Source organism: Mixophyes fleayi, chromosome 2, assembly GCF_038048845.1.
Source record: "Mixophyes fleayi isolate aMixFle1 chromosome 2, aMixFle1.hap1, whole genome shotgun sequence".
Lineage (NCBI taxonomy): Eukaryota > Metazoa > Chordata > Amphibia > Anura > Limnodynastidae > Mixophyes > Mixophyes fleayi.
The window spans coordinates 263667945-263956302 of NC_134403.1; the positions used below are offsets into that span (position 1 = coordinate 263667945).

At 41.1% G+C, this 288358-nt stretch overlaps 3 protein-coding genes across 10 annotated transcripts; all 3 read right to left on the minus strand.

Moving 5' to 3' along the window:
- Positions 1-15481: 15481 nt before the first annotated feature.
- Positions 15482-16279, minus strand: LOC142139919 (transmembrane protein 81-like). The gene has a single exon (XM_075197783.1). The coding sequence runs from the start codon at positions 16277-16279 to the stop codon at positions 15482-15484; it is 798 nt and encodes a 265-aa protein (XP_075053884.1).
- An 11514-nt stretch (positions 16280-27793) lies between these two features.
- Positions 27794-131213, minus strand: RBBP5 (RB binding protein 5, histone lysine methyltransferase complex subunit). 8 transcript variants are annotated; one of them, XM_075196103.1, is made up of 16 exons: positions 131121-131213; positions 114482-114517; positions 109222-109251; positions 80148-80173; positions 78665-78837; positions 78079-78219; positions 74998-75160; positions 74760-74869; positions 69601-69720; positions 67086-67239; positions 66660-66731; positions 65404-65521; positions 57067-57136; positions 55915-56144; positions 38744-38938; positions 27794-28466 (listed from the first exon to the last, which is right to left on the minus strand). In XM_075196103.1, exons 1-16 carry the CDS (start codon positions 131125-131127, stop codon positions 28438-28440), a joined length of 1674 nt encoding a protein of 557 aa, XP_075052204.1. In that variant the 5' UTR covers positions 131128-131213; the 3' UTR covers positions 27794-28437. The 8 variants fall into 8 exon arrangements, with proteins under 8 accessions (XP_075052204.1, XP_075052203.1, XP_075052208.1 ...); XM_075196102.1 differs by having other exon boundaries at positions 55915-56162; XM_075196107.1 differs by having other exon boundaries at positions 38861-38938; positions 55915-56162; positions 131121-131212.
- Positions 131214-133656: 2443 nt separating this feature from the next.
- Positions 133657-185035, minus strand: DSTYK (dual serine/threonine and tyrosine protein kinase). The gene is made up of 13 exons (XM_075196101.1): positions 184713-185035; positions 170464-170852; positions 166247-166901; positions 164089-164324; positions 163694-163777; positions 160683-160859; positions 159617-159746; positions 158639-158795; positions 149571-149703; positions 147492-147605; positions 138408-138522; positions 136469-136603; positions 133657-136313 (listed from the first exon to the last, which is right to left on the minus strand). Exons 1-13 carry the CDS (start codon positions 184900-184902, stop codon positions 136132-136134), a joined length of 2697 nt encoding a protein of 898 aa, XP_075052202.1. The 5' UTR covers positions 184903-185035; the 3' UTR covers positions 133657-136131.
- Positions 185036-288358: the final 103323 nt, after the last annotated feature.

Here is a 288358-nt window from a genome sequence, read left to right on the forward strand (position 1 = left end):
CATGTCTACTACTTGCTCATTAGATGAGTTATAATCCTATTAAAATGATCAGAAATGTTTAATATGTCTGATCATTTTTAATATTTTAAATAAGATTTTATTTGGTTTTGTAAACACATACAAAACAAAAAATATACCATACAAAAACAACTACCACACAAACATAACATTTTGGATGTGTAATGCTTCTCAATTATAATTGGCACTTCACAACCAAACAATTTATGGAGCAATGTTTACAGGAACACCGATAATCATTTTCCCCCAACATATGTGACAGCATTATGTAAAAAGAAAAGGAATTACATGACTCGTCACAAAAAGCTTTATGGTTATTAAAAGATGTAGCAGAAAGTGCAATTGAACATTAGAAAGTACCAACAGAGTTCCAAGTTCCTACACGGAACGGGTCTTCCACGAGAACCCTCTCGCCCCAACCTCAATCAAGTGAATTAGTCATCTGAACAGGCTCGGTATCTAGACGTGTACCACCTAGACCATATTTTATGATATTTTGGTTTAGCATTTCTACATGTGTACTCATATTTTTCATTTTGCATAGTGGCATTAACCAACACTCTCCACTAAGCAGTTATATACTTATTTGTTATTTCTTCTAACGAAATACCATACAGACAACATTTGGGATTCATGGGAGGAGCAAGGGGAACAGCATTTAGAACACATTCCCAAACTTCTGACCAGAAAACATTTACAACCGGACAAGCAAATAGCATATGCCAGAAATCTACAGTCAGTAAACGACACTTTAGACAGGGCGAGTCACTTCTTCAGCCCATACGATGCAAACCCACTGGGGCAAGGTATACTCTGTGCAGCACATATAAGTGTATTTGCTGGTAGCCAAGACAGGATGTGGCGCTGCAGAGACATTTAAGCATATGAGACCACTTCTCGTCCAATAGGGGGCCTAGATCCACTTGCCATTTGGCTTTCAATGAGTCTAAATCAAGTCAATTATTAAGGTTTGTGTATAATTGGGATATAGTGTTTCTCATACTCACTTTTTGCTGAAGACTCTTGAGAGAGGATGATTCAATTAATGGAGAGAAGGCAGGAAACTGTATTAAGAGTATGCCTTACCTCAGTGGTTCCCAAACTTTTGCAGTTCGCAGTACCCTTAGAGTCTCCATAATTTTTTCAAGGCACCCCTCCAAAATAATTACTGAGCAGTCCTGTTTTATAAGTAGCTGGGTCTAAAAAAGGAAATAAGTATTTAGGTCAGGACAGAAATACTTATTTAGTTGTATGCAAACATAATACACATAAATACAAGGGAAAGAATATTTTTATATATTTTTTTCAATTATATTTCTGTCAAAGAATAATTTACAGCTAACTCACACTGTGCCCTCCTTCATCTCCACACACTCTGTGCCCTCCTTCATCTCCACACACTCTGTGCCCCTGTATCCACTCAATCTGCCCTCTCTGCATCACCCTCTCACTCTGCCCCCTCTGCATTCCGGGAGCCAGGAAGAGGGAAAAAACAAACAAACTAAAAAAAAACAACAACTTACCAATCCGGTGGCGCCCAGGACCCAGCATCCTCCTCTCTCCTGCCGCTTGTCGCTGAATGTCGGGGCGTGATGACGTCACCCCCGGCATTCAGTGAGAAGTGAGGAGGGAGGATGCTGGGTCCCGGGCGCCACCAGATTGGTAAGTTGTTGTTTTTTTTTTGTTTTGTTTTTGTTTCTCTACCTGGCCGCAGCACCCCTGTGACAGCCTCGCCGCACCCCTGGGAGCTGCAGCGCACACTTTAGCTGAAGGTAACAGTAAAACGCAGAATTAGGAATTCCCTTTTCCTGCGACAATTGCGCAAAGGTTTTCAAGGAACCAGACTGTTATAACTGAACAATATTCACAATACCATATCTCCGCCATATATTATATTCTCGCAGTTTATTACGGTCCAGGAAGGAGGGATTATGCCAGGAAGGGGTTGAAGGGTCATAACACTGACCTGCCAGTATATTTTGTGAAACACGCCAGATCTCCACAGCCTGCCTAACAAATGGGACCACCTGACTCGGACATGTCCCCATAAGCAATATCCATGAGTAATAATAGCGCATAACCAGAAGCATAGAACTCCGCCTGCTCACCAAGAAAACCCAACAAGTCTATAGGTATTTGGTTTCCCACCCAACTTATCAAGTGGGTAAGCTGTGCTGCACAATAATATAACCGTAAGTTCGGAAGAGCTAACCCTCCATCTGACTTAGATTGACATAGTATTGCCAATCGGATATGGGCACTACCCTCCCCCCACACAAACGAAGAAATTAACTTATTTATCTTATGGAATATCGCCCTTGGGAGATATACTGGAGAGTGTTGGAGAATGTATAGAAATTTTGGCTGTAACTCTAAAACAGAGGAATTATAGAAAAAACTCTTCCAAAGAACTATGGATTGGAGGAGCTGCACAATCCTAGCTATACCTAGCATGAACCCGCCTATGATTCAATTTGTAGTTGATTCTGCGCCGCCAATCCTGCAAAGCAAGAACAGTAGGACACACTCTACAACTATAGTTAGTAAAGCATAATGGCATTAACTATTTCAGAGTTCCAATCACGATAAGAACATTGACACAATTCTTGCTCTCCCCAGAGGAGGTCTTTTCAACCATATCATAGCCTCCTGCAGTGTAGAAAAGAAATTATGTCGACCCTGAGCCTCTACCCGAAGCCTGGCCAGAAACAACATAGAGTATGGCAGGTTTAACTCTCGTAATTTTTGTTTAAACAGAAGTGAATTGGGCTCTGGACTTCTGAACATCCAACGCAAAGTCTGGAAATACTGAGACAGTGGTGTTGTCAAATTTCAAAGCGCCTTTTTGACGAATCAACCTAAGGACTGCGTCTCTATCCTTGAAATGCAGAAGTTTTTCTATAAAAGTCTTGATGGTGCCCCGGGTGGAGGCGCTTGAAGTGGAAGGCGATGCGCTCTCTCTACTGCAAATTGGAGTGAAAAATCCTCTTTCCAAACTGCTCAATTAGCCAAGTTTCCAGAAATTGTTCCGTCGCAGATCCCTCTGCACGCTCCGGCAGACTGACAAACCGGAGATTATTACGTTTCAGACGGCCCTCCAGATCCACCAACTTGGTTTTACGTTGGGAAACTTGTGTAGCAAGGTTTTGCAGTTCCCCTTTCACTGGTGCTGAGGCATCTTCCAGAGTAGAGATACGATTTTCGGTTTCTCCAACCCTTTCACATATTTTTTGCATTCCATGCCTCAAAGGGAAATATCAGCTTGAACGTCACCAATTTTATCAGTGACCCTTTTTTCTGAGGCCGCATTAGCGGATAACACCTGCTGAATAGATGGCGAATTTACGTGATCCTGCTGGTTAGCCTCAGAAGCAGATGGAGAGGTAGTTGGTGGAGCCTGGACCTCCCCAGCAGCATTGGAGGAAGACTGGCGGGCAAAGCGCTCGAGTCTGGTCGCAGTCATCTGTCCATGCTTCCCCATTTTTTAACAAGTTCTGAAATGAAGCCCGAGGTGGTGTCGCCTTGTTTGGCTCTTCTGTTACTTTTTCCAACCTGTTCCAGCTCCGTACTAGTCCAGAAAGACTGCTAGAACAGTTAAGTTTCTGCGTCAGAGGTACACAATTATAAATCCCTTATAGAAACTCTTGACCTTGGGTACCCTCTATTGCCTGGCCTTGTGATCCACTTGAACATGCTGGCGATTGTAAGCTTAACTGGCAAGTACAAACAGGGAGCCGCCCGCAGAAATTAACATGAGACACGGAACCCCATCAATGTTCCTCTACTCAGTGTTTACCAGCACTCAGGGAGACAGCCACTTCATCGAGGGTATTCTAAGATCTTTTGCGCCATTTAAAGTGATGCCCCCCACCAATCCGAGCGCAGCATGTAGCAGCAGGATATTCAAAATCAAAATGGCGGCCACCGCACTGCCAGAGCCTGCCAAACAGAGCGTCAGCCCGTTGTCGTCTTCAGAATGCAGCCACCTTCTGAACCGGCCCAAGAGAGTGGGTAACCAGATGCCTTCTCTTTATCTTTTACCCTTTTCTCCTTTTCTCCTCTACATCCCGTCTGCAAGCATTGTCAATATGGCAGAGAGGATCGTGGTCGTGTGGAGGCTGTGCCGTCCAGGTAATATATGTACCACTGGGAAGGGTGTTGACTACCGCGGGGTACCTGCGCAGATCCCCTACACAGTTGTTGCTCACTCCCCCGAGGGAGGATGCCTCCAAGATTGCCACGACGCCGGACCCTCAGAGCCGGGCTATTGCTCAAATTTAGCCCCCGATTTGTGTGCTGGTGTAAGCCCCGTTCAGCAGTCTGGTGGGTGTTAAATATGATTTTTTGTAAAGGCCTCATAAGGCCCTTGTTCAGCTATTTTTGTAACTTGCATAGAAATATTATTTGCTAAAAGGTGTATTTTTCTGCTGAAATGCAGTTTTGCAAGATGTAAGCCCACGGTCTTGAGTTTAAGCTCACAGAGAACTCCTGGAAGAATGTAACAACATTTGTGAACAATAGGTAGTTTCATTTTCAGCTCGTAGTGTGGGAGCTGTGCCCAAGACGTTGGACATGGCATACAGGAGATAAACCTCCAGCCCCCTTGAGATAAGAACAATTGACATATCTGTCCTGAGAAGGGGGAGAAAGTAAACACCTCAAGAATACTTGAGATAGTTAATCAGCAGCGCATCCCATAGACTATTGTATGCTTATGACGTAGGATTCATATATTCAGTAGGCTATAAAGACTTGTATCTTGCCATCAATAAACAGAGAATATTCCTTGTATACAGAACTTGGTCTGTGTCTATTCTCTCCAGCAGATTGAAGCGCTTCCAGATATACTTGACACCACAGGCAAACTTGGATCAGATTTTAGATCTAACATGGGGAAGCCACCTCTGTCCTATATGGTTTCTCTGCAAGTGATCCACAACCTAAAGCCCTCCTCTGTAAATAGCAGGATGAGCTTGGGCAGCGGGAGCCAGCAAATTCAGAATGTTTATTCGGATGGTGGAGGAGAGTAGGAGAAAGACGTCCTACTCCATGGTATACCAAGCTACGCCTCTCGATCATTTTTAATATTTTAAAAAGGGCAATCACTTATACAACACACAAGCAGTGACATGTTGAGCTCTGCAAAGTTAATACAATTTTCATTGTTATTTTTTACTTCCATAAAATGCAACTATAAAGTGTCACTTTTTTGGTTTTAAAATACAGTCATTAGAAAAAAAAAACTTAACTTTTCCACTTTATCTCTCTTAAAGGTTTATACATCTCCCCTATATATGGTGGAGTAAACATAACTACAGTATATAGCATCCAGTACTCAGCTCTGTGTCTTGAGCTGACAGGGAAGGTATCCTGTGACTTGTCAGCTAAATGATTCAAATGACTCAAAAGAGCCAAATGAACTAGATGAACAATTGAGCTACTGAGCCAGGAGATTGACTAATGACAATACAGTTCAGTGATTAGCTCCCGCAGAGTCCCAGACCTGTGGTAGTGTAGAGGTACTGACTCATGAGTATTACATGAGAGAGCTGAATAGCAGTGCTGCTGTAGTAGCATCTACAAACCCCGTAGCATATTTAGCACAGATGAGGAGTATAGGGGGAGAGGAGTTTAGGGCCCAGTACCAAAGCCAGAATAAAGACTAATAGGACAGTGATTTTATCACATAAAGGTGAGTAGCAGGAACATAGCCACAGACACTCTCACTCATACATAGGCTTTAGCTAGTCAGTGCAATTTCACATGTTTTTTTTTATTAGATTTGTATTTCATGGACTGTGTTGTGCTTTCTACTTTCCTTATACAGTTAGGAACTAAAAAGCCAGTGTGAGTGAGACAGTGAGTGAGCCTGCTGGAGCTGCTGTGCTTTATGTACTGTCTAGTGTCTAACTCCTCCCACTTGTTTTAGATCCTGATGAACTAATCTTTGCCAGAGCTGTGAACTAAATGAGCTACTTCACTTTGAAGATTAGTTCATTTTGAACTGATCATTCATGAACTACCCATCACTACCTGGGATGCCTACCTGACCATATAAAACGGGAAATTCGTGCTTGAACATCATTCAGGGTGGATGAAAGAATTTGGACTGGGAGAGCCTGAAACAAGTAGAGCAACCTGGGGAGAAGGTTTATCTTCACGCTTAACACCCCGTCTATCGAAGAGATGAAATGTGAATGCCGTATGGTAAGCTATTTTTTAAGGAAATCAATTAAGGGGGAGAAATTAGCAGCAAATAATATATTATAAAATGTAGGTTAGGTAAATCCCCAAACACTTAATTTTCTGGGATTACCAATTGAATTTGAAGATACATTTCAAGTGTTGCAGAGCATCTGGGGGGATATTGAGGCGTAGCAGTTCCGTCTTATCGGTGTTTAGCTTAAAGTTCAATAGGCAATCATATTCCCTAAACTCATTTAATAATACAGGGATAGAGACTTGTGGGTTAATAGTATTCCTTGGGTTTTTATATATGAAGTGTGTTGGGGGGTAAAATATGTTATTTGCTATGCTTTTTTTAAATAAAGGTCTTTTCTGAAATGGGCTGCTTCAACTTCACAGATTTTTACTATGCTGAATTTATCCCTAATTAACATAGCACAAATTATGCATGATATATTGACCAGTAAACTGTCCAAAATCTTCAAGATGTTATTTACACAGTGTGGACATTTCTGTGATCCATTTGTGAAAAGTAATTGTTAGAAAACACTATGGGCTCCTATGTTCTTTTATTAATTACTACTTGTCGAAGTAAAAGCTAGGAAGTGAATCTTTGGAGGCAGCCTTTGAGCTTGTATATGGTGATGTCGTAACATAGGGAGGCAGGGTCATTGTCACAGTGTAGTTCCTGTTGCTTGGGAATGGAAGACCTGAGGGTAGATACTGAAGCAATATGATTTCTGTGGAGTTTTTCCTGTGTAGGTCCAAGGAAAATTTTAAACCAATGGGTCATCTAACTGTTAATAGGAATAGGAGATCTCTCATTGGAACAATTGGATAAATAGTGGAGCAATTAATGAATAATCTCATTAGGGGTAAAGAATTGGGCTAATTATGCTAAATCTACATTATCGAGTATTATAATCATTGCTCTACTCATGTCATTGGATCATATTCTTTTGCTCAAATGAAGAATTTTTTATGCCAATTATAAAATAGTTTAATTTACATTTTTTCACTTTATATTAATGCCAGGATTTTCAGTTTGACAACTTACTGATAGTTATTACCTATGTCTTGTTACCGTGATTCAATTTTTTTTTTTTTCCCAACATTAATTTACCTTGCATCATTCATATTTTTCTACAGACAAGCACAAGTGTCTACATTGTTCATTTTATAATACAAGAGCACTAGTAATAGTGTGATAACCTGCTATACATGACATTGTTCTAATTGGTGAGTAGTGGTGTGAATTTGCAGTCAAATTGTACAGTGTTATATAGGTTATTTTCGTTCCCCTTATTTATTTTTCGGTGATACACATTGATTAGTTAGGATAACAATACAGTTATGCTGATCTATGGTTGTTTTATATGGGTACGCTTCATTGTAACAGTGTATAATTGTCTGGATTTATGTTTTCCTTGGTGGACTTTGCCTCTGTTTGAAGCAGACACACACAATTATATGTGTGCTGCTTGATTTGATCACGAGTGGTCACAAATGTGTGTCATATAAAGTTTAATTAGCTAATTGATTGAAACTGCAGTGTATATAAAGGCTTCTATTAGCCTTCAATGACTATGTTCATTCCCTCTGATGAAGTTACGTTCCGTAATGAAACGCGTTAGGGGCATAGAGTCAACTATTTAGTTGGTCTCTTATTATATTTGGTACCGTATTGTGCTAGTTTTATTCATTTTCTACATGCTTCAAGTGCCGGCTATATTCCACTCATCATACGCAGGAGTTGACATCACCGGATCAATCTGGAAGTAAATAAGTGACTCCCTTGGAATCCTACGGTCTCTTCATACCCCTCTCTCCGCTTGGAGCTTTCTTCCACCACAATTAGTGGTGGGTCAGGCGGCTACACACGCAGCTGTGAACCGCGGATTACACAAGGACCATCATCTGATGCAGTGCGTGAAGTTATTCGCGAGAGTATTCCGCTAAAGCCTAAAAGGCTACACTATTATTCACCCACGATTCCAGTCTGCATCATGAAGGAGTGGGACTCCAATCTATAACCATCGGACACACAGTGATCATAAGGAGATGATTCTCTAATGGTATAAATTAACGGGTGTGCAGAATGACGCATCTAATTCCAATCAGAGACAGTGAGTACTATAATATATCTTACTCATTTATGTGTCTTTCTCCATCTATGGGGTATGAAGTGGAATACACTTTTCATGGTGAACTAATACTATAAATCCAACTGGAAGCGGAGGCTTCAGATTATCTTTACTCCGTACGGAGCTATACATATGGCTATATAGATATTATTATCCATCGGAAGAAGTTTTTTATTATTATATGTGGACTAATAACTATGGCAATAATCAGCATTTTTTTCTGGGAGGAAGTTGCAGAGCAATGCTCAATTCTTATATTTTTTGACCACAATATCGGCTACAAGGTATACAGCTGTTATACATATTGCTAATAGTAGCGGTGTGGTTCCAACAATTTAGACTCATGATCACTATTACATATGGTTTTTTACAGCCAATGAATTGTTATATTATTCTATGTCACAGTGCACTGTGACGTAGATTCTGTATATCTTTCCTCCTATTATCATCATTTAAGCATCAATAGGTAATATATGTATGATTTTATTGTGATATTAAATACTATTTTATACATTTGACCACTCGTGATCTGCTATTTATGCTCTACTAGCCATACTGGGAGATAGTTAGATTTGAGCGCTGCATTCGTTTTTTGTACACAAAGAGGAGTGCTCCATTGCTAAATGGTGTTGCTGAAATACAAATGCTAGTCCTAGCAGGCTTTTCTTCTGAATTTGCAGTCAAAGTGTACAGTGTTATCAAAATGGATTCACAACAGTACACAGAAGAGCAGGAGCACCAACATGCCATTCTACACATGCAGTGGCAAAGAAAGAATGAGGCCCTTGCCTTTCTCTATGAGTGCGAGTTCTGCATGGTCACCGAGGCATCTTCTTGTAAGCTCTGTTGTGACCAAGCAAGACCTTGTCATTTGGACTCCAAAAGTGGTGTCCAAATACTTTTACATGTAAAAGCCGAGCTTAAAGAAAACAGTAAGGCATTAGAGGAAAATGTACGCTCAGATTCAGAAATTACACAAATCCCTGAGGAGAGTCCATCCATGAGTGCTATGTGTAATCATGACCATTCTGATAGTGTACCCATAAAGAAGGTCCATTTCAGCATTTCTGCAGATGTGTGCCTGAACAGCCCGAGTGTAGTCGGTGATACACCAATTGAGGATGCCACTTTGGAATTGTAACAGGATGAGGGGGATATTTATGTAGCCGACAAGGGTGCTAATGAGGATGTTGATAAGGATGATGTTGTTTGTGCAAGTCCTGCACCAGTGGCAACAGTTCTGGCACATGATAAGAAGGCCATTGTCATGCCTGGACAAAAGACCCAAAAATCCACTTCTTATGTGTGGAATAATTTTTCCCAAATCCTGACAACAGTTGTCTAGCCATTTGTAGCATATATAAAGCCACAGTCAGTCGAAGTAGGGACCTTAACCATCTAGGAACCTCATCCATGTTACGCCATTTGAAGCAAGTTCATGGCAAGCTGTTGGGAAAATCAGAAACTTATGCTAAAAAAAATAACAACAAGCAGTCCATCATCAGCTAGGACCCTTTTCTCACCTACATCCCGACACCCGCAATCTACACCCACAACACGCTCCTCATCCATATCCTCAGTAGCGATCGGAGTTAGTCCTGCATCCAAGTTGCTAAGGCTAGGTGACTCCTTCACTATCCTGGATTCTCAGAAGAATTCTTGAGCGTTAGTTCCACTGCTGCTGCTGCTGTGGGTGAATCTTCATCCCAGAAGTAGAGCAAGAAGAAGACTACTAGTAGTTTACAACAATTTACTGTTAAACAATCCTTTGCAAGAGGAAGCAATTATGAAAGCTGTCACCCAGTCGCAAAGCGGATCACAGACACCATGGCGACTATGCTAGTATTAGATCTGTGTCCAATATCCACTATTAATGCAGCTGGTTTTAGAAAGTTACATGGGATCTTGTGTCCGTTACCAAATTCGATCTCGACACCATTTTCACCTCTACCAGAAGGTTCATAAAAATTTAATTATTGGGCTACAAAATGCCATTCTACCCACTGTACACTTAACCACAGATATGTGGACAAGTGAAACTGGGAAAACTAAAGATTATATGACTGTGACAGCTCACTTGGTTGGTGATTCGCCTTCACCAGCAGGAACAGCAGCAGCAAGAGTCATACAGCTGACAATCTGTTACAAAAACTAAGGGATGTCATTGCAACATGGCTTATCCCGCTTGGACACTCCTCAAGATATGTAATTTCTGATAATGCCACCAATATTGTGAGAGCATTACAGCTGGGTGAATTCCATCACATTCCCTGTTCTGCTCACACAATAAACTTGGTGGTGCAGAGCTTTTTAAAATGACAGGGACGTGCAGGAGATGCTCCCTGTGGCCTGTAAAATATCTGGACATTTCAGGCATTCGGCAACAGTGTGTAGGCGATTGCAGCAGCTACAAGAGCAATTTAATTTGTCCTGCCACCAACTGAAGCAAGAGATGGTGACAAGGTGGAATTCCACCCTGTATATGCTTCTGCGGATGGAGGAACAGCAAAAAGCCATCCACGCTTACTCCACAAGCCATGACATTGGGAAAGGAGAGGGGATGTATTTTAGCCAAGCGCAGTGGAGAAAACTTTCAGTGTTGTGCAAGGTGCTGAAACCATTCAAAGTAGTCACCTGTGAAGTGAGTTCAGACACTGCTAGCTTGAATCAAGTGATTCCCTTAATTAGACTTTTGGAAAAGCAGCTTGAGAAACTGAAGGAGGAGATTAAACAAAGCAATTACACCAAGTATGTCAGACCTGTAAATCAAGTATTTTATTTGCTTCACCAGGATCCAAGAGCTATCAAAATCTTGAAATCGGATCACTATATGTTGGCGACTGTGCTTGATCCTCGGTTTAAGAGCTATGTCTTTTCTTTGTTTCCAACTGACCTAGATCTGAAGAGATGCAAGGAGCTCCTGGTGAGCAAGATGACAGCTCAAGTGTTAAGTGCCAGGACGGCGTCTCCTCCTTCAGCTTCTCACTCAACTGCTACTAGGAAACAACTTAGCTTTCCCTAGAGACCCAGGGATGATGCATATGACCCAGCACCAAATTTTGACATCTGGTCTGGTCTAAAAGAATTGACCAAAAAACGTGACACCTCTGCCGTAACTCCACCTGATCCTACTATCAGCATCCAAAGGATGGTGGAGGATTACTTTAACGACAGCATAGAAATAGACACATCAGACAGTCCCTTTACATACTGGGTGGAAAAAAAGGGAATTTGGAGACCCATGTACCAACTCGCTTTGCACTGCCTAAGCTGCCCACCCTCCAGTGTGTACTCGGAAAGAGTTATCAGAAAAGCCGGGAACCTTGTCAGCGATCGGAGTAGGAGGCTACTTCCTCAAAATGTGGGAAAGATGATGTTCATAAAAATGAACTTCAATTCCCACAAGGAAGGCCTTTCCCGCCAATTACCACAAAATACTGAGACTTCTGTAATAGTGGATTCCAGCGGTGATGAATTAATAATGTGTGAGGATGATGCACACACTGATGAGGGTGAGGATGAGGCAGAGGATGATGACAACAACATCTTGCCACAGTAGAGTTCATTAACAGCACTGTTACCTTAGGTGCCTTAAGCCCATTGTTACCTTGTTTTGTGGGGACCCAAAACAAACCAAGCACTTCAGCCACAAGGAGTGTCACTTTTGTGGCTGAAGTGCTTGCTTTGCTAAAGTGTGCATGTCCTTTTTAAGATCCACCAGAAGGTTAGGTGGGAGGGCCCAAAGACAATTCCATCTTGCACAACTTTTCTTTTCTGCCACTGCTGTCTGCCAATGTGTCCTAGATATGCTAGGAACTGCCTTGTGTTTGAGTCATTGCTCTGTCGCTTAGCATACAGCCAGGTTGCTGCAGTATTTTTCCGAAAGTGTATGAAAATAATATTGTGACCTGTGAGGTGGTCAAAATTGACTGCAAATGACTTGAAATTAGGGTTATTGAGGTTAATAATAATGTAGGAACAAAAAAAGAACAAAATTATGTGATTTTAGCATATTTAGCTATTTTTCTAAAACAAATACAGATCCAAAACCAAAACCAAAACATATGAGGGTGGTTTTGTCAAAACCAAAACATGAATCTAATCCAGATCCAAAACCAGTTCGCTGGGATCAGTGAGCATCTCTAATTCACATTTAAGAAATAGCAATCCTTCTTCCCAAACTCAGCCTCACATTCAATTACTAGAGCTCAAATCACTCCTACATTAAATTAATCATTCCACTTTACATTAATAAATCTACACCAACCTCACTGTTAAATTAAATTGCCCCACCATGACCCCATAAACAAAATAGCACCCTTTAATTAGCCACCACCTACCTCACACACATTACCACTGTGCCATTTCAATTACATTTCCACAAGCCCCCTCTGCCATCACAATCAATTGCCACAAGCCCCCTTTGCCATCAAAATTACATTGCCACAAGCCCCCTTTGCCATCACAATTACATTTCCACATGAGCCCTGTGCCATCACACACACTACATTGCCACAAGCCCCTTGTGCCATCACACACACATTACACTGCCACAAGCCCTCTTGTCAACACACACAAACACACTCACACACAATTGACATCAGCCCCCACCCCCCCCCCTGCCATCACACTTACCTTTCAGTCTCTTCCAGCCGCGTTTTATTCTCTGCTCACATGGGACGGCAGCTGTTACATAGTGCGCGTCCAGTGTGATGTCTACTTGTACTCCGGTAGGCTGCACATAGGGGACGGGTCCGCAGCCACTAGAAGTAATGTGGCTGGATCCGGGGAAGAGGACCAGCTACCTTCTTTGTTTTTTTAAAAAAAAAAAAAATAGTATGAAAAAAATAAATTGTGAGGCGCCACAGGCAGGACAGGTGATTCTAGACACTAGGACCCCCCTCCACCCTGGGTGTGCGCCTATAGCACTGCAAAAAGGAAGTTGGGGGACTGCTTTAGAATCCTATAATATATATACACACATATATATATATATATATATTGTAACAAAAGGGAGGCATTTAGCTGACCAGATGCAGAGAAAGCATGCAAGCATAGTAAAACATTGGTGCAGTTATACACTTAGATTGATGATAAACCAGGTAAAGATTTATGTGTGACAAACCAGGGCCATCTCTTCCATTGGGCAGGTGCCCGGGGGCCCGTCTGAGGCAGCGCTGAAAAAAAAAACCTGCAAAAAAAGAAAAAGAAAAAGAAAATACTTGCCTTGCGGTCACGTCACCTGGCGATCCAGCTCCCTCCCTGGTCCCCTCTTTCCTGCTGTGCCCGCAGTGAATGTTGGACGTGACGTATATATATTTAGGGGCCCTGATGCACTGCATTGCCCGGGTGCAAAAATGTAGTTAAGGTGGCCCTGTGACAAACAATAGTTTAAGTTTGGTTAACTCACATGGTTTGAAAATTCCTTCCTCATAGCAAACAAACAGGGTGTGTCTGTGCAAACAGAACCATTAATGGGAGTTTCCTCTTAAAGGAAAGGTGGGTGTGTCACCTGCCCATCAAGCTAGGGCTGGGGAGGAGTATCATGTATAAAAGCTTGCTTGTATCAATTGTTCAGTGAGACCAACGCCGGGGAAGCTGGCTGGTCTTTAGAGAGCTGGTCTTTGTCTAGCTAGTGTTTAGGGTCTCCAGAATCGGTGTGAAAACTGTATGGTGTGAAAACATTTACCATCTCTGTGAAACTCGTTTGTATCACGACTTCTCCCTGGCATTGGACTCCTGCTTTGTTCCTATGTTTTGCTCTTGTGACTCAGACCCCAGCTTTGTTTGGACCTTGTTCCTGCTCACTCCCCACAATATTGTGAACCTCCTGGTTTCAGACCTGTGGCTAGCTTGTATTTCTCATGGATCATACATTTTCTCGCGCCTCCTAGTTAACCTGGTTATCCTGACGCTTCTGTATCTGCATTGCAACCATTGGGTATCCAACATCTGCGGTTTCCAAGATAAACAAAGTATCCGGATTTCCTTTGATTGTGCAGAGCTGCACAATATCTACTTCATTCAGCCGTTATTGACAGCACCTAGTTATACCTGTGATATGTTTTCAGTGATATTCTGTTTTCACTACCACAACTGTCCATAATATTCATACAGGAAATCATTAACAGCTGCATGCTGTTACTCCCTTTTCTCTTTTAGGCTCCTCCCCTTTCTTTTCTCTCAGCAGCTTTTACTTAAAAGGGGGGTGCTCTCCTTTATTTTGCTCCCCCAAATCTTACTTAGAGAACAGTAGGGTTTGTCTCCATGTGGCAACCGCAGTGCACCCACTCTCAGGCAGTGTTGGGTGAGCACAGGACCTCCTCCTCACTGTCCCGGGTACTCGGTCTCTTGATCTTTCTCTCCGCAATTTCACCTCCTTCTCCTTTAGCTTTGTAGCAGGCTTGTGTGACTTGTCCGCATAGTAACCAGCTTTAATCAATCTCTTAACAGAGCCCCTGGCTACACTCTTTGTGAGGCCCACGCCTTAGCACCTAACTCGCTCCCACTGGTGATCCCCATCTGCAGTCATCAGGGGGTGTGGCTAACTATAACGCTGCAATGGGCAATACATAAGACATATATTCACATTAAATCTGTACTTAAATATACAATATTATACCATTATAAATTAACATGTCATAAAGCATAACAAATATTTTCCCATCAAGAAATAGATTCACATGGAAACTTAGGTGTCGTTTATAAAAATTATATAGATTTCAAAGAAGTATCCTAATTTTTATCAAATTGGTTATTTACAATAAACGGAGACTACTCTCTTTCTCTAGGAATCTTGTTTTTCTATTATGCACAGGGGCTATGATAACTATTTTAGGGCCACCGATATCTATTCCTAAGAAGTCTACTGGCAGACTCAGTAGGCAAATGCTCATCTAAAAAAAAAAAAAAAAAAAAAGGACCTTGTGTAAATTTAGTTTTATATATGAAAGCCATATATTATAGTTTATTTCATCAGAAATTATAGTTGAACATGCAATTCAAAAGTCAAAATTGTGAGTAAGCTTGACCATTTATTAATCCAAGGAAATTGTAAAGCAATCAAGGTTTTTAGAAAGGACCTTCAATGTGTGCCAGATGCATATTCTTTAAAGTCATGGTATTTACCGTGATTATTCATCAACGTCCTCGATGTCCACATTTTTTATTCTAAACAAATATAAGAGTAATATTCCAACACCGATACCTGCAAGTATTCCTACACAGCTGCCAACACCAAGCATGATGTACACTCGTTTTTTGAATATTGAATATCTCTGAACTTTGTCCTCTGTGACATTTGCAGCAAGTCCTTCTTGTTGTGCTGCCAAAGCTTCCAACTTCTGTTTGCTAATGAGGAACTTGTCATAGTTGAGATTAACAATGTTAGGAGAAATCACCTTAATACCATAATAAAGGCGTTTAACTAACTTCAGGTCATTTACCCTTTGTACATCACAGCGATAAGTTCCAGCATTTTTCTCCTGTATGTCTGGAAACACAATGGTGTAATTCCTGGCTTGCAGTGTTCGGAAGAGCATATCATCAGTGGTCACAATCCCATTAGCTATTTTCCAATAATAAAGCATGTTCTCAACGTTTGCTTCAAATTCAGAGCTTAAACAGTCAATGGTGAAATATTGTCCAACAGTAAGAGTGTAAGTATGCATACCGCACAGCCAGCCTGTGACACATTCCACCATCACATTCTCACAATCGTGCCGAGAGCCGGATTTCTCCACAGTGCACCGTCTTTCTGTCTTTCTGCCCAAACCACAAGTCACACTACATGTTGTGGACTCTACGACCATCTTGGCAGAAACACCTTTCAATTCGGCTGGTATTGTGATAGCTTTCAGTTCTTCCAATACTGAGTTTTCAGGCCTGGACAGCCCAAATAACATCAGAATGAAAGATAACAACGTCAACATCTCTTTTTTTTTCTAACTTCCACTCAGGTAATCACATACATTAATCATTGGGTGAGTCAATTAAATTTCTTGTGTTTGAAAAGTTGAGTCACCAGTTTATTATGTCACAATGGCAGAAAGAATGTGTAGAACAGATTACAAGGAAACCTCTTGTGCAGGGGACAGAGTAAAGTGAAGGTAAACAAGTACAATTAAACTATATTCATAACAACAATTTAATATATAAATAACTAGCTCCCTAATTTGTTTGGTGGAAAGGTCACAGCCCTCTTTATTGTTGAAGTTCTATAATAACATATCCTATCATAAATCAACTTGCATTAACCACACAACATAGGAGGAGTGATGTGGTTATCTGTGCTCCCTTTTTAAATAGTTTGTAGGGGGTAGCTGCCTAAAGGAGTAATATATAGGTGACCCCTATAACTTCAAAGATAGAAATGGAGTAAGACCTCCTTGGCACTATAAGGATCCAAATATAAATAATTACACACATCCTCTCCTATCCTAGATCTACAAATATAATAAAAGACTTAACTAGCAACAATACGGCAGAGCAGTATCTACACAGCCCAACTCCTTGGGCACTTAAACAAAACTGATGTTTAGAGGGGAGGAGTCTGCAGCAGCAAGTTTAGATGTTAGTTATTTAAATGCCAACTCCATGTTCCCTCATACAACCCCATGGTAGCAGTGTCCCCCAGAGTGGATGAAGGAGAAAAATTGTTTATTCTATTTTAATTTACTGATAAGAATTAAAACATGAATACAAGCATGTACATATATCAGTCTAAAAACAACCAGTGTTACAAGCGTAATTAATGAACAAGTATATTTCCTGTTATCTTAATTGTGCTTATCTGGGAATCAACACATTTGATTCTTGCATATCAAATTTGGGCTTTCTTACATCCAATTCTTAAATCTGATGGATACATTTAAAAATACTAGTCTCACAATATAATATTGATTTTCAGAAACCAGTCGTTCTATATTTAATATCTCACCTTCCACTTGAAATAAATAAGTCTTAGGGGTAAATGTATTAATGTCCGGATTCTTCAACTCCGGCGTGTTCAGCGATTAAATTTAAAGCGGCGCTGCATTGTAAAGGGAAGTTTCCCTTTACAATGCAGCGCCGCTTTAAATTTAATCGCCGAAGACGCTGAACACGCCGGAGTTGAAGAATCCGGACACTAATACATTTACCCCTTAGTCTCTATAGAAAATTCCCTTTGAGTTCCTCTTGTAAGGTTTCCTTGATCTGTTTTTAGGAACACCCAGTCCCACAAATATTCAAAGAGCCTTCACTGATATATTCACATATCTTGTGGAGGCGGTGAATAGTGAATGATATAGTCCGTCAGATCCGTAGAAAAGTAGAGAATAGTGCAAGTCAGTGGTGTGTAGTCACCCTTCAGTGGCTGTAATATAGTGAATTCCAACAGTAACTAGTAAATAGTTGGCGGTTAACTTGTAATATACTCATTGCTTTTCTAATATATTTGTTCCTAGTGTAAAATATCTGACGCGTTTTGGTTCGGCAGATCAAACTTTTTCAAATCTGTATTTCCCACATTCAGCCAATTTAAACAGCAAAAAAACAAAATAATTCAGGCTCAGTATGGACACTATTATTACTTAAAAATAATGATCAAAACCGTAATAAAATTAAAATAATAATATTGATATCTTCCGAACAGAAAAAAGGCTGCTGTAGAAATAAACACTAAACAACAGCGCTCTAGACTCCGTTCATAATAAATCAAAAGCAAAGGGCAGAAAAACTAAAAAAAAATAAAAATATTACATTTAATTAGGTTCAAATAACTATTTTATAGGATGCTCTAAACAAAAAAGATTAACATAACATAAAAACAGATAAAAAAAAAACCTACTATATCAAATGCACAAGTATCTCATAATAATGAGTATGATCAGATAATCAAAAGAACCAGGAGCGTCCTCCTGCACAAAAATAAAACGTTAAAAATTTAAACTGGTCTCTAGGAGCAGCAAATTGCCCTCCTTAATGAATTGTTAGCAGACTTGTTAATTATTTTAAAAAGCTTACAAGCCAGTCTTACAAAATATTGTTTTATTGATTTTAGATTTTCCTCCCAACAACTACTGAAATCACCCAAAAACGCTTTTTGCTTATCTGGATTTTCCAGAAGTCATTGACCTTCAAATTTTTCACCCAACTGAATTTGCCCTCATTAAACAGCCAACATATTTTACGCATACAAGGATAAAAAAAAGGGCCAGGTTTATTTTGGACAGACTATACACAACCACTCAAATTTAAATTTACCTTGGGTGCAATGATTAGGATCACCCATGACATTTCCCTTATATTCTTGTGCACTAACATTTATGTGTCTAGACATTGCACCATAAGAAAATCAGACAATCGCCAAAATTTTTATATGCCAATCAGTTCTAGATGGCTGCATAGAATACCTCAGAACATACACTGTACCTCAATTACACAGGTGCTGTTCCATACATATTTCAAGCATTTTGAATGCTTCAAACACACTGAATACTATTGATGCAACTTGTGTGTTGATGTGCGAGTGCAGTGTGGTTTTCAAGACCCACAAATATTGCATTAATCATCTGCTCAGATGTGCTGTGCTTTTCCATTCATTCTAAATGTTTTAATGTTTAGATTAGAGATGGGCGGGTCCGGTTCTCCGAGAACCGAACCCACCCGAACTTTGGGTATCCGAGTACCGAGCTGAGCAGCTCGGTACTCTCCCGCCCATTCCGAATCCAAATCGAGGCCGAACGTCATTGTGACGTCGTCGGATCTCGGGACTCGGTTCTCGCGATACTTCAACTTTATAAATACACGCCTCCACAGCAATCCATCGCCATTTGACAGAGGGAGAGAGCAGGGTGTAGTCATAGGCTAATTAGAGCAGGGACAGAGAATACCATATTGTTCTTGCAATTGCTCTAACCAAAATCGCTAGTGCAGAGAGGAGGATAGAGGTTTATTATTTTTTCTTCATATTTGGCACTCCCCAGCGCTTTTGGGGTGTCCCCCATAATTGTGCATTAATATTTCTGGCTGTCAAAAGTCATATCTGTCAGCAGTATCTACTAAATAATTTGTAGCACACCTCAGTGTTTTTGGGGTGTCCTCCCTAATTGTGCATTAATATTTCTGGCTGTCAAAAGTCATATCTGTCAGCAGTATCTACTCAATAATTTTTAGCACTCCTCAGTGTTTTTGGGGTGTCCTCCCTAATTGTGCATTAATATTTCTGGCTGTCAAAAGTCATATCTGTCAGCAGTATCTACTCAATAATTTTTAGCACTCCTCAGTGTTTTTGGGGTGTCCTCCCTAATTGTGCATTAATATTTCTGGCTGTCAAAAGTCATATCTGTCAGCAGTATCTACTCAATAATTTTTAGCACTCCTCAGTGTTTTTGGGGTGTCCTCCCTAATTGTGCATTAATATTTCTGGCTGTCAAAAGTCATATCTGTCAGCAGTATCTACTCAATAATTTTTAGCACTCCTCAGTGTTTTTGGGGTGTCCTCCCTAATTGTGCATTAATATTTCTGGCTGTCAAAAGTCATATCTGTCAGCAGTATCTACTCAATAATTTTTAGCACTCCTCAGTGTTTTTGGGGTGTCCTCCCTAATTGTGCATTAATATTTCTGGCTGTCAAAAGTCATATCTGTCAGCAGTATCTACTCAATAATTTTTAGCACTCCTCAGTGTTTTTGGGGTGTCCTCCCTAATTGTGCATTAATATTTCTGGCTGTCAAAAGTCATATCTGTCAGCAGTATCTACTCAATAATTTTTAGCACTCCTCAGTGTTTTTGGGGTGTCCTCCCTAATTGTGCATTAATATTTCTGGCTGTCAAAAGTCATATCTGTCAGCAGTATCTACTCAATAATTTTTAGCACTCCTCAGTGTTTTTGGGGTGTCCTCCCTAATTGTGCATTAATATTTCTGGCTGTCAAAAGTCATATCTGTCAGCAGTATCTACTCAATAATTTTTAGCACTCCTCAGTGTTTTTGGGGTGTCCTCCCTAATTGTGCATTAATATTTCTGGCTGTCAAAAGTCATATCTGTCAGCAGTATCTACTCAATAATTTTTAGCACTCCTCAGTGTTTTTGGGGTGTCCTCCCTAATTGTGCATTAATATTTCTGGCTGTCAAAAGTCATATCTGTCAGCAGTATCTACTCAATAATTTTTAGCACTCCTCAGTGTTTTTGGGGTGTCCTCCCTAATTGTGCATTAATATTTCTGGCTGTCAAAAGTCATATCTGTCAGCAGTATCTACTCAATAATTTTTAGCACTCCTCAGTGTTTTTGGGGTGTCCTCCCTAATTGTGCATTAATATTTCTGGCTGTCAAAAGTCATATCTGTCAGCAGTATCTACTCAATAATTTTTAGCACTCCTCAGTGTTTTTGGGGTGTCCTCCCTAATTGTGCATTAATATTTCTGGCTGTCAAAAGTCATATCTGTCAGCAGTATCTACTCAATAATTTTTAGCACTCCTCAGTGTTTTTGGGGTGTCCTCCCTAATTGTGCATTAATATTTCTGGCTGTCAAAAGTCATATCTGTCAGCAGTATCTACTCAATAATTTTTAGCACTCCTCAGTGGTTTGCGCTCAGAATGGATTCAAAGCAGTCCACATATGATCTAAATGAGCAACCAGGTTCTGTCACCAGTCCTGATGTTAGTGTTCCCAGTACGTCATCTGGCCAAGGCGATGTCAAACAACAGAGTGTTTTCAAATTAGTGCAAAAAACAAAAACCAAAAAAAAATTTACTGTATTGAAGCGAAAAAGAAGTGTAACTGAGCAAAAGTTAAGCGACGATAAAAAAAAAATTGCAAGCATGCCATTCTACACACGCAGTGGCAAAGAGAGAATGAGGCCTTCACCTTTGGCTATTAGTGGCAGATCCCAAAAAGTTACCCAGGCTACAATTGGTGCACTACTGTTACGCGTCAAAGCTGAGCTGCAAGATACCAGTGAGGCATTACAGGAGAATATTTGCTCTGATTCACAAATGACAACAATCCCTGTGGAGAGTCCATCCAACAGTGGGATGTCTAATCGTGAGCATTCTGCTGATGTGTGCCTTAATAGCCCGAGTGTAGCCGGTGATACCCAAATTGAGGATGCCACTTTGGAATTAGAAGAGGATGAGGGGGAGATTTGTGTAGGCGACGAGGGCGCTAATGAGGATGTTGATGAGGATGAGGTTGTTTGTGTAAGTCCTGCACCAGTGGCAGCAGTTCTGGCACGTGACAAGAAAAAGGCCATTGTCATGCCTGGGCATAAAACAAAAAAATCCACTTCTTATGTGTGGAATTATTTCTACCCAAATCCAGACAACAATTGTATAGCCATTTGTAGTGTATGTGAAGCCACAGTCAGTCGAGGGAGGGACCTTAACCATCTTGGAACCTCGTCTATGTTACGCCATTTAACGAGAGTTCATGGCAAAGTGTTGGGAAAAGCTGAAAGTTCTTCCCAAAAGAATACAAGCACTCCCTCATCAGCTAAGACCCTCCGCTCACCGACATACCGACGGCTACAAAATACACCCACCACACCATCCTCATCAATATCCTCAGTAGCGCTCGGAGTTAGCCCGGCATCCCACTTAAGGCTGGATGACTCCGGCACTATTATTGATTCCTCTGAAGAAAGCGTTAGTCCTGCTGCTGCTGTTGCTGCTGCTGGGGGTGAATCGTCATCCCAGAGGCAGGTGAATAAAATGAGCAGTCCTACATTTCAGCAATTAACTGTGAAACAATCATTTGCGAAGGGAAGCAAATATGACAGCAGTCACCCAGTCGCCAAGCGAATCACAGACGCCATGGCTGCAATGTTAGTGTTAGATCTGCGTCCAATCTCCACAATAAACGCAGCTGGTTTTTCACAGTTAATTGAGGTTTTGTGTCCGCGTTACAGAATTCCATCGCGACACCATTTCTCCCGTAAAGCTATTCCACAACTATACCAAAAAGTGTGTAAAAATGTAGAGATTGCGCTGAAAAATGCCATTCTGCCCACTGTTCACTTAACCACAGATATGTGGACAAGTGGAAGTGGCCAAACCAAAGACTATATGACTGTGACAGCCCACTGGGTTGGTCATTCACCTTCACCAGCAGGAACAGCAGCAGCATGTACACCACTACGTAACATTTGTCACAGGCAGGCCACTCTTTGTATCACCGGCTTCACTAACAGGCATACGGCTGACAATTTGTTACGCAAACTGAGAGATGTGATTGATGCATGGCTTATACCACTCGGACTCTCCCCAGGGTATGTCATTTCAGATAACGCCAACAATATAGTGCGAGCATTACAGCTGGGTGATTTCCAACATATTCCCTGTTTTGCTCACACCATCAACTTGGTGGTGCAGAGCTTCCTACGAAATAACCGTGAGGTGCAGGAGATGCTTTCGGTGGCCCGTAAAATTTCAGGCCATTTCAGGCATTCAGCCACAGCATGTAGGAGATTACAGCAGCTCCAAGAGCAGTTTAACTTGCCCTGCCACCAACTTAAGCAAGAGGTGGTAACTCGGTGGAATTCCACCCTGTACATGCTTCAGAGGATGGAGGAACAGCGCAAAGCCATCCAAGCATATTGCACAAGTCATGACATTGGGAAAGGAGGGGGGATGTATTTCACTCTTGCACAGTGGGGAATCCTTTCAGTGCTGTGCAAGGTGCTGAAACCATTTGAAGTTGTGACATGTGAGGTCAGTGCAGACTCTGCTAGTTTGAGCCAAGTCATTCCTTTAATTAGACTATTGGAAAAGCAGCTTGAGAAAATGAAGGAGGAGCTGAAAGCAAGCAATTCAGCAAAGTATGTTGGCCTTGTCGATCAAGTACTTAATTCGCTTCACAATGATCCTCGAGTTATTAAGATCTTGAACTCGGATCAGTACGTTTTGGCCACTGTGCTTGATCCAAGGTTTAAAACCTACATTGAGTCTTTACTTGTAAATGAGCGAGATGTGAACTTTTGCAAGGAGCTATTGCTCAGCAAGTTGGCCGCTGAACTGGGCCTCGGCTTGACGACGTGTCCTCCTTCACTTTCTCAAGCTGTTGCTCGTAAAAAATTAAATTTCCAAAAAAGAAGCAGGGAAGACACAGGGGGCAGACGAGAACAATTTAACATCTGGGCTGGTTTGAAGGATTTTTCAAAAAAATGTGTCACTTTGCCCATAAGTCCATCCAATATGAGTATAAACATGCAAAGGATGGTGGAGGATTACTTTCAAGAGGTAGTTGATATGGAAATGTCAGACAGTCCCTTTCCTTACTGGGAAGAAAAGCAGGCCATTTGGAAACCCATGTACAAACTTGCTTTGCAATACCTAAGCTGCCCACCCTCCAGTGTGTACTCTGAACGAGTGTTCAGCACAGCAGGGAACTTAGTCAGTGATCGCCGTAGAAGGTTACTTCCCAAAAATGTGGAGAAAATGATGTTTATAAAAATGAACTACATCTTCCACGAGGAAGGCCTTCACCATCCAAGACATCCAAGCACTGACTGTTCTCTAATGGCGGATTCAAGCGGCGATGAATTGATAGTCTGTGATGATGACGTACACACTGATGAGGGTGAGGATGAAGCTGAAGATGATGCCGATAACATCTTTTTAAAACTTTCTATGTAAGTGTAGGGTGCAATCTACCCCCAAAGAGGAAAGGGACTTGTGGCATTTCCATATCACATACCATCTTGAAAGGCTGCTGTTAGGGCAATTTATCCTTAAGGGTAGGGTGTCATAGACAGAGTGACCCTAAACTGGCTTTGTCCATTTTTCATAATATTGTACAGTCTATAATGGCTGAATTTTTTAGTATTTTATACAAGTGGAGGGGGGCCTAGAGAGACAGAAACCAAACTGGCTTTCTCCATGTCAATTAATATTGTACAGTCTATAATGGCTGAATTTTTTGGTATTTTATACAAGTGGAGGGGGGCCTAGAGAGACAGAGTGACCCCAAACTGTCTTTCTCCATGTCAATTAATATTGTACAGTCTATAATGGCTGAATTTTTTAGTATTTTATACAAGTGGAGGGGGGCCTAGAGAGACAGAAACCAAACTGGCTTTCTCCATGTCAATTAATATTGTACAGTCTATAATGGCTGAATTTTTTGGTATTTTATACAAGTGGAGGGGGGCCTAGAGAGACAGAGTGACCCCAAACTGTCTTTCTCCATGTCAATTAATATTGTACAGTCTATAATGGCTGAATTTTTTAGTATTTTATACAAGTGGAGGGGGGCCTAGAGAGACAGAAACCAAACTGGCTTTCTCCATGTCAATTAATATTGTACAGTCTATAATGGCTGAATTTTTTGGTATTTTATACAAGTGGAGGGGGGCCTAGAGAGACAGAGTGACCCCAAACTGTCTTTCTCCATGTCAATTAATATTGTACAGTCTATAATGGCTGAATTTTTTAGTATTTTATACAAGTGGAGGGGGGCCTAGAGAGACAGAAACCAAACTGGCTTTCTCCATGTCAATTAATATTGTACAGTCTATAATGGCTGAATTTTTTGGTATTTTATACAAGTGGAGGGGGGCCTAGAGAGACAGAGTGACCCCAAACTGTCTTTCTCCATGTCAATTAATATTGTACAGTCTATAATGGCTGAATTTTTTAGTATTTTATACAAGTGGAGGGGGGCCTAGAGAGACAGAAACCAAACTGGCTTTCTCCATGTCAATTAATATTGTACAGTCTATAATGGCTGAATTTTTTGCTATTTTATACAAGTGGAGGGGGGCCTTGAGAGACAGAAACCAAACTGGCTTTTTCCATTTCTTTACATATTTAACTATAAGTGTAGGGTGTAATATACATTCAAAGACGATGGCTGCATTGCCAATATGCATAGATGGAGAGGAAGACAATCTGTTTTGTGTGTAGAATAGGCCTACCAACGAAGAATTAAACTGTTTTTTTGGATGATTTATTACCTCAACAATTAGATTACTTGTCTCTAAAACAGTTGGAGCACTAAATTGGGTTAATTTAGGCCCAAAAACATGGATTTTCCCAAAAAATAGCAAAACAAAACCAAACAAAACCAAAACCAAAACCAAAACACGCAATGGCGGTTTTGCAAAACCAAAACCAAAACCAAAACACGACGGTAATCCAGATCCAAAACCGAATCCAAAACCAAAACACGGGGGTCAGTGACCATCTCTAGTTTAGATGTAAAGTGGTCAAAAATACAAGAAATCTCTACCACCCCCATGTCTCTAAAACCGGACAAACACTGGCTGGTTGAGTGACAAGATTACCATTCATTTGGCCACACACTAGGTAGCTAGTTTAGAAAAGAATATAACAATCATCTGGATCACTTCCATCTCCATTATGACTGTACTTTCCATCATGCCCAATAATGATTTAGAGATGATCCTTATCAGGCATTACTGTTTATTGTCCAAAATACTGTCCAAAATACCATAGCAGTTGCAATAAAGTAGCATATGTAGACACCTTAACACTTACTCCTGGACCAAACTACATTCTGAGTGTAATAGTATATAATGTAGGTCTTAGGCCATAGACCTGACCTAAATCCTAGAAAAAAATAAAGATCAATGCACATTTATTTTTACTGTTAACAACCTTCCTGATATGACCATAGTGTCAGTGCAATTTGTTGAGACAATAATGAAGCTCCTCCATTCCTTTTAAAGGATTCAGTTTCTCTTATCTGGTAGATACGGTCCTTCAGCCTTTTTTTCCCTCTTCAGATATGTCCTCCCTACCAAAATCCTGCTACCCTACCGGATGGGACTTTAATTTGGGACTGTATAGGCCACCATCTCCAGTTGTCAACACCACCCCCATTCCTGACCATTGTGATTAGTTGGTTGAACTAGGGTAGTTAAAATACAGCATGAAGATGCTTCTGAAAGGAGATTTTACATACCGTATTTCCCCATGTATAAGACGCACCTTTTTCCCCCAAATTTTGGGTCTAAAAAAAAAGGTGCGTCTTATACACTGCAAGTCTTACTTACCTCAATGAAGAAGTCGGCACCTGGATGCGAGAGCGTTTCCGCTGGCAGGAGCCATCCCTATGCGAGCTTTAACCCAGCGATTAAGAGGAGCAGTGGGGGTAACTTGCACTAGAGGCTCCAGTGATGAGGTGCTGACTCCGGGTGAACCGGAAGTCCCGCCGCGAAACTGGAAGTAGTGGGTCTGCCGGGCTGTTCCAGCTCCAGCCCCTGGTCTCCACCGGAAACAGGCCACAATTGCCGTGATAGGCGCTCTGAGAGGTAAGGTACTCAGCTAGGAGCCACCAGGGCCAGGGGGGACTCTCAGAAGGCGGGGGCACCCGGGAATCTGGAAATCGCCAGGAGGGCAGCATGCTCAGAGCATCAGATGGTGCGGGACGTCCAGCCAGCAGTGGGAGACCCCAGTCTCAGGAAGCTTTTTTTTTCATTTTGGGCCCCAAAATTAAGGTGCGTCTTATACATGGGTGCGTCTTATACTTGGGGAAATACGGTACTTACAAAAAAACCTGCAACTGGATATTTCACTAAACCAACTTTGCAATTTGAGTGTAGTGTAATCTGTCATATGATTTATTGGACAGTATATGGTATATGCATAATCTGATTGTTGGTTTCTATAGTTGTTTAAAGATCACCTAGCATCTACACACCCACACACTGAAGGAAGCAATGTTTTGAGAATAGTTCCATGACCATTAAAGAGCATGTCTACACAAGAAACAATTTCTAAACCTGTCCTATTGACAATAATTTTAAGCTTCTGGTGTCTATCTACTCCTTCAGAATTTAATTTGCAGCTTTTATGCCTACTATTGTGACCTTTTGAAGAGATATATTCCGAAGGCATAGTCTGAGTATGTGATCTAAATGCACTACTGATACTGGGAGCAGCATACTTTAAACATTCAATTTATATGGTCTTCATCTTGCAAGTGCATTTTTTATTTGTTCTCTAGTAAATGAAAAACACCTCTATTTTGGCTAGTCTTTTACTTCACTTAATCTGAGATTAGCTTGTGGCAATGGGTGTGGAGGTCTTTGAGAGCTTGAACAGTTGCAGCTGACACTACCTGGAATAAGGAGGACATTAGCTTGGATCCATTAATCTTAAATATGAGATATTTCATTCTAACTAGAGCTACAGACACAGGACACAAAATATAAGCAGTTAATGATTAAAATACCCCATTTTAAGTATTAACTACAATTACTCTTAATCTACCTTATAAATACAAGGAACAAAGTTTCAGGTGGACTTCAAGGTTTATCTGTATACAAACATACAAGACTGCAGTAACTACATAGAAACCGATCATAGGTCCAAATAGTTAATACCCAGCTTTTGTATACATTCAATAGATTGTTTTAGAAACATGCATTGGCCCTTTTCATGAATTATGTGTCACCCCCATACTAGAACGAAATACATGGAACAACACTGACAAAATGTAAACAAAACAAGGAAGTTTTATTTCCCCAGCTGCTGGTTTAGAACATATATCCATGGGATCAAAAATGAGTATATACAGCAAAATAAAACAACTAAAATACGGTTTTAAAAACACATGCCAGACAAATCGCAACCTCTTCTTTTTCTGAGGTGTATTAGAGAAGCCTGGATTGTCATGAAGCTGGCAAGATCAAATCTGCTCTGTATTGTCATACAATACTGTCTCCTGCAGAATATTCAGGAATGGGGTCCATTCTGAGATTGTGTTGATTCTCAGTTGCATGAAGAGCAGGAAATATCTACTAAGGATGCTTCCTGACAAGAACATTACTGTAACAGGAAAATAATGTTATAAAAATAGAACTAACATTTTCCTTCTGGTGACAAAATCAAGGGATGTGATTTTAATGCAAAAAAAACTGTAAGTTATTCTTATCTCCGAAAAATGCCACAAAAAGCTGAAAGTATGTCTGCTATTAACAAGCAAAGCAAGTACAAAAAAACCCCCACACATTCAGCACAAAGGCATAATATTTCCAGAGAAGAATGTCCTGTATGTTGTCCTGGATTGAACCATATCAAACAATGTCCTTCGGAAACCCCATGATGGTTAATGAGAGCAGGGCCAAGATAGACTGACTGCTCACAGGAGCTCGGAAATTGCACCCCCACCTGAAAAATAAATAACAGAGGTATAAATTTAAAGGAAAGCAAAGTCAAAACACTGTAGCAGGAGATATGAAGCAGCAAAGCATAATAGCAACTAGAACGGACTAGTTAATCACACACACTAAATGTGAATATAAATGTAAAGGGTGTAGTGGTAACTAGTGTAAATGGTGCTATTCACAGACCAAATGATTCATGTAACTAAAACGGGTGTCACATAGGCCAATCCTGAATAAGCCTAATCTTGATTAATCTTGGAAGCTAAGCAGGATCGGGTCCAGTCAATATTTGGATGGGAGACCATCTGGATAGAGATGTGGTTGATTTATCAATATAAGAAGACAGAGGATACAAGAGAAGAAAGTATGGAAAGACCCATCATTGAAGTTGATTGTCATCTGCCTGTTGATATAAGCATAACACCTAGGGGGGAATCATAACACACCTATCCTTTCAGCATATATGACACGGGAGTGCTTTAAAGATGTTATGGAAATATTTTGATTCACTTCATTATTATATATATATATATATATATATATATATATATATGTTACATGTGTCTATGGGGAATTTTCCTATGTGTTTTTCTGACTGATTTAGTTTACACCTTGTATGACAAATTACTGAGCACCATTGTATAAACCATTGTAGGTTTGAATTGTTTTAGTGGTATTGTGGTATTCCATTCAGTTTGCTCAAGGCTGCAGTGGTTGTTGAAGCGCCCTAGATTTAATTTTGTTTTGCGATCCTGCCACTTGACCCAAAACACAAGAATCAACATTTGGTTAAATTGCTTTTATATCTATATGGTTTCAATAAAACCCTTAATTATACAAAAATGATGCAAAATCAAAGTCTAGGCTAACAAACTTTAGATATCAAGGTAAGGAAGAACATTTTTCAATACAATAGCACATTATATACCGGTTAAGAGAGTAATTTTAACCTGTTTGTTAACGAATTACACATGTACAATATAGACATTTAATATACATGTAATGATGTTTTATGTATTTTAATTTATGCACAACAGTGTCATTGTAGCCAAGCTGAATTTTAATACTTTTTATAAAAACCCTTCTATAACACTATACTAACTTATATTTCATGTTTTTTTTTCTTTCAATTTACATTATTTTATTTATTCAAGTATATGAACCAGTTTCTTTTGATTCTATAGTCTAATTATACGGCAAGCCTTAGTTTTTACATGTAAGCTCCAGGGCAGAAGAGACCTGTACCAGCACCGCTGGAACTATGTAAAGTGAATGTAATATAAGCAGCTCTAATAGATCCAGCTTATAAAGAATCAAAAATAAATAAAATACACAGCTTACATGTACAGACATGTCACTGCTTTAAATAAATAATAAAAATAAATAAATAACCCAAAACCTTTTTTGAACAAAACAGTATATAAACTGGCCTGTGGTACAGGAATGGTCTCTTTGCACACAGATATCAGTTTTGACGGCTGTTCCTGGATCCAGGGTGCGCAGCGTATGTATTGGTTGTAATTTGTAACATTCTTGTTGTATTTTGCGACTTATTGCTATTAAATCTCTTTTGTGCTTTGGAACCACATTGATCGCAATGGGCAATATTTATTGTTGACGGTAGATACGGACATAATACCATACACGCAGCAGTCAAGTACAAGGGGCTCTACACATCTCAATGCAAAGAAACCAAAAGTTTTTCACCCCAAAAAGGCGCCTGTACCAGGAGTGTACAACATTATCATCCCAAAAACAAGTCTGAGCACTTAGGATTTGAGCCTGCCCAGGGCTTCCCTTTTGAAGTGTGCAAAGGGCACATTCCATGTAGGAACACAAAGTGCCCATCCTATCTCCACCTAACCACTGACCAGATTTCAGGACAGCATAAAGAGAAAGACATGTTTCCTTTCTTCCTGTAACCTCACTAGTTATAAAGCAGTTTCGAGCACAAGTTATGACTATCACTATATTTTAATATGCCCAAGACAAACTAGACTAATTGGGTACATCAGCAGAAATGTAACAATCATACTGAAAGTGGCATGCAAATTATACATTTTTTTTCTTTTACATTGACATACTATTATTACACCTTCTCAAAAGACTAATTTGTCTCATTGTAATCAATTACTCTTGACTCTTGCCCCTTGGTAGGCTCAGAAATTTTAAAAGAGCAATCACCCCATGGGAACAAGGTTTGTCTCTTCTAAATCCAGTTTATGGTCCAGATTTGCAGCTTTTGTAACATTGGAAAGGGTCAGTAATGAAAACGGCATATGGTCTTTCCAATATCAGTGTCAAGCTATCTACTACAATTGGGACGGTTATGTTGCAAAATAAAATGGCACTGGAATTTCTGGCTAGCAGAGAAGGACCCTACAAAGTCAAAAGATGAGGAATATATTAGCTCCATCCCTGATAATTGAAAGAAAATTTTAGTCATGTTGAATGCATTGTAAAAGTTACTGCAGCATTACATCAAAGAAATCATTGGAGTCTAATTTGCTTGCTTTGAATCCTTAGGTTCTTAATTATTATGATTTTTCAGTATACGGTTGCATTATTAAGTTGGTGATTGCCTTTTTAAAGAGTTGCTCAAATATGACAATAGTATCAAATCAAGATGTATCTTATGCTTAAAAATAAAGCCACGATTTACCTGACGATGCAAAGGGAGAGTTAAATGTAACCAAAACAATGTAACTTCTGAGTGTGTAATTAAGCACAAGATAGGGAATGCTATGGCTAACAGTAAGCTTTATGTTGATCACATATTTGTTTCTTTTATAAGGGTATAAAAGATGTCTGAATACATTTAAATAGAAAGCCATACATTGTTTTTGAGCTTTGTTCTTAAGAGAAAAGATGTGTGGTATATATGGTGAATGTTCTCCATAGCATCAGCGATGTACATGAAGTAGAAAATATGTAGATTAAGTAGAAGAATGTAATACCGCATGTCAATAGTTTTCAAAGTGTATATTAACCCTCTGCAAGGTATGAATTATTTTTTTTTGATTGGCCTATTTTCGTCGTACTGTATTTTTTTCCCTACTGCACACAATGTCATTTGGTTCTATACCACGTAAACTCCATATCTTAGCTTGTTTAACAAATCTCAGTAATAACATGCACTGTAATGGTCAGCAAGAACAAATATATAATGTATAATGTGTCAAAACAGGATGCCAAGAGTTTCAAACAATGATGATCTCCTTTTTATTAAAGCTTCTCAATTGTGTTATTTAAAAGGGTTTGTTGAAGTAGGCCGCAATATGAGAAATTGTTGAACTTTATATTGATTAAAAAATTTCAAGGCCCCCTCCGTGCGGGGCCAGCGTATGTACATTGTGCGTGTGTGTGAGGGGCCAATGTATGTACATTGTGCGTGTGTGTGAGGGGCCAATGTATGTACATTGTGCGTGTGTGTGTGAGGGGCCAATGTATGTACATTGTGCGTGTGTGTGTGAGGGGCCAATGTATGTACATTGTGCGTGTGTGTGTGTGAGGGGCCAATGTATGTACATTGTGCGTGTGTGTGTGTGAGGGGCCAATGTATGTACATTGTGCGTGTGTGTGAGGGGCCAATGTATGTACATTGTGCGTGTGTGTGTGTGAGGGGCCAATGTATGTACATTGTGCGTGTGTGTGTGGGGCCAATGTATGTACATTGTGCGTGTGTGTGAGGGGCCAATGTATGTACATTGTGCGTGTGTGTGTGTGAGGGGCCAATGTATGTACATTGTGCGTGTGTGTGTGTGAGGGGCCAATGTATGTACATTGTGCGTGTGTGTGAGGGGCCAATGTATGTACATTGTGCGTGTGTGTGAGGGGCCAATGTATGTACATTGTGCGTGTGTGTGAGGGGCCAATGTATGTACATTGTGCGTGTGTGTGAGGGGCCAATGTATGTACATTGTGCGTGTGTGTGAGGGGCCAATGTATGTACATTGTGCGTGTGTGTGAGGGGCCAATGTATGTACATTGTGCGTGTGTGTGAGGGGCTAATGTATGTACATTGTGCGTGTGTGTGAGGGGCTAATGTATGTACATTGTGCGTGTGTGTGAGGGGCTGTTTGTGGGAGGGAAATATGTTTATTTTTTAAATGGTAACACTATTAATTTAATGTTGGAGCTGGTTGGAGGGAAATGGAACCAGGCCAGTATTGAACCTCAAGCAGCTGAATCTACACCTGCAGGTAGTTACTTTCCGAATGGAATCCCTGACATCAGTCATCAACGGACAGGACAGGTCAGTTCATGGCGTCAATAGGTATCAAGAACACCTACCTCCATGTTCCAATCTGGAAAGCACATCAGGCTCTTATCAGATTCACGGTGGGGTCTACCCACTACCAGTTCAGGGCTCTTCCATTCGGACTAGGAACAGCGCCATGGGTGTTCAAGAAGATCATGGCGGTTATGGCGGCTTATCTTCATTCCAGAGGAGTGCATTTAGTGCCCTATTTACTGAACAAGGCTGCTTCAACTCAGTTGCTAGAAAAGCATCTTCAGTTTACCATTTGCATTCTGAAAAAATATGGCTGGCTCTTGAACAGTCCAAAGTCACAGTTAACTCCTTGTCAGAGGATGTCGTTTCTGGGACTAATAATGGACACCAACTGTCAGAAGGACAAAATATGGTCCCTGCAGGGTTTGACAAACCGAGTTCTGTCTTGCTGGAGGCTGTTGGTCCTCCTGTTCATGCGTCTACTAGGGAAAATGGTGTCAGCATTCGAGAATCTCCCTTATGAGCGAATTCATTCTATGTTTTTTCAATGGGACCTTCTGAAGAAATGGACAGGATCCCATCAGAAGTTAAAGCGTCAGCTGATTTTCTTGTCACCGGAAGCGAAACAGTCTCTCACATGGCAGAACTTTTTTGTCGCCAGGTCCTTTGCCCCCTGGCCTTGGATCTTGGTATCCACAGACACCAGCCTTCGGGGGTGGGGAGCGGTGGCTCTTCATCTGAGACTTCAGGGGCTCTGTCTGGTCCATCCAAGAGACCTCTCTCCCCATAAATGTTCTACAACCAAAAGCCATGAGAGCACTGCAGGGAGCACAGCTAATCCTGCAAGGATTTCCAGTTCGTATTCAGTCCGACAATGCCACGGCAGTGTCGCACGTAAACAGGCAGGGAGGCACCAGGAGTGCAGGAGCGATGCAGGCGACGTATCATTTTTTCGCATGTACCGAAAGACACGTCCCCGCCATCTCAGCAGTCTTTATTCCAGACATTCACAACTGGGAAGCAGACTATCTAAGTCGTCACAATGTTCTGCCGGGGGAATGGGCTCTTCATTCGGAGGTCTTTCAGATCCTGGTCGATCGGTGGGGATCGAGATTTGATTGTGTCTCGACACAACAAAAAAGTTCCAGAGTTTTGCTCAAGGGCAAGAGATCCCTTGGAAGTTGCGGTAGATGTGCCGACAATGCCATGGAACTTCAGGTTAGGTAATCGGTTTCCACCCATTTCCATGATTTCCTGGGTCCTTCGGAGAGTCAAGCAAGGAGGCTTGCCAGTCAGTCTGGTGGCTCCAGCTTGGCTGCGGAGGGTCTGGTATCCGGAGATTCTTCTAATGGCTGAATATCCAGGTTTTCAGTTACCTCTTTGAGAGGACCTGCTCCTTCAAGGGCCTATCCTGCATCAGGATTTGACCCAGCTGAATTTAACGACTTGGCTTTTGAAGCCAGCCTTTGGAAATCCAGAGGGCTCTCCTCATGGGTAGTGGATACAGTTATTAATGCAAGAAAGCCAGTTTCGGCTCTAATATACCACCATATCTGGCTTACATACATTAAATGGTGGAAGAACAAGGACTGCAATTCACATTCGTTCCATCTTGCTAGGTTTCTTGCGTTTCTCCAGGAGGCCTGGAGGGAGGTCTTCGCCTAGGATCTTTAAAAAGTAGAAGTTTAGGCTCTTTCTGTGTTTTTTCAGACGTCTGGCAGAAATACCGGATGTTAAGACTTTCCTGCAGGGAGTCTTACATATCCAACCTCCATATGTTCTACCCACAGCTCCTTAGGATCTTAATTTGGTCCTTAATATGCTTCAGGAGCCTCCATTTGAACAGTTACCGTCTGCAGACTTACGGTTCTTAACATGGAAGGTGGTTTTCCTTCTTGCTATTGCCTCAGCCAGGAGGGTTTCCGAGCTGGGGGCACTGTCTTGTCGTGAACCTTATCTGGCCTTTCAGGATGACAGAGCGGTTCTTAGAACTGTTCCATCGTTTCTACCAAAGGTAGTTTCTGGTTTTCATGTAAACCAGGAAATAGTAGTTCCGGTGTTCACAGAAGACCCTCAAGAGCCTGGAACAGGAACAATGAAATTTCTGGATGTTGTCAGAGCTCTCCGAATCTATGTGAAGAGGACTTCAAAGACTCGCCGCACAGATTCCTTATTTGTTATGTTTGATATCTCAAGACATGGATGGCCAGTCTCAAAGTAAGCCATCTAGCAATAGATTGCTTAGACTATTAAGCAGGCTTATATCAGTGCTAACCGTCCTGTGTCAGATCATATTCTTGCCTATTCTACCCGTTCTGTGGGGGTATCTTGGGCTGCATAAAATGGGGCCTCAGCGGATCAGTTTTGCAGAGCAGTCACATGGTCCTCGGTCCATACATTTTTCTAAATTTTACCAATTCCATGTCTTTGCGTCGGCAGACGCCAGTTTTGGGCGTAGTGCTCTACGTGCCATGTTATCAAAGCGGTCCCTCCCTTCAAGGGGGCTGCTTTAGAAAGTCCCCATGGTAGCAATGTCCCCCAGATGGATGAAAGAGAAAAAGGGATTTATATACTTATGATAAATCTGTTTCTCTGATTCCTTCTGGGGGATAATGTGTTCTATCCCTTCTGCTCTTCTTCTGTGTATTCTTGGTTGATTGGCCTATCTTCTTTGGGGCTTTATAATTAAACTGAGTACTCACGGGGTTGGCAGGGGGAGGGGTCTTTCGGCAGCTAAAAGTGAACTAGTTATGTGCCAACTCCTGCCCCCCTCACTCAACCCCCATGGTAGCAGTGTCCCCCAGAAGGAATCAGAGAAACAGATTGATCGTAAGTATATAAATCCATTTATTTATTAAATGTTTATGCTGTTAATTTAATGTTTTGGTTGGAGGGAGGCCTATTTATTAAATGTGGGTGCTATACGGATTTAACACTGGGGCTGGTTAGAGTTTACTAAATTTAATTTACCCATTTTTTTCTTCCAAATAGGGCCTCCAACATTCCAGGATCCAGACAAGCAGCAACTGATGTAAAGACACAGCAGCCACAAGTGGTGAAAGTGACGAGAACAGGTAGGAGAAAGCGGGACAGTCTGCCAACTATCCTGAATCTGGTGGGATTTATATTATGAGAAGGTCTGACTTGTTTAAATATTGCACTTAGGGATTCATGCAGAAGACCAACATATTAACATGATTACAGTCCAGCACTTTTTCATGTTTCTGTAGTTAGAGGGCTGCAGACAGTAACTGTAGAGGCAGACGGTCTGTGATGTGGTAGTGATAGGAAACTGCTGTTTTTTTTATTATTGGGCTTGCTAACCCTGAACTGCAGTTTCTTGACATGTTAATTATGATTAATACCCAAGTTTAGTTAAAGATAAGGTACAATTTGTGTGAATTGAAAGGTAAGCAGTGGTGAAAGTGGGGTGTATATGGTAGTGTGCCATACCGCTACTTCTCATACGGCCTTCATTGTAAAATAATAAAATTCCATTCACTTGTTTACAGTCCCATTACATTTTTCATACCCCCACTTCTAAATTTCCACTTCGCCCTCTGAGCTTAATATTGACAAAATATGAGGTCCATGGTCATTATTCTTTAACTGCTGGGACCACAGTGTGATGCAGTGTAATGGTAAAGGAGAGAACAGTGTGATGAGAGGGACAATAATGAGGGGCCGTATGGTGATGCAGGAGAAGCAGCACATAGCTTACCCTTCTACTTAACTATAGGAGTATATGCTATGCTAAAAATATATAGTGCTATGGATTGTTTCAGGGAGGGGGCAAACCAATATCTTACCTAGGGACCCATGAGGTCTAAACCCGGCTCTGCTGAGGACAGTTTCACACTGTGCACAAACAGCCCCCTGGTCTTTTTGCCCCACAGATAATTTGACAGAGTATTGTGAACAGCAATAACATTTTGCACAAAAATTCTTGTTCTTACCAGACATTAGATTTCTCTTTTTTTTTTTTTTTTAAAGAAATACAGATTAGGCAACTTTCACAGAGAAAAATACAGTAAAATAATTACTAGTTCAGACTCTGGCTAATAGCCTCAAAACAGTAATATAAATATCTGTGGTAATAATAATGTAAAAGTGGTAGATATTGTGAAAATTCACCTAAGTGCAGATAGAGTCTAGTTATAACCCTATATATATATATATGTATATGTGTATATATATATATATATATATATATATATATATATATATATATATATATATATATATATATATATATATATACACACATATATACATATATATATATATACATACATACATATATATATATATATATATATATATATATATATATATATATATACATACACACACACACACACACACACATAAAACTCTGCTGAATTATATCAAAAACAACTTCCCCCACTAGGGTACTTAGCTGCAATGAAGGGAAGCCAGCAGCAGATGGATTCTCCATTACTGAAATCCATCCGAGGTAAACTCTAGCTGAATTTTCCCATCTTTGGAGTACACCAATCAGTGGGGAGGTGGGGGGTCTCTGTTACACTCCCCACACTGGAGGCTTTTGCTTTGGGGAGAATTATCCTACCCGCTCATTTAAGGCTTTTGCTTATTATAGCTCTCCTTTGTTTCTTTTGCGTTGCAGCCTTTTAATCTGTGCTCAGATTGTGGCCAGATGAAATCCAAGTCCCCCCTCCGTCTCAGCGGGAGACTTGGCTCCTCAGACAAAGTCCCCGCGCTCTATGCCCGTGGCAGTGCCGAACCAGTCTGGAGAATACAGTGACCGTCGCATAGTGGCTGTCACTGCCTGCAGCCTGATTCTTTCCTATCTTCTTCTTGTTCTTTTTTAAACAAACAAAAACAAAACTATATTCCATTTAAAAACTAAATGAACCAGTGTAAAACATAACACTAATCCACTCCTAGCCTCACTGACATAGTAATACTAAGAAAATAATAAAACTAATCTAGCAGCAGGTACTGCAGAGCAGTACTGAAACAGCCCAACTCCTTGGGCACTTAAAACTGAGGTCTGTTGGGTTGCAGCAGAGGGGAGGAGTCAGCAGCAAACTTAGCTGTTAACTATTTGCCAACTCCATACACCCTTATACAACCCCATGGTAGCAGTGTCCCCCAGAGTGGGTGAAGTAAAAATATTGTATCGCGTGCATGCTCAAGACCCTCAAACTAGGGGAATTCAATTGAATTTCTAATGATTACTGCAGTCCCAGAGAGTAAAAAGAATTTAGACAGACTGATGCAAATACTGGGCAGGAATTAACAGGTAATGTTTAATCAAGTTGAAGTAGCCAAACAATAAAACAGCTGATAGAAGAATGCTAACTCAAATCAACTGCTTTAACAAGCCCCAAAACTAGTTTCTATTTTATATGGTTGGTAATACACCTGGACTACTTTACCCTATTCACATGTCATAGCCTAACATAAGGTGTGTATGAAACCAGTGTAAAAGGATACAGAAAGGGGTAATTGCACTCACTTTTTGCACAAACGGAATGATTTACTGCAATCAGGAGAGACAAGGATGATACTCGAGTCTTAAACCAATCATTGAGGGGGAACAATACCTCTGATATTTACTGTATTGCTTATAAATGCTGTGGAGTGTGCACTGAAATGAGCAATGTCACTTTATGTGCATGAAATTTACAATTTGTTATTTTTTTTTGTGTCTTAACCCCTGTGCTGGTCTACTGGCCTGACAAGCTTTTTAATATTCAAGGCCAATTTCAAAAACATCAGACATAAAAAAAAATATTTCTGCTCGAGCTGGAGTCTTGTATAAGCTATAGAAAGTTCAATTTCATTACTTTTGTGTTCTCTAGAAATTTAAATAAAATAGGTGGGTATCCAGCAAAACTATCGGTCTTGTATTTGTTTCGTCTCCCTTCTGATTTTTTTTAGGAATGGTCCCCAACTGGAATGAAAGGTTTAAGAGGAGCATGCAAGGGGATGGCGTCTGCGTGAAGCCAGAGTTACAGGAAGCAGAGATGAGGTTCTGCACCTATTTGTATTGTGCTTACCTGTCAGCACTTGTGGCAGCTCACTCTGAGATCTGCCTTTCATTGCTGCATCCAGAGGCATGCCGCCCCTGTCACCTTTGAAGGTTTTCGGTTTAAATGGAGAGTCTCTCTCTTTACCTTTAGCTCCTTTTGGCCGTCCTGACTGCTTCTTCTTGGATTTACTGTCCCCCTTCACTCCCAGCAGTGGGTGAACTTCTGTCAGGGGGCAAAGTTAATAAATAAAACATATTAAGATCAGTCAGTGTACATTGAAAATGTAAACAAACAAGCTATACTTCAAAGAGAACATAATTAAGGCCTATGCACATAGGAAATCAAAAGAAAAAACATGACCGCAATTAAATTACTACTTTTGCAAGTTGTTACATTTTTAAAGAACTTTGCATAGCAACACAGATCAGGCGTATTCCCTGAAAAACTCCTAGCACATTAGTGCTGAAATAGAGAAGGAACAAACTAAACTATTTAGTAAAAGTAAAACAAATGGTGATTTCCTACGCTTTATTAGGATGCTGGCATTAGGTAAAATTGTATTCCCTACCAGAATCATCATCATTTATTTATATAGCGCCACTAATTCCGCAGCGCTGTACAGAGAACTCATTCACATCAGTCCCTTCCCCATTGGGGCTTACAGTCTAAATTCCCTAACATACACACACACACAGAGACAGACTAGGGTCAATTTGTTAGCAGCCAATTAACCTACCAATATGTTTTGGAGTGTGGGAGGAAACCCACGCAAACACAGGGAGAACATACAAACTCCTCACAGATAAGGCCATGGTCGGGAATTTAACTCATGACCCCAGTGCTGTAAGGCAGAAGTGCTAAACACTGTGCAGGTGGTCATCTTGTTGAAAACATGTGTGGTAGATTCCCTAAGAAAAAGGTGTTGATGGCTCCACTTAAAGGGTCTGAGTATCGAACCACAAACCATGAAAACTAAAAGTTTTGATGAGAGATCATTAGATCTCCCTTGGGTGTTCCCCACCTGAGCATGAGCTGGTGAAACACTTCTGGATAAAGTGCACATTTGCCCAGATCCAACTGCTCATGATTCCAAAGTCAGCAAGACAGCTTTCACTTCCTAGGATGTGAGCGGCTGGTAAGAATAGGGACATGCTACTGTGCTCATGTCAGGATCCTTGGCAACTTTTCTCCCGACGCGTCTCCCTATCGATTGTACAGTTTGACAATGCCAATGATGTGACATATCACATATTGGATGGCTTTTCCATGGTAGCAGTCCAATGGATGATGTTGAGCACCATCCTCAGTTTCAGAAAATTTATGGGGAAGACATTGTTCATCTCGTAGAGACACAAGATAACTTGGGGAAGCCAACTTGAAAGTCAGCCATTCACCAAGAGAGAGATGTTCACAGGATGTGACAAAGGAGGGCAGATTGAGGTTGTGGTGAGAGTAATTTAAAGATGGAGCATGCTATGGTAGAGCACCAAATACTGCCACCAGTCCTAGAACCTGCATTTACTCACGTGCCAGCCATAGGAGTTGACAGTATAGACTCTTAGCCCATTGAAAAAACAGACCGTTTACTGAGAAAGGAAGAATCTGGACTGGTCTGTACCAAGTATTGCAGATCCAGGAAAGTTATACTCTAATCAACTTCCAGATGTCTTTCAGGATTACTGTTCAAACAGCCATAAGTTGAAAGAGCCTGTGACGAAACGAGTTTGATAACACTGTAAACAGCCTGTCCCCCATTTCTCACAAAATGTGGATTATAGCATGTACTTTTTATAGCCCTTGTTTTTGTTCCTCAGCTCAACAGAATACCACTGCAGTGTCTAATTACATGTGGATAAGGGAACATTGTAGCTCATTGTAAATATGTATATTGTATCTTGTTGATATTGCATGGAAACTGTTTGTCATTGTCCTTAAAGTGAAGCCAGGTGGGTTATGGGTAAGGACCAGATTGCAGGATACAGATGAGGGGGGAGGCCAATTGGTATCCATTGTTCTCAACATGACTAGTTCAGACATTTTGTCTAGAGCCCAGCAGGTGGCTTCTGTGGAAGTACAGCTCATCTCCACTCCCCCTCCAACCCTGATACAGTACTCACCAATGGTTAAGAAGAATAGATCCAGGGTGTTGCCCAGGGAGGGGAAAACAATGTGAAATTAGAACATAGCTATAAAGGAGCCACTCTAGGGGGGAGGGGATATTCAATCTTGGACTGAAAGCTACAGGGTGGCTGGGTTTAGAGTTGCCGTTTTCTACCAGTGAAATACATTGTCAGATCCACAGGTTGTCAAGGCCGGACGTTCAGGTTACTAACTCCTTAAGCTAGTGGGGTAAGGGACAGATAATGTGGTAAACCTGCCTGGCATTTATTTACTGAGTGTACATAATATTCTAGTGTTGTTTTTATTACAATAAATGTACTGCTGTACTTTTCTAACTGCAATTGACTGAGTGACTAATGAGAACCTTAGAAGGTACTAAGTAGGCTTAAGAAGGCACCCGTGAATGGCCAGCCAGAGTGAAAGTGGGTAGAAATGGGCCAGAAAACCTGGTATCTTCACAGAGCCGTTAAAGCTAGGTGTAGGCTAGCAGAACTAACCTCCCTTGACAGAGCATGATAAAATAAAGTTTAGTAAGGTAAGGAACCATAGTGATTATCAATAATAAGGTCAACGCTTGTCCGTTGACCTCACCTCTGTAAAACACACTTGAAAGAGTCAGTTGGCAGAAGGAAAATACCACAAAGTGAAGTAGTTGGTCTAGGATCGCAAACGAAAAGGAACTGGTGATACTCTAGGCAGATGAGAACATGGAGTTCGTCTTCCTTCATATTGATTGACATAACTGCTCCCTGCTCCATGAGCCACTACTATTCCAGCACCAAGTGCAGCAATTTCACCTAGAAATGGAAGTTCCTTACAAATGTGTTGAAAGATTTCAAGCTTAAAATAGGACAAACTGATCAGTCACTATTAGGAACCACAACAAGTTTGTGTAATAGCACATACAACATGTGTTTGTGGAAAGAGCAAAGAGATGACATGTGCAGAGCGAAGTTGACTGAAAAAAATATGTCTGGGGTAGAGGAGCAAATTTGATGCGGGTAGCACAGTGGCCTAGTGGTTAGCACGTCTGCCTCACAGCACTGGGGTCATGAGTTCAATTCCCGACTGTGGCCTTATCTGTGTGGAGTTTGTATGTTCTCCCTGTGTTTGCGTGGGTTTCCCCAGGGTGCTCCGGTTTCCTCCCACATTCCAAAAACATACTGGTAGGTTAATTTGCTGCAATCAAAAATTGACCCTAGTCTCTCTCTCTCCCTGTCTGTCTGTGTGTGAGTGTGTGTGTCTATAGTAGGGAATTTAGACTGTAAGCTCCAATGGGGCAGGGACTGATGTGAATGAGTTCTCTGTACAGCGCTGCGGAATTAGTGGCGCTATATAAATAAATGATGATGATGATGATGATACTTCCAAGAGTCTATCTCTGGGACTAAGGTGTCACTGATTAGCACCGGCCATATCTCCTAAAACATTTGCAGTCTGCCTATCTATCCACTAATTTAGATGGAAGGGGGAGAGGTGTCTACTGCCAGCCTCATCGCTTAATCTTCAAAGCCAACTTACGACCCCTCTGTTAAGCAATACAGGTTGATAGATGACAGCATTGAACGAGAATTTGTCTGGCAAGCAAAGTAAACACACTCGCCAAGACCCTTGCCAGAGGCTCCTGGCCCTGCATTGCAAAACCATGGACTCTTCTCACTATGGGTACTGGGGTAATTTCTGGGGGACACTGGAAGACTGAATTATAGAGTGTGGTGACAGGAGACAGCACTTTAGATTTACTGGCAAAATCTCAAGCTCCTCCCACTCTACCTAAGTAATTGTTCAACAAAGCCCAAATGACAGAACCATAAGTACAGAACAAAAATCCTAACCAGGATAGCAGTGAGAGGAAGGGGGGGGAGAGGGAAAGACTGGGTACATCCCAAAGCTATCACTAAGGCAGTGTAAGCTCATAAGTCAAGGTTTTGCATCCAGGTATGCCCAGAACTGGCAAATTGGTTGCAAAAGTATTGAAATTGTAGCACTTTGTGAAAATGTCCACCTAGCACAGCTCCTCTGCCTAAGCAATGCTCCGTTTCTTCAGCAGAATAAAAGGAGATCTACAGGACAAAGCACTTACGCTTCAAAACTCTCCTAGACTTCCAGGTAAGGAACCTTAACTTCACCAAATAAACTGGTTTGAAAGGAAGCTGCTGAAAGGCTGTGCGCACTAGACCAAGATCCCACTGAGCTGTGGGGGTGGAGGGGGAGAAGTATGGAGACTGCACATGCATCACTATCTGCAAGAAAGTCTGTACTGGAGGAAAGAAAACCAAGAGGACTGAGACCTGAACCTTTAAATAGCGGAGTTCTAATCCCCCTTCTAGACTATCCTGCAGAAACAGCAGTAATCAGCTCGACTAGAAAGAGGAGGTAGGGAACCCCATCAATTCACACCAGGAGATGTACTTGCCCGATACAGAGCCCTGAGCATGGTATGGGCCTCACTGTCAGAAAAACCCTTAGATCTAAGAATCAAGTGTCAGCCATAATGTTAAAGAAAGTCGAGATAAACTCTGTTGCCAGCAGGGACCCTGACTAAATGGTTTGGACTTAGAGGTAGGCGTCATTCTGGGCCCTCTGTCATGCTTAGCATGTCTACTTATCAAGGCCTTCTGGGCCTGCTTGGGGCTACTAGAATCACCTGAACGCCCTCTCTTTTTACCTTGAGCATCCATGGAAGCATTGCTACTGGATATAACAGGTACATCAGATGGAAATTCCAAGGAACAGACATGGCAACTACACCTATGGATCCCTTGTATGATTGGTAAGAAGTAGTGACTAGCTGCACAACACAAATCTGCAGCCAAAACAAATAACAAAAAGGGCTTCACCAAACACCCTCCACTACTTTTACATACAATGGTAGATATGGTATTATGGCGCTGAACGCATACATACAGAAATATGACATAGAAAGATGTTGCTTACACATAGAAATAATCTGACATAAAAGAATAACAAAGTATATGTAAACATTCGGATGAAACAGTCTCTTATTAACAATTATATATAGAATCATCCCACAGAGCACTATTCCTTTGAATCTTCAAGACCAGTTCAAATGATTTTTCAATAATCGGCTTAATATTCTTAGATGACTTGAAACAATGTTGAAGTAAAACTAACAGATATCCTCAAATACAAAAGGAAACAATCATAATGCAATATTCCCAATATCATATATATATGCACCATATGTGAATACTCCTTCCACCATAGGATCCCCAATGGTGAAATCTCTAGATTAAAAACCACTGACACCCAATAGAAAGAGAAAACAGCGAAGTGATTTCAATTTTCAAAAATAAGAAAAATGAGGGATTCTCTTAGGGCTACTATTGAGAAACCCTCCTAGAAATGCACATACACGAATCCAAATTCTAAGAGTGGTATAAATATTAAGCACCAAAATTCCTCTTCCTAAATAATACAGATGCACTCCACATGTATTCAGGAGTAACAAACAAGAAGATTGTTGTACTTACGTTAAATCTCTTTCTCCAATTCCATATGGGGGACACTGCTACCATGGTGTTGAATGAGGGCGCATGGAGTTGGCATTTAAATAGTTAACAACTAAGTTTGCTGCTGACTCCTTCCCTCTGCAACCCAATAGACCTCAGTAATACTAAAGTCCTAAGAAAAGGGCTCAACACCACAACTAACCGCAGAACAGCAAAAGGGAGGGAACGCAGAGCCCCCAGGTGGAATCGGAGAAAGAGATTTAACGTAAGTACAAAAATCTTCTTTTCTCCTTCATCCACTCTGGGGACACCGCTACCAAGGGGAACTTCTAAAGTGGCCCCTAAGGGAGGGAATTGCTCTGGTCTACCAATCCGCAAAACACTGCGGCCGAAACTAGCGCCCGCAGATGCAAAAATGTTGAACTGGCAAAACCTTGTAAAAGGTATGAACTGAGGACCCAGTTGCCGCCCTACACAGCTGCTCTGCAGATGCTCCATGGCAAGCAGCCCAGGAAGCCCCCACCACACGTGGAGTGCGCGCCATGAGAACCTGAGGCACAGGCCGATTTCTACACACATAAGCAAGCTTAATCAGACCTAATCCGATGAACAATGGTCTGCTTGTTGGCCGGCCAACCTCTCCTATGAGAATCGTTAAGAACAAAACGAGAGTCAGACCTGCAATCAGCAGACCACTTAAACCCATAAAGCCCGGACCACGGCCAGACTAACAGAGGAAGGCGGTCCGGAAGGAGCAATCCCTTCTCTAAAGGCCAGAACCACCATAGGCAAGAAAAGAGGTTTCTTATACTCACTATAAATCTGTTTCTCTGATTCCATCCTGGGGACACTGCTACCATGGGTTGTGTGAGGGGAGGAGGAGTTTGGCACATAACTAGTTAACTGTGTTAATGTATGTTGCTGACAAACTCCTCCCTTCTGCAATCCCCCTGCAGCCTTCAGTTTCAGTATAAAGCCCCAAGGAAGGGGAGTCAACCAACCAAAGACCAAAACAGCAGAAGAGCAGAAGGGAGGGAACCCAGTGTCCCCCAAAAGGAACCAGAGAAACAGATTTATCGCAAGTATAAAAATCCTCTTTTCTCTTTCATCCTATCTGGGGGACACTACCACCATGGGGATTGTCTAAAGCAGCCCCCTTAAGGGAGGGACCGCTCTGACAGCCCGGCACGTAGAGCACTACGGCCAAAACTGGCGTCTGCCGAAGCAAAGATATTGTATTGTAAAATTTAGTAAAGGTCTCGCCCAAGGACCAGGTGACTGCTCTGCATAACTGGTCAGCAGAGGCCCCATTTCACGCAGCCCAAGAAGCCCCACAGAACGGGTAGAATGGGCAACATGATCTGGCACAGGTCGGTTAGCATTGATATAAGCATGCTTAATAGTCGAAGTAAGCCATCTAGCAATAGATTGCTTGGAGGCTGGTCAACCGCGTTTTGAGAAGTCAAATAAAATAAACAGAATCTACGCGACAAATCTTTGACGTCCTATGGACATAGATTCGGAAAGCTCTGACTACATCCAGAAATTCCATAGATCCTGTTCCAGACACTTGTGGATCGTCCGTGAACACCGAAACTGTTCTGAGAACTGCCCTATCGTCTTGAAACACCAGATAAGGTTCTCAACATGAAAGCGCCCCCAACTCGGAAACTCTACGGGCTGAGGCAATTGCAAGTAGAAAAACCACTTTTCACATTAAGAACCGTAACTCTGCAACGGATCGAAAGGAGTTTCTTGAAGCATATTAAGGACCAGATTAAGATCCCAGGGTGCCGTGGGTGGAACATATGGAGGCTGGACATGCAGGACTACCTGTAGGAAGGTCCTGACATCTGGTATGTGTGCTAGGCGACATTGAAAAAACACTTAAAGAGCTGGAATCTGTACTTTTAAGGATCCTAGGCGAAGACCCCCATCCAGGCCACTCTGGAAAAAAGCAAGAAACCTAGAGAGGCGGAACGAATCAGAGTGGCAGGTCCGGTTCTCACACCATCGAAAGTATGCAAGCCAGATACGGTGGTAGATCCGAGCAGAGACTGGTTTTCTAGCTTTACGGAGGGTATCCACTACTGGTGAAGAGAACCCTCTGGATTTCCAAAGGTTGGCTTCAGCAGCCATGCCATTAAATTCAGCCGCAGAAAGTCCTGATGTAGGAATGGTCCCTGAAGTAGAAGGTCTTCTTGAAGAGGTAACCCGAAGCCATCAACAGTATTTCTGGATACCAGACCCTCCGCGGCCAAGCTGGAGCCACCAGTATGACTGGCAGTCCACCCTGCTTGACTCTCCGAAGGACGCGGGGAATCATGGAAATGGGAGGGAATAGTTATCCTAGCCTGAAGTCCCAGGGTATTGTCATTACATCTACTGTCACTGCCAAGGGCTCTCTTGCTTTAAGCAAAATTGTGGGACGTCTGTTGTGACGAGACGCCATTAGGTCTCAGTCCGGGGTCCGCCATCGGAAGACCAGAGACTGAAAAACCTCTGGATGAAGAGACCATTCCCCCGGCAGAATTGCATGCCGGCTTAGTCTGCTTGCCAGTTCTGGATGCCTGGAATAAAGACTGCAGAAATGGCAGGGACATGGTTTTCGTCACTACCATTACTTTTGCACTCCTGGTGCCTCCCTGTCTATTGACGTACGACACTGCCGTGGCGTTGACTGCAGACGGACCGGTTGGACCTGAAGGATGGACTGTGCACCATGTAAGGACTTTACGATGGCTTTTAGTTCCAGTATGTTGATGGGGAGAGAGGTCTCTTGAGTGGACCAGAGCCCTTGAAGTCTCAGATGAAGAGCCACATCTCCCCACCCCCGAAGGCTGGCGTCTGTGGATACAAAGATCCAAGACAATGGGGACCTGCCGACTAGCAAGTTATCCCGGGCTATCCACCATCTGAGGGACTGTCCCGCTTCCGGTGACAAGCGAATCAATTGAGGTTCTAACTTCTGATGGGATCCTGAGCATTTTTTTTTTTTTTTTCGGAGGTCCCATTGGAAGCAACTTTTGACCATAAGGGAGAGTCTTGAAGGTCGACACCATTTTTCCCAGTAGGCGCATGCATAAGAGGACCGTAGCTCTGCGGCAGGACAAAACTTGAATCACTGAGTCCTGCAGAGATCATATTTTGTCCTCTAGAAGGAATACTTTCTGATTGTTGGTATCCATTATCAGTCCCAGATAAGGCATTCTTCGACAAGGGGTTAACTGGGATTTGGGGCGATTTATGAGCCACCCATGACTCTCCAGGATCCCGATGGTAAGCTGTAGATGTTGCTCGATATAGGTAGGCGTCTTTGATGTCTACAGACACCATGAACTAGTTTGCCTCCAGTTCGATGATAACTGACCTCAGGGATTCCATTCAAAATCTGAACGTGAAGGTTCAACTGTATTTGGTTTAAGATGGGACAGAATGAGCCATCTGGCTTTTGGACCAAAAAGAGGTTGGGTTAGAACCATTGTATGTTTTGGTCTTCCAGAAGTTCTCGGAACAGAAGCAGACGTCCCCCCATTGCCACCGCCGCTAGAAGGGGGTGGGGGGCGTCGCGCTGCCAGTTAATCCGGGAGCTTAGAAGAGGGACGACATGTGGAGAAAGAGGAGGAAGACCTACCTCGCTGCGAGTGTCCTCTGGTGCCAGATGGTCTGGATCTGAGTGTCTGGCCCTTGCCAGATGGGCCCCCTCGAAAGGGCTGTCTAAATGAGCCAAACCTGGGTGTCCTAGGCTTTGGGACATTGACTAATAAGAATGTACTTTTGCCTCCTGTGGACTGGGAAATGATGCTGTCCAATTCAGAGCCAAATAACACTCCACTGGAATAATGGAGGGACTCCAAGGACTTCTTAGATTCAGTGTCCGCATCCCATGACATCAGCCATAGGGCGCTCGTTGCCGCTACTGTTGTTGCTGAAATAGAGGAGGAAATGGAATATGCGTTCTGGGCAGCTTTATACACGTACCCCGAAGCCTCCTTGAGGTGAAGGGCCAGGGAAAGCAAGTCAGAATCTTGCAAAGCTGTAGCTGCAAAGCTGTAGCCAATTAGTCAGCCCATGTTTCCATAGCTCTGGCAACCCAGGTTGAAGAAAACATGGGTCTGAATGAAGTACCTGCTGCTGTGTAGATGGACTTTAAGAAAGCCCCTATCTCATGGTCAGTGGAGTCCTGTAGGGATGCTGTCACTGGGACAGGGAGCGTGGTGTGGTGTGCCACTGACGTATCCATCCTCGGGACCTGTCCCCAACGGATTAGATAATTTTCCTGTAGGGCAGGGGTAGGGAACCTGTGGCTCTCCAGGTGTTGTGAAACTACAAATCCCAGCATGCCTTGCCACCTATCTGCTGGTTATCTACTGGCAAAGCATGCTGGGACTTGTAGTTTCACAACACCTGAAGAGCCACAGGTTCCCTTTTCCTGCTGTAGGGGGTATAAAGCCAGGTACCTTCGTGGAATAACAAACCTACGGTCAGGTTGTTTCCAGGATGCTTCTGCGATATCTTTTAACTCTACAGATGGAGGAAAACGGTAAGTACAGATGGTGTAAATGGTTCTGGACTGAGAAGATCGGGCCTGAGAGGAAGAGCCCAGCCTGACCCTTTCACCAGAAGCAAGATGTTGGCAAATCATAGCCACCTGGGCCAATTCGGTGCCACCAGAATTACCGGAAGACCTTCCAACAGTACTTGCCTTAGGAACCGCGGGATCATCGGAATTGGTGGAAAGCGATATACTAAACAGGGGTCCCATCTCATAGACATTACATCCACCGCCACAGCCAGAGAAACTGGTTCTTGCGCAGAATCTTAGAACCTAGTGATTGTGTCTGGATGCCATCAGATCCAGACCTGGCACGTCCCATTTCCAGACTAACTCCTGAAACACCTGAGGGTGCAGTTCCCATTCTCCTGGAAGAATTGCATACCTGCTGAGATAATCCGCTTCCAGTTCTTCACTCCGGAAATAAATCCTGTCAAAATCGCTGAAACAAATTTCTCCGCCCACAAGAAGACCTGTTCTGCTACCTGCATAGCTCCTGTGCTTCTTGTTCCTCCTTGGCAATTTACAAATTACATTTTCTTGGCTCGAGAACATCTGTGGGCTGAAGCACCTCCCTGTCTGTCCAAAGACCCTGGAGACGAAGCTGGAGAACAACAGCTCCCCAGCCCTTCAGAATGGCATCTGTGATCAGCAGAATCCAAGACCACAGGACAAGAGATCAGCCCATCATCAGAAGCTCTTGAACTATTTCAGAGGTTGACGAGTCTCCCTGGAGAGTCTGATTTGTTGGGTCTCCAGATGAAAAAAGGGGGATCCGACCATTGTCTTAGTAGATTCAAACATCTTAGGGTTTCAAACGTCGATACCATCAACTTCAGAATCCCCATGCCCAAGCGCATGGAAGGACAAGGGTGACTCAGGACTAACCATACAGAGAGTTGAAGGGATCTGTTGAGAAGTTTCTGGAGATAGACCTTATGAAAAAGTGGGGTCTATTATTAATCCTACAAACGTCATCCTCTGTGAGGGCATCAACTGGGATCTGGAATAATTGATTATCCAACAGTGTTGCTGCAGTACTCGAATAGACAGGGTCAGATGCTGATAGAGAAAAGGATCTGATAAGGATTTGAGGAGAAAATAGTCTAAATGCGGAATAATGTTCACTCCCAAGACACGTAACCATGCTGCCATTACTGCCCTAATCTTTATGCAAACTCTCTGGGCTGTGGAAAGTCAAAGGGGAAGGCCCTAAATTGATAATGGAAGTTTCCTACTGTAAAAACAAACGACTGATCCCATCCGAAACTTGTCTACTCGTAGATGTTGGTTTAGCCCCATGACGTTTAGTATTGATGGAAACGAACCGTCCTGTTTGGGTACCAAGAACAGGTTTGAATAAAACCCCCCGTGTTCCTGCCACTCTGGACATGATCCCCAAGATCCAAATTTCTCAGGTGGACGCCGCCCACTGATATTTGAATAACTGTAGTTGACCCCCAACCCCCGCAGTCGCGAGGAGAGGAAGGTCCCGTTATGCAGATTATTATTATTTTTTTTGTTTGAGATCTTGTGACTTGGACGTCTTTTGCAGTAAGCATCTCTACCCGTTTGCGACTACCATCGTGTTGCAAGCAGTCTACCTCTATTGGCGAGCTGAACTTTATAGCCAGTGTTCACAAGAAAGGATTTCCAAAAATACCAAAAACACAGAGTTTGTGATCTAGGGACATCCACCAGTAGGAAAGCACTTTTGCCTTTGGATGCTTGGCTAATCAAACTGTCCAGTTCTGAACCAAACAGAGAAAAAGTTTCAGTTAAGTGTGTATACATAGCATTATGAGTTTATACAAATACATATCTCCTAACTCTACAGGGATAAACCCAGAGTTGTACTTCCCAACACAATCTTGTGTGTGTGTATATATATATATATATATATATATATATATATATATATATATATATATATATATATATATATATATATATATATATATATATATATATATTCTATCAGAATAGTTCTCACAATAGAAGAATCCCAACAATAAGTTGATAACTATGTGAAGGAATCAGTAAATATTACACATATATCTGTAGAAAACAAGACTGATATAAACACACTCATCCCTTCAGAGACATATCCAGGGCAGAGTACCTGTAAATAGAAAGGAAACCTGTCAGACAGGCAGTGTACTGCTGGGAGCAGCCTGTCAGTTAGACACAATATATTGCTGATCAGTAGCAGTGTCTGTGAGGTAAAACTGCTCAGGAGTTTGTTGAACTGTCTACTGTCCATACACACAATATATTATAATATATATATATACATATACACATATATACATACATATATATATATATATATATATATATATATATACATACATATATATATATATATATATATACACATACACATATATATATATATATATATATATACACATACACATATATATATATATATATATATACACACACATACACATATATATATATATATATATATACACACACATACACATATATATATATATATATATACACATACACACATATATATATATATATATATATATATATATATATATATATACATACATATACATATACATATACATATATATACATATATACACACACAAATCACACATAACTCTGTTGACTTATATCGAAAACAACTTCCCCCGCTGGGGTAGTTAGCTGCAATTGTTTCTTCAAGGATGGATTCTTCATTATTGGAGTCCATCCGAGGTAAACTCTAGCTGAATTTTCCCACCTTTGGAGTACACCAATCAGTGGGGACGGGGGGGGGGGGGTCTCTGTTACACTGCCCGCACTAGAGGCTTTTGCTTTGGGGTGGATTATCCTACCCGCTTACTGGAGACTTTTGCTTATTATAGCTCTTTGTTTCTTTTGCGTTGCAGCCCTTTAATCTGTGCTCAGATTATGGCCAGATGAAAGCCATGTAGCCCCTATACCTCAGCAGGAGACTTGGCATTTCCCTGAAAATGCCTGAGGCAGAATACAGTGACAGTCGCATAGTGGCTGTCACTGCCTGCAGCCTGATTATTTCCTATCTTCTTCTTGTTTGTTTTTTTAATAAACAAAAACGAAACTATATTCCATTTGAAAACTAAATGAACCAGTGTAAAACATAACACTAATCCACTCCTAGCCTCACTGACATGTCAGTAATACTAAGAAAATAATAAAACTAATCTAGCAGCAAGTACTGCAGAGCAGTACTGAAAAAGCCCAACTCCTTGGGCACTTAAACAAAACTGAGGTCTGTTGGGTTGCAGAGGGGAGGAGTCAGCAGCAAACTTAGTTGTTAACTATTTATTTGCCAACTCCATGTGCCCTTATACAACCCCATGGTAGCAGTGTCCCCCAGAGTGGATGAAGGAGAAATAGTGCTTTATCTTTTATTAAAAATATTTCAAAATCAATAAAAAACAATCCAAAAATAAAAATTTAAATAAAACAGCACACATGTAGGAGTGGCAAGGCCGCCTACCAGAGTCCCATTGGTAATCAATGTATAGCATGCAGATTCACGTAGATTTCCTGCACTGGAAGTACAGTTTGCGGAACTACCATTATGCTGATTGATCGCATGGATATAAAAGAGTGGCAGTAGCACATATGTAGTATGCCTTGAAAAAGATCTATGCTAATTGGGTCGAAACGCGTCAGCAGGCGAGTGACAGGAGAACCTTGGTCTTGTATAGACATTATCAATCTGTGCAACAGGTAATCTGCGTGAATCTGCATGCTATACGCCGATTACCGATGGGACTCTGGTAGACGGCCTTGTCACTCCTACATGTGTGCGGTTTTAATTTTAATTTTATTTTTGGATTGTTTTTTATGGATTTTGAAATATTTCTAATAAAAAGATAAAGCACTGTTTGTTCCCTCCTTCTATTTACTCCTTTTGAATATATGTGGAGTGCATCCATCTGTATTATTGAGGAAGAAGGATTACGAGGAAAGCTACAAGACGACTCTGGTGCTTAATATTTATACCACTCTCAGAATTTGGATTCGTGTATGTGCATTTCTAGTAGGGTTTCTCAATAGTAGCCCTAAGAGAATCCCTTGTTTTTCTTATTTTTGAAAATTTAAATTACTTCGCTGTTTTTCTTTCCATTATGGTGTCAGTGGTTTCTAATCTAGAGATTTCGCCATTGGGGATCCTATGGTGGAAGGAGTATTAACATATGGTGCATATATGATATTGGGAATATTGCACTATGATTGTCTCCTTTTGTATTTGAGGATATCTGTTAGTTTTACTTCAACATTGTTTCAAGTCATCTAAGAATATTAAGCTGATTATTGAAAAATCATTTGAACTGGTCTTGAAGATTGAAAGCAACAGTCTTCTGTGGGACGATTCTATATATAATTCTTGATAAAAGACTTTCATCTGAACTTTTATATGTACTTTGTCATTCTTCTATGCCAGATTATTCCTATGTCTAAGCGACATCTTTCCATGTCATATTTTTGTATGTAAGCGATCAGCGCCACAATACCATATCTGCCATTGTATGTAAAACCTATGGATCCCTTGTTCTGGAGCAGAAACGCTCCACTTCGTGGTTCAACTGAGGTGCCATCATTTCGACATCTGGTTGCCCCCACCTGCCCACAAACTGCTGGAAAACATCTGCATGAATGGACCACTCCCCGGGTGAAGGGTCTGTCTATTAAGACAATCTGATTCCCAGATTTCAACCCCTGGGATGAAAACTGCTACAAATAGCTTGAACGTTCTACTCAACCCATTGCATAATTCTGCTGGTCTCTCTCATGATCAGGGCACTTTTTGTACCCCTCCCTGGTGATTTAGGTAAGCCACCTCTGAGGCATTGTCCTACATCTTGATGGTCTACCCAGCAGCTAGTGCGCAGCAGACCTACCTGAGTTCCAGCACATTTATTGGAAACTTGGAGTTCAAAGACCCTGGAATCTGTGTTAAAGAGCGACCGGGCCCCCATTCTCAGAGACTGGCATCTACTGTCACCAATGTCCAGTCACAGATGACAAACGGGTAGCCCCTGTGGATGTTGACGCTTGAATGAAAGTAGACCCCATGATTTTGTAACTTGTAGAACTAACTTAAGCAGTAATAACTTGAAGCATTCGTTTTCTGTATTATATTAATAGTCTCTTATATATTATAGGAGGATTCTGACCCATTCCTCCTTACAACACTGCTTTGCTGATGACGGAGAGGTTTAGTTTATGCACAGCTCATTTTAGGTCCTACCACATCATCTCAATGGATTAGAGGTCTGGATTTTGACTTGGCCACTCAAATACCTTAATTATTTTCTTCATCAGCGATTCAGCTGTAGATTTGCTAATGTGTTTATGAACATGTCGCATGATCAATTTCAAGTTTCAGGTATTGTCCAATAAAACCAAACAACTGCAATTTGGTTTAATCTGTCCAGAGAATATTTTTCCCAAAATATTGTGTTTCATTCAGATGCAACCTAAACTGTACTGCAATGTCAATGTTTTTTTAAAATTGTATTTGTTTGGAGAGAAGGGGCTTGTCACCGACTACCTTTCAATACAAGCCAAAAACATTGTGCCAGACCAACCTGACAGGTTCTGCTTTTGTACAGAGAGCTTGTAACCCTTCCCTATTATCATATAACAATTTTTTGGTTCATAAATAAATCAGAACGTAAAAACTGCTGTGTGTTATTTGTCACAATTTTTCTACTGTTAAGACTTGGTGAGGAACAGATGATTGCTAATATATATGATATGCAAAAACAGATGTATTCTGAAAAAGTACACCCTCTTTCAATCGATCAATAGCTGCATATATTTTGCTAAGAAGGAAGGTTAAAAATTATTATCTTCCTACGCCAATAAAGCTACTTGCACATATTTGTTACAGTGTTCTAGTGGGGTGTCATACCATTCTGCAGTTATTTTAGTTCTTGTGACATCCCTCATGACTGTGCCATACGTTGGGGCACCTGTGGGATTTGTTGGATCGCCAGAACACACGAGTAATGTGACGAAATGAGTGTGATAACCCTGTGAGCATTCAGTGTCTCATTTCTCACATAATGTGGATTATAGTACTTTTTACAGCCCATGCTTTTGTTCCCCAGCTCACCAGACTACAACTGCATTGTCCAATAACATGTGACTAAGGGGACATTGTAGTTCAGTGTAAATATGTAGATTGTGTATTGATGACTTGCAGTAAGGTTGCTATTCATTGTCTTCAAAGTGAAGCCAGGGGGATTGTGGGTAGGAATCAGGTTGCCATGTGCTGGAGTAGGAAAACTAATTAGTGTCCATTGTTCTCACCAGGCTAGTCCAGACAGGTCATCTAACAGGGGAGGTTCTCTGGAAGGACAGCTCATCTTCACTCCCCTGTGCAAACCCCCCTAGTCCAGCACTGACCAATGGTTAAGGAGAATAGACCCAGAGGTTTGCCCAGGGAGGGGAAAGACTGTGGAAATTAGACCTGAGCTATAAGGAACGACTCCAGGGGGGGGGGAAGGGTGTTCATTCTGGAATTTTCATTCATGAAGGTGCAAGATCTAGCTTTTGAGTGGTCGTTCTCTAAGTAGAGTCTATATGCAGCTGAGAGGGATCCATGGGTCGTGAAGTCTGGACAGCAGGTGACTATATCTCCTTAAGTTATTGGGGTAAGGGACAGATGATGTGGTAAACCTGCCTGGCATTTATTTACTGTGTGTACATAATATTCTACTGTTGTTTGTATGACAATAAATATACTGTAGTATTTTTATAACTGCATTTGCCTGAGTGACCATACGAATCCTAGAAGGTACTGGGTAGACTTCCCTGGCATAGGAAGGCACCCATGGGTGGCCAGCCAGGGTTAAGTGGGTAGCATTGGGCCAGATAAACCCGGTATCTTCACAAGTAATATTTTATATTTATGTTAAAATTATGTAACAAATGTCAGTGGATGATTTAGAAATATTAATCACCACAGATGTAAGTGCACCCAAAGGCCACAATATCAATGTGTGTATCTTAGACAAATGATAGCACCAGTCTCCTAAACTCACCATCATTGGGTACTCCTTGCAATTCAACTATTGTGGTCTTTGGCTTCTTCTTTGGGGGTTGAGCACCATCTGATGTGGCCTGACGCTTCTTGTCTGTTCCTGCACCATCCTCACTCAATGACATCTGAGTGGTGTCTGGAGGTGGACCATAGGGGTTTTCCTCAGGGTCCTCTACCTCAGGAGCAATGGGAAGGTACAGCAGTGCCTTGGTATCCTCCAATTCCTCATCACTGCAAGGAAGCAGAGTTCTGTAATATAAAGGTGTGCGATATATACTGATTACAGACTACAAAACAATACAATAAAATGAACCTAAAAGTTTAGAAACTAAAAAATCAAAACAAAAAACACAAGTAAACAAAAAAAATACGGAAAAAAATATGTGGGTGGTCACATACACTGGAAACACATTTTCTCTCATACACAGATATTCATGCATCAGACGCTTTTTGACACATACTGCAAATTGCACCCATTATTGCTGCTCTTTGCCACCCCCCTTTGTGCCTTGTGTCTTACACAAACACTGATTCTCCCTGATTGGCTCAATGTTTGCATCTCTTTTGCTGGTTTGTATATATTTTTCCATGTCTTGCACTTCATTTGCTCCTGCCTCATAATCCTCTGCCACTCCTTTTATAACTATGTCAATGTGATTGGGTACTCCAGAAACACTGTGAAGTAACATGCCTCATTCTGTATTTCCCAAGCGCTATTCCACCACCTGTGCTGCTCCAGCTGGTAAAATCAATCTGCTGCCAGGATCAGATGCCCCTTTTTCCACCAACAATACTTTATAGGTTCCTCTGCCTGGCGGCAGCAGAGGGGCCAGAGAAGCAGAGCTTAAAAAAAAATAAAAAATAAAATGCTACCACTGCTTGCACATTCACACCGTGAAACTCACACAAACACGCTTTAAGACTCCGTTCTTGAAAAATACATCAGTAATTATAAAGTTACACATATCTCTTCAAAATAGAATCTGAACAGAAAAGTAGCTAGGGAGATATTGTAAACAAGAGTAATAGGAGACTGACAAATTGAAGCTGTGGATATTTAGAGAGACATAAGTAGTATAACAGAAATCAAGGTTTGCACTAGGTCTTGTAAAGAAATCCATGCATAAAAAATGGGTTATAATCAGTGGGGTACCTGCTGCAGAAGGCAGCAATACGGTCAACACTGGTCACATCTACCTCTTCATCCTCTGCAGCATCCCCTCCTGTAGATTGGGGGGAAAAAAGAAAAGAAAAGAAAAAAAAGAGATTAACTCTACATTTTTATATCAGAAATTTATATGCAAAGCTAAAACATTTTGTTAAATGGCTATCAAGAGCCAATACTTGGGCCAACTCCGTCCCTATCTCCCACTCAGGTACAGTACTCACAGCGTGGTCTAAACTGGGGTCCCCGCTCATAGAAACCAGTCTATTTCCTATTCAGTGTAAAATGACCTATGTCTTATGACCCAATGTTACAGGGTTTTTTTTCTCACCTACTTACATATTGTATATGTACGAAAGATATGTGCCCTCAACTTTTTTCTTTATCAAGTGTTTTTTTTTTTTCCTTTTATGGTTATGGTATCTAAGAAACATGTTAAAAAAAAAAAAAAAAAAAAAAAAAAAAAATCTTTAGATCAGCATATCTAACAAGAAGCCTTCTTTTGTGAAGATGTTGTTAATCCAAAGATAAAATATAGTTAACTTGCTCTGAACGCAGACCTTTTGTGAATTAGTCAATGTAGGTGTCTTATAAATGGGCTAGCATTTCTTTAGTTAACATAATGGTAATAAATATACAATTAAATTTAGATGTTTTTTCATGGTATGTATTAACACTGTAGTATTATTATTGTCATTAATTTGTAATGCGCAAAATATATCCTCAGCACCGGACAGTGGAGAAACCAGAGTACACATACAACAGAGACATACACGTTAATAAAGATAAATGCAGATTTGAAAACAAAAGATTATGGAGGGCTCTGTTCATTAGAGATCATACAGTCTAGTAAAATTGAATAGCTGAGACAAGTGGAAAATAAGTGGAGGTTTGGACAGTTATGAAGGTGTACTAGTATGAGTAGTATAGGTGGAGTAGAGTTGGCTCTAAGAGCTGGGTTTTCAGAGACTATTTAAGTATTTGAAGGGTGGTGGAATCTGCAGGTGTGGTAGGGGTAGGTAGCAGCACAAGAAAAGTCTTGTAGGCAGGAATGAGATGTGGGAGGAGATAGCAAATAGACAGTTGGACACGCAAGATAGCAGAGAAGAGATCAGAGGATGAGGTATATTTGCGCAGGGTCAGCATAGAGGTGGTATTTGTGAACTAATTACTTCATTAAGTCTCCCAAGAGAAGAGTTAGTTCAGTAAGAAACGCAGAGAACAGAGTCTTGTTGGATCCCATCAACATCACCATTTATTTATATAGCACTACAAATTCCACAGAGCTGTACAGAGAATATTTGTCATTCACAACAGTCCCTTCCCCATTGGAGCTTACATTTTAAATTCCCTAACACACAGACTAGGATTAAGTTTGTCAGCAGCCAATTATCCTACCATTATGTATTTGGACTGTGGGAGGAAACTGGAGAACCAGGAGGAAACCCACGCATACGGGTAGAACGTACAAGCTCCACACAGATAAGGCCCTGGTCGGGAATTAAGCTCATGACCCAAATGCTGAGAGGCAGAAATGCTAACCACTGAGCCACCAGGTTTGCCCTTATAACTCCAAACATATAGTGACAGTGGAGGGGAGGAAGTGTTAGAGGTAGCGACGTTGAAGAACTGTTGGATAGGTGGGAAGTAAGAAGAACAGTGTCATTTAGTGGAGTAAATAGTATGCAGGACAAGAGGGTGATCAACAGTGTCAAAAGCAGCAGAAAGGTTCAAGAGGATGAATATGAAAAAGTGACTCTTAGATTTTGCTGTAAATAGAACACTGATCACTTTTGGGAGAGTCGTTCCAACGCAATGTTGGAGAAAGAAGCTTGATTGCAGAAAGTAGCAAGTGGTTAGAAAGCAAGACAGGCAGGTGCTCAAGTAGACTGGAGTCAAAGGGAATGAAAAAATAGAGTTTCAGTTGGAGAGAGAGGCTAGGTCAAGAGAGGCTTTATTTAGGACTGGTGAGATGAACACATGTCTAAAGTAGGATAGGAATGTGCCAGTGTACAGACAGGATGAAGAGGTAAGCAAGAGGCAGACATGCAGCTGGGGAGCAGAAAAATTGGAGAAGATAAATAAGGAGATGAGTGGTATCAGGCTTGTGGAGCTATATGGCTGAATGGCTTTGATTTTGTCTAAAGTAGGTGGCAGTCATGGGCTAGGAGGGAGGAAAGAAAGGTGGGAGAAAAGGAAAAACAAGGAAGCGAAGAAATATGGGGCTGGGGGGGGGATTGGTTTACAGGACTGTGTGGAAAATAGAAAAATGAAGAGATTTTGCTAACCAAGTGAAAGGGCAGTGTTGTAAGATGAAAGGATGAATAATTAGTGGCACTTAGCAGTGTGAGAACAGGGTTGTTGGTGTGTCATAGTTGAGGTTTGGATCACTGTCAGATCAGAGCATTTAGGTGTTGCTGGGGGAGTGTGGATTTCGGATGCCAGAAGGAGGCGGGGACCATAAGGTAAGGGGAGACTGAAGGAAAGAAGGTTGTGGTCACAGAATGGGAAGGCCAAGTTATAGAAACTAGAAATCAGGAGCGGGGTTATCAAAGGGAATACTGAAATCACCTAGAATAAGAGTAGGTATGTAGGTCAAAGCACAGGAACTAATTAAGCCACCAAAGCAATAAAGTTTTCAGAAAATTGGGAAGCTGTAGCTGGGGGGATGGGGAACAATACATTACAACAACACAAAGGTGTAGTGGAGGGAAAAGACTGATGGTTGGATTTCAAAAGGAAAAGAAAAAGAGAAGGTGTAGAGTGGAGAAAGGAACATTTATATACTTACGATAAATTCTTTTCTCTGAGTCTCTCTGGGGGACACTGCTACCATGGGTTGTATGAGGGGAGCTAGGAGTTGGCACTCAAACAGTTAATTATTTGTTTAACCTACAGACAGACTCCTGCCCTCTCCAATCCCCTGCATCCTCAGTGTATTTATAAAGCCCCAAGGAAGGGTAAGACAACAGAGAAAAGAGCAGAAGGCAGAAAAGAAAAAGGTAACGCAGTGTCCCCATATGGACTCGGAGAAAAGGATTTATGGCAAGTATAAAGATCCTCCTATCTGGGGGACACTGCTACCATGGGGACGTACTAAAGCAGCCCACTAAGGGAGGGACCGCTCTGATAGCCCGGCACACAATCACTATGGCCAAAACTGGTGTCCGGTGATGCAAAAACCTTAAACTTAGTAAAGGTATGTACAGAGGATCAGGTGACCGCTCCAAAAACCTGATCTGCTGTAACTCCATTGCGTGCAGCCCAAGAAGCACCCACTGAGTGGGTGAAATGGTTGGCAATATGGCTAGGCACAGGCCGGTCTGTCATAACATAGGACTGCCTAATGGTGGATGTGATCCACCTGGCTATGGTCTGCTTAGTACCTGGGCATCCCCTCCTCTAAGCCTGCAACAGCACAAAGAAGGAATTTGTCCTGCGAATGTCCGGAGTTCGTTTAACATATATGCGAAGGGCACGCGCAACATCCAAGGATTCCTCAGATCGTAAGCCCAAAGATGCATCCCGCATCTGGAAAGCCAGGACTACAATCTCCTGATTCATGTAAAACCTGAAACCACGTTAGGTTGAAAAAGAAGGAACCATCCGCAAAGCAGCCCTATAATGGGCAAGCAGCAAGAAAGGGCTCCAAGTTCTGACACTCTCCGTGCAGATGCTATGGCTAAGAGGCATTCACCTTCCACGTGAGCAACCTGAACTCAACTGTGCTCAAAGGTTAAGAGAGTGCGCTCTGAAGTATTGTTAACACTAAGTTCAGATCCCAGGGAGCTGTGGGGGGAAATTAAGGCAGCTGGATATTCAAGACCCCCTGAAGAAAGATCCTCACTTTCAGCAGCTCCGCAATTTTCTTCTGAAAATAGACAAAGAGGGCCGATACATGGACTCTCAAGGAGCCGAGTCTAAGACCCGGGGATAAACCATCTTGGAGAAAGGCCAAAAGACTAAAAAAGTTGAAAGCCCCCATGTGGCAAGAGCGATGCTCACACCACCTAATATAGATACACCACACTAAAAGATAAATGCGGGCAGAAGCTGGCTTCCTAGCTCGAAACATAGTGTCCACTAATCTGGTGGATAAACCTTTTGCCCACCAAAGACTGGCTTCAATAGCCAGCCCTTAAAGGTCCTGGAACCGAAATCGGCCCTGTAGTAGCAGTTTGTTGCAAAGCAGTAGACGCCGCCCTTGCTCACTTGCCAGTCGCAGAATGTCTTCGAACTAGACCCGACATGGCTAATGTGGAGCCACAGGCTCAAAGGTAGTCTCCTTGTTTCACTCATCTGCGTTCTCGGGCCAAACAGTGAAATGGGAACAGATATCATGCACTGGAATTCCCAGCGCATGGTCATTACATCTACTGCTACTGCCAGAGGATCCCTGGTTCTGAAGCAGAACTTGTCCACTTGCCTGTTGTGAGGAGAAGACATCAGGGTCAATGTATGGCTCCCACACTTCTGGTACCTCCCTGACGATTTACATGTGCCATGGCCATGGCATTCCCCACAACTGGAAAACCAAGTGAATTGTTGAGCCCTTCCATTTCTTCAACAGGTCCCACTGAACGTGCGTGAATGGAATCTCCCAAAGCGAAGTGTCTCAACTGTGGAGACCATCTGGCCCAGATTTCATGCATACTAGCATGGAAGGACGAGGAAGGACCAGAACCATTTGCACAGAGTTCTGAAGAGAGTGCATTTTGTTGCCCGGAAGAATAATCTATTGCAACCTGGTATCCAAGACTGGACCCAGGCAGACCATCTGTTGGGATTTTAGAACATTTATTATCCACTCATATTGTGCCAGAACTCAAATGATAAGAAATGTTCTCTCAGTAGCTGGTCTTAATCTGCCTTTATCAGCAGATCGTTCAGGTAAGAACTTATGCTGACCCCTTGGAGCGCAGTAGTGCGGCCCTTATTACCACGATCTTGGTGAACACCCTAGGAGCCGTGGAGAGCTAAAGGGAAGAGCCCGGAACTGATAATGGGAGTCCTCCACCGTGAACTTGAGCAGGCGACTGGTGGCCTACCCAATGGGTACGTGTAGATAGGCATCCCAAATGTCAATGGATGCAAGGAACTCCAGTGGTTCCAATCCCTTGATCACTGATCTGATGGATTCCATGAAGAATTTGTCCACCTGAAGGTGTAGATTAAGAGCCCCAAGGTTCAGAATTGGATCAAAGGACCCATCTGGTTTGGGGAATAGGAAGAGATTGGAATAGAACCCCTTGACTCTCTGTCCCTCCAGTGGGACATACACCCCTGCGTACTAGCCCACGCCGGTTCCTCCATCTGGGGCGTAGTGCCCCCTGGATTTTACCAAGAATTAAAATGCAGGCAGAAGAATAATCACACAGTTCCCGGAATGGAGGGGACCGTATGCCTCCAGCCCCAAACAATACCTCACATTTTACACTATATAACGTATTAGCTACATGCAATATATATATATATATATATATATATATATATATATATATATATACACACACACATATATGTATGCACATATATATACATATATATATACATATACACATATATACACACACATATATATACATATACACATATATACACACACATATATATATATACACACATATATATACACATATATATATACATACACACACATATATATATATATATATATATATATATATATATATATATATATATATATACACATATACACATATATACATATACACACACATACATATATATACACACACACACCTATATTGATATACCAATAAGTATAGCCCTAGAGTATACTTCAGGGTGCAACCCTATGGTACAGTATGCTTATTTTTTACACCACCATGTAAACTAGCAGCACATATCTTATCAGATAGATACACACACACACACACACACATATATATGGCTGGTAAAACACAAGATATATAAAATGGTACCTAGCCCTCCTAACCCTCTGATACAGCGTGAGAAAGAGAGACAGCTGCCTGCAGCCTGTGTAATTTACAGCTTGTCTCGGGTCTCTGCTACCCATGCAGCTGCCTTTTTTCCCCACTCCTGGGAGATACCATTGACCACCATATTGGTAGGGGTGGCCTTTCTGTAAACCAACCCACACATTGGCTTCAGTCTGGAAAGATGGCAAATGGCGTGTTTGGCTGCTTGTGATGTCCTCACTTCACAGGTGGATGCGCTGGCTTTTTTTTGGGGGGGGGGGGGGGAGACTGGCGACAGTTGCCCTTTGTACTCCCTGGATTTTACAAAGTAAATAAAGTAAAAAGTGCAAGCAGGAAGAAACATTCACACAAAATTATGTCAGCTTAGACAGATACTGATCTGTCCATTGCTAGTAGCCCGAACAGTATCTCCCAACCCTTGTGCCTCACAATAGCAGCTAAATGACATTAAGAAGCAACCAGGCAGAGACAGTAATATTACACTAATATTGAAAAATGTTAGAGGTTATTGCCCTACACCTGCCAGGACTGATCAGACTGGTGGTCAGTGGTCTAACACAAACAGCCGGGTGGAGCACATGGGAATAGGTGTTGGGAGAATAGTGTGTGTATACATACATACACACACATTATGTATATTCACATATATATGTAGAGTCCCAGCAAAAAACAAAACAGTCTTTAAGGATGAGAAAGGTACGTAGCCCTCCTGTATGGCCCAGTACCCTCTGTGCAGTGTGAGGAGTCTGTGTGCAGCACGCAGAACGTACAGTTTGCCTCTGTAGCTGATAACAGGCAGGTGCCATTTTCCTGCACTTCTCAGGGACACACCAAGTCACCACTTTCTTTATGCTGCCTTGTTCTTCCAATATCCGTTATGGCGTGCTTCTCTTATTATCGAGCAGACCAACGGTCCCTCTGGCGGATTCGTCGACTTCTATATATAATCCCACAGCGCCCTTTAGCCATCCGTGACAGTTTGCAGTCCAAGTATCCCTCTATCATTACCATGGAACTTGGTAATGTCCTAAAAATGTTTGCGTGCATCGGGATAGCGGCACTCTATGCTGACTAGCAGCGTCAGTCACCCCTTACAGTGATCTGTAGTAGCAGAGACATCCGTGCTCTGGCAATGCCGAACCTGGGTCCTTTGAGGAAATGTGTCTCAAACACAGCCTCAGTAATTAGCAGCTGCTGAGCCTGCACCTAATCTTAAGTAAAGAAACATAAAATAAATGAAAATAAAATAAATTTCTCTGTAAAAGAGTCAGCAAAGCTACTTGATCCCCTGTACATACCTTTACTAAATTTAAGGTTTTTGCATCCCCAGACACCAGTTTTGGCCGTAGTGATTTGCGTGCCGGGCTATCAGAGCGGTGCCTCCGTTCGTGGGCTGCTTTAGTACGTCCCCATGGTAGCAGTGTCCTCCAGATAGGAGGATCTTTATACTTGCCATAAATCCTTTTCTCAGAGTCCATAAGGGGACACTGCGTTACCTTTTGCTTTTCTGCCTTCTGCTCTTATCTCTGTTGTCTTACCCTTCCTTGGGGCTTTATAAATACACTGAGGATGCAGGGGATTGGAGAGGGCAGGAGTCTGTCTGTAGGTTAAACAAATAATTAACTGTTTGAGTGCCAACTCCTAGCTCCCCTCATACAACCCATGGTAGCATTGTCCCCCAGATAGGATGAAAGAGAAAGTTGGGTTGCCTACTCTGCAATCTTGTCTGTCTCCGCATCTAGGAATGTGACAGCTGAATAGAGATAGTAATTCGGTAGATCCTTGAAACACTCGTTTTGGCTGCCAAACCTAACAGTTACTGTGTCATTCACAATGTTTGACACAAATTTTAGATGCTTTAGACTTGTAATAATCCTACTTGTAATAATATACAATGCATTTTTTTTTTTGGAAGTGTGTTGAATTATTCATGTTTAACATTTGTAAACTCCTGTATAATGCCTGTCTCATTATAACAGCAGAACTGGTTTATCTCTGAAGTGTAACAATTATACACAGTTAATATTGTGTATGAAATAGTTCTCACAAAACTCATCAATGATATACTTACTGCAAAGTCTAAGGGTCATTTCTCCATACTCATTCTCTGGACCTCTCTGCTGCTTTTTGATCACCCTCTTCTTCTACACATCCTTCACTTCATAGTTCTTTCCTGGTTCACTTCCTACTTATCGAATTATTACATGAAAGTACTTATCTAAATGCTTTAATAACCCCTCTTAGAACATGTTCTATATTTGACCCCACTGCACTGTTGGAATGATGTAACATAGTGCCTTACAACTAGAAGTAGTCAGTCAATCTTAACACACAAGTAAAGAATATGTCTGTTATCCATTACCTGTTTGCTCAGGTTCACTCTTATCTTCATCTTCTATATCAAACTCCGACTCTCGCTCCTCATACTCCACATTCTCATCGAGCTCTTTGAAGTCTGGGGCGAAGGCACTCCAGTTTTCCTAAAATAAGCGACAGCAGCAGAAAAATAGTTATCAAGTTACATATCTAAACATATTTATATAAATCTCTCTCTCTTTAAGCATACATATTTACTCGCTACTGTCAACCACCCAAACACGCAGCCCTGGTTGCTAACAAGAAGAACAGAAATTCATCTGATAAATTGAGGGACAAATGTTGTAACCACTCAATAGTTTACAGTGATGTTTTAGGTTGTGTAAAAATCATTAGTTTATTATTATTTATGGTCATTTACAAGTGGGCTTAGTTTATAATGCTTTTGTCCCATAGTGGGGACTACTATACACTAAGAACATCAAATCACATAGGAGCGGGTTTCAGAGACACTCTGCTATGTTAATCTAATGGGTAGGATAGATAGATATGTGTCGGTCTCTGTGTGTGGTAGGGAATTTAGACTGTAAGCCTCAATGGGGCAGGGACTGATGTGAGTGAGTTCTCTGTAGAGCGCTGCGGAAGTAGTGGCGCTATATAAATAAATGGTGTTGATGATGGATTATATATATATATATATATATATATAGTGGGTGGGTGTGGCTGTATACCATACCGCCACTACTTCTACTGTAAAACTATGAAAGTTTAATTCACTAACATTACAATTACATTTTTCAAAATGTATATTTTATGGTTGCAAGTGGAAAAAAGTAGAAAAATCCACATTTTGACAAGCCCAGCACAGAAATTAAAGACCAGTATATGCTAGGCTTATTCATTGTCCAAGCTTTAATGTGCTTATAACACACTAGAATTACAAATACATCAAACCGATCATTCCATTATTCAAGAGATGTGATCCTCAAAAGATCTGTTACAGTACTGCGCTAACAAAACGATAAATTGTTCCATATAATGCACCCCATGAAAAGAGATTAATCTCTAAATTTAATAATTTAAAGTTATACAAAGAATTTGGACCCTAGTTTTAACACGGTTTCACAGTGACAAGCAAAGATCTTGTGACCCCACACACAAGCTACATCTGGTCCATAGCTTTGGTGTGGTGGTGAACAACAGTGTCATGCACTGACAAGGAATACAACCACCATTTTATGTACTATTGCACCCATCCAATGCCACTAAATGAGGCTGCACACACATGGATGCAACGCATACCACTTGGTTTTGTGCCCATATAGAAACCACACCGCTGGAGATGGACGCAATGATTGGTCGGACAGGATGCCACTGAAATAAAAAAAATAGTAATTTAAATCAAAAGTGGTAATTCATTTTCTATATTTTACAGAGATACCTAAACAAGGAGTATTACATACAACACTTTTCTTCAGAACAACAATTACTGTGATCAGCTTTTGTTTCTAAAACTTGTCTGAAGAAAGGGACCCAGGGCTCTGAAAGAATACATTGAACTTTTTTTTTTATTTTTATTGCTAGTTATTAACAGATATCACATTAATGATACTTTTGATGTTTCTCTAATCAGAGAAACATATTTATTACAACACAATATGAATAACCACCTATCAACTTTCCTATCGTATACAGAGGGTAATCTACAACAGATGCAATTGAACTCACAGCGACATCTAGTAACAGTTCACCACGGGTTCCGTGCAGGATTTTAACCAGGTTTCCAATGCTCTTCTCCCAAATGTAGAGTGCATGCTGCCGTGCAGAACCTGCCACAATATACTCGCCATCTCCAGAGAAGCAACATTTCTTCCATGGAGTTCTGAGAAAAACAAAAAAGGGATTTTTGCACTTCCTGTTAAAGCCCTTTTCTGAGGCAGTAGAGGGCGATAGATTATGGTTTCTTCCTAGAAGTCACCGCACTGGAAAAACAGATCCTCCTACTCCTATAACCCTCATGTTCCCCTGCTCCTCTAACTAATCCAGCAAGGACACAAGAGGAGCAACAAAGAACATAGCAACTGCTGGAGCTGAATAGTAAGCTGGAAAAGATGAATCACTAGCTTCCTGGATGGGCCCTTTACCAGGATTTCAATCAGATACATGATAATCATGACCCCCTGACAACCTAGAACAGTCAAGATAAAGGACATGATCTTGGTTGAGGACAGCAAAGCTGGCAACAGGCTAAGAGGGAGCAACGAAAACTGGAAGTGAACTAGTTGATAAGCAAGGTTGAGGAAGAATTGCTGATCCTATGTGGGAATATGAAGATAAGCACCACTTATAAGCATGCGGGCTCAAGAATTTATGCAGTGACTGTAAACTAAGGTGGATGTTAACTTGTCTGTGTTTATTTTGAAGAAAAAGGAACTCTTCCAACCTGTAATGTCCTTGAGCACATTCTCTATTTCTGTCCTGAAGGAGCATTCCCTGTAAAAGGCAGTGCAGACCTGGATTTTTTTGAAACTGTCAGAGGACAATGTGCGTCACCTTCAAAGTGGCTGAGAATTGGTAGATAACCTGGGAGAATAAATAACCACGTACGCCATAGAGCACGTCAAGTCCAAAATATTGGAGGCGGGCTGCATCAGCTTCTAGGTGACCCCTCCAGTTTTCCACTCAAATAAAAGTAGGTTTGGACACACAAACGACTGCAAAGTCTTGTATAAGCACCAAGCCAGAGGTAGAAAATAGACTCTGTAGAAGACCTCTAATCTTTTGAATGAGGGGATCCTGGCATTGGGCACAGACATAACTATGGACCACCAAGGTTGGAAGCATAGCCGTTTTGAACATGAATTCCCAAATATCTGACATAGGCAGTCCTCTGGAGAGGAAATCAATGTATCATATTCTGCCTTCTCTCTATAAGATGGGAATGAGCCTCACTTGCCAACTGCTACCAAGAAAGCAAATGTCCAATGAACGTATAATTCCCTTAAAACAGGGGATACTGGGAGAGCAATAGTTTATTCTTATTTGCTCGCACCAATGTGCTCCCTGGAAAGGCTTTGATCGATGACTGGTTGCTTAACAATCTGAATCAAGTCTTGAGACTAGAAAAAGACTGGAGCTTGGTCGCGCATCCTCGAAGCAGGATACTCCAATGAACACCACTTGTATGCCACAGGTCTACCATCCACTATATCACAGCCACTGTGCCAGACAGTCAGCACCCAGAAATGCTGAATGAGGAATTGGGAAGTCTCTTAAGTAGGCAAGTTCCAGGAGCATAGGAAAATTAGCCTTCCAGTAAGTCTGGGACCCTGGACTGTTGGATGCTAAATGGAAGGGGGGTTTGGAGCACACAGCACTGACCTTGATGGGAGGATCGTCAATGCTGCAGTGATCCAAAGCAATGACTGGCCCTTTCTGACCTTAGGTAGCCAAGGGTCCATTAGACCTAGCTACATAGGTGGAAGTGAGGTGCTCCCTCGTAGGAAGCGTAAAGATGGAAAAATTATGTTAGAGGAAAAAAACCTGTGTCCAATTGCAATGCACAGCACTGAAAAAAACCACACCATAAAAACTGAGGAGGAGCTGGGGAGTAGGGAGTTATAAGTAAGAGGAGATAATTGTTTTACCAGTGACCTGCCTCCTAGGGAAGAAACATAACCCACTATGTGTTCCTCTTATTCTGAAGGAAAAATGTTACTTCTAACCATTCATTGTACAATGGCATTGATGTTTTTTATAGGAGTGTCTCGCACAAATGCAAAAACATAAATCAACCAGGAGAAATGTGGCCTCAAAAAGGACATCAGCGCCTCAAACTTGTGGACTAAGGACCTTTGAGGAAATCTACAAGGGAAGATCTGATATACAGAGCATTTTCCCAGGCTCACCTCCACCACTGAATTTCTGCGACCTAATGACATATGCAAGTTTCAATTCACTTATATTCGTAAACTAAAACCTTAAAAACTAAAAGCGATGTTGCTGTGGTCTGAAATACTTCCTTCAAATCAGTACCATAATGAAATGATCACGCAAGCTCTCTCATGAACAGGGTCCTCCCTATCCTTTGCTGAATATGTCTGTATTCATTTTGAATTTCCCAGTTTTATCTGTGTCCATCCCTACTGAACAACACACAACACTACAGGGCATTGTGGTTCCGTACAAGGCTACGTTATTAATTATTATTATTAATAATAATAATAAAAAAACTAAAAAGTACCTGTTCACCAAATCCTGAAGTTTCTGCATTGGTTCTGGCTCTCCATCTCTGCCGCAGGTCAGTATCTCCCGTCCATCGTATACTCGAATGATTCTATCTGCTGTATTTATCAGAAAACAGCTAAACAGGACAAAAGTAACAATATTTAGTGCACATCAGTATTTAACAAGCATTATCAATACAAGCTATTTTTAGAAAAGTGAAAAAAAGAAGATTGTTGTACTTACGTTAAATCTTTCTCCGATTCCATCTGGGGGACACTGCTACCATGGGGTTATATGAGGGCGCATGGTGTTGGCATTTAAATAGTAACTAAGTTTGCTGCCGACTCCTCCCCTCTGCAACCCAACAGACCTCAGTAATAATAAAGTCCCAAGTAAAGGGCTCAACAACACAACTAAACATAGAACAGCAAAAGAGAGGGAACGCAGTGTCCCCCAGATGAAATCGGAGAAAGATTTAACGTAAGTAGAAAAATATTTTTCATCCGCTCTGAGCGACACTGCTACCATGGGGACTTTCTAATGTAGCCCCTAAGGGAGGGAGTGCTCTTTGCAGTTTCGGCCACTAAACACTGCGGCCGAAACTGGCGTCCACAGACTCAAAAATGTTGAACTCAACTCTCAAAACCTTGTAAAGGTATGAACTGAGAACCCAGGTCGCCGCCCTACACAGTTGCTCTGTAGATGCTCCATGGCTAGCAGTCCAGGAAGCCCCCACCACATGGGGAGAGTGTGACGTGAGAACCTGAGGCACAGGCCGATTCCTACACACATAAGCAAGCTTAATCATAGAACTAATCTGACGAGCAATGGTCTGCTTGGTGGTCAGCCAACCTCTCCTATGAGAATCTCAAAGAACAAAAAGAAAGACAGACCTGCAATCAGAAGTCCTGTCCACTTAAACCCGTAAAACCACGTCCAGACTAAAAAAGGAAGAAGGTCCAGAAGGAGCAATCCCTTCTCTTAAGGCCAAAACCACCCTAGGCAAGAAAGTAGGTTTGGTCCTATGAACCACCCTATCCTCATGGAACACCAGAAAAGGAACCCTACAGGACAAAGCTCCAAGCTTAGACACCCGTTGAGTAGATGCAATGGCCCGCAAAAACGCCACCTTCCACGTCAAGAAACACAAATCAGTTGACACAAGGGGTTCGAATGGAGGGCGCTGAAGAACCTCAATAACCAGAGTCAAATCCCACGGGGCCAACGAAGGAACGTTGGGTGGCTGAACATGAATCACTCTGTGAAGGAAAGTATAAACATCAGGGAGGAAAGCCAACCAGCGCTGAAAAAAAAAAAAAAGAAAGCGCAGAGACCTAAACCTTCGAAGAACTCAGCCTTAGTCCCATCTCTAGCCCATTCTGAAGAAAGGCCAGAAAACGGCTAATCTGAAAGAGGCAGGGTTATGATACTTCTTTTCGCACTACTATACACAGATCTTAGCTGATACCGGCTTCCGAGCCTTTATGAGGGGTCTCCACTACCCTGGAAAAGAGCCTCCTAGACCACCAGAGGTCGGCTTCAACAGTCTCAAATGGTTCTTGAACAATGTCACCGTAGATAGAAAGCAACCTGTCAGACAGACACAGTCTACTGCTGATAGAGAGCAGCCTGTCAGTTACACACAGAATACTGCTGATCAGTAGCAGTGATACCCGTAGTACCAGCCTTTCAGTCACACACAGTATACTGCTGATCAGTAGCAGTGTATGTGAGGTAAAACTGCTCAGGAGTTTCTTCAACTGTCTACTGTCCAGTTTGTGAATTGGCTTCAAGGAACATACCAATTTGTGAAACGGGAGCAGTCCTATATGAAAATGTAAAATCAAACAACACACTATAATGGGCGCTAATGAAACCTAAAAATCGCAAACCAGCAGCTCTAATAACTAGGCTCCAAACCTAAACAAACAAAAAATAGCGAAAAAGAGCGCTAGGTGAACCGCTTCAATAACATTTAATAAAACAAATAGCAATGCATAAATACATAAGACATATATGTCTCAATATAAATGGCAATCAACGCCTAAGGGCATAAAAAAAACAGAAATAAAATCAAATAAAGCACAACTCCCTACTAGAGGGATAATATAAAACATCCAGAATTGCAATCCGAATAGACTCCTAAGCTCATCGGAAGGCTTGTCTTGATTTTAAATGAAACATGTGAGGTACATAGACGGCAGAAAATAGTAAAGATGATCCGGACCAATATACTTGTACTCCAGCCCGTGGAGGGGGGAACCAAACAACCCACCTAGGAGCTAGTCCAATAGTAAAGATCAAAAACTGCCAATGACGTAAATGCTTAGCACAGCTGCATGTGCAGGCAATATTAAAATGTACCTGATAAAATGTTTTGATTGTTGTAGGATTATTATCTTTTTATCCAACATGTGGAAGAAAGGGACGTCTGTCTTAAAAGCCAGCCCAATGAAGCCTCAGAGCCAAAAGTGTTCCTGTATTGAAAAACCCCGGGGTTGTCAATTGCCGAAATCAGCATGTGATGATAGCTTGACGCGTTTCTCGGCCACAAAGCCGTTTCATCAGAAGCATGATGAGAATTGCAACCACCGCAGATATTTAACTCATAAAGCTGGTGTCAAGTGATCTAATTAATCCAATAGAATCATAAAAGGTCACATGACATACACCGATAGTCACATGGTCAAAATCTAAGTGGGGTACTTAGCTGCTGAGGACAGTTTCACACTGTGCACAAACAGTCCTCTGGACTTTTTGCCCCACAGGTAATTTGACAAAGCATTTTGAACAGCTATAAAACTCTGTACAAGAATTCTTGTTCTTATCAGACATAATTACTAGTTCTGACTCTGGCTAATAGCCTCAAAACAATAATATAAATATCTGAGGTAATAATAATGTAAAATTGGAAGATATTGTGAAAATTCACTTAAGTGCAGAGAGAGTCTAGTTATAACCCTATATGCCCTTTGCAAACACATATAAGCATGCATTATATATAATTACACACATAAAACATATAACTCTGCTGAATTATATCAAAACAACTTCCCCCACCACTGGGGTACTTAGCTGCAATTGTTTGTTCAAGGAAGGGAAGCCAACAGCAGATGGATTCTTCATTATTCCAGTCAGGAGTCCATCTGAGGTAAACTCTAACTCAGTGTTGGCTAACCTGTGGCACTCCAGGTGTTGTGAACTACAAGCCCCAGCATGCCTTGCCAACATATAGCAGCTTATTGCTGGAAGGGTATGCTGGGACTTGTAGTTTCACAACACCTGTAGTGCCACAGGTTAGCCAACACTGCTCTAGCTGAATTTTCCCACCTTTGGATTACACCAATCAGCGAGGGTGTGGGGGGGGGAGGGGGGGGGGTCTCTGTTAAACTCCCCGCACTGGAGGCTTTTGCTTTGGGGAGGATTATCCTACCCACTCACTGGAGGCTTTTGCTTTGGGGAGGATTATCCTCCCTACTCACTGGAGGTTTTTGCTTATTGTAGCTCTTCTTTGTTTCTTTTGCGTTGCAGCTTTTGAATCTGTGCTTAGATTGCGGCTAGATGAAATCCAAGTCCCCCCTCCGCCTCAGCAGGAGACTTGGCATTTCCCTGAAAATGGCCGCTCCTTAGAGAAAGTTCCCGCGCTCTATGCCTGTGGCAGTGCCGGACCCGTCTGCAGAAAACAGTGACAGTCGCATCCACTCCTAACCTCACTGGCATGTCAGTAATACTAAGGAAATAATAAAAATCTAATCTAGCAGCAGGTACTGCAGAGCAGTACTAAAACAGCCCAACTCCTTGAGCACTTAAACAAAACTGAGGTCTGTTGGGTTGCAGAGGGGAGGAGTCAGCAGCAAACTTAGTTGTTAACTATTTAAGTGCCATGCGCCCTCATACAACCCCATGGTAGCAGTGCCCCCCAGAGTGGATGAAGTAGATAAATACAACAGCAGTGGAGCAGTTCTTGTTCATAAAAATAGATGTTCACAGATATAAAACTCAAAGACTGAGGGAACTCAACTCTCTCAGACACACAAAAGAGCCTGTTTATGTCTCATGTCTACAGGATCAATAATCCATGCAGGATTGCAAAAAACAAATAGGAAATGAATGGTCCATATTGGCAAAGACTAATGGATGTGACATAATATCAGATTTATGCACAACTTAATGATTTTAAAAAGATAGACAACGTAGAACAAGAGGTCATCAATATTAAACAAATGAAGTTTAAAGAGATAAAATGGACTACGTGCAACATAGAAAAAGGAGATGGAGTATAAAATCCACATACTCTCTGAACTACTTTATTCTCAATCATCTAAATTAACAAGATTTTTTTATTTTTTTATTAAGAAAGGCGTTAGGGAAACCACTAGACACCCACACAAAGCACATTCTTCACATTCTCAAAAATCAGGATGAGTGTTCCTACTTGTTGCAGGTTTGCACCATTAGAATCCCCTAAAACTCAAATAGCGCATCAATTATTCATTTTAGGAGGGGATAATTGCAGGCATTTGTTGTTGCACATTTTAGGGAGACATTACATACCCAAATAGGATCACAATAAGTGATAGAATAGGAAAGTGAGAAGGACCCTTCTAGCATCCCACAAAGGTGTACTTATAATTTTACTTATAATGTCAATTTATTGAAGTCATTGTCACCACAACAAATACAACTACTAAGTAAGGGTCTCAGTTTTGCTCCAAGCAATCTTATTTTCTCCAACTTCCTAACAAACACTAAATACTTTGAATTTCCAAACACCATCTGGATGCAAACTCTCATTCAAGTTCCAACCAGACAAAGCTAGAGGAAGCCATATTGATATCTTTTACGATCTTGTGAGACTAGAGCTAAGGAAAGTATACAGCTACCTACACTAACAGATTATATCTGTAACTGAGAACTTTTCGTTCTGTACCATTTGCTTACATAATACAAATAATATTAGTTGGAACATTACCTATATGCTGCTCCAATTATAAATAACTATAGATGGAGGGGCCTGGTGCTGGCACAAAATGAAGGCACTCAAGAGCCTCAGAATAACGCACAGAAACAGATTTGGTCGGCATGTACATCGTTTACCAAACACAGAGCATTGTGTGGACCCCAAGTCTATTAGATTACAATGATGGTTAAATTTATTGAAAATTCCCCTCTTACCTGCCCTTACGTGCAAATTCTATGGATTTGATAGCAGTTGTATTACTGGTCCCTGTTGTAACTCGGAAGGACGCCACCAGGTCCTGAGTGTTTGTCTTCAACACTAAGATCTGAAATTAATTTTAATTTAATACATTTAGCATTATGTGATAAACTCATTACGTTAGGAAATCATGATTCCATTTCAAATAATTATTTTTGAATATATATATATATTTTTTTTTTAAATATATCTTACTTTTCCCTTTGCATTTCCTGTATAAATATATTCTCCCCGCCGATCGAAAGATGCTACTACATTAAGATCAGAGTCATCGTCCACAGGTAAAACTACATGGCTGGAGTCGGATAGTGTTAGCATGACAGGAGCAGATTTCATGGGGCACACCAGAACTTTGTCCCTGTTGAGAAAAAGATATGTAAATCAAGAGGGCCATCACATATTCAAGAGTTATAGTGCATCTATCAGCCCTGGTGAAACTAACAGTTCGATATCAGCACAGTATTTAGTTTGCTCTTTTTTCACCATTTAATTGCAGTCCCATGTAAAACTAGTGGCATATGAGAACAGCTGATCTGCTTCCTATTGAAATTATCTAGAGGAAAACTTGCTCTGACCTACCCCAGATCCACAAAACCATTACTGATCCCCCCCCTGAAGTTGCTTTCACCTGGGCACAGCCTATGAATAAATAGTAAGTGCTTGTGATCATATGAGCATCGTGCACTGCCTCATCCCTGATAATTAAGGACATCAATGAGGGGGTGGGGGAGTTTTTAGATGGCTAAGAATATCTATGTCATCTTTATCGCCCCCCCATATATCAGAGATCTTTGCAATTAACATGATGCTCCTGTGGATACCTCAGTTATGACTAACCAAGCATATGAGGAAAAGGGAGCCCCATAGAGCAAAGTGCATAAACATAAAAATTCACACAACAGAACTATTTACAGAACAAGGGAGGGTGCGCAGTGTCCCCCAATGGATTTTACAGTGAGTAAATACTGCAATACCTTGCGCCCGAAACTCGCAGAGGATGCAAAGCTCTGCAGCCATTTAGAGAATGTATGGACAGATGACCATGTAGCCTCTCTGCACAATTGCTTCGCCGAAGCCACATGACGCGCCGCCCAAGAAGTGCCAACTGCTCTGGTAGAGTGAGTCTTTAACAATACCGGGACTGGCAGAGATGCCCGAGCATAAGTCAGTTTAATAGTGGAAGCGATCCAGCAAGCAAGCGACTGTTTGGAAGCTGGCCAATCCCGCTTCTGAGCATCGTAAAGAGCTAAGATCTTTGGTCCTACGGACCGAGGCTGTACAGTCTACATAACACCGAAGAGAACGAACCACATCCAGCAACATTAAATCGTCCCGAGGTAGAGGGAGCAGAGGAAGGGGAAGGCAGGGGACAGAATGCCGGGACCACAATCTCTTGATTTAAATGGAACCTGGAGACAACCTTTTGAACAAAAGAAGGTTTAGTGTGAAGGACCGCTCTATCTTTGTGGAAAATCAGGAATGGAGAGGTGTAGCAGAGCCCTGCTAATTCAGACACTCTATGAGCTGACGAAATCGCTAATAGGAATACCGTCTTCCAAGTGAGGTGGCGTAAATCCACCGAATCTAGAGGTTCAAATGGCGTATGTATTAGCGCAATGAGCACCAGGTTGAGGTCCCACGGTTCTACTGGATGAATGAAAGGGGGCTTCACATGGTGGACCCCCTGCAAAAAAGTCTGAACATCCCTGACGACTGCCAGGTTCCGCTGAAAATAAATGGAGAGCGCCGAGACCTGAACCTTAAGGGACCCCAGACGTCCCTTATCTAGGCCGGCCTGCGGGAAGGCCAGCAGTCTAGGGAGTTTAAACCTGGATGTGTGGAAACCCTGGGCCTCACACCAAAGAATGTATGTATTCCAGACTTGATAATATATGGTAGAGGAGGACAATTTCCTGGCCTTGATAAGAGTACCAATAACCTCTGGTGAAAAAACCCCTGCCTTGAGAATTAAGGTCTCAATAGCCACGCTGTTAAAGTTAGCCTATCTAAATCGTAGCAGAGAAGAGGACCTTGAACGAGAAGGTCTGGATGTATTGGCAGATGGAAGGGAGGATCCAATGCCAGTTTCAGAATGTCTGAGAACCATGCCCTGCGTGGCCAATTGGGAGCTACCAGAATGGCGGAAACCTGCTCTCATTCTAACTTTTTTAGTACCTGTGAGAGCATGGGTATCGGGGGGAAATAGGTACACTAGCCGTAAGTGCCATGTAACTGTCATGGCATCCGTTAAAAGTGCTTAAGGGCCTCGAGACTTTGAGCAGTACAGGGAGACTTGATGGTTTAGTCTGGATGCCATGAGATCGATTTCCGGCATGCCCCAGCGTTGCACTAGAAGGGGCGAAGAGAGAGACCGTTCGCCCGGGTGAACCCTTTGCCTGCTGAGGAAGTCGGCCTCACAATTGTCCACGCCTGCAATGTAAACCCCCAATATCTGGGCTACGTGGCGTTCCGCCCATACCATGATCTTGGCTGTTCCCCGCGTGGCCCCCCCCGGCGAGTTCCCCCTTGGTGATATAAATATGCCACGGCCGCAGCATTGTCTGACTGAATCTGAAGAGGTTTCCCTGCCAGGAACCTCTGAGCTTGCATCAACGTCCTGTATACCGCTCGGAGTTCTAGGACGTTTATCAAGAGTGTGGACTCTTGGGGAGACAATATCACACTATCTCTGGTTATACCTTCTTTGTCTTTCTAGCACTTCTGTACGGAGCCCTTTAAGACAAAGCATTGAAAGTTTGGCACCATCAAACAGATGTGCCTTATTGACATATACATCTGGTACGTATATTAGTTATCACCTATTTGTATTAGGCATCACCTCCTAAACACTACACTACTGGCGCACTCTTCCTTATTTAGTTTTCCCAGACTTACCACCCGGCATCCTCAAGGTTGGCAGCCGCCTATGACACATATATGTCAAGGATATATATAAATTGTTGTGCCTTTCTGAAACAGTTTTTAATCCCATGTAGCCCTGGAATATAATACATACAGTCTACCAGCGTATGCAGACTACCCCTTTCCCCCAGCCCCTCTAGCTGTATTTTGAGCTTCCCGAGTTACTGTGCTTCTTCTTAACTGTACCATGATGTCTCACCCTGTACTGTGATACTGTCTATCCCTGTACGGCGCTACGGATACCTTGTGGCACCCTATAAATAAAAATGAATAATAATAATAATAATAATAATAATAATACTACACACAGACATACACAGAATGAAATTCTATCTAAGAAAATCTATTACTTACTGATCACGGGGGTGGAACTGAACTTTTAGGATAGGGGAGGGAAATCGAAACCTCTGGTCGCAGTCTCCAGACAGGACATCCCACAAAGATACAATATTATCGGTAGAAGCACTCACAAGCTTATGACCATCTCTACTCCAGCTGTAAGACACATAGCAAATAAAGGGTACATTTTGCTTACAGAAAAACACACAGTGCTCCAAAGGTCAAAAATATCAGAGCAGCAAAGTTGATACTCAACAGGTACAAAGGAGTTCATCTTAATCCTACACTATTGCAGAGTGGAGATCTTGTTAAATATTTTCAATTTGATATATGTACTCATCTTTTTCATTTGCACTACAAATTATGCTACACCCCTGGTGTTGGTGTTTTTACTGCCAATGTCCTTTGCTGATTATATATTCCTTAAGAGGTCAATGCGGAAACGTCTCAAGACACTGTTTACCAAGTAACATGTTGCACAGCTCCTGAGACAGACTCAAATACAACTACCAAATTAAGACAACAAAAAATTATTCCTAATATCACCAAATGAAACATAATGGATGGTTTATATTGATAGCGGCCAACAGAGATTACTCACCAAAGAGAGCACACGGGATGAATATGTGCACTTAAAATCTTAGCAATGCCCCTTGTTAAGAAGTCCCAGATAACAATGCGGCCATCATTGCAACCAACAGCAAGCAGAGTCCCCCACCTATTAAATGTGCAGGTGAGGGCCATGCTAATGCAATCCAATGTGCCATCTGCTTCCTATAATATATTCAAAGGAAACAGTAAAAGGATTAAAATATACAAGTATCTGGAATAATATGACTTTCATTGGATAACGTTACAGTTAAATATATTGACAGATTATGAAGTTCCTGCTTCTAAGTCAGGTTATGATTGGTATTGTGGCAAAACCTTAATTAATGCACTTATCTCCCGCATTGACTATTGCAATTCCCTCCTTACTGGTCTTCCCCAGAACATACTCAAACCTCTACAATCTAATTTGCACGCAGCAGCCAGATTAATTTTCCTTGCAATCATTATTCCTTTGCTGAATTACTCTGTCGCTAAACTGGTTGCCTGTTTTTTTACAGAATCTAATATTTTAATAACTTACAAGGCCATCAACAAAGCTGCACCAACATACATCTCCTTACTTGTCTCAAAATATCTCCCAACTCGACATTTCCATTCTGCACAACATGTGCGTCTCTCATCCACTCATTACATCTTCCCATTTCTGGTTACAGGACCATTTTCGGGCTGCACCCACTCTATGAAATTCCCTCCCTCTCACAGTAAGACTTCTCCTCTGGTCTACAAACTTTCAAGCGTTCTCTGAAAACCCACATCTTCAGGCAAACTTACAATATTCATCTTCCACCCTCTTAATCTCACTAGATTAGACTATTACCACCTGTTACACAATTCAAACAAGACAGCAACCCTCTGACAAACATTGTTGTGTGACTGGATCATATAGCATACTAATCAGTTTTTATTTTGTTTTTTACCTTTGTAATCTGGCTGGACTGAAATGCAAATGTAGACATAACCTCATGTATCCAACTCCCATTGTCCCATAGATTGTAAACTTGCAAACAGGGCCCTCTCGCCTCTTTGTCTGTTTATTACTATGTTTGTCCCCAATTGTAAAGCACTATGGAATATGTTGGCACTATATAAATGTTGATGATGATTGTTACATGAAGAAATGTTACTATCACAAAAAAGGATTTTGCACAATGACAGATCCACTAGTTAAAACACTTAAAATCTACACAGCTCTGGAGACCAATAAACAATTTAATTGTGGTAACTGCCAAAATATACTTTATAAAAGACTAATTATATGTTACTTGGGCTGATTACTCAATCATGACTGCAGGATCAAACGGTCATTGGAACCAATAGGTTTACTCGACAACCCTATTTAAATGCATTTACTAGTATTAAAAATATCAGTAACAGCATTTATTTTTTCTTTTATCTATTTTTTTTTTTTTAACGCCAGCGAGTAAGTGGCTTCAAAATAATATGCAACATGCACAACACATATGTTCACTCACCTCTGGGTAGTTCTGGCCAAAGGATTCTGAAAATACACCACAATTAAAGAAAAGGTTAAAGGTTATATATCCAAAAACAGCTGTAGAAATAAATCACATCTTAATGTGTGAAATGTCATACAGACATTAAAATTTGGTTTCTAGCAAATTTAAAACACCACTAAACTTAAAACAGAAATTGCCTTATAAAAAAAAACAAAACATTGATAACATTCACATATATAATGTAAAAGGCTCCCATACTGTGACAGAACTTACTGAAAATATTTACTATTAAACATTTTAATTACATATGTGATGGAGTTGAATGCAAGATACTATTTAAGAGCTACTAAACCCAAAAAATGAAATGTCCAGATATGTACCATGAATATGAAATACATGGGTCAGTGTTTACCATACATCCCTCCACAGCTTGAAAAATAGTAAAGTATTAACTCCTTACATTAAAGACAACTGAAGCTCCTCTCACATATTTATGATACTGGCCTAATATGATCAGATAGAGTTCAAAAAGTTGAGAATGCACTAATAATTGCTTTATTAGAAAAGTGCTTCCCTCCTAATATGTGAACCTACTGCATAAGAATGAAAATGAACCATGGTGTGGAATTTAATTAAGAATAAACAGAACAGATATTTCATATATATTAGTAAGCACAGTAACACACAACATATAACATAAGTTCAGAACTATTTCCCGTATAAACAAACTAGACACATTACTGGGGCTGATCAGTAAATTAATTATATTAATTCTCATTACTTTTTCTTTTCATTCTCCAGCCACCCATTTTTCTTTGTAAAAATGATACATAATAGAAGAGAGGGTGTTGAATAGTGGCACATAAGCATGTGGGCGCACATTCACGAGTTTAGACCATATTTGCAATTCCTACTTCAACACCAGCTGTAAATACAGACCTGCATATATTAATACCAAATGTGGCTTAGGTTGCTGCTCAATTTATCAGCCATTTCAGGTTGAGAGTAGGGTGATTGTGGTGTCCTTCAATGGGATTACTGACTGGGAAATCTGTTGTGTGCATAAAATATTTCCCCTCAACAATCACAACTTCTAATACAATCTTTTGGTCTTATAAATTACAAACACACACACACACACACACACACACACACACAAAAGTACAAGATCTCTATCTGCAACTTAACAAAATAAATATAAATACATAAGTGACCAGAATCCTTTTCAAGCACAAAAATATTCAGAATACAAGGCCTATGAAATATATAATGTAGCCACCACTGTTAAAGATTATGGTATTAACAAACTTCAGATGATTAATGGGAATAATGATAAAGTGATCACTGTTAACCCCTTTGATTTCTGGTATTTACATGCATTACACTAAGGGGTTTATATGGTCAAAATCTTAAGATTCAGCCAGTGTACTTAATGTTCATCTTGTTTTCGCTAACTTTATGTTATTAACATGTTGCTTGTTCTCCAATTATTGGCAGATGTTACAACTTTCATGATGGTAGTTTCCAAATTTAGAAGCACAGGATAGTAGTTATATTAAATTTGAATCTGATTATAATCCTATATTAGATCATGCTACACTTTATGATTTTAGGGACAGTGGTTCAACTCGATCTCTAAATTAGAGCAGGTTTGAATTGCAAAGCAGACTAGGTTAAGCCAGTTTAGAAACTTCCCAGCAAATGTACATTACGTACAATGTACCCATCTCATTTCCCCATCACCTGGTAACAATAGCATAGGTCCTTACACAGTGACAGATCTCTCCATATACTGCACATCTGCCCAGCACTGCCATTAATAGCTGTAATTACTAGTGAAGAAGGTAAACTAATTACGACCGTGATAGTGAAACATAGGTGACAACTGGGCCTCCAAGTCCCTTCTTTCATACATCCCGCTACTTTCCTCACCGAGTAACTCCAGATTCATGGCTCCGGTTTTACCCTAACCAGCACTTCCTTCTTCCTGTGCCCCTATACCGGGGCCGACGTCTCCTGTGTCCGGCGTTGTTACGGTCAGTCACGGAGAAAAGAAAGAGGGCTGTTGAAAACAGCTTGTAAATTGGAGCTGAAACTGGGCAGCAAATCTGGCAGCGACATGGACAGCTATAGATATGAAAGCAGGCATAAAGAAGCCTGCCGGGGGCCTCAGAGTGGGTACAGCGCACATTATTGTCCGTACAATACAGAGCCGACAGAAAGGTTCCGCATACATGTACACTCTCATAACCAAGCTGTGCTAAAATCAACACTAACCACAGCAGGACAAACAAATCTCACATAAAAACCATATATGCCATGGTAAAAGGTAAACAAAAACTAAGCATGGCTGAACATTAATGCGTTAAAATATAAACTGCTTTTTTCCCATTTAATAATACGCAGAGTTGGACGAGGCTGAAGTTAGCTTCTTATTCGGCCAGCTTCTTATTCGTTTCTAATTCATGCTCCAGCTTCTTATTTAGAAAAGCTTATTTTTAAAGGATTAAATCAATTTGGATCACTGATTTCACATCAAATTAACACTACAGGGGGTCCCTTATACAAAATGCATTATCATTTTGCCTCACCCAACAAGGTTATGGGCATGAAATCAGGTGGCAAAGTCACCATATTTTATCATTTTGAATAAGTAGCTGCAGTTTTTCAAGGGTTAAATGCCATTGGGCCAGCAATTTGACAGTGGGAATCAACACAGGGTGGTCAGTTACATATAAAACATCTGTCTTTTGCCTGGCCCAACGCTGTTTTGGGCATGCAATCAGGTGGCAAAGTGGGCACAGATAGCATTTTTAGCATTTTGAATAAGTAGCTGCAGTTTTTCAAGGGTTAAATGCCATTGGGCCAGCAATTTGACAGTGGGAATCAACACAGGGTGGTCAGTTACATATAAAACATCTGTCTTTTGCCTGGCCCAACGCTGTTTTGGGCATATATGGTGACTTTGCCCACTTTGCCCCCTGATTTCATGCCCATAACCTTGTTGGGTGAGGCGAAATGATAATGCATTTTGTATAAGGGACCCCCTGTAGTGTTAATTTGATGTGAAATCAGTGATCCAAATTGATTTAATCCTTTAAAAATAAGCTTTTCTGAATAAGAAGCTGGAGCATGAATTAGAAACGAATAAGAAGCTGCCCGAATAAGAAGCTAACTTCAGCCTCGTCAGAGTTGGGGCATAACAGAACAACTATAATGTATCGAATCAGATACATACCATGCTTATAACATGATATAGAAAGATTCTGAACAACAGCAAGCCAAACTTTTAAGTGTATATAGAAAAACATAATGTTGAATGAAGCTAGAAAAAAATATTTAATGTGATGTAGTGTATGCAGAAAATTATTTAAAAGTTGCTTATTGCACATTCTCACACATCCTGTAACATAAAACGAAAAATATAGTATTAGCAAAGAGGTACACTCCACACAGTAAAAGTTTAAACACTATCTAAAAAAATGTGATACCTTCCTTTTAGGACCCCCCTCCCTCCAATCACATATGCTACAGAACCATCAAGCTTTGTTGCAGCTTTCCCACTTCAGAAAAAAACCCTGCTGTACCTTCTCATGACCATACACTCAATGTAGATTCCCAATCAAGAATTAGTGGTTTAATATAACACTTACACTTTAATATTAATTTTATTTTTTTTACTTTTTACTTTGCTGTAATTTAACATTTTAGCCAAAGGAAGCATGCAATCAGCAGCACATGTAATATAAGCAACTAGCACCCCATCACATTATTGGTTGTTTTAATAGACACTTCTGCAACAAACAAATGCGAGTCCTATTTTTGTTTTACATTGTGACTTGGTTAATTACTGTAAGTTCCACTCAAAATGTAATATTTAAGTTTTACTAGGATACGTAGCTCAACTTTCCTGGGGTCCAGTTTTTCCTTCAATCCAACGCATCCCCTGAAGTCTTTAATGGTCCAATGATGCACTCCTGCTAACATGTTTCAAACAGGAAACAATGTTGTTAATGCCCCTAGTCCATGAAAGGAAGTTCACAGTTGAAGGGCGCTGTGGGGCTGATGGAGAGTTGGCCGCGAAATAGGGAGAAAATTATTCTTAAAAAAAGCACGTAAAATGAGTGTATTTATTTTATGCCCATATGCAAAGTCACATACATCTCGACATATGTCCGAATCTGCAGCACATGTACCTGGTTTACGATAAGTTATCTTCATCTGCAAGTATCTGCAATTGTACTCTGACAGGTGTAAAAGATAAGCCTCCTACAGGCACATATGTGTGTTTCAGCAGGTCTGCATGAGCCGTATTTGTGTAAACACAACTTTACTGTATTTGGCCAACGTTAGAAAGCCCCTTCCCTCCCCTGTCCCGCCTCTCCATGTGTAGGCAGGCGTAAGTGCCAGAATTATGCATGTCTGCATATGCGCATTTAGGTGCATCCCCTTTCTGGCCATGTGCAAAGCAATTTCATGAAAGATAATGCTATGCATACTGGCTTATATCCCACTCAGCATCAGCCCCTGTGGCTGCTTCAGTAGGAGAAAGAGCAATAATAGACCATTGGAGCCTTTAGTGGACCCTCCCAAAACAAGGGTAAAGTTACAATCATGGGGTAAGAAAAATTATGTATTGTAGCATAACTCATTGAACTCCACCGAAACAAAATTTCAAGTTTTCAGTGGAGTTATCCTTAAACTCATAGTTGCCTACTTTGTGACTCTGTCCTCCAGGAGGACAGGTCACATGACAGGGGTAGGAGGGGGCGTGGCGATGTCTTTGAGTCACCATAGCCACGTCCCCACTATAAAATGCCTAAATTCACAGCATTGAATAGTGGGGGTGGGGCTTAAACACTTAAAGCCCTGCACCGATATTCAAAGCAATGAATTTTGGCAATTTTTAGAATCCTTAGCGGCATCCAGGGACACCACCACTCCACTGCACCATCTCCATGGCCCCCCGGCATCTGCAAATGTGTAAACAGACGTCTCAGATCGATGGCCGTAGACTTCCCAGGCATAAATCCTGTCTGGTCTGGATGGATCAGCTGGGAGATGACTGTGTTCAGGCGCATAGTAAGGACTTTGGTAAGGATTTTTACATCAGTCGTAAGAAGGGAGATTGGTTGATAAGAATCTGGTAACATCAGATCCTTACCCGTCTTTGGCATAAGAACTATCTGTGCCTCTAACATGCATGATGGCAAAACAGTCACCTCCAAGTATTCAATATATTGAGCAAGTAATTTAGGAATAAAGTACCAATTTTTTTGTACAGCTTTATAGGCAGGCCGTCTACACCTAGTGCTTTATTGCAAGTAAAGTATGCCTTTGCCGCCTCAAGCTCCTCCTCCGTGATAGGAGCCTCCAGACACTTCACACACTCCATAGATAGCGTATGGAGACGCACCTTGGACAGATAATCGTATAACTGAGTTCCACAGTAATCCGCCTTGGAGGTGTGCAATTTAGAATAAAAAGCTCTGAACACAATGGTTATCCGTTCTGTCTGATAGTGCTTGTCACCCGACCGGTCAGTTATAGCAGTAATTGTATTGTTTTGTAGCTCAGTCCTGGCCAGATAAGCTACAAGACTACTGTTTTTTATCCCCCTGTGCATATATAGCGTGCCTGGAGAAGAGGATCCGGGAGGACTTATCCACCAAGTGATCAGTCCATGCCTTCTGTGCATGTAGTCAGACCAGTCGGTCTTCAGATGTACATGTGGAAAGGTAAACCTGCTCTAAATCACAACATTCCTGTTCCAACCTCAACTCCTCCACTCTGGAAAAACGCTTGCAGCCCTCCACCCGGTTGATAGGGGTGCCCTGAAGAGAGGCTTTAAAAGCATCCCAAAGTACAGGTGGTCTCGCTGTCAAGGCATACATAGAAAAGAACCCCTCCCAATCTGCCACCAGGTCACTACCCGTCCCCATCAAAGTAAGCCAAAATGGGTTTAACTTCCAGAAATGAGTGCCAGAGAGATAGCCGACCTCTGTGACCAAGAAGGCCAGTCTATTAGAAATCAAAGCCAAGTCTATATGGGAGAATGTGTTATGAGAGGAGGAATAACAAGAAAAAGTCTGACTGGTGGGGAAGCGGTCCCTCCATATATCTACCAAACCCATATCCACTATCAACTTAGCAAAGAGGAATGAACCACTGCCCACCAACCATGGTGTCTCCTCCACCTATCAGCCCTGGCATCCATAACTGCGTTAAAGTCCCCCATACACACCACTGGAGCGTGAGGGGAGATTGCAATAAATTTGGAAGCCTACTTAAGTACTTCGGAACTGAAAGGAGGGACATAGATGGCCAAGAATTTAACCGGGGAGTTATCTATTAGGGCTTGAAGCAATACATAAAGACCATAGGGGTCCAGTTGTACCTGCTCCAATACAAATCGCAAATTTCATCAAACAAGTACTGAAACCCCCCGTGAGTGTGTCGAGTAAATTGAATGGTAAGCCCAGCCAACCCATGATTTCTTAAGGGCCAGAACTCGACCCCCACCAGGTGAGTCTTCACCAAGCACGCAGGATTATATATTTTTTTGTAACCTTGAGTAGGGGGCAACCTGCGTACACCCAAATTGAGTACTTATAGCAAAAGAGAACTAGTTATGTTCAATACATCGTATATTACAGGAGGATTAGGGTGGGAGAGCAATCGCCTTGCAACTCACTCCATGTCCGGCAAAGCCACGCCCAAAGTTTTCATTTTTACATTACTCTTGGACACATTAACCTTAAATCTGTTTTGTAATCAGCATATATAAGGTTGTGACATCTACATGTGGATATGTCGCAACATGTCATAGACATGGCATTGTATCATACTCCCAACCTAAGGCCATGACCCCAAAGTGTTGTATTGTAAAGGTATTAGTGCACATAAATAAGACTGAGTAAAGTGCTTTTTGGGCAAATATAAGGGGAATATGGGCTTTCCCCAAAAATAAAGGCTACGCAGACAAAATAAATCCTGCAAGTTAACTTCATAAAGCCGGTCACCCAGTGCATTTAAATGCTGCGCCTGACTTGCTTTTTTATGCTAGTGCAAAGCATGCAACCCATTCAATACAATGCATCCCTTTTATCTTTGCATCCTGTGTGCGGCTACATTGCAGGATTACTTTTTGGATACTGCTTGTTCGATTTCTATTCGTTCAAAGCATGTCAATGCACTTGTTGTCCATTTATGGGATTGTATTGTCTCCATACCCACTCAGGGTTTACATAAGCGGTTTAACTAGCGTTGTGTTGAATCTTTCCAATTAACTTCTATATCCCCAATTCCAATTGATGTCTATATCCACACAGATAATAGAAAGTCCACTGAAATGAACAGACTATAGAAATGAATGAGAACTATATAAATCAATGGGTCATAGGCATTAATGGTAAAATATGCAAAATGGTACTGAGCATGCCCACTAAAAGTGTATGCCTATGTCTGTATGCAGATTTGATACTCGCGTCTCTTTATGCTTAGAGAGATGGAACAGTGGAAGTTAAGTGGCGTGCAAATGCAGACTGGGTACAGTATTGTTTTCCGGTCAGTTGGAGCCTATAGAAGATAAGCCACATGATTGGCTAACAACCAATGCCAAAAAAAACAAATTTTGCGCATATAACAGGTGTGTAGGCTGGAAAACTACAGTGAGAAAAAGCACAAAACCCCGTAAACATTTTGATCAGACAACACAAAAAAAGAATACAGAATCAAAAGTAGGATCATATGTGAAACACAGAATGTGATAGATTTTGAGTTCGGCTCTTTCCTATGAAGCACCCCCTATGCCTGGTCCTAGAGCGTGACTCAAATACATATACCTTGAACTTATTTCAGCAAGAAAAATATATCCCCAAATAAACAGTAAATAAATTGCGTAGATATGAATGACACATGTATCCCAATAGAAACCATATTATAGCTAAATCCTTTCAAAGTGGAAAAACTGCAATAAAGTCACAACAAAGCTGACAAAAACTGGTTGTACATTGGAATATATGGAGAAGTGAGAGAGGAGAGGGCAGATATGACAGGCAGTGAGAGAATCAATGTCTATTTAAACACCCCCAACCTTGTACTTAGAAACACAACATATGTAAATGTTTTACCCATAATGTATCCAAATGTTTCACAATGCAGCCTGCTCAGCAACAACAATGGTGTAATTTTGAAAAAGAACCTATAGTGTGTAGAGATAAATGAATGAAAAACGATGTGCTAACTAGAAGAGTCATGCTTACATAGAGACTCTAATATATATCTGATATACATGACATTGTGCTTTCCTCTGTATCTATGTGAGGTTTTTATTGTGAACGTGTACATTACCAACAAAAGTGAATGAGTTGAACAAGGTGGTACAGGGATACAGTTAATTTTCAAGCAATTAGATATCACAAGATGATTAGCATCAGAGTGAATGATTCAATCACTGCCCATTAATTAAGCTAAGTAGGGGGAAGCAATGCCTATATAAGACAGCTAAATAGGCATACCATTATCCCCTAAGGAAGTCGATGTTCCAATGAAATGCATAGAGCTTTGCCTAACACCCACGTTCTTTCACAAAGAGCTGCTTATTCTGACTTCAGTGAGCCTATGTCTTGCTTACATCTACCGAGATTTGAGCAAAAGTTCAGAGTGGAGCGCACATATAGCTCAGTTGGAGAACAACCAGAAACGAAAGAATAAAGAAAGCAGCAAATTAGTTATAAGATTGCTTTGTACATATTGATGTAAATGCAATCTTTTGTAACCATTATAAAAATGTAAACGATTCTTTACTATATGTGCTCTTTACATCACATGCATAAGTACAATGTGGGCTGGAAACGGAATTGAATTAGAATCCAATCTCCATAAAAAAATCAGCATCAGTACCCTGCCAGACAGACCTATTATACACAGCAACGATCTAGACACCAAGGGGTAAATGTATCAAGCTACGAGTTTCCAGCGGGTTTGAAAAGTGGAGATGTTGCCTGTAGCAACCAATCAGATTCTAGCTTTCATTTTGTAGAATGTACTAAATAAATGGTAACTAGTATCTGATTGTTTGCTATAGGCAACATCTTCACTTTTCAAACTCGCCGGAAACTCACAGCTTGATACATTTACCCCAAAATGTAAGTGCATTGTAAAGCGCTACGGAATCTGCTGGTGTTATATAAATAGATGATGATGATGATGATGATGAAGTGCATCTGCATCCAGAAATTTTAATGGTTCTTCACTATGTATGCATTCTTTACATAAGGAATCTTAACACAAGGATCTATATAAATCAAAAAATTAACCAGCTGGAAAACGGGATCCCATAATGAGTAACAGCAGAAAAACAGAAAAGAAAACCACAGCATTTACATATCATATGATTGATGAGCAACAACACTTATTGACATACGATTGGAACCATGCCATGGACATATGATTGGCTGCAAGTTCCATTGCAGGATATATAAGGGATGGCACGATTATTGTAACTTTACCTCTGCTGAAACCGCCCGTAGAAGGGGCGGAGAAATGCATCAGGTGTTGGCAGCATGCACGTACGCACCTTCCTTTCTTTTTTTTTTTGTGTATACACGCGTTTTGTTTGGCTGAGACACCAAAGCAGTATTGGAGTAGAGTCTTCTTTGTACCACACGGAAACAGCTACATTAAAACCTGGACACTCTACCACAGGCTCCAAGAAGGATACCAAGAGAGACAACCAGTCCCTGTAAGGTGCCGCGGATGTTTGATTGTTAAAGAGGACACGTTTGGCATACACAATGTGGTTAGTCTCTAATCCTACAGTTTATGACCGCTGGATACAACCTCTTCAGAGGACGTAATAATGCGGGTTGGCTCACATTGACTTTTTACTTGGGGACTAATTATTGGATATAGTCCTTAATTATATGACACCTGTGGACATTGTGTTTCTATAGCCGTGAACAATAGTGCTTCTTTAATTTCAATTTGATTATTTTATATATTCAGATCTCAATAAATATGTTGCTATAATATTAACCAGCGCTGCCACTTGTTCCTTTTTCCCTATACATCTGCATATTGCCCTACAGAATTTTTAATGGTTCTTCACTATGCATGCATTCTTTACACAAGGAACCTTAATACAAGGATCTATATAAATCAAAGAACTGACCAGCTGGAAAACGGGATCCCATAATGAGTGACAGCAGAAAAGAAGAAAAGAAAACCACAGCGGCATAAGGTCAGAGACTGTATTTAGGCATAAGGACATTTTTTGGTTAGAAAATTTGAGTCAAATAGGTATTATAGAAGACCACAGCAAGGTTGTTCAGACATAGAGAAACATATAAGGTAGCTAATAATCAGTAATCTTTACTGCTACAAAAACATCCGTAGAATACACACACACATACCTAACAGTGAATAGACCAAAGCAGCGTCGGGCCTGCATCAGCTATATTGTTCATTGTCTTTGGCAAGAGCTACACATCCCCTCCTGAGCTCATTAGGTGCTTATAAACAGCCACCTTGGCATAGACTCTCAGCCAAGTGATACAATACATTGAGCGCTATCCCTAAAAATTTAAATATTTTACAGTAAGGACGTGTTTGTTTAATCGCAAATTCAGGCCCATGCGGAGTCACGTATATACGCCTGTCAGTAGCTGTATCAATTGCAGGTGCTTGTAGGATGGTATAAATACATAGTAATAATGATGACTGTCAAAAGCAAAACCTATCACTCCTGATTGCCAATTCACCTCTGCAGTTGAAGGGTGCTTTCTTCATTAATCATGTTTATATTGAATAATTTTGTGGGCTTGCGTATTTTGAAATGAATTGAATTGCTCCTTTCATTCATGTGTGGGAAGGAATATTATATTGCTTTATGATAGATGTTTTTTTAAATGTAAAACAAACCTAATAGCGAATGTGTTTTTCGCTATCAAAATGTTAACAAACTTTTCTAATTTTAACAAACTTTTTCTACTTGTGCTTATGACCTGGTTGTGTGTAAGTGTATATGGATGCCTGACGTAAATTCGGCATATATACTACTGGCTCAGGGCTGGATGCATCTTTAGACGCCTATGCCTCAGCACATGGGTGTAAAAATACGTTATTTTTATGTACTGTTTTTAGAGCTTATGTTCTGAGCGTATATGCATTCAGCTCAGCATAAGCCTCTATGTCAGGAGGAAGTCATGCTGTGGGTTTACCTATAATAGTTTCAATGTCCCAGCATATCTAGCCTAGTGTTGGTTTCCACTTTAGCAAGTGTAGCCCTTGCTCTTGTCCCTTCATTTTAGTAAAAATCCAGTCCCTGCTGCATAGCACTGGCGCTGATAATGAATTTTGTGAGGCACACTTTTTTTTATCAGAGATTTTCCCATTCATTTCAATGAAGATTCTACATGCTGGAAACATGTTGACATGAAAGGGAAAAGTTGTGTGTTAATTTTTAAGATAACACCAAACTTTGCAAGATAATAAAATCAGAGCAAGATGTAGTTTCTTGCAGAGGGACTTGAATAATCTGGAGGATGGGCGGCCAAATGGAAGATGAAGTTCAACATAGATAAATGTAGGGTTATGCACTTAAAGATCAAAAACAAGCAAACAATCTATAAATTAAATGGGATAAATTTAGGGGAATCTATAATTAATCAAAATTTGGGAGGGCTCATAGACAGTAGACTTAGCAATAGTGCTCAATGTCAAGCAGCAGCTGCAAGGGCCAATAAAGTATTGGCATGCATGAAAAGGGGCATAGATGCAGAGGAAGATTGTGTAATTTTGCCACTATATAAATCGTTGGTAAGACATCATCTTGAATGCGGAGTACAGTTTTTTGCACCACTCTATAAAAAAGACATTTTGGAACTAGAAAGGGTTCAGAGAAGGGCGACAAAATTGATAAAGGGCTTGAAGTCATTAAGTTAAGAGAATAGGTTAGCCAGTTTAGGCGTGTTTATTTTAGAAAAGAGGCATCTAAGAGGATATATGATTACTATGTACAAATACATTAAGGGTCAATACAGAGAAACTTTATGGACACGTGGTCACCCCCTAAGATTAGAGGAGAGGAGGATTCACAACTAGCAAAGGAAGGGATTCTTTACAGTAAGGACAGTCAAAATATGGAATTCACTGCCAAGGAAGGTTCTGATGGCAGATTCAACTGATATGTTTAAGAAAGGGTTAGACAATTTTGTAGCGGAAAAGGGAGTCCAGGGTTGTGGTCGTTAATTAAAATGAAGGATAGTAGTGGATCCAGAGAGAAATATGACTGCAATATTGGGTCAGGAGGGATTTTACCTGATTGAAACAGATTCGCAGTTGTTTCATCTGGGTCAATCTCAAATATGAGAGGAATCGCAGGAGATCCAAAATAGGTTGAACTTGATGGACTGGTGTCTTTTTTTTAACCTCATCAACTATGTTACTATGTTACATGCATCTTCCAGCTCTACATCACTAGCACTTCCGCCAGCTGTACATCAGGAAGAATAAGTGTGTATACTTACTCCCCATGATAGTGTAGAGATAGCATAGAGATGTAGCTTGACAGTGTTAGCAGTAACTGTGAAAGTCACACTACTCTATTTGTACAGCATAACATAAGGGTGGGCATTCACTGTCCTTCAATGGACTTTGAAAAAAGGATTTAGCGTGAGTACAAAAATCCTATTTTTGTCATAAATCCATTGGAAGACACTGGAACCATGCAGAGTTCCCAAAGTTACTCATTAGGAAGTTAACGCTCTGAGGATATCGAACGCAAAACTTTGCTCTCCATCTTTGGACGAAAAAACATTTTTAAAATTTATAAAACTTAGTGAATGTGTGGGTAGTGGCAGTTACATAACCGGGGATCAGAGCCCAACTTAAAATGCGTTTCTTGTATCAATGCCACATCTATCTTGGTGGATATCAGGTCTCTGAACAACCTAGATCTCTTTTCCAGGATATTCAGACCCTTAACATTAAGGGTCAAAAACTTAAGGTTATCCAACATCATCTGAAAGAAACACTATATATGCATGGCATAACCCCTGACCAACCAGAGTATGAGTCCAGGCCACCCAAGTGGGTATTAGTGGGAAGGGGAGCGAAAGAGGGAGAAGGGCAGGAAAAAGGGTTAGGTAATAAACATAAAAATAAAAATAAACCAGTGCTAATAATAGTAGCATCTGAGTAAAATACTCATTAAATGTAGACATTAGAAAAGGAGGAGCCTAAACCCAGTCATGCTCCGGAAAAACCTGTGCTGTCAGGGGGTACTGGGGTAATTGATGACAGTGACAATCAAACATAAAAAAATAAATAAAAAAAATTTCATTGTGTACTACAACTTATGTAACCTTAAAGGAGGATACCTTCTACAGTAACAGTAGATATGAGAACGAAACTTAGAAATTTAGAAGAATTACACTACAAGTATAAACAAATTTCTTAATTAAAGAACTATGTCTTTCTTGATCTTGTCTCAGAGAGTATAGCGCTTAGAGTGAACAAAAAGTACAAAGTGCCATTTACGTATCTAACTCAAGCTGAAGTAAGTCCAGGGCAACCAAGAAGATCGTCCGTTGATCTCTCTAGCAGATAATCAATGTACCCTCCCTTGGGAGGAGAGGTTGAACATCTATACAGGCACTTAGTGGCAAAAAGAAAAAAGACAGCATATATTTTACCAACAGGGCAGCTACGGACCAAGTGTTTGAGAAGTCTGTCTAAATAGATCAACAAAGGCACGTGATCCACATGCAAAACCCTATAACTATAAAGAGCATATGATGTTTGGAGAGGCTTCAGGTGTCTTCCTGCGTTGCCTTGTTCTGACCTTTTTAAGGGGTTTTCCTTTGTTTGCCAACTTGTCGGAATCTTTCCTCAGCCTGTGGTGCCGCAAACAAGGGCATATGCAAGGTTGACTCTAGTCATTCAGGAAGCGGAATCTGTTGAATATCTAATGTAGAGCAAAAAGCAGCGACTTCTGACGGCTCTCTTAAGGTTGCAGATCTTCCTTCGTGAACCACCTGCAGTTAAAATGGAAAGCACCAGTGATACCTGATATTTTTCTTATGTAGCTCCTCAGTCAGAGGCTTAAACATTCGTCTTTGATGGAGCGTATGCCATGAGGGATCTTGAAACACCTGAATAGTCTGGTCATTAAACTTGAGACCATCCAGTTGCCGTAATTTCCGTAGAATTTCATCCTTCTGAGCAAAGTAGTGTAAACGGCAGATAACATCCCTGGGGCGTTCCGAGGGAGCTCCTCTTGGCCTCAAAACTCTGTGGGCTCTATCGAAGGTAATCAAGTTTTCTGAGGTTTTTCCAGGACTTCGTTGAAAATTTTTATAAGGGCGTCCACTAGGCCTTGAGTAGGTACATCTTCTGGCAGCCCTCTGATTCTCAAATTATTCCTACGACCTCGATTATCCATATCATCAAGCTTGTACTGGAACCACTGTAGGGCTTTTGCTTGTGCCGTTACCGTGGATTGCAGTGAGCCATAATGGTCATCCTCCGCTTCTTTACGTTCTTCCAAGGTCACCAACCTATGAACCAAATGAGCAATATCTGCTTGAACAACTTCTTGTGGGACCACCTCTTGTATCTTTGCCTCCAATATCTCAAAGTCTTTTTTAAAAGGTACTTCTTTTTTTGTAGGTAAAGCACGGAGTAGCTGCATGACTTGCGCTAAATCAGGTTGGTCCTTGGTTGGTGATGGCTCAACAATTTGTGTCTTTGTTGCGAGAGACTCAGGTGTGGATGGCTGAGAAACACTATTAGATGAGGCCATGTTGCTTGCTTCTGAGATAGTTGATGATTTCAAGAATGTACGTAGGTCCGAGCGTTGAAGAGTTATTGTTGTTGACTTTCTAGTAACTCTAGTGTTTCCTTTCTTGTCTTTGCCCATCTAGGCTCTCAGATTATGCACTTCATACTTTAACCCAGAGGGTAAAACGCTGAGAGTTGCCATTCTCCTCTCTAGGCACCTCTCTGTCAAGAATATTACTATACATAAGCTACAGACAGGTAGAGGTTTAGTTTTGAAATGTAAGATCTTTAACCAACCTTTTACTTTTGTGAATGCATATGCTCCAATTAGTAATCAATCTGTTTTCTTAGAAACCATGCTGGATAGAGTGGATCCCCTGAGAGAGGGAATCCTTATTTTAGGCGGTGATTTTAATTGGATTCTCCAACCTGCGGTAGATGCTTCATCTGGGGCGCCCAGATATTCCGGGAAGGTGCATCGCAAGGTGAGGCGCATCTTACATGAACACCAGCTGGTCGATACATGGAGGCTTAGACACCCTCTTGAACGGGGATTATACTTTTTTTTCACATCCAAACAACATTTATTCACGTCTACACTATTTATTTTTACATCATACTTCTTTAACCATACTAAAGGAAGTGGCAATAGGTCAGACCACATGGTCTGACAATGCCCCGGTTTACATGTCACTGTCACTAACACACCCGGGCCGTAGAATATATACATGGAGAATGAATGAACTCTTAATCCAAAACGCAAATAATAAAGCCCAAATTGAGGCGGAAATAGGTGAATAAGTCAGTTTGAACACTCCTGAGGTTTCCGAAATCTCATTATGGGAAGCTCACAAATGTGTTATAAGGGGAAAATTTATACAGTTGGGTATGCTTATGAAAAAAAAAAAATTGCTTACCAAAACACTCTTCTCAAGAAAATCAAATCTCTAGAGATGAGACAAAGTTTCACAGGAGGGGAGCACTCTAGCTGAGTTAGCTGAAGTCAGAAAGGCATTAAATAAACTGCTATCTGATAAGATAAAGTTTGACTACCGTAAATGCCACAATAAGTTCTTTCAATGGGGGGACAAACCAGGTAAACTCTTGGCTTGTGCTCTGAGGGCTCAAAGATCACAATTTTATATACCTTGTATTAAATCAGACACCGGGAAACTGTGTAACACCTCGTCTGAAATAGCCGCGGCATTCTACAATTATTATTCTGCGCACTATAACCTCACTAGTAACTTAAACCAAGCAACACGCTCACTTAAACAAGAACTTATAGCCAACTACCTTAACAGGTGTGACTATCCTACATTAGATGCTGAGAGTATACAAATGTTGGAGGCTCCCTTCTCCCTTGGAGAACTAGAGGAAGCACTCAAGACAACCAATTCTGGGAAGAGCCCAGGCCCTGACGGTTTTACAGTATCATATTATAAAACCTTTAAAACTCAATTAATGCCAATTATGCTTCAGGCCTTCAATTCGATATCTGCACAATCTCATTTCTCGCGCCACTCCCTGGTAGCGTATATCACGGTAATAACTAAAGAAGAAAAAGATCCAGTGCTACGCCCTAGCTATAGACCAATATCATTGTTAAATGTTGATTTAAAATGATATGCCAAACTTATAGCTAATAGATTGAAAATCTTATTGTCCCAGATCAGGTAGGTTTCATTTCGGGTCGGGAGGCACGAGATAATACAACAAAAGTTTTAGATTTAATCCAGTGTGCAACATTTACTAATACACCGATGGTCCTACTATCTACAGACGCGGAGAAAGCATTAGACAGAATAGATTGGGATTTAATGATGGGCATACTTCGTCACTTAGGTTTAGGCCCCTTAAGTTTAGCACGACTTCAAACGATGTACTCACATCCGACGGCTAGGGTCTGGGTTAATGGTGATTTGTCAGAGCCAGTTAACATTACTAATGGGACAAGACAGGGCTACCCCCTTGTGCAGCCCTTGCGGTCCTTACAAACCTGGTAATTTCAATACCGAATTTGTAAGAACTCTCTAATTTTAAGGTTAACTATTCAAAATCCGTGGCCCTCAATATTACAACAACCTTGGCGGTAGTTGAAGGTATGAAGCCAGCTTTCCTCTTCGTTTGGCATCCCACCCAACTTAAATATTTGGGGTGATTATAAACAAAGACCTCTCAAAGGTTTATGCAGACAATTTACTCCTTATTACCGCTGCCATTCGGAAAAATTTCAGAGACTGGCTCATGAAGGACTTTACGCTGATGTCGGTGGTTTACAACTGCCACATTTCTTAACTTATTACGATGCCGTCATGCTAAACAGGGTTCTTGACTGGATGAGAGGGGGACCAGATAAACAATGGGTGTGGATTGAGGGACACACATTAAGATCACAAATCAAATTTACCGCCTGGCAGCCATCTTTTTCTATTATAAAAAAAAAAAACAACTATTGCCCCTACCTTGACAAGGTGGTCCAGATTACGGCATATACCACATATCTCAACAAAATACTCACCCTTGACTCCACTCTACGATAATTCAGAATTTCCCCCAGGGTGCATAAAACAGGCCTTTCACTGGTGGATACAAGCAGGGATCACTCGTATTGGCCAGCTGGTGGGGGCCTCAGGGGTCATACCTTTTGCAGATTTGCAATTGAAATGGGACTTGCCTAATTCAGACATATGGAGATATGTACAGATGAAACATTTAATAGGTTCCCCAGGGATTCGGTAGTTCGCAGGACGAACACTCACACAATTTGTGTCCTTATGCATGGACACCCAACACCCGAAACACACATTACCAACTATATATGTGTAACAGACTTATCTTATCACCGCCGTCCAGGAAGCCGCAACCCGAAGGCGGTCACGTGACAGCAGCTTAGAGGTGGGGATTTTGAATCCCCGTCAGTATTGAAGATCACTCTGACACTCGCTGAGTGTCAGAGCAACACTTACCTGTTCCTGGCTACTGTTCTTCGTGGATTTCTGTGTCTTCCAGTCTCCTGTGTCTGCCTGTGTTCTGATCCTACCTGTTTCCACTATTCTGGCTCTCCAACCCCTGTGGACCGACCCAGCTTGCTGACTACCCTTCCATTCTTGTGACCCGTGTACCGACCCCGGCCTGATTGACTCAGAGTTGCCTCCTGTCTCTGCCTGTCTCCATTCCTGGAACTGGCCTGATTGACTCCGCATCTTCCACTCCTACTCCGCTGCACTACATCTTGGGGCGAACCTGAGGACCGCAACCTGCGACTCCTGGCAGCAAAGCCCACCCCGCCTTGCGGCGGTTCTTGGTGAACACCGGGGAGATCGTTAGACTCCGCACCTCAAGTAAGCCAGTGCTAATCAAGATTAGTAGTAATAATCCAGTATCTGTTACAATATGGTATACTAATTGAACATTGCTTCTGTAAATTACCAAAATTCACAGGTGAATGGGAACGCGAGTTAATAGTTATCATTCCGGAGTCGGATTGGAACTAAATATTCCAACGTACCCAAGTTAGCTCAGTGTGTGTGCGAGTGGTGGAAACGCAATATAAAGTGCTGTCTCGGTGGTACCAGTGCCCCAGCGTCTTAGCAAAAATGTTCCTGGGATTTCCAGATCTTTGTTGGAGATGCCAGAGAGAGCCGGGCACTCCATTGCATATTTGGTGGACGTGTCCGCTCTTAGGCCTTTTGGGATATTGTTATACTCCTTTCTAGTGAAATAGTGGGTACTGCTCTTCCAAATTGTCCAAGTTATTGGCTATTAAATGACTCCAAAATACCCATTTCCCAATACAAAAAATCTACTGTGAAATATTTGAGTAGTGCAGCAAAGGCTGTGATATCGGTCCATTGCAAGTCAACAACTGCCCCTCCTATTAAAGAATGGTTTGAAAAATTAGACTTTTATATGTCCATGGATGACCTGATCTACTCTTCAGAAGATAAAACCAGGGCATTCTATCTAATATGGTGCAAATGGATGGAGTTGAAGGAAACTTCTTTATATGCTCATTGGAATAAAGTCCAAGGTTTATTTCCCTTAAATTTTCCCCTTCCTCCCTTCCCCGCCCTCCCTCTCCCCCTATACTATCCACTAATGGTATGACAAATATGTTGCCCCCACTATTTTGAAATGTATAGTGTTTAGCTATAAACACTATACATTTGTTGATATTTACTTGAACGTATCTTATTGATTCTTATCTCAGGCATGGTTAGATTTATATATACGATGTGTTGTGATTAATGACTGAAGACAACACTCAACTGTCCATATAATACGATTTTATTGTGTAAAAGTTGTACCATTTCTTTCTAACAATAAAAAGAGAATTTATAAAAAAAAAACAAAAAAAAAATACTTAGTGAATGTAGGAACAGAAGACAAGGTAGCTGCCCGACACAACTGTTCCGCGGAGACCCCATGCCAAACCACAAATTAAGAGTAATACAACACAATAACAAAAACTCTTTCACTTCCCTGCTAGGCACTGAGTTCTGTTAGACTTAGTCAGAAGAGAAAAATCTCACAAAGGAGTTAAATATTTGAAATATACTCTAGCGCTGTAGTTTGGGGAGATGAGTCCTCCCATACACAGCCTGTGCTCTGGAGTGTTCTCTGTGCTTGTGATGCTGCTTATTACCGACAACAACTGTATGGGTCTGTGGTCATTACCTGCGACGGTAGTAACTGGTTCCCCTGTCTGCAGCTACTATCAATGATCATGGGCTTGCAATCAGAGCTATTTGATACCTCTTTCCCCATTCCAATGTCTATTGAATGTAGGGCAGCTTGACACACAGCCTTGCGGCTAGCATTGCCGTCTGATGACAGACATAAAATAAATAACACAGATTAAACATTATCTTACAGGATCTTAACTTAAGAAACTTCTTATTTCAGTCTGCTGGACAAAACCATGTTACAATGCAAGGGGTGCAAATTAGTATTCTGTTTTGCACATAAGTCAAATACTGACTGTTTTTTCATGTAGCACACAAATATCAACTTTAAATTTCAGTGTATAAATAAGCTATCAAGTATTTGTGTGCTACATGAAAAAACAGTCAGTATTTAACTTATGTGCAAAACAGAATACTAATTTGCACCCCTTGCATTGTAACATGGTTTTGTCCAGGAGACTGAAATAAGAAGTTTCTTAAATTAAGATCCTTAATGAATCAGGCCCTAGATTAGGGATTATGGAACTGATTCATTAAGGTACTTAGGCAAGAAATTGAGTAAGTTTTCTGGACAAACACATGTTACAATGCAAGGGGTGCAAATTGGTTTATTATTTTGCACACAAGTTAAATACTGGCTATTTTCATGTAGCACACAAATACTTGATAGCTTATTTGTACAATGAAATTTAAAGTTGATATTTGTGTGCTACATGAAAAAAAAAGCCAGTATTTAACTTATGTACAAAATAATACACTAATTTGCACCCCTTGCATTGCAACATGGTTTTGTCCATAAAACGTAAGTAAGAAAACTTACTCAAATTCTTGCCTAAGTTCCTAAATGAATCAGGCCCTATATTTGGAAAATTGTCCCTCTGAATCTAAAAGGCAGTGTTTTTCACCAGGGGGGTCGATCGTGGGCGGTCACGGAGCATCAACCAGAGGCAGTTTCACAGACTGACAATGACGTCAGTTAGTCAACAAACAGAAGATGCACAGGCGCAGCACCCCTGACGTTCACTCCCAGACATCCACTGTCAGAGCTCTGCCCTTCCCCTTCATTGAGATCGTACCGAGAAGCCGTTTTTGCAGATAGCAATAGTAATAGCAACAGAAAACAGTTGAGTTTGACCTTTAATATGTGCACGTTTGTGTTCAAGAGAAAACATGAGGATTGCGGTAAGGGTGAAAAAGTACAGTTCCCACTTGCAGTAAAACTGGTGTGATTAGAAAAACAAATGTCCCTATTTGAACAATTATTTAGATCAGGGATTTACTTGGTATGGTGATGAATTTATCCTACACCAGAACGAGTTATTTGTGATGATAAATTGGCCTATAAAGCCACGGTACCCAGCAAATTAAAGAGACGTTATGAGACATGGTCTCATAATGACAACACTCAATACTTTGAGAGAATTTTAAATGAGAGAAAATAGAGCCTGATATTTTCTTAAACATTCATCAGAGTTTCTAATAAAGCTCAAAAGGCCAGCTACTTAGTTGCAGAATTAGATGCTAAAAACATAAAACCTTATACAGCAGCAAAGACACTTTTTCTTCCCTGCTTGCAGTACCGCAGTAAAAACAATGTTTGGAAGTGACGTAGAAAAACCTAAAAAGATTCCGCTCTCAGATAATACCATTAGCAGACGGATATATGATATGTCAGCAGATATAGACAAAACTGTGGGAGCCTCTGTAATAGAAAGTGAAATTTTTGCACTTTGAGTAGACGAGTCTACAGATATTGTAAGGAAGTTACTATTGGCATTCATTTGCTAAATTAGTAATGCTAAACTAGTAAACCAGTTTGATTTTTTATTGTATAGAGTTCGAACAGCTACAACAGCCATGATATATTTACTACATTAAGTATATACTTGGGAGCTATTGTTTGTCCTGGAAATGTATGTAGGAATTTGTACAGTTAGTGTTCCATCAATGGCTGGTTCAATGAATGTCTTTGTATTATTAGCAAAGAAAGAAAACTGTGATGTCATAGCTACACATTGCTTTCTCCATCGTTAGGTGTTGGTTGGAAAAACAAATAATTTGAAGGTTGTACTAGACAAAGTTGTAAAACTGGTAATCTACATAAAAAGGACACTTAAATCATGACTGTTTGGCAAAGAAGTTGGTGCAAAACAGGTGAATTTTCTTTTGCACACAGAAGCAAGATGGCTATTAAAAGGCAAAGTGTATAAACTAAAGCATGAGTTACTTCAGTACTATCTCCCAAACTTATATACTGATGACAATGACTATTTATCAAGTTCACCAAAGCAGTATCAAGCTCACCAAAGCTCAGTCTCACAGAAGAAGAAGAATTAATTGATAAACGTAATAATGGCTGACTGAAATTAAAACATAAGGAAGTACCTCTGGATGAATTCTGGATAGGAATACAGAATGAATATTCTGAAGTTGCAAAACAAACTCAGGTAAATCTCATGCAATTTTCCACATCTTACCTGCATGAGTTCATGAGTTTGGATTTTCACAAACATAAAACCCAACAAGGCTACAATCAGTCGAGGAGTAAATGAGGGTATGTCTGTCCAGTATTCCACCTAAGCTTAAAAGGATCTGCCAATCATGCTAGGCGCAAAATTCTCACTAAAAATGTACTGTTAGGTTTATTTTATTTTATATTTTGTATGTGTGTTTTAAGAGCAGGTATGTATTTGTTGCTATCATTATTATTCACAGTACTCTTTGGAAGTCTTTCTAATGGAAAATTGATAGGGGTGCCACAGAATAAGATTTTACTTCAAGGGTGTCATCAATGAAAAAATAGGATTTTTATTCACTGTGAAATCTGTTTCTCTGACTCCATTGGGGGAACACTGCAAGACATTTGGTTATAGTAGGTGGGATTAGGAGTTTAGGCACTTATCACCCCTCCTCTTCTGCATAGACCTTTGTTTTGTATAACCAAGAAGAGAAGAAAGGGCCAACGGGGCAAAAAATAGAACCAAGTAACTTTAACAGAACCAGACTACTTTTAGAGCAAAAGGAGGGTGCGCAGTGTCCCCCAATGGAAATAGAGGAACAAATTTTACGGTGAGTAAAAATCCTATTTTCTCTTTCCTACCATTGGGGGACACTACAATACATTGGGGACATACCAAAGCTAACCTAAGGGAGGGATTGCTCTGGAACGGCTGCGCGTAACACCTTGTGCCCAAAGCTCGTATAAGCGGATGTGAAGCCCGCATCCTATAATATTTGAAAAACACAACTGCTCCGCCGAAGCACCATCATCATCAACATTTATTTATATAGCGGCAGCAAATTCCGTAGCACTTTACAATTGGGAACAAACATTAATAAAACAATACTGGGTAATACATACAGACAGAGAGGTAAGAGAACCCTGCTCGCAAGCTTACAATCAATGGGACAATGGGAGTTTGAAACACAAGGGCATGTGTTACATCATATTGCACAATGGACCAGCTAGAATGCAAAGGTAAAAGTATTGAGTGGGCTGTGTGTGTTGCAATGTTGGTCAGAGTGTTGTAGAGGATGGTAATAGGATGGTAATAGGGTAATCTAGGGAAATTAAGATGGTGGTAGAGGAATATCATAACCTTGTCTGAAGAGGTGGGTTTTCAGTGAACGCTTGAAGGTTTGAAGACTAGAGGAAAGTCTTATTGTGCGTGGGAGGGAATTCCACAAAGTGGGTGCAGCCCGGAAAAAATCCTGTAACCGAGAATGGGAGGATGTGATGAGAGTGGAGGAGAGAGGTAGATCTTGTGCAGAACGGAGGTGTCGAGTTGGGAGATATTTCGAGACAAGTGAGGAAATGTATGTCGGTGCAATTTTGTTGATGGCCTTGTATGTTAATAGAAGAATTTTATATTAGATTCGTTGAAATACAGGCAGCCAATGTAGAGACTGACAGAGGGGCTCAGCAGAGGAATAACGGTTTGCAAGGAAAATCAATCTAGCCGCTGCGTGCAAAATAGATTGTAGTGGTTCTAGTCTGACTTTGGGAAGACCAGTAAGGAGGGAATTGCAATAGTCGATGAGGGAGATGATGAGTGCATGAATTAATGCTTTTGCGGTGTCTTGTGTCAGATATGTGCCTATTCTGGAAATGTTCTTTAGGTGTATGTAACATGATTTAGATATAGAGTTGATGTGGGGAATAAACGACAGTTGTGAATCAAGGATTACACCTAGGCAACGAGCTTGCGGGGTGGGATTTATGGTCATGTTATCAACAGAAATAGAAATGTCAGGCAAGAAGCTTCTGTTTTTGGGTGGGAATATTATTAATTCAGTTTTTGAGAGATTGAGTTTGAGTTGACGAGAAGACATCCAAGATAAAATGGCAGAAGCCAGTCAGTAACGCGAGACAACACAGATGGTGAAAGATCAGGAGAGGATAAATTTGTGTATCATTCGCATAAAGATGATACTGAAATCCAAAGGAGCTTATTAGTTTTCCAAGAGAAGTGGTGTAGATAGAGAATAGCAGAGGACCTAGGACTGAGCCTTGTAGTACTCCAACTGATAAGGGAAGCACTCTGAGGGAGTCAATTCGATATTGAAGAGGTCCCATTTTTCCTGCTTCTCCCAGCAACAGAACCTTGATTATAAGTGAGGTATCAATTCTGTGTTTTATCCTTTTTATTTTAAAAGAAACAATTGCTTTATATTTGTATGCCTTTTATTATCTGTTTTATCTTAAGCATTGTGGAGGTATTTTCCATATTAAATTACACTTAATAAGTTCAAGTCTCTGTGTTCTTACGAATTCATGCAGCAGTTTGGTTAAGACGCTACATAATTGAAACAAAGAGAACATTGAGGTTTATGTGAACTGATTAAAGTAAATTGTGTTAGATTAATGCTAGGGAGGACCGAAGGCTTCCTAAATAAGAGTGTCAGCTCTTGTCAGAAAAAACCTTGGTGGTGGCATAATTAGTATCGCAAAGCTAGTGTGTGGCATAGATAGGGAAGGATTTAATCATTTTAGACAGACCAGGTGAGTGTGTTTTGGTTAACCCTGTGTCACACACGCATCACGCAGACTCAGGTGAGTGCTGTTCGTGACAAATGATGTGCCGCCCAAGAAGCGCCAACAGCCCTGGAAGAGTGAACTCTCAAAGTCACTGGGACAGATCGAGAGGCATGTACATAAGCCAACCGAATGGTGGAAGTTATCCAGCGGGCAAGAGACTGCTTGGAAGCTGGCCAGCTCCACTTATGAGCATCATAAAGGACTAAAAGGTCATTAGTCTTACGGACAAAGGCTGTACGGTCAACATAGCACTGAAGAGCATGAATCACGTCCAGCAGAGGTAAAGTGTCATCTGAGGAGGTAGAAGAAGAACAAAATGCTGGGATCACAATCTCCTGATTCAAGTGGAACCTGGACATCACCTTCGAAACAAAAGAAGGATTGGTGCGAAGCACAGCTCTTTCCATGTGGAAAATCAAAAATGTGGGAGTGCAGCAAAGCGCTCCGAATTCTGAAACCCTGTGAGCAGAAGCGATGGCCAAAAGAAACACTGCATTCCAAATAAGATTACGTAAATCCACAGAATCCAGTGGTTCAAAAGGGGCCAAGGCAAGTGCTCTGAGCACCAGATTGAGATCCCATGTCTCCACAGGATGAAAAAAGGAAGGCTAAACATGAAGAACCCTGCGAAGGAACGTCTCGACATCCCATAAGACTGCCAACTGGCGCTGAAAATGAATGGAGAGCACCTGAGCAACCAAGGCGGAGTCTCTTATCCATGCCAGTCTGCAAAAAGGAATGCACCCTAAGGAGCCTAAACTGGGGCGTGTGAAAACCCCGAGATTCACACCAAAGGATGTACACCTTTGAGACCTGATGATAAATGGCCGAAGATGTCCTACAGGCTTTATTCAAGGTACCAATCACCTCCTGCGAAATACCTCTGGCTTTAAGAACTAGGGTCTCAACAGCCACTCTGTCAAAGTTAGACAATCTAAACAATTGCAGAAAAGAGGACTCTGAACCAGAAGGTCTGGCCGCATTGGTAGACGGAAGGGAGGCGCCGCTGCCAGCCCCAGGATGTCTGAAAAATATGCCCTGCGAGGCCAATGAAGGGCAATCAGGATTGCAGGAACCCGCTCTCATTTTAACTTCTTTAACTCCCGCGGGATCATGGGAATTGGAGGGAACAGGTACACCTGCCAGAAGTGCCATGGAATCGTCATGGCATCGGTGAATCTCACCTAACAGTCTCTTGACTTTGAGCAGTAAAGGGGGACCTGAAAATTCAGTCTGGACGCCATGAGGTCGATGTCCGGAATGACCCAACGCTCCACCAGGAAGGCAAAGACGTCTCTGTGGAGAGACCATACCTCTGCGTGAACCGTCTGCCTGCTGAGACAGTCGGCATCCCAATTTTCCATGCTGCTCTGCCCAGGTCATAATCCTGTGGCACTGTCTGACTGAATCTTTAGAGGTTTCCCGGATAGGAACTGCTGCGCCTAAATAAAAAACCTGTGCACCACTCTGAGCTCCAGGACATTGATTACAAGAATGGTTTCCTGGGGAGACAAAAGACCTCGGAACCTTAGGGATCCCCACCCCAACCTAACAGACTTGCATCTGTTGTAGCCGGGTCCAGGGCCAGGCACAAAACAATTGACCTTTTTGCAGATTGTGTCTGGTTACTCTCCAAGAGAGGGATAGACAAGTGGGTCTGGACAGACTGATGATCTGCCTGTCCAGATGAACATGGGAGCCGGACCAATTCTGAAAAATCTCCCTCTGGAGAGGTCGAGAGTGGAATTGCGCAAACGGTACTGCTTTGAACACTGACACCATGGTTCCCAGAAACTTCATGCAACTGAAAGAAGAAACTTCTTTCTGTGCCAAGAGAGTCCTGGTCTTCCGCTGAAGTGAGAGGAGCTTGTCCCTTGGTATGTAGACCCTCTGTGTCACTGTATTGTAGATGAGGCCTAAGAAACGCATCTGTTGCACCGGCTTGAGCAAGGACTTGGGTATGTTCAGAACCCAGTCGTGCGCTTCCAGTAACTGAATGGTGATATGGATGTGGTGTGCGAGAAGGGAAGCTGATGGAGCCTTCAGAAAGAGGACATCAGGATAGGGTATTATCATGACTCCCTGGGAGCTCAGTAGTCCTGCCATAACCACTATTATCTTCGTAAACACTAGAGGCACGGTGGCTAGACCGAAGGGCAGGGCCCTGAACTGGAACTGAGAAATCCGAACAGCAAAGCGGAGGAGACACTGGTGCCTCTTCCAGATTGGTACATGTAAGTAGGCATCCTTGATGTCTACGGAGGCCAGGAACTCTCCCTGTTCCATGCCTGCAATGACTGTGCGCAGGGACTCCATCCATCCTGAGAATTCTGACTTGCCTGTTGAGGCAAGTCAGAACCTCTTTCCTGTTGTGGGTCTTGGACAATAACCCCGAATGCTAGGAATGGCTGGATGGCTTCCTGAAGTGCCTTGCGCCTGATGGGACAAACCTGGAAGGGCTGTGGTGAAGAACCTGCTCTCTGGAAACTGGACTAAGGTTTTGGCATATTCTCGGGCACTATCCTCCGCACCCAAGCATCTGTCATGCCGCGGGCTTGTGACAAGGCCTTGTGACTCCTCGCCTAACTGCAGCTCTGCCTCAATTGTATGCTCCTCTGGGAACCAAGGAGTGACCTCACAATGGGGCACACCGATCTCAGCCAAAGCAACGAGTGGACCGAAAGTGTCCGTGTCGTGGCCTGGTAGAGCTGATGGGAAGAGAGGTAGTCTTACCTTTAGTGGTCACCTGGATCACTTGCTGTAATTCTGACCCAAACAGAGTGATGTTATTAAAAGGCAAGCATCGAGTCAACGTCTACTGCCCAAGAGCGTAACCATAAGGTGCCACAATAATGAGGCCTGAAAGTATGGAATTTACAGATACAGCATCCATGGCTGCCTGACCCACATAATCAGAGGCTTTCTGGATGTGCTCTGCTAAAGTGATAAGTTCCGTTCTTGGATCGTCATCCTGGATACCTCTAACTAGCTGCTTTGACCATAGCTGGATGGCTTTATTAACCTAAGCTATGGCCATGTTGGGGCTAAACAAACTGCCTGCCACCACAAACGCTGAGTGGAAGACCAGGTCATACTTCTTGTCAGTGGGGTCACTTAGAGAAACCCTGCCCTGCGTAGGCATAGCAGTAGTAGTAGCCAGAGGAGCCACAGGGGTGTCCAGCCTAGGAGTTCCTTCCCATTTAACAAACTCCTCTGCCGGGAGAGAGTAAAGAGATTTAAATCTGCCCAGCAGATTTGGCTTCTGCCAAGCTTCAGACGCCATTTCCATCAACTGAGGAGAGGATGGGAAACAGGCTGCGATTTATGTCTCTTAAATAAGGCAAACGCGGAGGAGGCCGTAGGCTCAGGCTCCGCAAAGCCTAAAGAGTGATTCCTAGGATGACATTATCCACAGTGTGTGTGGATGAGGAATCCCTTGAGCTAACAGTGTCTTCCTCTTGTAAATCAATATCCAACTCGCCATCATCGGCTGAGGAATGTTCCGAATCCTGATCTTGAATATCTTCTGAAATAATACATTTACTCCTCTGGAAGATGATAAGCAACTGTGCCGCACCCTGGGCGAACTCAGACTGGGATAATGGCATAGCAGCTTCTGTTTGGTAAGACATGCCTGCAACAGATATGGACTGCGCAGCCTGAGTTTGTGTAGAAGTGAGAGAAAGTGAAGTTTCACGTATCTCTGTGGACTTTAACATCACCTTAGTGTGTTCGGCTACTGATGCCAGTGATCTAGTCCACACCGGCTCCCCTAGAGCTGCTGACACCTAAGTGGGAGCACATTGCTCGCGGATCTCACCTTTGCAAGCTGCAGGGAATTTCCGGGTTAGGCTGTCCAGAAGATAAATTAAGATAATTTAGAATTACATATGTTACATAAATAATGCAGCACAGACGTACCAGCAGCTCCTTTACCCTTGTAAGTCCCCTTTTCAGACATAATGCAATGTTAGAAAGGTGTAACCGTAAAAATATCTTGTTTAATATATATATTATTCTTATATATTAAAAAAATGTATTATATAGATAACTTGTGTAGTAGGAAATAATACCAATCCTATATACTCCTGATATTAGACACCAATACCCAGACTCTGAAACCAGTTCTGTCCCAGTGTCTAAAAACAGACTAAAAAGGATAAACTCTTGAGACATCAATGATGTCCAAACAATACAGAGGTACCAGTTTAGGAGAGGCAGAGTAGGTTCAGCATGCAGAGCAATGTGATGAGCTGCACCAATCTCCAGGAAATGGCTGCTGTGCAAGAAGCCCTCCAAGGACTGTAGAAGGAGGGGGAAAATCTGCCCCCTGTACTGCCTCTGTCTATGCAAAAGTGGAGGGGCATAGTTGTCCCAATGTCTCGCAGTGTTCCCCAATGGTAGGAAAACCACAGCTTATTGGGTATAAACTATTTTTTCTGTTATTGTTTCTTCTTTTCTAGTTTGAAGTAAAATGATACCACAAAATGTTCTGTATCAAGAGTGTCTCCATGGTAGAAACAAGTGAAGAGTTTAATGTTACAATAAAGAAATAGCATAATAATAGATAAGCTCTCACCTGTCAAACACTTTGTTAATGACCTCCTCCCTGTAAGAGAAAGCAGTCTCATAATAAAATAATAAAGTTTGCAAAACGGAAAGAACATATAAAGCAAGGAAATTGTCCTAATCAACGCAACTTTTAATGTAGGTGAACTACAGTAAATCTATCAACAGGGTGGCGGCACTAACAAGAACTTTTCTATCATGGCCGGAGAGATGAGGGCCAACACTGACAAGTGAGCAGGGCTTTAGTCTATGCTAGATAATGCATTCACTAATGCAAAATCCTAAATATAGTGGCTCTGCTGTGTAACTGCTGCTATGGGCCAATGTGGCCAAGTAATTGGGAAGAAAGGCTTCAAAAACAATACGGTAGGTACAATGACTATCCCACACTCGAGGAGAGCACTACTGTTGGTTCATTATAGTCTGCACTATACACACTTAATAGCCTATGATGCTGTGCCTAAGCAATATAGTGGTGCTTGTTCCCTGTCAATATTGCCAGCCCAACCCTCTGAATGAAATTGTGTCTTTTCTAATATTACTAGTGTAATTCACAGTATAAAAACAAATATTGTCTTGGTAAACTTTAAGTGATTCTCCAACAAGAGATAAACAACTAATTTATACTGGTTCCACATGATTAAAACATTTTTTTTAATTTTACTGCTTTAGACAACTATATAAGCCCTAATATAATGCCACCATTGAAAGTAATTCTGAGTGAAAATAGTAAGAGAAAAGTCCTTTTCAGATGCTAAAAAATTAATCCACAATCTGTTATATTAAAAGCCAGAGCTATAATCAAAATACATGATTCAATACACTTTGTAAGTGAAAACATAATTTGTCTCAGAAACTGTCATTATAAAAATGCAAGGTTTTGAGATACATATATAAATCATATCTATACATGGATCTATTTTCAAGCCTTTTCGGTTCATAGCCCATTGGTCGCCATGAAGTTCAAGATGGTTCATAATCTCCTACCTATTATCTGTTCTCAGGACACTGAATTATTTTACACAGAACCGCCTCTATTGTAATGCCCCTCGCCTATGCTGCTGGAAATCAACGGAGACAGTGCAGTCAAGTATCTCCCACTAAGAATAAAGTGGATTCAATCCTCTCATGAAAGACTATTTCCCTACAATTTTGAAGTTTAATGCTAAAGCAATAAATGCTTTGGTTATCTGCGGTCTTGAAGGAGCTGCCTCAACAACTGGTTAGGGCAAAGAGAAGGTGATAGCTTATAAAACCTATTTTACATGGGCTTTCTGGTTTAGTAAGGAAATGGTACCAGTTACACATTTCCAGGGAAAGTTACAGGTTTTAAAGTTTCGTTTTTAAAATTTTTGCCCTTGCTTTAAAATATTGTCCAAACTGCCAGTTCCATTTTTGATGAGCTTTCAGCATCTAAAGTTATCATGTAAAATTATTAAAATTAAACATATTTACAAAATATAATTGGAAGTTCCACTTAATGTGGATTTCAGAGCGGTTGGTTCAAAGGCTTAACTTAAGTACCTACCAAAAAAAGATGTAATGATTCCTATCAGTTACCCCAGAAATAACTTAAAGAGTTTTTAATTATTGACTTAACACACCCACAGATAACCCCCTAATGTTAAGCATTTATTTTTTTTAAATAAGTTTTTATTGGGTTTTTATAACACAAACAGGTTATAAATGCACGTCTGACAAGATAGTATAGTAGGCTGTTGAGAATGAAGAAGTGACAACATGGCACCAAGCCAACACAGAATCAAGTACATAGCAAACGGAGGTACCCATCCAAATAACCTTGTCATATAAAATACAAAGACAAAGGGAAAAGAGGAAAGGGTAAAAACACCAGGGAAGGGGGGGGATCTAATAAGAATCCTCACTCAAGGCCTTTGTCTAAACCACTACTGATCCAGCAAATTGTGCATATACCGAGTACCTGACTAACCCATGTGGGCCGCCACACTCAGCCAATATTCAGATGTAAAATAGGTGCAATACCAATCAAATAATTAATTAATTAGTCAAATCTGAGATCGGGGAATCCGGGGGGTCTATTAGGTTTAACCATGGGCCCCAAATGGCATAATACGTTTCGAATGAGTCCGTGTCTGAAAGGAGCATCTCTTCCATAGCCCTATAGTGTTCCAATCTATTAAATCAAATTAAATCTCGAATACTCGGGGGCGTAGTTGATCTCCATCTCACTGGGACAACTGCCTTAGCCGCTGAAATGAAGAATTTTATGAGGGATTTTTTAAAAGCTGATAAAGGCATATTAACTTTATTCAAAAACCAAAACACTGGAGTGTTGGGTATATTTTGACCCAGCAGCTTCCACGGGAAGTCCACCACTTGGGACCAGAACGGTTGCAACATGGGGCAAACCCACCAGATATGCAAAAGAGAGCCAGGCCCCTGGTTACATCTCCAACACGTGCTGGGCACCCCGCGGAAGACCTTTGCTAGGTAGGCCGGGCATCTGTACCATCTGGTAAGTACCTTATAGTGGGTCTCTAGTATTGAAACATTAGGAGAACATGCATGAGTTGTTTGGAAGATTTTGGACCAGTTGGCTTCTTGTAACTCCACTCCTAGGTCTCTCTCCCATTCTAAAATGAATTTCAGAGGGCAAGCAAACAGGTGTTCAACTATAAGCTTATATATAGATGAAAGTGAGTGCTGGGGACAGGGTGAACTACAACACAGGGATTCAAAAACCGTTAAGTTCCTATAAGTGTGTTGTCTTGGAAGACCCACCGATATAAGATATTTGATCTGCAGGTATCTCCAAATCTCTATATTAGGCAAATCCCATTTGGATTAGATTTATGTAAATGAGAGAACCCCAGTGGCACTCATCAACTGGCCGACACGACAGATCCATGCTTGAACCCAGTGTTTGAATGCAGAGGAAGTAGTGTTAAGCATTTTTTTTATTTATATTTATACACAAATTAAGCTGCAATGTACTTACTATGTGATGCCATGCTACATTATATATTACAGACCATCAAATTATTTATATGCAAAAATAAATAAATAAATAGGAAGGGTCAAAATGACTGAGGAGCAGGCAATAATTATATTAATTTGTGATCCTCATTTAACAAAAAATGAAAATCCAGTATCTATAATTAAGCAGATTTGCCTTAATAATTATTTCTGTGTCACTGTTCAGTATTGACAGTCTTAGAATGTTCATATTTTTCAGTCAATTTGTCAACATAAATAGATTGACAAATTGTACTAATCTTACAGTGCTGTTTCTAGACCTGTCAACTCACATACAGCGACTGGAAGTCTCTCTGTTATTAGAGCCAGTCCCCGGTTAAAAAATAAAATAAAAAAAGTCTGGGTAACTAGCATATGACTCATTATCCAGTGGTAACTGAAGGAAAATATAGAAGGTATACATTTGGCAGATAATGCCTTGCGTACAGAATTAAGATATGCATGGATGTCATCAAAAATAAATAGATCAAATACATGTTTACAGCAACATCTTGAAATGTTTAATGGATCACTTGCAAAAAAAGTAATTTTCCATTGCAATTAAGCATCAAATGAATAAGGGTCAAATAGGATGTGCATAAAGTAGTATATGATAGACTTATAAGAATCTTAAAATAATCTAATTTCACTGTCCATTTAGAAACAATTTATTTTGTTTCCATACCACAATCCATATTTTAATGTTGCATTGCAAAACCACCAGCAAAGTGCCATACAAAATGTATTTATAACCTGCCCAATTAACCAGTCCTAAGGGTCTGTCAAAACAACATAGGCATTATGATGTCAATTAAATCAATGTTCCCTACCTACCTTTTTAACAAGGATGTTCATCAGCTATTGTGTTTTACAGACCTATTTGTGCAGTTTCCAGTATACAGGAGAAGTTTAAAAACAATTTCCCTACCATTCCAAGATGGCTTTTTCTTGTACAGTAGGCTAATAATGCTGAGATTTTGCAAGCGACCTGAATGTTACCTTAATAATCAGGAGCATATTAGCAAAGTTGTTACCATTATCATAACTAATATTATTATTATTACTTTTTTAGTATCCACATCTTCCACAATGCTGCACAATGTAAGCAGCACATATAGGACATTATGTAAATGGCATAAATCTTAACATTAACACAATATTGAAACACAATAGGAATGAGAAAACATACTCAAAACAAAATAAAGGAAAAATAAATAGAAACAAGAGATGAGGGAATATATAAGGTGACAAAGTAAGTGCTTTGTAAATAAGAGAGTGATCTTAGGGGATAAAGTTAAAACTTGTGAAATGAGTAGTTTTATTATGGAGTCAGTGTATATGCTTGCTTGTAGAGATGAGTTTTTATGGAGTCTGTTTAAAGGCTTAGAGACTGTCTCTGGAGATGTGAGGACAAGAGCAGATGCAGCACAAGCTAAATCTTGGAGTAAGAAAAAGTGATCAGAAAAGTATCGAGAAGAAGGACATAGAGGTTACATCTGATAGAAGCTGCAGGTGAGGGAGGAGATGTAAGGGGGTGCAATATGATGAGGACATTGTAGGTGAAGACTAGAATTTCACGCTTTATTGTGTGCGTGATAGGTAGACTCTCAGAGAGGACATATACTTTAGATGCCCCAGGAGATAGCGGTTTGACTCTAGCTGCAGAATGCATAAGATTTGAGCCAATGTGTTTAGTAGTAGACAACAGAGGAGGGTGTACAAGTAATAGCACAAATATTTTAGTTGTATTATGACAACAGTATAACAGATGCTTTTACGCTGAGGATGACAGGCTGGAGCTAGAGTACAGTTGCAACCAATAAATGAGAGGTCAGTGTAGATGATTACCCCAAACAAGTGAGAGTGAAGAACTTGAGTGATAAGTATTTTATATTTAGTGATACAGAGTAACAGATGTAGAAGGGGGGAATTGTGTCCTGTTTTATCCATACTGAGTTTTAACCAGTAGGAGGACATTAAAGAGGAGACGGCTTCAAGACCGGCAGTAGCATGAGCTAGTAAATCAGGAGAAAATTGATTTGAATGTCATTAACATCCACCTGATTCTGAAACCTAAGTAAAGAGCCTTGTAGTACACCAACAGAGAAAGGAGAAGGTAGAGCTGGAATGGGAGGTACTGACGTTCCGGAAAGTGATAAAAGATGCAGGTAAGTGTAAGACTTTGGATTCCCAACATGAAGAGAGTTTGGAGTAGCAGAGAGTGATCAACCGTGCGGAAGGGGAAGATTTGTAGGGGCAAATTGACACCTCACCTTTAGTTTTCTGTACACACCTGGAAGGACTACTTCCTAAAAAGAAAAATTAACAAAGTAGTGACAATTCAGAGAATTTGGCTACTAAAATGGTACACAAGCTACAGTACATATGCTTTCATTAAAGTTTTCAGAAGTTTCAACAGTTACGGATTAGATGAGAGGAGGGAGAGAAGTGAAATGATAGAAACATCCAAAACATTATGGGCCTGATTCATTAAGGAAAGTAAGGCAAAACGAAGAAGTACATTTTCTGCTGGACAAACCATGTTATAATGCAAGGGATGCAAATTAGTTTATTATTTTGCACAGAAGTTAAATACTGGCTATTTTTTCCTGTAGCACACACATACTTGATAGTTTTATTTTTACACTGAAATTTAAAGTTGATCTAGGACAGAAGTGCGCAACTTCAGTCCTCAAGGGCTACCAACAGTTCATGTTTTCAGGATTTCTTTAATCATGCCCAAAGGAGTTAATCTATTTGGCTGGGTTGGTAATTATCCCACCTATTTTCCAGACAGAAATCCTGAAAACATGACCTGTTGGTAGCCCTTGAGGGCTGGAGTTGTTCACCCCTGATCTAGGACATGCCCTAAACCAAGTATAAATCTGCCATCACATTTTAAATTTACCTCCCCCTCCATTGCAACATGGATTTGCCAAGGTGCAAATTTACTCTCTTTTTTGCTTTCATTTCTTAATGAATCAGGCCTATTGTGTATTAATAAAAGCCAAGAGGCCAGCATTTTTAAAATAAAATTATAACAGGAGGCCATAAGCTAATTCTGAGGAAAGAAATCTGATATAATTAAGTACTTTTTTACAGGACTTGTGGGGCAGATTAGAATATAAATAAACAGCTGTGCTTATGGAACACATAGGAACTTGTATTTTAAAGATTATCTAAAGAGAAACAACAAAAATAAACATAAAATAAGATAATATAGTGATAGACAGTGGTGAAAATGGAGACCCATGGGCTTTTTGGCAAATTTTAATGCTAAAGCACCCCGATAATAGGCTGTTGCTAGCCCTGTTTTTCTAGACAGGTCGCTGTTTCCAGTTTAGAGTAAATAGGACTGTATGCAAGCGTATTGTGGGTGCAAGGCTCTGCGTGTTTGGCAGAGATGTTGAATTATTCAAGTTTGTGAGTGTATAATGGACAGTGTGAGTCTGGGTATATTTTTGGGAATTATTGTGACTGGTGTGTGACCTTAGAACACTCCCTCCACTTGAAAACACTATAAAACAAAGAAAAAAAACGTACTCATTTACACATCCCAACCTTCAATTAAAAAAAAACCCCTAATATTTAATTTAAAAACCTTACATCTTGAGGGGTTAAACTTGACCTACCACTGCTGCCCCTTGCTTCCCACAGAAAATGGACTATGGCCAGGATACACTCCCCAATTACTCCCATGGTCAAGGAGCGGTGGGTATCAGGCATGTTCAAATAAACACTAAGCAAGTATTCACACATTATTACCCTGTGCCCACACAGTCCTTTAAGCTGATGGTGTTGTTAAATATGATTTTTTTGTTAAGGCCTCATAAGGCCCTTGTTCAGCCATTTTTTGTAACTCGAAAGAATATTAATTTTTCTTCTGATATGCCGTTTTACAAGATGTTAGCCTTGAGGCTAAGCTGACATAGAGAACTCCTGAAGAATGTATCAAGATATGTGAACAATAGGTAGTTTCATTTTCAGCTCATAGTGTGGGAGCTGTGCCCATGACGTTGGACATGGCATACAGGAGATAAACCTCCAGCTCCCCTTGAGATAAGAACAATTGTCCTGAGAAGGGGGAGAAAGTTAAACACCTCAAGAATACATGAGAAAGTTAATCAGCAGAGACTATTGTATGCTTATGACGTAGAATTCATATATTCAGTAGGCTATAAAAAATTGTATCTTTGTATCAATAAACAGAGAATATTCCTTGTATACAGAGCTTGGTCTGTGTCTATTCTCTCTAGCTGATTGAAGCGCTTCCAGATATACTTGACACCACAGGCAAACTTGGATCAGAATTTTAGATCTAACAGTGTAGTTATTTGCATGGCAATACAGAAACCTACGCTACATACAATATATTGTACTTATAGTACTTTTAATAAACAAATAAGTCTCTACAGTATGTAACAGCTGTTGCGCCAGTGTAAGCTCTATGTAGTGAATGGGCAAGTCAGAGCCACTTAAAATACATACACAAAACCAATAGGTTCAGAGTGAGCAGTCACAGTCTACATGGTTTTCCAAACCCAGTCCTCAGGGCTCCCTAACAGTGCAGGTTTTCCATATCTCCTAGCTGGAGCACAGGTGTATTCATTATTGACTGACACATTGTAACAGATCCACAGGTGGTCCTAATTATGTCACATGTGATCCAGAAAAGCTGCACTGTTAGGGAGCCCTGAGGACTGGGTTTGTTGCTTCCATGATGCCCTGTATATGAGCTATGTTGCAGTTGTGGTAGTTCCAACAACTGAGCTAGAGGGTGGGTCTCGCTGGTTCTTTTTTGCCATTAGTTTCAGAGATTAAGTATATGGACCAGTCATAAAATATTTATTAAACATTTTTTTTTTTTAATTCTATTTTCCCCACAAATGAAGATCAGAAATTGATGATGACTGGTTATCACATAGATGACTTTGGTGCCTTGCTATTTTAGCGATATAAACTTGTTATTTATACAATATATCTATTTACATTATAAAGCTAGTGTAATGGGCAAGTTCCCTTTACACAAACACTGATAAGGCTAAAATATGTGGGCTCACCAAGAACCTGTGTATACTAACTTTAGAGGGACTTTGGAAAACAAGTAGAACTGTAAGACACTAAATTGTTAGGTTAGTTTGCTCTTGCTTAGTCATGACAACTGAGCTTACACTACACAATATTAGTTCATGTTTACACTACAGCATGGACAGGGTCATGAAGATGCTGAACACCTGAGGCTTCGTTGCTTATAATTATGGATAGACTGCCTGCAAGAGAATACCTCAGTGATGACTAATGGGGCATGTTTGTCATGAGATTCAGTGCCAAAAAACAGATTAGATCGTTATGCTTCACAAGCAACAGTGCCTTAGATAATGTCAGCATGGAACTCTGAGGTAAAAACATCATTAGCAAGGGGTTAAGGGCATGCAACCAGGATTGTGACAGTAGTATCATAGTCAGATTGAGGTGAATAATCCGCTTATCACACCTGATAATGCACATTTGTAAATTCAGTGGCACAAAGAGCACAGGCAGTGGACGACCAAGCAGGAAGGGGAAATAGTGAGATGAATCATTCTTCACAAACAGACAAGTGTACAAGATGTGCCAATCAAACAAACTCTACAGAGTGCATGTTTGAAATAGTGATGGGTTTTGGTGGCTCCATAATGCTGTGGGATACATATTCATGGAATGGTTTGAGTGGAGTTATTCCCTTTGAAGGGGAGGTCAATGCCAATGGTACTGAGTGTTCGTCTTTACCCCATGTTGCCGTATTTCATACCCAAAAGGAGGGGTGTTTTCCATGACGGCAATGCCCCATCTTGAGAGGTGTGTTCGCCACTGGTAGACACAATGCCATGGCACAAACAGACCGCACTTGACGGCACAGTGCCCTGTTAAGTGACTTTATATTGGTGTTTCCATTAAGTTGCTCTCTTATTGAAAAATCATGCTATATCTGCTTCTCTTTCAGCGAACTCCTACTAGGAGAAGCAGTTATAGAATGATTACTCTGCAGTGAGAGCATATGTTGATAGTACCTGATGCTGTAATCAGCGCACTTGGCTACACCTTTGGTGGTAATTGGCAGCACCAGAGTAGAACGGAGCGCCCTGGGTAGCAAGAAAGCAATTAGCAATGTACACTGGAAACTCGGGGAATACATTATACACTAGACCGGCGGTTCCCAAACTGTGCGCCGCGGCTCCCAGGGGTGCCGCGGGCCAGACATGAAAAAAAAACCAAAAACACAGAAACTTACCAATCCGTCGGGCGCCGGGACCCAGCAGCCTCCTTTCTCCTGCAGCTGTCACTGAATAGCGACGTCAGTAACAAGCTGCAGGAGAGAGGAGGTTGCTGGGTCCCGATGCCCGACGGATTGGTAAGTTTCTGTGTTTGTTTGTTTTTTATGGCTGGCGCCTGGCGCGGGGCAGAGTGAGAGGGATCGTGGCAGAGGAGGGGGACAGAGGATGGTGACAGCGGGACAGAGGAGGGGGACAGAGGATGGTGACAGCGGGACAGAGGAGGAGAGCAGAGGATGGTGACAGCGGGACAGAGGTTGGTGACAGGATGGTGACAGCGGGACAGAGGAGGAGAGCAGAGGATGGTGACAGCGGGACAGAGGTTGGTGACAGGAGGGTGACAGCGGGACAGAGGAGGAGAGCAGAGGATGGTGACAGTGGGACAGAGGAGGGGGACAGAGGATGAGAGCAGAGGATGGTGACAGCGGGACAGAGGAGGAGAGCAGAGGATGGTGACAGCGGGACAGAGGAGGAGAGCAGAGGATGGTGACAGCGGGACAGAGGTTGGTGACAGGATGGTGACAGCGGGACAGAGGAGGAGAGCAGAGGATGGTGACAGTGGGACAGAGGAGGGGGACAGAGGATGGTGACAGCGGGACAGAGGAGGGGGACAGAGGGTGGTGACAGCGGGACAGAGGATGGTGACAGCGGGACAGAGGAGGAGAGCAGAGGATGGTGACAGCGGAGCAGAGGAAGGGGACAGAGAGCAGAGGATGGGGACAGAGGGGCAGAGGATGGGGACAGCAGGGCAGAGAAGGGGGGACAGAGAGCAGAAGAGGGGCACAGTGGGGCAGAGGAGAGGCACAGCGGGGCAGAGGAGGGGGACACAGCGTGAGAGGGGCAGTGGAGGGGGACACAGCGTGAGAGGGCAGAGGAGGGGACAGCATGTGAGAGGGCAGAGGAGGGGACATTGTGAGAGAGGGCAGAGGAGGGGGGACAGCGTGACAGAGCAGAGGAGGGGGGACAGCGTGACAGAGGGGGCAGTGTGAGAGAGGGCAGTGTGTCTGGATGCAGAGGGGGCAGAGTGCCTGAGGGCAGAGTGTCTGGATGCAGAGGGGGCATTTTTGCATACAACTAAATAAGTATTTCTGTCCTGACCTAAATACTTATTACAATTTTTTGACCTAACTACTTCTAAAACAGGACTGCTCAATAATTATTTTGGAGGGGTGCCTTGAAAAAATTTGGAGACTCTAAGGGTGCCGCGAACTGCAAAAGTTTGGGAACCACTGCAGTAGACAATTAGCAAACTGCATAATATTCCAGAAAATTGTAGAACATATCATGTTTTGGGCCATATGGTTATAAAGTGTGATATTTTTTTTCTAGGGTGAAGACACTTTTTTATAGATAAATTTTCATTAAACGTTTCAATAAAAATCCAAAACTTCAGTGGTTTCTAACCTCGACTGTGTTTTGAGACACCTGCCAACACACTTGATGCATAATTAAGAGGCATTCCAATGTTAAACTATTGTAATAAAAGAAGAATCATGACTTAATATTAGTATATTTGAACGTCAAAGTTAATGACAGGTTATTCTGACAATTCACAACTGAATTATAGTATGTGTATATTATATATGCTTAAATTCAATATATTAAGGTTTCCCTGTTACCTTTGGATTATTGTGACCCATCTGTTTTGGCACATAAATGTGTCTTATAACGTTGTTTGGGAAGTACTGCACTACGAGCTTTACTGACAAACAAAAACAAACAACCACACATAACTGCTCCAGGAAGCAGACAGATTATGCCGGCTACATGCAATAAGATCCTGCTGCTCAGACCGAGACCAGTGGCCCACACATAAGTGGCCACAATCCAGCTGTTTGGTGCTGGGGATCAGCCACAAGATTTTCCCTGACATCTCTGGTAGGGGGGTAGACGGTAGACTGCAGACACATGCTAGTAGCTGGCACCAGAGGACATTTTTCAATCATATTTACTAATAAGCCCAATAATAATCTTACTGGTAGCCCCAGAGACCTCCCTCCCAAGCGAGCATTCAGGGATTGTTTAAAGACTTGGAGACTGTCTCTAGGTATGAGGAATAGGACAGATGCAGCACAAGCTAAATCTTGGCGTGAGTAAGAAAAAGTGATCAGAAAAGTATAGAGAAGGTCATAGAAGAGTAAAATGTACATTTGAAAGAAACTGCAGATGAAGGAGGAGATCAACATGATGAGGACATTGTAGGGGAAGACTAGAATTTCACACTGTATTATATGAGTAATAGATAGAGTCGCACAGAGAACATATACATAAGATGTGGGAGAGATAGGTGTAAGACTCTAGCTGCAGAATTCATAAAATTTGAGCCAATGTGTTTAATGGTAGACCACAGAAGGTGTACAAGTAGTAGCACAAATATTTTAAGTGTATTATGTGTGACAAAGGGACAACAAATGCTTTTACGCTGAGGATGACAAGCTGGTGCTAGAGTAGTTACAAACATTACAGGCTGAAATCATCAAAGAATAGAATTGCAGATAAATGCCGATATACGCTGTATTTTGAGTAAAACCGCTCTGCCTACCCAGAAACTAACCATATGCCAGAGAAGGCAGCAATGACCAATTCATCTTCGAGCACAAAAGACCCTTACTACAGCCAACGATTTCAAGGGCGGAAGGGGGAGGGCCGTATGCACGTAGTCAATGTATAGTTAGGGCATGCCAAGCTCGAGCACACACAGCAGCGTTCAATTCAAGGTTCGGGCATCTCTAAAGTTACGCGATTTTCAATCCCATTACTTGCTCCAGCTACAGGTCTGGTGTACGTGCCGATTACTAGTGATGGCAGCTGTGTATGAATGCTAGAACATGTGTTTGCAATCAGGAGCAACTGAAAACATTTATTTTATGTACAGCAGACATTAATAACATCCTAATCAATGTTTTTTCTGGGGGAAAAAAAACAAAAAACACTTATTTTTTTTAATGTTTTTATATTAATGTCTATATTATTAGCGGGCGATATTGATTTTTTTTTCTCTCTCTGTGCGTTCTTTTGGGACTTGATATTTGACATATGTATTAGACGTATCCTGCAGTGTCTTCTGTTAGAGCAGAGTGGACCAAGACCGGTATTCATCAACAGACGTTTCTTCAGATCCGCTCCTTGTTAAATACAGACATGCGTATACTTGATTTACATGCGTATTGGGGGAGGGGAGGGGGTTTAAAACAAAAAAAATAATAAACGCACATTACTTTCGTGCTGCGTTTCTTGCTGAATGAGACCCACTAAATGAGATCAGTGTACATAATTACCCCTAAGTGAGATTGAGGAACTTGAGTGACACATATAAAAGCTTGTATTTGAACGATTATCTAAAAGCAAGCAATACAAATATACATAAAATAAGACAATATAGTGATGTATAATGGTGAAACTGGAGACCCATCAGCTCTTTCACAAATTTTAATGCTGAAGTACCCCATTATAGGCTATTGCTGTTCCTGTTTTTCTATGCAGGTCTTTGTTTCTATTGTTTCTTGAGTATGGAGTGAATAGGATTGTATGTATGCGTGTTGTGGGAGCAAGGCACTGCATGTTTGGGGGAGATGTTGAATCTGTTTCTCCAATTATGCAATCCAATCCCCAAACCCTTATTTAAAAAATCATTACTTAATTTAAAAACCTTACATCTTGAGGCAAAGCAAGAGGTTGAACTTGACCTACCAATGCGCCCCTCGCTTCCCACATAAAATGGATGGCGGCCAGGATGCTGTTAACACTCCCCAGTTACTCCCATGGTCAAGGAGAGGTGGGTATCCGGCATGTTCAAATAAACATTAAGCAAGTATACACACATCATTACCCTGTGTTCACCCAGTCCTTTAAACTGATGGTGTAGTATATTTATTTGAAATGGCAATGCAGAAACCTACCCTACAGACAATATATTGGACTGCATAGCACTCCATTTGATACATAAAAATCTTTTCTTTTTTTTCTCTTCTTTTTATTTATTTAGTGTATGGGCAAGTCAGAGCCAGTTAAAATACATACACAATGCCATCAGATTAAGAGGATGAGCAGTCACAGTTTAATATGTTTGTTGGTCCCATGATGCCCTACAGATCAGCCAGGGGCGGATCTAGACAATTGCTTTACTCGGGGCAATTTTAGGAAAGGGTGATTTAGGCCCCGCCCCCTTTCTGATTTCTACTATATTATCAGCCCTGTTGCAGATGGGGTAGTTCCAACAAATGTACTAGAGGGTCTAGTTGGCGTTTTTATTGCCAATAATTTCATTGATCGGTTATATGGACAAGTAAAAAAAATAATTATATTCTTATTATACAATTTTCCCCACAAGTGAAGATCAGAAAAGAATGAAGGCTAGTATCAACATATATTACTTTGGTGCCTTGCTATTTTAGCGTTATGAAGTTTTGTTATCATTTATTTATAAGACACCATAGATTATGTGGCTCCATATACAGCAAGCAAGTCACAAATAGATGAGGCAATACACATAAGGGGACTCACACGGAGTGCGGCCAAGGCATGGCAGGACATACAAGGGAGTCAGACAGTAGACATGAGACATTAGGTAGAGAGAAATCTGCTCGTGAGAGTTTACATTCTAGAAAACTTGGAATTTATACACTATATCTATTTGCATTATAAAAGCTAGTGTTATGGGCAAGTTCCCTTTACACAAACACTTATAAGGCTAATATACATAAAGTCATCAAGAACCTGTGTGACACTAACCTTAGAGGGACTTAGGAAAACAAGAACTGTAAGACACTAAAGCGGCGGTTCCCAAACTGTGCGCCGCGGCTCCCAGGGGTGCCGCGGCGCTGTCACTGGGGTGCCGCGGGCCGGGCCAGCCATAAAAAAAAAAGAACACAGACTTACCAATCCGTTCGGCGCCGGGACCCAGCAGCCTCCTCTCTCCCGCAGCTGTCACTGAATATCAATGTCAGTAACAAGCTGCAGGAGAGAGGAGGCTGCTGGGTCCCAGCGCTTGACGGATTGGTAAGTCTGTGTTCTTTTTTTTTTTTATGGCTGGCACCTGGCGCGGGGCAGAGGAGGGGGACAGCGGGGCAGTGGAGGGGGACACGGCGTGCGAGAGGGGCAGTGGAGGGGGACACGGCGTGCGAGAGGGGCAGTGGAGGGGGACACGGCGTGCGAGAGGGGCAGTGGAGGGGGACACGGCGTGCGAGAGGGGCAGTGGAGGGGGACACGGCGTGCGAGAGGGGCAGTGGAGGGGGACACGGCGTGCGAGAGGGGCAGTGGAGGGGGACACGGCGTGCGAGAGGGGCAGTGGAGGGGGACACGGCGTGCGAGAGGGGCAGTGGAGGGGGACACGGCGTGCGAGAGGGGCAGTGGAGGGGGACACGGCGTGCGAGAGGGGCAGTGGAGGGGGACACGGCGTGCGAGAGGGGCAGTGGAGGGGGACACAGCGTGTGAGAGAGGGCAGTGGAGGGGGACACAGCGTGAGAGAGGGCAGTGGAGGGGGACACAGCGTGAGAGAGGGCAGTGGAGGGGGACACAGCGTGAGAGAGGGCAGTGGAGGGGGACACAGCGTGAGAGAGGGCAGTGGAGGGGGACACAGCGTGAGAGGACAGTGGAGGGGACATTGTGAGAGAGGGCAGAGGAGGGGGAACAGCGTAACAGAGCAGAGGATAGGGGGACAGCGTTACAGAGGGCAGAGGGGGCAGTGTGAGAGAGGGCAGTGTGTCTGGATGCAGAGAGGGCATTTTTGCATACAACTAAATAAGTATTTCTGTCCTGACCTAAATACTTATTACAATTTTTTGAACCAACTACTTCTAAAACAGGACTGCTCAATAATTATTTTGTAGGGGTGCCTTGAAAATCTTTGGAGACTCTAAGGGTGCGAACTGCAAAAGTTTGGGAACCACTGCACTAAACTGTTAGGTTAGCCAACTCTTGCTTAGCCTTGAGAACTGAGCTTATACTACAGTACATTAGTTTATATTTACACCAGTGCATGGTCAGGGTCATGTATAAACATGCTGAACACCTTAGGCCTGGTTGCTTATAATTATGGCTAGCATGTCTGCAAGAGGATACCTCAGTGAGTTTGAAAGAAGGATGACTATTGGGCTGTTTGTGTCAGGAGATTCAGTGCCAAAACACAGATTAGACTGCTAATACTTGACAAGCAACGTGCCTCAGCTAATATCGGCATGGAACTCTGAGATAAAAACATCATCAGCAAAGGAAAATAGTGGGTTTGGGCATGCAACCAGGATCGTGAGAGTAGTATCAGTCAGATTACGCTTATTACACCCGATAATGCACAATTGCAAGGTCAGTGGCACAGAGAGCACATGCAATGGACTACCGAGCAGAAAGGGGAAAGGGTCAGATAAGTCATCCTTCACAGTGTTCTCCACAAACCAACAAGTGGACATGAAACAAACTCTAGTCTTGAGTGCATGTTTGAAATAGTGATGGGTTTTGGTGGTTCCTAAACACTGCAGGATACATACTCCTGGAATGGCTTGAGTGGAGTTATTCCCTTAGAAGGCGAGGTCAATGCTAATGGTACTGAGAGATTATCATTATCTTTACCCCATGTTGCCGTATTTCTTTCCTGAGAGGAGCGGTGTCTTCCAGGATGGCAATCATCATCAATTTATATAGCAACACTAATTCCGCAGCACTGTACAGAGAACACACTCACATCAGTCCCTGCCCCATTGGATCTTACAGTCTAAATTCCCTAACATACACAAAAAGACAGACTAAGGTCAATTTGATAGCAGCCAATTAACCTACTAGTATGTTTTTGGGTTGTGGGAGGAAACCGGACCACCGGGAGAAAACCCATACAAACAGGGGGAGAACATAAAAACTCCACACAGATAATGCCATGGTTGGGAATTGAACCTATGACCCCAGTGCTGTGATGCAGAAGTGCTAACCACTAAGCGACCGTACTGCCCATCATTAGAGCAGGTGTGTTCACCCCAAATGTCTGGAGGAACATGACACTGATGTTCATGTCATAATATTGTCGGTCACCAGACCTAAACCTTATTGAGCATTTATAGAATGTTCTGGAACAATTCCTGAGACATAATGTTCCACCACCATCAATCAAGCAATGGTTGAATGACTTGTGGAATAAAGATGCTTTATCCAACCTGCACAATTCCAGACACTGCTAGACATAATGAAATGGCGCATACAGATCGCACATGATGGCACAATGTCCTGTTAAGTAACTTTATATTGATGTTTCCATTAAATACTACTAGGAATCAGGCATTGTTCTCTTAGATAATTGAGCAGATGTAGAAGGATTTTTATATGTGATTTTTTTTCTAGGGTTAGGGCACTTTTATGGATGGCAAATTTTCTTTAAAATGTTTTTACTGTAATCATTACATAGTGTTTATGGCCTTAAAACACACAATTGCCTTAATACCAATACAATACTTCAGTGGTTCCTAACTTTGGCTGTGTTGTAAAACATCTACTGAAGTGGCATTCCAATGTTAAATAAAATAAGAATCATGTATAAATAGTAGTATATTTGAACGCCAAACTTAATTAAAGGTAATTCCTATAATTTACAACTAAAATGTAGTGCCTGGGTCACTCCACATCAAATCAACACATGGTTTCAAACAGACCATTTTAGATAATAATGAAATTTGGAGCAATAAACACTGTCATGAGTTTAAAAGAAATCCAAATCTTAGACTGATATGTACACTGGTTTTGAAATTATACACCTTTAAAGTTGCACTTTTTAACAAAAAATTAACTTTTAACGGGTTTTATAAATTGCAGTTGTAGCTCACCTGATTGAGTTAGAGTTGGTCAAGGTCTCATTTTAAACCTCTTTTTATGGGTTTTTATAGGATATACAACAGCAGTATATTTCAATAGAAATGCAAGATTTTCAAAATCAAGATTTACATTTTCTCAAAAAGCCATATTTTTTTTTTTTTATTTTTTTTTTAGAAAACATCTCAAAAATTGTTCACACTGTTAATAAATCCCCAAAGTTTTATTTTATTTTTGGATCATCTGCTACAAGAGCTTTCAGTTTTGAGTGATTCATGACAATTGTATTTATTGAGGCACTACACCAGTGATGGCTAACCTGTGACACTCCAGGTGTTGTGAAACTACAAGTCCCAGCATGCTCTGCCAGCTATCAGCTAGTTATCTACTGGCAAAGCATACTGGGGCTTGTAGTTTCACAACACCTGGAGTGTCACAGGTCATCACTACACTACACATGAGAAAATCAACAAAACAATATTTTTTTCAGTTCACTTCATTAGATGAATGCACATTCCTCTTCAGGTGTGTTTTGGGAACGAGATTTTACAGACTCCCATTTCACAGGTGTGTAAACTTAAATGGAAAGACACTTCAGTTGTGTTGAATAGGTTTCTACTTTAAAACCAGTGTACGTATCAACCTAAGATTTGGGGGGTTTCGTTACACCTAAGGCAGCATTTATTATACCAAATTTAATTGAAATGAGAATGTAAGGTAGAATTGTTTCTTAAATTTTGTTGATTTGATGTGGAATGACCCTCCTATATAATATCCATTGCTTATATTCAATATATTAAGGTTTTCCTGTTGCCTCTGGATTATTGCGACCCATATGTCACAGAATTTTGGCACATAAATATGTGCTGTAACACTATTTGGGAAGCACTGCACTATAAGCTTTACTGACAAACAACCAAACATTAATGCTACAGGAAGCAGACAAATTACACCAGCCACATGCAATAAGATTCTGCTGCTCAGTCTGAGAGCCAATGGACCAGACCAGTGGCCACACACAAAAGTGACCAAAGTGGACACAATCCAGCCGTTTGGTGCTGGGGATTATGCACCAGGTAATTTCTAACATATCTGGTAGGAGAACAGGCAACAGACACATGAAAGTAGCTGGCACTGCAGGACAGCTTTAAACCATATCAACTAACATGCCCAATAATGATGTTATTGTTACCCCATTGTCTTCCATCATGGCTCCTGCATATCTAAGGAAGGTAAGAAGGTTCATGGTAAGGGACATGTCTTTAAACACCAATCTTTATGTAGAAAGTAGCCAGGCATGCTGATTAATGTACTACTTAGACATGAATGTGGTCACTGTGTAAAAACTCAATTACCCTTTATGTCCAGAAATTCTCCATACATAGATGATGACTGGGAAGAAGGAAATGGATGAGCACATTCTTGAACAGTGAAAAGTAATAACCGTTAGACATTGAGGAGTTATCTTTTAACAGCACTCAAATCCAATAGCAACAGATAGAGCGTCCAGAAACACCACTAAATACACACACACACCTTACATTCAGACCTTTCATAACCCTTTCCAATGGCTATAGCTATCCCTCTGTTCATCTTCAAGTCAACCAAAGCAGTGACTATACTATACCTCCAAGCACTCTCTGACCAGCAGCTCAAACCTCTCGCTAACACTTATGGCAATCTGCAGCCACTGCTCGTTCATCAGTGGCTGAGAAACTTTCTCTGCTACTGTCACAATGTGTACTCATAGTGACTTGTTAGAGGACATGTGAAGAACAATGCAAGATATTGAAATAAAAATAGAAGCCTCATTTAGCCTTTTTTCATTATGAACCTCAATTTCAGATTTTCAATTCTCATTTAAAGAAAATATATATGACGATCCTTTATGAAGCATGCAAGTCGTGCACAGTGCATTGGAAACACCTCCTTCGCAACTCGCTTACTGCCAATGTGCACATCTTTAAAGGAGCAAAATGGCAGCGTTTGTGGAGACGCAAAACTCTGCAGGTGGAGTGAGGGTGTTCCTAGTACGGAATAAATGTACACATTGGCCTTGTTTTTCACAGCAATGCAAGAACAATTTCAAAAAGATTTAATTTTACAAAGACTGCAGTAATAAGATAAAGGGGTGGAGAGAGAGAGAGAACAATTCTAGGGCTGCTCCCTGACATGTGGAAGGGTGAACGGCCATTTCCACCCCTCAAAATGACTTCAGGTTTTGCACTAGCTGAGAACTAACTGTCCACAGGTCTCGTCCTATGGTTTGTTTTTTTACATCCATGTTTTACTTCGTTTGTAGCATGTCCATGCTCACTTTGGTGTCCCCTCAGTCACATGTTCAATTTAGCCTCACTTATGGCTTAAATGAATCATTATTTTAGGATAAAAATGGCAAAGTTTTTCTTCTTGACAGGGGTGGTACTAAAGTAGTAGGAATGTACCGTGATGTACACTGGGTGGACCATCTAGTAGATGCACCAGTGCAAAACTAAGCATCTTGCGCGTACATAGTGATCTAATGTGAATGCATCACAGGCAATTGTATAAACTTGCTAAGCATTAAAAAAAATAAAAAAAATGATAATTTTACATTAGAAATAAGTCTCCAAACATTATTGTTCTAGATAAGTATGTACTGTAAGATTTATCATATGATATACCCATTCAGTACATTCTGTCCCATTACCGGAAAAACACTTTAATGTAGACAATGAAGCTTTTAAAATACATATCTACAGATGAGGCAGCCAATTGTGGAGGTGAACAAATATTCATGAGAATGCAGCCCTTCAATTCACCAATATGTCACTAGTTCCTAATAAACCAATAGGTTGAATATTGGTTCAGCCTACAAAATGCTTGTCCATGCAGTCTCTAGGTAACATACGGTAAAATGAAACTTTACCCTGCTTATAGCAGAGATAACCCACCTTTTGCTATTTTCAGGAGCAGATTCATCAATTGATCGTGTTACTCGCGAGTGTAACGCGGCCCACGCACTATTACCGTTAGTAGGGAAATTTCCACACTGATTTTTGCTCCCCGTATTAAAGGTAACAGTGTGCAGGCTATGATACTCTCGAGAGTAACATGGTCAATTGAATCTGCCCCTTAAAATATATTTTAAACCTTCAGTTTTCATGTTCATGAATAAATTTTTGCCATTATCTGAAACAAATTTGTTATTCACATGCTCATGAAACGTCGGTTTTCAATTCTCCCAAATTTTTAAGCTACATTAGTTTTACAGCGTCAATAATATATTAAGTGTTTTTTCTCCATAGCAATGCAAAAGACTAAAGTTCCAACGTAAAGATTAGGTTGCCCAGAAAGGTGGACGGGGTGCTACGTATCCTGTATGGTGGGAATACACTTTTTGGGCTTAATATGTTTATCAATTTCTACTTAAAACCTAAAGAGGTTATTTAATTAAGCGCCTACAGAACATCTGCAAACGCACTCCGCATTACCGCAATATTGCAGATCTCTTTGCCCCCCAATGGGTTGCGAGAAATCTACAATACAGTATTAACAGAAAAAGTGTGCAGCTAATTGACCACCCCCCCTCCCCTAAAGGGCATATTCAGCTGCAAATATTTTCAGGTACCTCAACATCGCAGATTTCTCCTTGAACGGGGTGAAGAGAAGGCCACAATTTTACAACACCGGAGTGGCTTTACGACCGCTCTGAAGGCACTCAATGGCTAATTGAATATGTGCCAAATTGGATTCTACTATGCAAGAACACCTTGGGGCATATTCAATTAGGTTTCCGTGCTACAAAGTCAATCCACGGTACTGCAAAAACGTAGATTTTTGTGCGCACACCATAGGGTTGCGTAGGACAATCTGCATTATTGCGGTACCGTATTACCGTCAATACTGCACAGGTTCCTAATTGAATATGCCCCCTTATGTTACAGGAACTTCCCTAGTCACATGGTCCGACTTACGTGTATAGCTATGCATTAAATCAGTGGAAGAAATGTACGGTTTTCCTATAAGGTGGTGATCCAAGAGATTGTATTTAAACAAAAACTACCAGATCGCATCTTTAAAAATATTTACACATTCAGCAAATTCTGGATTAAATTGGCTTAATATTTAAAATGTTTCCTCTTCGAATTTGCTCTTGTAGTTTAACCAAAAATAACCCCATAGATATGTGAACTTTGTAAATGCTTCAAATTATTTTTTGGGGTCATGTGAACTGCTTGCAACAGTGCTCACCTCTACAGGTTACTCAAGATTTACCAAAATAGAGAAGTCTTAAAAGTTAAAACACAAATACTATTTGTAGAACTACTGAAGGTGGGCGTTTGCTGTAGTTCAGTGTAATAGCACAATTTAATAAAGCAACATGGATGAAAGTTGCTTTATTAAATTGTGTGTTGTGCAGCACAACACAAACTGGCGTGTGTAATAAATAAATAAATATATATATATATATACACACACACACTTTTGTTTTGTTAACACATACACTGGTCAAAGTGGTCCTGTAATTGTCGCATTCTATTCACTTACACATTTCCCACACCACTACTACTTCTATGTCCTTGACGTATGTGTACACACATTCATTTAAAAGGTGGGTGTGCACTGACATAGTTATAGCGTTGTTTTGTTTTGTTTTTTTTAAATGGTCAACGATTTGTTCTGTAAATCCAATTATGTATTGAAACGACTTAAGTAACATTAAATCCGTGAAAGTAAAGCCAGGAACATTTTTTTTTTCAATTAGCAAAACAAACAAACCCCTCCTTGCGGTTCTTGTACGGGTTATGACGTTTTCCCAATGTGATCTTACCCCACATCGTTAGAGTAGATGTTATGTGGGTGCCGCAGACAGTCAGTAAGTCGCTTCCAGAACAGCCCAACGTCCTATCACACCGTAATACTAGTACTGGCGCCGCCACTTTATATAATACGGACTCTACCAAGTGCCACTTCATGGGGGGCTGCACGCTATATTGGGGCGATGAGGTCGCTACCAATGGCTCTATAGTCGGGTGTGGTCACAGTTCTAAAGGCACTTCTCGTGTAGTTTAGTGGAACCATAACTATATGTATGCATCCAATGTGTACTGCTAGTTTCCACCCTCTTCAGCTTAGATACGTACTTATTACATTTATTTTAAATGAGAACGAGCATTCTCTGTATTGGTGTGGTGGATTTAGCCATTTGTTCAGAGCGATGTTAAAAGGCTATTTTGAATAACTATAAAGGTATTATCGTCATGAGGCATTTTAATGTTTTACAAGTAAAGGGTTTGGACACGTTTCTACATTGACAGCTTGTTATGGAGGGATTAGATGCATCAATAAAACTATACTACGCTTACCCCTCAGTCACGCTCTCCAAACAATTCAGTACAGCCAAGTATAGCTCAAAACGCTCAATTTCTTTTAACTAGTCTATTAACCAGTTAAAAATACTAATTTAGTAAATCTTCCCTGTGACCTGGCCAAAGGCAAGGGACATTTTTTGGGTTGAAATTGGCACACAATCTCCACCCCTTTTCAAACACCAAGACACAGGAGAAGAAAATGGAGCTTCAGTGGCAGTATATAGGTCCAAATGTGCAGGTCAAAAAGTTTACCAAGAAGAACAAAAACACAGGCATCTAGTTAAGGAGTTTAATAATAAATTTTACAATACAGTGTGAAGTTAAATATTTTATGTAGTATTTAAAAAAAAGTGGCAGATAATAAAATACACATTTACAGTCAGAATTTGAGGATTTTAGTGTTCTAGAGAGAGACAGAAGCACACAAATAAAGAGCACAAAAATAATTTTGTAATATACCCCAGTGGGCTCACAGCCCCTAGGATAACTAATGTACATACACCACATAATCAAATCAAGTACTTAAGGGTGAAAAACCATGGGATGCATGGTGAAATCTTTTTTCAGACCATTATTTTCCATACATTAAGACACTTTAGTAACGTGTGTTTCTTACATTGCAGAATTTGTTTTTTTAATCTATGAAAGTCTAGCGTTATTAAACACTACATTCTCAAACTATTTTACGTCAATGCTGCCTCCAATATCAATTTTGCAGAGAAGTCGTCAACATTTTTTTTAGTATTTGAGACCGCTTATTATAAATTCGAGGCAAGTGAAGATAGCACCCTAATGTCCTGTAAGTTCAGTAATAGGGGTAATGGGTGAGGGATCACTGCATAAGTGCGATATTGAGTATGTATATTCTAAAATGATATAGTCACACACAAAAAGGGTTGCAGTTTTATGTACTCAGTGCAAAACATATATATGTAAACATTTATAGAATGAAGGGGAGGGGGAAAACAACAAACAAGGTAGGAAGGGGATTCTGCTGCTTTAACACTTTAGTAAATTTTTTCTACCATTTTGATAATCAGTTCAGTAGTTGGGCCCAATTGTAAGCAGAATATAGACACTGTATGAGGCACAGAGCTGTTTAGGAGCACATACAAAAATCACCTTTGTTATAAGTACCCTGCAACATTTTGCTGCTTTTAAAGTTTTCATGAAAGGCCAAAAACATATATTTGTACTTAGATATGCGTTTTTTTATAAAAACAAAACCACACACAGAGAAAAGCATTTAAAGTACTCGCCAATTTTGTCTGTCAATCTATACTCAAGCCTAAAAACTGTTTTTACACACTTGGAGGAGGCAAAATAAACAAGACTATTCAGTATATAGGTCCTCACCAGCAACCCAGCATACGTACTAATAGACAAATTAAGTCTATACATGTAGAATGTGATGCAGAATGTTTCATATCAAGCCCTGTCCAGTTTATAATTTTCTAAGCATATTCGACAATTGATTGCCATGTTAATCTTTATAACCTGCTTCTGAAAAGAACTGCTTCAAAACACAGCTTGAGCTGTCAAAATGGGTATGTCTTCAGTACAATATTCTATTGTTTTTGTCAGTGAAGAAAGAAAGAGTGCTCAGGAATTTACAATATAGGATACATTTAACAAATTCTGACATGGTAAGAAACAAATTAAGCTATAAATGTAAACACTACTACCTTTAATACTGCTACGAAGATAGATCTACGATTTTCATGTAAAAGGTTAACTCAAGACAGATTACTGGGTGTAAATAGCGAACACATTGCAATATGCAAAGTGGTAAAACAGATAGCACAGTGTTACATACGCTATAATACAATTTCTTAAGCAGCAGGAAAGAACAAAGTTAAATATATATTATGTAGTCTTGTTCCAACATTAGTCTGCAGTATATTTTAGAGCAGTGTTTCCCAACTCCAGTCCTCATGCACCCCCAACAGCTCATGTTTTCAGGATTTCGTTAATCATGCACAGGTGACTTGGGATAATTACTGACCCAGCCAAGTAGACTAAGTCACCTGTGCATGATTAACGAAATCCTGAAAACATGAGCTGTTGGGGGTGCATGAGGACTGGAGTTGGGAAACACTGCTTTACAGAGACTAAATATATTCTTTAATCCAGTATAAGGCATCATTTTAACATGCATATTAGGACATTTATTTATTTAACTATATACAAGTTGTGTGCCTGTTATCAGCCATTTCCAGATCTGAAAAAGGTTCCGCACAGTGTCATTTAAACCCTATTTACAATAAAGAAACTTTAACATGCATTTGAATGCTACTAGAGGCCCTTCTAAGGAAAACAGCATTTCAAGTTTACTGGTCATTTAAACCACCCAGGACATCTTGCATTATTGTTATGGTCATTCACAAATTAAAAAAAAAAAAAACCAAAAAAAAAATCTGTAATTTTCCAACATGATTAAAGAACTCCAGCTAACACGACAAAACCCACGCCCCCACCCACAAAACAGTCCTACATACTTTGCATGCACATGGTAACACAGCAAAGCAGTCTACGACCATTACTGGCATTAACCAAGCACATGTCTATGCCAATCTACAGTGAACTTTCCATTCTCATAAAGTGGAAATCCACAGAAGAGGAGCACCTTTAACCACATGCTAGGCCAAGTGCGTACAAAGTAGTTTGGAAAGGGACCATTATTGGAACCAGGGATCCAGCAAGCATTATAAGGAAAGTATAAACTTAGCCATATAGCGAATCAAACTAAAAATGTACCATTGGTTGCAGTTCTAGTTGGACAGCAAGCTGATCAGAAAGGGACTAGTTAAAAGGATATCATTTAATATAACTTCTGCCAAAATACTAATTCATCTGAATAAATTTGTAGGTAAATATTTAAAATCTGTTCTTTTGACACAAAGTTCCATTCTACAAAACATTTTATTTATTTCCGAATTAAGGCACTGTATGTGGGTTCATAATGCCGTTTTGTCCCAACAAGTTAACCATTGTCCACTTGGGTCGTGTGTTCATATTTCCTCAGAAATGGCGATGTCAGCGGTTTATAATAATGAACCAATTGTTTTGTTAGTTATTCTATAAAACGCAGCCCTCTTATCCCAATTACAGGCAAGTATTGCAGATTGTTAAATATGAAACTCAACACGCTGCATTAATACCAAAGCACCTTTTATTATTAGTTTTCAATAATATATGTATAAAAAAAAATAGTGGACTAATAAATTGAAGGTAAAGAAAAGTAACTTCTTTATAAAACAAACTGTTTCTTCAGAAACAAATTTGGGTCCTTCATTTATTTGTTTCAATGATTTGATTTACACACTTTGTTCTTGGTTTTTCCAACTATAAAACCTAATAAATTTAACGAGAACAGAATATAATATTACGCGCCAACTCCTTTGTTGGTAGTGTTTTGGTTTGTTTTTAGTAGGCAAACAAATGCACATCTCAGTAATCTTTAGCACTCCCATCATTGCTAAATTAGGAACTCAAAATACTCAGTAGCCATTAGGTGTTACAATATGCAAAAAAACAGATAGCTATGGGGCCTGGGAAAACCGTAGCATTGTATTTGGGTATAGTGGATACAATATAAATCAGGCGTTCATGTTAATTTAACAAGGTATGTACAAAGATGCTTAACCAAAAGGGACTAGTCTTAATATATCCTAAATACTACTCAGTTGGAGTCAACTTTAAACATAATTAAAATGGAAAGCAAATATATACACAAGAAAACATTAAAAGAGTGCATTTAAAATTTGCAACACCTTTAACTCAGTAAGCAAGCATGAAAAAAAAAAACATATGGGGAAAAAGGCTCAACAGATATTTCAGCACTATGATTTAACCTTTAAGACACAGGGTGCAGCTCACAGGGTGCACTTGCCGGTGAATTACTGGTAGAGAAGAAAAAAAAAAAAAAAAGCACTGCGGTGAAGAGCAACGTATAAGAAGGCAGGTTTGCCATTTGCTTGGGGAGGTGGGGGATTTCATATTTGCAAAGTTGTTGCCATGCCTAGTACAACCCATATGCATTATTTTCAACAAGGAATGAAGCTCAGAAATGTAAAATAGATCCTGGTAATGAAAACAAACCCATGACAATACAGGTTTTATACTGTTAGCATAAGCATACATCACAGTAATGTACTCAGGAGCTGGTTTATCAGACCCATGGGAGCCCAATGTAAGCTCACATAGCCTCCTAAAAATGCAGGAATATATTCATCTGTCAGTAGAGTGAGGTGTGAAAGTTTGCACCAATGAAGGAGTGAGTATCGAAGATGGCAACTAGAACCATGCAAACTGAATAGCTTATCTTCAGTTGTTGTTCAGTCTCCTTTCTATTGCAGGCCAGCATGCATAGAGCTAGGAAAGCTAGGATGTACAAGGAGTTTTAACCTTTGCCATAAGGGAGGATTAAGTTTGTTTCTCTGGTAGTACAGAGCCAGAAATTGTATGCCTTCAAGTGGAATCATCAAGGGATTTGTTAGATTCTTGACGGTGGCAAAGTCTGTCCATGATGCCCTGCAACATGGGCTGCACAATGCCCAGGAGGGGCCGCTGAGAGGGGTCTCCATTCCAGCATGCTTCCATCAGCTTCCAGCACTCCTCATCAAAGATAGGCAACCTTTCTGGACGCACACCTGTGAGGGAAGAATAAGTGTCTCTATTAACACAAACTACAGGCCTTTCATATAGGATTTAGGCTTTTTTTTTTTTTATCTCACATTTGAAAGACAATTTACTATTGTCCCAACGTACACCCTTTTCACTGGGCTGAAAATCATCCGGCCCTTACCTTTTCTTACGTTGTTCCATAGATGGTCTTTGCTCGAGCATCTCTCAAAGGCCTCAGGAAGTTTGATTGATCCCGAGCATATATACCAAAACAGGATGCCAAACGCATAAACATCAACAGAATTGTCGTATTTTCCTGACAGAAAGATAGAACAAAGGCATAAGCTGCAGTCCCTAAATACAAAGCTGCTCAAGCACTATGATAAAGAACATTTATCGTTATGTGGTAAAATGTAAAAACATGTTTAATTAGAAAGTTTATGCAGCCAAGTGTAACGTGGAACTATATGTGCCAAAAAGCTTGTAATTTGAGCTCTCAATAGAGAAGTATTAAACATTCCTATGTCACTTCAGAAGAGAGTATAGGCTTAATATACTATACTTTCTTTGGAGGTGAAAAACTGGCCCTGTTAGGAGCATGGAATGACCAAATTTTGTAATTTAGACGTGCACTATAACATAATGTTATTTATGAGCAACAACTTTCAAATTAATACACACACACACTCTATATGGACAAAAGTATTTGGCCACACCTGTTTGAATTGAGGCGTTTCAATCAGACCCGTCGCCAGAGGTGTATAAAATCAAGTACCTAGCCATGCAGTCTCTATTTGCAAATCTTTGTGATACAAAATGGGTCATTCTGAAGAGCTCAGTGGCTTCAAACGCAGTACTTATATGATGCCACATTTGCAATGAGATGGTTCGTGAAATTTTATCCCTGCTGGATATTACACAGTGAACTGTAACGGATATTAGAAAGGAAGCGTGTAGGAACAGCATCTCTGACACAATGTGAAAGACCATGTAAAATCAGAGTGGGGTCAACTACTTCTAAGGCGCATGGTGCATAAAAGTCACCAACGCTTTGCTGATTCCATAGTTGAAGAGTTCCGAACTTCCACTGGCATTAATGTAAGCACAAAAACTATGCAGCAGGAGGATAATGGAATAGATTTCTATCGTCTCACATCACCAAGACCAATGCCAAGCATTGGATGGAGTGGTGTAAAGCATACAGACACTGAACTATGGAGCAGTGGAAATGTGTTCTGTGGAGTGACAAATCACGCTTCTCAGTTTGGCAGTCAGATGGGAGAGTCTGGATTTGGCGGATGCCGGGAGAACGTTACCTGCCTGACTGTATTATGCCAACTATAAAGTTTGGTGGCAACAGTTTGGGGAAGGCCTTTTCTATTTCAACATGACTGTGTCCCAGTGCACAAAGCAAGGACTACAAAGACATGGTTTGATGAGTTCGGTGTGGAAGAACTTGACTGGCCCGGACAGAGCCCTGTCCTCAACCCCATCGAGCACCTTTTGGAAGAACTGGAATTGAGATTGCAAGCCAGGCCTTCTCATCCAGTATCAGTGCCTGACCTCATAAATACTCTACAGAATGAATGAGCACAAATTCCCACAGAAACACTTGTGGAAAGCCTTCCAAGAAGCTGTTATTGCTGCAAAAGGAGAACCAACGCCATATTAAAGTATATGTATTTGAATACAATGCCATTACAGTCCCTGTTGGTATAATGGTCAAGCGTCCAAATACTTTTGCCCATATAGTGTACATACACACATTACATACACATTATCCGTAAATAGCAATAACTTGCTCTCAAGATTCCCCCATTTGCAAATTAATGGTTGCATTAATAAATGCAGTTTTGTTAATTTCTTTTGTTAGGAATTAGTCATCTATCATGTCTTTCTTTATTCATTTTTCTCCTTTTGTTCGCTTAGCATCTATAACCAGGAGAGCAGCAGTCATTCACCAGGCTTAATTGCTGCACATGCCCCACAGGCAGCAACATGTTCCAGTGTGAAGAACACAACCAGCTTAATTATTCATATCCACCAAACTGTTCTCCATAACATTATAAACTCCCAACATGGCACAAAACATTAAAGATATAAAATGCCTCTATGTTTACCTGAAAAGAGTTCTGGTGCCATGTGTATAGGAGTTCCCACAATGCTGCCAGACATCATAGCCTCCGGTTTGCAGAAACCCAAATCAGTGATCTTTGCTCTGTTCTTCTTGTCCAGCTGTATAAAATTTTAAAAAACAAAAAAAAAAACAATTTATGACACCATAATTAGGTCTGTAAACACATGTACTAACTTCTTCCAAACCATACACTTCTATAACCAAAATATACTTCTACATTACATGCAGTTGCAAAACTGGAGCACCTACAGGCTATTTGATCACACAGAACACAGTGTAACTGAGAGACTGTTCTTTACTGGGCTACCTCACAGTCTATCAACTGCCTATAGTTCAACATATTAGTTTATTTAATACACATCACCAGAGTTATAGTACTTTTATGAAAGGGTTAAAACACACTACAACAGTTGTAACATAACACATGCAATGCAATACTGGTCTCTTTATAGCCAAGCCTGGGGTATCCGATTCAGGATCAATCCACTGTTAGCTAGACTTCTCTCCCCCTGCTGCCAACACAACAGCAGTCCTCTTCAATGTCACCCTATTTTTGACAGGCAGAGAGATTCTCAAGGCCGACAGGAAACAAGGATGAAGTTCTTGTCAAACCTTCGCTTCTTGGTCAGTCCAGCAGGAGGTATAACCCCTCAGCAGTCCTGACAACCAGCTCCCATGATATCACCTAGTGTTCCCTCTGGTTTCTGGGTACAGACCTTTCTTGGTTCTAATGCTTGTGGCTTCTGGGTACAGGGAGTGAGCCAACTCTGTCTACCCAAATGGTAGCCCCTCACCTCTTGGGGGCCAATCTTACATCTGGACCCACTGCAAGCACTGCCTCTAAACCTGTAGATAACAGGCTTGTACAGTGGTTCTCAAAAGGCAACAATCACAGATGATAAACTGAAAGGGGTTAGTTTAGAAAGTTGACCAGAAAGAAGTTTTAGTGAGAGCCAAGAGCTCCCAATTTAAAAGCACTTCATGTGGGTGTTCGATGAGGACTATGTAAGCAGAGGGCTGGCTATTTATTTATATAGCGCTACTAATACCGCAGCGATGTACAGAGAACTTATTCACATCAGTCCCTGCCCCTTTGGAACTTACAATCTAAATCCCCTAACACACACACTGACCGAGAGAGACTAAGGGCAATTTGATAGCAGTCAATTAACCTACCAGTATGTTTTTGAGTGTGGGAGGAAACCAGAGCACCCGGAGGAAACCCACGCAAACACAGGGAGAACATACAAACGCCACACAGATAAGGCCATGGTCGGGAATCGAACTCATGACCCCAGTGCTGTGAGGCAGAAGTGCTAACCACTAAGCAGTTGCAAGAGCCGAGAGAGTGAGAAACTGGATGTCATGATGCAAAAGTCTGCTGTGAGTAGATCTGTCTACCATATGATAAAAGATAGACGGTTTTCATTTTTTCTTCTGGGAAAAAAAAAAAAAAAAAAAACACACGTTTAAGGACGCTTGGAGTTATAGACTGGGGAAATGGTATTCCAGGCAGTTTGATAATAGTTCTAGACCAGTGGTTCCCAGCCGGTGGTATAAATACTCCCGAGGGTACGTGCAGGGTGGTTCAGGGGTACGGCAAAAATAATAAGTAATGGCGTCAGACTGGCCCCACCTGCTCTGTTATTAGAGCTGTGAACATCTGGTGAACTGGCCTAAGCTTTTTCTAAACACAGAGAGCCAAGACGGTGGCTCTCTGAACAGGAACAACTTAACAGCGCAGGTGCAGTCATGTGAGATTATGACTAAACCGCCCATGGAGGAGGAGCTTCACGAAGGACGCATGAGCCATTGTTGAGCAGGTAAGTAAATCATGCAGCCTGTCATTTCAACAGAGACACATGAGGCATGAAGGCATGGCAGACACATGAGGCATGAAGGCATGAAGGCATGGCTGATCTCACCAACAATGTTTCAATCGGCTAGTGATTAGACAAATAATTATTATTAACAGTTAAATGTTTGTGAAATACTTGTGTTATGAATCTTGTAAAATTAAATCTATGGTTTGTACTTTTAGTGTAGTAATTTCTCTTTTCCATCATATTTGCTCATTTAGACTATTATACATTAAGATAGACAGTGAACAAAAGTGTCAGTATTTAAAAAACAGCCATTTTAAAAACAAGGGGTAAAATGTATAGAAATTGGTTCAAGAGGGGTACACAAGTCGAAAAAGGTTGGGAACCACTGTTCAAGACAGTGGTGGTCCAGACAAGACCAACAAAGAAATCAATGCCTTTGTCCAACCTCTGTTTATCCCCGTAAAGGGCAGAATTGCATACTTTGATCCTAAATGGTAAGTTTCCAGACCTCTGCAGTGGGTACAAGATGTTCTCAGCAAAAGCCAATATATAGTTTTCTCATTCGACCTCAGGAGAACAATTTCATCATGTTGTCACATCAATCATCCCTCCTGGAAGAGCAAATTCTAGAATACAACCTTCAAAATATGTTGAAAGCAAAAAAGTTATTGATCCTGTCCCTGCAAGTCAGGAAGGCACAGGATTTTATTAAAAAAAAAAAAAAAAAAAAAAAAAACCACACACAAACACTTTAGTTCAAAAGTCTTCAGGAGGTTCAGGACTGTTCCGTACTCAAAGTCTCAATCGTTTCACGCAAACAAGGCACTTCCAAGTGGAGTTCGTCAACTCCATTCTCAATACGGTAGGGAGAAGATTTTAACCTTGATAGACCTGCAGGATGCATATTTTCACATCACCACTGCAATCCAGCACCATCGATTTCTGAGATCTCTATTAAGGGTCGTCACTTCCAGTTCACCAGCCTCTCTTTTGGCCTCTCCACGTCACCAAGAACCTTCAAAGTTTTAGTGGTGCTTATAGCTGCTCTAAAAAAGCATTGCACAAGACATCTTGGTCGTAGCAAAATCAGAAAACATTGCCCAAAGTATGACATCTCAAGTGATCTTTTTGCAGCACCATGGTTGGGTGATAAATATGGCAAAAAGTAATTTCATATCTTTGCAACAACTTCTGATTCTGGGAGCCTAGAGAGATACAAAATACAAAGTACGCCTCTCACAGGAAAGACTTGTCAAAATCCAGTCGCTGTCACAGAACGTCCAGCCGCAAAGAAAAGTTGCAGCAAAAACTTGTCTCCACCTGCTAGGAATGTTTTCCTCAACCATAGACGTTCTTCCTTGGGCAAGATGGCATACGAGACACCGCCAATTGGACCGAATTGCCAAGTGGGTTCACAACCTAAGTTCCTCAGACTTTATGCTCAGCCTTTAAAGGATTGCAAAACAGTCCCTAAACTTATGACATCCAAAGTTAAGGGGTCAAGGTATAACCTGAGTGGATAGAGCTAACAATAGTTTCCAGGGCTCCAGGTTGGGGAGACCATCTGCATACAGAAATAATTCAAGGCACCTGGCTAAAGGAGGAAAAGCATCTTCAAGGGAATGTTCTAGAAAGGAGAGTAGTCGGGTATGCAATTCACCACTTTCAATCCTGCCTACAGTACAAACATCTGAAGATATTTTCTGACAACAGAACAGAGGTTTCTTTCAAAAACAAGCAAGGAGGCACCAGAAGCAGGTCAATGTTGTCAGAACAGCTATGATGTAATTGGCAGAAAACAACTTGAAATCTTTTGGCTCTTCACGTAGCGGACAGTGTCATAGAGGATCATCTCAGCAGACATCAAATCCTCCAAGGGGAATAGGCCTTACACAAAGAAGTCCTCTGCCTAGTAGGTCAAAACTCCCTCTCTTTGATGGCATGGAGATTTGAGCAGTCACTTTCAAAACACAAAAGGTGTGTCTGATGAAGTTATGAATATATTTTTTCAAGCCAAAAAGAATCTTCTAGCATTTATTAGTCTTGAAAAAGTAAAGTTTGTGGTCAAAAGATAGGATCATACATCGGCCAGTATTCCAATTATGCTAGATTAAAGATGGTTTTGTCTATCTACACTGAAATTACAGATATCTGTACCGAGTATTTTTCTTGATGCCAAGTTGGCATCTCAGAGCCTTATTTACCAAATTTTTTCAAGGAGTAAAAAGAATTAAACGAATTAAACCTGTGTGTGGCACCCGATTTCAACATTGTTTTGGATTCTGTTTTGGTTTTTGGAAGTCCATGTGAACCTGCAAGAAGTTTCCCTCAAATGGCTCACCCTTAAAATATGATTTTTAGTATCAATTACATCTGCTTGTTGAATAGGAGATCTACATTCTTTATGGCATAAGGAGCCTCTCAAATATCTATACTGATTAAAAGTAGTCTTAAGGACTAAGCCTGCTTATCTACCCAAAAGTTGTTTCTGCTTTCTCTGTATTCACATCCAACTGATGAGAAAAGAACTTCATACCATATATTAGGTCAGAGCAATATCCATTTAGCTCTCCAGAAGAAAAGGGGCTTAAGAAAACTTAAGCAACTCTTTATTCTTCCTGGTGGTCCCCGCAAAGGGTGTGCTCTGTCAAAACCTACCTTGGTGAGACGGATCAAGGATATTACAGAGGCCTACTAGGAGAACGGGCGTGAAGTGCCTAAACTATAAGAGGCACTCGACAAGGGCTATGGCTACCGCCTGCGCACACAAGGCTAAGGCATAAATGAACAACATCTGCAAAGCAGCTGGACTGTCAGTAATTAAAAAAATAGTGTTTGGTAAATGTTAGAGGTCTCATCTGCTACTGATGTGCAGTTTGGGAGAAAGATTCTCTTACAAGTTGTTCAATAAAAATAATTTATGCGCTATTAGTGTTGATTTATACGGTACGTCAAACACCAACAGGTTGGGCCAAATTGTAGGGCTGCGGAGGAGCATCATCATCATCAATTTATATAGCGCCAACATATTCCGTAGCACTTTAAAATTGGGGACAAACATAGTAAACTAATAAACGAACTGGGTAAAACAGACAAAGAGGTGAGAAGGCCCTGCTCGCAAGCTTACAATCTATGGGAGCAGGAAAGGGAAATTCCAGCATTATACTCACAGTTCACTTCCTTTCCTTGAAATACTCCAGGGCAGCCCCATATTCCCACCCTTTGATGTATGTTTTCGTAGAACAGCTTTGGATGTTACTAAAGACATGGGTATGGGGGAGGAGTTGTCCCCTTATTTACCCTCCAGGTGTTTCTTTTTTCCTGTCTACACTCAGCTGCTTTGGGAATTAACCCATTTTAGGGCTGCAATGAATTTTAAGGAAAGGAAATTAAACAGCAAATATATTTCTCCAGATTATTCACACCCTGTAGCATGTGTGTGTAAATGGTTATGTCTCACACCCATTTAGGTAAGAGTGTCTGCTGTCCCCCACTTTGTTTGCACTTGCAATAGCGCTTTTTGTCTGTCTGATTAGGAATAACTAGTCTATAAGGGGTCATAAGACAGAGTACAGGGAGGACAAGGTGGCCGTTTATGAGGTTGATATGTTACAGAATTTATCGTATTAGGATGTCTGAATGGTGGCTTTACTGCAGATGGTAAACAAATTAGGATATTTTCACGGGTTAAATTTTTTTTTACAAGTCTGGTGTTTTCCTGTTGGGTTGGGAGGGTCTTAGGTCACCTCTATCTTATCTCCTGCTAAAATGGACTCCCATTTTGAGTATTTTAGAATCTGAAATTTACATAACCCGAGGGAGCATTAGTAATCCAGTCTACCACCGCAAATTGACGAAGTCTAAAGCCCATACAGGACGGAAGCTGCTACTCTTAGCGTCTGGTAGAACCCATTTAATTAATGTGTGGTTACGACCAAAATCTCTATGTAATGCGACAGTCCAATTCTCACCCTCGATGTTCTATAGGCAGGGGGGGGGGGGGGGGGGGGGAGGGTGTAAGAGCCAACTTCAAAACAAGATCTCTACACAGACTCGGATCCGCAGGTGGTCTTACACTCCCAAACTTAAAACTTACTTTACTACTACTACGCCTCTCAACTAGCCTAATGGGTCCCTGATCCAGACTATCGCATCTTACATTGGGTTTTAGTACAACAATAGAGTCTCCACACTGTTACAAGCTTTACCATTTGGTATGATTACTACCAAAGCTACATCATTGCTGGTACAAGCTATAAAAATACTGCCACCAATAAACGGATTGGCTATGATGTTATAGACCCATGAACTCCATTATGGAGTACAGCCAAGTTTAAGCAATTGGTCCCAGTAGTGTTCATCTCTTTGGTTCAGACATAGGGACATGAGATGGCGGCTATAGGTCAACTTTATGTAGCTGAGGTCTTTAAATCTTTTGAGCAACTATGTGGGGACCAATATTCCTCAGACTGATTTTCTCGTAACTTCAGCTCTCGTCAAATTGTGGCGGCACAATTTGACAAGGGAACACTGGCCTTCGTGGAAACTCCCATTAGAAAAAGTCTTCATCCGCTTGAATATAAGGTGATGATCCCCTCTTACTGTTAAGGATTGGGACATTATTTTCACTAGCACACGTATATATTTTGTGTAAAATAAATATATATCACACACATACACACTTTGCACCTTGGCAAATCCATGTTCCATTGGAGGGGGAGGTTGATTTAAAGTGTGGAGATATTTATAGTTTGGATAGGGCATGATCTACTTTAAATTTCAGTGTAAAAATAAAGTTAAAGTATTTGTGCACTACAAAACACACACACACACACACACACACACACACCAGTGTTTTCTTCATTTGCACCCCTTGCATTGTAACATGGTTTGTCCAGGATCAAATTTAATCCGTTTTTTGCCTTGCTCGTCTTAGCAACTCAAGCACGAAGTGTTTGATAAAGCGACACAAATATACATATTGCATTTATTTATGGTGGTCAAGGTCTGCATAGCTCCATTACGGATGACCTCCACAAGTACGACTATTGGCAATTGTATCTTGCTGGTCAACTCCATGATAGGTCATGAAATGTTTGTCTATACACTAGTAGGAAGGTCCTATCAAAATATGAAAGTATCTGGGGTAGGTGATCTAACTTTCCTTATGCTTTGCCCTCTGAGGTGGACTGTGGAAGATTTAGATGCAAGTACCAAAATGGTAGCTGATATTTACTATATTTATTGTCAATTTCACTACTGTTAGATATGCTCTGTACCTGTATATGCACCGACAGTCCAAATACACATGTGTATTTTTCCAATTTAAGAATTTTGATTGTTATGCCTTGAAAACACTATTAAAAATACTTGACAAAAAAACAAAACAAATCCCCCCCCGCCCCACACACACATAAAATAGCATTATTAGAAACCTGATACAGCCTTATACCAAGAATGTTTTTAAAAACTCATCTTCATTTTTGTTGAATATAAATTAGGGATAAAATAAATGTAAAAAGTAGAGTCCCTTTAAATTTCACTGCAAGACTAAAGATGACTAAACTTTAATAAAAAAAAAGTAAAAAGGGAGAAGCACATAGCCACACACATATAAGATGGTGCATAAATAATATGATATGAGACATTAAGTTATATTTCAGTACCTTGAGAGATAAACTTCCCCCCCAGGTTAAATAATACTATAAGATATATTTTGATACAATTAGAATCCTCAGCACTATAACGACAGTTTTGCCTCTTGTGTTAGTGCTTGCAAAGTCACACATAAAACATTTACATGTTGAAGGTAAGAGGGAAATCTGGATATTTAAAGTCCACTACCCAGAATAAATGCACCACCCATTGCCTCCAACTGTCTGCAGAAGGTAAAGCCCAAGGACATGACGCAAGTAGAAAGTAGTGATAAGCCATTACATATATGTTCTGCACAAGCCATGTACTTTAGACTGTAAGACATAAATTTAACAGCGATCAGCACTGCTTGCATACTGCAATGAAGCATTTGTTTTTATTCAGAATACGGAGCTTTCTGCATGGAGTTTGAAGTGATCCAAGTAAAGAGAGCGGACAAATGAGTGTTCCAATCACTGGTAGATTAAATGGCTTCTGACCAAATCAGCATTAATGTGACTGTGGTAGGGAAATTTGTAAGCACCAATGAGCAGACTTTACAATGCCGTGTAATATATTACAAAAATAATTCACTTTTTATGGACTGGAAAATACAGGCAAATGGTCAATTTGAAAAAAAGATCACTATATTCAATGTAATATTTGTCTTATATAAAATAGCTAGTAATAGAATTCACAGGTATATATGTGAAAAAGTTAGGAGATTACCAAAACTAAAAAGATATACAAGATAAAGCGGTCATGGTTAAAAGGAGGATATTCTATTATCACCTTTCTTACTGTAATACTATTAAAAGGACACTGAAGCTCTGTTAAAAAACTACTCTAGAAAACCACCAGGGAACCCATGAGGTAGCAGTGTATGAGAGATACACATCTTGGCATCATTTTCTCTGCTGTCCAGCATAGGCGACAGTATAGAGATCAATAAATCCCTAAACATTTTTCTTAAATGCATTTGGTTTAGAATGCAACAAAAAAAAAAAAAAAAAAAAAAAAACACAAAAGACAAATATATCGCAATATTCTGCAATCATCTGCTCACAAAGTGTAATATAATGTAATCTGTATATACTAAATTAAAAATACACAAAAACTAATAATCGTTATATGTATATACTCACAAATCATTACATATATCAGCGTTCACAAGTTGCTGAGATTTATCCCTGGCTTAAAAACTTGGAGGATGCCTTCACTGTGAACCAAGCGCAACACTACGTAGAACAGAAAGCTTATTTGTTTTCATTATTTGGTATGTGGTGACTACTTACCACTTATTAAAATTGCTACACCACATGGTCACCTTTTACCCCATTTCTGTGTAAATATCTCAACTTGTTTTTTAGGTTTAGTGGTCCTTTAAAAAAGAAGATCCAATAAAAAAATCCAACGTCAATAAATGAAATGTTCAGTTAACAGGAAGTCATTACAATCCTCCTTGTTTTCCGATAACTGAAGCTTTTCTGCAGTCTTATGATGTATAAATTTAATACGTTTTGTGAGACAAAATAATTCATCACTATTGTTAAAATATAGCCAACGGAGATTTAAAAGATTCCAGCTTTATATTCAGCGCATCTTACCAGGACATTCTTCAGTTTGATATCTCTGTGGACCAGTCCCTGACTGTGTAGAAAACGGATGCCCTCCACCACATCTAAAGCAATCTGTAACAATGTTTCCAGGGGAAGACCAGTCTGAGGAGAAAACACAGCTTTCGTGAAGAGCATGACTCATAACCGGCATCATACAAGGTGTTCCCAAGAATAACTTAATGTATTAGTTAAAATACAATGCTGTAATACAACACAGCAATTGTACACCATTCAGAAATCATTACATTTCCATTCCCCTAATCAGACCTACACTGCCATAGGCAACCTCCTTCTCTTTTCTTCCTACTAGACTATCTGCTGTATGTATGTTCTCCCTTATTTGCATGCATTTCCACCGGTATTCAAAAGAATGCAAGTTATGATTCAGAATAAAGCCTTTCACATCTTCTGTTAAATAAAGAAAAAATAAACAAATTTTAGTGTGCACCACGCCGAATCCTAAACCACAATCACACAACCGGACACAAAAGGAGGTAACAACAAGCCTGAGCACCTCCAGCTAAAGTGGTAACCAGCACCAGGAGGGGGTTTGCAGGAGCACAGGCTCCTCTCCAATCTGGCACTATGTAGTCCGGACTCAGATTTCCTGGAGTATAGGACTCAGACCTCTAATGAGCAGCCCTGTTGCCATAGCCAGAGCTCTTTAGGGCTCAACTCTGCTACTTTACTCTGGCAGCAGTATACCGGAAATATTCAATACTGGGGTCTGGCACACAGGGGGAACCAGCTTGCTACAGCCTAAATACAGCCCCTCCCTTCTCTCCAACTATCTCCTAGTGAAGGAATCCGCACTCTGCCAGGACCTACTTAACCACCACAGATTTGGACCAGAATACCAATGCTCCTGTCCCCATCAATGAGAATCAGAGTGGCAGCATTATACCGCAGGATACTTTCCAATGCCCACTGGATCAACATGGTAAACGATTAATCTATATTTTATTGAATAAATTTATATCAAAACATTTGTCAGCACTTCTTTAAATTAGTTTTCATATACAGGCACACTGCTATAAGCAATGGGTTAATTCCTTTAATCTTTACGGGGCTGTGGAAAGGGGGGGTGGGGTCTGGCCACTCAGTTTCTGGCATCCACAAGGGTGCTATTTAGGACAAAAGGAGCCCATCGTTCCTGACCACTATATTAGGTGTGGGATGGTCCCCCTTAAATAAAATGGAACAAAAGAAAAATATATAAACATTAAAATTAAAACTAAGCTCAGAACATGAAGTTGCTAATTTTTTTACATATAAATCACATTTAATTGCAAATTGTAACTAAATCAAGCCATTTAATTTTACAATAGACAATTTAATTCAATGTGAAACTATACATATTCCTCCATATATATGCACATTTCATTCAGGATTTAAATGCTGCTTGGTGAAAATTTTATTTTAATTTTTATTTTATTTTTTATTTTTTTTTTTAAATGTAAGGTAAGGTATATACTCCATTAGGTTTTCTAAAAAGCTAAAGCAGCCATGTAGAGTCTGTAAAATTATTGTCCTAAGGGGCATATTCAATTGTCAGCGGGATTGCCGAAAATCCCACGGTCCGCACACGATTACCGTAATAACGGTAATCGTGCGCGGAAAAACGTTAATACGGTAATTTACTCGCTGGATTCCAGCTCGCAGGGAGCTGAAATCCAGCGAGAGATTACCGTATTAACGGTATTCGTTTTTCCGCGGCGGAACCCGCCGACAATTGAATATGCCCCTAAGAGTTCATTTACAAAACCATGTTTCACATTTCATTCAGATCGTAAACATCGTGCAACTTTTCACATCAGTCCATTCTCATGGCAGGTGTGTTTAAGTTTGGCTGCCATATTTGTCAATATATAACCTATGTAGTTGGTGTGCAGAGAAGAGGAGTCACTCTTTACAGAAAGGAGTCTGCATGCATAGCTTGCAAGGGGAGGCATCCTCCAAATTCTCCCATATTCAAAATACAGAGATTTACAAATGCATATTCATAAAAGATAGTGGTGGGAGCAGCCTCCATTCAGAGAGCATAGGGCCATTACATGCTACACTCACCTTAAGACCTGCATATAGGTCTCTATGGAGGCGTTCTGTGATGAGTAGGACTGCAGTGCTTGAGCCTCCTCCATAACTGTAGTCAATCACAGAACCATGCAAGTCAACCAGGCGCTCATGTTTTGGCAGAGACCTGCAAAAGGCACAGTTAAACCAGTCACAAATAAGTATGAATAATAAGAACAGATCAAATTGAAAATGTTAAATTTAATAAATTGTTGTAAATGTTTCATAGGCACTAAAAATGGGGCCCTGTCATCCTGAGAAAGTATGAAAAACTGTAGGAAAGTTTGCCAGTTTTTAGCACATTTGCTGAAAATATTCACACACATACCAGTATCACCAAGTCTCCAGTCCACATTTACAGCTATATTAAATGTGATTGACCAATGCAGATTCAGCTTTAGGTGGAACGTTCCAAGTACCACTCAGCCTCAAAGAGATTACTTGCCTAGGGTCTGGCATTCTGGATATCTGGTCGGGTAAAACAAGCATGCAGTGATCCCGCTAGTGGCTGAAACTTTTCAGAGTGGTTGGAGTGTATTTCTCTGGGTGCACCCCACTTGCTGTGGAACTGAATCCTTACCTTACAATCTGCATTAAGAACAAACCCAACAACCAGAGATTTTTTTTTTTTTTTTTTTTTTTTTTTTATGTACTGAAAAGGCCTGAAAAATTGCGCTGGGCTTTGGCCAGAAGACCCTGTCCCAACTGTCCTGTTATCCTACAAAAATTGGCAAAACTAGCTATGCACATGGCACGGCTTGAGAGACACGTTCTTCCTCTGCCAATTCATGTGAAATATAACCTCCAACTAAAAGGAGTGAACTCTCTCTTCAATGGGTCCAGTTGGCTATAGGGGAAAAAAAAAAATTTGATAGGTCAGATTGAAGCTCTGTCAATCTTTAATACATCTTGAAAAATATGAGAGAGAAAGAGGCACCAAATTTCTTCACAAATTGCAAGCAAGTGTTATTTAGAGGGAAGACTGTAGTCTCACACACACAATGTATATTTCTGCAGAGAGAATCCTGAGGGATTCCTCAAAAGTTGGCTCATGCAAGAAATTAGCAGGGAAGCATTTACACCTAAATCGATAGTGTAGAGTGAAAAAAAGGTACATTTTCTCCTGGACAACCCATGTTACAATGCAAGGAAGGCAGATTAGTTTATTTTGCACATTAAAAACAAACAGCAAGTGTGGGAGACGCCCTAGATTCAAGCATGAAATATTATTTAGACAAAGACACTTGGGAGGACTGCAACTTCCCCACTTCTCTTCTTATGATGCAGCAATTTTGGTTAGAATTATGGAGATGTCTAGTAGGGTCTGGTCGAAACAATGGGTGGAAATTGAGTCGTTTTCTCTGGAATCCCCGGCTGACACATTACTCTGGCTATCCAGTATTCCCAAGACTGCTCATCCTACTTTAGGTCCTACGTTAGCGCAATGGTCTAAGCTTAGAACCCTTCCACGTATCTCCTCTCCAATTTCCCCACTGACCCCATTATGTAATAACCCAATGTTCCCTCCGGGGATTACCCCGCTAGCTTTCAAACAGTGGTCCCAAGCAGGGATCCATCGTGTCGGCCAGTTGGTGGGTGCAATGGGGGTTCTCTCATTCACAGAGATCCAATCCAAATGGGATTTGCCTAATGCAGAGATCTGGAGATACCTACAGATTAAACACCTTCTGTCACATTCGTATCCCCTCAAAAATTTACCAAGGAGTGGGAGAGAGATTTGGGGGTTGAATTACAAGAGGCAGACTGGTCTAAAATATTTCAGCCAGCTCACGCGTGCTCTCATAATGTTTCAATCCTAGAAACCCACTATAAAAGGTAATTACCAGGTGGTACAGATGCCCAGCGCAGCTGTCGAAGGTCTTCCGCAGGGTGCCCGATACTTGTTGGAGATGCAACCATGGTTCTGGTTCTCTTTTGCACATCTGGTGGGACTGCCCAGTGTTGCAAACGTTTTGGTCCCGGGTGGCGAGCACCACACAGAAGTTGCTGGGTCAAAACATATCCAACACTCCAGTGTTCTGGCTGTTAAATAAAGTTGATATGCCTCTATCAAGTTTTGAAAAAAATCTCTTTTAAAATTTATTATCTCGGCAGGGAAGGCAGTAATCCCAGTGAAATGGAGATCAACCACGCCTCCGAGTATTCGGGACAGGTCTAATAGATTGGAACACTATAGGATCATGGATGAGATGCAGCTGTCAACCAAAGGATCGTTTGAATTGTATTATGCTACTTGGGTTCCATGGTTAAAACTTCTGGACTCTCCAGAGTCCCCGATTTCAAATTTGACTGATTGAGTGGTTTTGTTCCTTCCCATTTTTGCACCCGAGGGCTGGCTTGCTTATATGGACCATTTGGGAGCGTCGTGTGCCCAGCAGATACATAACCTACTAGATTGACAGAGCTTTAAACTAAACTTAAGCTTAAATGAGGAATTTTGCTAGACCCCCCCCCCCTCTAATGTGGTCCCCCCTTCCCTTCTTTTCCTTTGTCTTTGTCTATATGTTATTGTTTATATGGTTATTTAGCAGGTATGTGTAAAGGTTGACATATCTCCTTTATAGATTTTTGAGTGCATTTTGGACTGGTGCCAGGATGTCATTTTTTCAGTGTCAATAACGTACCATGTCATTTTGTTGGTTGTACATGTATAACCTGTATGTGTGTGTAAAACCCAATAAAACTTAAATTAAAAAAAAACAAAAAAAAAACAAACAGCCAGTAAGTATTTAAAGCATGTGGCACGGAAGTACTTTAAATTTCAGTGTAAAAATAAAAGCTTATTATAAAGTTGACCTAGGACAGACCCTTCATAAACTATAAATCTGTGATCACATTTTAAATTTACCGCCCACGCCAATACAACATGGTTTTGCAAAGTGCAAAGCAACTTCTTATTTTTGCTTTCCTTTCTTTAATTAATCAGGCCCATGGTCTTTAACCTGGCCATGCATCAAGATCCATTAATGTTTGAAAGCTAAAGCGTGGCTGTTTTTCTTGACTTTGCCATGGAAGTACACAAGAGGAGTATGCAGTCAGAAGACTTTGGGATGTTTAACTACATTGCATAATGCCATTTACAGATCGACTGCACCATGTATCTGGTGTAAAAAACAGATACAGATCCCTCCTCAAAAAAAAAAAAAAAAATCCTTCTTTGCCCTTAGGATTGAAAGTATACCACTGTTGGGTTACCATTGTTTGGGTGTCCATGGTAAGATGCTGCACAGAAAAAAGTACTACTGAAATTATACTGCTATATGGTTATGCAGAATTATTGAGGTCCAGGTTTTGTACAGGCAGAACTGGGTGCTTGGGAGGATTGTAGGAGTTAGGAGGAAAAGTAAACAAATGGATCTACATTCTGTCTTCAGAATTTTTGTTAACAGATTATAACAACAGGTAGGTTTGATGTGGGATAATTCCATCTGCTCTGATATAGCATGCTTGGTTGAAACCCAGCTGTAAGTTAGTAAAGTAATAGCAGCTGGGTGGGTTGATCCTACCATGCTGTGCATGCACACTTGGGAGTATCGGTTTCGATTAGATGGCAATTAAAAACGTTCTTTTTCCCTGTCCGCGATTTTTACAAATATCTTCAAGTAAGGCACTGGTTACAAACACGCCCCTCGCATTTGGGGGTGATGGGACCCCTCCCCCCTGGTATCAAGGTGATTCTCTCCCCTACATCCCACGCAGGTGGAATTTCCCTATGGTACCGGATACTCTTAACTCCCATTGACAATCGGGTTTTACCGATTCAAGCTGTCTGGGAAGCCGACCTAAATATCACTATTTCAGAAGAGGTATGGGGGAGAGTCTTCCTAAACATATATGATGTCAAAGTGTATTAACCATTCGGAAATGTTGACCAAAATTGTTCACAGGTTATATCTTACTCCAGATAAGCTGCATAAAATCTGGCCATCAGAATCTAAATATTGTTGGAGGAATTGTGGTGAAATTGGTACGCTTATGCACATCTTTTGGTCTTGCTCGAAACTTCAACCATTGTGGACCGAAATCTTTCATTTAATCTCTCAGGTCTCCAAAAATAATATCTCTCCTTCCCCAGATATGGCTTTACTTCATCTGTATCCTAAACATCTCCAGCGGCATAATCATTATGTCACTGGACATATTCTCATTGCAGCAAGAGCTGCAATAGCCCAGAACTGGAAATCACCTCTAATTCCAGCACTCCCTAAAATTATTAAAAAGATCCAACATAGCTACAAAATGGAAACCATAGGTTTTAATCTGTCTACAGGGGCTTCCTCCCCGCTTGTTAAGTGGTTTATATGGCATGAGTACTTTACGAATCACAGCTCAATCTTTGATCCGTGAGTACTGTGGAATGGTTTGAGTTAAGTTGGGTACTTGGGCTAGACCCACTGGTACACTTTCTATAATCGGATAGTCTCTTGTCTTGTCCTCCCCCCCCCCCCCCCACGCCCCTTTATCCATCTGATTTTCTTGTCTGTTCTCTTTGCCGCCTTCGGCTTATGTATACTGGGTCATAAGATGTGTTGTCTGTACCAATGTTTTTTCTTATTTTTTATTTACTTGTTTGATTGTTTATCTAAGCAGTGTGGATTGTTCAATATAACTGATCTGCTGTATGTACTCTGCAACCACTGCTATGTTTGTAATATGCTTTTCTAAAAAATTCAATAAAAACCTTTTGAGTTCAAAGAAAAAAAAAAAACAAAAAAAAAAAAAAAAAACAACCTTCTTTTTGGAGCACGTCCTAACTGACCCACTGAACTGATAGATTTTCATTTGAGTAACAATTTTCTTCCTCTCTTGTTTGCTGGCAATTTACAAACCTACCCTTCAAAAAGAGTGCCACCTTCATGGCAATATCAGAAACCCCAGTGATCTGTATGGGACACTTCAACAATATCACAAACGCAGAACTATACAGATGGAGAGTTCTCTAACAAGTGGTGGACTTCAGTGCTCGTCATTTTAATATTCAAAATGGGACAGACTGATGTTTGAATAATTAGATATGCACTTGCCTTGCCACTTGATTATGCATCACATCCTGTCTAGAATATAAAACTACATGCCAAAAGTTTAGACACCCACTGCCAACAGGTGCAGATAATCATACATACAGCCATGCAATCTCCATAGTCAAACATTGGCAGTAGAATGGGTCACATCGAGCTGCTCAGTGACTTTCAATATGGCATTGTCATAGGATGCCACCTTTCAATGAAGTATGTGTGCTAAATTTGTACCCTGCTATAGCTGCCCTGGTCAACTGTAAGTGCTATTATTAAGTGGAAATGTCTAAGAGCAACAACAACTCAGCAACGAGCGGTGCAACACTCGTTACAGAGCTCCGCCTCTGGAAGCAACATCAGCAAAACAACTATTCATTGACAGCTTCATGAATTGGGTTTGCAAGTAGAGTAGCCACGCAAGTCTCAGATCACCATGCTAAGCTTCGACTGAAGTGATGTAATGACCACCACAATTGGACACTGATCACTCCAGTCAATGCATTTCTATTGGTTAATTCACACTTCACCATCTGGCAGTCTGATTGAAGTGGGTGTTTTTGCGGATGCCAAGAGAACCCTTCCTATCCAAATTTTTCAAGTAGGTCTATTATAGGATAGAGAAAGGCTGGTTGTGGAACTTTCCCCAGTATGGGAAAGGCCTTATTGCAGATACGGACATATTAAGTAAGCCAACAGACTCCTACACGTCTGTAAATAAGGGGAAGATACAAGCTCTAGTCATTAAGAAACCGAAATATTGGCATTGCTTTAGCATTAAGAAATGCAGACACAGGGACCTAAGGGGGATTGGTGGGTTAAGCAAAATCAGAATCAAACAAAACCTGGGTCATTCCACATCAGTTCAACCACATTTCTCCACCACCCATCTTAGATTTTAACAACATTTTTATGTCTGTCATGCCTAAAAAGAAACTATTTCTGCTAAATATCTCAAATTCTGACCATTAGTTTCCGAAATATTGATTTTTTTTTATTTATTTTTTTATGCATTAAACCATTTACTAATCGTAGCTTATTTATTCCAATTTGAAGTATCATGGGTGTTTATTAAGGAATTAGAATGAAATTAGAAATAGGTAACTTTTCCTTCTGAATCCAAAACAAAGTTACTTTCTGCCTTACGTTTCAAGTTACAGCAAAAACGCAAGTTTTTGAAAACAATAAAAAAAAAATTATTTTTTTTTAAAAAAAACAAACACTAGTTTAAAGAAACATTAAATACAAATTTTTTTAATTTATTTTTTGGGTGCTCAACAAAAAGGTAAGCATTACTACTGCAAAAAAACAAAAAAAAAAAAAAAAAAAAAGACAAACCAGCATAGTACTCATTCATAGTGGACAAAGAAAATAAAATTAAAAGACGCTCGATTACTGTTATAGCACATACATAATTTGCAAAAAAAAACATGAAATCTAAAAGAAAACTTAACATAACTGGAGTTGAGTCAACAATCTATACAAACTATTCCTATTGTTTGGAACCTGATCTAACAGTCTGATTTTCCTTGTAGTATCAGCATACAGTGTATACTGCCTTCCAGGACTTCCTTTTGATAGTAGGCACTCTGTTAACCTGGGTACACACTACAGAAATTTCAACCAACTTTTTATGCCGAGCGATTTTACATGCGATTGATGATCCGATCGCTCGGTCCATGGACTGCATACACACTAGCCTTGTTTAGGACGATAAAGGGAAGAGCGGACGTTCCTTTAGAGACTTTTTACAGCCATGTTGTCGTGAGCAATGACTAACTTCGTACTCACTGTTGTGGATCAGTCGGAAGTTTATACACACTACACAGCGGAAATGAGATTGGACCGAAAATATTAAACGGTACGACCAACCAAATGAGGCGACAATCGTCCATTTGGGCAGACTTTCGGCCATCGTGTCACTGCACACACTGACCCGACTTTTGAACGAGGTCGTATGTCGGCTGATTTAGCCGATTATTGGATGAAAACTGTAGTATGTTCCCAGCTTTACACAGACGACGTGAATAAAAAGGAACAATCTCTTGAAGGCCAGGACACATTTGTTGATTGGGTATATTATGCAATGTAATGAGGAGGAGCAAGATGTGCTGGTACACATCATGAAGTGAAACCAATGTACCAGATGTTATCATACACTGCTGCTATGTATGTTCCAGGTTGCAGATCATTTTTGTCTACATATTTTGTGATTGTGGTGATAGGTAACTTTGGTTCCTGCTGTTTTCATGTGTCATTTGATGACAAGCGGTATATGTGTAGCTCATCATTACCAATAGGCCGAAATCTGTGATGAGTATGTACGTGTTCCTGCACAGTCTTCGCAAAACCAAGCTGCATAGCCACCTAGAAACAGCAGTCTTGTACATTTTCATTAGCCCAGCTATACAGGTCCAAAGGTGTCAATATGTACTGGGTTTCCACTGCTTGCAGACTGGTGTGGGTGGCTAAACATTTAACTGTCCCTCCAATGCTGTCACACGGACTCTTACCATGACGTGTGGCAAAAAAAATTCCATTCTGCTTGAAAGTTGAAGTCATCCTTATGGAAACATCAGTTCCAAAAATTTTTTTGCAGTTCTTGTATTGTGCACTAGCACCATCACTTAAAGTAGTGAACATACTCCAATTTTGATAACTGTTTGAAAAGGTGTTTCACAACTACCGTAATATAAGCATGCACAGTTATGGCTACATGGTCATTGGTATCACTTCTAATGCACAGGCTCACAGTTTACAGCGTCACAATCATCTTGCTTAAAAATATACAGCAAATGGGTGGAATGCTGCTTGTGTAGTGTCCCAGTGGAATCCTTGAATTGTATCGTGACACACGAATGAATAGTTTTCCGCAAAATCTAGTAACACAATAGCTTCTGTCTCTGGTTGAATGGTTTCCTTCAACTGGCGCACGTATGTATTCAGTCTGGGACTCTGATGATTGAACAGCCCCGTCTGTACACGGCAATCAGCACTACAAAAAAACTTTCACAGAATTGTTCAACAGTACTAGCGATTTAAACAATTTACTTTGGTCTGTGTATACCCACTGCTTATAAACAACTGTATCATCACCTATGTCACCATCATGAAAAAATTTAACTATTTTCTGAAGTGCTTTTCAGCCTGGGCATTTGTCACATTGATGACGAATACAAGTTTGAGACTGAAGAACAAACAAGGATTTCAGTTAGGTCTTTGCAGTCCATCTTTAGTGGTAGTTGTGAGAAACAAAAAAAAAAAACACAAACAAAAAAACAGACAATCCAAATCAAATGTCTGGAAAATGGTCTTTGAAAGATAAAGCTCTTTCAAGTATACTAGGAGTAGCAATAAACAAAGAAAACCCTTGCCTGTCCAGCACTAACTAACCATTTACAAACACCATCTCTCAGGTGGAGGACCTTGTGTCCCAGACACATAAAGATACAAGACTTACTGGTCACCTTTTGCAGCATCTCTCAGGAGGTATCCAACCTCCTCCTCCCCAGACTGACAGACATACGAAAATGTCAATCAGGAATTGCACCTGCAAGGTGCTTACAAAAAGCTGCGAGACTGGGAAAGCAGAAGACACAGACTGGGTGTTATGCACAGAGCCAACCCTTCTCTCCATACATAACCCCAGAGACCCTTGCCAGCTTTTCCTATAGCTGAAGACAACATTGGGAAGCTCCTTTCCACATACAAATAATCTCCCTGGAACATAAGACGGACAGCGTGTATAATACACAGACAATATAGAATATAGGTAGCTATCAAATCAGTTATCAAAATATTATTGAATCTGGATTATACAAGCTAACCTTGTGACAAAGATTAGACTCCAGATCTTACATAGTAGAAGAGTTTAATTATATGGGGTGTTGCATCCTTTTCATTGCAAGGCAATATCTTAAGAGTGTTGAGACACTTTTTTTAAATTTTTTTGAGAAATGTTCCTTAAGTGTTGAATCAGCTGTCGTATGATTGTGTACACATACTTCAAACCCACTTAATGTATCTTACCTCATGTAGTGAAATTCAAGCGCAAGATCATTCCAATGTTTCTCATCTGGTGGCACAACAGATTTAAGAGCACATGGGAAGTGCCCACCCCAACTATCACACATGTAGACCACACCATATTGTCCCCTTCCCAGCTCTCGACCAAGCCTTGGTTTGCCTGAAAAAGTAAAAAAAAAAAAAAAAACCTGTAGTTTGTAGTATACTAGATGGATTTAAATTCCATTACAAAAAAATAAAAATAAATCAATAAATCACCAAAGTCCACAAAATGTGGACTGTGGAACAGACATTCACATTAACTACTGTCCAAACACAAACAGATGCATTTTAATGGATTTGTGTTACTCTCTGCATTTACGAAGGTGGTTATATAACAAAGTATCAAGTTGGGTTGTTCTGGATACTTCTGTCCACCACTTTGCATTTGCTTTGTGATTCACATAAGTCACATAAAAATAAAATATTTAAAGCACTAATAAACCAATTGTGTATTATAAAAGGCAACTTCACAAGTTTGTAACAAAACAAAGAACCTCACAGACCAATACAAATGCCACAAGCATTTAAAAACAAAATATACATCACACATAACAAATAAAAAGGATTAATAGTAAATTATGCACATATATATACCCCGTCTTATTGACTAATCAGACATAATACTAAGTGTATTATACTATTATATCATATATACAGTCAGTAAGAAAGTTTAGAGATGAAGGCGAAGTAAAGGTAGGTCTTAACGCTCTACCACAACCTAAAGTGTTCACCACTTTAAAACAGCTGCATAGGTGGTATGTGAGCACGAGGACCAATCGGAACGCAAAGTCAGGGATTGTGGCGTCTTATTGGTACTCCCACTCATAGCCTCCTTTATGGCATCACACAACTCCAGGCCCGGACACCAATCACAGAGCCTCTGGTAGGAAAGGGGAAGGGGTAAAAGCTATTGTGGTTAGAACGTCACCGGCCTCTTACCATGTAATAACACATCCTGCAGAGACCTGCTCTCCAGGGACAGTTTTGCCAGGCGTGGGGCATGGTCTTTACGAACCTTTAGCCAAAGATCTTCTGTTTTCTCAAGCCTGCCAGAATGACCAACCTCGAGCTAAATAAAATTGAAGTAAAATAAAGCCATAAGTATAGAAGTACAACATGCTTTAACACTTGCATTTTCAGACTCTACAACTAAAGTGCATTAAATCATTTGTTTAAACACAATGCAATGTTGATCAATTTTAATTTTATATTAATCTCATAAGGATACCCCATGTCAATGAGCATTCCTTGCCCATAATTGCCCAGAATGTGGGACCGTTCACTCATCCCATTAAATTGCCTAAATCTCATGTGAGACTTGCAGCACTGCATAAGAAATGAAAGTTAAAATTCAGAAGCTAAGCCCTTAAAATGTAGCCCTGTGACAGTGGAAGGGACAGACAAGGAGAATAAGCATTCTTACCATACAGCCATTTAAAACCCAAAGCTAGTTCAGATGGGAGAAAATGGGAAAAAAACCTAAATAAATAGTCCATGACATGCATTGTGTGTACTGATCCATATCAATTACAAAAAAACTCCTCCACATTTTTAGACCCTCACCTCTTCCCGATGCAAAGCTGGTATGCAACAGTTTAGCAGAAATATGTATTACGAGTCAGATACTTCATGTGACATGCATAACACTTAGTGTCCCTGATGTACCCTATAATCATACTCTTGGGTTATATATTAGTAATGTTCACTTTGAGGATTTATAAAAAAAAAGTTCACACAGATCAACAGGGAAATAGCAAATGAATAAACTTGCAGTGATTTGCTGATCATTGTGCAGGGAGATAAAAATCTCCAGATTAATCAATAGCACACGGAAATATTTACATTTTTCATTAAGACTATTTTTGCAGGCAGCCCTGCATAAACAAAGAAAATAAATTTAGATGAAAATGAAAAAAAAAAGAAACAGTAATATTTACAGGTCTTTTAAAAACAATCCTTACAAGAATGTTCTCATGTTGAATATACACATTAAACAAACATTCACCTGCTTGAGGGATGCAGCAAAGGCTTCATGTGAGCTCTTGAGACGTTTGCAGAATTGGCTGCAGATGCTCTTAGCAAGCTTGGATGCACTTAAACTTTCTATAGCATCCTGGGCGACCTTCCGTTTCCACTCTGGGGTTATAGCAGGGGGACTTACCCACGTAATGCGCTGTATGATCTAAGAGTAAAAACATCTTACAGAATTTGAGGTAATCCAACACAAGTACAGACTGGATCGTACGCTTTGCATTTTTTAATAATTTAAAATTTCATACTGAACCACAGGATCCAGATCGGTTGCCAATGCATAACACTTACTCAGAACGTAGTGGAGACCAAAAAAAAAGTCCCCTATGCACAACAAAACCTGGGCATCATGTCTCCATGGTAACTAGAAAATATGCCACTTCTATACGGCCAGCTTACTTGCCCTTGTAATGTGTAGGCCTGGTTTCTCACTGTGTGGATGGAGGCACCCACAAGACAGGAGTGTTTGGGAACCGTTGAAAGGAGAATTTTTATTATTTATTTTTTTTTAAATAAAAGGTGTGGCCATGGGGACAGGAGTAGTATATCACTATCTTAGATTTAATGCTTTCTGATTCTGTCCAAACTGGATATTGCTGGAGCAGCTGAATCTACCAATGTATGTCCAACTTTAGGTTGAATGTTCCAGATCTATCTTTAAAATGCCTACAAATACATAAAGTGAGAAATCCATTATGCTTAAAGTTTGCACATTCAATAAAAAAAAAAAAAGTCACCATTCTTGGGGTGCAAAACAAACCATTCTAGGAAACTGTTGCTACTAAATTTTATCACTATAATCTCATCAAGTGTGAATTCTACAAAAATAAGCACCCTAAATTTACCACATCTTAGTCCTACATAATCAAAGCACCTGGGCTCCAGGAGAAACTAACATTTCTATGGTGACAAGAGGGGTTGGGGAACAGGCTCAGCTATGGAAAGGGCCCTTCAAGAACTTTCTCAAGTTTGCCTGGCTACAGGTAAGCATTTGAAACCTGGTCTGATACACAAATTTGGGTACAGCAGGCATTGGATCTGCATAAACCTATTTGTTTTTAGATGCACTGAGAGAGTATAGTTTTAAAAAGTGTGCATACATACATATATATCTCACACATCCATCTGACTGGCTAATGCCTCCTGCTTTAATGCAAGGATCTCCGCAAATATGTAAATCCAAGTACATGAGACTAAACCTGAATGAGAATCGGTATATCAGCCAGTATGGAGATAAATTTTCTATGCAACAAAATCTAAAAGTATATGGTTTGTGTCCGATCTACTTACAAAACATGGCTATGTGGAAATTACAGAAACAGAACATGAACCACTGTTCAAAAACCTCTGGTGCATAGAGTAACCAATTAACACGGTTCAAACTTCATTTGATATGGTAGGTGCACAAATGATAAACAAATGTAACATTATAACACGATAAGGGAAGTAGAGTGATTAACCAATATAGACTAAACTGGTGCAGTTGTTATTCCTCTTTATCTTCTCTAATGACCATTTATATTTTAGATATCACTTAGTCTTATGAGCAATTAAAAAAAAAAAATCAGATGTTGGCAATTCCAATATTTAGCTTTAAAAATACCTGCTAACTAATATATGCAGTTTGAGCTCAATTTGGGAGTTAAGCACCCCCACTTTGTAAGAAACTATATTAAAGAAAGTGGAGCATTACTAAGTAATTTCAATGTTGCATGCATATTTCTTGCCACAAACAATGCCGGACGTCCTTGCAGCTCTGGAGTGTTACACGAGGAAGACATTGGTCAAGTCACAGATGACTAGTAAGATTTTATGCTGGGTGGTATCAGAGACTACATCAGGATGGAGATTTCAACAAACAAACACACTATGCAAAATGTAAATGTAGATCACCTCACTCCTCAGACTATTTAACATGGAGTTGTAGGAATAACTCAAGACTGTCCAAAATGTGGGAATTCTCCATGTTTATTGTGGGAATGCACAAGGATTCACAGACTGTTCTACAAATGTAATCCACCATATATACGCAGAGGTCATTTTTCTTCAGAAGAACCCCACAACATGTTTATTTGGAACCATATTGCAAGAGTCTGGGTAAACATTTATGGATTTAACAAAAGGTCTTTATAACAAGGACATCGATGGTGGAAGCACCCCCTGTTTTTAGAATTGGATGGCCCTGGTCATTGCAGCAAGTCATGAGCGCTTAACATACACTTCCGGAAAGTCAATACATAAATGTAACCACCAAATAGAGAAGAGTGTGATTGATTGAACTTCAGGGTGTCAAACTCTCTGCAGGTTATGTCTATTTTTGGGGGGTGAGTTGAGAGTCCTATTCTAATCGAAGTATATTATGCTACTTCATTCTAATGTTGTTGCGATGGAGCTCTAGGTGCTTATATTAGGATACTTCATTTTTTTAGTCAATATTTATTTTTAAAGTTAGGGTCGTCTTGTCTCCTTTGAAAAGAATAAAAATAAATATATATCAATTTATGTATAACAGACCGCCTTAAAAGCCTTTGCATGGACCACCATATTGGGTTAGAACTTCCAAAATTATAGTGGCAAGAGGCTCTCACTGACTGGAACGCAGAGTAAGGACAGCGTTGAATTTGGGAAGAAAACAGGTTCTGCTGTACAGTCTGACCAAACACTAGCCATTCTTGTTATTGTCATTTTAAAAGGAGCAGTAGAATTGAACTAGGTTAAATTAACATAGCAGAAAACACTCCCATTATGTAGTACAAACACACACACAATTTTAAAATTTAACTCATGCTACTGAAGGTCATACTGGTACAAAGGAAACATTTTGTACTAATCAACAATGTTTTACCAGGTTTAGTCACAGGTACAAATTGTCAGCAAAAGTGAATTTCAAGGTCTGACTGGAATATAATGGTGTCTCATGGGTGCTCAAGAACTACAAGCCACGCCGATTTGTAGTATCTAGAAATGCACAAGTGTCCATCTCACCTGAACAATCTGCTCCCACACCATCCTCGTAACTGTGGATCCTGAATTAAAAGTGACCTCCACATGATATGCAGCATTCAATATCTGACAAAACAGAATACTTTCAGAATAGTGTACAAATGTTATAAAAAAAAAAAAAAAAAAAAAAAAAAGAAATTTTCAGTTGTGAACCATGTATAGAAACATATCTTGATAGTCTACTATAGACAGACCTTTTTAGTGTAGTTGGTGTGAAGCATTAAAGTGCAGCTGGTAAACAGTCTATGTATACAGGCCAAAGAGAAAACTCATTAACTCATTATGCTTACAGTCTGATCACAACTGTATCAGCAACATGGAATACGCTTCGTCTTAAGGACTGGCACAACCCCGAATGTAATATGTTGGTTTCTCACCTGTTTCAGGTGGTTGCTTGTTATGTGTGTAGAGGACTCTCTCTGGGACTTCTCTAGACTGCGGAGACATCTCTCTAGTGTGCCCACAAAACTTTCCCGTAGATAGTCCACCGAGCTGATGAGTTTGTTCACTACAGCTTGGTTGAGTCGTGAAATTATCAGCTCTTTGATCTGAAAAATGCAGTTTTTTACTTCCTGTGCGCCAACAGGCTCTCCGTTCTGCGGGATGGAGATATCTGAATAAACAGCAAGAGGGCACTTCTATTAAAGCAGGTTGAAATGGATATTACTCATTATCCCAATATTGTGCCATGCTAGTAGTATTTCTTCTTTTTTGGAAGATTTTATTTTATTTATTTATTTTGCTTTTAAAAATATACAGCCATTTCACCTACTATGGCAAACAACTTGTATGACCTGTAAGGTTTTCCCACCAGCTTTTAGTGGGAAGATTGTAGCAATGCTTCAATGGATCTTATTCTGCTCCAGCAGACATTTATCGAAAACAGAAATGTGAAAAAGCCTTGAAAATCAGTCACAATTGTTCCTTCAGACAATTTTCTTCCTCTTTCAAAACATATGGTGTTTCTAGATTGTAGTTGATAACGGTTTGATATGGGTGCAAGGGCAAAAGGCTCATAGGGAATGCCCTTTCCTAGGAAAAATAAGAGACTAAAGCTAGCCACACAGAGGAAAGGATAATTGTGTTGAGACTACACAAGTGATTTCAAGCAAAATGCAATCATAGAGATTTGAGGATGCTGGGTAAAACACCATATTTGACAACTGCAGTGATCAGATAATAAACCTTGCATTCTTAGATCTAGATTGGCTCATCCACTGAAAAAAGCAAAGCCAAAGTGAAAACCAATCTAGTTAAGCCATATTGTAGCATATGGTCAATATAAAACATTTTAATAAAATCACAACAATCTTTTACAAAAACATAGCAACCCTACCCATTTGTTATATTAGTTTACCATCACCTATCACTAGCAACAGCTGTATGCACTCCCATGCATAAAAACCACACACACACTATTCAAGGTACTTAGGTGGAAGGAATATAATAGAAATATTAGATGATAGAGCAAGTGAGGGGCATGGTTGGCCATTTTGGCCTTAGTGATGTTTGCATGCAGAGGCAGTTTTGGGGCTGTTCTTTCATTCATAAAGTTCAAGGGCAGAATTACCCTTAATTTCTAGATCAAGGTTTCCCAAACCCAGTCCTCAGGACTCACTAACAGTGCTGGTTTCCCATATCTACTTGCTGGAGCACAGGTGTATTCATTACTAACTGACACATTGTAACAGATCCACAGGTGGTACTAATTATGTCACATGTGATCCAGAAAACCTGCACTGTTGGGGAGCCCTGAGGACTGGGTTTGGGAAACCCTGTTCTAGATGATTGTTCGGAAGAGGGTTGGTTTTTTAAACATAGTTTTGAAAAAACCCCATAAAGTGCAGTGCTATCTTCATTACAAGATAATATTTCAGCATTACAAATCTCTCAAGAGTTGTTTTTTATATTCCAGTCTTCAGACGTTTTGCACTCGTTGGTTATAGCAAGCATTTGACAAAGTTCCATCTGCAAGCTAAAAATGAAAAACTAAAACTAACATGTACAAGACATAATTTAAGATTATGAACAATGTGGTACATATGTAAATCTCTCTTGACCGCAGCTTGTTCTAGTTGAACACCAGACTTTAGCAATAGCATTGTGACAAAAATAAATATGTTCTAATCTATAACAGGTAGTTCATTTTAGTCAGTCTGAATCAGGTTTTACTACTAATGAAAATCTATGTCTGCCTGGTATATAACATTTTATCTATTAAGTCAACATTAGAATATTTATTAATATGACTTAGTTAAGCAAGGTGATTTTATCAGATGCAAAATTAGTCCTTCAGAAGCAGAAAGAAAACAATTCAGTTTAATAGACAATTTATAGTGGTTGAAATTGATAGCCTTGGACACTATTTATGAGGTTTTGTCATTTTTAAACCAACCACTAATGTGATACTACACACACCACATAACTTATAGCCTATAACTCTTTATTGTGGCTACAATCTAGCCCTTCAGCCGTCATACACATCAATATAAGCGCTTACAAAATCCAATATATAAGAAGACACTAAATAGCCACCTTTGAACTCCATGTTGGCTGCATCTTCAAGGAGTTGCTCTCTCATGCTGTTTAGAGTTTCCACAATCATGTCCTTTAATTCTTCTTGCTTACGATCAGAGATTCGCATGAGAGACTCATAGAGCTCGCTCTCCTTCTGGCGTGTGTACTCCAGCCTCTTCGGAGTAATTTGGAGATCTCTCCTCATGTCAAAGGCCTGATTAATGAATATGTCTAAACACCGACTGTGCACCATGTTAAGGACCATTGCTGCGTCAACTAGGTGCATCTGCAGCACTTGCTTAGAGAAGCTGCCGAGTTGGCGCAGCTTCTCAAACTGCTCAACAAGCACATTGGGGGCTGGGCTGCCTGACCCTGCAGCTCCACAGTTACATAAACCTCTTTTTAGAAACCCAAGTTCTTTCAACTGTTCATGTAGTGCTGATAGTCCTTCATCGGAACAACTTATCAATTTGTCTTTAGGAGTTGTTTTAATGAAGAACAAAGGGAGTGTATACTTTGTCTTAATATCAATTAGTTCTTTCACATCTTGAGAGGTTAGAAGGTCCCCACTAATTGCATAGACAATTACTGACTGCACATGGTCAACATAATCCTCCAGTGTAGAAGTTGCAGGATGAGAGCCACGACACGGAGAAACCACAATGTCAACCTCCTATGGAGGACAGAAGGAAAAACATTGGTAAACTTCTTGCCTAAGATTTTAAAATCATATGTGCAATAATGTATACCAGTTGGTGCAGATTAAATCAGAATTTACCCTCTTCAGTTTGAGAGCAGATTTATATTTTGATAAGAAATCTAATTGGCGATGGACAACTCATTACATGGATTTGAAGGCTTCAAAATAAAAAAAAATAAAAAAACCAAAACCACAAAACTACACACAAGTGACATTTCCAGCTATAACCGCTAGAATTCATTATTTGGTTGGTTGATTCAGGGAATCAGATTGCCATTTATGGGGCAGGAAATGAAGGAATGTTTAGGACACTAGGAAAATGAATGTAAATGGCTACAACCTATCAATTGCAGTGACCCCAATACACTTTCCACCTGCTTTTGGGAGCTGCAGTTGCATTATTTTGATGCTGCTTCTTGAATTGCCTGCAATGGAATGCAAGAGGGTCGATCAAGTGTCCTTCACTGAAATCCCCTCATTAACGGGAATTTCAGTCAAATTTTCCCAATTTAGACTAATCAAACTCGTAAATGGTCACATGCCGTCCTCTACTGCTCAGCAACAATAACCTAGACATGTTAAAGACTTCTGACCACAGATGCAAGCAGTGGATGTCAGCATTGATTAGTGTTTAATTGACACTGCACATGGGGAACCATGGCATCAAGTCACTGTGCATGAAAACCATACATATGGATACTAAAGTGTATTTACGTAGAATACGTTTTCATAAATCATAGACTTCTGAATCTTACATTAATTGCATTTATCTGAACAAAAACCCTACCCTGGAAATTTTAAAGGGAATAAAGATGTAAAAATAGAATGATGCAAGAAGAAAGGGGAAGTGCCACCTTCCTCATTCAACAGACAGTAAAGCTCAGACTAAAGAATGGGGGGGGAATAAAGGAGAGAAAAATAAAAATGAATGCACTAGTTAGCCCTTCTCGGCATGTGTGTGGGGTGTGTTAGGATCTGTACACGTTTTAAATTGATAGGCTGCAAGTCCTCAAAAAGGAGTCCCACAGACAATACTGCTGATTTTGTACTATTTGCAAAATCAAGAACGTAGCATTTACAGTCATTGATATAAGAATCCCATAAATAAGGCAGATGAGCACACAAAAAAACAAAACAAAAAAAAACAAAGAAAAACCCCAAAGACACCCACCTGGAATGATATTGTAATAAACCAGACTTGAATTAATTGCAAAGACAATATGTAACAAATGATTGCGCCACTTAGCTTCCCAAAAGGAAGCAACAGCTTTCTGTGCAGGGGGAAGGGTGGGGTTAGCATGAGAGCAAGAGCTGGGACAGATGAGTCAGACTCAGGACCGTTTATACAAAGGAGGAAGCCAGGAACGATTACAAAAACAGACAAGAGCAAAAGGGAACTTTATTAAATGCAGCACTGAACATAAAAAATTCATAAACAGATGGAAAGTGGTTGGGTAATAAAAAAAACTAGAAAAATAAAATATAAAAAAAAAAACACGGCATTACCAGCTTGTCATTTTATGGTAACATTATATATTTCAAACACAGGTCCAGTACAGAGTGCCATAATATGAAGGGGTTGTCCACTTCTAGATAACTGATGCCATCTAAGCAGCCCTCACTCTGGTCCCAACTATGATTAGCATTCAGCTGCCAGTCCAGCAGCACAAAGAAAATGCACAGCAGAGCAGAGCATTTACACTCTTGGCTGCTGAACTGCATAAGAAACCACAATGCTAATTCCACAAGAGCCATGAACAATACTTCTGCAGCATAAAATGCATCTGCATTAGTCCCATTTTGGCAGGTGGGCTTGGTCGGCAAAATATATGGATCAGAAGAAAAAAGGCAAAAACTTAGGCAGGAGGGGTTATTCAAAAGATGGACAATCCCTTAACACCAGCAGTAATTCAAATTGGGGCCAGTAAATTGTTCTAATCAAAAACATTTTTGTAACTAAAACAAGAGTTCACCAGGAAAGTGAAATTTTAGCCTGCTGTCCTGTGGCTGACAAGGCCTAAAACAGTGTATATAAAGTATCAGACCAAATGTGATTAAAGTAATTTTTGCATTATTAAAAATCTGGTTCTCAGGCAAAGAACAGAAAGCACATTATATAGCATTAGCACCAGGTCAGCCTCACAACACAAGGCATATTTTTCCCAAGTTCTAAAATTAAAGCTGGATTTATCCAGGCTTGTTCTCAGTCGACAAATGTTTATTTTCACAGGCATCAGAGCAAAATGCAGCAACAATTTACGTCCACAATCTTATGGGAATCAATTCAGTCCCACGGGATCAAAAGAATATAGGGAGGAGTCTTTTCACAGGCCGTCACCAGTGAGATCACAGACAGGAGATAGAAATTACTAGCACTGACTGGGGGCAGGTGCAAGATGGTTTGGACAGAAATACTCATTCATAAAAAAAAAAAAAAAAAAAAAAAAAAAACAGCTATAGTAGGAACATCTGTGAGTGGTCTTTACCAACTGCAGGCAAGTACATAGGGGCAGATTAAATTGTCCGAGTTGCTATAAAAAGTAATGCGGCCTGCGCACTATTAACGACGTTACGGTAATAGAGCGTGTAATTACCGTTCATACAGTAATTTCAACGCCAGATTTTTACTTGCGGCTCACAGAAAGCACGCTTTAAATTACCAAATTAACGGTATTAGCTTTAACGCTGTGTTCATTGCGGCTGAATATACACACCGCAGCCGGGGGAAAAAGGGAAAAAAAAAAGCCGCAAAAGTAAGCTTACCAATCCGGCGGTGCCCGGGACCCAGCATTCTCCTCCCTCCTCCACTGAATGTTGGGCGTGACGTCATCACACCCGACATTCAGTGACAAGCGGCAGGAGAGAGGAGGATGCTGGGTCTGGGGCACCTCCAGATTGCCAAGTTTTTTTTGCCCCGGGATGCAGAGGGGCACAATGTAAACTGAGATGCAAGGGGGGGGCACAATGTATGCTGTAATTGCCTGCAAAGGATTTGCAACAAAGTATTAAAAAGTGAAAGTTTGATGTAGGATTGTTTAGTTTGTCCCATTACTTGTGGTCCCTTAAAAAGTGGGAGGCACATATAGAAACCGTTGTAATTCCTACTCTGTTCACCTGATTTGGATGTAAATTCCCTCAAATTAAAGCTGAAAGTCTGCAGTTAAAGCACATCTTGTTTATTTAATTTCAAATCCATTGTGGTGGTGTATAAAGCCCAAAATATGAGAATTGTGTCAATGTCCCAATATTTATGGACTTGACTGTACCAGTCAGGGAGAGTTTATGGACTCTCCCTGATACAACTCTACATGTAGAATAGGTTTGGATTCCTCGGGTGGTCTGTTCCTGCACGACTGCCTCAAGTGATCTCTCAGACTACTATGATTAATGGACAAACCCTTTGGCAAAAGGAAACATGTTTATAGAGTATTCATTACATCAATAAAAATTATTTGATTTGATCAGTTCAGCTGTCAAACATTAAGCTAAGTAGTGTTGGAAATCATTGCCTGCATGCACATAATCTCATTAGTACCTGGAGCAACTGATGTGGCAGAGTCACCTCAAGCTCTGCCAGCCTATGTGCAGGGTCTTCCTCGTCCTCCGGTACCTCCATATCCTCCTCTGGAATGGTATCCCATTTTCCCCGATGGGCAGCCAGTTGATGAACCAGTTCATATTGCTCTGGCAGTGCCAAGCTCACCATTGTCTGCTTGCCATATCTTAACCGAATGCGCCTCCTCTTACAAGTCTCTGGGTCACAGCCCTCACCAATTGGCAGAAGCTTATCACCTAAAAGAGCATTAACCACTCTGCCTCGAGAGCTGCAGTTTTGCCCCAGGACAAATAGACATGGACGGCAGCGTACAGTGAGCTTCAAGTAGTCTTCCTCTTGTCTTGGAAAAGTGATGCAATGCAGCTGGCCTGCAAGAGAGAAAAGAAGAAATGTTAGCATAGACCAAGAAGTAAGAAACATAAAACCAGGTTATAGCAACATTTAGGGTGGGCTAAATACACTTTTTTTTTTTTTATAAACAAAAGGTTAGAGCTTAAACAGTAATGAAAAAGTTTAAGTCTCTGGACTCCCGCCAAAAGCACACAGCTATATGCAAGTTATTTTGCATTTATTACATACAATATTTAAAGACTTCTGTCATGAACGCCCAAGCCTGTACCAGATATAGCAATGTGAACAGCTGGCCGTGTCTGCCGTCAGCTTAGCAGTGAATACACCTTTCCTGCCACCACAAAAGATTTATTATGGTGTCCTTACATTCACCAGAACCACTTATTAATGTTTAACACTCAAATCACATAAACATGTAGCATGAGCCTCCCTGGGCTTCCCAAGTTCACAAAGAACACATTACATTAATTTTATCTGAAAAAAAAAAATGTTTCCAAGGCTTAGTTACAAACATTAAGACATACAATATGTTGCACAAATAAGTTTCGGAAAATAAAATCAGAGTCACTACTTACATACCAAAAAAACAAAAACAAAACAAAAAAACACACCACTCTTCAGAGCTGCTTATCTATCTCTGGATAATTTCACAGATTAATGACACTTGCATAGGTTCAAAGTCATATCATTTAGCAAAGCACATGTTGAGATTACATTACAAGGTTACATAAAATATTCACATTGTTATTTTATTTTGAATTCATGTATGACAGTCATTAGATATACTACATAATCGTCACAACTTCAAAACTCTTCCAGAAGTACAGATTGTGTGGGAATTGTGGTTTCATGCTGGTAGCTGCATGGTTTTGCTATCTAGGGGAAAGTTTTGATGAAAGGGTGGCCAGAAGGGGCCCCATAGCACTATACACACACACACACACACATTTCTAGGAAATTAGAGCAGGCAATATGGTCCTGCAAGATGAGTCATTCTTAGGACTTTTTTTCGTGATTAAGTGTTAAAATCCAGCCAACAGCAAAAACACATAGGTGCTATATACAGAAACCATGCACTGCTGACTAAAGTATGAAGCATTGAGACAAAACAGACAAGGCTATAATATACATACGAACATAATTTGTTTTACAAAAAACAATCAGAAAAAAACCCTACCCAATTACTGCTAGTCAGACCTCTAAGATCACAAGCTCTAGCTGCAAATTATGAAACCACCCTTCACGGCCCAAGAATAGAGGGCCCACAAACACTATGGACAAAAGTATTCGAACACTTGACCATTGCACCAGCAGGGACTGTAATGACATTGTATTCAAATACATATACTTTAACATGGAGTTGGTCCCCCATACATTCTGAAGAGCATTTAGGAGGTCAGGCTCTGATGTTGGAAGAGAAGGTCTGGCTCGCAATCTCCTTTCCAGTTAATCTCAATGGTGTTCGATGGTGTTGAGGTCATGGCTCTGTGCAGGCCAGTCAAGTTCTTCCACACCGAACTCAAACCATGTCTTTGTAGTCCTTTCTTTGTGCGCTGGGGTATAGTCATATTTGACTAGAGAAGGCCCTTCCCCAAACAGTCGCCACAAAATTGGAAGCATAGCATTGTCCAAAGTGACTTTGATGCTAAAGCATTAAGATTGCCCTTCACTGGACATTGCCCTCATTGAAAAGCAGCCCCATACCATTATCCCTCCTCCACCAAACTTCACAGTTGGCATAATGCAGTCAGGCAGGTAATGTTCTCCCGGCATCTGCCAAACCCAGACTAGCCCATCTCACTGCCAAACAGAGAAGTGTGACGCGTCACTCTACAGAACACGTTTCCATTGCTCCACAGTCCAGTGTGTGTGCTTTACACCACTCCATCAGACGCTTGGCATGGTAGTCTTGGTGGTGAGGCTTGCATGAAGCTGCTCAGCCATGGAAAGCCATTCCATTAAGCACCCTCCACTCAGTTTTTGTGCTTACATTAATGCCAGTGGAAGTTCAGAACTCTTCAGCTATCGAATCAGCAGTGTGTTGGAGTCTTTACGCATCATGCGCCTTAGCCATAAAGCAGAAGACCACGTAAAATCACAGAGCAGTGTCAACGACTGCTGAGTTGCTGTTGCTCCTAAATACTTCCACTTTCTAATATTCTCACTTACAGCTGACCGTGGAATATCCAGCAAGGATGAAATTTCATGAACAGTCTTATTGCAAAGGTGGCATCTAATCACAGTACCACGCTTAAAGTCAGGGAGCTCTTCAAAACGACCCATTTTGTATCACAAATGTTTGCAAAAGGAGACTGCATGACTAGGTGCTTGATTTTATATATCTCTGGCAATAGTTCTGATTGAAACACCTCAATTCAATAATTAAATTTTGTCGATATAGTGTATATTGAATGACCTTCTGTACTCACTGTGTGGCCTATTTATTATAGCCAATTTACTTGTAAATTCCCCAAAAACAGAATGGATGCATATTTAAGTATTTTTCTAATCTATCCACACTGCGTCGCAGCAGATATCTGCTGCTTTACATTTTTCTTTAGAAATACATAGCAGTTTATGGGGATTGCTATGTACCGCAATTAAACATTTGAAAATACATTACCATAGGTGTAAAAGTATGCCAGCTCAGGCTGGTGTACATTACCGTTCTTGATAGTTTTTGAAAAGTGTTCAGCTCTGCTCTGAAGAGCAGAGCTTCACAGCGCATGTGTAGAGGGATCACATGATCCCTCCCTGTCACACATCGCGCTCTCTGCAACTGCACAGTTGCAGGGATGTTTGTGCGCATGATTGAGGTTTTCAGTTGGCGCATGCTCACTGGAGTGAGAAGAGGACCCTCATGGATTGCAAACTTCTTCAGAAATGAAGAGGCGGTGGTAAGTTTTACACTTCACAGGAACAGCAGTTTTTCGAAACTGCTGTTTCTGTGTTGCTTTTTTCATAAATATCGCATTGATAAGGATTGAACTATTGCTCATCAGGTTTGAAAACTTTTTAATTTTATGTGGTGGTTGATAGATGTGCCTCAATGACACCAAAGAAAGAAAAAAATAAAATAAAACACAGCAATAATTCAGGTCATCACCTCCCAGTGCTCACTTCCTAGTAGCAAGGGACCTCAACCAGATGTTGAAGGCATATAGTCTGATCTCCTGAACCAAGAGGCTACAGGCAGCTAACAAGGAGACCCAACCAGAGCTCACCCACAGAAAATGTAACCAGATTCTCTTCTACGTTATCCTACCAAATTAGGGACACCAGCTAGGGGGAAATGATTATTTTAACTCCTGCTTTCTGTATGTTGCAGGTGGGAGAGTGCAATTTCCTGTTTAATGTCATCATGGGGCAATATGAAAAAGCCAGTCACAAGCAAACCAGCAGGAATTTGTCTAATAAATGTGTTTCTATACATGAATTGGAACAATTAAGAAAAGTATTAAAATACAAGACTGCATATAACAATGGAGCAGGTTTTTAGAAAACTAATCATCAGCCTCCTGTAACAAAAATACTAAGCCAAGCTTTCAGAATCATTACTTCAAAGATAGCCTGCTTCATATGACCCTAGATTTATTCAAATCAAGTGTATGTGTTTCACTTCACTTCATACAAACCTCTGAAACAGGCGTTTGAAATAAGGGTGCATGCCAACACTTGCTATTTGCATACATTACTCACATGGTAAACACAGACAGTTTGAAGTCATTCCAGTAAAATTCTTATATCATAGAAGGGCATGTCATACAAAATGTCATTTCTTGTTGTACCACAACATGCTAAACATCATAGCATGACAAAGTTAGTCCAGAGGTAGGGCACTTATGGGTCTTCTGAATGTTACAACTGAGCAGCAAACAATTTTTACAATGTTATAGTATTGCAAGTAACTCCTTTCTCAAGGCATCCAAAAGTTGCAACACAGTTTGCTGCATAGCCCAAGCATGAACAAGACCTGTGAGTGGCCACCTCTGGGATGGCTATCTACCTATATATAAAATGCAGCAGCACACCTCACAAAATGAGGAGATTGCATGAATCAGGCCTTCGTGGTAGAATTGCTGCAGAGACACCACTACTATAAGAGAGAAAGAAGACTTGCTTAGGCAAAGGAACACAGTTATTGGACATAGGACCCGCGGAAAATCAGACCTTTTGTCTGAGGAGACCAAATTTGCACACTCAGGGGCGTATTCAATTGTTAGCGTTAACGGAAAAAAAATGAGCGCTCAAAAAATCTTAGCGTTAATACGGTAATTACACGCGGAATTTCAGCTCGCCGCTCCCTGAGCGGCGACCTGAAATTCCGCGAGTAAACTACCGGTTTCACGCTTTTCTCACGCAATTTTACCGTATAAACGGTAATATTTTTTGAGCGCTCGTTTTTTTCCGTTAACGCTAACAATTGAATAGCCTTTGGTTCCAACCGCAGTTCATTAATTGACTGTTGAAAGGGACATGGGAATATACACCATCATCCAGTAGTCAAAGAAGTGAAAACTGAAGTGGCGGTATGAAAAATGCACGTGAATAAATTTTGATAATTTTACAATGAAAATGTGAGGAAGTATAGCATACACCCACTTCAACTACTGCCCTGACCTAGAAATACATACATTGTGTTCTGCACCAATCTCTGAACTGTTGATGCCATGACCGTCAGGAAAAATAATTTATAGGAGTTATGTTACAATAGTTTCCTTTACAGGACCCATTTGCCTTCGAAAATGTATTTACTTATTTCAGCATTTAGTAACATCACCACAGACCCGCATAGACTTAATTACCTCCCATTACATGGGCTTATTTCATTTAATCACATGAAGCAGTGTTTCATTTTTGTGCATGAGAACAAACAACTGATCATTATGGAGTTAAGTTTTACAGCCTTCCTTTGAAACATCAACTCATAACCCAAAGCTGAAATATTTGTTCCACACACAAATCTAGGGCAATATTTTACAACAAACACTGGAAATGCAAATAAAATACTCTTTGTTTACCTCTTGCCAAAACAGATGAGACAAGTCATTCCGTCATCCCATGTGATCAATGCTCACTGCCCCATAGGCATCAAACGCCCAGTACTCTGCATTATAAAGAGGCATTCCTGTACACAGACAGTGCCTAATATAACTGCTCACGCGCACCTTGAGATACAGATAATTTTCTGTTTATGTACAGTTATTTTAAAACAATGTTGCTAGTCTAAGATGGGGTGGCTTTAGAGCCAAACAATTCCTGTGAAACAGGAAAGTAATATTATTTAAGCAATTTTTCTTTAGTGTGAATGCCAAAGGCATCACCGTTTGTTGCTGATGGAAAGTGCTGGTATCTTAGTGTCCTGTGTTACAGACAAATCGGGGTTAAGATGCGAGGCCAATAATGAAGACTACCACAAGCCAAATGGAAGTACAAGATTAGTTGTGCTACTTCCACTGTGTATAGGCAACAGGATTGTATGTTGTCTCTGTGTTTGCGTAGTTTTCCGCAGGGTGTGTGTGTAAGAAATTTAGGGGCATATTCAACTAAGAAAGGAGATTGTGGTTAAGTGCGGCTGCGCGTATAAAGTGCCAATACGGTAACACAACCCTATGCGGCGCGAAAGGAAATCAGTGATGTTGCGGTAACAAGTGTGCAGTTGCATGCAACAGCAAATTGCCTTCTTAATTGAATATGCCCTAATGATGGTAGTAGACTCCAAAGGGAGCAGAGACTGATGTGAAGGACTACAAATCCTTTGTACAGTGCTACTTACAGGACTCAGGTATTACAGCATAAAATTCTAGTATATACAAAGTACATTTATAAATGAATTACCCATTCCTCATACCTAAATAGTGAGAGTCCCCTCCTGAGGGCATGTGTAGTGCATGTCACAGCCAAGCACAATGTCAAAAACACATTCTATACATACACTTTTATTTTTAATTATATACACAAATATAGGTGTGTGTGTGTATTGAACTTCACATATTTTTGTGCTAAAATACGTCATTTATATCTACACACACTTATTAGGACTTCCCTAGGCATGTGGGTATTGATATTTGCTACTTTTATTGACCCATTCAGGTTATATTATTAAGAGTGTGAAACAAATTTAAAGCCATTATTTCAACTCTGCAAGTGTATATTATTGTAAATAGCCTACTCTTTCACCAACTTACAAGATTCTAAGCAAAGCTCAGAAGTTTCACACAGTGGGGTGAGGAATGCAGCCAGCTCGCTGAAATCTTAGGCCATGGTTATCATACACATGTGGCAGAAACAATCCAACAGCAAGAGACTCAAGTGATTATGTTTAAATGCTCAAATATCTGAAGTACACTTACATATCTGACTAATGCTAAACAAAACGCTTATCCTTTTTACAAGATGACCACCTCTCTCTAAAGCCATTAGAAATAAATTGCAAATTTAGGCATGTCAGGATAGGATATCTAAAAACAAAATAAAAACGGGGCCCTTCACAGTGCCATATTAGTTATACTTTCTTCAGATAAAACAGTAATAAGGCATGTAGGCAATAATGAAGTTACCTCCACTGGGAAGTAGCATAGATATAATTTTGTTTCAGCCAATAGTCAAACTGTGGATCATTCAAGGGTGCTCTCCGAATTCTAGACCACAACCCCACACATTTCATCACTGTAGGACTATATCAGAGGGTCTATCCTTTCTTTATGATCATAGGACAGTTTTGACATATGGGGTTTAATGTACTGAAGACTTGACTGGATCCCTAAAAGAATCAGACAGTCCAGCACTTCTGCTGCTTACTTTGCACAAACAAGCAGGATTGTTGTCAGTGTCCCTCCTCCATCAATTGCTGCCCATTTGCCTGTAGAGAAAAGTACACACTACTGCTTGCACTAGTATACAAGTAGAGCATAGCTGCATTGTTGTAGGCTTCAGGGATACAGTAAATGATGCTCCCAAAAAAAAAAAAAAAAAAAGGGAGGTGTTTAAACATTCATTTTTTGTTAGTCACCACCATTTAAATTGTTTGGCAAAATGCAAAAAATAAAAAAAGGAACTCCCAATTCTGCAGGCACTGCAGTGGCTCCAACATTCCAAGCAGGATATCCTCCCTCCTGTTCAGAACAGGATTTTTTTTCCCCCAAAACCGCTATCATTGTCAAGGTCAATAAAGGTTTGGACAAACTTCCATGTAACAGACATCTAGGTAACCAAAAAAGTTTAATACAATATAAAACATAATTTGTTATTGGCGTGAGTGCAGCAGCAATGTTTCCATGACCCATGTATCATCTCAAGCAGTTATTGGTTGTGGCAGAAATCACAACATAGCACACTTCCCTCAACATTGCAACATCCTTCGCACCAGATGGTGGATTTCAGTAAACCCTTACTTGCTGCATAGCTGTATCCATTTAAAAACACGTTGATTTTAAATTAGGAATAAAGTATGTGAAAGAGTACACAATAAGGAATATTCTCATACAAGATTGATTTTATTATATACAATTGGAAATAATGCAAGACACTAATACATTTTAGCATGGATTCAAAAGTTTTTGAGCTAGATACAATCAAAAAAAAAAAAAAAAAAAAAAAAAAAAAAAAAAACACACAAAAACTTATCTACGCACACTAAAAAGCCATTGTCTCCCCACAAAAGACATTTAGCACCAAGACAGGTTTTGCGTTATGCAACGTTATAATAAATATTTCCAGGACATACATGAACCAAGAATTTTTCTGCAATGAAAAACAGATAGTTGGCTGCCAAAACAGTTCATGGAAAAAAGTCTTTAAACATGTACAACCACCCAGGTAAATTACTTCACTAAATGCGCCCTTATAGGAACCCCAGAGGCTGCACCAAGTACCAGATTTCCCTGTTTGTAATACAGAACCAGCAATTCAATTAAGATAACCAACTTTAAACTGCAGCAAGAGGTGGGGGTAGGGGTGTTACAATCCATAGCAATAATATCTTGATTGAGGCTTGGGATAAGCCCTCCAGCTCACAGCCCCCTCCTCGATTGTTCTTAGAGCCCCAGCCAAGAACTGAGAAGTACTGGGGCTTCAAATGAAGAGGGGGGGGGGGGGGTAAATTAGTAAAAGCATTTACTAGGTGGTAAAACAGCTTTGTACAGTTAACTGAATATAAAAATCCCATTTTCAAGCTGTAACCCTTTTAATCTTACCATCAAACCTGACCTTACAGGAGTATAATTTAAAAAAAAAAAAAAAATGTATCTGACTATTTCATAATATAAATGAGTATACTGCTTATACTTGCAAAGTATGAATGTTAAAACAAGGTTTTCATAGTTATACAAGCTTTAAACACTATTTGCATATACCGTATATACTCGAGTATAAGTCGACCCGAATATAAGCCGAGGCACCTAATTTTACTACATAAAACTGGGAAAACTTATTGACTCGAGTATAAGCCTAGGGTGGAAAAGAGCGCTAATTTAAAAACCTAAATAAAAATGATAGGTTCAATCTATGAAATCATTTTTAGCTAGATGACAAGGAACATTCATAAATGATTATAAAATCAGAGAGAGAGAAAGAGAGAGAGAGAGAGAGACAGAATATATAAGGATATTATGCCTCCTCTCAACAAGCATGCAAGTTCTTCTAAGCAACTGACTGAGGACTTCAAAACAACAGTAACTCAGAGTTACAAGGCAGAGAAAAGCTATACAAATATAGCAAAATGCTTCCAGTTAGGAACTTACCCTGTCAGAACCATCATTAAGAAGTAGAAGAGGTACTGGTGCTGTTTAAATCAAGGCAAAACCTGGAGACCCAGAAGATGTGATCGAACGGCTTGTAAATCCACCCCGCAGTGGAACGCATATGCGTTCCAACAACAGGAAGTTCGGCATTTGGAACGCAAGTTTGCGTTCCAAATGCCGAACTTCCTGTGTTGGAACACATATGCAGAAGTTGAAGCCGAGGGACCGGACACCAGGTAAGTTCACCCGTGTATAAGCCGAGTGCCCTTTTTCAGCATACAAAAGTATGCTGAAAAACTCGGCTTATACACGAGTATATACGGTATTTTTAAACAAAACAAAAACCACACACCTTCAGCAACATAAAGCACAATATCCTAAGCCAGACTGATTTCATTTTAAATGAGAAGGTTCAAGATCTATGGAAAGTGAAGCACTGAGACAGTCTAGAAATGCTTAAGGATTAAGGCCATCAAAAACAAAATATGCGTTCAAATTAACATGAGCCTGAGAGTTCACTTTCAGTTGGAGCCTCACACGTAAACTCAGGTCCCAAAAGTTTACTTACCTGGGGACCCATGGTCTGGCTAGGCATTTCTACTCCTTGATCTATGAATAATAAACATTGACAATGGCCTGCAGGAGGCAGGATAAGTCTCAGTATGTAGTGCAGTTCAGTGGACAGAATGGCAGCACATACACAAACATGGGCAGATAGTTGAATGAGTTGGGTAACATGCAATGCTTCTCATAGAGTTGGGTACACAAGATGCTGCTGCCAGGGCAATGATGACCACCCAAAGACAACAAAAAATATTGTTTAGTTTAATAGAGCCAATGGCAAGTGCCACTGGTGATCAGCAGATAGAAAGTTCAGGAAAATAGTAGGACAACCACAGATTGCCAACTACTCACTTCAGTAATGCCAACCATGACTTGGTCAGCAGTACTCCAAGATGTAAGCAGTGTGTCACTCCCATCAGGCAGAACTTGCCTGATGATTACTGGCTGAAAGAAACACTTGTTTCCTGCTCTGGCTTAATAACACACAAAAGGCATCAAGGAAGATGCTGAATGCTACCATGAGCGCATTTGGCTCATATTGCTCAATATCTAACCTGCCCTGTACAGATTGGTGTACAGAGCAGGACCAGCTTGGGAAGCACTCACACAAAGAGTTGTCAAGTACCTGAAGCACCAAGAAGGATTCAACATATTATTTTTGCTACCAGACTTTCCCTAGCTGGCACTGCCCCATGATGTTGCCAGCAAGTATAAAAAGCCATACCAGTGTATTATTGGAGTTGCGTATTATACATGGCTGCAATCATCTCCCATTATGGCCCTCACTAATCATCATAGTGGAAACTTAGAAGCTGTAGTATGGAAAATGTAAGTAATTTGAATTTGATAGTCTTGCAATGAAGGCAGTATGAGACTATACAGTATACCAGCACTAGCCCTCACATAGGAAGTACAACAATATAGAAAGTAGAGTTTTTGGCCATTTTACGCTAAAGCATTTTTTGCAGATAGGCACTGGTTAATGAAGAGTTATATTTCCCTCAGATGCCCAGTCAATTACGATTTGTGTATTTTTGGTTTATGTTACCATCTTTAAAATGCATTTGACTGGAGTCAGAAAACCTACTGTATTTATTGTACAAAACTGGTTACATTCAAACATGTAGGAGATGGAGTTGACAAAAATGACTTAGTCAATGAGTGCATTAAAACCTTAACCGCAACAGAGCAATTCAACTCAGACAACTTCTGTACATAAAAAAAGCCACACAAAGTGCATAGGGCTCAGGCAACAGCCAATTAGAGCACTTAACCATTAGCAGAAGTCAGTACTAATGCAAAACCTCAGGTAAACTAGCACACGGATACTACATGACCAAACTTACCCAGTATTCTGGCCAGATAATTTTGCTAGCCAGGTGGCATCAAGAAGTAGCCGGGTGGAGGCAATTGCAATACTTTGTAATAATATTGAAAAATGTCCGAGACAAGTGCCCACACCTGCTAAGACTGGTCAGACTGGTGGTCAGTGGTCTAACACACACTGCTGGCTGTAGTGCCCACATATTGCCTGTTAAAATAAGCCATTGTTTCTCCTATCACAATAGGACTGTCAGGCTCCAAGAGCTGGGTGGCAAGTACAAAACAGCTAGGGTGGAGCACCCAAGGAATAGATGCTGGTGAGAACACAGTTACTAAAGAGAGATAGATAGAGATAGAGATATCATCATCAAATTATATAGCGCCACTAATTCCGCAGCGCTGTACAGAGAACTCATTCACATCAGTCCCTGCCCCATTGGAGCTTACAGTCTAAATTCCCTAACAGACAGACAGACAGACAGACAGACAGACAGACAGACAGACAGACAGACACTAGGGTCAATTTTGATAGCAGCCAATTAACCTACTAGTTTGTTTTTGGAGTGTGGGAGGAAACCAGAGCACGGGGAGGAAACCCACGCAAACACAGGGAGAACATACAAACTCCACACAGATAAGGCCATTCTCTCCTATGGATGTGATGTGATCATAAAGTCAATATTACTCAGCATAGAATAAGAAAATAATATACACTAAATACACAAGCAATATAAAAAAAAATAGACCAAAAGAAATTAAGGTTTCTATGACAACATACATGGGAGGAAGTGTTAACTTCAACTAGGACTCTGCACTTATGCAATTAGCTCTAGTCTTGGATTACTCTTTGACAGCTAAATAGTCATTAATGTAACTAAAGTTTAATAGCCCTGCTGTAGGGGCATCATTAGGCAGCACTCCCCATAAGTCGTTTTTTTTCCTTCCAAATTTTGTTGAGTGAACAGAATGGAGACTTAACATGCAATGAGATGTCCAACAAGCCTGAGCTCTTTGCTTTAAGGCTTGTATAGTAAAAGCAGTTCCCAGAGTAACCCTATCCTATTAGGCCACATACTCATGTGGCCAAATCGTACAGGTCTGATTATCCAGTGCTCCAACAGTACAGCCAGATTCATTAACTCACAATCAATGCATTCAAACAATTACAACACACACTGACCACATTCTATGACCACACTTTTTGCGCCTCCAAATGGACATCTTACCAATCTGCAGTTTTGTGCCTACATATACTACAGTTTTCAGCCAGTCAATTTGTCTAAAACCACCTAATTGCCCATCAAATTAGCAATGTGTATGGAAACCTTTATTATGGCAACGGTAATGGCTGCCCGAGTGCTTACTTGTTTGGTCCTGAGCCCAATAGTCATGTTCAGCAAATTAATTCAGTCTGAGCCACCATTGTTTCCATATTTTATTAATATTCGAAACATGAAATGACATATGGGTGTACTCAATGAGTGGGCTGAGAAATTTAGCCAAAGACCAGTGGAAAGGACTATATGCCACAATGTACGTTTGAAGTTTTGCAATGAAAAATTGATAATTGTATTAAACAATTCCAATGCCACCAAAACCCAAGACTTATCTTTACAGTCAAGCTGTTCTTTTAAAGGCTGTGAATGCTGACTTGACAAGTAGTAACAGTCTTCCCATTTAGGATTTTCAAAGGTGAAGCTGCCTCTGTAGCACAACAAATAATTCACAGAAATACAGTCACATTATACACACTTCTGTGTACATAAGATATGCGCAGAGTTTGCAGCTCAACCTCCAGGAGGATTAACACACACCACTAGAGATTTATATGCACACCTTTGCTGGAAGCAATTCGTTGGTACAGGGCACAGAGGAAACCAGTATTAAAATTTATATATATTTCTTATCTATAATACACATTACAGATAGAACTACTTTTTTCAAAAACACTAGATTACCTTAAACTGTAAGATTAGCAATTACTTGTTAATTGCAAACCTACTTCCACAATTCCAGATTTACAAAGTCCAGGCATCATATGATTGTACACCATCAAAATCCAAATTTTCCACTCCATTTCAATTATTCTAATTTAGAAGCAACAAAATCTTCTGCGTTGCTCAGTTCTTAGGTCGCAGCCATAGGTCCTCAAACCACCCACGACCCCAGATCAAATCATGTGCCACTGCATCATGGGATGAAAGAATCAAAATGCCAAGGCATTACTAGATTAATAACATGCAACAGGTTTTCCCACAGAAGCTCAGCAAATCAGTTTCATGATCACTTAAAGACCGATTGGCCCATTCAGACTGTTCATTCAGCTTAAACTCAGGATAGGCACGTGTTTATGCCAAGCATGTTTAAACACATTTCCTGTCCTTACCAATCTTTTCTCCATTATTTATCATTCCTTCAAAATAGTCGCTAAGGTTATCCGACATCCTGCTGATGTTAGAACAGTAATCGAAGTGGACCGTTATACGGTGGTATACCATACTGCCACTTCTACTGCTTTGATTGTAAAACTATTCAATTCCATTCACTTACACTGTACAAACCGCCACCACTAAATTTCAACTTCAGCCACTGTTACCCCTTTGATCACTTTAAGAAAAAAAAAAAAAAAAAAAATCTATCCTATATTTTAAAGCTACAAAGAGTAATTGTTTTAACATCAAAAACGTTAGCGAATAGAACCCACAAAGTGCTTACACCCACAAAACTGCACTTCTTGTTGCTTACTTCAAAGATGCTCAGCACATCCTAACACATGAAAACAAACCGCACAAGTTGCAACAGACAACATGAAACCCACAAGTCAGTACACAAATAAACAATAACCAGAATGTTTAAATATGTAGTCTAACGTGTCATTAAAGGACACAATGAAGCACCAACCGTGTTCAAACAGTGACAAACTAAATGACAAGCTCTTACATCGTTTCCAACTTAATCAACACCAGCTTAGGAGCTCAGCATTCAAGGTATGTTACCTGATGCTGACATTAGTGAGACTTGTAGTTCCACAACAGCTAAAGAACAACGGTGTACTTAAGGATACATTGTAGCATGTTGGTCTCTGCATGCTGGGACTTATAGTACCACAAGAGCTAGCGAGCTACAATATGCCTGCAGGACTGTTCACCCTGTCATCCGTAGCCGAAATCATCCCCCAAAACGTGACATGGGCACCCGCTTCTAAATGAACAGCTCTAGGTTACTGTCCCACTCCCCTATCGTTCTTACCGAGGTCTCCAGCCTTAATGTCGGGATCCCCGCTGTGCGTGTGCTTAATGTCCCGGAAGAACCTCTCCGTACTCCGCAGATTCTTCTGCAGTCTCGCTAGATGTTTATTATAATAGGAGAAACAACGGCCTAGCTCCCGCTGGAAGGATCCGGGGCCCCCCGAGGAGCCATTCCGGCGGCCCTCCTCCATTCCCGTTCAGCCCGCGCCCTATACTCGCAAAGTCCCAGTCCTGGAAGCCGCACAACAACAAGGAAAACGTCCTGGGATGGAACCTTTATCATCAGCGCCCGGGGGAGAGGCGGACATCGGCAGCGGTACACGCATGCGCTGGCGCTAGCGCGGGGCCGCCGGGAAATGTAGTCCAGACACTTCAAAATCACAGCCTTCTAGTGAACACCAATGTGAACACCAATGAGGGAAGAAATTACGTGCTCAGCACTTCTGTAATGTCACTCCGTAACAAACTGTTTTATAAATGGTTACAGTTTCCTGGGAATAAAGTCATATGAGTTACTGCATGATGTACATAGGAAAGAAATATGAGCAAGACAAACATTAGACTGTGTGATGTGCGCCTTACATCAATGATAATAAACGATACTGCCTCTTCTCAAATGGTTTAGACCAGTCGATCCCAAACTTTTTCAGTTCGCGGCACCCTTAGAGTCTCCATAATTTTTTCAAGGCATCCCTCCAAAATAGTTACCGAACAGTCTTGTTTTATAAGTAGTTGGGTCAAAATAACGTAATAAGTATTTAGGTCAGGACAGAAATAGTAAGTTGTTTGCAAAAATTACACACATAAATATTATTATATTTTTATATATTTTTTTCAATTATATTGCAGTCAAAGAATAATTTACAGCTAATATTAAGAGGAATAAGATCAAACAAAATAAAACAACAACATGTACAAAAATCACACTGTGCCCATTCACGATCACTCTGTGCCCTTCCTTCATCCACACACTATGTGCCCTCTTCATCCACACAATCTGTGCCCTCCTTCATCCATACATTCTGTGCCCCCTTCATCCACACAAACACTCTGTGCCCTCCTTCATTTACACACTCTGTGCCCTCCTTCATCCACACCCAGGGCCGGATTAACCCGAGGTCTAACTGGGCTATAGCCCAGGGGCCTCGGGCATCCAGGGGGCCCTTCAAACTCCTCAGCAGCATTATTGATCGGTCGGGGGCGCCCCCGGCCCGATCGATGCTGCTGAGTACTGTCAGTGCAGTTCTCCGTCCCGGCGCGCTGTAGTCTGCTTACTGAGGATATCTCGCGAGAGTTCATGAACTCTCGCGAGATCTCCTCAGTAAGGAGCTTACAGCGCGCCGGGACGGTGGACTGCACTGACAGGTAAGTGCTTGGGGGGGTCCTCGCGGGGGGTGGGGGGCGGCGGACGGCTCACATTGGGGGCCTCGCGGGGAATGGAGGGGGGCCCCTTAGCCCAGGGGCCTCCATTCCCTTAATCCGGCCCTGTCCACACCCTGCCTCTCTTCATCCACACACTCTGCCTCTCTTCATCCACACACTCTGCCCCTCTTCATCCACACACTCTGCCCCTTTTCATCCACACACTCTGCCCCTCTTCATTCACACACTCTGCCCCTCTTCATCCACACTCTGTGCCCTCTTCATCCTCACTCTGTCCTTCTTCATCCTCACTCTGCCCCTCTTCATCCTCACTCTGCCTCTCTTCATCCTCATTCTGCCTCTCTTCATCCTCACTCTGCCCCTCTTCATGCTCACTCTGCCTCTCTTCATCCTCATTCTGCCTCTCTTCATCCTCACTCTGTCCCTCTTCATTTTTTGCTCCTCCATTGCTGTTTCCTATCACCATTTCCCCTCCCCTTTCTTTACTTACCATACTTGGCCTTCTTTCTTCTATCTTTTTTTCTGTTTTCTTACCAGTCGGGCGGCACCCGGGGCCCAGCATCCACTTCTCTCCTGTCACTTCTCACTGAATATGTCGGGCGTGACGTCATCATTCAGTGAGAAGTGAGGAGGGAGGAGGACATAGCCGGATTAAGGAAGGGGGGGGGGAACGTGCCCCGGTCCCCCTTCTCTGAGACCCCCTGACGCTGCGAGAATAACCTCACCTCCTGATCATTATTTTTTTTATTAATTTTTTTTGTTTGTGGCGGAGGGGGGGGGGGTGGTTTTGCGGAGGGGGGGGGGGGGTTGGTTTTGCGGGCGGGTTTGGGGCTCTGCCCCTTCATTGGTGGGGGGGAGCAGGGTAGTAAAAAAAAATAGATATACAGTGCTCACCTGATGGCGGCGCCGGTGTCTACTCCTTCCTCTCTGCACTGTTAACACTGAATGACAGGCGTGACGCCATCAAGTCACGCCTGTCATTCTGTGAGGAGCAGACAGAAGAGAAGAGAAGAAAGAAGCTAATAGAAAGGTTAGTAAAAAAAAAAGGGAATAACGCAGAAAGGCACACTATGAGGACAAAGGAAAGGAGAGAGCCACAGTAAGGAAAAAGGGGGGGGAAGAGAGGCACAGTAAGAAAAAAGGGGAGGAGAGAGGCACAGTAAGGAAAAAGGGGGGGAAGAGAGGCACAGTAAGAAAAAAGGGGAGGAGAGAGGCACAGTAAGAAAAAAGGGGAGGAGAGAGGCACAGTAAGGAAAAAGGGGGGGGGGGGAGAGAGGCACAGTAAGAAAAAAGGGGAGGAGAGAGGCACAGTAAGAAAAAAGGGGAGGAGAGAGGCACAGTAAGAAAAAAGGGGGGAAGAGAGGCACAGTAAGGAAAGGGGGGGAGAGGCACAATAAGGAAAAGGGGGAGAGGCACAGTAAGGAAAATGAGGGAGAGAGGCACAGTAAGGAAAAAGGGGGGAGAGAGGCACAGTATAAGAAAAAAGGGTGAGAGACACAGCATGAGGAAAAAGGAGGGGGGAGAGGCACAATAGTGGGGTCTATTAATTTAAGATGGGGTGGTTTGGGCGCTACTGAATTTGGGGATGAGTTTGGGGAGAATGAGGTCCCTTTATTAAATGTGCCTATGAATTATTTAATGGCAGTGACGGTTGCGGGAAATAGGCATATTTCTGAAATGTAAATACTACTCATTTATTGCTGGGGCTATTTGTAGGGATTTTTGTCCCGCCCTGTTTTTTGCTAACAGAAGTATTGGGCATCCAGCAGCGGCACCTCTGTATGTTCCCGGCGACGGCGCTGATTGTGATACAACAGAATCAGGGCATCCGGACAAGATTCTCTAGCAGCATGTCAGGCGCCAGGAGCATGAGTATATACATGAGTATATGGCCACTGCTGCTATGGGGCCATTGCCCTGGAACCGCCACTGGCCTGATTCAATTCCAGTCATATGGCCATTTGCATACCTTGTGTGATTTCACACTGCGAATACCCATAACCCAACCCAAACTAATTGCACGCAATTCATATTGATGTGATTTTTACACTCACAACCCCTTACAACTAGAGAGGCAGGAGAAAGGGTGTGGACTAACATAGGACATGATCATGCAGTTGGGGCTGATTTAAATCCTGCGTATATTTACAGGGCAGTTGTAAATACCGGTTTGTAGTGATGATCGACACAGTATTATCTTTGTTTACTATCTTTCATGCATGCCTCTCAGTAGCTAATACAGAACAACTGTGCACATTGAAGATGTATTTTCAGTACTCATTGTATGCAGTATTGAAGAGGTATTTAGTTATTTTAAAATAATAAATGACATAAAAAACTTGTAATATTTGAATTACATTGAAAAAAAATAGTTACATTTGTTCTTGGTTTTTTTTTATTTGGTTTGTTGTTATATTGTTACCAGTTGTTATTTGTTATGATAAAATAAAACATATGTGCGTTCTTATTATTATTATCGTTTATTTATAAGGCGCCACAAGGTTTCTGTAGCGCCGTACACAGTACAAACAATGGACCGTACAGGGAATAACAGTATTTATTCTAAAGGTATGTAGTAATAATAACTATGGAATATTGATAGGTGCTTATAATATCTGGAGCTATACACTTAACAGGTATTGTACCTGTTACTCACTTAAAACAGAAAAAGCTAAATATAGGAGAGCACTGATATAAAAAGAAAAAATAATTATAATTATTAATATAAAATATTCAATCAAAACAAACGCTCAGTGTGGCAGATATACCAATTGGTGTCATATATCATACACAGGGCTGTAACTAGGGCGGGGGGGAGAGGGGCAAATGCCCATTGTGCAATGCTGAAGGTGTGGAGCAGTTTATGAATATTTTATGTTCTTTTGTTTGAAATTGAGATCTAGGAGGACGGCAGTTTGCATCTTGCCTCAGGTGCTAAAATTTTAAGTTATGGCTCTGATCATACAATAACGATGTAACATTTAAACACAACAGTTTTTGTATAAAACAGATAGCCAATAGTGTTCACTAGATTTTGGAAAATAAAATTCCTATATTTTGCCTCTAGAGCATACTTGACAACTTCTTCTAGTTGGCGTCCGGGAGCTGCCGAGGGAAGGTGGGTGTGCGGGGGTCGGGGACCCGAAAATCACGTCATTTTGGACCCCCGTGACATAATGACGCAAAAGTGTAATTTTACAGTGGGGGGCAGAGCAAATGCTGCGATTCCTGGAGAATCATAGCATTTTGGACCTACTTCTACCCACTTCACTAGGAAGTGGGCAGATGCGGGAGACTGCCATACACTCCCGGGAGTCCTGGACACCCACCCCGAATCCGGGGAGTCTCCCGGACATTCCGGGAGAGTTGGCAAGTATGCTCTAGAGAGATCGACTAAATGCTGATAAACAGATGGTACTCCACAAATGCAGAAATTAACAGCAGATTTAATTATTTTAGGCAAAAGCAGAAGCCACAATCTTAGTCCAAAAGAACTTTTGATCCTTGTTACTGCTCTGTATATATATTTTGCTGTACCTTGTGTTCATTAGGATGATGTCTCTTTGGATGTTCTAAAAGTTGCAACTTATAAAATCTTGCTGCTTTCCAAACAAATTTTGATTTCGTGGTGTCTGTAATAGGCTTGAGAACGGTATAGAGGTCTGCGCATGTGAGTATAATCTGACGTGTTTCTCCACCTATTATTGGTGATATTCATCAGACCTCTGATTCGCTGATAATTTCTGCAAATGTTACATCATCATTATATAATATATGACATCAATTGGTATATCTGCCACACTGATAGTTAATGAAATTATTTTGATTGAATATTTTATATTAAAAATTGTAATATTGTTTTTTTTATTATATCAGTGCTCTCCTATATATTTTTTTTTTTGCTGTTTTAGGTATGTAGTAAATATACTGCAAATGTTCCTAAAACAATAATTCCACCGTTTGTGTGTCTACGATTACAGAAAGTACGCAACTGATTAGACACAGCATATTTCTATCCCAATACAAATTGTGACGTATCTTAAAAACGCTTGGACTTGAATACTGGCAGACTTGTGCATAAGTTGCATACTCTTTTTAAACATGGACATCATGCCCAATTTGCATTCTGACTTGAGTCGGACCCCCAGGAAGCATGCAGTGGTACACAATACCAAAAGTACTCGTTGATGAAACATCTTGTAACACTCACAAGTATGTTTGAAAAAGTTGACATAACTTGAGAGAATTTCATGATTGATATTTTGTTTTTACATTTGTTATGGAGCTAATATTATGTTGACACATATACGTTTCTAAAACATTTTTAGATGCATCAAAATTAACATGCACATTTGTTGCAGTTTTACCAGTACACAGCACAGAGTTGTTTACATATGTTAGCACATGAACATTAGAACATTCTACATTGTAAACTCCTAAACCTAGCATTAACATTTTCAAATGCAATGATGTGAACAATACACTAGACAATTATTCGTTCTATTTCTAATGCACATTAAAATCAGACAGCAATAATTGAGTCTGCATGCATAGGAGACATGTTTTAAAATTATTGGGGGTGTACACATTACCCATGGTCTGTGCAAGCCCTAGGGGTGCCCTAAGCGATGTCCCATTCTCTGCTGGCAAGTGGGAGGTAGGACAACATCCCAGAGTCCTCAGACTTGGTTGTGGAGCTTGGCAGTGACATCGTAGCCAAGTGCCACACTCCCAGTGTACCACTGATAGGAAGAGCAGCAACTTGGCTTTGATGTTTGTGACTGGTGCTCCTTGTGACGGCACTGCAGGGGCATTAAAATCATTCAGTGTTTTAGATGCCCCATAACCATTGGAACCCTATGCAACTGCCTTGGCAAACCTAAAGGTAGCAGCGGCCCTGATGTTACACCCCACGTCATATGACTGGAAAATGCCATACATTCACATCATGGTTAGTGGCAGTGACACCAAAGATATTAACTGGCACCTATGGCTGCATGAATATAATGTGGTTCAAACTGAACTTTAAAAAGTAATTGCCATTCACTCTGCCACTTGGAGAAATGCAGAGTGAATACTTGTGCCAAGCGTTTACCCTGCATTGCCTTGAGTGATTGTGTTAACAGCTTTTGCAATTTGCTTTGCAGCCTTTATGTCCAAAAAACGAAGATCCTTATTAACATCAGTTAGGGATCTATCAATGGTCAAATGGAACAGACCGCATGTGTGAGGTCACTGTCTGACCGCATTAGTGGTGCCCAATCGGATCCGACTGGTCAGCCCAATTTATGAATGGCTGGGCCTTTCGGATTTAGCCACATGTGTTGCAATGCATGACAATATGAACAAAGTCAATTACTTTTTTCCCCCCAACAGAAAAAAAACAACTTAGTTTGTTAATTAAAGATTACAACATAAAGCAAATTGTGCAATGCTCACAAATGGTTAATTTTTACTAACAGAGACAATGACTTTTGTTGGGTCAAGATATATGGAGTTGCAGCAGTGCAAACGAAGATATCAGCACACTAGCCATCAAGATGGCACAGAAATGTATTGGTGTAAAAAGTGGATAAACAGTGCATGCGTGTAGACATATGCTTAGTAAAGAATTCTACACATATTGCATGAGCTTGTCTTGCTGAGTAGAACAAGACTATGTACCATAAATACATGAGAAATAATGTGACCAATGGGCAATGTTTGTTGTCTCTGGGTTATATTTAATTTACAATTTCCTATCAAGCAATATGGACATTATTTTAGAAACAAATATGCAGATAAATACATTCCCTGGGCAGAACAATTTATGATGATATGTATTACTGTACATTTATAGAAAAATATTTATGTTTTTGTCTCTATAAGTCCAGCTTCTTTGTAAAATGGCTTATCAGTGTAGTCAAATTTCAATGTTACCTACTGTCTTACTCTTATTGCTTTCGCTTTCTCTATCCTGGCTGTTCAGGGCCTTGGTTGAGAGGATTAACATATTTTGTAGCAGATTAAGCAAATATTTTATAAACTTTCTGAGTTCAAAAGGTTGTTATCATAAGTGATATAGCCACAAAGACAATAAGACATTATAAAAGAAAGACATAACCATACAAAGCCTTCTTTACAATAATCACAGTTAGACTTTATTGTTTTGAGTTATCAAGTTTTAAAGAATAGGAGATATTTAATAATTTCAGTGTTAGATCATATAACCAGCCATGAGATACTCAGACTTGCCAACTCTCCCGCATTTTGCGGGAGACTCCCGCATTTTGCGAGAGTCTCCCGGGCTCCCGGGCGAGTGTGGCAATCCCCCGCATCTGGATAATTCTGCCCACTTCCTAGTGAAGTGGGCAGAATTAAGTCCCAAACGCCGCGATTCCCGGTGAATCGCGGCGTTTGGCCCCGCCGCCCGCTGTCAAATGACGCATTTTGCGTCATCACGTCATGGGGGCAGGTCCAAAATGACGTCACTTGGAGCCCCCCCCCCGTCACGCCCACCTCCTCTGCAGGCTCCCGGATTTCACCAACAGAAAGTTGGTAAGTATGGAGATACTATGCCAGATTCCTTTAAGTAGTAATGGGGTAGATTAGAATACAGTAATAAACATTTATTTATCTTGGGAAATTCCTCTAAGAATGCCAGTGACAAGTCCCACAAATATTTGCCTTGAGGGTTGCATTTTGTGTGGGCTTGTTTTGTAATCTACAATTTAGTTTGTGAATTCATAGGTTGATGTGGGCTGCAAGTGTTACTCTGACATCACAGTGCTATAGTAGAGTATTGCATTTAGACTTTCTGTCAAGGTGTTCAGAAGAAAATTGTTCACAATGGTATACGATATTTGGGAGCAGCCATTTTGTTTCCCAATGGTGACTATCAATGGTTCCCATAAATCCTCCATCTCCTGCATCTACTTTTTATTATGTGTCTCATCAACCTCTTTAAATTTAGTTCATTGTTGCTATTGCGTGTTTGCAGCTTTTTATGTGATGGAGACAGGAGGGAGAAGGATGGTGATGATGAACACCAGCCCCAGGTTCCGCGGAGACCACGCAGACCATGCACAGCAGGTGTTTTTTGTATTCCCTTGAACCTGGACTCACTGTCTGATCAGGAGGTAGTGCAAATGTTTTACCTCAACTGTCCTAACCTCCTGAGTCTTTAAGTGAGAATGGATTGGAGCCAGACATATCACGCTCCCATGCTGGCGGGTTGAGAGTTTACAAGCCGCCATACATCGATGGTGGTTTAACATTGAAACATCAAACTGTAATAGTAAATGCAGTGATTTGGACCTCTAAGCAGCCGGAAAAGTTTGGCAATGCGCAGCGGGGCCAAACCGCCGCCAAACACTAATCTTTGTAATCTTTGTAAATTTACCCCTAAGTTTCCTCCACTCACAGCCATTTTATTTAGATACATAAACTGGCATAAACTAGTATCAGAACCTATTCTAATACACCAGGTACACATCCACATAAACATCCATGCTTATTGCAGGCAGAATGAACTAGTCAGGGATGGCTGCCCTGACATTCAAATCGCATTGCTTTAAGTCCACTGATTTAATTTTCTGTATGAATGACACTCATGGAATTACTTATCTTGAAGTCCAGGCTACTGCTCCAGTGTAATGTCACCAGTGATGCCAGTAGGTCAGCCACCACAGCCATGTTAGTTGTGGTCTACACCATTAGCAGACCCGTTTCCCATACAACTTATAGTGCTCACTGGTATTTATTTGCCATCAGGTCTTGGGCACACTTTGCATACTTGCCAACATTTTGTTGTGGAGTCCTGGGAGATGCTGGACAGGGGGCGTATAGGGAGGGCGGTCAATTGTGTCATTTTAGCCCTGGCCCCACAATTTAATTTTTTTTTTTTTTTGCGGCGGCGGGGTCAGAATGATATGATTCACCGCAAGTTGTGTTATTGAGGCTACGGAGAATTGCCTGCTCTCCTGGGAGTCTGGGAGATCTACTTGAATTCCGTGAGTCTCCCGGATATTTCGGGAGAGTTGGCAAGTATGAGCTATAGTTGCTGTACAGTCTGGCCAACTGGAGACTAATGAGAGGGCGATAAAAGTTAGGTAACACAATGGACAAAACAAGCAAGCTAAATTAAGGTCCAAGCATGTACTAATAGCAGGCAGCAAGAAACAATAGTCAAGAACAAAGCACAGATCGGTAAGTCCAAAGAAAATAGCACCCAGGTTAGGAAGCAAAACACCTGTGGGTTTCTAAACTGTCGGTGCCTAAATTAAGTCAGGACTGGACTTATATAGACACCCATCACTTTAAGACCTGCATGCTCCTAGATGTCTGCAAGGAATCTGCCACAAGCTTCACTAAAAAGATGCCAGACATTCCAGATATATCATAGGCCACATCCTGATGGTAACTATAACACTTATGGCACAAAAAGACAAGAATGAAAGTGAGAAACGCTTATATGTGTTCAGCTAGTAGTATTAAATGGACAATATTATTGGATATCTTAATGTCCTAAATTGAATCTATAAAAGGTAATGGCTTGATAACATAAAAGTAGATTTATTATTACAATATAACATACATAAAAAATATTATACTATAGTATAAGCATAGTAGCTTATAAATTACAATTGTCATAATGCTAATTCACAATTCAATGCAAAATCATCTTGCATGATTGAATGAAATAAATATAAATATGTGTATATATATATATATAGATATAGATAAACAGGTAATTCAGAAAAACAGAGTAAATCTATTCCCTTATAAATATGGTCCTTATTTTACGTAAGAACTTATATCACCGCTGCTTACTATGTTGTCTTTTCATCTACTTGGCACTGTATTATCCTCTATTTAATGTGTTAATAATATGCTGCTATAGGCTGAAATGTACTTTTTCCTTTCTTTACGTTTTGATTCATACCGCACATAATTTTTATCCCCCTTCCCATTTCCATTCTGTAGACACCCTCGCCCCCAATATATCAATAATTTAATTTTTTTTTAATGTTTTCACTTCTTTTTATCGGAGTAGGAGAAAGCAAACAGGGCATAAAGCACATAATGCAATGCGGTAGTAGTCAATGAGTCCATTCACATGACAAAGTGACAATATGAAGAGAATAAGGTATAATTGTAGAAAAACAGGTAGGACCAGTACATTACAGTGTAAGCAACATTCTGAACATAAATAGTGATAATAGAAAAACGTCATCAAAATGGCATTCATCGACATTATATGGTAAAGACAAGTCTCGGCAAACGTTCCAGGTGTGGCCAGGATATGGCATCATAGCAAGGCTGCCCAATATAACAATCACAGTAGTACATCCAAAAGAATGAGTTACAAAGAGGGCAACAAAGTTAATAACGAGGGTAAGAATAAATATAAAGGTCAGGAAAAGACTTCCAACTGAATCCGGTGCTTCCAGTAATATCTTAGGATCTTCCATTTGCAATCTTGTTTCGTACCAAGTAGTAGGTTTAAAGCACTGATAAATAAGTTGTTGTGTGGAACAAGGTAAGCTATTAATAAAGCTTTCCCATGTTGTAAGAAGGATGCAGTGTGTGATTCTTTAAGTAATGATGCCTTCAGTCAATCCATTCTAAAGATAAAGAAAAGTTTGTTCTTAAACACAGACAAAGTAGGAAGTTGTTTGTATATCCACAGTTGTAGAATATATTTTCTAGCTACTGCTGAGAGGTTTAACAACAATTTCCTACCCCTATTAGATATTTTCAAGGAATGAGCAGTACCTAGAGTGGCCCATTTGGGAGAGAGTGAGACATAACTTAAGAAATACCTGGAGGCATAAATCTGGGCGTGTCTCCTGAAGTGTTTAATTCTGGGACATTCCCACATATAGTGTACAAAGGAAGCTCCAGAAGAGCCACATTTCAAGCAGACATAATTTTCAGATAAACTCATTATATGCCCACTTTTAAGGAGAGAGGTAACCTCAATGGAAAATATTGAGGAACATCTCCCTGTATGAGCAGGCTGATATTGTGGGAGATGAGTTGGATAAAGTTTTGAGGAGTTGCTCAATGGTGACATCTGGAAAAATACTGAGCCAGTGGAATAGACCCGATTTAGCAGTACTATCGGCAAATGAAGAACGGAGGAAGTTGTAGTGTAAGGAGATTGCCCTCGCTCACATAGAGGTTTCGATAATAATGAGTCAAGTTCATTAGACCAATCGTGAGGGGAGAGTCATTTGGATATTGAAAAGGCATAATTTTTAGCCTGGAGAGATGAGAATCTGTATGTCTCTGACAATCCATGTTTCTAATAGTCTGGCAATTGTCAAAGGCTTGTGTTCTCTCAGGTTCATCAGGGAGCAGATATGGTGGATTCACATTCCTGAGAGAAGAAAGGATAGGAAGCTTTACCTTTGTGAAATGCGGGATTCTTTAATAGTGGCAAAAACAATGAATGACAAGTGCTAAGATTATATTTTTTACGAACAGCTTTCCATGTTGTCCAGTAAGACAATATCAGAGGGTTATCTAAGATATCCTGAAGGAATTCGCCTTATGTGTATAGGAAAGAGATAAGGTCTAGTTCAGGTAAAAACGAGCAGTCCACTAGGGTATTCATGTATTAGGTTATGGAATGTAGCCAACCCTTAGGACTCATAGGATAGTGGCGTAAATGTAGAGTTCAAGGTTATAAAGAATGACATCTCCATCAGACGGGCTTTGCTGAAGTTTAAGTAGACTAATGCATGGACCTTTATTATGCCAGATAAGTGTTTCATCAGCAGGAGTGAATACTCTTAAAATTGATCATGACCTTCAAAATACGAGGCAGAGCGTCAAGGGCCAGATTGAATAATAGTGGGGACAATGCAAACCTTGGCGAGTTCCTCTAGCGATAATGACTGGAGCACTTTTGAGGCCATTGACACTGAGAAAGGTAACCAGGGATAGTTTTTTGCTGATCTCGACACTTCCTGGTAGCGGGTCACATGGCCCATCTGTCAGAGCCAGTGTTTTGAATGGCCTTCAGTATTTAGATGCCGCACTGACACTCAGTCAGTGACAACGCAACGTTGTTGCTGTGTGTTTGACTCCCTTCCTTGCTAAACTCCTGCCCTCTGTGAATGTGTGTCTGCTGGATTCTCTGTGTACTGATCTCTGTCTGTCTGATCTTGAGCTGATCTCCTGTGTATCAAACTTGGCCTGTCTGACTACGCATTGCTGGATCACCTGTGTACCGAACTTGGCTTGTTTGACTACGCATTGCTGGATCATCTGTGTACCAAACTTGGCTTGTCTGACTACGCATTGCTGTATCACCTGTGTACTGAACTTGGCTTGTCTGACTACGCATTGCTGGATCACCTGTGTACTGAACTTGGTTTGTCTGACTGTGTGTTGCTGTATCACCTGTGTACTAAACTTGGCTTGTCTGACTACACATTGCTGGATCACCTGTGTACTGAACTTGGTTTGTCTGACTGTGTGTTGCTGTATCACCTGTGTACCAAACTTGGCTTGTCTGACTACACATTGCCTGATTACCCATGTACCAGATCCTAGCCTGTCTGATTACTCTCTGCCGGACCACCTGTGTACCAGTTCCAATCCTATCTAACCTTTCTGTGTCGTTTTTGTGTGTTCCTGATTTCACTCCTCGTAGCGGGTCTCAGCTTTACCTCCTGGAATTCTCCATTATTCCTTTAAGGGCCTTGTTACATCCTGAGGCAGTCTGGAGGGCTGTGATCTGCTGGTTCCTGGCAGCAAAGTCCATCCTGCCTTGTGGCGGTTCTTGGTGAATACCGGGGAATCCGTTAGACTATGCTCCTCTGGTCTGCTAGTGCCAATTGGGATTGACACAGGTACCTTTAGAAGTTGTAATAGTCTTGTCTTTGGAATTACAAAGCCTCCATGGGTCAGTGAGAATGTGCCTTTTTTTTAAATGTGGAATGGGGCAGTGGGTAAGATTTGTTTAATTTAATATCAGCAACTGTATTCCAGTCACCGCCAATAATTAGATTGCTGAAGTAAAAGTTCAGAAAGAGAAAAGTGTAGAAGTCTCAGTTTGGGGTGTTTGGGGCATATATATTTAAGAAAGTGAACTTTTTCATGTTGATTGACTTTGTGTAATTCACCAGTGGGTTTCTTGAAGAAATGCAACATCAGGTTTAATAGGTTTAAGGTGTATGGAGATTTTCCACCATTTTAATGGGCTATTGAGTCCCCTAAGTTCCAAGACACAAAGCGAAGGATGGGTATAAGTGTGTGATGTGTGAGACATATTAGGGTGAATAGTCATCCTATACCTGTTAGGATATGTTGTTGGTCACGGTGATCAATGTAAAGCTGTAGATCAGTACAGCCACTATCTTTCTCAAATGAGGAGAATAGAGACAGTACATGTGCATGGCCACGTCTGGAACACTGTATCTGAAAGTGCCCAGAAAAGAACAGATGTTACTTAAAACATACATTTTCTGTCAGGATCTGTCTCGCTTCCTCTGCAGCATTGTGTCAGGATGCTGTTGCACCACGGCAGCTCCTGCCTCGTGGATTGGATTGGACTTTATTATTGTGTTTCACTGAATGTATTATCCGGCAGTACCTCTAATCACCCAGAAGTGCTGCTATTGTGATTTCCTTCTCTGTCTTTTAGGAGTTAACTGGGTGCACCTGAGTGTTCCCTATTTATACCTGCCTCTCTATTTTTCCTATGCTGGTCATTGTTGTTCTTGTATGTTTCTGTGCTGTACCCTGCTGTGCTCCTGGTTCACCTGTTCCCTGGGAATTCTTCATACTACCTGTTTACCTGCATCAGCCGTGTTCCTGGTATTTGTTTTCTGCATCTCCATGCAATACTTGTCCTATATCTACACCATCCGGTTTTTACCATACTGCAATAAACATTGTGTGTTTTCACCATATTCTGGGCTCCTCAGCTGTGATTTCTGCATTGAAGTGTGACATTTTCAAATTTTCCTCCAGAAATAACAAAATTAAATCAAAACAATATATAAATACAACATGCTAATCTAAAAAACAAGGGATACAAAGTGTAAGGAACCTTAACATAACACCTGGGAGAGTGAGAATGAGAATGGTGACCTAATGTTTTATTCATCCAAGAATGTTGAACAAAATCTCTAGCTTTATCTACCTCATCAAAAAGTGAAGTACAACTTGCATGGGTGATCTTCAGCTTGTCTGGGAACAAGAGAGCAAAGCATAGAAGGGTAAATGCTCTACGTTTTTGTGATAGAGAAAAATCTTGAAAAATCAGGAGTTTGTGGTTGTGAAAAATAACATTATTACTCTTTCTGTAAGCTTGTAAAATATCTTCCTTCCTTTTTATGGAAATTCAAGAATTTAATAATAACCGCCCTAGTTCAGTCACCTCCAGTATCTCAATCTGGGCCTAATTTATGAGTTATCTTGACAATCATGGTATAAGCAGCCTTCTGGATCCCCAGGGCTTCAGGGAGCTTGTCTTGTAATAACCCAATGAATTTTGGTCTCTTAATGGACCGAAAATTACCATGTCATTGACTTTATCTTTTAAAGAGTGGATTTTTTTTGAGAAAGTATAATATTAAGGGCTTCAGTATGGTAGTCCTCAAATACACAGACCCGCTGTTCAAGATCGGACATACTCTTATTGTTAGTGGCAAGACGAGAGACTATGGAGTCTATAGAGGTCTGCACAGAGGCAATGGAAGCCTGCATTTCCTCAAGTTTCTGTTCAAATAATGGCATAAGGTACGTTAGGGGTGGGTATGCTGTCTTCTCCTACAAGAGAGAGAGAATGGATGCCAGGGCAGAACAGAATACTTTTATGTGATTGGCAACCTGATTGGGTGTGTCTAGTTTTGTCCATTTTGGTACTAGCGGTCACCAACAATGGAAATAACAGTTACAACAACAGGTATTATGAGAAACCAAGGGGAACCTGTGGAATTCAATGGAAGAATCCAATACAGCAGCTGTGAAGATATTAGTCTGTGTGCAGTATCAGAACACTAAGATGGAGTAGTGGTCGGTGAGGAACTAGGTAGGCTGCAGAAAAGGATTGCAGTTAGATGAAGTTGGGACAGCAATGTCCTCATTGAGCACTGGATGGCAATTTTAGGCCCAAGAGAATGTAAAATGTCCCCAAGAGTATGAGAGTACAGAAATGTCTCCAAATGTATTTAAGCCCAAAGCAAATCAGGAAATCACAAACAGGGCAACTATAAACACAGTGATATCTGCTGGTGGGATGCTTAGCAAAGGGAATCATTGTAAAATGGGAAGGGAAAATGGCTACCCCCTGGATAGAGCAGAACAGTGACTTACAGTTCAGGATGAAGACTGACAATCCAGAGTGTGCAGAAAAGGATAATATCATAGAGCACGCTAGAAGAATATGTATGTAGTTCTAAAAGGCAGCCACATGCAAGTAGTCAGAGTGAAGATGTTTGCCATGGGAAGTGGATGTCCCAAGTTCAAGCCATGGAGGTGGTATGGCAGGGAGAAGAGATATAGGTCTGCCTGCCGCGGGGTCCTTCACACAATGTCACATTCAAATGGAGCGTTGGAGCAGGCCAAGGAACCCAGGAGTGATAAGTACACTTACCAAGCTTTGTCAGCGGCAGTAGGGCTCAGTTGATTCAGTAAGGCCTCAGGGCAGTAGCATTTCTGACAGAAACACAGCACATATGGTCTGTGCTTTAGCAGGACAGGTGACTTTATCGGAGTCGGCAGTGGGATACAGGTAAGTCTGCCAGAACATCTTGGTAGGTAGTCAGGAGGGGGAATCCTATACTTCCAATAGCCAAGTATTGAAGATAGCATATCCAATATGGCCAGCAGCAGCAGTGTCCTACAATGTGGGGCTTGACCTCGGTGGAAAGTATGACAGGGAGCTGGGCAAGTAAGCGCTCACTTGCCTGCCAATATCTCCAAGCGCCCTCAGATGTAAGTTAGGGGACTGTCTGCGACCCTTCCGATCCAGATGGAAAGGGATTAGAAGGAGAGAGTGGAGAGCTCGCTAATAGCGTGGCAGCCTAGAATGGACCACCCACTGAAAGTCTGGAGATTTTCCAATAAAAAAAAATTAAATAATCAAATCTAGCTAGTAAGGTTGGGATTTGAGCAAGCAGTCCAAATACTTGAATGTGTTATTAATCATAATAGGCTGGAAACATAATATGAAGCCCTGTATGCTACATTATTTTTCCAAACAAACACAAGGGTGGCAGACATGCATAATATGTATCTGGTGTCAAAATATACAATAGCAGCACTGTGTTATGGCTCATATATCACATGAATATCATTACATTTCTCCTGGTCCTCAGGGCAAAAGAAAACAAAGCAGACATAAAAATGGAAACATTGATCCCTGCTGACAGTTGTTTCAGGATGTGTACATAGGATCGTTTACGGCAAGCATTCACACTTGGGAGCACAGAGCTACCTGAGTTATCTGTGCTCCTGAGTGTGACAGCATTTTTCCGTTCACACCCTTAACATAACATAACATTGACAGCTAATTGCCGCTGCGTTTCTTGTGTGCACTTTTGTACACTCAACATGCTTTGCTCCTGTGCACTTCAGCAGAACTATATGAAACAATATTAAGCCGGTGATGTATTCATATTTGTATTTTAATTTATGTATATTTGTATGATTATTTTTTTTTTTTGATGAATAAATATTGTATGATATTTTATAACTTTTAGAAATTTCTTCCTCATTTTGTTCTTTGAGAGAGACTCCAGATACATTGTTCTATTATATAGGAATTGCAGGTTTTCTACAGCGCAACCCCCTTTTTTGCTTGGTTCAGTGTTGATCGTGGTTGTTATGCAATAGACCACGGGTTTGCAGCAGTAGGAGACCGTCTATTTTGTTCATTTTCTTTTATTTAATATATTTTGTATTATTATCATATCCCTTTTACTTGTCTCCCCATTCTTTAGTGTGCCCCATTAACCCATAGTGGGATTGTCTGTTTTTTTGTAGAACTATGTATATGTCTTGTCTACCTGTGTGTCTCTTCCAATGAAGTGCATCAAGGGGTATACAATGCAAGTAGTGCTGTGTAATGTGTGTGAGTATATGGGTGGTGCTGGTCGCATGCAGTGGATTTTGTATCTCTAAATACTTGTAAGGTTAAAGAGTTAAAAAAATATAATGTGCTAATCCAATAAGAAAAATAGATGTTAACAGAGTTGATAGAGTAAAGGCTTTATGAGTTTATGGAGCACATTAATGAAAGGATAAAAAGTCATATTGCCTGTAAAAATGTGTGTTTTTGCCAGCAATGGGGCTTTTTCCATTTTCACTCAACAAACCAAAGGGTCACTGATTGCTCTGAAGGCTCCCGTTCAGCTCTACTGAGTTTCCAGTTCCACTATTTAAATGAAAAAACAACAACAAAGTAACTTATATATGTAAAAAATAAGGCAAATATAATATAATATAAAAGCTACCTCATCTACCTTAACAAACCCTCCCCCCATCGGATAACAGAAAATAATATTTCTTTCAATCTTAAAAAGTATCAGGCTTAAAAAAATAATTTGTTGCCGTAATAAACTATTTCTTTCAGCATTAAAAGAACAGGTATCGCTGCAATACAAGTACTGCCACCATACTTGATGAAGAGGCTCTCATAGGGAAGCCTTCGTCATCAAGAATTACTGCCACAGGGGTTATCAGCAGTGATAACTCTATAATATTCAGAGTGAAGTGAAAATAATAATAATAATAATAATAACAATAATAATAATAACAATCCATATAATTTGTGAAAACTTCCATCTTCATAGAATGAATGTTTTTGTGTTTTTTTATACTGCACAGAGGTTTAAATATCATTAGCACCCAGGACATTTGGTGTTCGTACTAGGGAATAAAGTTAATCTCCCACCACTCAGTCTCGCTCTGACAATGAATACTGTGGACCTCAGTCATTAAGGAGAACAAAGCATAAAAAAGGAGTAACTTTGCACCTGGGCAAAACCATGCTGCATTGGAGGGGGGGCGGGGGGTGTAAATTTAAAATGTGGGAACAGATTTATATTTGGGAAATGGCATGTCCTAGATAAATTTTAATTTTTAATGTAAAATTAAAGCTATCAAGTATGTGTGTGCTACATGAAAAAACAGCCAGTATTTATCTTATGTGCAAAATAATAAATTAATGTGCACTCCTTGCATTGTAACATGGTTTGTCCCGGAGAACATTTACTCCTGTTACTTGCCTTACTTTCCTTAATGACTCAGGCCCAGTGTGACAGGATGAACCGCCTATGCCACCCTGTCTGTTGTTGTTGGGAACCGGCTGGACTTATTTTGCCCTACTGTTCCCTTTTGTTATCCCAAATGCGCCCTCTAACCGCAGTAGGAGGGGCTTACAAATGCTGTCACCTCTGGACTCCTTAGCGGCCAGTACCAGGTTTCTTCTGGGTAACTGATGCTGCGAGTGTACCCCGTTACTGGTGTATTTGCGCTGGTACTCCTGACCTCTTCCTATGGATCAGGATTGCTGTGGATGGATCCCCCCTGGCCTATCACACTGGCTAGAGCTGCTGGGTAGTGTGAGAGTATAAAACAGTTAATGCTCGAGCATATATATAAATAAAGGAGCAGTCTAAGAAGACCCTCAGAGCTGATTTTGAAACTGCAACAACTTGTTTGTGTTTTACTTCCTCCTCTCCTGTTGACAGCAATATTCTAATAGAAAATCAGGTTATCAGAGATCGATAATAGGGTCACCAAGCCTCGGTACCCCGACTTTTACTGGGGGTTCATCCGGGATATCCAAAATACCAGCCCAGGATTGACAGATACCTCCTCAATCTTCGGGAATGACAGACAAATCCGTACAGTGAGTAGTTGAAGTTTTGTGCATTTGCACCTCTCTACTCGATCTGCTCTTCCTGTAAGATATAAGGTGGGGTTCAGTAGGGGATGTTATAAACGGTATTTGAACAATTACTGAGTAACCTGTTTTCCTGACTTATTAACTAATTGTTTTTGTGAAAAATAGATAAGAGTGGATGTATGTGTTTGTGTCGATACAGGATGTATATAAAAGGATGCAAATACATAACTTATTAATTGACCTCGATAATCAAAGGCATTCCTCTATACTTGTCACTCACCGGACTGTTAGTGCCTCTGGTTTTGGACGTGGGTCTCTCTCTCTCTTGCTGGTGCCTGTCTTGCGCCGCGGCCGTCCGCCATCTTGACCAAAGGATTGCGCATGTGCAAGACCCACGGACTGTTAAAACCTGGTTCCTAGTCTCATTGGATAATTAATCACCTCTCACTACTTAAGACACCTGTTGCCCTATTACCTTTGCCTGTTCTTGGTCCTCATTCCATTGAGACACCGAGGAGTTTCCTGTTCCTGCTTGTGCTATCTGTTTGTTGTGGACACTACCTGCACCTGGACAAGTTCTCTTTCCACATCAGTGGTAATACCTGCCAGCCGCAGATCGCTCCATGCTACATTGTATCTTACCTGCGCCTGGACAAGTCTTCTCTCCACATCAGTGGCAGCCGCTAAAACCATACTTCCTTGCGGGAGTTCCTGGAGAAGACCAGCCACTGTGTTAGACTCTGCGCCTCTGGTGAGTGAAGCTACACCTGGTGAATTCTGGGTAAAACTCCTAGTGCCTGTGACAGTAAGAACAGGCCATGACAGACCCAGGTTCGGAACCAACAGCTAAGGACTTGCTGCAGCACCTGGTTACTCTGGTAGAACAACAAGATGTTCGCCAGCAACAATTACTTCAATGTTTCCAGTCCCTAGTCTCTCGGGGAGACCCTGTGCAGAATGTATCTTCTACTGTGAATCCTCCGGTGTCTTCTTCTCTCCCAGTGCCATCCCAGTTGTCTACTGCTTCTGCGCTACACCTGCCTACTCCTTCAAAATTTGATGGAGACCCGAAAGCTTGTAGGGGCTTTCTCAATCAGTGCTCCATTCATTTCGAACTCCAACCTCAAAATTATTATTATTATCATTTATTTGTTAGGCGCCACAAGGTTTCCGCAGCGCCGCACATAGTACAAACAGTAGTTTATACAGGGTATAACAGTACAGAACAATAAACAAAAGTACCAATACTTCAGAAACTCCAGGCAGGCAGATGCAATAGACACGGAGCAGAAGAATGGGTAAGGAGACAGGAGGGAAGAGTGCCCTGCTCAAGCGAGCTTACATCCTAAGGGAGGGTTAAACAGACCAGGCACAAGAGGAGCCAGTTGAGGGAATGGGAGAGAGGGGAGAATGAGTGGAGGAGATGGGGGTTAAGTGGATGGTTGGTAGGCTTTAAAAAAGAGGTGAGTTTTGAGTGCACGTTTGAAGGAGCACAGAGTAGGAGAGAGGTGGATGGAGCGAGGGAGGTCATTCCAGTGAAGGGGGGCTGCACGGGAAAAGTCCTGGATTCTGGAATGGGAAGAGGTGATCAGAGTGGAGGAGAGGCGGCGGTCATTGGCCGAGCGCAGGGAGCGGGTGGGAGTGTGAATGGAGAGGAGGTTAGAGATATAAGGGCAGTAGAGTGGGAGAGAGCCTTGTAAGTGGTGGTGAGGAGTTTGAAAAGAATTCTGTAGGGGAAGGGGAGCCAGTGTAGGGCAAGGCAGAGAGGGGACGCAGAGGAGGAGCGGCGTGAGAGGTAGATGATTCTTGCGGCCGCATTGAGTATAGAGCGGAGGGGGGAGAGGGGGGAGTGGCCTATACTCATCGCTCTAAAGTGGCCTATATAATTTCCTTGTTTTCTGGACAGGCTCTCACATGGGCGTCCCCTCTGTTGGAAGATAGTGCCATGTTTATTTCAACTTTCTGAAGAATTTTTGATGAACCTGGTAGTGTTATTTCTGCTGCCTCTAGCATCCTTCGATTACACCAAGGATCCCATTCAGTAGCACAATATGTAATCCACTTGCCTCTGAACTCCAATGGAACAATGAGGTGTTGATAGCTGCCTTCTGGCAGGGTCTTGCTGATAAAATTAAAGACGTATTGGCCTCACAAGAGTCACATTCTTCCTTGGATGCTTTGATATCTTTGTGCAACCGAGTGGACATGAGATTCCGAGAAAGAAACTCTGAAAGGGAATCTTCGTCTAAAATACCTGTCCGCTTGGCATCCCGATTTTGTCATCCCTCACCACCAATAGAACCCATGGAGGTGGGACGTTCTAGATTGACTCCAGAGGAGAGGGAACGACGGTTAAAAAATAAACTTTGTATTTATTGTGCTGATCCTAATCATATGCTGAACTAATGCCCTAAAAAGTTGGGAAACGCAAGACCCTAACCTGTTCTGGAGAGGTAAGGTTGGGGTCCCTGGAATCCTCTCCATGTCATATGGATTCTAAAACTTGTTCGTTTGCTGTTACTGTTTCAACTTCCACTAAGTCTTTTACATCTCAAGCACTTCTGGACTCTGGAGCAGCTGGAAGTTTTATCTCAAGTTCCTTAGTGTGTCAGTGGTCCCTACCAGTGATTCCTTTAAAAACAGCTATTGCCGTCACAGCCATAGATGGCTCCAAATTACTAATGGAACTATTACTCAATGTACCATTCCTTTAACCCTTCAAATCGGGGCCTTACACCAAGAGCAAATTTCTTTATTGGTCCTTCCTGTTACCACTAGTCCTATCGTACTTGGTCTTCCATGGCTTCAATTTCATTCTCCTCAAATTGATTGGAACGTTCCGCAAGTTGCATCCTGGGGTTTGGCTTGTCATCATAGATGTCTGACTCAAGTTCTTCCCGTGAAAATAAATAAATCCTCTATAGCACCTTGTTTGCCTGGTCTTCCTCCACAGTATGCTTCCTTTGCTGATGTATTTGATAAAGCCCAGTCAGAACGCCTTCCGCCTCATCGGGCTTGGGATTGTCCAATAGATTTACAACCTGGCAAGAATCCTCCAAGGGGTCGTGTATACCCTCTCTCGTTACCAGAGACCCAGGCAATGTCTGACTATGTCAAGAAAAATCTCCATTGTGGGTTTATTCGGCCGTCCATTTCCCCCGCTGGAGCGGGTTTTTTTTCGTTAAGAAGAAGGACGGTTCATTAAGACCTTGTATAGATTATTGAGGTCTTAACACCATAACCATCAAAAATCATTACCCTATTCCACTAATTACTGAACCGCATCAAAGGAGCTCGGATATTCACCAAGCTGGACCTTCGTGGTGCTTACAATTTAATTTGGATCAAGGCCGGAGATGAATGGAAGACAGCTTTTAACACCAGGGATGGACACTATGAATATCTTGTCATGCCATTTGGGTTGTGTAACGCCCCAGCTGTCTTCCAGGGATTTGTGAATGAGATTTTCCGGGACTTGTTATATGTTTGTGTCATTGTCTATCTAGATGACATATTGATATTTTCTCAAAATCTTTTGTCTCATCGAAAACACGTGAAAGAGGTTCTTTCTAGACTCCGGAAAAATGTACTATTTGAATTATTCCAGATTCTTTTCCTAGGATATATTGTGTCTGGAGTAGGCCTAGAGATGGATCCGGAGAAAGTGAATGCAGTTTTACATTGGCCCCTGCCAACGACACTCAGAGCTATTCAACGCTTTTTAGGGTTTGCTAACTATTATCAACATTTTATTAAAGGATTTTCTTCCATTGTCTCTTCTATAGTGGCTCTTGCCCGTAAGGGTGCTAATACCAAGCAATGGCCTCCTGAGGCCCTCCAAGCATTTCAGTTCCTCAAGAAGGCGTTTTCAACTGCTCCTATTCTTCGACAACCTGATGTGACTCTTCCATTCTTCCTCGAAGTTGATGCCTCTAATGTTGGACTAGGGGCCATTCTATCACAGAGATTGGTGCAAAAGAAATTCCATCCTTGTGCTTTTTATTCTCGAAGTCTATTACCTGCAGAGAAAAATTATACTATCGGGGATAAGGAGCTATTGGCCATTAAAGTAGCTTTGGAAGAATGGAGATACCTGCTGGAGGGTGCTCGTTATCCCTTGACTATATTTACTGACCACAAAAATCTTCTCTATCTTCAGTCAGCTCAATGTATGAACCTCCGAAAAGCAAGATGGTCACTTTTCTTCTCTCGCTTTGATTTAATTATCACCTTCAAACCAGCTTCCAAGAATAAAAAAGCGGATGCATTGTCCCGGGCGGTTGCCCCTTCCTCTGATTTTTAAGATTGTTTTGATCGTCCTATACTTGATCCTAAATGTGTGAGTCTAGCTGCTTCTTCCACCAATGTTCTACCATTTGGGAAAAACCTTTGTGCCACCGCTTCTTTGAAAGAAGATTCTGTCATGGTATCATTCCTATCGTTTTTCTGGGCATTCTGGAGTACGGAAAACATTAGAGATTCTCTCTCGGAGTTACTGGTGGCCCTCTATTGGGAGGGATGTCAAGGAATTTGTGGCCCCTTGTGATGTTTGTTCCCAATTCAAGACTTCCCGTAGAACACCGGCGGGGTTACTTCAACCACTACCGATTCCTTCCAAACCATGGACCCATATAAGTATGGATTTCGTTATTGATCTTCCTCTCAGCAAGAAATGTAATACCATTTGGGTGATTGTTCATAGGTTCTCGAAGATGGTTCATTTCGTCCCTTTGATAGGGTTACCTTCTTCCTCTACATTGGCTGATCATTTTATCAAAGAAATATTTCGAATTCATGGATGTCCGTCTGAAATTGTTTCGGATAGAGGAGTACAGTTTGTCTCCAGATTTTGGCGAGCCCTTTGCAAGACCTTGGGTATTGGATTGTCATTATCATCCTCATACCATCCTCAATCGAATGGACAGACCGAGAGAGTCAACCAGGACCAAGAGACTTTCATAAGAATTTTTTCTTCAGCCAATCAGGACAATTGGGTAGACTTACTCCCATGGGCTGAATTTGCCCATAATAACATGTATCATGAGTCATCTTCTAAAACACCATTCTTTGTGGTACATGGTCACCATCCGTCTCTCCCAGGTTTTCCTGCCCTCCCTCCCATCCAAGTTCCTGCTGTTAATGTATTATGTCAAAAGTTTAATTCCATTTGGGCTCAGGTTAAATCCTCTCTGAAGAATGCATCCTCAAGATATAAATTCTTTGCTGATAAAAAGAGGCGAGCAATTCCAGCACTCAAAGTTTGAGATCGTGTATGGCTCTCTACCAAGAATATTCGCCTGAAGGTTCCTTCTATGAAGTTTGCTCCACGTTTTATTGGTCCATATAAAATCCACTCAGGTGATAAATCCTGTTTGTTTCAAACTGTTATTGCCTAAGAACATTCGTATCTCCAACTCTTTCCACGCTTCATTACTCAAGCCTCTCATCATCAATCGATTTTCTGTTCCTTCTTCAGCACCTCATCCAGTCCAAATTCAACAAGAGGAGGAGTTTGAGATTACTCATATACTTGATTCTAAAATTTCTAGAGGAGTTCTTCGTTTTTTGGTGCATTGGAAAGGCTTTGGTCCGGAGGACCGCTCTTGGATCCGTGCGGATGATCTCAATGCTCCAGAACTTCTGAAAAAGTTTTATACTAAATATCCGGGCAAACCCGGTTCCAAGTGTTCTGTGCCCACCTTTAAAAGGGGGGGTACTGTCACTCACCGGACTGTTAGTGCCTCCGGTTTTGGACGTGGGTCTCTCTCTCTCTTGCCGGTGCCTGTCTTGCGCCGCGGCCGTCCGCCATCTTGACCAAAGGATTGCGCATGTGCAAGACCCACGGACTGTTAAAACCTGGTTCCTAGTCTCATTGGATAATTAATCACCTCTCACTACTTAAGACACCTGTTGCCCTATTACCTTTGCCTGTTCTTGGTCCTCATTCCATTGAGACACCGAGGAGTTTCCTGTTCCTGCTTGTGCTATCTGTTTGCTGTGGACACTACCTGCACCTGGACAAGTTCTCTCTCCACATCAGTGTTAATACCTGCCAGCCGCAGACTGCTCCATGCTACATTGTATCTTACCTGTGCCTGGACAAGTCTTCTCTCCACATCAGTGGTAATTCCTGCCAGCCGCAGATCGCTCCATGCTACATTGTATCTTACTTGCGCCTGGACAAGTCTTCTCTCCACATCAGTGGTAATACCTGCCAGCCGCAGATCGCTCCATGCTACATTGTATCTTACCTGCGCCTGGACAAGTCTTCTCTCCACATCAGTGGTAATACCTGCCAGCCGCAGATCGCTCCATGCTACATTGTTTCTTACCTGCGCCTGGACAAGTCTTCTCTCCACATCAGTGGTAATACCTGCCAGCCGCAGATAGCTCCATGCTACATTGTATCTTACCTGCACCTGGACAAGTCTTCTCTCCACATCAGTGGTAATACCTGCCAGCTGCCTACCGCTCCATGCTACATTGTATCTTGCCTGCACCTGGACAAGTCTTCTCTCCACATCAGTGGTAATACCTGCCAGCCGCAGATCGCTCCATGCTACATTGTTTCTTACCTGCGCCTGGACAAGTCTTCTCTCCACATCAGTGGTAATACCTGCCAGCCGCAGATAGCTCCATGCTACATTGTATCTTACCTGTGCCTGGACAAGTCTTCTCTCCACATCAGTGGTAATACCTGCCAGCTGCCTACCGCTCCATGCTACATTGTATCTTACCTGCACCTGGACAAGTCTTCTCTCCACATCAGTGGTAATACCTGCCAGCCGCAGATAGCTCCATGCTACATTGTATCTTACCTGTGCCTGGACAAGTCTTCTCTCCACATCAGTGGTAATACCTGCCAGCTGCCTACCGCTCCATGCTACATTGTATCTTGCCTGCACCTGGACAAGTCTTCTCTCCACATCAGTGGTAATACCTGCCAGCGGCAGACCGCTCCATGCTACATTGTATCTTACCTGCACCTGGACAAGTCTTCTCTCCACATCAGTGGTAATACCTGCCAGCCGCAGATCGCTCCATGCTACATTGTATCTTACCTGCGCCTGGACAAGTCTTCTCTCCACATCAGTGGTAATACCTGCCAGCCGCAGACCGCTCCATGCTACATTGTATCTTACCTGCACCTGGACAAGTCTTCTCTCCATATCAGTGGTATTACCTGCCAGCCGCAGACCGTTCCATGCTACCTTGTATCTTACCTGCACCTGGACAAGTCTTCTCTCCACATCAGTGGTATCAGTGGTAATACCTGCCAGCCGCAGATCACTCCATGCTACATTGTATCTTACCTGTGCCTGGACAAGTCTTCTCTCCACATGAGTGGTAATACCTGCCAGGCGCAGATCGCTCCATGCTACATTGTATCTTACCTGCTCCTGGACAAGTCTTCTCTCCACATCAGTGGTAATACCTGCCAGCCGCAGACCGCTCCATGCTACATTGTATCTTACCTGCGCCTGCATACTTTGCATGTTACCTATTTTTGGGACTAAAGTCTATAGTGTCTCTGGAGTACAGCTGCGAGTCGCTGACTCTCCTATTACATTGTTGATTGACTGTTTGCATAGACTTTCTCCAGTTGTCAAGTATTTGCCTGCTGTATGCTACCTGCGTGCTAGCACTTTGGAACTCTCACCTCCTTTTATTACTACTCATCATTCTGCCGTGCTACTATTGTTTCCACTGCTCCGAGACTATGCCTATATATCATTGACATTCCTTCTTCCATTCAGTTTGTATAGTTCCGTATATTCACCACACTCCCCAGAGGGCCGCGACCTGCACAGTGGCAGCCGCTAAATCCATACTTCCTTGCGGGAGTTCCTGGAGAAGACCAGCCACTGTGTTAGACTCCGTGCCTCTGGTGAGTGAAGCTACACCTGGTGAATTCTGGGTAAAACTCCTAGTGCCTGTGACAGCTGCTGAGGCCTGACCTTGTTCTGTGTAGGTGATTGTCCCTGGGTTTGAGAGGTCATTATAAGAAATCCTTCGCTCCTGTAAAGACTGAGTGATATTGTACTGATAAGAGATGTATAAGGGGACAACATAACCTTGAAAAGACTGACCTGATCAAAGTCCGTACCTTGCACCCGCTACTGAGGCTTGACTTTGTCCTGTGTAACATGCGATCACTGGGCCAGCTTACAATCTACAAGGGTCCTCAGTTCTCTTTCAGAAGTTGAAAGAAGTAACAACTGAGTAACACGGTATAAGTGCAGAAAGGTTGCTCATTGATTCTGGAAAGGGTCCTTCGCAGTTCCTTGGAGGTACCCCTGTTGAGGGGTGCCTTAGGTCGGAGGATAGGTCTGTCTACTGGCTACTGTCTATTGTCTACTATTTATTGTCTATTGCCTTAAGAATGATTAGATGACACCTTCAGAAAAAATAACTGAGTATATTGGTGGAATCGTTGTAATAGTAATAATTGTACTAGTTTTAATATAATATATTGTTTCATAAAAACATCAACGGGCGTGGAGGGAATCAGAGACATGCTGTGGGGAGTATAAATGTCAGAAAATAATCTTAGTTGTCCACACTGTAAATGTGTTGTTATAATTCAAAAGACATTGATGATACAATGACTGATTGTTCAGTAACATATGGTAAACATAAGGAGGGAATTTTTAATCCAACGATATATACAGCAATAGTTGGAAGTAACGGTTGTTCAGACTATCTGAAAACCCAAATAGGATTGGGATGGTGGCAAATATATATTTTTTTTACCAGAAAACATTAGAAGGATAGGGCCACTTACAAGTCCATCAATAAATAAAATATCAGGAAAGTATTGTACCCAAGTTGGTCAAACAATCCATACAAACAGTATTTAAGTTAATTGTAAACAGTCACTTCTCAGGCTCACTATCAGCCAGTATTCCCAAAACTGCAGTAATGGGGACCCAGGGCAGTAAAGGTATGATGGTACAGACATCATATACTCTAGTCGATCTAGTTAAGGAAAGAGAAGGTAATGTGGCTGTGACTGGATCACTGATAAATAACTTTTGGTATGAATTTATTTAAGGGAAATAGCGCAGGGCGCTGATTTATATAAATTGCCAGTGCGCTTTTTTTTTAAATTGTATATATTTTGAGATAGGAAATCATTATTTCTGAGATCAGGGTAGAAACTCGTTTTTCTGTTTTAACCTTACTAAAGGATATGCATTATTTCTGATACCTGATACAATGAGCATTTGTTTGCAAAGTCTTTTTTGTATTGGGATGTGTTTTGTATGGAAGTGCCATTGTTTGGGATTTGTAAGGTTGCTAGTGGAAACTTCTAATAAGGCATATGATGAAGTCTCATGCCTGCTCTGGCCAAAGGCCCAGCAGGGGGTCTTTACTATGTGGCCTTTTGTCCAGAGTGAATTTCATAGATTAGTGTAAATTTTGACCCTTCAGAAGCAAATTACCAGATTTGTTTGGGCGGGCAGATGACCCCGTGTGCGGGGTGCATGCTCTTCCGATGAAACGCAGAGGGAGGGGTGGGCCCTCCAAACATCTCCAAATACTATATTGCTGCACACTTGACCAAACTAGTTTTATTTCACTCCCCATCTTCCACAAGGCTCTGGGTAGACATTGGGGCTACTTTGTTGCACTTACTCTCGCCCTATACATTACTTTGGATATCAATCAAACATAGACCGCCACTCTCTTTACTCTTATCCAGCACCCATTTCTCCCTCCAGATATGGGACTACAGTACTCGCACGTTTCAACTAATAAAAATTTCGGAAGCTCTGTTCCAACTGTGGAACAATCCAGTCTTTCCACCAGGACAACAACACTCCTCTTTCCACCACTGGTCCCGACGGGGTCTAAGATTCATTACTGACATAGTGCCTATGAGGATATTTCCTGAATTTGCTGACTTACAACGACGATATGACATCCCCCATGACCGTTTCTACCAATACCTTCAGTTAAGACATCTATATCAATCAATTCCAACTCTTAAGCTTATATACCAATGAATCCATTTTGAATTCCTGCTCCTTTTCTCTCATGGATTTAATCCTGAGAGAGAGAAGGGAGGAACTTTGTTCATTAGAGGAGGAGATTTCAACTTTACAGATGATCATTGCCCCGTTCAGTGATATGGAAGAGTATAAAAGTCTAGAGTTGAATATTGAGAAGAAAATTGAATCAGATTTAAAAGAAACTATAATGAGAAAGAGAAAAAAACTCTATAGAGATAGAAAGGATGTTTTGAGACAGGAGGGTAGCAAGGAACTGAAAGAGGATATAAGTGATTCTAGAGGGACATCTAGGTGGGACACTGTCCGGAAACCTCTGAGAGGGACATTGAGTTCGGATTTGGAACGAGAACAACCAGATATGTATGCAATGCCCAAACCTCAGAGACAACACATTTATAAATATAAGGGAAAAATAAATCCTAGATCATATAATCAAAATGATCCCTGGCAGCAGGTTCCATATAAGAAAAAGCCCCACGCCAATTTTAGAACAAGGCATGGTTCCATTAATAATAGGAATTCTGATTTCTTCAAATTACTTTTGAAGAATTGGTTCGAGCCCATTAAAAGGGGGGAACTCTAACTATTCTTCACCTAGACCTACTTCTTCCAATGATCCTTTTTTAGATCAGTGGGACCCACACAAAAGGAAGGGATAACTTCTCATTTACCTAACTCTTTTGATATATTTGTCAATGTTTGTCGATGTTCAGAAATATATAAAAAAATTAACTGTAAAGAAATTTTTCTGTATGAAAGAAACGAAGGGGGTTGATGATAAGATCACAATTGAGGACATTGAGCCTTCCAAAAAATATAAAAAAAGATCACAATTTTTTCCCCATCATATAAAGGAAGGATTTATTGAGACCTTTAGTAAAATGGTTCTTGATGACATTGAGTCCACTATAGGTAGACATAAATATAGGAAACAGTGGAATTTAAATGTAAAAGAGAGACAAACTTTAAAGAATCTTAAAGATAATAAAACCATTGTTATCAAGCCAGCTGATAAGGGGGGGGGGATCGTTGTGATGGATAGAATCAAATATTATGCAGAGATACTTAGACAACTTGCTGAGGGAGACACCTATAAAAAACTTAAAGGTGACCCACTCAGGAGTATTTTAAAAAAATTCTCCACGTTGATTACGAAATATCACAATATGGGAGTACTAGAGAAAGACGAATATGACTATATCAACATAGAGGATATTACCATCCCAGTCATATATGTCCTACCTAAGGTCCATAAAGATAGCCAAAACCCCCCTGGACAACCTATTATCGCTGGTACAGGATCAATTACCTCAAATATGTCAGAGGTGATTGATGGGTTCTTACAACCTTTGGTCCAAATAACTCCATCCTACCTTAGGGATACTAAAGATTTCTTAGATAAACTGTCGGCTGTTCAATGGAAAGACAGCTATATTTTAGTTACGGCAGATGTTCGTGCTCTTTACACTATTATCCGGCACGACTTTGGAGTTAAAGCAGTGTCCCATTTTCTGAACACCACTGATATGGCTGAAAATCTTAAGGAATTTATTATTGAATCAATTAGATTCATCTTGAGTAACAATTATTTTCTCTTTGGGGATGATTACTACCTACAATGTATCGGAACGGCGATGGGCATCAGATTCGCCCCTAGCTATGCCAAACTCTTCATGGCGTTGTGGGAAGAAGAGTGGCTGAAGGATTTGCGAGGTCTGGGGGCGAATCTGGTGCTATGGACCCGTTTCATAGACGATATCTTTTATATATGGGACGGACCACGACTGTTATTGGAACAATTTCTTGAGCATCTTAATTCTAATACTTCGAATGTGGAACTCACTTTTGATGTGAACAATCAAACTGTGAATTTTTTAGACATCACAGTCTATATTAAAGGGAATGTCATCAATACTAAAACTTATCAAAAACCTACGGACAGACCCAGTTATGTTCATTTTGAAAGCCACCACCATAACAATTGGCTTTCAAATATTCCAGTAGGACAGATGAAACGCCTCAAAAGAAATTGTACTGAAGAAGTAGTTTTAAACCATCAGATAGATGGTCTAAAAAATGATTTTAGAAGTAGAGGCTATAGAGAGGAGCTATTGATAAAATCTGAACATATAGTCCGGGAATGGGAGGAGAAAGGTCAGACCAAAGCGGTATCCAATAAGAAAAGGTTCGATTGGGCATTTATTTCACAGTATAATGCGGCGCATAGACAGGTGGAAAGCATTTTCCATAAACATTGGCCTATTTTGAAAAAAGATCCTGTGATAGGTGGGAATCTTCCAGAGGTTCCATCCTTTATATACAGGAAGGCCCCGAATATCAAAGATAAGATCGTTAAAAGCATTACGTTTGATGTGGGTCAATCTAATGTGAAGAGTATTGGCTTCTACCGATGTGGAATATGCAGTATGTGTAAGAACACACCTTCGAACTGTATGAAATTAGACACATTTTCTGGAAATAATCAAACCTATCGGATACATCAGTTCATAACATGTAATATGTCTAACGTTGTATACGCTATTGAATGTACGTGTCATCTAATGTATGTTGGGCGTACAATGAGGCCTTTAAAAATTCGATTAAGAGAACATGTGAACAATATTAAAAAGGGCCTAGAAACCCATACCCTATCGGATCATTTCAAAAAAATACATCAGTGTAATCCAAAACATATTATTAATTTTTGGGGATTGGAGCGTATTACACCACATTGGAGGTATAAGAACACACTCCAAAGATTAGCAAAGGCCGAGATGAGATGGATCTTTCAGTTGAAAACCCTGGTACCGAGGGGATTAAATGCAGACTTCGCACTTACGTGGTTTATATGAGTTTGAGTTATTTGCTAGGATCCATCTTGTTAGCCTCTTCTCCATTTTGATGTCTGTGTTATATAATTTTCAGATATTTCATACATCTTGAGAAAATTAATCAGTGGCTATGATGAGAGTCTGTTGTAGCACTATCATGTTTCACTTTATATATGGCATTCCAATGGAATGTATATTCGTATTGGTACTATGTAGATGTACCTGGTTAATTATTAATATCTAAGACGGTTTAACTTTATATTTTACTATGTCCATGGCAATATATATGAATTTATTGATGTCCCCCACTTTGAGTAAGATAATTCTCATGTCCGATATCGCTAAGAGGAAGGATTCATCTGCTCATGTGTGAACTGCATAGGGTTTAAGCCTTTTCTGAGAAAACATCTTTTGGATTACGATTATGTGATGGGTATAACAGCAGAGTTTGCTGTAGCACTATCATGTCTAATTTGGTAAATGTTATTTTATTGTAATGTGCACTTTTATTAATATTATGTAGTTGTATCTTACTAATATGTTATACTTTTTATTTCTTCATCTTTCATTATCTCCGTGGAAATACACATGAGTCCACTAATGTCACCTACTTTGAGTGAGATAATTCTTATGTCCACTACCGCTAAGAGGAAGGTCTCATCTGCACATGTGTGGACCGCATATGTTCCAAGCCTCGTTTTGAGACAACATCTATTGGAATGCGATCATGTGACTATTACAAATGTGATGTGATTTATCAATGCGGACCATGTGATTGGACTCAACCACGTTAAAAGGACTTTTTGTCTACTCACCTGTTACCTTGAAAAAGAATCTCCGTGATTCGAAACGCGTTGGTTTAACAGGGAGACGATTGCTGGGACGACCTGAGGGTAATGGCAGCTGCTACAAGTCGATTGGACTTTGGGTAATTTACCCTGTTACAATGTATATGCTGTATTTATTTTACCTTGAGGTACGCTCCTAGAAGCAGACCAACTCTGTGGATTTTATTAGATATTTTATTGTCATTTAATAAATGGTATTATGCTATGATTTTATCTTTGTGCACATGTTTTATCGTTGGAGTATGCGGTTAAGTCAGCAGTTGGCATCCTCATCGAACTTTGATTGATGTGCTGTTATTAAAGAAACCAGTTTGTAAGCATACAGCTAAGGGGAGCCCCTTCACGTGGTTATCCTATACTTGACTATCTGGAACACACTTGGAAGAGGGTTTTTCTGCCAAATACTGTGGATACCCCATTCATCTGTTGGGACTTTACTGCTCTATGTCTATTTTAATTTTATGTTACAGCTTTCTGTTTGATGCTGGCATTCCTGTATGTGTGACCCTTTCAGTGCTGTAAGTGACCATTTTTGTTGTGTATATTTGTTTGGGGGAGCAGGTGGCTCCTCTTATGATGACTTATGCTGCTTTTTGGTTATCATTAGCTCTCATTCTTGATATTGCCAATATATATACCAACGTATACCTTTAGAATCTTTTTGCAGAGGTAAATCCCTCCCTACTGGTTTAATCTCTACTTTTTACAGCATCATGGTGGCATTTCGTCAACCTGCCAAAGATCGCTATGAGATGAAGTGGGAAGAAGATCTTGCCGTTGAACTAGAGGTAGAGGAGTGGGCTAAGATCAGGTCATGAGTCGCTAAGAGCTCTATCTTTGTACGTACCAAAGAGAACTTGTATAAGCTCTTAAATAGATGGTATTTAGTTCCAACCCGCTTGAAAGCCATATATCCTGATTCCTCTAGCTTATGCTGGAGATTATGTGGACAGGAAGGCTCATTCCAACATATTTGGTGGTCCTGCCCGGGACTTGTGGAATTCTGGCGGAAAATTCACAATCAATAGAGTCACCTCAGTAAAACTTCCCCCTTGCCCCTCATACTCACTGCTACATAGGCCTATACCAGACGTTAGAAAATATACAATGGCGCTTGTGGGCCATATACTTAATGCAGCCAAATGCACAATAGCAGCAAATTGGAAGCATCCGGAATCCCCTTCACTGCCTGAAATTATCAATAGAGTATGGCAGACCTATAGCTGTGAACACATTACAAGCATTCTCAATGACCGTCCCAATAAATTTCGAGCGATTTGGGACCCTTGGCTTGCCTCCTATGGTGCAGAACAGCCAAGGCCCGATTAGATTGGAAACTGATGAATATAGTATCAGAAGACGTTCAATATACGGTTTGTACCTGTTATACATTTAGAAGCCAAGCCAGGTGCCCCTTCTCCTTCCCCCTCTCACCACACTAACATTTTTTCCTTTTCCTTTTCCCTTCCTCTCCTTGTCCCCTGCTCTCTCTCTTTTCTTTTTATTTCTCTGTTCTTACTTTTATTGGCGAAGTTCATATTGTTTTTCTCATTCGCAATGTATCTGTTGTTTGATCAATGTAACGTAACCTTTACGCTGTTTAAAAATTTTAAAATCTCCCTAATAAAATATGTTTAAAAAAAAAAAAAGATTAGTGTAAGTTTTGTTAGCCTTGAAATGCATGTAAATCTATGTTTTGGGAAGCAGGGTACATCCTAATTCTAAAAATAGACTGTTTCTGAACTGTATAAAAAGGCATCAGCTTGTATTTGAAACTTGTTCTTTTGATTTTCATCTGTACCTTCAGCCAGGGTGAGAGCAAATAAACATCTTGCTTCAAGACCTGCTTGAAAATATCTTCAATATTGCTGTATTCCTGTGATCTGCAGATTAGAGCAAAAATCTAATCTGCTCTCTGGCTGTCTCTGAGGTTTGGACCAAAGCGTTTCCAGTACCACCACTCTGCCTGCTACCCAGCAGCCCTGGTCAATTTGATAGGGCAGGGGGGGATCCATTCACAGCAACCCGGATCCATAGTAAGAGGTCTGGAGTTACTAGCCCAGGTACACCAGCAACGAGACACGCTAGCAGCGTCAGTTACGCAGAAGAAACCCAGTTCTGGATGCCAGTATAGGAGTCCAGTGGTTGCAGCTCTTGTAAGCCCCTCCTACTGCGGCAAGAGGGCGAATTTGGGATAATGAAAGGGAATGGTGGCAAAGTAAGCCTAGCCGGTTCTCAGCAACAACAGACAGGGTGGCATAGGCTGTCCATCCTCTCACAGTGGCTGTTAGAGAAATACATATCTTCATACATACATCTTCAGGAAGGCAGGAATGCCAGATATAGGGTCATTGGATTCTAGAAGATGGGAGACTTTTCAGAAAGAACTTAATATATGGACGGTGCTAGGGTGCTAGGGTCCTCGGCGCCCTAGGCACAACGTAAAAATCCCCCATCCCCCCCGGCACAATGTAAAAAACTCCCCCCCCGTCTTTCCTTACCATGGCTCCATAAAGCTGGTTCTCTCTGCCGGGTCCCGTCCTCACTGACACTGTCGGGCCATGATGATTGTGTCACACCCGACAGTCAGTGAGTGGAGGGGAGGAGACAGGGCGCCCCATCAGCTGTTGGAGGGGAGGGCGGCGGTGGTGATCCATAGCCCCTCCCCGTGGATCGATCTCAAGCTGTGCGGCGGCCGTTTAAGGTATGCTCAGCGGTCGCCGCACAGTTTTAAACTACAATAGTAATTGCTTTTCAATTCTGAGGCACCCTGCAGAGCTTGGCGCCCTAGGCAACTGCCTAACCTTGCCTAATGGGAACGCCGGGCCTGATTACTAGGAATAAGAACGAACACCAAGTATCAGCATGGCTAAGGGCATGTAGACAAATAGAACAAGAACAAATGTTAAAAGAGGAGATGTTAGAAGACATCCAGGGATATACAACTGTAAACCCGCCTCCTACTCAGCCACCCCCAAGTCCACTATCAGACCCACATAATCACCCATTAGAAGGGACGTCAGGACAATTACCCCTGTAAAAGAAATGGTGATCTTTTTAATTAAGCAATATATAGCTTTCATAGAAATAGTTAATGTAGAAGCCAGGTAGTTAAAAATTACTAACTACAGACCTTCATAGCTAACGAAATTCTAATTAGATTAACTGTTTTAAGGATGAGTAGGGTTATGCTTCAAAAACTTAGATATAACTCACTTTCAGTAAAGATAAGCAAGATAAGCTGTCTGTCCGGCTCTAAGTAAGAAAGATTTACAGATGGCTTTATACAATTGATTGAAGGTCATAACAACAATGTAAAGGATTGTGTTAATTATTATACTATGTAACCATAGAGGTTATGCCATGTTTTCTGCATATATATTAGTATACCAGTTTCAGTAAAACAGAACTGATTATTCCAGACAACTGTGTGTGTCTCAGATCAATTCTCCAGTGCGCAATGTATAGCTGAATTAGAAGGGATTTTACTAGTGGCAAAAGGTCTATTGCCTTTAACATACTTGAAGGCCTGAGTGAGATTTGAAAATCTTCAACAGAACCATGGTGGGTAGAAGTTTTATTCTGCTCTAAAAAGATTGTTGTTATTTTTGTGTCTTCTAAGATTTGTCAGTTTGATGTGAAGGTTCAAGAATACTCACTCTTCTGGTTCTGGTAAGAGTCATTGTATTTGTTATATTTTGTCATATTGCTTTTAATGTCTGTTGTTGAAGAAAAGTGTACAATAATATTTAAATTAACTACTGAAGGATTTAGAGTTAACAGTATTTGTGCTGGTAGAAATTCGAGAAAGCCTTTTAAATTCAGAGGGTCATTCTTTTTGGCTAGTGGTTGTACAAAATGAATTGAAAAAAAAAAGACAAATTACACATGTTTTTCAGTTTTGTTTTGTTTTGTTTCTGTCTTACTACGTCATACTTGCCAACTCTCCCGGAATGTCCGGGAGACTCCCGCATTTTGTGAGAGTCTCCCGGACTCCGGGGTGAGTGTGGCAATCTCCCGAATTCTGCCCACTTCACTAGGAAGTGCCCCACTTCCTAGTGAAGTGGGCAGAATTAGATCCCAAACGCAGCGATTCCCGGTGAATCGCGGCTTTTTGCCCCGCTGTCAAATGACGCGATTTGCGTCATGACGTCACAGGGGGCGGGGCCGAAATGACGCGATTTCGGCCGCCCCGTCCCCTCACGCCCACCTCCACTGGCTGGCTCCCGTAAGGGAGCTGAAGAAAGTAGGTAAGTATGTACTACGTGTGAGTGAGAGACAGAGAATGGCATGTTTTCCCCCTACCTATTCTGTGTAAAGAACTTCAGTGTGTTGAGAAAGGGAGAGAGACTATGAGCAGTGGGGGAATGAAGTTGCAGATTATCTCCCCAGTTTGTTCAGTGTGAAAGAGAAGGACTTATTTGACAATATATGTGGTTGATAGAAAAGAGGTTTTTGAGTATGCTTCAGTAATTAAAGAGTAACTGAAATATCTCTGGAGTGGTAACAACACATTGAAGCTAATTGAATGCTAGGACTTGTAGTTCCACAACTGTATGCTGTAACATGTCGGTTATATATTGTTATTTTTTTTCTTCCTCTTTTAGCAAGAAAGAAAGTGTTTTGTGGATTACTGAAAGAATAATCTTTGTTTTCTGCTTTTCCATTTTTAAACTTGTATTAGTACAATTTTACTACATTTCTGGATAATGATTTGAAGGAATTTTTGTTAGTAATTTGACTCATGATAGAGTGTTAAGATTCCAGCTAGGTAGTTTAGTTCATACTTGCCAACTCTCCCGGAATGTCCGGGAGACTCCCGCATTTTGCGAGAGACTCCCGGGCGAGTGTGGCAATCTCCTGAATTCTGACCACTTCACTAAGAAGTGCCCCACTTCCTAGTGAAGTGGGCAGAATTAGATCCCAAACGCCGCGATTCCCGGTGAATCGCGGCGTTTAGCCCTGCCCCCGCTGTCAAATGACGCGATTTACTTCATTACGTCGTGGGGGCGGGGCCAAAATGACGTGATTTCGGCGCCCCCCCCCGCACGCCCACCTGCTACAGAGAGTCTCCCGGACACCAACTTAAAAAAGTTGGTAAGTATGGTTTAGTTCTACTGTAGGTGTAAATGATTTATTTTTTGGTGTTGCGTCTATGGATAGATGTATGCCTGCTGAAAGTATATTCAGTTGGGAGAATGTTAGGTGAACCTTTGTGTGTGATTTAATGTCACATCCGTAGCCCCATCTGCATACAATGAGATACAACAGGAGATTCATTGACTCAGGTTATTTCACAGATTCAAATAAATGAAGTAGCCGATCCTGCTGGAGTAGCAGAATAAAATAATTGTAGATTCTGGGACTTGTGGCTACAGAGGTGTTTAATACATTGTACACAATTAATCGAACAGGCTCCAGCAGCTGTTGAACAAAAACAAGACACTCTTCCAATATGTAGATGACTTACTTCTGTGTTGCCAATGATTGAGGGGTGTCAGGAAGAGACTATATCATTAATTAACTTCTTAGGGCAGCAACATTGCAAAGTATCACCCACAAAAAATGCAAGCAGCACAGACTAAGGTAATATTTTTAGGACACTGCATCTCACAAGGTACCAGACACCTCACACAGTACAGGATAACTGCAATTCAGCAGGTAAAGCCACCACAGAATACCAAGGAATTAAGGGCATTTCTAGGTTTGGTAGGATACTGTAGGGAATGGATTGCCGGAGCATCCGTCCTAATGCAACCCCTCTATGATGCTCTTAGTAAGGTAAAAGGGTCCAGGATATATCTAACTGAATCACAACTAACAACATTTGAAACATTAAAACAAACCATTGTGCAGGCACAGCGATAGGATTACCACAATATGATAAGCCATTTACCTTGTTCTGCAAATAATCTAAGGGACATGCACAAGGAGTCCTTTCACAGGTACATACACACATAAACAGAGATCACTGGCTTACTATTTATTACAGCTTGACAGTATCATAAGAGGAGTCCCGTCCTGCATAAGGGTGGTGGCAGCTGCAGCCCTGCTAAAAGATAAAGTGGCAGATACAGTACTAGACCACCCCTTAATTATATACAGGTCCCACATGCATAGAAATACTAAACCAAGCAAGAACAAAGCATCTGTCCAAGGCTCACTAAGTACGAAGGGCCTGATTCATTAAGGATATTAAATGAAGAAGTATCTTATTTCAGTCTCCTGGACAAAACCATGTTACAATGCAAGGGGTGCAAACTAGTTTTCTGTTTTGCACATAAGTTAAATACTTACTGTTTTTTCATGCTCAGAGTGCAGGTCTGTCATGTGATGCAGGGTGAAAACCCTGTAGAGTCTGTAACCCTTGAAATACTGCAGAAGTTCCAGGAACAAGTCTTCTCAATAGACAAAAAGAGCATGGGAAAAGGTAGGTGCCGCATGTCAGGGAGGGCTCTGGAGAACAGATAATAAGTGTTGTCTATCCAGAAGCCTATACCCTATGATTACTCAATTGGCACATTGGCTGGTTCACAATTCTAAAGAAGCTATGACCAATATTGTCTTAGGACATTGGATAGCTCCAGGATTCAATGCAGCTGCTACGGCATATGCAGCAGCCTGTGTGATATGCGGAAAATACAAACCAGGTCAGGTAGTGAATACACCACAGAAGAACACACCAAAGCCATTGTACCCATTTCAGCTATTGCAGATTGACTACATACAACTACCTAAGGTAGGAACATATGAGTATGTCCTTGTGTGTACAGATCTATTCTCAAATTGGCCAGAGACCTGGTCAGTGGCTACAGCAATAGCTAAAAACACTGCCAAGAAACTGATAAGTGAAGTAATTTCCAGTTATGGAAAACAATAGAATCAGACCGAGGATCGCACTTCACGGTGGAAGTAATGCAAAATATAATGAAGAATATGGGGATACAGCAAGCCTTTCATACCCCCCCATAGGCCTCAGGCAAGTGGAAAAGTGGAAAGAATGAATGGCACATTAAAGTTAAAAATTCTGAAAATTATTGCAGAAACAGGTAAAAACCTGGGTAGATTGTTTACATTTAGCTCTATATTCAGTTAGAACAACACCAGGAAAGAAGCATAAGTTGTCCCCTGATGAAATATTGTTTGGGGGACCCCCAAGACAGGGTGTTTTTTTCCTCAGCAATTGCAACATAATAATGCACATCTAACTGATTATTTAATACAGCTTACAAAGAAAATGACTAATGTGCACTCTCAAGTTTTCTCCTCTATTCCACATCCAAATAATGATACAGGATCCCATGCTTTGCAACCAGGAGACTGGGTCTACCTAAATAGGCATGTGAGGAAAACTTTGGAACCCAGATTTGACGGTCCATATCAAGTGGTTTTGACCACTCCCACTTCTGTTAAGTTAGGAGGAAGAGACACCTGGGTCCACGCGTCTCACTGCAAAAAAACTGATGGTGAAAATTGAAGCACCATGAATCCTTTTCTTGTGATAATGTGCATAGCATTAGTAACAGTAAATGACTAACAACCAACTGGTATATAGAAATATGTTTAATGTAGCTATGCAGTTTTAGATCCAAACCAATGGAATGGGTGTGAAGTGTACAGAAAACTGGTGCACAGGAGGTTTTCAGACATACAGTATACTGAGGACCGAGAGAATGTGTAAATTCCTCATATTACCTGTCCCACTTTATGCCCAGGTCAGTGGAACACAATTAAAGACCCCACAGATAAAAGGGGAGTATATAAATGATAAAAGCAACACACATCTCTTAGGATTTTCCTCAAATACAGATAATGGAATAGTGTGCTCTCAAAACACTCAAGTTTATGAATCTTGGAAGTTAGAACATCCGACTAGTGTCTATAATTGGGAGCTCCATAACAGGTGCAATTATATGTTTATAGAAGTAGCATCACAAATAGTGTGCTTATTAACCCATGATAAACAAACTACAGAAATGTATAACTTGACTCATCCATTTTCAGGATGTATCCAAAATGTTACTCATCTAATATGGAGAAATGAGACTTATATATTCGACATGGATAGGAAAGACAATATATATCAGCAATTTATCCCAATTAAACTACCCTCCTATAACTTGACTATTAATCTTCAGGGGATAATCAATGCTATAAACAACACCCAGCGCCTGGCAGAGCATTTGGCACAGGTAAACCCTTCACAAATGCAGACAATAATAGAAGCACAGGAATTAAAATATGTAGCTCATCAATTAAAAGATAACCTGCAGCACCATTGTAATTCCCCCACTGCAACAAATATTTATAAGGAAAATGCTTCATCCAATATTGGTAATAATAGTGGTTTTTATTCTGTTGATTGTGTGGAATTGTTATTTGTCCTGTAAGTTTAAAAAATGGTTTATCAGGCCATGATTCCAGTACCAACATATTTTAATCAAACTCAAAAAGTATGTACCTCATATAAACGGAATAACCCCTATCAAGCAAAAATGACATGTGTATACTGCAGTAAAAAACTGCTAGGGAAAGAATAAATGATGCAAGGCTACCTTTTCTTGTGAATGATTAATTCTCTATCCACGTGAAGACGTTAGGTCAAAATCTGGGTAAAAGTAGCTGGAGAAATAGAAAGGTAACCCTGTATCATGACATGAAAGGAAGGGTCAGGAAACACATGTATATTTGTTTAGTGGAATAAAAAGAGGGGATTGTGAGAGTATAAAACAATAAATAGTTATTAAAGGTACAAATATATGTGTGAAATACTTTAAAAAACTATAACTACAGATATGAGTACTACGCCCTTGAAAAAAAACAATTGTTTCCCATGGAACAGACAATAGCAGGATGCAAGACTGAAAACAAATGGCCTGGAAGTCATTACGTAGTACTGGACAAAGGATGTTGCCTTCAATGTATTTATTGTTGCAAATAAATATTTGCTGAGCTAAAGAGATTTCCTTATATGCACTTACTGTTGCAAAGAAAGATTTGTCTTTATATGTACTTGTTGTTAACCAGTTAATGCTCATGCTTAGGAATAAATAAAGAAGCAGTCTGAGTAGACCCTCAGAGCTGATTCTGAAACTGCCACAACTTGTTTGTGTTTCACTTCCTCCTCTCCTGTCATCTTCATCATCATCATCAACATTTATTTATATAGCGGCAGCAAATTCCGTAGCGCTTTACAATTGGGAACAAACATTGATAAGACAATACTGGATAATACATACCGACAGAGAAGTAAGAGAACCCTGCTCGCAAGCTTACAATCTATAGGACAATGGGAGTTTGAAACACAAGGGCATGTGCTACATCATATTGCACAATGGACCAGCTAGAATGCAAAGGTAAATATGATTCATCTATTAATGAAGACCTAGTGAGTAGTATAGAAGAAACAGCGGACCAGACCTGACTTGGGGCCTCTGTATTGATAATTGCTGCACTGCTGCGCTTATTTGCGATAGGTTGTGCACTGGATATTTTCAATCATAATGAAAATATCCACGTTATATAGTAAGCGTTAATTATGTGTGTTAGCAGCTGTCCCTACAATTTACGTCCCCCACATTTTAGAGGGCTGGAATCCGACTCTGCGCATACCTCCCTAGCCTTACTGTGGATTTTGATGTGTTATTATTGTTATTTCTTTTGGTTTAATATTTTATATTCTATACTGTTCCACCAAGGAGAAAGAAGATCACAAAAATGGAACAAGCCACTAAAGCAATGTCTACCATATTGGTGGAGCAGCTGAGGGAGATGGTTTCAGCTATGCAGGCGAAATAAAATGCCCGTCTGCAGAGGTTCTTGGAGCATGACCCGGAGCTCCAATGCAATTATATGACTCAACTAAGGAATATGCATGAGCGTATCAGCAAAGAAAATAGAGAGAGTGAGATGTCTTTCCTAGATAATTTGAGTACTAAAGTATAAGGCCCAACAGCACATCCACACCCTTCCCGACACTATTCTGCAGAAAATTATTCCAATTACGGTGGAGGTCCAAGTTATTTTAAACCCAGTGTAATGGACAATCCTCCCAATTCTGAATTAAAGATGTACAGGCAGTTACAATAGTTTTATTGTGTTTTCTGTTATAATTGCATTTTTTCAAAATATTGTTGGTTTGTTATTTCTAAAATCATTGCAAATGTTTTGTTGTTTAAAAATGTTTCTTTATTTGAAACACAGGTTATTGTCTATAAAACCATATTTACAAACATTACTGTTACTGTTTTTTATGTAACATTTGTTAATCTAAATGGTAAACACCGATGTGAAGTGCACTTTTGCACAGATGTGACTAGATCACAATTAAACTATTCAAAAAAAACAAATTCTAAACAATTTCTCTTTAATACAATTATTCTTAATGTTTTCTATGTGTTTAGCATTTCGGTTATGTTGGCAGTAATGATGCTCCTGATGAGTTCGGCACTGTTAGGTTGCTTTCCCTCATAGATGACTGCATCTACTTGACTGTCAGGCAGTTCAGGCTCCTCTATATTCCACTCTGGAAGAAACTGCTCTTTTTATACTTCACATACATTATGTAAAATACAACAAGCAGCAACTACATCTGGCATTAGGTTGATGTCAATGTCATTCCTCTAAACAACGCCAACATCCTTTTAGTTGTCCAAATGCATTTTCAACCACCATCCTGGCAGAGCTAAGGGTATGGGTGAAGCGAATCTGGTCAGGCGAAAGTTGATGATGCTGGGTGTGTCCATTCATTAACTGGACTGGGCTCTCCACTCCCTGCACCATCCTGAATTTCTGAAAAGCAATAAAGCAGTTTCAATAAAACAGTAGAGGTGGTACAAATATAGGAATGTGTTTGTCCAAAATATGCAATGGAAACACTGCATTATCTGTGCGCACAATTATTATTAGCTGTAGTATCTGATGAAATTCCTTGCAAGCACAGGGAGAATATTCAACCTCAACACAGTTGCTTTTGATGTGTAAATAGAACCCAAGGTCTTAGTGCTGTAAAGACAATAATGCCAACCATGACACCATCTGTGCTGTTAAATTCTAAAACTGGTAGGACTAAAAATACTAAATCAAATAAAATTGCAGAAAATTTCATGACCAACACCACAGGTTAAGTATAAGTTGGAACATGCAATCCTTTAGATGTCACAACTTTTAAAAAAAAAAAATAATTCTTCCCTCTCTGGTGAAAATCAAAATATCATGTTGCTCCTCTGTAATTTGGTAGAGGTCAGAATTGGTAAGAACTCTGGCATCATGTGCACAACTGTGAAACTGAAAAGAATACATTTAGTTAGTATACATATATAACAGTAGATATATTACATATTTACCAGAAATTGTGGTCACCTATAACCGGTAGAATAACTGAATACAAGCCTTTTCTGTTGTAGTAGTCTGCCGAGTTGTCTCTGGGGACAATAATTGAAATGTGTGTCCCATCTGAGGCTGCAGCACACTTCGGATATCCATGTTGTTTGATACCTTTTGTGGTGTCGTCAAGGCGCTGTCCATGTGCCATGCAGATAAAAGGTGGTACAGGGTTTTCACCAATACTGCAGTCACTATGTGCACTAGAGTGCAAACAGTGGATAGCCCTTCACAGAACAAACTCAAAATGATGCGGTATTCTCCCGGTTTTGCATACCATCGCAACACAATGGCTAGTCTCCTACTTGGTTCATTAGGTTTTCTGTAGTTTGTTGTTGGTTAAGCTAGAGCTGGGGCGATGAGTTCCAGCAAATAGTTAAATGTTGCACGTGACATGCGAAAGTGTGCCATACTCTGCTCATCATCATAACCTTCCACAGTAGATCAGAAAGCTTGTCCATGACGTTGTTCTCTGACCCATATTCTTCTGTTTGTCCCAGGGCTGAATTTGAGTATGGTGCCAATTGTGGAAAACATAAAGGCTCTCCTCCTGTGTACGTATTGACGTCAAGTTTTGGCCCCCTCAGCCAAAAATTCCACCCTTCTCCTGGAAAATAACACTGGGCCAGATTACAGACTGTAACCAGCTGCATTAAGCTGCCATTTGTATCCAGAAACATAAGGAATAGACAATTATACAGGAACTCCATACTGCACAGCGGTGGTACTCGTTATTCTTATGACAGTGATTCAGACAAGTAAAATAGCGACATAAGAATTCCGAACACTATGAGGCTGATATGAATGAAATGTAGACCTACTATACAACAGATACACAAGATCTGCGACCTGCCTGCTATCAATTCCGAATACAGTAAATGCTGGTACTTCATTCACATTTACGCCACATAATATGACGATATTGTGATTTCCTTAATTGAGGCAGCAATAACATCTATAAGAGCCTTCTGTGTCATAAATATGAGCCTCTGCTGTTACATTTTAGTGATTCAACTTGATAATGCAGGACAAACAACCTGGGATACCATAGATTGTAAGCTTGCTTCCATAGATTGTAAGCTTACGAGTAGCAGGTCTCTGGACTCGCTGATTGAAAACTCACCTGTCATTCGCTCCAGCTCTGTGTTCTGAGCACGACGCTCGGCACTTACTGTGGCGGGTCAAATGACTTGTTTGGCAGGGCGGGAATTTTGAAACTTATCTTATATAAACCTTGCACTGACACTTGCTCAGTGACAGTGCAACTTGTTTGCTGTACCTCTGACTCCCCAGTCGCCCTCTGTTGCTGTATTATTTTATCTCCCTGTGTTCCAGTTTTGCCTGTCTGAACAAGCCTGTGGAATCTCCTAGTGTACCTCTCTGCTTGATATCCTGTGTACCAGTTCCTGGCCTGTTTGTCAATCCTCTGCCTGATATTCTGTGTACCAGTTCCCAGCCTGTCTGGCTATTATTACGACTCTGCCTATATTTTGTATGTGGCAGCAGTACCTTTAATCCACCAGAGGTGCTGCTGTTCTGCTCCAGAGCTTTGCACCATGCCTGTAGGGGTTAACCTCCTTGCTTGATTAGAACTGCACATGTCTCACAGCTTCTAATACCTGCCTCTACCTGTGCTCAGTGCAGTTCTTCGGTTTTACCTGGCTGCTGCGGGTCTCCTGTTTATCCCGGTTCCTGTTCTGCTTTGCTGCTGTTTGATCTCATGTTCTGACCCTCTGCCTGATTACCGGAGCCTGCTTGTTTGCTCGTTGCCATGACCTCTGCTTGATTATTGGACTATGCTTATTTGCTTGTGAGCCGAACCTCTGCCTGGCTATTGGATTTTGCTAGAACTCTTGTTGCCCTGATCTCTGCTTGGTCACTGGACTCAGTTTGTCTGCTTCCCTGGACAGCCTTGTGCCGCTTGGACTTGGGTAACTCATTATACTTGTCCCTGCTATTTAACTGTACCTGCCATTACTTGGAACCTGTTGCTCTGTGGACTTTCCTGCCATTTATCACACCTGTTCATATCTGTGGATGTGAGTTATACCTGTTTAGACTGCTAACTGGAAATCTGCATATCCCACAAACTGAATCCTTGTTTATGTATTTTGCCTGAATAAAGTCATTTGGTTTATTTAACTTCTGTTGCGGCTTCCTGAATGCACTAGGAATCATAACCAGTATTATTTGCCTGATATTCCATGTACCAGTTCTCGCGCCTCTGGTCTGCCAGAGTACCTGCAGGTACCTACTAGGGTTGCTAGGGTTGCAACTGTTTGCACTGACCGATAATGGACCTAGCAGTAGATCCCTCTTTGAAGGATCTATTAGAACATCTGCTGGGAAGAGTAGAGAAGCAAGAGGCCAATCAGGAATGCCACATGCAGTTTCTTCAGGGTCTCTCAGTAAACACTGTACAGCCCCGTCCAGCAGCCACTCCAGTTGAGCCTGTCTCTGTTCCTGCCTCCACTTTTACCTCGCAGTTATGAATTCTTAATCCTTCAATGTTTGATAGGAACCCCAAATTTTGTAGAGAATTTTTGAATCATTGTGCGATACAATTTGAATTACTGACAGCTAATTTTTCCACTGAAAAGGCTAAAGTTGCTTATACTATACTGCTTCTTTCTGGCCAGGCTCTCACTTGGGCCTCACCTCTGAATGATCCCCTTTTACAGGATTGTGCTGAGGTTTTAAAGGCTTTTAAGAAAATATTTGGTGAACCAGGATGAGTCTCAAATGCAGCTACACGTCAAGGTTGACAGTCTGTGGGGTAGTACGCTGTTGTTCGTTGGATCAACGAGGCGCTTGTGGCAAGGTTTATCTGATAAAATAAAAGATGAACTGGCTTCCCGTGAGCTTCCTTCTTCCCTTGACAATCTTCTTTCTATGTGTGTAAAGGTGGATTTACATTTCCAGGAGAGATCACAAAAGAGAGAACGGGTGCAGTGGTCTACTATTTGTTTTACTCCTCAGCTTCAAACTCCCTCTACACCCCCTGAGGAACCTATACAACTAGGTTGGTCTTGGCTTACTCCCGAGGAAAGGGAGAGAAAGGGGATGGTCACCTCATCTGCTCCTGCCCTATTCGCCCGGGAAACGACAAAGCCTAGTGGGACAAGAGGGGGCTTCGTTGGATGTTGATGATCTTTTTCTCCTCAACTCTTTTCAAAAACAGAATCTTCTCTTCCCTGTTCTTCTCACCTGTGGGGAACGCCCTTCTAGATTCTGGAGCAGCAGGTAACCATATTTCTTCTGCTGCAGTTTCAGACTATGGTATCACCACTATTCCTCTTGAATGTTTTATACACCTCACAGCCATCGATGGGAGAAGATTTCAGAGGGTTTAACCCAGTTCCGGACTGTTCCTCTTACATTACAGGTCGGACTGCTGCATTCAGAAAAGATTTCGTTATTTATAATTCCCAGGTCTATCAATTTGCTAATTCTGGATCTCCCATGGCTTCGTCTGCACTCCCCTACATTGGACTGGCAATCCGCCCAAATTCTTGCTTGGGATCACACTGCCACTCTCACTGCTTGAAGAAATTGGTACCTCCCCATTCAACCTCAATTCTTTTTCATCTCTACCACCCCAGTACCAGGAATTCTTGGATGTCTTTTGTGAGCAGAAGGCAACCAAATTTCCACCTCATCGAGTCTAGGATGGTGTTATTGAGCTTCTTCCCGAGAAACCGATACCTCTGGGACACATCTACCCCCTTTCTATATCGTAGACGCTGGCTATTTCTGAATACATTCAAGAAAATCTAAAAAGAGGCTTTATCAGGAAATCTACCTCCCCAGCTGGCGCCGGATTCTTTTTTTGTAAAGAAAGAAAGATGGCAGCCTTCGACCGATGCATAGATTTTTGTGGCCTGAATGAAATTACTGCCAAGAACAGTTATCCACTGCCGCTAATCTCAGAACTCTTTAATTGAATTAAAGGAGCCACCATTTTTTTCAAATTTGACATAAGAGTGGTTTACAAACTTATCCGCATTAAATAAGCGGATGAATGGAAGACGGCATTTAATACCCATGGTGGTCACTTCAAATATTCAGTGGTGCCTTCTTCGGGTTGTGTAACACCCCAGCAGTGTTTCAAAACTTTATGAATGAAATTTTTCAAGATCTTGTTTACCAATTTGTCATCATATATTTGGAAGATATCCTCATCTTCTTTCGGGATCTTTCCTCTCATAGGAAACATGTACAAAGAGTCCTTACTTGCCTCAGGAGACATCATCTTTTTTGTAAGTTACAAAAATGCCTTTTTGAACAAAAACAATTACCATTTTTGGGGTATATTCTCTTGGGGAGTAGCCTACAGATGGATCCTGCTAAATTGAAAGCCATTTTGGAATGGCCTCTTCCCACTGGGTTAAAGGCCATCCAGTGGTTTCTTGAATTTCCTAATTATTATAGGCAATTTATTAAGGGATACTCCATTGCTCCTATTACTGCTCTTACCAGGAAGACAGCTAACCCTAAACTCTGGCCTCCTGAGACTCTTAACGCCTTTGACCAACTAAAAGTGGAATTTTGCTCTGCACCTATCCTATGTCAACCGGATCCCCAGATTCCTTTTTATTCTGCAGGTAGACGCTTCTTCTTATAGTATTGGTGCTGTGTTATCTCAATGGGTTCCCGCTGGGAATTTGCACCCTTTTGTTTTTTTTCTCCCACAAAATTCTCTCTGCTGAGAAAAATTATGGGATCGGGGATCAAGAATAATTAACTATTGTTTGTGCATTGTATGGCGCTGCGGAACTCTTGTGGCGCCTAACAAACAAAGGATAATAATAATAATAATAATATTAATCTAACTTTTTGGCCCGGATCAAAAAACAAGAAGACTGATGCACTTTCTAATTCGAACGATCAGGATTCTTCTGAAGAAATCAAGCCTATTCTAGATCCCAGCTGCAGCTTAGCTTCCACTCCTCTTGAAGGCCTCAGTTGTTCTGCCAGTAAAACATTCATTTTACTGCATCTTCTCCCTAAATTATTATGCTGGGCCCATGTTTCCTGCTTTGAAAGTCACATTGGAGTGAAGAAGACTGGAGAACTTCTCACCTGTTATTATTGGGGGGGGGGGGGGGGTGGTCGTTTAAGCTAAAGGAGGTGAAGAACTTTGTGGCAGCATGTTTGGTATGTGCTCAACCTAAGGTGCCTTGGATTAGACTTTTTGGTCCACTGGTTCCATTAACCATTCCTGTAGTTCCTTGGTCTTAGCTTTCCATCGATTTTATTACTGATTTACTTCCTTCCAGGTCACATACAGTCATCTGGGTTACCACGGATCGATTCTGGAGAGCAGTTCACTTTGTACCTCTTAAGGGACGCCCCTCTTCCTCACTCTTAGTGGATCTTTTTATCAAGGAAGTGTTTCATTTACATGGCTGTCCACTTCACATCGTTTACAACCACGGCTCACAATTCATTTTAACATTTTGGAGGCCATTCTGCACCAAATTAGGTATTAAATTGGACTTTTCTTCTGCATATCACCCACAGTCCAATGGACTTATCAAACGGACCAACCAAGAACTTGAAAAGTTTGTTCTAATGTTTGTCAGGCAGATTGGGTGCAATTTCTTCTCTGGGCAGAATTCAACCATAATAATCATTTCCACGAGGCAATTGCGAATTCCCCCTTTTTGTGATGTACGGTTGTCATCTGAGAGGACCAACATTCTCTCAAGCTCCCATATCTCCAGTTCCTGTGGTTGATTCCCTCACATATATCTTTTCTCTCAATAGGGCTAAAACCAAGACCAACTTGAAGAACACCTCCATCCGCTCCAAGGGGATCTACGATCAAAAGAGGTGTGCTGTTCCTAAGTTGGTTCCTGGAGATAAAGCATGTTTGTCAACCAAGAATATTTGTTTAAAAGTTCCCAGTATGAAACTGGCACCTAGATACATTGGGCCTTTTCCCACTTCTGAAGTCATCAATCCAGTAGCCTTCAGGCTTAAACTTCCGTCTTCTCTTCGAATTCCCAATGTTTTTCATATATCTCTTTTCAAGCCATTGGTACTTAAACAGTTCTCTACTTGCAAGAAGTCTCCACCTCCGGTTCTTTTTGAAAATCAAGCAGAATATGAGGTTAAACAATTGTTGGACTCTCGTAGATCCAGAGGGTTGGTACAATTTCTGGTTGACTAGAAGGGTTATGGTCCTGAGGAACACTCTTGGGTCAAAGCTTCTGATATTCAGGCCCCTCCATTACTCGAACAGTTTCATAGGTAATTTCCTAACAAACCCTTTTAGGGTGTTCAGAGTCCACTCTTATGGCGGGGGGTACTGTTACACTCACCTCTCCCCTGCTCCAGTGTTGTCTCCTGTGTGCCGCGATCAGCACTTTCGGGTAGCGGGTCTCTGGACTCGCTGATTGGATACTCACCTGTCACTTGCTCCAGCGCTGTGTTCCGAGAACCACACTCGGCACTTACTATGGCGGTGTCACGGGCACTAGGAGTCTTTACCCAGGGATCACCAGATGATAGGCTTACCAGAGCAGTATAGGTGGTAATATGGTACTCTGGTAGCAGGGTGATCACGGAACAGGAAATAGCAGATGATGAGATGCTCAGGAAAGTCTATGACTAGCAGCACTGGCAATATGGAGGTAGTAATACACGAGGAACTGTATGGACAAAGGACACGTGAAGGTAGTCAGTGGTCTGCGGTAGCAAGTTGTACCACTGCTATAGTGAGGAGGAATGTCCAACAGAAACGAGGAGGTGATGAGAGTCAGCGGTCTGCGGATAGCAAGTTGTACCGCTGCCTGAGTGAAGGAATGGAATCCAAATGGAGGTATCCGGGGAGTCAGTGGTCTGCGTAGCAAGTTGTACCACTGCTATGTGAGAGGATACTGGAACAGGTGAAACTGTAAACAGGAGTCAGTGGTCTGACATCAGCAAGTTGTACCACTGAATATATATGTGAGGAGGTGCACGGGGGAAGACTGCAACACAGGATATACACAGGCACCTTATACACGATCCACAGTAATATGCACAATATGGATATACATATATATAAATGACTGATCAGGTCTGCAATCTAGAAAGTCTCTTGAAGTAGTCCAGCACAATGATAACACAGTCAATGATGGCAATAGACTCAGCGGACAGCAAACTCCAGAGAGAACCAAACACAGTCCAGCAAGATATGCAATACACAGCACAGTCAATGAGAAGTATGCATACCGTGGTTCAGCAGTAGCAGTCAGATGGGATTGCAGCGGTACCTGAGCGGCTGGAGACCGACTGGATAGGAAGTCCCTGGATAGGTGAAGCAGCGGTCTAGCAGGTGCAGCGCACAGGTGAGTAGACCGACAGGGACACGAATCCACAGGAGTCAGCAACACGTGGAACTGGACTCATAGGAAACCCAGGAGAATGGAGATGATCCAGCAGAGGGTAGTAGAAGAGATACAAATCCAATGCTGACAGGAGGGTAGAGGCCAGTGGAACACGTGAAGGCGTGGAGAGTGGATCAGCAGGAGATGGACGATAGCGCTGACCACAGCGGCAGGACTCAGCGGCACACGGAGGTAACCAGTAGCAACCACAGGAACCAACAGCGATGGGAAACAGGAGTGCAGCGCAGGGCAGGAACTGTAGATCACGAAGTGTAGCAGATGGTAATGAAAAGCGGCAGTCTCGAGGAAGTCACAGCAAAGATGAGATGAGAGTGTAGTGCACGGAGGCAGCGGATAGTAATCAGCTGGCAGTCACGATGTTGAACACAGGCGAGTTGTAAGCAGGAGACTGTAGTGCACAGAGGCAGCGGATAGCAGTCAGCTGGCAGTCACGATGTTGAACACAGGCGAATTGCAAGCAGGAGACTGTAGTGCACAGAGGCAGCGGATAGTAGTCAGCTGGCAGTCACGATGTTGAACACAGGCGAGTTGCAAGCAGGAGACTGTAGTGCACAGAGGCAGCGGATAGAAATCAGCAAACAGACTTGATGAGAAGCAGGTGAGTGAGGTAAAAGCTGGAGTGCACGGAGGCAGCGGATAGCAATGAGCAAACAGTCACATTGATATAAAATAACGTTGAAGTGGTGTAGAAGACTGTAGTGCACGGAGGCAGCGGATAGGAATCAGCAAACAGTCATGATGATAAAGTTGATGGTAGAAGTGGTATGGAACCACAGTAGTAGAAGTGGTTTGGAAACCACAGGAATCAGCAGCACTGAATACACAAGTAATACAGGAACACCTTCAGAGACTCATGAGGAATGAGACTCCAAGATCAGGCAACGTGGTGGTAACCACAGGTGCTTAATATAGGGAGGTTGCCTGATCTGCCAATTAAGTTAAAGGGGTATACACTGAAGTATAGAAAAGGGCTGCGCATGCGCAGACCCTCAGGATGGTGGACGGCCACGGTTCCTAAATGTCCGGGAAGAGGCACTCACGGTCCGGTGAGTGACAGTACCCCCCCTTTTAAAGGTGGGCACAGAACGCCTGGAACCGGGCTTGTCCGGATTTTTGGAGTAAAACTTCTTCAAAAGGGCAGGAGCATTAAGATCTTCAGCTTTGATCCAAGAGCGCTCCTCAGGACCAAAGCCCTTCCAATGAACGAGGAAGTGGAGGACTCCTCGCGAAATTTTTGCATCTAGTACCTCGGTAATCTCAAAATCCTCCTCCTGATGGACTTGAACTGGCTGCGGAGCTGAGGGAGGAGTTGAAAAACGGTTGATAATAAGAGGTTTGAGCAAAGATACATGGAAGGCATTAGAAATCCGAAGACTCTTAGGAAGAAGGAGTTTCACACATACTGGATTGATAACTTGAATGATCCTATATGGACCAATAAAACGAGGGGCGAATTTCATGGATGGAACCTTCAAACGAATATTTTTTGTGGATAACCAGACACGATCTCCAATTTTTAGTGGTGGAATAGCCCGCCTCTTCTTATCAGCGAAAGATTTATATTTGACAGATGTCTTCTTCAAACAGGTTCTAACCTGAGACCAGATATTTTTAAAGGTCTGACAAACAGTCTCCACCGCAGGAACTTGGGTGGGCGGGAGGGCAGGAAATTCCGGAAAAGACGGATGGTGACCGTAGACCACAAAGAATGGAGTTTTGGATGATGACTCATGGTACATGTTGTTATGGGCGAACTCAGCCCAAGGGAGTAACTCTACCCAGTTGTCTTGATTGGCTGATGAAAATATCCTTATAAAAGTCTCAAGATCTTGATTGACACGTTCGGTTTGTCCATTGGATTGTGGATGGTAAGAAGATGAGAGTGCTAATCGTATGCCCAAGGTTTTACAAAGGGCTCGCCAGAATCTGGACACGAATTGTACTCCTCTATCAGACACAATCTCAGATGGACATCCATGGATACGGAAGATCTCTTTAATGAAATGTTCAGCCAGGATAGACGAGGAAGGCAAACCAGACAGAGGGATGAAATGAGCCATCTTCGAAAATCTGTCCACTACGACCCAAATAGTGTTATGGCTCTTACTAGGTGGTAAGTCAGTAACGAAATCCATACTAATATGGGTCCATGGTTTGGACGGAATGGGTAGTGGTCGCAGCAACCCTGCTGGGGTTCTGCGGGAGGATTTGAATTGCGAACATAATTCACAGGAAGCAATGAACTCTTTGACGTCTCTCCTCATTGAAGGCCACCAGTAACTTCGAGAGAGGATCTCAAAAGTCTTGTGTTCACCGGCGTGTCCAGAAAAACGAGAGGCATGGAACCACGAAAGGATTTTCCTCCTTAGAGTAGGAGGCACGAGGGTCTTCCCAAATGGTAGCGTTTTGGTGGATGAAGCAGCCAGTGAGATACATTTGGGGTCTAGAATGGTATGGTTGGAAACCTCTTCTATATCAGAGGACGTAGCAAAGGCTCTAGATAAGGCATCAGCTTTTTTGTTTTTGGCAGCTGGTTTGAAGGTAATTATTAATTCAAAACGGGAAAAGAAAAGAGACCATCTTGCTTGACGAGGGTTCAAGCATTGGGCAGACTGGAGATATGATAAGTTCTTATGATCCGTGAAGATCGTCACCGGATGGCGAGCTCCCTCCAACAAGTATCTCCATTCCTCTAATGCGGCTTTGATAGCCAGTAATTCCTTGTCTCCGATGGTATAATTCTTCTCTGCGGGTAGGAGACCCCGAGAATAGAAGGCACAAGGGTGGAATTTTTGCTGTTCCGAGCGTTGGGAGAGAATAGCTCCTAAGCCCACATTAGAGGCATCTACTTCTAGGAAAAAAGGGAGTGTCACATCAGGCTGACGAAGGATTGGAGCCGAAGAGAAGGACTCTTTTAATGTTTGAAAGGCTTGAATAGCCTCAGTAGACCATTGCTTAGGATTAGCCCCTTTACGAGTCAGGGCCACAATAGGAGATGCAATGGAAGAAAAGTCTTGAATGAAGCGTCTATAGTAATTGGCAAAACCTAAAAAACGCTGGATGGCACGAAGAGTAGTTGGCTGGGGCCAATGTAGTACAGCATTTACTTTGTCAGGATCCATCTTCAGACCAACTCCGGAAACAATATACCCCAAGAATGGAATCTGGGGTAATTCGAATGAACATTTTTCTAATTTACAGAACAATGAATTTTTCCGTAGCCTGGAGAGGACTTCTGCCACATGTTGGTGGTGAGAAGGCAGGTCCTGTGAAAAAATCAATATGTCGTCCAGGTAGACGACGACACATACATATAATAAGTCCCGAAAAATCTCATTGATGAAGCCCTGAAAAACGGCGGGGGCATTACATAGCCCGAAAGGCATTACCAGATATTCGTAATGCCCGTCTCTGGTGTTAAACGCCGTCTTCCATTCGTCACCGGAACGGATTCTGATTAAATTGTAAGCACCACGAAGATCCAACTTAGTAAAAATACGGGCTCCCTTAATGCGGTCAAATAGCTCAGTGATCAACGGAATGGGATACCGGTTCTTGATAGTAATGGCATTGAGTCCACGAAAATCTATACAAGGGCGTAATGATCCATCCTTCTTTTTGACAAAGAAGAACCCAGCTCCAGCGGGCGAGGTGGAAGGTCGAATGAACCCACGCTGGAGGTTCTCCCGTATATATTCAGATGTAGCTTGAGTTTCAGGTAACGAGAGTGGATAGACCCGGCCTCTGGGAGGAGTCTTGCCAGGAAGAAGATCAATCGGACAATCCCAAGAACGATGAGGAGGAAGACGTTCAGACTGAGCTTTATCAAAAACATCGGTAAATGAAGCATATTGAGGAGGGAGTCCCGGTGAAATAGCTGAAATGGAAGCTTGCTGTACCTTGAGAGGAATGACTTGGGAAAGGCAATGATGGTGACATTCAGGCCCCCAAGACGTGACTTGAGGGGTGCGCCAGTCAATCTGGGGAGAGTGACACTGAAGCCATGGAAGGCCTAGGACAATCGGACTTGTCGTAACAGGAAGAATTAAAAACGATATCTCTTCATGATGCAGAGCACCAATCTGAAGGGTTACTGGAGACGTACTCTGGGTGATGAGACCGTTGATGAGACGTGATCCATCGATAGCCGTCACAGTAATGGGAGTTTTTAAGGTAATCATTGGTAGAGACCATTGATTAACTAACGATTTGGAAATAAAATTTCCTGCTGCTCCGGAATCAATCAATGCCTGTGACTCAAAGGTCTTGGTAGCAAAGGAAATAGTCACATCAAAAGCGCAGACTTTAGATTTCATAGACGATGGAGAGGACTCCAGGGACCCTAACTTCACCTCTCCAGAACTAGTTAGGGCCTGGCATTTCCCGATCTCTTAGGGCAGGAGCTGAGGACATGAGTGGAATCAGCACAATAGATACAGAGTCTATTCTTGACTCTTCGTTTCCTCTCCTCAGAAGATAACTTGGAACGTCCAATCTCCATGGGAATCACAGCGGGTGACACTGGACGAAATTGAGGGTTAGAGCGAAAAGGTGCTTTAGCAGAAGTCGTTTTCTCAGCCTCTCTTTCACGAAATCTCATATCAACACGATGGCAAAGAGAGATCAAATCTTCAAGTGACGAGGGAAGCTCTTGGGTAGTCAGTGCATCTTTAATTTTATCGGAAAGCCCCTGCCAGAAGGCGGCAACTAGGGCTTCAGTGTTCCACTGAAGTTCAGAGGCTAAGATCCTAAATTGAATGACGTACTGGCCTACAGTATGAGATCCTTGTCGCAGACGGAGGATGCTGGAAGCAGCGGAGGTCACACGACCTGGTTCATCGAACACACTTCGGAATGTGGAAATGAATTTGGCACTATCTTGTAGAATTGGATCGTTTCTTTCCCACAGGGGGGAGGCCCAAGCCAGGGCTTGACCCGAAAACAATGAGATAAGATAGGCCACTCTGGAACGATGGGTAGAAAAATTTTGAGGTTGGAGTTCAAAATGGACTGAACATTGGTTAAGGAAACCTCTACAAGTTTTGGGGTCCCCGTCATATTTTGACGGAGTAGGCAGGTGAAGCGTAGGAGCTGTAGACACCTGGGATGGCAATGGGGAAACGGAGGAAAGCACAGGAGCTTCAATATTAGCTGTAACAGTCTGTCCAGATGTTCCTTGGGAGGTTAATGATTGGTAACATTGAAGTAACAGCTGTTGGCGAGCATCCTGTTGCTCCACACGGCTGACCAGATGCTGCAGCATCTCTTTAGCAGTAGGTTCCGTATCTGGGTCTGTCATGGCCTGATCTTACTGTCACGGGCACTAGGAGTCTTTACCCAGGGATCACCAGATGATAGGCTTACCAGAGCAGTATAGGTGGTAATATGGTACTCTGGTAGCAGGGTGATCACGGAACAGGAAATAGCAGATGATGAGATGCTCAGGAAAGTCTATGACTAGCAGCACTGGCAATATGGAGGTAGTAATACACGAGGAACTGTATGGACAAAGGACACGTGAAGGTAGTCAGTGGTCTGCGGTAGCAAGTTGTACCACTGCTATAGTGAGGAGGAATGTCCAACAGAAACGAGGAGGTGATGAGAGTCAGCGGTCTGCGGATAGCAAGTTGTACCGCTGCCTGAGTGAAGGAATGGAATCCAAATGGAGGTATCCGGGGAGTCAGTGGTCTGCGTAGCAAGTTGTACCACTGCTATGTGAGAGGATACTGGAACAGGTGAAACTGTAAACAGGAGTCAGTGGTCTGACATCAGCAAGTTGTACCACTGAATATATATGTGAGGAGGTGCACGGGGGAAGACTGCAACACAGGATATACACAGGCACCTTATACACGATCCACAGTAATATGCACAATATGGATATACATATATATAAATGACTGATCAGGTCTGCAATCTAGAAAGTCTCTTGAAGTAGTCCAGCACAATGATAACACAGTCAATGATGGCAATAGACTCAGCGGACAGCAAACTCCAGAGAGAACCAAACACAGTCCAGCAAGATATGCAATACACAGCACAGTCAATGAGAAGTATGCATACCGTGGTTCAGCAGTAGCAGTCAGATGGGATTGCAGCGGTACCTGAGCGGCTGGAGACCGACTGGATAGGAAGTCCCTGGATAGGTGAAGCAGCGGTCTAGCAGGTGCAGCGCACAGGTGAGTAGACCGACAGGGACACGAATCCACAGGAGTCAGCAACACGTGGAACTGGACTCATAGGAAACCCAGGAGAATGGAGATGATCCAGCAGAGGGTAGTAGAAGAGATACAAATCCAATGCTGACAGGAGGGTAGAGGCCAGTGGAACACGTGAAGGCGTGGAGAGTGGATCAGCAGGAGATGGACGATAGCGCTGACCACAGCGGCAGGACTCAGCGGCACACGGAGGTAACCAGTAGCAACCACAGGAACCAACAGCGATGGGAAACAGGAGTGCAGCGCAGGGCAGGAACTGTAGATCACGAAGTGTAGCAGATGGTAATGAAAAGCGGCAGTCTCGAGGAAGTCACAGCAAAGATGAGATGAGAGTGTAGTGCACGGAGGCAGCGGATAGTAATCAGCTGGCAGTCACGATGTTGAACACAGGCGAGTTGTAAGCAGGAGACTGTAGTGCACAGAGGCAGCGGATAGCAGTCAGCTGGCAGTCACGATGTTGAACACAGGCGAATTGCAAGCAGGAGACTGTAGTGCACAGAGGCAGCGGATAGTAGTCAGCTGGCAGTCACGATGTTGAACACAGGCGAGTTGCAAGCAGGAGACTGTAGTGCACAGAGGCAGCGGATAGAAATCAGCAAACAGACTTGATGAGAAGCAGGTGAGTGAGGTAAAAGCTGGAGTGCACGGAGGCAGCGGATAGCAATGAGCAAACAGTCACATTGATATAAAATAACGTTGAAGTGGTGTAGAAGACTGTAGTGCACGGAGGCAGCGGATAGGAATCAGCAAACAGTCATGATGATAAAGTTGATGGTAGAAGTGGTATGGAACCACAGTAGTAGAAGTGGTTTGGAAACCACAGGAATCAGCAGCACTGAATACACAAGTAATACAGGAACACCTTCAGAGACTCATGAGGAATGAGACTCCAAGATCAGGCAACGTGGTGGTAACCACAGGTGCTTAATATAGGGAGGTTGCCTGATCTGCCAATTAAGTTAAAGGGGTATACACTGAAGTATAGAAAAGGGCTGCGCATGCGCAGACCCTCAGGATGGTGGACGGCCACGGTTCCTAAATGTCCGGGAAGAGGCACTCACGGTCCGGTGAGTGACAGGCGGGTCACATGACTCATCTGACGGGGCAGAAATTTCAAAACTTACTTTATATAAACCCTACACTGACACTTGCTCAGTGTCAGTGCAACTTGTTTGCTGTGCCTCTGACTCACCAGTCGCCCTCTGTTGCTGTATTATTTGATCTCCCTGTGTACGAGTTTTGCCTGTCTAAACAAGCTGTGGAATCTCCTAGTGTACTTCTCTGTCTGGAACCGTCTGCCAGTTATTGCCTGTCAGAACAAGGCTGTGGAATCTCCTAGTGAACCTCTCTGCCTGACAATCCTCTGCCTGATATTCTATGTACCAGTTCCCGGCCTGTCTGACAATCCTCTGCCTGATATTCTATGTACCAGTTCCCAGCCTGTCTGACAATTCTCTTCCTACCTTCTGTGTACTTGCACTACATTGCTGTATTCCTTCAAACCTGGTGCCATTCTCCTGCCCGCAGTCCGGCAGCGGTTACTACTGTTACTTTAGACCTCCTTTGTTGACTTGAGCATAGTGGTACATCCTGAGGCAGGCTCGAGGGCCACGACCTGGGTTCCCAGCAGCTAAGGTTATTCTGCCTTGCGGCGGTTCTTGGCGCCTCTGGTCTGCCAGCGCAAATCGGGATTGATACAGGTACCTACTAAGATTGTAACAGAAGTCAAGGGGGAGAAGAGGAGATATTGTTGCTTGTTTTAATCCCCTTCCAGCAGTCTATCGTGGGACCATTAATAAGTTGAGTGAGTTTGGGTAGGTTCGGGAGCCAAGGTAATAAATTCAGTGGAGTATTCAATTTGTGACCCCCTATGAGGGGAATAATCTAGCTGAAATAACTTAGAAATGTCACCAGTCAATGTAATTCCCAGACACCAGACAAAGGATGGTTGCCATTTGAAGAGAAAGAAGGCTTGTAACGTATTCACTATGTGTTCTGAAAGAGAAATATTCAGAGTAACTGATTTTGAGTAGTGAAAATCAATAGAATTGGTGCTCAACATATAAGACAGCATAAAAAGAGGAAGGAAAGAAAGATCAGCTTCATGATATCATACATATTTATAAAAAGCTCAAACGAGTCTATTCCTATTAGTGACCAAATAAACGGATTGTCCAATAAATGTCCAGAATTATAGTCTACATTGTAAACGATAGTATCAGTCTAGTGTTCGTCACAGATCTAAAGTAAAGTGATCTAATTACCTTGCACCAGGTATCATACGCGCAATGGACAATATATCCAGGTCAAACTAATGTAGCTCCCACTCTTGCAGTCCCCGATCCTCCGTGTAATAGCTCACATGAGTTGCCGTGTAGAATAGTCGGCTGACTCAAGGAGGCCAGCTGATAGGCGGTGTAAATATCAGTGAACTCGAGCAAGATGATTGTAAGGGATTAAAAGAAAGGGAAGACCATCAGGAAACTATTAAAAACTCCTTTCAATAAACAAAGAATTGCACTTACATGAAATCCATTAAAATCAGCTTTCATTAATGATAAAGTGTAAATCGTGCGATACACACCAACGCGTTTCATTCATATGTCTGGACTTTTTCAAGGAGACTCTATGTACACATGGGTCTAGTTTATACATGTCTCTCTTAGGAAAACAATTCATTCACCTGTGATCCCTGAGTGACGTTGATATTGTGTATGCAAAAGCAGATGAATGAATAAATAGCTGAATGAATATTCTTATTAAGTAAATATGTGCACACACAAACTGTCAACTACATGTAAGTATCGGTACATAAGATGTCAATAATTATCACACTTGCTCATATATGTATAAAACGAGAAAGCTCCTAACCCGGCGGTTCCCAAAGTGTGCGCCGCGGCTCCCAGGGGTGCCGCGGCGCTGTCACTGGGGTGCCGTGGGCCAGCCCTAGAAAAAAGAAAGCAAACAGAAACTTACCAATCCGCACGGCGCTAGGACCCTGCAGCCTCCTCTCTCCCGCAGCTGTCACTGAATATCGACGTCAGTGACAGCTGCGCGAGAGAGGAGGCTGCAGGGTCCTAGCGCCGCGCGGATTGGTAAGTTTCTGTTTGCTATCTCTTTTTCTATAGCTGGCGCCTGGCGCGGGGCAGAGGAGTAGGGCAGATGGCAGAGGAGGGGGAGAGAGAGCAGAGGAGGAGGGCAGATGGCAGAGGAGGGGAAGAGAGAGCAGAGGAGGGGGAGAGAGAGCAGAGGAGGAGGGCAGAGGAGGGGGACAGAGGGCAGAGGAGGGGGACAGAGGGCAGAGGAGGGGGACAGAGGGCAGAGGAGGAGGACAGTGAGCAGAGGAGGGGGACAGATGGCAGAAGAGAGGGACAGATGGCAGAGGAGGGGGACAGATGGCAGAGGAGGGGGACAGAGAGCAGAGGAGGAGGGCAGATGGCAGAGGAGGAGGGCAGATGGCAGAGGAGAGTTACAGCGTGAGAGAGGGCAGAGGAGGGTGACAGCGTGAGATGGCAGAGGAGGGTGACAGCGTGAGAGAGGGCAGAGGAGGGTGATGCAGAGGGGGCAGAGTGTCTGGATGCAGAGGGGCATTTTTGCATACAACTAAATAAGTATTTCTGTCGTGACCTAAATACTTATTACAATTGTTTGACCCAACTACTTCTAAAACAGGACTGCTCAGTAATTATTTTGGAGGGGTGCCTTGTAAAAATATGGAGACTCTAAGGGTGCCGTGAACTGCAAAAGTTTGGGAACCACTGTCCTAACCAATTGTGCTTCATGGCAAACTATCTGCACATAAGGGGCCTGAGTCATCAAGGGACGCAAAATGAGAACAGCGTACGTACGTGCACTAATGCACGTACTTTGTGGCTGCGAACGGCGAAGTCATTAAGCTGCGTATTCTCATATACGCAGCTTCATGACTTGCGGCGCAAGTGTTCCTATTCTACCCATTCACGTCCGTACACGCCGGCACATACTTGCATAACGTGCAGAAGCGAACGCTACGCTGTTTAGTGCATAGTAACATCATTGGTGTATCTCTCAATTGTTCAATCATGGTGCTGGTTGTAATTAACCGTAAAATATATATTCCCCTTGTTATGCTACTTTGTTTGTTTTGTCAAGATGTTTTACTTTTGATGAATTAAATGTATTATTATTGAAATATTTTCACTGTTTAATCGAATATCAGTGTATATTTGATGTGGTTTTATAATGTCATATGTATTATATTTTATATATATATATATATATATATATATATATATATATATATATATATATATATATACATATATAATATTATAAAAGCCTTTGGTGTGAGCTGGAAGGAAAAGAATATGAACAGGAATGAAGTAGTTATTCAAATAACCTATGTTTCCAATCCAGAGATTTTCAACAAAGACTTGCAGAGACTTCTTCGACTTGTCCATTGCATCCAGGAGACTCAAAAGGATCAGGATACGCCTAAATACTTTCTCAGCCAATTGTTATATGATAGGTGTAAATTATAGTACAACCTTCTTTTGTTGAAACACAAAGTACATCTCTGGTCTGTTTAAGATCAGAGTTTTCAGCATAGAAAAAGAGTGGAAGCTTATTATTTTGTAAATAAACAATGATCCAATTTTATTCGTTAAGTGACTTTTTCTGAAGGAATTTTTTTATGGCTTTATTAACCTATATAACACCAATGAGGTTATGCCGCTAGCCCTGTTTTCCCTGTGTATCAGGTTGTGTCTTGGTTCTGTTTTCAGTATATGTTTTCGAAAGAGGTTATGTCGTACATAACTGTTAATTCTTTGGGGCCTTATCACATTATATCCCGGATGCGAGGTGTGACCCTATTGGTTGGCCTCTTCTCCATTGGCTTTTAAACAACAGCTTTACTTAAGTGTATAATGCTAATACGTAAATTTGTTCAATGAAATCACACACATACCAGTTTTTCTTTTAATAAAAATATTTTAATTTATAAACTAAAACTATGAACAAATGTTAAGTAAGAAACACTCAAAAAAAATCAATGAAAGGTATTTAACAATTTTTTAAGATATTAAATTTTTTTTTTTACATTTTTTTGCTTTTTCTTTATGCTTTTTATATTTTTTTTCTTGCTTTTTTAATTCACACAGAAGCCTCTGGCTGTGCCTTGGAGGACCCATCGACTCCTCATCAGCTGCAAAAAATGAAAGACAACAATTTAGAAAATGCACTCTTAATACATTAATGTGCTGAAATGCTAGCTGTCGGTTCTTGTACCTTTGCATTTTGTAAGCTCGGTATAGTGCATAAATGAATGTTACCCAAACACTGGCCCCATTCATTAAATTTTGATAAATGTAGGAGTACATAACATATACTGAAAACAGAACCAAGACACAACATGATACAAAGACAGGTGACAGCAAATCAGATTATCGCTGACAGATAGTGAAAGGGATGGTAGAAATTAGCAAGAAGAAGGCCTAAGCTTAAGAAAACAGGGAAAACAGGCCTATCGAAGAAGGCCAAGAGGGTGAAGGGACTGTAGAAGTAGCACACAACAAAAGAGCTTACAACCTAAAGGGAAGGGGGAGACACAAGTAATACGAAGTATATAGTATTATATTGTTTTGGTGTATACATTACCTTTCTGCAAAATTTTGCCAAGGAGAATCTCACCCTCTAGGGTGTATTTTTAAAGCCTGCCAGCTGAGTTGGCCTGCGCACAAGACAAGAATTGGTGGGAGGACATTTTTCCCATTGTGGGAACTTAGGATGCCTTGTACTGTGAATGGGCAGTGAAAACTGTTTGTCATGTTCTACCCAAAAAATCAAAAAATCATATCTTGAAAAAAAAACCCACAACTAAAGTATACGAAAATTACCATGTAATGTACTTACTTTCCTCAACCAGCACTTGTGGTTGCTGAGAGGTGGATTCTGGTTGGCTCTGGAATAGCAGAGGTGATGCTGCCAGGTCAGCGGACTGCGGCGAATCCTCCACCACCGCTGACTCCACCTGTGGCTGTTGGCTACCACCTGGCGCCTCCGGTGTGACCACCTGTTGATGTTGGCGGTGGTGTTCGGAGCTGCGTTGGCGTCCTGTTGGAGACCATGATGTGTTATCTTATGTGTATTTTTGTAATGTATTCACCATACACAGCGAATACATACATGCAGCGAATGGTAGCTTTGAATGCTAAAATGCTACTCATGTCAATAACATTAAATTTGTCCAAAAATGTACACTAAAATTTTACATATATATAATAGGAAATAATCAGAATAATAGCAAAAAAAAACTAACATTATTCATACGTTTAGTATGAGAATGGTCAGAAAATAGGCCTTTTCTGTCCATTTTTCCTGTGAGAAGAAAAAATTACATTGCCATATTATATAGTGTTTGAGCGCGACTTACTAGCAATAATTTCAGCCCTCAAATCTGCAAGAAGGTCGGGCTGCCATCTCCGCAGATCACTCCATCCGGGTTGCAACTGCACAATGGAGTGGCGGGTACCAACCTGCATACGCAGACGCCTGCGCACAGCTCTGTATGCCTGCAGTTTGTAATCATTTCCCATGTACCTCCCTGCGGGCTCAAAACAACGGTCCATCTTTGCTGTCAGCACCCGCAGTTCGGTACGTGAGAATACTGCAGACCTCATTTTCTCTCAGAAATGACAGGTTAATATCCTGGTTACCGATTGGTTCTCAGTGCATGTTGGTGCGTCTGCATGTCCATCGCGGAACCTGTACTAAGATGGCTGACTGACCTGTCAATCACTGCTCCAGCGTGCATAGCGTTCTGGCGCGTACGCAACTGAACGCACCACTATAAAATCGCATACAGCATGCGATAGTTCGCCCTTCAATTTCCGCATGGCTTTTCAAAGTTGTTGCTGTCAAGAGACGGTTGATATTGGTGGATATTGAGGTAAGTAACATGGGCCTAGGTCTGCTACTTTTTGGTCTATTGATGGAATAAACTTCTTTTATTTCCATTTGTAGACATGTCTGAACAAGACTCCAATGAGCCATCCGGCTCATCATCTGCTGCTGCAAAAAAAACACGCCAGCCCAATTTCACAAAAAATGAAATCAACATTTTGGTCGAATTGGCTGTTGATAGGCTCCACTCCACTCCGCGTCCACTCTCTGCACCATCAAAAGCAAGAATATGGGAAGAAATTACAAATGAGGTCAATGCCGTGGCTCCAATCAGACGCAAGGTTAATGAGGTCCAGAAAAGGTAAATATTGAAGCGTACAAAAATTTGTTAAATGTGTCCAGATTTTGGGGATAATATTATCCTGCTAATGTGTCTATTTTGCACACAGATGGCAAGACTTTAAACGCCGCCTAAAAGATAAAATTTCTGAACACAGAAGACATGCCAGAATGACAGGTGGTGGACCTCCAGCAACGCTGGAATTGACTGCATTGGAGACCAGGGCATTGGCCTGTTTGGATGCGGAGATAGTTCAAGGTGTGGGCCGCATTGACACCGGACGTAGCCCACCCACCAGCGAGCCTATCACAACTACAGGTATATACACACACATATATGTAAATATATAAATTCACACAAATTTCCTAAGGACGGCATTATTTATTTATTTTTTTCCCCTTGTAGGGCCCAATACAGCGGAAGACATTTCAGAGGATGAGCTAGTGGAGGAGCCACGTGATGTGGAAGAGCATCAGATGAGTGAGGAGGCAGAAGTCAGTGAACGGGAATCACTGCACGCATGCTATTACAGTATTAGAGACACAAATGCCACTATTCAGTCCAATACCACAGATATTGCCACAACCCTCACCCGTATGGAGCACACTTTACACAGTAGCCTCACCCGTATAGAGAACACTATGGACTTAAACCTTGCCTCTATCAACACTACCCTTACCCGTCTCACTGACCTTATTGCAGTGTATATCACCAATCCCCAATCACGCATATCACAGGAATCTTCTCCTACTTCTTTCTCTCCATCTCTCAGTCCCATGTATCAATCATACTACACTTCACCCGATTATCGTTCCACAAGTAGGCCTTATCACGCACACCCGTCTTCACATATTGAACAACTCCACTCTCAAGGTTCTATTGGTTCTAGTCTAAGACCCCAAATGCATCGCCGTCATTTACAATGCAACCCATATATTGACATTGACCCATATTCGCATTCTAATCAGCAATACAACTATTATTTACCTCCACCTAGCCCTTCTGCCCCATCTGCCATCTCTGCCCCATCTGCCCCTTCTGCCCCATCTGCCCCTTCTGCCTCTTCTGCCCCTTCTGCCATCTCTGCCCCTTCTGCCCCATCTGCCATCTCTGCCCCATCTGCCATCTCTGCCCCATCTGCCCCTTCTGCCCCATCTGCCATCTCTGCCCCATCTGCCCCTTCTGCCCCATCTGGCATCTCTGCCCCATCTGCCATCTCTGCCCTATCTGCCCCTTCTGCCCCATCTGCCATCTCTGCCCCATCTGCCCCTTCTGCCCCATCTGCCATCTCTGCCTCATCTGCCATCTCTGCCCCATCTGCCCCATCTGCCATCTCTGCCCCTTCTGCCATCTCTGCCCCTTCTGCCACCCGTGCACCCCGTGCCCCCTGTGCACCCCGTGCCACACAATCGTCGGCTGCTGCACAGTCACTCACTGCTGCTCCACTGGCCTCTGCTTCCTCCCCACTGTTGTCTTCTATATCACGGGTTACCAGAAGCCAGACTCATCCTCGATGTGATGCAACCATTATACCAGCAAAGAGGCCCCGTTAAAAAAAAATAATTGTTTGTTTGATGCGTTTTTGTTGTGTAAATAAATTGTATAATTATAAACTTATTAGCTATGTATGTTGTATTTTTTAAAAACATTACAAAAACACTTACAAGAGAAGTAGGTGTCCAGGACATATTGCTTTAAAGACACAGCATCAACTGATTCTGGAGGGCTGGGGTCAGCATCTAACACCTCCTGGACAGCAACCTCAGCCTCCTCCACCCAAGGAACCCCACTCCTAATGGCGATCTTATGGAACACCACGCACAGAGCTATGATATCACACACAGTGGATGGAGCATACATTAGAGCACCACCAGACCGATCTAGGCACCAGAATCTGGCCTTTAAAATACCAAATGCCTGCTCCACAACCGATCTAGTGGCTGTATGTGCAGAGTTGTATGCCATCTCCTGCTCCGTACGTGGGTTTAATAGAGGAGTGAGGAGCCAAGGGCGAAAAGGGTATGTGTTATCTCCTACAAGGGGGGACAAGAATGAAAAAGTTTAAAAATATGAGCGAGTGTCATAATTGTAGACACAAATAACTATATCTATGGCAACAAGACAGGCAACATGGATGACAAATAATGGCAAAAGAAGCAATTAGACACAGATATGACTTCAGAGAAGCTTACATAACATATTCAATGTATTTGTAACCAAGGTTTAATTTTATAAAAAACTTTTCATATGGGCAGCTATCCAGGTAGGATTTTAAGGAAAACATCACAATTAAATGTACTTTTGAATGATATTGCAATGTGCCTTTGTAATATATCTACTTAGCTACCAAAATTAAGACAATTACTATTTCCACTTTAAACTACTACATACATGACATGTTTGTTAAATAATAAAAATACCTAATAGCCACGCATCACCATTCGGCCTTGCACCACCTTGCCTCAGTTGCAATCTTTGCCACATCCCTGATTGCTGGAAGGCAAAGGAGTCATGTGTACTCCCTGGCCACATAGCTACCAGGTTACGAATCTGGAGAGAGGCGTCACATATAGCTTGGACATTTATAGAATGGAAATGCTTGTGATTTAAAAAATTAGCAGCATTCCCACCGAAGGGGACCAAGGCTACATGAGTCCCATCGACTGCCCCTATGACGTGCGGGAAACCGGCTGTGTGGGAAAACTGCAGTTTTATCGGCACCAGGGACTCCTCATCGAGTGGCAGATGTATGAATTGCCTTAGACGCGACACAAACGCCCCCAGAACAACTTTTAGCACACGACTGAAAGACTTCTGGGACATCCCTGAAGCGACTCCCACAGTGGTCTGAAATGACCCTGTCGCGCAAAAGTGCAATACCGCCAACAGTTTAGTCAATAGCGGTATTGCTGTTGGGCTGTTGCTCTTGGGCTCCAGGTCAATCTGCACTATGCGCAGGGTGTCCAGGATGACACGAGGCGGGAGCCAATAACGACGCACCACCTCAGCACCAGACATGCCAAAGAGGCTGACACGTGGCCTGAACACACGCTCCCTTGGTCGGCGACGATGGGTTACTTGCAGATTTTGCGGGCGGCAACGCTGGTTGTCTTCCTGTGCTGCCACATGTGCTTCGGCCAGTTCTAAGAAACGCTATATTTGAAAAGAGAAGGATGTAAAAAAAATACAATTAACTCATAGCTTGGAAAATGTCACTCCTATTTGCACAGGAAACATTGACAATATACTTACACCAACAAGTGGGCTGGCCAAACTCATAATGTGGCTAAAAAAAAAAAAAATATTGTCAGAGGGTGAATAAGAAGTTATGGCATCTGCTTCTATGCTATGTCAGGTTGCAGACCTAGACCCATGTTACTTACCTCAAAATGGAGCAGGATTATCCTGTTCACTTGCAAACAATTGTCAATGGAAAACTAAAAAGGAAAAAATAAAGTAAACAAAAGATAAAAATAATCTAAAAAGTACTACACAGCCCAATACAAGAAAACTATTATCTGTAACCATTATCTGAAACAAAGTATAACACCCAAAATAACCAAAAAGTCCCAGACAAATCAAACAATAAAGCAATAAAATGTTAAAACAAATCAACCAAAGACACCATAGTAATATCTTAAAATATATCATGTAAATATAGCAGTAAATGAATCAGCAGTGAACAGGGCACATCATCTACGCAGAGCTTTATAGCAGTGGTTAATTAGCAAAGAGTATGCAGGTGAGGGTCTGCATGCGTCCTGATCACATGGGCGTTCCTTTGGATAATTTGTGTGTGCTCGTGGTTCAGATATGAGAGATAAACTAGACCCTTGGCATGCGCATAGCGCACGCCACCACAAACGTGATTGCCTGCGTTCGCACCAGTATGACTTGGACGTAGTTGGACGGGAACACCCCTATGAGAAATGGACTACGTCACCACGCCCCAGAACCTCCCTTTTCACGCCCAGAACTCGTAGCTCATCGCAAATGGGTTTTGCGACAGCGCCCGTACAATTTTTGCATTCGCGAAAGTAGACAGGCCCGGCAACTAAGCATGCGCACTAAACTTTTGCGTTCGGTACGCGCTGAAAAGGGACATACATTCCTTAATGACTCAGGCCCAAGGACTCCATGTAATATATAAATATTGCATATAAAATTACATGAAAAAACCATACTAACAATGGGAATTAAAATAATCAATATATTAATCTAAAATACGCTCATGTGTGAATTAACACATGGTGCAATAAAATTAATTTTGAGTAGTGTATTTTAATATTGGACAGGTACCCAAATTTCAAAACTCAATTATCGAATTAGGAAGAGAAATAATTGGATTTGTGAAGATTCTAGCAAGTCATCTGTAAATAGAGCTAATTTTATTTCCTTATTCCCCACTTCCTAGCCAGTGCCTCAGAGATTGAGACCAGTGTCCCACTGATCCTGATTTTTGCACTAGGAAACATATAGGGAAAGGATTTTATGCATAGAAATGCTTCAGCATCCCTCACATGAATTGCCAGTCAATTCTATCAAAGGCCTTCTTGGCATCCGTGGAAATGAGGCAGAGCTGTGTCTTAGTGGTTAGCACTTCTGCCTCACAGCACAGGGGTCATGAGTTCGATTACCCACCATGGCCTTATCTGTGTGTAGTTTGTATGTTCTCCCTGTGTTTGCATGGGTTTCTTCTAGGTGCTCAGGTTTCCTCCCACACTTCAAAAAAACATACTAGTATAATAGTAGAATACTAGTAGTATATCTACTATACTAGTAGAATAATTTAATGTCTATATTTAATAGGGAGATGTGGCATAAACTGGAACACTGGGAAGGGTCCTTACCCTCTTTAGGAATGACGGTAATGTGTTCCTCTAACGGTTGACTGGACTAGCCATATTGATCAGACACATGTTCAAGCCAGACAAAAGAATAGGAGAATATCTGTCTTTAAAACCGAGAACCCATACGGGCCCTTCCCCAATGGCGATTATTTAATGGCTTTGTCTAGTTCCTCACTGGAGAAAGGTTGCTATAACATCTCTTCCATTTCTGTAGAAATCTTAATGAACTTTATTTCTTATACACGTTTAAGAGAACAGAATTTGTTTAATGTAGTGCACTTAAAGTCTCTCAAAATCTATGTATTTGGAGAGTATCGGTCCAAAATGCCTCTTGCCAGTAAAAATATATAACCTACTATAAATAACAACGGCTAATTATTAATTTGACCTAAATAAACATTTCTATGTTAACTACATAGCTATCAGTGATGTCAACTGTTTTTCAACACTAAATCAATATTATTATCTGATTCTCATAATATTTAGAGTAATGGATACTTTTGTTGACATAAATAATGAATAATAAACCATACTGAGAATTAATTAGTAGTGAAGGACATAAATTAGCAATAAATATGTGAATAAATTAACAGGTTAACAATAAATAATAGAATAAAATAAAATTGAATATGAATATATATAAAAAAAAAAATAGAAAATAAATAAATAAATAAAAATAAAAATATAACCATTTTTTTTTCTTCACATCATGTTTTTTCACTTTAACTCTTTCACTTAACACTTCAGTTACTTTTGCATGTTATTCACATTATTCTGCACATCATTTATGCATATTTTCTTTTCTTTTATATATATATATATATATATATATATATATATATATATATATATATATATGTGTGTAATCATATACACTGTGTCCTCTTGTTCACATACAAACACGCACATAGGAATTATGCACTTACCATTATCTTTATTTTATTCTATTAATTGTATTCAGTTTATGCACTATTTAGTTTTTGATCATAGATGATTCACTATAATTATATATACCACGATCCCTCTTTATTCAAAAGCATTATATTCACATTTTCACAATACTAGAAAAGTCACCATTCATCTTTTGTTCACAGTTTTATATTTTCTCCTTACCAATTATATTTAACACATATACTGTGATGAAGAGTATATAAATAATCTACTATTTTATATCTAATTTTATATTATATATCAGATTTCAGCCATAATTGAATGAGCACAATGACTGTGCACATACAATTCCTTCCCGCACCTGTTACTATGGAACTTGAATACCTGAGAAACAAGTTTTGAGCAGTTGGTCAAATTAACATGTGAAAGGCTGTGGTCTGTTTCCTGTGGAAAAGTAAACTCTGCCTACAAGAAAGGTTTTTGATCTCATGTAACAAGGAAAGTGAAGCACTTGCTGGCTGTTTTTCTACATGGGAGGACCGGTGGTAATCGCTTACCCAATTACGATAACCCCCGACACACAGAACACCTACAAGAAAAATACGATTGCATGGAAAAACGACAGGTATATTAACACACTTGCCTTAAAAACGACTGTGCACATCTCCGATGCCAGTAGAAGGCTGACAGGACCTCCTTACGACTGCCCAGCTCTCCGGCAGTACTGTGCCACATCAGTGCGCCCTTCATGACTTAAAATTTAAATCGCCAATGTCGGGACTCTGCAGGGACACTGTTTAAACAGGATCCCGACATTGCAGTTTTAAATTCCTCCTACAGATGAAAAACCTGTATTGTTGTGTACACCATTCAACGGTCACCAAAAATTGGGATTGTCCCACTAGAATCACAACATTTCACAGACTCTGCTGCTCTCTCTTACCTGTTCTTCTCACTTTCACCACCTGTGGCTGCAGGTTTCTTTAGTTGCGGCTTGTCTGGATCCTGGAATGTTGGGGGCCCTATTTGGAAAAATAAATGGGTACATTTAGAAAATTACAGCCAGCATCGGCATTAAATCAATAGCACCCACGATTAAAAATTAGGCCTTCCTCCAGCCCCAAGATTAAAATAAACGTATTCACATTTAATGAATAAACTTATTTCCCTCCCTACAAACAGCCCCAGCAATAAATTAATATTATTTACATTTTAGAAATATACTTATTTCCCGCAACAATCACTGCCATTAAATAATTCATAGGCACATTTAATAAAGAGACTTTATTCTCCCCAAACTCACCCCCATATTCAGTAGCCCCCAAACCACCCCATCTTAAATTAGTAGTCCCCACTATTGTGCCTCTCCCCCCTTTTTCCTCATACTGTGTCTCTCTCCCCCCTTTTTCCTCATGCTGTGCTCTCTCCTCCTCTTTTTCCTCATACTGTGCCACTCTCCCCCCTTTTTCCTCATGCAATGTCTCTCCTCCCTTTTTCCTTATGCTGTGCCTCTATCCCCTCCCCCTTTTCCCTCCTACTGTGCTTTCTGCTTTCCTCCCTTTTTTTATTTACCTTTTTGTTAGCTTCTTTCTTCTCTTCTCTTCTCTCTTCTTGCTTCTTTCTTGGTCCTCACTGCACTGCTCCTCCTAAACAGAGCAGAGAGGAAGGAGGAGGGACGCCAGCGCCGCAATCACGTGAACATATGTATTTTTGTTTTTGTTTTTCTACTACTCTGTTCCTCCCACCAACAAAATGGCCACACCCCCCCCCCCGCCAAAAAATAAAAAGCTGCAACAGACAAAAAAAAGGTTTAAACAATCCAAAAAAAACAAAACCGTGGTCAGTGAGGGCCCGGGCCAGGCCCCCTGGCATGCCTGGGCTCGGGTAATTAGTGAAGTTTTGGTCATGGAAGCATGTGTGTTTGTTGCAAAGGTTATTTGGAATAGATGTCTTTTCTGTAAAATAGATATTTGTGGTGAACTTACAAGTATATTACGAGAGGTTTAAGAACTGGACCCTGTTCATTGGTAGTCAATTAGGCCATTGCAAGCACATGTGACCAACACGCGCTTGTAACAAGCAAGTCAGCCATTTTAAATATTGTGAGCTAATTCAGTTCTTGGAAAAGGCTAATGGAAAGTGCAAATATTGTGTAATCGAAGTGTATGGAAATAGTTGGTTTTAAGCAGTTTAGTGTAAATGTACAGTAAGTGTATGGAAATGGTTGTGCATAATGTGTTTGTTCGATAGAATGGTGGTGTTGGAAAAGTATTTCATGGGAAAGTGAAGAAACAGTAGACAGTTGTGGAAAGTCTGCTATGCTGCTGTTGAAAATTGTGGCTGAAATTAGGATTTAGATGCATAGCAAGTGATTGGATTGTTCAGGAAGTGGTCAGATTGTTCAATATAATGTTTTGTTAGACTGTTGGTTTAAAGGGTAGTTTGTAACTCTGAATCTCTGAAATAATGTGTTTATTGCTGGAAATGTTGATGTAGCTAATATGGCAGCAAGGTGAAATACCATGTGTTTAGAGCATGCTGAGTTCAGACAATAGAGAAAATGTATCTAGAAGATGGCAAGCTTGTAAAATGGCTGCCATCTAGAAGATTTCATGTGAAGGGAATGTGGATAGTAAATAATGACTGTTGGACATTGAGATAAGTAAAATGATAGATGGATAAATGGTAGAAGTTTTGAGATAATGTGAGAATATTTGGAAGGCTAAAATGTATGCTTGACTGTGTGTTTGTCACAGCAGTGTGTGTTCTGCAGGAGGTAGGAAAATTGAGAGGACCAGTGAGATATGGACAAGAAGCCTATGCCAGAGGACTGGAATACGCCAGACAGAGGATCAGCGGGGGGCTGAGTACAGGGCCCAATGTGAGGCTAGTGTGTGTCCTGCAAGAGGAAGGAAATCTGAGGAGATGGCTCAGTCAAAAGGGCTCACAAGACAGCCAAGTGAGAGGCTGAAGTGTGACTTGCAGGAGGCAGGCCAAATGTATTGGTCTGGGTGGCATGGAGGTATGTGCCACCCAGCCTGGTCCAAAATTCAAAGTTTTGAGCCAGAATCTCTGCATGCTCACAGCCAGTGCAGCCCAAGCTGTGCATGTCCGCCCCCACCTCTACTTCCCCTCCATTGGGCGGGTCTAATACTGTGCACCATATGATAAAAAAATGATCCTTACAGCTGGAGAAAGAGGCCCATTGATAAATAGATCCATTAATCTGTGAACTGGTTCTTCATTACTTTTAAAAGAAAGCAGATTTGTCAAGCTTCTGTTCTGTTTGATGCATTATAAATAGGCTTGAAAAAACATGAGTTATTGCTGGCAGTAATGCCTTTTATATATAGAGCAAATCAAAAACAAGCCATTTTGCCAGCGAAAATGCTAGTTTTTCTCCAGTAAAACAGCTTTTTTCACACTGTGATAAAGTAGCCCCTGTGTTCGTTGAAACCACCTTCTAAGGATGGATTATTGCTCATGGGTCAGTGCTGTGTGCTTGCCCCCCTGACTTAAATTTACAATCCAGCCCCTGAGTAATGTACTGTCCTGAAAGTGTGATAGGTGTATTTTGTTTTCTTTAAATACAGTGTTATTTGGCTGCAAACCTGCTGATCATTAAAGCTAATTTCTATTTAAAATGTCTGAACTGGTTTGGAGACCCTTATGTGCATCAAAACCCCTGGCATAACCTAAAAGTATACAGATCCATAATCATGGATTCACATTTAAAATACTATTACATTGGTGCTGTTTAGCAAATTCAATATGTGCATATGATAAACACACACATTAGTTTTGCTTTTTCCAAAAAAAAGCTGCTAAACTTATGCAACATTTCAGCTACAAACTGCTATTTTCCAGACAAACCTGGTGATAATCGCTGTTCATGACAGAAGTGTTGAATACATTTATGGGTCCTTAACTGTAAAAACCAGTGTGGGAAATTTCTGTCATGCCGATACATTTCCTGGTCAGCCTATGGCAGCACTACAAATGGGTTATTTAATTTTCTTTTCCAAGCTGATAATGTTGAAAGCCAGAAAGGAATAAATCAATACAATTTTTTTTAGCATTTGATAAATAGTTTTGAATTTGATGAAAAACATAGTGATCAGTCTGTCAGCCTCAAATAATGTCACATAACTGAAAATGGTTTGTGGCAGAAGTCTGGTTTTGCAGTCCTCTGTCATACTCTGGGGTCTGGAAGAACCCGTATGATCTGCTTGAGTTGTTGCTACCCTCCAAGATTTGCGGAGACTAACGGAGAGGGAGGTATTCACCCAGGATCCCCGCTAGGGTGTTTGGACTTTGCGGTTCTCACAGAGGGTCACAAGCGAAACTGAGAGGAGAACCAAATCACAGGAGTAAGATAGTTGCTGATAGGAGTAATAATGAGGAATATATTCTACAGGTAGATGAGGCACAGATGTCCTGTGGAGCTAGGAGGCCCTATGGTCAGGATCATGAGGAAGTGCGATGGTCTGCAGGTAAATAGCGAACAGGAGCACCGATGTGCAGGAGTTGAAGACTGGTAGAAACAGTCTGCAGCAGGATGATGCTGTAGCACCGGAGAGCTGAGAACAGGTATTGGTGGTAACGCTCTATAGCAGGATTGTGCTGACACACCGGAGAGCTGGAAGCAAGTGTAGGTGGTAACACTCTGCAACTGGATGACGCTGTAACACCAGAGAGCTGGAAGCAGATAAAGGTAGTAATACTCTGCAACAGGATAACATCCCTTCATCCGTCCTGAAGGCCTGACAGAAAAACATCTCCAAGTTCAGTCTTTAGCCAATAATGGCACCAGAGTTTGGGTTGAGATAGAAGCAGCTTTCTCGGAATCCACTCACTGTATAAGATATTCTGGATCTCACCCAAAACGAGGCCCCTTGATATGCCACTTAGCCCCCTCTCTTGTTTTTGCATTTGCTATCTGGGATCACTGCGCACAAGTATAGGAACTCATTGAAAACTAGGGATGTGCACCGGCGACTTTTGGTGTCTCGTGTTTTGTGTTTTGGATTCGGATTTGCTTGAGGTTTTGGGTTCGGATTTGTTTCGCAAAACACCTGCCGAAAGGTTTTGGTTCGGATTTAAGGTTTTGGATTCGGATTTTTTTTGAAAAAAGCATAAAAAGTTCAAAAATCAAGTTTTTGGGCTTATTTTCACTCCTACGCTATTATTAACCTCAATAACATTCAATAACAATCATTTCCACTAATTTACAGTGTATTCTGAACACCTCACAATATTGTTTTTAGTCCAAAACGTTGCAACGAGGTATCTTTCTGGACTGCGTAGTGGAGTGGTCCCCACAATATAATAAGAAAACCATCAACTGGTCTTAATTACACCAAAAATTGTACCTGGACTGCGTAGAGGAGTGGTCCCCACAATATAATAAGAAAACCATCAACTGGTCTTAATTACACCAAACATTTTATCTGGACTGCGTAGAGGAGTGGTCCCCACAATATAATAAGAAAACCGGCATCAACTGGTCTTAATTACACCAAAAATTGTATCTGGACTGCGTAGAGGAGTGGTCCCCACAATATAATAAGAAAACCGACATCAACTGGTCTTAATTACACCAAAAATTGTATCTGGACTGTGTAGAGGAGTGGTCCCCACAATATAATAAGAAAACCGGCATAAACTGGTCTTAATTACACCAAAAATTGTATCTTGACTGCGTAGAGGAGTGGTCCCCACAATATAATAAGAAAACCATCAACTGCTCTTAATTACACCAAAAATTGTACCTTGACTGCGTAGAGGAGTGGTCACCACAATATAATTTAAAAACCCCCAAATGGTCTGAATCCCACCAAAAATTGTACCTGGACTGCGTAGAGGAGTGGTCCCCACAATATAATAAGAAAACCCTCAAATGGTCTGAATCCCACCAAAAATTGTACCTGGACTGCGTAGAGGAGTGGTCCCCACAATATAATAAGAAAACCGGCATCAACTGGTCTTAATTACACCAAAAATTGTATCTGGACTGCGTAGAGGAGTGGTCCCCACAATATAATAAGAAAACCGACATCAACTGGTCTTAATTACACCAAAAATTGTATCTGGACTGCGTAGAGGAGTGGTCCCCACAATATAATAAGAAAACCGGCATAAACTGGTCTTAATTACACCAAAAATTGTATCTTGACTGCGTAGAGGAGTGGTCCCCACAATATAATAAGAAAACCATCAACTGCTCTTAATTACACCAAAAATTGTACCTGGACTGCGTAGAGGAGTGGTCCCCACAATATAATAAGAAAACCCTCAAATGGTCTGAATCCCACCAAAAATTGTACCTGGACTGCGTAGAGGAGTGGTCCCCACAATATAATAAGAAAACCGGCATCAACTGGTCTTAATTACACCAAAAATTGTATCTGGACTGCGTAGAGGAGTGGTCCCTACAATATAATAAGAAAACCATCAACTGGTCTTAATTACACCAAAAATTGTACCTGGACTGCGTAGAGGAGTGGTCACCACAATATAATTTAAAAACCCTCAAATGGTCTGAATCCCACCAAAAATTGTACCTGGACTGCGTAGAGGAGTGGTCACCACAATATAATTTAAAAACCCTCAAATGGTCTGAATCCCACCAAAAATTGTACCTGGACTGCGTAGAGGAGTGGTCCCCACAATATAATAAGAAAACCCTCAAATGGTCTGAATTCCACCAAACAGGTATCTGGACTGCGTAGTGGAGTGGTCCCCACAATATAATAAAAAAAAACCTCAACTGGTCTGAATTCCAGGGAACAGATGGCGGACACCGGATGGACGTCTAAAACCAACATAGCAGTTAAGGGCTCAGTTCCTCTTTTTTGTGACTGCACAAACAATTAACGTAGTAATAGAAATGACAGGTTTTTTTTGTTTTAAATATAGAAAGAAAGAAGGTAGTACTAGAAATGGCAGTTTTTTTTGTTTTTTTTAAATAGAGAAAGAAAGAAGGTAGTACTATAAATGTAAGTTATTTTTTTTTTTAAAAATATAGAAAGAAAGAAGGTAGTACTATAAATGGCAGTTATTTAGTTTCTTTTAAATAGAGAAAGAAAGAAGGTAGTACTAGAAATGGCAGTTATTTTTTTTTTTTACATATAGAAAGAAAGAAGGTAGTACTAGAAATGGCAGTTATTTATTTTTTTTAAATAGAGAAAGAAAGAAGGTAGTACTAGAAATGGCAGTTTTTTTTTTTTTTTTAAATATAGAAAGAAAGAAGGTAGCAATAGAAATGGCAGTTCCTTTTTTTTGGAACTGCACAAACAGTGATGAAAATGAAGGTGGAGCTGGTGGCATGTCACGGTCCTCTTCAGAGGACAATCTCCTGACCAGCAGGTCTTTGCACCGCTGTAGACTTGTGTCCGCCGGAAACAGAGACACAACATACGTACGCTTTAAACCGAGGATCGAGAACGGTGGGCAGAATGTATTCCTCTGACTTTAAAAGACTGACCACCCTCGGATCCTGGCAAAGCGTACGAAGGGCTTCATCCACAAGAGCTACATGCTTGGTGGAATCGCAATGGTGTACCAGCTCCTCCCTCACTTTCTCCAGCTGCTTCTGCAAAAGCCTGATCAGGGGAATCACCTGACTCAAGCTGGTAGTGTCGGAACTGACTTCTCGTGTGGCAAGTTCAAATGGCTGCAGAACCTTGCACAACACGGAAATCATTCTCCAGTGCGCTTGACTCAGGCGCATCCCCACTCCTTTTCCTATGTCGTAAGTGGCTGTGTAGGCTTAAATGGCCTTTTGATGCTCCTCCCTCCTCTGCAGCATATAGAGGGTGAAGTTCTAGCACGTCACTACCTCTAGTTAATTTAGATTGCAAGGCTTGTAAATACTTTGAAGATAAAAAAAGCAGGCTGCACAGACTGTGGAGCTAGAAAGTGAAATTAAATGGACCACGTTACTTTGGTGGCTATCTATGCCCCCCCCCGCCGTACACTTATAGTTGAATATAAAAAAAGCAGCCTGCATAGACTGTAGAACTAGAAATTCAAATATACAAAGAAATGGACAAAGGCAGTTTGGTATCTGTCTGCATCAGATCCCCTCTCCACTAGGAGTAAAATAGAAAACTATTCAGCCGTTATATAATCTAGAATATAAATAGAAATTGAGAAAGGCAATTTGGTATCTGTCTGCATCATAATCATCAACATCCTCCTCAGCGCCAGCTACATCAATATCCTCCTCCCGGTGTACAACATTCACACCTTCATTAGCCAAATCTGTAACTGGACTGTGGGTGATCCTTCCAGCATATGCAGAGGGCGTGCTGCAAATGCTGGTTGGAGTCACCTCTTCCCGTACAGTGATGGGAAGGTCAGGCTTCACAACCACCAACACCCTTGGACTTGCCTTGGGGATTTGTGATGTCATCTGTTTAGAAGGCAGAGTTCTTTGCTGTTTTGTTGTTGTTTCTGACAGCATAACTCTCTTAATTTTTTTGTAGGGGGGGGGAGGAGGAGGGCTTAGATCCTTGGGTGAAGCTGGACCACTAGTCATGAACACGGGCCAGGGCCTAAGCCGTTCCTTGCCACTACGTGTCGTAAATGGCATATTGCCAACTTTACGTTTCTCCTCAGATGATTTTAAGTTTCTCTTTTTGCTACTTTTTGAGAACTTGGGTTTTTTGGATTTTACATGCCCTGTACTAGGAGATTGGGCATCGGGCTTGCCAGACGACGTTGATGGCATTTCATAGTCTATGTCATGACTAGTGGCAGCAGCTTCAGCATTAGGAGGAAGTGGGTCTTGATCTTTCCCTACTTTATCCTCCAAATTTTTGTTTTCCATTATATGTAGCACAAGAGAGCGTACCCCTAAGCCACACACACTCGGCAAAGCCTTTAAAAATTATATGCGGCACAGGAGAGTACCACTGGACTTATACTGCTGAATCAGTGAACTTTGTAATGTAATGTATCAGTACCACTGGACTTATACTGCTGAATCAGTGAACTTTGTAATAGCAGTACCACTGGACTTATACTGCTGAATCAGTGAACTTTGTAATATATCAGTACCACTGGACTTATACTGCTGAATCAGTGAACTTTGTAATAGCAGTACCACTGGACTTATACTGCTGAATCAGTGAACTTTGTAATATATCAGTACCACTGGACTTATACTGCTGAATCAGTGAACTTTGTAATAGCAGTACCACTGGACTTATACTGCTGAATCAGTGAACTTTGTAATATATAAGTACCACTGGACTTATACTGCTGAATCAGTGAACTTTGTAATATATCAGTACCACTGGACTTATACTGCAGAATCAGTGAACTTTGTAATATAGCAATACCAATGGACTTATACTGCAGGATTGTTTTGGGATAATTTTTTTTTTTTTTATAATTACTTTTTTTGTAATTTTTTTTTAAATTTTTTTTGAATTTTTTTATAATTTGGGAATAATGGGGAAATAACAATGCCCTTAGAAGGACAGAGCACAGGACACAGCACCACTGGACTGAGCAGAACACAGCACAGCACAGCACAGAACTGAACAGCACAGCACAGCACGAGATATAGCAGGACAGAGGACCACCTAACACAACCTCTGTCTACCCTGATTAATGCCCGAGTGAAGATGGCGGCGACTAGCGGGGAATTTATAGGATCCGAGTATCGCGAGATCCGACAGCGGGATTATGACTCCGAGCCTCGGTTTCAGGTTTTCATTTGGCACCAATACCCGGATCTGTCTCGGATCCGGCTCGGATCGGAAACGTTCAGGTGGGCTCGGATTCACGAAATCCGAGTGCGCTCATCTCTATTGAAAACCCATCAAAAATAGAACCACTGTAGAACAATTGGGCCTTTTCGTCTGGCCTAGACCACAAGATGTTTGAAACATGGACAAAGCAAAATGTTAAATATCTTTTGGACATAACTCTACTGCAGAATTTACCATCAGTGCACATGATCTTGCTTTCAAAATTGATAAGATCAGACTTGAAATTATATCATCTCCCTTGACAAGCAATCGGCTCAATTCCTTTATAGCACCCTCTAACACTTTCTCTTCATTTGATCCCACAAATGAAGAGGAAGTTTCTACTCTCCTCTCATCTTCCTACTCTGCCTCCTGTCCTCTTGATCCCATTCCCTCCCAAATTAGTAGGTCCCTCTCTCCTGTGCTCATTCCCCCTTAAACTAAAATCCGCAATCTATCTCTTTCTAATGGTATTTTTCCATCACTATTCAAACATGCAGTGATTACTCCGATTTAAAAAAAACAAAAATTCTGACCCAAACTCTCTTGCAAATTACCGACCCATCTCTCAGCTCCCAGCTCCCTTGCCTCTCCAAGCTTCTCGAGAGAAGCACTGTCCTATCTTGGTTCTCATCCTACCTATCTGATCGCCCTTTCAGAGTTAATTTCTGTGGCTCTACCTCTTCCTTTATCAGTTGGAGCACCATAAGGCTCAGTCCTAGGTCCTCTGCTATTCTCTATCTACACCACTTCTCTTGGAAAACTAATAAGCTCCTTTGGATTTCAGTCTCATCTCTATGCTGATGATACACAAATCTATCTATCCTCTCCTGATCTTTCACTATCTGTGTTGTCTTGCGTTACTGACTGTCTTTCTGCCATTTCATCTTGAATGTCTTCTCACCAACTCAAACTCAGTCTTTCAAAAACTGATTTCATAATATTCCCACCCAAAAACAGAAGCTTCCTGCATGACATTTCTATTTCTGTTGATAACATGACCATAAATCCCACCCCGCAGGGTCTCTGCCTAGGTGTTATCCTTGACTCACAACTATCATTTATTTCCCACATCAACTCTATATGACCCTTGACGGCCTGGGATGGATCTTACTTGGTCTGGGTTGACCAGGATTGGAATAACAGAGACTAATCTATTTGCAAAAAGCTTAATATCAACATTGAAAAGATGGAACTGTAGTGAGCACACAAAGTCAGATCATCTCCTTCTGCATCACAATAGTATGTGCCCTGGTTGTGATCCCGTCAAACTTTTTACCCTTAAGGATGGCATTAAAAAGAGCAGAGGAGAAAACACAGGTGGATTTTTTTTTATTTTTTTAATTCTTTATTTTGGTTGGCGAATACAGGGAATGACACTGTGTTATTGTTGTACAGATGTATAGAAACAGAGTCAGAACAATCGAATCAACATGTTGTACATAGAAGCTTTTAATAAAAGGCAACCATTTTTACAATTTAATATGCAGTATTAAACGATATAACTGTAGTGAAAGTAGGAAATATGGGAATGGGGTGGACGGAAGGGAGTCGGAGGGGGGGGGGAGAACACAAAGCAGGGATATGAAAGAGCTCAGGAGGTGGAGAGTGTATAGATGACTCAAGACGGTAAGGGAGCAAAGCGTATGAGGGAGCCAAATTTACCACACATGGGCCCTCATCACGGGGCTAATTGTTAGGGGGGCTTGAGCTTTCTACAAATTGCCATGGAGCCCAAATCTGGTTAAAAACATGGCCTCTATCATGGAGGTAATAGGTAATCGGTTCCATGGCTGCGACATGCCAGATTTGTTTTTTAAGGGCTGTTAGAGAGGGGGGGAAGTTTTTTTTCCAGTTTAGCGCGATAAGGGATTTAGCAGGTGGAATTTTTTTTATAGTGAGATGATGTAAAACCATCTGGTCCTGGCTTATTTTAATGATTTAATATTCTGAGCCATTTTCTTTGCCATGATTTCTTTACTGAGAGATGTGGCTTTCACAGTCATTAAGCATGGGAAATGACAGAAGCTCAGGAAGATTTTATTCCTGTAAGTGAGTTGGATGTGAGCTACAGAAACTGTCTGATAGCTATATAGTGATAAATAGAATCCCATGAATCTCTTAGTAATATTGTGGGCACTGAGGAGTGAGAGAATGTCTTTTAAGTGGGGAACAGAACTCTCCACGAGTCGCAGAGGTTTTTATGCTTTATTTGTTTTAAGACTTCTCTAATCAAATTTTGGAAAGTATGACATGAGGGCAATCGATCTATCTTTGGTTCTAAGTTGGTTTTAAACAAGTCAACAAAGAAAACACTATCTCCTCTTAGGTGCATATAACGATGCTAAAGTAAGAGGTTTGCTGATTTATGGACCCCTTAAATATCACATAGCACCCCTGTGGATATATAGATGAATATTATATTGTGATAGGTTCTGAAATGTAAAGCAGAATTGCAACCCCTTTGTTGTTTGATCAGAGCGTGCATAATATACTTGAGGGAATGTTTTGTTTCCAGCTACGAGTGTGACCATACAAGTGTGTCTCTTGGAGAAGCACTACATGTGCTTTCTGATGCTTAATGTGTTGTAACGCATAGTCCTCTTTGGGGGGAGACCATTTACATTTATAGATAGTGCTCTAAGGGCTAGATTTACTAAACTGAGGGTTTGAAGAAGTGGAGATGTTGCCTATAGTAACCAATCAGATTCTAGCTGTCATTTTGTAGAATGCACTAAATAAATGATAGCAAGAATATGATTGGTTGCTATAGGCAACATCTCCACTTTTTCAAACCCGCCGTTTAGTAAATATACCCCTAAGGGTTAATGTCAGCCTGTATTGGAAAAGATTGAGATTTTGACTCCGCCTGGTGGTTTTGTTCCTGATTTAACAGGTGGCAAGCAAAATACATCCTCTGGTAGATTAGCGTCGTACATTCCATGTATCTAGGTGTGATCAAACAGGTGGTCAATTGAATAGGTGGGAGGGAAGGTTGAACCTTTGGAGAAAGCTGCTACAGAGTGGGGATGCACATTCTCTAAAACTTAAAATAAAAGTAAGCCAGCAAAAAGTATGTAATCTTGCATCATCAACTTTTAACTCACTGCTACATAAGTGTATAGGATATTAGACTGATACTTAACAGAAGCCAAATTCAACTTGATTTGGTCTTACAAGTGTAGCTAATCAGATAATTAAAGATCAGTCTATTGACTCATTCAGTGGATAGATGTAAAACTTCCACCCTCCCTAAACACCAGCCAAGAGTAGACTGAATTTGAGCCCTCCCCTATAAGGAATGGTGGGACTTACTCCTGACTCCCAGTAAGTTAACCCTTTCTTCAGATGTGACATTCTCTCGTGCTGTCACAAAAGGTTGCAGTGCCTTGCTTTAAGGAAGTCCTTGGACCACACCATTAAGGGAGCCCAGCATTTCAGACAATTTGAAAGTTGAAGCTGGCGAAGGAGGTGGTGAAGCAGGAATGCCCAAGAATCTGAGCAGTGATAGTCTCTCTTCAGGCGTTTTGACTCTATATGGTTTAGATGATTTGTTGCTGTGTGTCACCAAGAGGTAGAATTGGAATCCTTACCTATACTGAACTTTTTGATTACATAAAACCTTTGTAATATTAATAAGATCATGCCGTCTTCAGGATCAAAGAATCCTGGCAGAACTTTAGATTATCCCCTGAGAAAGGGATGAACATTTCAAGTAGAGACAAGACTATTTTATTTTCTTCTATAAAAAATTAAATCAGATCATCATGTCTGGTCAGAAGATGGTATTGTGCAGAGAGTGCAATGTGCACAATCAAGCCTCCAGTGAGGCTTCTAAGAGACAGCAATGGAATAAGCCATCTAAGAACTTAGGCAGGGCTTTGCTGTCAGCCGATTCTCGAATATTCTTGAGGTGCACACTACTATGCCTATATCTATTTTATTAGTCTTTGATGTGATCTTTTAAAGCCTCTACCTCTGTGCGCACCTCCCCTAGTTCTGTCCCTGATTCCTCTTAAAACTAAATTTATTTTTTATTCAAGGTGTCTGTTTAAGTATGAAGATCGGCTAAGATGTCTCTCATTTCAGTCTGTATTGTAGTTGTATCTAATTGTATCATTTGGGATGCAGAACCTAAAGACTTAGGGCCTGAGTCATTTAGGAGAGCAAAGCATAAAAAAGGAGTAACTTTGCAACTGGGCAAAACCACGTTGCATTGGAGAGGGAGGTAAATTTAAAATGAGGGGACAGATTTATAGTTGGATTAATGCGTGTCCTAGAGCAAATTTAATTTCCAGTGTAAAAATAAAGCTATCAAGTATTTGTGTGCTAGATGAAACAACAGCCAGTATTTAACTTATGTGCAAAATTATAAGCTAAGTTGCACCCCTTGCATTGTAACATGGTTTGTCCCGTAGAACAATTACTCTTTTTTTTTTGCCTTACTTTCCTTAATGACTCGGCCATTCGAGTTTAAAGTTTCCCCCAGGACTGATTCCAGAGAGTCTTGGATGTGGAGGTTGGTTAGGCTTCTCCTTCTTTAATAGAAGGCCGACGAGTCTTGATGAAATGCTTTCTTCTGTTGTTGAGACATGTTATTTCAGTGAGGTCAGTGTTATTTAAAGCAAGTAGGCAGTTCCTGTTGTGTAATGGGAAACACAAATGCTGAGGCAAAAAATGTGTCTAGAAATTAGGTCAGTTCAGTGTGTAATTACTTAAGCAGAGTTTTTCCAGCCTCCATTTTTTATATTTGTCAGGTTAGGCTTGTTCCTATTAACTCTCTTGGAAGTATAGCCTGTTGTTTTCTGAGGGTGAATCTCTTGAGTTCAGCTCTCACATTGTGATTCAACTTTCAAAGTATTATCGTTCTGAATTGTCACAGCAGCCACATTATCTTCAGTAATAAGTGGTGTTCGCTGCTCTGCAAGGGACAAAATTTGCCCATTTGTATATTGTTTACTGATATTATCTAGCAAGTCTAGGACTACTCTTCTTATCCACAAGATAGCTACCAGCCAGATCTCTACTATCAGAGACTTTCTAATATTAAATAAGGGGAGGGCCAGAGCAGTTATGCCTCCGTTATGGACAAGGGCCCTTCTTGTGCGTCTTTGGAGTGTGCTTTATATATTTTTGTATATGTGATTGTGTCTCCTCTCTGTTTCTTACACTATGGCAGGTGGATGACTGTCAAAGAGCTCATTTTGCTCCTCATTGCCCTAAAATGCATCGTGGAAGGCAGAATTTGTCAGTTAGTGGTTCAGACTGAGCTATATAGGCTCTGGAGGTGCGCTGGGACCTTATCAACTCACAGCCTCACTAATCACTAAGCAAGATTCATGCTGTTGGTTAGGCTATTGGTTATTGGTTACTCACTGTTTCTGTCAGCTTTCTATGGAAACAGGCAGTCAGTGCTGGGGCTCAGGTGGGTGATGATGCCAGAGAAGGGCCTTAAATAATTCCTGTTCTGATAATATTTTCAGGAGTGCTCTTCCTACAGTCCTTACCACTTTGGCGGGCTGATAACTCTGGAGGACCTGGAAGCACATTGACCTCCTTGGTGTACATATTTTAGGATAATGTGATTTTAAAGTCAGTTCAAAACTACCAGGCAGTGGTGTCATCATTTGATAGAGATTGTAAAATTATTCATCCATCCTTTTCTCCTTTCCCTGTTCCTCAAGATGAAAGAGCATGAAACACTATAGATCTGGTCCTCCATCTTAAAGTTTATCCAAGTAGAGTGTGGTCTTATTCAGTACTATAAGAAAACTGTTTATAACCAAATGCAACTTTAGCTTATGCTGCTGCATACATACCATCACCATCTTCATGCGCACTTTATGGACACATTTTGTTAGCTGTCTGAGTACTTACACAATACGCACTTATGAAACATGTTGTCCTCCTGAGCATAAGAGTTAAAAATTTTGACCTGTTTGATTCCTGGAATTTGCCCTCGCTGTTAGGATATCGGAGTAATGTTTAGCTCTTTTGCTTTCCCAGGTGACTGATTTGCCAAAAGCAGTACTTTGTGTCAAGCTGGTGTCCCCAGTACCCCTAAGTACAAAATCACCTAGGCAATTAGTGGATAAATGTAGAAGACTTTTGTCACATACAATAGACAGCATTATAGCACTTTACATGAACAAATACCAGTTGGTCACCAAAACAAACGTAGCATACAACCCTATCTAAAATGACCTATGGCCACTGACTCTAGGTAGCGCAATTATGGCTTTATGGCTACTGTGCCACAATCTTCCAATCCTCTACCGGGGCATTCCAGCACATTTATGCCCTGACTTGTACATTAGGGAAGCAGTGGCATGTTTAAATGTACATTACTTTTTCCATGTCTTCCTTTCCCTTATCACCTATTGAAGAGGGAGCCGGTGAACATGGCACACTGATAGAGAAGACACTCTTCTCTGTCCTGCGATGTAAATCGCCACTGAGCAGAGGAGAATCACACCCCAAGCTGCAGGGAAGTCTCAATGCAGATGGCCGCTCATGTAAGCTAGGTATACAGTAAATTACAGGTGGAGGCAGGTGGTTTAATGATTCATTGCAAGTAGCAAACAAATAGAAACAGAAGGGAAGGAATACTGTTGAGCTAAGTTATACCGTTGGATCTGAAGAAAGCAGGGGGTACTGTGGAAAAGCAATACATATAATAAAAGTGGCAATTTTGACTTTTGGGCAGCAAAGGGGGTCCAATAAGACGTAAAAAAAAATTATTACTAAATTATAACAAGACATGGAATGATGTGCAAGTGGGTGTAGACGGGACACAGAGGCAGACAAGTGGGGAAGAGCAGAAATGGCAAACAAAATATGTGGGAGCTAATGAAGCTGGAAAACATGAAATCATGAAAATAGATTTTCTTGGGCTGCTCACAGTGTATAACTACCCTCAGTTAGTATTTTCGTGATTGCAATTATAACTGTACAAAAAATTGCAGTCACATAATCCCTAAATTCCAGCAACAACCATGTTTTTAAAACTTATACTTTAATTTCTCCTTTTCTGTATTTAAGATGAGAAGTGCTCAAACTATACTTATTCTCAGCTCTATATGCACATATTTCTTTAAGAGCAAAATAAAAAAAATGACACAATTACATTAATTGATTATGTCACAGTGTTGGCTATGGTGCACTGTGCCTGATATGCTGACATGTACCTGTCCAGCAGTGTCCCTAGAAATTGCACTCAAATGTATTTAGAACTATGATAGGCATTCATAAGTAGTGAAGGGAAAGCAGCTCATGATGACTATGTCAATTTTGGACAAATTAATTATTAATTTACACTGTTGATAAATGGGTTTATGTACTACGAAAAATGGACATTTCCTCATTTCCAAGTGCTCTGCTTTTGTATAGTTGCTGTTTTGCTTTTCTGCTTCCTCATTTCACCATATATTTATTGTATATTATCACAGTTTTCATATCTTTTCTTATATTGTCTACAACTCCTTGTCCTGTCCTTACTTTTATTATTAGTTGTTAGGGATGTCTGTGAGTGACATCCCTATTAATTATACACCACTTGACTTTTGCTATAGCTTTATATAAGTTTTATATACTAGTGGTCAACAGTGTCAAATGCAGCAGAGTAATCCAGGATACTTAGAAGAGAATAATGGCCTTTAGTTTTAGCTGTGAACAAATCATTAACAACCATGGTCAATGCAGTCACTGTGGAGTATTGAGAGCGAAAGTCTGACTGAAAAGAATCTAATAGGTTATTTGTGGTAAGAAAGTGTGTGAGACGAGTGTAGGCAATTCTCTCGAGAAGGTTGGAGGGGCATGGGAGGTGGGAGATGGGGCGGTAATTTGATAGAGAGTTTGGGTCAGAATTTAGTTTCTTCAGAATAGGAGTTACCACTGCGAGCTTGAATAGTAATGGAGAGATACCAGTAGAGAGAGAGAGATTACAGGTTTTAGTTAGAGGTGGAATGAGCATAGGAGACAGGGATCTACCAGTTTGTGAGGGTATAGGACCAAGAGGACAGGAAGTAGAGTAGGAAGATAAGAAGAGAGTAGATAATTCCTTATTTGTGTGATCAAATAAAGAGAGGATGTCACAGGGTGCTGGGAAGGAATTTAACTGATTGCTTGCTGAGGGAAATGATTCCATTTCAAGTGAGATCTTATCAATCTTGTCCTTCAAGTAGGTAGCAAGATCCTGGGCACGGATGAGCAGTGGGTAGTCGGAGGGCTTGAGGTGGGAGGGTTAAGAAGAGATTAAAAATGTGTTAAAAGGGCATTTGGTGTTAGAAGCATGAGCAGATATGAGAGATTGGAAGTATGTTTGTTTAGCAGTGTCCATAGCATTTTCATAAGAGCGATAGCAGTATATTGAAGAAAATTACGCAAGTGGCGTTCTGCTTTTCGAGGCTACTTTAGTGTGCCACAGTTGACAATGAAGTTAACAAGGAGTATGATGATTCGCTAGATTTACTTGATCAGGGACAGTTATTAGGGTTTGGTGAAAATGAGGTACTGCCATATCAGGGGCAGAGCCGGATTTAGACCTCATGGGGCCCTAGGCAAGATACTGGTTTGGGGCCCCTTCCCTGAAAAGATCCATAGCACTATAGTTTTTTTAGCATAACATATACCCCTATTCAGGGGCTGGCTGGCAGACTTTAGCCCGGGGGGCAAAAATATAGTACTGGCCCATAAGTAGCAGCCCATTTTTAAAGGGTGTTTTCACCGCCAGCCCTGGGAGGGCCCTCTGGGGACTGCTGGGCCCTAGGCAATTGCCTAGGTTACCTAGTGGTAAATCTGGCCCTGATCAGGGGAGGAGAATGTAAAAAGAGAAGGTGTTGAAGTCAGGTGGAAAACTGTTGACAATCAATAGAGTTAAGATTCCTGCAGGTATGAGGAGGCTTTGTAGAGTTTGACAGCAGTGAACTAAAGAACTGGGGGTGAGCATGTAGCTGATATGGTGATGATCTGAGAGGGGGGAAAGGAGTGTTAAGGAAATCAGAAACTGAGCATAGTCTAGTGAAAACAAGATCAAGACCGTGGCCATCCCTATGAGTAGAGGATTCAACCCACTGAGATAGGCCAAATTGGGAGGTTAGAGAGAGTAGTTTTGAAGCAGCTTTTGAGTGTAGATTAGCAATGGGGATGTTAAAATCACCCATGATGATGGTGGGGGTGTTAGAAGATAAGAAGTGAGGGAGCCATGCAGAGAAATGTTCTAAAAATTGTTGTTGTCCTCCAGGGGGCTATAGATCATAGCAACAAGCATAGAGAATGGGTTACAAATCCTAATAGTATGTACGTCTAAACATGTAATTGTGAGTGATGGGATAGTTGTTAGAACTGTGAATGTGCAATGTGGGGAAAGAAGAAGTCTGACCCCATCTCCTTGTCTGCCTCCAGATCTGGTGGTATGGAGCTTTATTTCAAGGTTTGTGCTATGCCCCTTATCTTCAGTGAAGGGTAATCTTAATGCTTCACCATACCAAGTCATTTTGGACAATGCTATGCTTCCAACTTTGTGGCATCAGTTTGGGGAAGGCTCTTTTTTATTCCAACATGTCTGTGCCCCCTGTCATGAAAGCCAGATAGTTGGAATGGACTTGATCTCTGCTTGATTGACAGCTACCCCCAGAAAGGTACAGAGTCTAACGGAGAAGAGGTATTCACCAGGGATTCCTGCAAGGGAATATGGTCTTAGCTGCTCTCAACCGCAGGTCGCGGTCCTCTGGGGGCTCAGAGCAGATGATACAGAGAGCCACTAAGTAACTGTAAGGCAGAATGGAATATAGCTTCAGGTGTATGCAATACCGGAACAGGACGAGTGCTGTGCGATGATCAGCAGTATAGCCACAAATCTTGATAATAGATTAGGCTGAGCAGGAAATACAGTCACAGGTCTAAACAGCGGAATAAGCTTAAGAGATATAGCTGTGAAGCGGTGCACTGCGGTGAGCTGAAGTAGTGAGATCCACACAGATGATATAACTCTGGAACAGGACCGATGATGAACGATACCCTGCAGTGAGGTCACAGGTCTTGACTGTAGAATGAGCTGAACAGGTAATGCTGTGAAGTGATGAACTGCGGAGAGCAAAAGCACTGAGATCCACACAGGTGTTATAACTCTGGAACAGGACCGATGGTGAGCGATGAACAATACCCTGCAGTGAGGTCACAGGTCTTGACTGTGGAGTAAGCTGAACAGGTAATTCTGTGAAGCGATGAACTGTGGAGAGCAAAAGCACTGAGATCCACACAGGTGTTATAACTCTGGAACAGGACCGATGGTGAGCGATGAACGATACCCTGCAGTGAGGTCACAGGTCTTGACTGTGGAGTAAGCTGAACAGGTAATTCTGTGAAGCGATGAACTGTGGAGAGCAAAAGCACTGAGATCCACACAGGTGTTATAACAGGACCGCTGCTGCAGCCGATGAACGAACAGCCTAACTCGTGAAGACAGGAACAAAGGTAAGTAAGAGCACGGACGGAAGTCAGAGGAGATACTTCCTATCAGGTAGGAGACCTGATGAACTTGCACCCATAGAAAGGAGGAGGACCCTTATAAAGTGAACTGGCTGGTGATCCTCCTATCATTGTGGAGCAGAGGTTTTAAAAGGTTCCCAGGTTGCGCATGTGCAGAATGCTTGGCAAGATGACGTCCAAGAATAGAGAAATGTCAGGCTGTACAACAGATAGGAGAAACCATGGGCAAGCCATGTATACAAGGCTCAGAATGCAACTAAACTGATGAGATGCGTGATACCCCCGTGCACAAAGCAAGGACTACAAAAACATAGTTTGATGAGTTCAGTGTGGAAGAACTTGACTGGCCTGCACAGAGCTCTGACCTCAACACCATCGAACACCTTTCGGATGTACTGGAATGGAGATTGTGAGTCAGGCCTTCACATCCAACATCAGTGCCTGACCTCATAAATGCTCTACAGAATGAATTGGCACAAATTCCCATAGAAACACTCCAACATCTTGTGGAAAGCCTTTCAAGAAGTGTGCAAGCTGTTGTCGCTGTGAAACCTAGGACCAACTCCATATTAAAGTATATGTATTTGAATACAATGAGCCTGATTCATTAAGGAAAGTAAGGCAAAAAAAATTAGTAAGTTTTCTCCTGGACAAAACCATGTTACAATGCAAGGGGTGCCAATTAGTTTTTTATTTTGCACATAAGTTAAATACTATGTTTTTTCATGTAGCACAGAAATACTTGATCGCTTATTTGTACACTGAAATGTAAAGTTGATCTAGCACATGCCCTGCGCCAACTATAAATCTGCTATCATATTTAAAATTTTCATCTCCCTCCAATGCAACATGGTTTTGCCAAGGTGCAAAATCACTCATTTTTTTGATTGTAAGATGTGTGACCCTTTAGTTTCTGTCAACAAATATTGAATATAAATAGGAAAAAAGTTAATGAGTGTTATGTAGAGGTGAGTGGAGTAATGAAGGGGCAATGTGGACCGAGGTGTGTGTTGCAGGAAGGGTGAAGGATGATATAATCCTAAAGATAATGCCATGAAAGGAGAGTAAGAAAAGCTATTTGTTAAGCATTGGAAGTAAAAGTCCAAAAATGGAGCAATCAAAGAAGTAGTGCAGACTTAGGCTGCAGCAGACGTAGATTATTTCTGGATGTCTTCAGGTTTTGTTCAATGTTTGCTCAACTGTGTTGTATTATTTTCTAGAAACCTTGTGAGAGAAACACTTAAGGGTATATTTACAAAACTGCGAGTTTGAAAAAGTGGAGAAGTTGCCTATAGCAAGCAATCAGACTCAAGCTAACATTTATTTAGTACATTCTAAAAAATGACAGCTAGAATCTAAATGGTTGCTAATGACAACATGTCCACTTTTTCAAACCCACAGTTTAGTAAATATACCGCTTATGTAGAAAACACATCTGACCCTCCCACTGCAACTCTCCCTAGACTGAATGCTGAGATATAGTGATAATGATTTCAAGATAAGTTACATCTGCACTAAGTGGACAGCTGATCAGAGAAGGGGGTCAGGATCATTGGGCTTACTCAGGCTACATGAGAGCCAGGTCACAGCCATAAAAATGGTTTAATGAGCAGCAACTCAACAAAGGTTATAGCAAATAACAAAACAGAAACATACTTTTAAAATACAAGCACAGTTGCACAGATGAGATTAGGAGAGGATGTGTCTGCGTGTGTTAGCGTTCTGGCTCATTTGATTTGACACTGCTTGCTCCATTTCAGTGAGTTCAAAGCATGCCCCCTCCCTTTCAAAAGTCCATTAATCTCTATGGGAGAGATGAATGGACTAAATATTAAAATAACCTCTAAATGCTATCTAGGGGTTAACAAGTGCAGTTACACCAGCGTTGTGCTGTATTTTCCCATTCATGACAAAGGCCCATTTTTTCTAAAAAGGGTTTTGAGCTACATATAGAAAAACCATTGAAATGAATAAGCCATTAAAATGAATGGACCATTGACATTAATGGAGTGTCACAGCATTGTAAATTGTCAATAGAGATATTATTATTATTATTATTATTATTATTTATAAAACTGACATATTACGCTTACATTGATTTGATTGTGATACAAGCAAATCATGCACAATCAAATTAAACTAATATCTATAGATGTGTTATCAATGCATGGGGTCACCCACTTTGTGGAATTCCCTCCCACGCACAGTAAGACTTTCCTCTAGTCTTCAAACCTTCAAGCGTTCACTGAAAACCCACCTCTTCAGACAAGGTTATAATATTTCTCAACCATCATCTTAATTTCTCTAGATTACCCTATTACCATCCTCTACACTGCTAACGCAAGACAACAACCCTCTGACCAACATTGCCACACACACAGCACACTCAATACTTTTACCTTTGCAGTCTAGCTGGTCCATTGTGCAATATGATGTAGCACATGCCCTTGTGTTTCTAACTCCCATTGTTCCATAGATTGTAAGCTTTCGAGCAGGGTTCTCTTACCTCTCTGTCTGTATGTATTACCCAGTATTGTCTTATCAATGTTTGCTCCCAATTGTAAAACGCTACGGAATTTGCTGCCGCTATATAAATAAATGTTGATGATGATGATGATGATGGGGTCCCTGGGATTTGCCAAATAATATAAACCTCAAACCCTATTAATCAGACAAATTATGTTTTAGAAAAATATTTTTGATAGCTTGAAGTAGCTTTCTGTTTTTCTTTAGCATCATCGACACTGCTAAAAACAATCAGGACAAGTTTGGCTGTAGCTGCTGCCACCAAGGAGGCAGTAGAGAGGAGGAACAGAGATGGCAACAGCTATGACAGTTAAACTCTCTGGTTCCAGCCGTTGAATTGAGATGGTATTCAGTAGACCTTCTAAACAACTCCATGCTTTTGTGATGACATGTAGCACACATGCTGGAAACCCCATTGAAATTAATGGGTTATTGATATGAATGGAAAAAGCTTGGCTATACTGTTCGCAACAAATTCGCAACACATCCAGTGCATTTCAATCGCATATGAAACATTTCATACATGCATGCACAAACATAGTGTTTATGTACATTTTGTGTAAAGACCCTATATTTCCACCTTTATGCACATTGAGATCTTGGATCTTGTGGGTGGTACATTTGGTTATCAATATATATACACTTTGAGGCATATTCAATTGTATGAATATCCCGCCGCGTAAAAACTACTACCGTTATTACGGTAGTAGTTAGCTGGATTTCAGCTTGCGGCTCCAGCGAGAAAATTACCGATTTTCGGCGTTTCCACCGACAATTGAATATGCCCCTTTAAATTAATGTAATCAGAGTACTATGGAGGACAGAATGGATTGATGGAAAATAAATGCACTGAAGGGAACGAGGTGAGCATAAATGAATTAAAGATAATATACTTGAAGGTGGAATATGAGTAGGAAAGAGTTAATTTACAAGTGAATTATTCATTATTGAAGGTTATTGGAATAAATTAAATTGAAACTACTGAATTATTTGTGTAGGTTGTTAATATCGAGGTGAAATGGAAATAAATGGAAATTTTTTAAAATACATATTTTTACAGATCTGATCTTGATGATGTTCCCATTTGTTTACATGTGCGTGGTTCCACATTTTATTCTGACTTCAGTTTGTCATTCCCAGTATTTGCAAGGACCATTGCACAATAGCAGTTCTATTGCTAGTTTTTAATTCTCAGAAAATCCATATGTATGAACAAGTACACAATACTATTTCTCTTGATCTGTAAATTAAATTTACAAAATGTGGGCTGTTATTAAACTATGGGCCTCATTTATCAAGGAACGCAAAACTAACGTAATTTGTGTTTTTTTTAAAACGCATGTACGTCGGGCATATGTACGTCCGTATTCAACACAGAATAGATCTGAATAAATGTTTTTTGTTGAATACGTATTCAATCGTATATAGTAGAGATGTTCACTGACCCCCGTTTTCTGGTTTTGGTTTTTGATTTGGATTAACTGCGTGGTTTGGTTTTGGCAAAACTGCCCTTGCGTGTTTCAGTTTTGGTTTTGGATCCCGATTTTTTCTAAAATAGAGATTTTTTGGCTAAAATCACATATCGGTGCTTTTTTTCCCCCCTACATTATTATTAACCTCAATAACATTAATTTCAAGTCACAATATTATTTTCATATACTTTCAAACAAAGACTGCAGCGACCTGGCTGGATGGTAAGCGACAGAGCAATGACTCAAAACACATGGCAGTTCCTAGCACATCTAGGAAACATCGCCACACAGCAGTGTTAGTAAAGAAAAGTGCTGCAATTAGCAATAGAGCAATGGAGCTCTCCTCTTTGTGTGTAACCTATATAACACTGTACAATTTGACTGCAAATTCAGAAGACCAAGCCTGCCAGCCCTAGAATTTCTATTTCAGCAATGAAAATTAGAAATGGAGCTCTCCTCTTTGTGTGTTACCTATCTAACACCGTACAATTTGACTGCAAATTAAGAAGACCAAGCCTGCCAGCCCTAGTATTTCTATTTCAGCAATGCCAATTAGCGATAGAGCAATGGAGCTCTCCTCTTTGTGTGTTACCTATATAATACAGTACAACAGGGCCGGACTGGGACAAAAAATCAGCCCTGACATTTAAAGTACACAGGCCCACCTCAGTTCCAGTAGGAAAGAATCTTTGTGCCACCACGTGACCACATTGGGTTGTGGGTGTGGCCAACATGGGGCAGTGATACATACATTTAAATAAAACATTACATTTATCACGCCATCCCTCGAGGCACATTATGACCAGGGCTGGATTAAGGGAATGGAGTTCCCTGGGCTAAAGAGGCTTCCATTCCCCCGTGAGGTCCCCCCCTGTGAGTCACCCCCCCCATGAGGTACCCCTTGTTAGCCACGCCCCCCCAAGCCCTTTCCTCCTTCTCCTGCCACTGTAGTTCTTCCGTGGCACGCTGTAAGCTCCTTCCTGAGGAGACCTCATGACACTCTCACGAGATCTTCTCAGTAAGATTACTGAGCGCCGCGGAAGGACTACAGTGGCAGGCTCAGCGGCATTGATCAGGCCGGGGACGCCCTCGCCCCTGCACCAATCAATAATGCTGCTGAGCACTTTCAAGGGCCCCCTGGATGCCTGACCAGTTAGACCTCTGGTTAATCCGGCCCTGATTATGACACCCCCAGCCCACTGTACTTATCTATGCTTCTGGTGCTGCTTACATCCATCAGAGTGGGAACTTCCTGTAGAGAGAGCAGGGAAGCTCTTTGTCTCACGAGATTACGAAATCTTGTGAGACTTAGAGCTCCTCGGCTTGCTCTGCAGACTGTGTCCTATTCAGAGACTGGGAGCAGCTATCCGTTCCCTCCTGCTATCCAGACCTGGATTAATGCTCAGGGGAGCCCGGGTATTTAAGACAGAGAGCCCCTATTATGTAACATGGTTATCATTTTAGACAAATGTTAGACAAATACACAGGCAATACTGTGTGCAATACTGTTAGTTGCATGCAGCTCTACCTTCACAAGCAGTACAGTGTGAAGCGGGACATACCTCCCAACTGTCCTTGTAGTCGGACCAAATCTCACTAAATGATACAGTCACCAAAATTCAGGACGTCTCCACCAGATTCAGGACAGTTGGCAGACTGTCCTCCTCTCTCCTACCTGTCTTTTCACTTTCACCACCTGTGGCTGCTGCTTGTCTGGATACTGGATTGTTGGAGGCCCTATTTGGAAAAAAATGGATACATGTAATTTAGAAAACTCCAACCAGCCCTGGTGTTTAATCAATACAACCCATGTTTTATAATTAGGCCTCCCTCCAGCCCCAACATTAAAATACTAGTATTCACATTTAATATAAATAGCTGCTGCTGATGATACATAAACCCTCCCTCCAAACAACTCAAGCAATAAATTAAATAGCATTTACGTTTAATAAATATACCTAACCATCACTGCCATTAAATAATTCATATTCACATTTAATAAATAGACATTTTTTTCCCAAACAGCCCCACTTTCAATTAATAGCCCCCAAACCATCCCAGCATCAAATTAAAGGTCCAAGCATCCCATCTTAAATTGCTAGGCCCCAATATTAAATTAACCTACATGAACCCACAAATAAAATAGCACCAAATAAATAAATAACCCCAACCTAAACTCCACCATTAAATTAATAGCTTACCTCCCGCATTATATTAATATTCTCTTCCTTCCCTTATGCCACAGTAGTGCCCACAAATCATATTATGCCACACAGTAGTGCCCCAAAATCATATTATGGCACACAGTAGTGCCCCAAATCATACTATACCACACAATAGTATCCCCAGTTGATTTTATGTGCCACAATAGTGCCCTCAGTTGATATTATGCCACAATAGTGCCCCCAGTTGATTTGATGTCACAATAGTACCCCCAGTTGATATTATGCCACAATAGTGCCCCAAGTTAATATTATGTGCCACCATAGTGCCCCAAGTTAATATTATATGCCACAATAGTGCCCCTAGTTGATATTATGCTACAATAGTGCCCCCCAAATCATATTATGCCACACAGTACTGGCCCAAATCATATTATCCCCCGTTTTCTTTGTGGCATACTTTCTCTTCTCCCCCATTGTCCATTGTGAAGGTGAAGGCCTGCAGTTCACAATGAGTGAAGCTCGTAGCTCACATGTTTGCAAGTAAATGAGACTTTTCAACATTCTCTTCCCTGATTGGCTTTCAGGCCATGTGTGGGTGTAGGCACGTCAGTCGCGGATCCCTTCTATACCATATCCAAAATGGTTGACTTTCATCTCTTAATTGCAATAATCAGTCGTACCCAGGCAATTAGGGGCGTGACAATGCCTTAGCCATTCACACACAACCAATCGCAGCAGAGAATGTCCCTACATACTATATATAACAGCTGGATGGGCAATCATTCAGCCCTGCCATTTTGTGATCACAGCCTTGTGATACAACTTCAGCTACCTGACAAATAGCTTTCTATTATTAGTATGTGACCTTTAGGCCCAATACATTTCTTTCTATATATATGTCTGCACAAGTCTTTTGAAATTAATTTGGATACTATACATTGCAACATTCTTAACTTTGAATATTTCACACTAGTGGCAAGAGTTTAATTGCCGCATTAAAGACAAACTCTAACACCACTGTAGGCATGCTAGGGGAACAGGTGGTGGTCCCCAAGCTTTCCTGGACCTCAGTCCCCTGGAGACCACAGCATTGTCCTGCATAGATGATGAGTAGGTGCAGGGCAGGGGAACTCCCTAATCACACAACTATTCCCCAGAGGTAAATTGCAGATAACAGTACATGCATTAAAAATTCCAATAACTAATGTTTTTTTTTAGAGAAGATCATTTAGAGATTTAAAATGGATTCCCTGTTGCCGGCTCAGATCCTTACAATCATGGCCAAAAGTTTTGAGAATGAAACAAATACTATTTTTCACAAAGTCTGCTGCCATGATGGCAATTTGCATATACAGAATGTCATGAAGAGTGATCAGATGAATTGCAATTAATTTCAAAGTCCCTCTTTGCCATGACAATGAACTTTATCCAAAAAAACAACATTTCCACTGCATTTCAGCCCTGCCACAAAAGCTGACATCAGGTCAGTCATTTTCTCTTTAACACTGGTGAGAGTATTGACAAGGACAAGACTGGAGATCACTCTGTCATGCTGATTGAGTTAGAATAACAGACTGGAAGCTTTAAAAGGTGGTGCTTGAAATCATTGTTCTTCCTCTATTAACCATGCTTATCTGCATGGAAACACGTGCAGTCATTGCTTTGCACAAAAAGGGCTTCACAGGCAAGGATATTGCTTCTAGTAAGAATGCGTCTAAATCAACCATTTATCGGATCATTAAGAACTTCAAGGAGAAATGTTCAATAGTTGTGAAGAAGGCTTCAGGGTGCCCAAGAACATCCAGCAAGCACTAGGACCGTCTCCTAAAGTTGATTCAGCTGCGGGATCGGGGCACCACCAGCGCAGAGTTTGCTCGGGAATGGCAGCAGGCAGGTGTGAGTGTATCTGCACGCACAGTGAGGCGAAAACTTTTGGAGAATGGCCTGGTGTCAAGAAGGCCAGCAATGAAGCCAATTCTCTCCAGGAAAAACATCAGGGGCAGACTGATATTCTGCAAAAGGTACAGGGATTGGATTGCTGAGGACTGAGATAAAGTCATTTTCTCTAATGAATCCCCTTTTAGATTGTTTGGGGCATCTGGAAAAACGCTTGTACGGAGAAGGAAAAGTGAGCGCTACCATCAGTCCTGTGTCATGCCAACAGTAAAGCATCCTGAGACCATTCATGTGTAGAGTTGCTTCTCATCCAAGGGACTGGGCTCACTCACAATTTTGCCTAAGAACACAGCCATGAATAAAGAATATTACCAAAACATTCTCCAAGAACAACTTCTCCCAACCATCCAAGAACAGTTTGGTGATCAACAATGCCTTTTCCAGCATTAAGGAGCACCATGTCATGAGGCAAATGTGAGGACTAAGTGGTTCGGGGATCAAAACATTGAAATTTTGGGTCCATGGTCAGGAAACTCCCCAGACCTTAATCCCATTGAGAACTTGTGGTCAGTCCTCAAGAGGCAGGTTGACAAAGAAAAGCCCACAAAGTCTGACAAACTCCAAGCATTAATTAGGTAAGAATGGGCGGCCATCAGTCAGTATGTGGTCCAGAAGTTGTTTTACAGCATGCCAGGGCGAATTGCAGAGGTCTTCAAAAAGAAGGGTCAACTCTGCAAATATTGACTCTTTGCATAAACTTAATGTATTTGGTATTTAAAGCCTTTGACACTTATGAAATGCTTGTAATTTTACTTCAGTATACCATAGCAACAACTGACAAAAAGCTCTAAAAACACTAAAGCAGCAAACTTTGTGAAAACCAGTACTTGTGTCATTCTCAAAACTTTTGCCCATGACTGTACACTTGCCCATTTTTCTGCTTTCAACACATTGCCTTCCAGAAATGATTGTTCATTTGCTGCTAATATATCCCACCCATTTAGCAAGTGCTATTGAAATGAGATCAATGTTATTCACTTCACTTGTCAGTGATTTTCTGTGATTGCCATACCACACAGTTTAAGAAAGAATCAATACATTTCAACAAGAAATAATTTTATACACTGTGTTACAAAATTGTAATTGCTATACAACACAGTAAAAGAATCAATGCACTTTTATCAAAAAGTCATTGTAGCCTATAATTAAGTACAATGAATTGCAATGTGTCTGCAATAATGATAGCAACACAGTCCAAAAAAACATTGCCACAAATCACCATTGTACAAATATGTATAGAACACCAGCTTTCTGAGATTACATTCATCGAATACTAGCATAAAAAAAAGAATGACTAAAAGATGTATAGGAAAATAATTTACTTAACTTCTATTAATAAGGTTGGTGTCTTTACTCAGCATAAGGATCCAAGTTCCAATTCTAGTCATGATTGGAATATCTATCAAAATGAGACAAAACTGGGCATAGTGAAGCTATCTCAACCAAAGAAATTCCAATGAACTTTCACATCTACAGCTACAGTGTGCCACCGTGCTGATTGCTCCCAGGAGTGAACAACTTGGCTGGGGTAGCTATCAAAAAAGTACTACACCTTGCAAAGCTGTTTAGTCTTGAAAGGATGGGTTATAAGATGGAGTCAATGGTTTGGAGAAGGTAGAATCATGGGGACAAGCCAAACTTGATGGGTTGGAGGAGGTAGAATAGGGAGGGACAAAGCAGAAATCATTGAGCAGGCAAACAAGCCAAGAACAGTTGGACTATATAGAGCCGCCGCTTCCTCGCATTGCCCCCTTAATCAGTGTTTAGGTAAGTCTGCATTTCCTACATGTCTGAATTATTGCGATCGTAATTTTTTTGTCACTATAACTGTTGTCGGAATCGTGGTTATCATAATGGTGACTTCCACCGTCTACAATACCTCTATTATGTGGTTATGATGTTCCTCAATCATGGAGAAATGGAGGATTTCATCCAGATGAATGAGGTTTGATGTCTCCAGTTGGTAGCTCAGGAGGAAATTCACATATGCTTGACACAACTGGGTATTCATTCTTTTCATCCTTTGTGTTCAAGGCCATTTTTTATTCCTCCCTCTACTGGACATGGATCAGTTTTTAGGTGCATTGCAAGTTTACTTTGGGGAAGACTGTGGCCTGAAGGAGCCTCTCAAAGAGGTCAGAGATCAGTGGGAGAGAATACCAATTCTTGATAGCCATTTCACTAAGCTCCCGATAGATGAGATGCAGAATCTTAGGGAACCATCTTTCTTTACCACAAAATACAAAACTGCACTGGCAGGGGACATGGCCTTCATGATGAACCTTTGTTCCAAGTTCTCCTGTATGTGACTTACCCCTTGGGTATACCCCATTGGTATTGCCAACCCCTTGGTGGCATGGTGCCACGCAGTAGGTCAATTGCCTCTGCCTGCTTTTTAGTAAAGACCCTGATGAAACCTTGGTACTTCTCAGGTAACAGCTCTGGTTCTGACTTAGTCTCCTTTTTTTTAGGTAGTAGCACATACAGAAGCTGCTAGTGCTGGTTGTAAACAAGTGGTCTGGCATGACATTCCTGTATCTTTGTAGCCCTCCAAATGATGTGTGTGTAGAACCAAGGGTAAGCCAGGATGATTTGGCTCTTTGGGGTGTGGATGGAACTGAATGGGATCAGCTCCCTGACTCCAGAATCAAAGAAGGTCTGTGTCTATGGAGCAGGCCTCCCAGGTAATTTAATTTAACTGCAATGCCTTCTCCCAAAACTTTGATATGAAACAACCTTGAATTTCTATCTGGTTCTATACTATGTAATCACCAATGAAGGAAAATCAGATGAGGAACTAAATTAATCTATTATTTTAATGATGGATCAAATTGGAAATTCTTAGACTCTCTTTTGGAAATATTTGGCATGCCCTGATCAAATATGTGGGAATATTCACAAGTTTGTTCTTTCCTAAAGTCTTTACCTAGAGTACAAATGTTTAGGAGCCTTATCCCATTCAAGCACATATGTAATCATAGTCCTAGCAGCAGATATATGATTTCTATGCTGTATATTTGACTTCGTATGACTAATGCTGAACATATGCTCAAATGGAGGAAGGATTTAGGACCTCCCATTGGGGAGTGGAACGAAATTAGGATCAGAGATTCTAAGACTTCCATCTCCACTTTAATTAAGGAAAACTCATAGAAAGTTTATAGCAGATGGTACATTGTGCCTGGGTATAAGAGTGCATAAAATACTTCCAGCTACCTCTCCCTTATGCTGGAGGAGTATGGATTAGTGGGATATTCCATTCTGCCCCAAGATTTCAAATTATTGGAATGAAATTCATGCACTGCCTGAACAGATATTGGTTACTTCTAACCAGTGCTTTTTTTGTAAAAAGAAAGGTGCCGGAACTCACGTCTTATTAATCTTTTATGAAAAAAAATTAAAAATTATATATATATATATATATATATATATATATATATATATATACACACACATAAATTTACTCCCTTCCTTGCCCCTCACACACTTGACAATTGTAAAATAAAAATAATAACTCCTACCTCCTCCTGGTTGGCTGGCAAGGCTGCAGTCCAGATGACTGATGGAGTAAACGCAGGATATCTAGAGGGGAGGCCCCATATGTTAATTTAATAAAACAAACATAACAACTGGACATCACTCACCTGTTACACACTGACATGTCCCCTGCTGCGGCTGCCTACCAACTTTTCTCACATATGGCCGCTAGCTATTCTCACCCCTATTCTGCAACCTGGATTTTTTGTGGCCCTCTCTTTCCACCTCCCTCCTTTTTCTGTAGCCCTCTTTCTGCTCCCTTTCTTTATTCTGTAGCCCTCTTTCTGCTCCCCCTTTATTCTGTAGCCTTCTTTCTGCTCCCCCTTTATTCTGTAGCCTTCTTTCTGCTCCCCCTCTATTCTGTAGCCTTCTTTCTGCTCCCCCTCTATTCTGTAGCCTTCTTTCTGCTCCCCTTTTATTCTGTAGCCTTCTTTCTGCTCCCCCTCTATTCTGTAGCCCTCTTTCTGCTCCCCCTCTATTCTGTAGCCTTCTTTCTGCTCCCCCTCTATTCTGTAGCCTTCTTTCTGCTCCCCCTCTATTCTGTAGCCTTCTTTCTGCTCCCCCTTTATTCTGTAAGCCTTCTTTCTGCTCCCCCTCTATTCTGTAGCCTTCTTTCTGCTCCCCCTTTATTCTGTAGCCCTCTTTCTGCTCCCCCTTTATTCTGTAGCCTTCTTTCTGCTCCCCCTCTATTCTGTAGCCCTCTTTCTGCTCCCCCTTTATTCTGTAGCCTTCTTTCTGCTCCCCCTCTATTCTGTAGCCCTCTTTCTGCTCCCCCTCTATTCTGTAGCCTTCTTTCTGCTCCCCCTCTATTCTGTAGCCTTCTTTCTGCTCCCCCTCTATTCTGTAGCCTTCT

Coding starts and splice junctions, on each gene's coding strand:
- DSTYK (XM_075196101.1), bottom strand. CDS start 184,902: ATGGAGGAGGGCCGCCGGAATGGCTCCTCGGGGGGCCCCGGATCCTTC. Junction 160,860..163,693: donor TGTGGGAGCAGATTGTTCAG/GTGAGATGGACA, acceptor TTTTACTCTTAG/ATCATACAGCGCATTACGTG. Junction 159,747..160,682: donor TTGCTGCATCCCTCAAGCAG/GTGAATGTTTGT, acceptor AATTTTATTTAG/CTCGAGGTTGGTCATTCTGG.
- LOC142139919 (XM_075197783.1), bottom strand. CDS start 16,279: ATGTTGACGTTGTTATCTTTCATTCTGATGTTATTTGGGCTGTCCAGG.
- RBBP5 (XM_075196102.1), bottom strand. Junction 66,732..67,085: donor AACTGTTACTAGATGTCGCT/GTGAGTTCAATT, acceptor TTTTTATTTCAG/TGGCATCCTGTCCGACCAAT. Junction 57,137..65,403: donor GAGTGAACCTGAGCAAACAG/GTAATGGATAAC, acceptor CCCAATCTACAG/GAGGGGATGCTGCAGAGGAT.